The 248,801-nt window shown below is 39.8% G+C and overlaps 1 protein-coding gene across 1 annotated transcript; it reads left to right on the top strand.

Moving 5' to 3' along the window:
* The first annotated feature begins 7,363 nt into the window (after positions 1 to 7,363).
* DCLRE1C (DNA cross-link repair 1C) lies at positions 7,364 to 155,084 on the top strand. Its single transcript, XM_053716501.1, has 14 exons — positions 7,364 to 7,501; positions 14,272 to 14,323; positions 14,477 to 14,561; positions 16,041 to 16,100; positions 20,814 to 20,869; positions 21,814 to 21,915; positions 72,986 to 73,058; positions 87,152 to 87,292; positions 91,185 to 91,286; positions 92,228 to 92,364; positions 118,084 to 118,138; positions 129,658 to 129,746; positions 131,136 to 131,236; positions 153,687 to 155,084. Exons 1-14 carry the CDS (start codon positions 7,393 to 7,395, stop codon positions 154,610 to 154,612), a joined length of 2,088 nt encoding a protein of 695 aa, XP_053572476.1. The 5' UTR covers positions 7,364 to 7,392; the 3' UTR covers positions 154,613 to 155,084.
* The last annotated feature ends 93,717 nt before the right edge of the window (positions 155,085 to 248,801 follow it).

Below are 248,801 nucleotides of genomic sequence, written 5' to 3'. Positions count from 1 at the left end.
GGTCATATGAGAAAGAAACAAAAATGTACATAAAGATAAAACTAAATGTAAATACAAATACAACTAAGGCTTCCACTAGAAGCAACATAACATGGTCCAACACATTATGGTATCCCACATACCTCATCAAATAAGGTAGCATATTGTCTTGTTACTCCAATTTTAAGCATATATCTGATACAGACTAACACAATGAGTATATATCTCAGGATACTTATTAGCATAACATTCGTTTAACAGTATTACCTCCTTGTGTCTGGATACCATTGTGTCCATATAGCTGAACCTCAAATAATATCATTGGTTCACTATTCATAATTGGCAATCAAGGAAGGGCATGTAATCTAGTTTAGTTCTGGTCCATACATAAATCATTATAAGGTGTTAACTCCTTTTATAAGGTGGTGGTATTATAGTGGTCATAGACTTCCATTCATGACGGTGACAGGTGACTCCATGGAGAAATGAGAGTTATATTCATACTAGGTTCGTGGAGATGTCATGGTACCCTAACATTATCCAAGTGCCCTTCATTCCCATGTTTCAACCACCTCTGATAAGGCAACAGTAGAGACTCATGAGTGGCACGGATACCTAATCCAGTGTGTATCACATTGTGTAACATGAAACACACTGGTTAGTGTTCCAACCCTCATGTATAGTCAAGATCGAGGTGGTCCATCTTAGTGTGTATCCCAGAGCTACAAGTGACTATCCCTGGTTGGATATCAAGCTCTATCAAGTGTCCCACTATAGCGGGTGATTCACCACGGGTGAATCCTCACAAGTATGGGATCAGTGGTATATAACCACACCACACTGTTATCAGAGGAAGCAATGCCAATCGTTAGACATATTTAGGCTCTTAGGATGTAGGGTACCAAGTCTGTGTATCCACCTCGTTTCACACTGAAGTAAGGCTTTGTCCCTGTCACCTCCTCGTTTAAGTGGTGGAACGTGGTCAATCAAGACGAATCTTAGGTCCGTTACCTTATGTTTGGCCATAAGGAAATGGCGTGCCACGGGTTGGTCCGATACCCCTTTGTCCAGGGCACTCCTTATGGCTGATCTGTGGTTCGCCATCCTGAGTCTTGCGTTGTCCGTCGTTTTTCCTACATAAAATAGGCCACAACAACAGCTGAGCAGATATATAACATGAGAGGTTGTACAGGTAATGAAATGTCTTATTGTATATTTCTGGGTTGTGTGTGGATGTCTGAAGACTTTACACGGGATCATCCCACTGCATGTTGTGCATCCCAGACACCTGTAGCAACCCTTTTTCTTATTCTTTAGCCATTGTTGTTTATTATAGTACTGCTGGGGGTCTGTGGACATGAGCAGGTCTCTTAGGCTCCTTCCCCGTCTGTAACCCATGATGGGAGGATCCATATGCTTAAATGGTAGAGTATGGTCTGTAGTTAAGATCTCCCATCTCTTCCTGATATTATCAGCCATCTTGTCCTTTCCTTTGTTGAAGGTCGTGGTGAAAACCATCCTGTCTCTCTTTGGCTGCTCCCGTTGGTCTACCGGATTCATTCCATGAGTGACCACCTCAGCAATAACATTTTGTATGAGTTCCATACTGTAGCCCCTTTGTAAGAACTTTTCAGCCATCATGTTTAATTGTGTTTCACGATTGCTGGCTTCAGTATTGTTTCTTAACACTCTAATCATTTGCGACTTTATAATTGCTTTTCTGGTGTGGGGAGGGTGGTTACTGGATGCTTCGAGTATTGAATTCCGGTCAGTTGGTTTAGTGTAGAGAGTTGTACATAATGTGCCTTGTTTTTTGTAAATCCTAAGGTCTAGAAAGTCAATATAATTCCCATCGTATTTAAGTTCAAATTTGATTGGGGTCTCAAGCGCATTTATGTGCGTGACCCAATCCACCAGAGTGTCTTTTGTGCCATGCCATATGAAAAAGACATTGTCAATGTACCTTTTGTAGTGTTTCACTGTGTCGATATTATAGATGTCAATGGTTTCACGTTCAAACTGTTCCATATACAAGTTGGCATATGACGGGGCCATGTTCGATCCAATGGCTGTCCCCGTCAATTGCTGGTAAAATGTGTTTTCAAAACGGAAATAATTCAAGGTTAAGCATTTTTCCAATAGGTCCAGGATCAGAGAGATAGGTGGTCCCACGTATGGGAATCGTGTCAACGCCACTGCTACTGCCTTAAGTCCCTCCCTATGGGGAATGACCGTGTACAAGCTTCTTACATCCAGTGTGACTAATAAGTCATTGTCATCAACTTTATCCACCGTGTTGAGGATGGAAATGAGGTCACCTGAGTCCCTAATATATGAGTCCATAGATCTTACAAGGGGTTGTAAAAGGGCATCAACAAACTGTGCTATAGGTTGTAGTAAGGACCCTCTGGCTGACACAATTGGTCTTCCTGGGGGATTTTGTTGATCTTTATGTATCTTCGGTAAAGTGTACAATATTGGATGAATCGGATGAGTGGTCCTCAAGAAGTTGTATTCATCAATGTTGATCCAGTTCATCTGGTGTGCTTCTAATAGTGTACTGTCTATATCCCTTTTGAACTCATTCGTTGGGTCCCGGGTTAATTTCTTATAGGTCTGGTGATCATCCAGTTGTCTTAAGATTTCCTTGCGATACTGTACATAGTCCATGACTATGATTGCTCCTCCCTTGTCCGCTGGGCGTATGATAATGTCTGTGTCTTTGGCCAAGGTTTTTAGTGCCATTCTTTCTGCTTTATTGAGGTTAGGTCTGTGTTTCATTTGTTCTAGCTCCTTAGTGTCATTACCAATCAATCTGGTGTAGGTTTTAATGCTTGAGCCACAGGTTTTGGGTTCAAATTTGCTTTTAGGTTTAAATTGCTTTATTTCCTTTTCTATGGATATATCCTTAAAGTGTTCCTTTAATTTGAGGTTCCTTTGGAATCTTTGTATATCCAAGTAATTCTCAAAGTCATCATTAGTAAATGTGGCGATAAATGTTAGACCCTTATTTAGTAAACTAATCTCACCTTCTTCCAGTGTCCTTTGACTAAGGTTGATGACTATATCAGGGTTTTTCATCTTGGTGGCAGGGGGGGTCTTCTGCCTACAGTAGTTCCCCCTCCGCACACACACACACATATATATATATATATATATATATACACACACACACACACACACACACACATATATATATATATATATATATATATATATATATATACACATATATATATATATATATATATATATACACATATATATATATATATATATATATATATATATATATATATATATATATATATATATATATATATATATATATATATATATATATATATATAAGATGAAAAATGTGTGGACAGCCGGCACAAACTTCTGTTTAAAAGTCCAAATTTATTCAACAATATTCAAGGAAAAGCTGCCACATGCAGCTAACATCAGATGCAAAAAAGGGAAAGTTTAGTCTATATTATATACCATAGTCACGTTGATTGGAGTAGCCATGTTAGTCCAGAAATTTAGATATCAAAGAGTATTGCATTGAACCCCCATCATGATTTTTACGACACCCCTTCCTCCCCCTGCATTCAGACCTCTGTAACACTTTGTCTTTTTAGCCTGTGTTTTAAGATATAATCTGTAAATTCCATCAAATTGGCCAGTATTCATTTTATAAATGTATAGTTAATCCAATAAAAAAAGTATCATTGCTCAATGCATATATATATATATATATATATATATATATATATATATATATATATATATATATATATATATATATATATATATATATATATATATATATACACACACATAGATACATACACACACATATATATATAAACACATATACACCTGCAAATATCATATAATGCCCAGTGTGATAATGATTTAAAGGGACAGTCAAGTCCAAAAAAAACTTTCATGATTTAAATAGGGCATGCAATTTTAAACAACTTCCCAATTTACTTTTATCACCAATTTTGCTTTGTTCTCTTGGTATTCTTAGTTGAAAGCTAAACCTAGGAGGTTCATAAGCTAATTTCTTAGACCTTGAAGACTGCCTCTAATCTGATTACATTTTGACCACTAGAGGGCATTAGTTCACATGTTTCATATAGATAACATTGAGCTCATGCATGTAAAGTGACCTAGGAGTGAGCACTGATTGGTTAAACTGCATGTCTGTCAAAAGAACTGAAATAAGGGGGCAGTCAGCAGAGGCTTAGATACAAGATAATTACAGAGGTAAAACATGTATTATTATAACTGTGTTGGATATGCAAAACTGGGGAATGGGTAATAAAGGAATTATCTTTCTTTTTAAACAACAAAAATTCTGGGGTTGACTGTCCCTTTAAACATAAAACAATGTGTGATATACAGTGATCTATTGTGTATCAGTATACTGGCAACAGAATGAGTTTTGTTTCCTCATCTTCCCTCACCATAATAAAATAATCTGTTTTAAATGGATATGGGAAGCAAAAGATGGGGCAAAGAAGAAAACTATTTTCTGAGGTTTTCTACACAGAGGTGTGCTGAACCTCTTTGTCATCTTAAACAATCTAAGTTTAGTAGGACAAAAAGAACTCATGTGGAATGTGTCTTTTGTTGTCTGGTAACTATTATTTCAGCTTGCTGGACAATGATTTGTCCCCATCTAAGTCTTGGCTTGAGCATGTGGCTGATATGGGCTACAGGGATATGGGTCTTATCTGGGATCATATGTGGATATATAATTGACAGAGGCTTCAGGGCCATAGGTCTAATATGAGACATAAAACTGGCAAAGACTGCAGGCAACTGGGTCACCGTCAGATCTCAGGTCAGATGCAGGCGAATGGCTGACAGAAGCTGTAGGGCATGGGATAGAATTGAGGTCTGATCATGCGCCTGTTGGATGACCAGTAGTTTTGGGCAGAGCAGCCATTAAAGGGACAATGTATTTTGACAAGCAGATGATAAAAATTCCATTGTATTCAAAGATGCTGCAGGAACACCCTTTCAAATAGGCTGGTCTCTCTCCCGACTAACAAAAACTGGCAGGCTAATTTCTGCTGCAGCTTTAAATAACTTTCCTATAACCAATACTGCCCTATTTTTAGTATAGATGATGGTTTCAACACGCAAATGCTGCAGAGATGTGCAGTCACTAGAGGCAGGTGAGGCAGTGCTTCACCTCTCATATGGGCAAAAATATATATTTTTTTATTGGCTTTAAAAAAAAAAAAAAAAAAAAAAAAATGTTCCCAGCATTTTTTTTTCTTACAGCTATATGTTGTGCAATGAAGAGGCACAAGCAGGTCTGCCCACCATTACACAACATGCTGTACCATCTACTGGATGCAAGTGGTTTAGATCATTGCATGGCCCATTAACTACTTATTTGAGGCAGTCCTATTTGGGCTGAACCAATCCAGCGAGAGGCATTAGTAAGTGGAACATAGGGTTGGGGCTGGATGTTAAATCATATAAAACAAAACAAAAACGGAAAAAAACAACTTTCATATATTTTGTTGCTGTCCTGTGAAGCTGCCAGCTTTGCTAAAGTGAAAAAGAGAGTTCTGTTCTTCCCCTCTAAGTGCAGTGGAATGTGCCACTGTCACTTCCTGAATCCTTCCAGAGCAGGAGAGAGGCACAGAGAGCAGTGTTTCACCCACATCTTATTAAAGTAAGATTTTACTGATAGGGATTCTGTTAGTGAAAATGATAATTTAATGAATGTGGTTTAGTGTTTGTTTACTCTTTTACAGCAGGGTCGTTTTTGTATTTTGTTTACTCAAACTTTACACCCACTAACTTAGCAGCTTGCCTCTGTACTTCACACTAAATTATAGACTAATTTTCTGAACTCTCTGTAGCTCTGCTGTTTTATTACTTTAAAATGCAGTGCCCCCCCCCCCCTTGTGTGTGTGTGTGTGTGTCTCTCTATATATCTAGCCATCTCTCTCCTTATGTGTTGTTCTCCCCCATGGTCTCTTTCTCTCTCTGTCTCTCTTCCTCCCCCTCTGACTCTCATCCCTTATGTAATGAAAGAATCTATAAGCATAATTTGCAGCATTAAAGTAAAAAGTATGTTTTAAACATATTTTAATGGGAATGGATTTCTAGATCTCATAATCAGAGCAAGCATTGTGTTATCTGGCAAGAGTTTCTGTTACAATCCTTTAAACTAAAATCAGATGTTTACTAAGTTGACCAGTTTTCCAAGACACCATTTAAAGGGACATGAAACCCATATGAAACCCATATGCAAATTTAAATAACTTTCCCATTTACATCTAATATCTAATTTTCTTCATTATTTTGATGTCCTTTGTTGAAAATCATATCTAAATATGCTCAGTAGCTGCTGATTGGTGGCTGCACATAGATACCTCATGTGATTGGCTCACCCATGTGCATTGCTATTTCTTCAACAAAGGATATCTAAAGAATGAAGGCGTATCCTGCCACTGCCTCACCAGCCTCTGATGTCACTGCACGTCACTGAAATGCTGTTATTTTAGAAAACAAAATAAAGGTAAATGAGCAATCTGTGAACAATGTAATACACCCCATCATGTAAATGTATCACTGAAAACAGAGGAACATATAGCAATATATTCCCTTTACTACATCTGCTATTTCTTTGCCCAGGCTTATATATAATATATCCCATGTGGCATGTGCCGGTTGTAAGTAAACTATAAGTAATGCGCTGACCTATTACCTAGTCTGTCTCTGGGTGAGTCTCGGTGTTCAGTGTCGCCTGGTCGCGTCCTCACTGAAAATGTCCTAAGAACAACGATTTCTCAATCCGATTCCACTTCAGTTACTGTGTCAAGCGTCCAGTTTCATAGCAACCAGTGATGCAAATGCCAGAAAAAGGCCAAATATGAACTAACCCAAGAACAGATGGGTGGTTGCCACCATAACAGCCAATTAGAATGCAAGATTACGACGAGGGCATCTCTCACGAGGCCGTACATAACATAACCCAGATTTATGTAAAATGTATTGTTATCGCAAAAAATATATGTTGAAATAAAAAGTTTTTTTATATTGTGCGCTATTATTTTATAATGTGTGCTGTCCAGAGTTAACAAATTACAGGACATGGTTATGGATAAGTCAAGACACGGAACAAATAAAATACATATTTAGCTCTTTTATGTAGTTCACATACATGTTCCACACGTGAAGTTGAGAATAAAACCCATTTCCATATTGTAATGTTGTTGGCGTAACATTGATTATTGGCTACATTATACGCTTATTGGTTTTTCAAGCAATAGATGAATGTGAGTCCTGATTGCTGATTGGCTAACACGCACAGAATGTCGCCGCCTTGTGGCTAAACAGCTTCCGGGGTTTCTGCACATTCCCAGGTAAAGGCTGTGAGGGTCTGCGGGCGACATGAGCTCCTTCCCTGGACGCATGAAAGAGTATCCCAGCATATCTATAGACAGGTTTGACAGGGAGAATCTGTCTGCCAAGGCTTACTTCCTGTCTCATTGTCACAAGGGTGAGTAAGACCCCATATTCTGTGCACTGCTTGGGACCAGCCTCTATGCTGTTAAACACATTACCTGACAAGGTTTCACTGAATTTCAGCTTTTAGCATTGAGAAATATGACTTTATGCATCCAGTGGAGGGGTTCAGCCTGTTCTTACCAGCTCTTAAGAATCTGTCCTTAAAATTTAGAAAGTGTAAAGGTTTTGTATTATTGAGAAGTTAGAGAAACTGTTGCTAAAATGTTGGAATCTCAGCACTGCACCCATCCTTCAATCTCCTCTACTTGTAAAGATGTCCAACGTTTTGAAAATTGTCCAACTGTGAATATTAAATTCAGAGCGCATAGTTTCAAGTCCTAAGTTACTAGCCAGGCCAAAATATCACTTGCCACTCCTGATGCCACCTATCACCTGCCCACACCACACCCACTACCCCATTTCCTCTTCACATATTGTGCTGCACATTTTGTTTATATTTTTTTATTTTAAACCATAGCAAATTAAGTCATTTTAATACAATTATTATAAACATATACATTTAGGGGGTAGATTTATCAAGCAGCAGATGCTGCTTTCTACCCCTGTAGTTTTAGTCTCGCCGGAAAATTAAGTTAAGAAGCAGCGGTCATAAGACCGCTGCTCCTTAACTTGTACATTACCTCTTAGGTGGCGGACTGCAGTCATCCCGATCAGATACGATTGGTATTATTGACATCCCCTTCAAGTCCTGCTTGTGCAATGTTAAATGCCGAGAGCATATACTGTCGGCATTTAGCCATGTCAGCAGACATGAATCGCCACAGCGAATCATGTCCACTATATAATAAATTGGTCCCTTAGTGTCTATTTGGCCCAGTGTATAGACATCATTTATCAAGCGAGTGGACATTTTGAACCCTGGTAAATTTCACTCTTAAAGGGACATAATACTCTGAAATTTTGAAGCACTAGAAACTGATAAGTACCAGCAGGGGTACTTAATCAAACTAACATCTGTGGCGCTATAAACAGCTAAACTATAAATTATATGGCCAAGTGAATTGAAAAATAATATGTCTAAATAGAATATATGCTATTAATTCATAAGGAGATCGTCCTATTTTGAGGTAAATGTTAAAGAATGGGAGGGGTTAGGTAAAAAGATGTATTATTTGATAGGTAACAAACAAAAACCTCTTAAGTGTGAATCAAAAATTACAACCCTTAAAAATATCAATTCATACAATCAAATATCGCAATGGCAGTACATAATCAATCATGCAAAGCAATTCACGAATACATTAAAAACAGTAGAATATTTCATAAAAAACACAAAATTACATATACAACAGACAATATTGGCCCAATAACAGGTTAATAAACTAAAAGATGGAGTGGTCTATATTAGACACCCTACATAGATATAGTGTAGTAAACTAGAAACTCAGTCTGTTATTGCGTTAATCAATCTATGTTTTAGATGAGAGACACAGTTTCCTAAAGTTTCTTTGATGTTAAAGTTGCTCCGGCATTACAGGTGATTCCTATGCGGGAGAAAGGACAAACAAGACAAGAGAAACTTGTCACAAGCAAGAAAAAAGTTCCAATAAAGGTGATTAACGTCTTACTTACAGCGGGTGGTGTCAGATGATTCCCAAAGCGTAGTCCAAGTTTTATTCTTAGCTCCTTGCAACGGGACACTTGTTCTTTTGGCACAAACACCTGTGCAATTACGGACGAGAACGCCAACAGTTTCGGCAATACCGCCGTTGGCGTTCAGATATTAACAGAGTGTGAATAATAGCGAGTACCGATCCTCAAGCGGATCAAAAACAGAGCAACACGTTTCGGCTAATACGCCTTTGTCAAGCTCTCCTTACACACATAGCCTGGTGCCTTTTATAAGGGTTGTCATTAATTATTTAAGATGCTAGGTGTAATTCCTTCCAGCAGAAATTTTTATATATTCAACAAAATACTCTTGTTCATCGTAAAATGTTAAATTAATCTATATATAGACATTAGATCAATTCATTAATATTAATATAGTTACTTAAAAAACAGGATTATTAGAGTTAAAAAATATTCCTCATAAAAGGCACTAGTTATGATGTGCTTACAATCTAATACTTAATCTCTAATGTGGAGTCCATTATGTACCAAAAATACAAAACTACATATATACAAACATATAATCATACCCATCTAAAAAATTGAATTTTATAATCATTAAAAGTTTTGATATGGTGGCATTAATACTAATTTTTGGGACTACTTAATTTGTGAAATGTTATAGAATATAGTTATATTTCCCAATATCGCATATCATGTTATATATATTTGTCCACTAGTTCATAGAAAACATATTCAACAGTACATACATTACAGCGGACATTAAAAAATATAAATATAGCCTCAAAGTAAAAACAAATTTATATACGGTATATTTAAGCAATTTTAGATGTTTAGTCTGCAAGAAAACATCCCAACTCAAATTCCTGATTTAGTCCTTTAGGGGTCAGAGTCTTCATTTCGAAGATCCATTTGCTCTCTAATTTTAGTAGACTGTTGTGTATGTCAGTACCTCTCCAATTCTTTTTTACTTTTGCTATTCCAGTATATTTTAAACATTTGGTGTTTGGTTTATTACAACTATAAAAATGTTTTGGGATGGGGAGTTCTTTATTCCTTTCCTGATCATGATTCTCAATCGATAGAATGTGTTCTCTAATGCGGTCTCTAAGAGGTCTTTCTGATTCTTCTATATATTGTATATTATCCTTTGAGAATATTTTTCTTCCACATCTGATGGTGACAGCTTGTCTGATGTATAAAATTATTGGCATGACTTAAAATGTGTTCTAGTGTTAATAGTTTTATTAAAAATATATATTTCAAGATCCAAGAAACTTATCTTTTCATTACTATTTTCACTCGTAAATTTTAGTTTTTTATTATTGGTATTCATTTTTAGAATGAATTGTTCAAAATCCTGATGGCTTCCCTTCCAAATTAAGACTATATCATTGATATAGCGTCTATATAGGACCAGGTTTGCCGCAAGTATGCTTTCTCCCATAGCCCCATGAAGAGATTCGCATAACTTGCATTGATAATTCTATTATTGTTTTTACTTTGAGGCTATATTTATATTTTTTAATGTCCGCTGTAATGTATGTACTGTTGAATATGTTTTCTATGAACTAGTGGACAAATATATAACATGATATGCGATATTGGAAAATATAACTATATTCTATAAAATTTCACAAATTAAGTAGTCCCAAAAATTAGTATTAATGCCACCATATCAAAACTTTTAATGATTATAAAATTAAATTTTTTAGATGGGTATGATTATATGTTTGTATATATGTAGTTTTGTATTTTTGGTACATAATCCCCAAGGCAGTACATACAGTGATCTGAGATGTCATCGCAGAAAATGCAGCATGTCTGCAGAAAGAACAGGACACAAACAGGAACTGTTAGCGATTTAACTTTTCAGCGCTGCTTCACATTAGGCTGTTCTCTTCAAACAGAGCTGTTCTCTGACTGCACTGTGTAAGTTTTCCTTATCACAGTTCCTCCAGAGCAACGTGCTGTTTGAAGTGAACAGTCAAATATGAAGTAGCGCTGCAAAGTAGTAGTGCATTAATTGACTGGCTCTCGGGGATCGTTTCAAGCCTGTCCCCTAGCCTTTCACAGTCTGCAAAGCTGTTTTTTTCTGAATGTAAAATGTTTGTATAAACAATGCACCTGTATGTCTGCAGCTAATTTGCAATGCAATTTTCAACTACTGCACTATATTATAAAACTTTAAAAAATGTTTATTCTCCAGTTAATTAACACATTACAATTGAACTGGTGCCTTAGTGTAACTGCCTAATTTAAAATTGAATTTTATTTAAAAATGACCTGCAGAAAGTTTTTTCACTAAAAAAAAATGTCATCACAGAATTAAAAAAAAAAGTTCTGCCTCTGGGTACATAATGGACTCCACATTGGAGATTAAGTATTAGATTGTAAGCACATCGTAACTAGTGCTTTTATGAAGAATATTTTTTAACTCTAATAATCCTGTTTTTTTAAGTAACTATATTAATGAATTGATCTAATGTCTATATATAGATTAATCTAACATTTTACGAGGAACAATAGTATTTTGTTGAATATATAAGTAACAAATGAACAATTTCTGCTGGAAGGAATTACACCTAGCATCTTAAATAATTAATGACAACCCCATATAAAAGGCACCAGGCTATGTGTGTAAGGAGAGCTTGACAAAGGTGTATTAGCCGAAACGTGTTGCTCTGTTTTTGATCCGCTTGAGGATCTGTACTTGCTATTATTCACACGCTGTTAATATCTGAATGCCAACGGCGGTATTGCCGAAACTGTCGGCGTTCTCGTCCGTAATTGCACAGGTGTTTGTGCCAAAAGAACAAGTGTCCCGCTGCAAGGAGCTAAGAATAAAACTTGGACTACGCTTTGGGAATCATCTGACACCACCCTGTGTAAGTAAGACGTTAATTACCTTTATTGGAACTTTTTTCTTGCTTGTGACAAGTTTCTCTTGTCTTGTTTGTCCTTTCTCCCGCATAGGAATCACCTGTAATGCCGGAGCAACTTTAACATCAAAGAAACTTTAGGAAACTGTGTCTCTCATCTAAAACATAGATTGATTAATGCAATAACAGACTGAGTTTCTAGTTTACTACACTATATCTATGTAGGGTGTCTAATATAGACCACTCCATCTTTTAGTTTATTAACCTGTTATTGGGCCAGTATTGTTTGTTGTATATAGAATTTTGTGTTTTTTATGAAATATTCTGTTTTTAATTTATTCATGAATTGCTTTGCATGATTGATTATGTACTGCCATTGCGATATTTGATTGTATGAATTGATATTTTTAAGGGTTGTAATTGGTTCATTCTTACTTAAGAGTTTTCTATTTGTTACCTATTAAATAATGCATCTTTTTATGAATTTATATTTTTAAGGGTTATAATTTGTTTATTCTTACTTAAGAGTTTTTTTTTTTGTTACCTATCAAATAATACATCATTTTACCTAACCCCTCCTATTCTTTAACATTTACCTCAAAATAGGATGATCTGTTTATTAATTAATAGTATATATTATATTCAGATATATTATTTTTCAATTCACTTGGCCATATAATTTATAGTTTAGCTGTTTATAGCACCACAGATGTTAGTTTGATTAAGTACCCCTGCTGGTACTGATCGTTCTATATTGCACTCTGTCTGTTATTTAAGGTGTTTTGGAGAAAATCACCTGTATCTGTTGGTTTTTTTACTATAACTTTATAAGCGAGGATCCTACTTTGTATAGTATAACTTGAAACTGATATGCATAACTGTAAGAAGCTGACAAGAAAATATCACCCAAGCATCTCTACGTAAAAAAGGAAGATATTTTACCTCAAAATGTCTTCAGCTCACTAGAGTAAGTGCTGTGTAAACAGTTATTCTTCAGCTGCTGTCCAGCTGCAAGTTAGATTAAAAAAAAAAAAAAGCCAATCAACATCAGCAATGATGAGGTAATGCTTTGCCTTTGCTGTGATCCGATGAGATATCGCTGAAATCTCATGAGATTTCATAGAACTTAATTAAACTGAATAGGAAAATAACATGACTGATGCCCACTCCCTAGCAAGTCCTGGGACAAGCATCCTGACTGGCTGCTTAAAGTCTCTTTACATTGGGGTGTGAATACTTTGGAAATTTTGAGGTAAAATATCTTTCTTTTTAACATAGAGATGTTCAGGTTATATTTTCTAGTCCGCTTTTTACAGCTATGCTGCATCACTTTCAAATGCTTCAACATTTGGGTATCATGTCCCTTTAACTCGTCTTATTTTCCCTTAGTATGTATTTTTGTTCTTAGCTTTTGAGAAAAAAGGGGTACTAGAAGTGGATTTGCTCTTAAGGGTTCATTAAACTGCTGGACATTACTTAAATGTAATGGTTATAATGGTTATTACTTACGGAGCTTATGTTTTTTTTTCTCCTGTTTCTTCAGCTTTTTAACCCTTTATTATTATTATTATTATTGGTTGTTTGTAGAGCGCCAACAGATTCCGCAGCGCTAAAGGTGCCAGTTTGTGAAGTTCTGCAATTTCATCATTGTGGAGCACTTGTAAGAGAAATGGTGAATATTCACAGATGGGTGATGTTCCTGGGTTCTTCGTGGACAGCTTCAGGCTAGCGCGCACAGAGTGGGAGGGTTACATTTTTACAGTTTTTATACACAGTTTAAACATATATATAAAAAAAGGCCACATACTTAATACAGAGCAATGCAAGTATTGTAAAAATATTAAGCTGTTCTCTGTATAATGAACGGTAGCCTGACATGCACAATACAACTGGCAAAAACCCAGTAATGTAACTGATCTGCGAATGCTCACTGCTTCTGACACATAATGCTCCAAGATGGTGACGTCTGTATGAATATATGGTGGGTAACCAACTGCACCAGTAATGGGTTAATCTAACAGGCTTTGAAGAGAACTACTGGTACAGGAATAAATAACCATAACACAGGGAGTAGGTAGTAACCATAATATTGGAGTAGTGCCCAATAGTGTAATGTCTTTTTAAGAACACGTGATTATAAAGAATTCAGCATATTTTATTACTGAGAGTGAAAACATTTGCTTGCTGTGAAATTCATAGGATTCTTGCAAAATCTTATGCTATTTTTCATTTCAGTTAGAAACAAACATACAATATGCATGCATTTATTCTGTCTTTTTCGTTGTAGATCACATGAAAGGGCTCCGGGCTCCTCTGTTAAAACGAAGACTAGAGTGCAGGTGTGATGTGCAATATCTGACCTGTTTTTCTTTGTCAGTATATGTGTGTGTGTGTATATATATATATCTATATATATATATATATATATATATATATATATATATATATATATATATATTCAGTAAAATATTGATTGTTTTTTTTTCTTATAGCCTGAAAGTCAATCTGTATTGTTCCCCAGTCACAAAGGAACTGCTGCTAACAAATCCAAAATATGCATTCTGGGAAAATCGTATAGTAAGTACTTCTGAATAATTCCCCCACCCTACTTACATTTTTTAATATGTTTTGTTTAAACAAACACGTCTGCCATCATACTCAGTAGCTTATTACTTAGAGTGTAAATATTTAAACACGTGTCTCCCTATATGTAAAAATAACTCTTATGCCCTGTGAATTAGACTGTGGGGCATGGACTACATAACCGCTGTGTTCTGTTTGTGCCCTTCATGTTGAAATATACCTATTCCTTCTGTATTTGTTCTATAACAGCAGTGCAGTACAGTACTGTGTATATGGACAGAGGTAAACACATACAAATGGATACATACAAAGAAGCAGTTTAGCGTATACAATTAAGTGCATGCATGATGCGTATACAACTATATGCTTCTCTGTATGGGTGATTTCCACTGGGGACATGCAGAAGGCATTAAAGTAGTTCACTTTTGTTAACTATACATGGCCAAGGATTTTTAATACCTTTTAAAGTGAAGGTCAATTTTGATGAATTAGTAAACCTATTAAAAACAAGGGCACTTTAATTAATCAAAATTGACATTTTACTCCTTTTCTTCAAAAACGTACCTTTTAATCCTGTCAGCTGCTGCAGCACTTCCTCCGCCTGTCGCAAGTCCTCTTCACAGGTCTAAAATTATGAATCCGGCTTCTTCCAGTCACGAAAAGGCATCAGGCCATGATCCCTCCGGGGGGAAAGCCGTGATTGGAGGAAGCTGGATTCGTCATTTCTGACGTCAGAAGAGGCTTCCGACGGCCGGGGGAATCGCTGGAGCGGCATTCAGGATTAAAAGGTAAGTTTTTGAAGAAAAGGAGTGAAATGTCAATTTTGATTAATTAAAGTGCCCTTGTTTTTAATCGGTTTATTAAAAACCAGGCAATAATTCATCCAAATTGACCTTCACTTTAAACTGGAGTAAAAAAATAATATTTTTATTAAGATTAAAATCATTAGAACATTTTAATTCTTGTATTTTTTGCTAACTGCAGAGCACACTCTTTTTAGATCTCTCTCTCTCTCTCTCTCTCTCTCTTTCTCTTTCTCTTTCTCTTTCTCTTTCTCTTTTTTTTCTCTCTCTTTTTTTTCTCTCTCTTTCGAGCGTACAGATGGAGGGTAAGTTTTGGGAGACCAATTCTTCAGTGTAATAGTGTTTTAGTACTATTCATTTTAAATTGACTTTAGCTGATTTTCTGTTTATTTAAATATTTTTCTAATCATATGGAAACAGTTTGGCAATATGTTGGAAGAACAAACTGTTGGTATGATAATAAATACTGTTGTTAACTATAGAATACAAATGACAGCTGCATTTGACTTTTTATTATTTCTGATGGACGGTGAATGGGGTTTGGGCAATAAAGGATGAAAGACCACAGGAAGGAAATGAAAACAAATAGTGGAAATTAGGAAAGTAGGTGTCTTATTTATAGTAATATTCATTTGTGCATTGTCATTGCTGTTGTTTTTTCTATACCTAGGTAGCTATAGAGGTGGATAATCCAACTCAGATTTCTTTGGTTGATGAAGCTACAGGGGATGTAAGTAATAAACCGTATCCCTATATGCATATAGACTCCCTGTTGTTAAAGGGACAGTAAACACCTTGTAATTACAAGATATTCTTGTTCTGTTGCAATAAAATAAAATATCAGCCAAGTCTAAACATTTTTAAAATAACAACATTGTTTGCTGCAGTTGTTTTTTAATAGACAAACTCCAACCACCATGTGCCTCATTTTGGAGGAGCCAATCCGAGTTTGAGTCTACAGACAAGTCTAACCATGGTGATAATGTTAGAATAAAGTGCATTGTTTTGCAGTTGTTATAAGTTACATTTATTTAGGGAAAACTATGTAGTAAGGTTAGCCTTGGGAAGGCTGCAGTTTGCTTTATCAGATCTGAGAATTAGAAAAACCACAATGCCCAGAGATAAATTACATGAAAAGGGGGCTAAATAAATAATCAAAGTATATTGCAAATTTATTTTACTACACAATACGAAACCTTTTATATTAAAATCTTAAGGTGTTTACTGTCCATTTTTAATAGGTTTTGATTTCTGCATCCAGTGGTGCAATCAGCTCCTCTTCCTTTGTCTGATAACGGCCAGAAGATATGGGCCTCGATCTGATATACAGCGTCGCCCACAGAAGCCGGCGACGCCAAAATTTGTGCGGGTTTGGTATCCTATATACGGCGTAACCTAGAAGTTACGCTCGTATATTTCTGCCTTCGCCCGTAGTTTTTGGGCCATAGACAGGTATACCAAACTCGCGCAGTTTGGTATCCAATATACAGCGTAAGGAGAAATCTTACTCCATTTTCACCTCGCCACAAATTGCAGCCGTAGTAAGCCTTACGCTGTCTATTGGAGCCCCGTAACTCCCTAAACTACCTGCCAAATAAAACCTAACACCTAACGCATGCGTAATGTCTACCTGTCAACCGCGATCCCCCGCCGCAATCCCTAATAAAGTATTTAACCCCTAAACCGCCGCTCCCGGACCCCGCCGCCACCTACCTTAAAAGTATGACCCCCTAATGTGATCCCCCTACACCGTCGCCAGCTACATTACATACCCCCTAATGTGAGCTCCTACCCCGCCGCCAGCTATATTAAAATTATTAACCCCTAATCTAATCCCCCTACACCGCCTCCAGCTATATTAAATGTATTAACCCCTAATCTAATCCCTCTATTAGAATAGCCAATAGAATTACAGTTGCTCTTATTCTATTGGCTATTCAAATCAGCCAATAGAATTAAAGTAGCTTGCATCCGATTGGCTGATTTGAATTTGAAGGCTCAAATCAGCCAATAGGAATTCAAGGGACGCCATTTTTAATCGCGTACCTTGAATTCCTATTCAGTGTACGGCGGCGATCGTATGAAGAGGATCAGTTTCAGATGGACGGTCTTCAGGTCCGTGGTCATCGGTCTTCAACTCCTCCGCTCCGCGCCGGCTGGATCCTGGAAGAAGAAGAGGTCGCCGCCTGGAACAGGACCTTCTCCGCCGGTCTTCAGGACAGGTAAGGAGCACTTGGGGGTTAGACTTAGGTTTTTTTAAGGGGGGATTGGGTGGGTTAGAATAGGTATGTGGGTTGTAAATGGGGGGGGGGTGTTGTTTTTTTTACAGGCAAAAGAGCTGATTTCTTTGGGGCATGCCCAACAAAAGGCCCTTTTAAGGGCTGGTAATAGAGCTGTTAACTTTTGCAATTTAGATTAGGGTAGGGATTTTTTTTTATTTTGAGGGGCTTTGTTATTTTATTAGGGGGCTTAGAATAGGTGTAATTAGCTTAAAATTCTTGTAATCTTTTTTTATTTTTTGTAATTTAGTGTTTGTTTTTTTGTAATTTAGTTTAGTGTATTTAATTGTAGTTTAGTTTAGATATTTGTAGTTTATTTAATTTATTGATAGTGTAGGTGTATTTGTCACTTAGGTTAGGATTTATTTTACAGGTAAATTGGTAATTATTTTAACTAGGTAGCTATTAAATAGTTATTTACTATTTAATAGCTATTGTACCTAGTTAAAATAAATACCAAGTTACCTGTAAAATAAATATAAACCCTAAAATAGCTACAATGTAATTATTAATTATATTGTAGCTATCTTAGGGTTTATTTTATAGGTAAGTATTTAGTTTTAAATAGGAATATTTTAATTAATAATATTAATATTATATTTATTTTAATAAGAATTTAGTTAGGGGTGTTAGGGTTAGATAGGGTTAATATAGTTAATATTTATAATCTAATAACTATATTAACTATATTACCCTAATATAATTAGGGTTAATATATATAATATAATAACTATATTAACTATATTAACCCTAATATAATTAGGGTTAATATAGTTAATATAGGTGGCGGCGGTGTAGGGGGGTCAGATTAGAGGTTAATCTATTTAATATAGGTGGCAGCGTTGTAGGGGGATTAGATTAGGGGTTAATACATTTATTATAGGTGGCGGCGGTGTAGGGGGATTAGATTAGGGGGTAATACATTTATTATAGGTGGCGGCGGTGTAGGGGGATTAGATTAGGGGGTAATACATTTATTATAGGTGGAGGCGGTGTAGGGGGATTAGATTAGGGGGTAATACATTTATTATAGGTGGAGGCGGTGTAGGGGGATTAGATTAGGGGGTAATACATTTATTATAGGTGGCGGCGGTGTAGGGGGATTTAGATTAGATGCAAAAGAGCTGATTTCTTTGTGACAATGCCCCGCAAAAAGCCCTTTTAAGGGCTGGTAAAAGAGCTGATTTCTTTGGGGCATGCCCTGCAAAAAGCCCTTTTAAGGGCTGGCAATAGAGCTGTTACTTTGGGGCAATGTCACGCAAAAGGCCCTTTTTAAGGGCTGGTAATAGAGGTGATTACTTTAGGGGCATTCGATTCGATTAGGGGTTAATAATTTTAATATAGCTGGCGGCGGGGTAGGAGCTCACATTAGGGGGTGGTTAATATAGATGGCGGCGGTGTAAGGGGCTCACATTAGGGGGTAGGTAATATAGATGGCGGCGGTGTAAGGGGCTCACATTAGGGGGTAGGTAATATAGATGGCGACGGTGTAAGGGGCTCACATTAGGGGGTAGGTAATATAGATGGCGGCGGTGTAAGGGGCTCACATTAGGGGGTAGGTAATATAGATGGCGGCGGTGTAAGGGGCTCACATTAGGGGGTAATATAGATAAAATAGGTAGCGGCGGTGTAGGGGGCTCACATTAGGGGTAATATAGATAAAATAGGTAGCGGCGGTGTAGGGGGCTCACATTAGGGGGTAATATAGATAAAATAGGTAGCGGCGGTGTAGGGGGCTCACATTAGGGGGTAATATAGATAAAATAGGTAGCGGCGGTGTAAGGGGCTCACATTAGGGGGTAATATAGATAATGTAGGTGGCGGCGGGGTCCGGGAGCGGCGGTTTAGGGGTTAATAACTTTATTAGGTGCGGCTGGGTCCGGGAGCGGCGGTTTAGGGGTTAATACAATTATTATTATTAGGAGAGTGAGGGGGGGTTGCGGATAGAGGAGTATACGTGTCGGGCTATGTTTGGGAGGCGTGTTAGACAGTATGGGTGATTTAATAACTTAGTCAGGTTTTTTATGCAGCGGCAGTTTCTAAAGTGCCGTAAGTCACTGGCGACTCCAGAAATTTGTACTTACGCAGATTTCTGGACATCGCTGGTTTGTCAGACTTACGGCACTTTAGCCTCTGACGGCGCCGTATATGGGATAGCTCGAGTAGCGAGCTGAAACTACGGGCGGCGCAGGTTTCCACGCTTGCGCTGAAACCTGCGCCGTATATCGGATCTCGCCCATGGTGGGTCTGTCCCAGGAACACAAAATAGTTTTTATATTTAGATATTCATAGTCACAACCCATTTGGTCATGGACGTTTGCAAAAGTATTAGCAGACCCATAAAAAAGCATTCACTGCTGTTCGTCATGCAACAATCTACTCCTAAATGCACCATGCTTTACGTTTTTATTATATATATATATATATATATATATATATATATATATATATATATATATATATATATATATATATATATATATATATATATATATAAAAAATTTTTTTTTTAAATAATTTTTATGTAAAATATCATGTATACACACGTCATAAATGATTTGCATTCTCAGTTTAAATATCAGCAACCTGGGCGTGAATGTAAAATAATAGATAATATCTGCATTCACTGGATGTAATGCATTTTATTGTGCTAACATTATGGGGACAGTGTCCCCTTACTCCGACCATTTGAAGGAAGAGGAGACTGTAGCACTAACCTTTCCCTGTGTGCCACACATGTAGTGTAGAAAATGTAATATTCAGGTGACACTTAAAGGGACATGAAACCCCAACTGTTCCTTTCATGATTCAGACAGAGCATGCAATAAACAAATGTCCAATTTACTTTTATTATCAAATGGGCTTCATTCTCTTGATATCCTTTGTTAAAGGAGCAGCAATGCACTACCGGGAGTTATCTGCATACATCGGGTAAACCAATGATAAGAGGCATTTGTGTTCAGCATTGCTTCTCCTGAGCCTACCTAGGTATGCTTTTTAACAAAGGATACTAAGAGAACAAAGCTAATTCTATTATGTAAGTAAATTGGGGGAAACTGTTTAAACTTGCATGCTCTATCCGAATCATGAAAGTTTAGTTGTGACTTTACTGTTTTATTGAGCGGTGAATTATATCTTTATTTATAACATTCTATTTTTTGCAGAAAGAAGACATTGTTATCACTCTTCTTCCAGCGGGTCACTGCCCAGGATCTGTAATGTACGCTTTTATTCTCTTTTTTTTTCAATATGTTTGCATAAGACATGAGTACAGCAGGGAAACACAATAAAAAGGAAGATATACAGTTTTCAATTTGCTTCTATAACCAAATGTACTTTTATCTGTTTGTATCCTTTGTTTTTGGAGCAGTAATTCTCTAATGATTGGTAACTACACACATATGCTTCTTGTCATAGGCTCACCACGTGTTCAGTTAGCTCACACTAGTGCATTGCTGCTCTGGAGCTGACTTTAATTATGTGTTTAATCCCTTTCCAGGGCAGTTATATGCAGGCAATAGAGCAATAATAAAATGTTCTATCGCATTAGAGTGTTTTTTTCTTTTTGCACTTTTATGTCTCTTAAAAATGTAATGGGGAAAAAAATCACATAAGAAAACGTAATGTAGTGATGCAGAAGGTTATGAAGGCCCAACTACAGGAGCTTGTTGCTATATAATAACTTATCAGCCAAGTCTTAATGTTTTTAAAATAAATTAACTTCCTTTTTTGCTGCAGTTAGTTTTCAATAGCCAAACTGCACCCACCCTTTGCCTTATTTGGAGGAGACAGTCTGGGCTTTAGCTCACAGACAACAAGGCAGTCACGGTCATAATGTTAGTATAAAATGCATTGTTTTGCAGTTGTTCTCTGATAAATCCAATTAGGGTAGATGTGTAACAGGGTTAGCCTTGAGTAGACAGCAGGGTACATGTCAAGTTCTGAGAATTAGAAATTGCACAATTTTCAGAGATATATTTACAGGAAAAGGGGGCAAAACAAATAATGACTGTTAATTTCACAGTTGTCTCACTATGCATAACTAAACCAATTTCAGATGCATAAAATAAACAATGCAGTTTCCTGTAGTCAGAAAAAAAAAATCTTTTTACACTGGAAAGAAATTTCTTGAAAATAAAAAAATCTCTTTTTTTTTTCTTCTAGGTTTTTGTTTCAGGGACAGGGTGGGACGGTGCTTTACACAGGGGACTTCAGACTGGCGCAGGGGGAAGTGGCGCGTATGGAGCTGTTGCACTCAGGAAACAGGTGCGCGCAGCAGCTTTGGTTAGGGGCACATTTTGCACAATTTTCTTTGTTTCACCCCAACCACAGCAGCAAGGACAGTTATTAACTTATTAACCTGTTATTGCCAGAGCCTACATATTAAAGGGACAGTAAACTACTGAATACAACTACAATAGAATGGTTACTACTCCCTGTGCTAATAATATTCCTCCTGTGTCTGCAGCTGTCTTCAAAGTCAGTCCCTTCTTTTAACCCTTTACAAGTATCAGTTAGTGAAGCTCTGCATCTTCACACTGGGCGCCGCCATCTTGGATCTTATATTTTTTTTATGTAACTTTTAAAGAGTACAAAAAAACTGCCAAAATGTAACACTTCACTCTCTATTATATGAGCTAAACTGAAGTACAAGACACAGCCGTCAGGCAGGTAACATCACAGATCTGTACAAGTTCACTGCTTCTGTGACATGAGGCAACAATACGTGAGCTACAAGATGGCGGAGCCCAGTATAAAATACAGAGCTTTACCAGCTGGATTCTGTAACAAGTGAAGATAAGAGAACGGCTTTAACGAGAGCCTCAGGTACAGGACGACAAACAATAGAATGGTGAGTAGTAACTATCCTACTGAAAGTGTACTCAGCAGTTAAATAACCCTTTTTAAAGCCATATTTTCTTATATAATCAAAGCTGGAAGTTGTGTATTATTAGCCCACTAGTCCAAGACAAGAGATAGCAGCGGACTATTTGGAAATAATACTTCTTCCTATATGTAACATTTAGTAGACTTGTAACTATTCCCTGACTAGTAACCTTATATTTCCCACTCTTTTGTACAGGTTACTTTAGTATCTATGCACTGTTTAAATATGAAAAAATAAGTGTACGTTTTAGTGTCCATAAAGCGAAAGGTTCCGCCATGTTATAACCTAGTTTCTTTCTTTGCTGAGGCCAATGAGGGGCAGCTATAAATGAGTCGCTAGCCAATCACTTTGTGGAATATCTAGAGCACTTGAGGCATACACCCTATGAAAAGTATGGTGGAACTCATGTTCTGATCTCCGTTGCTGTGGTTTGTTGGCGAAAGATGTTAATGTGTGTACTTAAAGGGCCATTTTAGTGGAAAAATATGCTCTAAATTTGAATGTCAGTTTATCACTAGCAGCCCCTCAATTCTCTATCACCTAGATTACAAGTTTTGCGTTCGGGTTTTAACACTGAAAAATGGTAATTTCAGCGGTAAAAAAGCAACGCAGCCATTACAAGTCTTGTCGGTATAGCTGTACCGCAAGCCTTTTAGCCTATAACGCAACGTCAGTCCCGCACTCGTAAAAATTATTTTTTTTCATGGGACTTCCATAGCGCAGCCATTACGAGTTTTGCGGTGAGGCTAAAAAGCTTGCGTTACAGCCTATAACGACACGATCCATTTCGCAATCTAAGAAAAGTAGTTATGAGTTTTACGCTACAAAACTGTTACATAAAACTCATAACTAAAGTGTTACAAAGTACACTAACACCCATAAACTACCTATTAACCCCTAAACCGAGGCCCTCCCGCATCGCAAATACTATATTAAAGTTATTAACCCCTAATCTGCCGCTCCCGACATCGCCACCACTAATAACATTTATTAACCCATATTCCGCCGCTCCCCAACATCGCCCACACTATTATAAAGATATTAACCCTTCTGCCGCTCCCTGACACACCGCCACTATAATAAACCTATTAACCCCTAAACCACAAGCCTCCCACAACCAAATATACTAAATTAAACTATTAACCCCTAAACCGAAAGCCCCCACATCGCATCAAACTAAATTAAACTAGTAACCCCTAAACCTAACGCCCCCCTAACTTTATATTAACATTACAATTTCCCTATCTTAAATTAAATTTAAACTTACCTGTCAAATTAAAAAAATAAGTTTAAATTAACAATTAAACTAATATAGCTATTAAACTAACTACCAATTAAAGAAAACTACTATAAAAATTACAAAATATCTAATTACAAAAAATACTAAATTACAAAAAATAGCAAACACTAAATTGCGAAAAATAACAAACAAAATTATCAAAAATAAAAAAGAATTACACCTAATCTAATAGCCCTATAAAATAAAAAAAGCCCACCCAAAATAAAAAAAAATCTGTAGCCTACAATAAATTACCAATAGCGCTTAAAAGGGCCTTTTGTAGGCCATTGCACTAAGTTAAACAGCTCTTTTACCTGTAAAAAAACCAAAGACCCCCCAACAGTGAAACCCACCACCCAACCAACCCCCCAAAATAAAAAAAACCTAACTCTAACAAACGCCTAAGCTACCCATTGCCCTGAAAAGGGCATTTGTATGGGCATTGCCCTTTATAAGGGCAATTAGCTCTTTTTTGGGTTTTTTAATTTTTTAAAGGGTATTAGAATAGGAATATTTTCTATTATTTTGGATAATTTCATTTGTTATTTTTTTTGTAATTTGTGTTTTTTATTTTTGTAATGTTAGGTTTTAGTGTAAGGTAGCTTAGGTTTTATTTTTATTTCACAGGTAAATTTGTATTTATTTTAACTAGGTAGTTGGTAAATAGTTAATAACTAGTCTTAAAACCTAAGCTAGCTACACTATAACTATTAGTCATATTGTAGCTATCTTAGATTTTATTTTACAGGTAAGTATGTATTTAGTTAATAACTGTAACTTTAATTTAGCTCTATTTTAATTATGTTAAAGTTAGGGGGTGTTAGGTTTAGGGTTAGGGTTATGGTTAGGTTTAGGGGTTAATAGTTTAATTTAGATTGTTGCAAAGTGGGGGCTGGCGGTTTAGGGGATAATAGGTTTATTTAGTGGTGGTTATGTGGGAGGCCAGAGGTTTAGGGGTTAATAGCTTTTAGTGGCAGCGATGTCGAGGAGTGGCGGAAAAGGGATAAATAGATTTATTATAGTGTGGGCGATGTTGGGGTGCGAGGGAACTAGCGCTGCGGAATCTGTTGGCACTCTACAAATAACCGATAATAATAGTAGGTGTTAATAACTTAAGTATAGTGGCGGCCATATCGGGAGCAGCAGATTAGGGGTTAATAGATTTATTTAGCTGTCAGCGATGTCGAGGGCAGCAGATTAAGGGTGTTTAGACTTAGGGTTTATGTTGGGGTGTTAGGTTTAAACGTTACTTTTTTTCCCTCATAGACATCAATGGGGCTGCGTTACGGAGCTTTTCATTCCGCGATCGCAGGTGTTTTCTAACCCACTCTCCCCATTGATGTCTATGGGGAAAGCATGCACGAGCACGTCAACACAGCGCTTGTATTTCGTGCGATATGGAGCTCAACGCAACCATATTGCTTGCACAATGCGGCTGTTTTAAAACTTGTAATGGCTGCGCTATAGACGGTGAAATAACGCAACTTTTTACATTTGGAGGACATTAAACACAAAATGTAATTTATCATACAGTACGTAATTAGTAATATCTGATGTATTATTTCATTTATATTCAGAAATTACATTTCCTTAAAGGAGGTAAAATAATGGCGCTCATCAATTGCAGTTTAAAGCGTTTTTGAAAACCTAAGTTACAGATTTTGCCTTTGGCCTCTGTAGAGAGTGTGGGACAGAGCACAAATTTTACACAAATGGAAGAGGTAATTAATGCTCCTTTTATTAACATAGAACAACATTGCAACATAATTATTTATTTTTTCCTGCTTTTACTGTAAAATACACCTGAAAACCGTGCTTGATCTACTGCCACCCGGCATCAGTAGTTGCAGAACACAGCTGTCCAACTAAGGCTTCTGATTGGCTCAGCAGCTGTGTCTGTTTGGGACTAGCAGTGCTCTGTGGCTCTCAAGCAGTATTTTAACTTTGTCTTTAGCGGCCCCTTTGTAAGGGATAAAACACATAAAAGTAGATTACGAGTTATGCGCGCTATAGGGAATTTAACGAACGCAACAATAGTTTGAATTGTTTTAACAAACAAAGGCTGCTTGCCGTTTTGATCTTTTTAAAATAAATGACTGGTCCCACCAAGAGCAATAATAGTTCTTAAAGAGACACTGTACAGTAAATTGTGTTCCCCTGTTATGTGCTCCATAGAAAGTACAGTTACAAGGCACATGCAAACTGCTGTAAAAACAATTTTATTTGTAATCGTATACCTTATTTTTTTAACGTTTTTACTTCCCTCGTCTAATTCACAGCTGCAGGCCGGACCTCCTATTGGGGGAGGCTTAGTTTAGCTCCGTGATTTGCTTTTGAGAAGATCCAATAACAAAGCATATTCAAATTAGCCAAAAGCTCACATGCATGGGCACTTGCACCTATCCTTCAGAATAGTTTATTGTGTATAATTACAGCTGTGCACAAGTGGAATTTAAAGCTGCAATTACTGTTCCCTACTGACAGACTGAGGGGGAGCAGTGAACTGTTGTAGTGATAAAAAGTCACAGGTGAGGAGAACAAAAATAACCACAGAAGAATATGATAAATCATATATCCATAAATAAGTTAGCATGCTCATTCTCTCTGGGTTGTGCTTGACTGTGCATGCTTATATTGTTCACATCCTAGAGCTGTTAAACAATTCCTGCACTCCCTTGGGATGGTACCTGATTGAATACCAAGACTATAACAAAATGGTAGGAGGTGGAGGGCAGTATATTTAAAAAAAAAAAAAAAAAAGTTATTTTACCACTGACTCTGCAGCACTTCTGTGTGTATTCTATTATTATAATGTAAATCTCTTTCATGATTCAGATAGAGCATACAATTTCTTTCTAATGACATGGTGAGTCCACGGATCATCATTTAATTTCTGTTGGGAATATCACTCCTGGCCAGCAGGAGGAGGCAAAGAGCACCACAGCAAAGCTGTTAAGTATCACTTCCCTTCCCACAAACCCCAGTCATTCTCTTTGCCTCTAGTGCAAGGAGGAGGTGAGCTATAGCATTCCATAATATTATAAATCTTTTCTTGGAATTTTTCTTTTTTCTATATCTTCTGCTCAGAGAGTTTAGGTACTCTTGGCCTTGCATTGTGATTTTTTTTTTTTCTCCTAAGTGAGTATTTTGTTTGGGAATTGTTGTTCCCTCTCTGTGTCCTCATTTTTATCTTTTGAGGAAGGAAAAAATAGAGGGCGCCACATAGTGCAGATCATAAGGATAGATGAAGGCAACAATTGGATCACAGGAATCCTACTCACACAGTATAAGGCACCAATGTGCAGTATGCGCAGTCCGGAACCACACGTCGTCCGGTAGACCTCCTTTGGAATATGTCGTCAGATGAAGTTCTTCGTCTCACCAGGGAGAGTCCAGGGAAACCCAAAGGAAGGTGTAGTGGGAGCAAATCAGTGTCAGGAAGCTCACACCAAAGATAGTAACTAGTGCTTCAGTGATAGAGTCACTAAAGCACTTATAAGATGCGCCTAAGATGGATGTTAAAAAGGATAAATTGTTAAAGGTAGAATAATAGAAAGATAGAACTTGGAACGTTGTGCTGGCTTTATATTTTTTTCTTCTGTTTTTTTTGTTTTGTTTGTTTTCTCTATCTCAGAAAACTACTGCTATTTCTCTTTTCCCTGGTTGAGAAGTTTAATCGTTTGGTTTTCAGACTGCGGGGGTGCAGTCTCCTGAGAGAGTTATGGCTCATTACATGAGGGCTGTCTCTTCTTTTTGTGTTTTATAAATTAAGCTTCTGTGTAATAGATTTGCATGGCTGCAAATTGGTCTTCCTTGCATTCTTTTTCTAAGTTTTTAACTTTTATCTTTTAGCCTCGGCTGAGGCTTCTTTTGGGAGAAAGATTCTTCAAGCAGTGGTGCCTTCTGTTTAGGTTTCCTATCTTGTCCCTCCCTTATCATCTGTGTTATTGATTCCCAACAGTAATTAATGATGATCCGTGGACTCACCGTGTCATTAGAAAGAAAACAAAATTTATGCTTACTTGATGAATTTATTTATTTCTTGACACAGTGAGTCCATGGCCCTCCCTGTTTTTATAACTAATCCTCAGGTACCTCTGCACCTTGTGTTATTTCCTTTCTCTCCTTTTCCTTCGGTTGAATGACTGGGGGTTATGGAAAGGGAAGTGATACTTAACAGCTTTGCTGTGGTGCTCTTTGCCTCCTCCTGCTGGCCAGGAGTGATATTCCCAACAGTAATTAATGATGATCCGTAGACTCACCATGTCAGGTAAGCATAAATTTTGTTTTTAAAAAAAGTTTCCATGTTATTCATAGTTAGCCATTTTTACACTGTGCTGCATACCTTAATTCATAAGGACTAGGTAGGTTTTATCCCTAAAAGAGGGGCCGAAAACAATACAGTCAGAGCTTTACATCTAATACAATATATTCAGGATAGTGTTGTTCCTACAGTTCTGCTTTCTGCTAATCCGGAAAAACATAATTTTATGTAAGAACTTACCTGATAAATTAATTTCTTTCATATTGGCAAGAGTCCATGAGCTAGTGACGTATGGGATAAGCAATCCTACCAGGAGGGGCAAATTTTCCCAAAATTCAAAATGCCTATAAATACACCCCTCACCACACCCGCTATAGAGGGTGAAATAACGCAACTGTTGTCCCTATAGCGCGCATAACTCGTAATCTACCTTTATGTGTTTTATCTCTTGCAAAGGGGCTAAAGACAAAGTTAAAATACTGCTTGAGAGCCACAGGGAAATATAGCTAAGTAGTGGGGTGAAAAATAAGGAGTAAAAAAGCATACAAAAAGAGGAACTGGAAATAAAATTGTGCTTTTATACAAAAATCATAACCACCATAAAAAGGGTGGGCCTCATGGACTCTTGCCAATATGAAAGAAATTAATTTATCAGGTAAGTTCTTACATAAATTATGTTTTGTTTCATGTAATTGGCAAGAGTCCATGAGCTAGTGACGTATGGGATAGAAATACCCAAGATGTGGGAGACCACAGAAGAGTCACTAGAAAGGGAGGGATAAAATAAAAACAGCTATTTCCGCTGAAAAAATAAAATCCACAAAAAAACATAATTTATGTAAGAACTTACCTGATAAATTCATTTCTTTCATATTAACAAGAGTCCATGAGCTAGTGACGTATGGGATATACATTCCTACCAGGAGGGGCAAAGTTTCCCAAACCTTAAAATGCCTATAAATACACCCCTCACCACACCCACAAATCAGTTTAACGAATAGCCAAGAAGTGGGGTGATAAGAAAAAAAGTGCGAAGCATATAAAATAAGGAATTGGAATAATTGTGCTTTATACAAAAAAATCATAACCACCACAAAAAAGGGTGGGCCTCATGGACTCTTGTTAATATGAAAGAAATGAATTTATCAGGTAAGTTCTTACATAAATTATGTTTTCTTTCATGTAATTAACAAGAGTCCATGAGCTAGTGACGTATGGGATAATGACTACCCAAGATGTGGATCTTTCCACACAAGAGTCACTAGAGAGGGAGGGATAAAATAAAGACAGCCAATTCCTGCTGAAAATAATCCACACCCAAAATAAAGTTTAACGAAAAACATAAGCAGAAGATTCAAACTGAAACCGCTGCCTGAAGAACTTTTCTACCAAAAACTGCTTCAGAAGAAGAAAATACATCAAAATGGTAGAATTTAGTAAAAGTATGCAAAGAGGACCAAGTTGCTGCTTTGCAGATCTGGTCAACCGAAGCTTCATTCCTAAACGCCCAGGAAGTAGATACTGACCTAGTAGAATGAGCTGTAATTCTCTGAGGCGGAATTTTACCCGACTCAACATAGGCAAGATGAATTAAAGATTTCAACCAAGATGCCAAAGAAATGGCAGAAGCTTTCTGGCCTTTCCTAGAACCGGAAAAGATAACAAATAGACTAGAAGTCTTACGGAAAGATTTCGTAGCTTCAACATAATATTTCAAAGCTCTAACAACATCCAAAGAATGCAACGATTTCTCCTTAGAATTCTTAGGATTAGGACATAATGAAGGAACCACAATTTCTCTACTAATGTTGTTGGAATTCACAACTTTAGGTAAAAATTCAAAAGAAGTTCGCAACACCGCCTTATCCTGATGAAAAATCAGAAAAGGAGACTCACAAGAAAGAGCAGATAATTCAGAAACTCTTCTAGCAGAAGAGATGGCCAAAAGGAACAAAACTTTCCAAGAAAGTAATTTAATGTCCAATGAATGCATAGGTTCAAACGGAGGAGCTTGAAGAGCTCCCAGAACCAAATTCAAACTCCAAGGAGGAGAAATTGACTTAATGACAGGTTTTATACGAACCAAAGCTTGTACAAAACAATGAATATCAGGAAGAATAGCAATCTTTCTGTGAAAAAGAACAGAAAGAGCGGAGATTTGTCCTTTCAAAGAACTTGCGGACAAACCCTTATCTAAACCATCCTGAAGAAACTGTAAAATTCTCGGTATTCTAAAAGAATGCCAAGAAAAATGATGAGAAAGACACCAAGAAATATAAGTCTTCCAGACTCTATAATATATCTCTCGAGATACAGATTTACGAGCCTGTAACATAGTATTAATCACGGAGTCAGAGAAACCTCTTTGACCAAGAATCAAGCGTTCAATCTCCATACCTTTAAATTTAAGGATTTCAGATCCGGATGGAAAAAAGGACCTTGCGACAGAAGGTCTGGTCTTAACGGAAGAGTCCATGGTTGGCAAGATGCCATCCGGACAAGATCCGCATACCAAAACCTGTGAGGCCATGCCGGAGCTATTAGCAGAACAAACGAGCATTCCCTCAGAATCTTGGAGATTACTCTTGGAAGAAGAACTAGAGGCGGAAAGATATAGGCAGGATGATACTTCCAAGGAAGTGATAATGCATCCACTGCCTCCGCCTGAGGATCCCGGGATCTGGACAGATACCTGGGAAGTTTCTTGTTTAGATGAGAGGCCATCAGATCTATCTCTGGGAGCCCCCACATTTGAACAATCTGAAGAAATACCTCTGGGTGAAGAGACCATTCGCCCGGATGCAACGTTTGGCGACTGAGATAATCCGCTTCCCAATTGTCTACACCTGGGATATGAACCGCAGAGATTAGACAGGAGCTGGATTCCGCCCAAACCAAAATTCGAGATACTTCTTTCATAGCCAGAGGACTGTGAGTCCCTCCTTGATGATTGATGTATGCCACAGTTGTGACATTGTCTGTCTGAAAACAAATGAACGATTCTCTCTTCAGAAGAGGCCAAAACTGAAGAGCTCTGAAAATTGCACGGAGTTCCAAAATATTGATCGGTAATCTCACCTCCTGAGATTACCAAACTCCTTGTGCCGTCAGAGATCCCCACACAGCTCCCCAACCTGTGAGACTTGCATCTGTTGAAATTACAGTCCAGGTCGGAAGAACAAAAGAAGCCCCCTGAATTAAACGAAGGTGATCTGTCCACCACGTTAGAGAGTGTCGAACAATCGGTTTTAAAGATATTAATTGATATATCTTCGTGTAATCCCTGCACCATTGGTTCAGCATACAGAGCTGAAGAGGTCGCATGTGAAAACGAGCAAAGGGGATCGCGTCCGATGCAGCAGTCATAAGACCTAGAATTTCCATGCATAAGGCTACCGAAGGGAATGATTGAGACTGAAGGTTTCGACAAGCTGTAATCAATTTTAGACGTCTCTTGTCTGTTAAAGACAGAGTCATGGACACTGAATCTATCTGGAAACCCAGAAAGGTTACCCTTGTTTGAGGAATCAAAGAACTTTTTGGTAAATTGATCCTCCAACCATGATCTTGAAGAAACAACACAAGTCGATTCGTATGAGACTCTGCTAAATGTAAAGACTGAGCAAGTACCAAGATATCGTCCAAATAAGGAAATACCACAATACCCTGTTCTCTGATTACAGACAGAAGGGCACCGAGAATCTTTGTGAAAATTCTTGGAGCTGTAGCAAGGCCAAACGGTAGAGCCACAAATTGGTAATGCTTGTCTAGAAAAGAGAATCTCAGGAACTGATAATGATCTGGATGAATCGGAATATGCAGATATGCATCCTGTAAATCTATTGTGGACATATAATTCCCTTGCTGAACAAAAGGCAATATAGTCCTTACAGTTACCATCTTGAACGTTGGTATCCTTACATAACGATTCAATAATTTTAGATCCAGAACTGGTCTGAAGGAATTCTCCTTCTTTGGTACAATGAAGAGATTTGAATAAAACCCCATCCCCTGTTCCGGAACTGGAACTGGCATAATTACTCCAGCCAACTCTAGATCTGAAACACAATTCAGAAATGCTTGAGCTTTCGCTGGATTTACTGGGACACGGGAAAGAAAAAATCTCTTTGCAGGAGGTCTCATCTTGAAACCAATTCTGTACCCTTCTGAAACAATGTTCTGAATCCAAAGATTGTGAACAGAATTGATCCAAATTTCTTTGAAAAAACGTAACCTGCCCCCTACCAGCTGAACTGGAATGAGGGCCGTACCTTCATGTGAACTTAGAAGCAGGCTTTGCCTTTCTAGCAGGCTTGGATTTATTCCAGACTGGAGATGGTTTCCAAACTGAAACTGCTCCTGAGGACGAAGGATCAGGCTTTTGTTCTTTGTTGAAACGAAAGGAACGAAAACGATTGTTAGCCCTGTTTTTACCTTTAGATTTTTTATCCTGTGGTAAAAAAGTTCCTTTCCCACCAGTAACAGTTGAAATAATAGAATCCAACTGAGAACCAAATAATTTGTTTCCCTGGAAAGAAATGGAAAGTAGAGTTGATTTAGAAGCCATATCAGCATTCCAAGTCTTAAGCCATAAAGCTCTTCTGGCTAAGATAGCCAGAGACATAAACCTAACATCAACTCTAATAATATCAAAAATGGCATCACAGATAAAATTATTAGCATGCTGGAGAAGAATAATAATATCATGAGAATCACGATTTGTTACTTGTTGCGCTAGAGTTTCCAACCAAAAAGTTGAAGCTGCAGCAACATCAGCCAATGATATAGCAGGTCTAAGAAGATTACCTGAACACAGATAAGCTTTTCTTAGAAAAGATTCAATCTTTCTATCTAAAGGATCCTTAAACGAGGTACCATCTGACGTAGGAATGGTAGTACGTTTAGCAAGGGTAGAAATAGCCCCATCAACTTTAGGGATTTTGTCCCAAAATTCTAACCTGTCAGGCGGAACAGGATATAATTGCTTAAAACGTTTAGAGGGAGTAAATGAATTACCCAATTTATCCCATTCTTTGGAAATTACTGCAGAAATAGCATTAGGAACAGGAAAAACTTCTGGAATAACCGCAGGAGCTTTAAAAACCTTATCCAAACGTATAGAATTAGTATCAAGAGGACTAGAATCCTCTATTTCTAAAGCAATTAGTACTTCTTTAAGTAAAGAGCGAATAAATTCCATCTTAAATAAATATGAAGATTTATCAGCATCAATCTCTGAGATAGAATCCTCTGAACCAGAAGAGTCCAAAGAATCAGAATGATGGTGTTCATTTAAAAATTCATCTGTAGAGAGAGAAGATTTAAAAGACTTTTTACGTTTACTAGAAGGAGAAATAACAGACAAAGCCTTCTTTATGGATTCAGAAACAAAATCTCTTATGTTATCAGGAACATTCTGCACCTTAGATGTTGAGGGAACTGCAACAGGCAATGGTACATTACTAAAGGAAATATTATCTGCTTTAACAAGTTTGTCATGACAATTATTACAAACAACAGCTGGAGGAATAGCTACCAAAAGTTTACAGCAGATACACTTAGCTTTGGTAGATCCAGCAGGCAGTGGTTTTCCTGTAGTATCTTCTGGCTCAGATGCAACGTGAGACATCTTGCAATATGTAAGAGAAAAAACAACACATAAAGCAAAATAGATCAAATTCCTTATAAGACAGTTTCAGGAATGGGAAAGAATGCCAAATATCAGGCTTCTAGCAACCAGAAGCAAATGAAAAATGAGACTGAAATAATGTGGAGACAAAAGCGACGCCCATATTTTTTAGCGCCAAGTAAGACGCCCACATTATTTGGCGCCTAAAAGCTTTTGGCGCCAAAAATGACGCCACATCCGGAACGCCGACATTTTTGGCGCAAAATAACGTCAAAAAATGACGCAACTTCCGGCGACACGTATGACGCCGGAAACGGAAAAGAATTTTTGCGCCAAAAAAGTCCGCGCCAAGAATGACGCAATAAAATGAAGCATTTTCAGCCCCCGCGAGCCTAACAGCCCACAGGGAAAAAAGTCAAATTTTTGAGGTAAGAAAAATATGATAATTCAATGCATAATCCCAAATATGAAACTGACTGTCTGAAAATAAGGAAAGTTGAACATTCTGAGTCAAGGCAAATAAATGTTTGAATACATATATTTAGAACTTTATAAATAAAGTGCCCAACCATAGCTTAGAGTGTCACAGAAAATAAGACTTACTTACCCCAGGACACTCATCTACATGTTTGTAGAAAGCCAAACCAGTACTGAAACGAGAATCAGTAGAGGTAATGGTAAATATAAGAGTATATCGTCGATCTGAAAAGGGAGGTAAGAGATGAATCTCTACGACCGATAACAGAGAACCTTATGAAATAGACCCCGTAGAAGGAGATCACTGCATTCAATAGGCAATACTCTCTTCACATCCCTCTGACATTCACTGCACGCTGAGAGGAAAACCGGGCTCCAACTTGCTGCGGAGCGCATATCAACGTAGAATCTAGCACAAACTTACTTCACCACCTCCCTTGGAGGCAAAGTTTGTAAAAACTGATTTGTGGGTGTGGTGAGGGGTGTATTTATAGGCATTTTAAGGTTTGGGAAACTTTGCCCCTCCTGGTAGGAATGTATATCCCATACGTCACTAGCTCATGGACTCTTGTTAATTACATGAAAGAAAATAAGTCTTTCTCATAAATTGCACATACATTTCAAGAAAAAAACTTAAATCATAAGCAGAAAAATCAAACTGAGACAGCTGCCTGAAGAACTTTTCTACCAAAGACTGCTTCAGAGGAAGCAAATACATCAAAATGGTAAAATTTAGTAAATGTGTGCATAGAAGACCAAGTTGCTGCTTTGAAAATCTGATAAACCGAAGCTTCATTCTTAAAAGCCCAAGAAGTGGCGACTGATCTAGTCGAATGAGCTGTAATTCTCTGAAGCTGAGACTGTCCCGCCTCCAAATAAGCCTTGTGAATCAAAAGCTTTAGCCAAGAGGCTTTCTGACCTTTCCTAGGACCAGAAAAAAACAACAAATAGACTAGAAGTCTTCCTGAAATCTTTAGTAGCTTCGACATAATATTTCAAAGCTCTTACAACATCCAAAGAATGTAAAGATCTTTCAAGATAATTCTTAGGATTAGGACACAAGGAAGGAACTTCCTTAGGAAGAAATTTAAACGAAGTCCGCAAAACAGCCTTATCCTGATGGAAAATCAGAAAAGGAGACTCACAAGAGAGAGCAGAAAATTCAGAAACTCTTCTAGCTAAAGAGATATCCAAAAGAAACAACACTTTCCAAGAAAGTAGTTTAATATCCAAAGAATACATAGACTCAAAAGGAGGAGCCTGAAAAGCCCTCAAAACCAAATTAAGACTCCAAGGAGGGGAGATTGATTTAATAGCAGGCTTGATACGAACCAAAGCCTGAACAAAACAGTGAATATCGGGAAGTTTAGCGATATTTCTATGAAATAAAAAAGGGCAGAGATTTGTCCCTTCAATGTACTTGCAGACAAACCTTTATCCAAACCATCCTGAAGAAACTGTAAAATTCTAGGAATTATAAAAGAATGCCAAGAGAATTTATGAGAAAAACACTATGAAATATAGGTTTTCCAAACCCGATAATAAATATTCCTTGAAGCAGACTTACCAGCCTGTAGCATAGTATTAATCACTGAGTCAGAGAGACCTCTATGACTAAGTATCTAAGCGTTCAATTTCCATACCTTCAAATTTGAGATCCTGATGGAAAAACGTCCCTTGAGACAGAAGGTATGGCCTTAAAGGAAATGGCCAAGGTTGGCAACTGGACATAGAAACATAGATATTGACGGCAGATAAGAGCCATAGGCCCAGCAAGTCTGCCCGACCTTACCTAACAGTATAAACTTATCTAGTTCGTAGGATAGCCCTATGCTTGTCCCATGCATTTTTAAAGTCCCCCACAGTGTTTGTTGCTACTACCTCTTGAGGAAGTTTATTCCATAAATCAATCACTCTTTCTGTAAAGAAGTGCTTCCTCAAATTACTCCTGAATCTACTACCCTTTAGCTTGAGCTCATGACCCCTTGTTCTTGAATTTTCCATTTTATGTAAAATACCCACAGCCTCAGTTTTACTAAACCCTTTAATGTACTTGAAAGTTGCTATCATATCACCTCTTTCCCTTCTTTCCTCTAAGCTATACATATTTAGGTCATTGAGCCTATCCTGGTAAGTTTTATTTTTTAGACCATGTACCATTTTGGTAGCCCTCCTTTGCACAGATTCAAGTTTGTTAATATCCTTCTGAAGATATGGTCTCCAGAACTGCACACAATACTCAAGATGAGGCCTAACTAATGATCTATAAAGTGGCATAAGAACCTTACTATTTCTGCTGCAAATACCTCTACCAATACATCCAAGCATTCTGCTAGCCTTACTCGCTGCATTACTACATTGTTTACTAAGTTTTAAATCATCTGAAATAATAATTCCCAAGTCCTGTTCCTCGTCTGTAACAGTCAGTAAAGTGTCATTGAGTCTGTAATTAACATTTGGATTTTTCTTCCCTAAATGCATTATTTTACACTTTGCTGTGTTAAACTTTAGATCCCAGTCGTTTGTCCAATCCTCCAATTGTTGTATATCACTTCTCATTTTGTCTACCCCCCCTGGAACATCCACTCTGTTGCAAATTTTTGTATCCTCTGCAAAGAGACATACTTTCCCCTGTAGCCCTTTGCTGATATCGCAGATAAATATGTTAAACAAAACAGGCCCCAGAACTGACCCCTGAGGAACACCACTAGTAACAGCCCCCTCTGCTGAATGAACTCCTTTTACTAAGACACTTTGTTTTCTGTCCTTAAGCCAGCATTCCACCCAGTTCACAATTTTTGAATCTAGACCAAGGAGATATAGTTTGTGAATAAGTTTATTGTGTGGGACGGTGTCAAATGCTTTGCTGAAATCTAGATATGCTACATCAACTGCTCCTCCCTTGTCTAATACTTTTGTTACATAATCAAAGAAGTCAAGACATGATCTCCCTGAAGTAAAACCATGCTGATTTTGGTCCTCTAAATTGTTTGTCTTTATGTAAGTCATAATTCTTTCTTTTAAGAGGCTTTCCATTAATTTCCCTACTACTGAAGTTAAACTAACTGGCCTGTAGTTGCCAGATTCTTCTCTACTGCCCTTTTTATGAAGGGGTATTACATTTGCTATTCTCCAATCATCTGGGACAGCTCCTGTTAATAGTGACTGATTAAACAGATCAGTTAATGGGACAGTTAGCACTGATCGAAGTTCTTTTAAAACCCTTGGATGAATATTATCAGGACCCACTGCCTTTGTAACATTTATTTTTGATAATGCTAACAAAACCTCATCCTCTGTAAAAAGATTACTGTTAAGCTTGTTTCTATTTTGCGTAGCATCCCTTAATGTAGACATTGTATCTTCACATCCAGACAAGATCAGCATACCAAAACCTGTGAGGCCATGCGGGTGCTATCAGAACACACATGTGATTGTTTCAATATGATCTTGGAGATCACCCTTGGAAGAAGAACTAGAGGCGGAAAAATGTAAGCAGGTTGGTAAAACCAAGGAACTGCTAACGCATCCACCATCTCCGCCTGAGGATCCTTGGACCTGGAAAGGTACCTGGGAAGCCATCAGATCTATTTCGGGAGACCCCACATCTGTACAATATGACAAAATACATCTGGATGGAGAGACCACTCCCCTGGATGTAAAGACTGATGACTGAGATAATCCGCTTCCCAATTGTCTACACCTGGGACATGTATCGCAGAAATTAGACAGGAGTTGGATTCTGCCCAAGATATTATCCGAGATACTTCTTTCGTTGCTAAAGGATTGTGAGTCCCCCCTTGATGATTGACATATGCCACAGTTGTAATATTGTCTGTCTGAAAACGAATGAATGATTCTCTCTTCAATAGAGGCCAAGCCTGAAGAGCCCTGAAAATAGCACAGAGATCCAAAATATTGATTGGTAACCTCGCCTCTTGAGGATTCCAAACTCCTTGTGCTGTCAGAGACCCCCAGACAGCTCCCCAACTTGTGAGACTTACATCTGTTGAAATCACAGTCCAGGGAGGACGAACAAAAGAGGCCCCTTGAAGAATCCAATGACGGTCCAACCACTAGGACAGAGAGAGTTGAATGATGGGATTTAAGTATATCAACTGTGATATCCGAGTATAATCCCTGCAACATTGATTCAGCATGCAAAGCTGCAGAGGTCTCATGAAAACGAGCAAAGGGGATCAAGTCCGATGCTGCAGTCATGAGACCTAAAACTTCCATGCCCTGAAGGGAATGATCGAGACTGAAGGTTTGACAGGCAGAAACCAATTTAATTTGTCTCTTGTCTGTTAAAGACAGAGTCATGGACACTGAATCTATCTGGAAACCTAAAAAGGTGACCCTTGTCTGAGGAATCAAGAAACTCTTTGGTAAATTGATCCTCCAAAGATGTCTTTGAAAGAACAACACTAGTTGATTCGTGTGAGATTCTGCTAAATGTAAAGACTGAGCTAGTACCAAGATATCATCCAAATAAGGAAACACTGCAATACCCTGCTCTCTGATTACAGGTAGAAGGGCACCGATAACTTTTTCGAAAAGATTCTTGGAGCTGTTGCTAAGCCAAATGGAAGAGCAACAAATTGGTAATGCTTGTCTAGAAAAGAGAATCTCAGAAACCAATAGTGGTCTGAATGAATCGGAATGTGAAAATGCGCATCCTGTAAGTCTATTGAGGACATGTAATGACCTTGCTGAACAAAAGGCAGAATAGTCCTTATAGTCACCATCTTGAAAGTTGGGACTCTTACAAATTGATTCAAATCTTTCAGACCAGTTCTGGATCTGAAGTAATTTTCCAAAGCACGTTATTACAGCGGTAATGGAAAAAGGACTGGGAGAGATTGTAAAGTTAAAAACACATTTTTATTCCATACTTGTGTTAAAATAAATTGGACAGGCACAGCAAACAAACCTACATCACAACTGACGCGTTTCCCGCCTCACAGGCAGTTCATCAGAGCTGAAAAATGAGTGTTACTAATAGCTGTTAAATTCAGGGAGAACAGACTATCTAGCCTATCACTGCTTGACAGCTAGCAGAAGATTTTAACCTATTAACCTCTGTACCCTCAAAGTAACAATTCAACCAGTGCTGGTATTTTCAAAAATAGAAAAAACATAATTTATGCTTACCTGATAAATTTATTTCTCTTGTAGTGTATCCAGTCCACGGATCATCCATTACTTATGGGATATTCTCCTTCCCAACAGGAAGCTGCAAGAGGATCACCCACAGCAGAGCTGCTATATAGCTCCTCCCCTAACTGTCATATCCAGTCATTCGACCGAAAACAAACAGAGAAAGGAGAAACCATAGGGTGCAGTGGTGACTGTAGTTTAATTAAAATTTAGACCTGCCTTAAAAGGACAGGGCGGGCCGTGGACTGGATACACTCCAAGAGAAATAAATTTATCAGGTAAGCATAAATTATGTTTTCTCTTGTTAAGTGTATCCAGTCCACGGATCATCCATTACTTATGGGATACCAATACCAAAGCTAAAGTACACGGATGATGGGAGGGACAAGGCAGGAACTTAAACGGAAGGAACCACTGCCTGTAGAACCTTTCTCCCAAAAACAGCCTCCGAAGAAGCAAAAGTATCAAATTTGGAAAAAGTGTGAAGCGAAGACCAAGTCGCGGCCTTGCAAATCTGTTCAACCGAGGCCTCATTTTTAAAGGCCCAGGTGGAAGCCACAGCTCTAGTAGAATGAGCTGTAATCCTTTCAGGGGGCTGCTGTCCAGCAGTCTCATAGGCTAGGCGTATTATGCTCCGAAGCCAAAAGGAAAAAGAGGTTGCCGAAGCTTTTTGACCTCTCCTCTGTCCAGAGTAAACGGCAAACAGGGTAGATGTTTGACGAAAATCTTTAGTAGCTTGTAAGTAAAACTTCAAGGCACGGACTACGTCCAGATTATGTAAAAGACGTTCCTTCTTTGAAGAAGGATTAGGACACAATGATGGAACAACAATCTCTTGATTGATATTCTTGTTACAAACCACCTTAGGTAAAAAAACCAGGTTTGGTACGCAGGACTACCTTATCTGCATGAAAAATCAGATTAGGAGAATCACATTGTAAGGCAGATAGCTCAGAGACTCTCCGAGCCGAGGAAATAGCCATCAAAAACAGAACTTTCCAAGATAAAAGTTTAATATCAATGGAATGAAGGGGTTCCAACGGAACTCCTTGAAGAACTTTAAGAACCAAGTTTAAGCTCCACGGGGGAGCAACAGGTTTAAACACAGGCTTAATTCTAACCAAAGCCTGGCAAAATGCCTGGACGCCTGGAACCTCTGCCAGAAGCTTGTGCAAAAGAATAGACAGAGCAGAAATCTGTCCCTTTAAGGAACTAGCTGATAATCCTTTGTCCAAGCCCTCTTGGAGAAAAGACAATATTCAAGGAATCCTAACCTTACTCCATGAGTAATTCTTGGATTCACACCAATAAAGTATATATTTACTCCATATCTTGTGGTAGATTTTCCTGGTAACAGGCTTTCGTGCCTGTATTAAAGTATCAATGACTGACTCGGAGAAGCCACACTTTGATAGAATCAAGCGTTCAATCTCCATGCAGTCAGTCTCAGAGAAATTAGATTTGGATGATTGAAAGGACCTTGTATCAGAAGGTCCTGTCTTAGAGGCAGAGTCCATGGTGGAAAGGATGACATGTCCACTAGGTCTGCATACCAAGTCCTGCGTGGCCACGCAGGTGCTATCAGAATCACTGATGCTCTCTCCTGTTTGATTTTGGCAATCAGTCGAGGGAGCAGAGGAAACGGTGGAAACACATAGGCCAGGTTGAAGAACCAAGGTGCTGCTAGAGCATCTATCAGCGTCGTTTCTGGGTCCCTGGACCTGGACCCGTAACAAGGAAGCTTGGCGTTCTGGCGAGACGTCATGAGATCCAACTCTGGTTTGCCCCAACGATGAATCAACTGAGCAAACACCTCCGGATGGAGTTCCCACTCCCCCGGATGGAAAGTCTGACGACTTAGAAAATCCGCCTCCCAGTTCTCCACGCCTGGGATATGGATTGCTGACAGGTGGCAAGAGTGGTACTCTGCCCAGCGAATTATATTTGAGACTTCTAACATCGCTAGGGAACTCCTGGTTCCCCCTTGATGGTTTATCTAAGCCACAGTCGTGATGTTGTCCGACTGAAATCTGATGAACCTCAGTGTTGCTAACTGAGGCCAAGCCAGAAGAGCATTGAATATCGCTCTTAACTCCAGAATATTTATTGGAAGGAGTTTCTCCTCCTGAGTCCACGATCCCTGTGCCTTCAGGGAATTCCAGACTGCACCCCAACCTAGAAGGCTGGCATCTGTTGTTACAATTGTCCAATCTGGCCTGCGAAAGGTCATACCCTTGGACAGGTGTACCCTAGACAACCACCAGAGAAGAGAATCTCTGGTCTCTTGATCCAGATTTAGCAGAGGGGACAAATCTGTGTAATCCCCATTCCACTGACTCAGCATGCATAATTGCAGCAGTCTGAGATGAAGGCGCGCAAATGGCACTATGTCCATTGCCGCTACCATTAAGCCGATTACCTCCATACACTGAGCTACCGAAAGGGCGCGGAATGGAGTGAAGAACACGGCAAGCATTTAGAAGTTTTGATAACCTGGACTCCGTCAGGTAAATTTTCATTTCTACAGAATCTATAAGAGTCCCTAAGAAGGAGACTCTTGTGAGTGGGGATAGAGAACTCTTTTCCTAGTTCACTTTCCACCCGTGCGACCTCAGAAATGCCAGAACTATCTCTGTATGAGACTTGGCAACTTGAAAGCTTGACGCCTGTATCAGGATGTTGTCTAGACATGGAGCCACCGCTATGCCTCGCGGTCTTAGAACCGCAAGAAGTGAGCCCAGAACCTTTGTAAACATTCTCTGGGCTGTAGCCAACCCGAAGGGAAGAGCTACAAATTGGTAATGCCTGTCTAGAAAGGCAAACCTTAGAAACCGATGATGATCTTTGTGAATCGGTATGTGAAGGTAGGCATCCTTTAAGTCCACTGTGGTCATGTACTGACCTTCTTGGATCATGGGTAGGATGGTCCGAATAGTTTCCATTTTGAAAGATGGAGCTCTGAGGAATTTGTTTAAGATCTTTAGATCCAAAATTGGTCTGAAGGTTCCCTCTTTTTTGGGAACCACAAACAGATTAGAATAAAAACCCTGTCCTTGTTCCGTCCGCGGAACTGGATGGATCACTCCCATAACTAGGAGGTCTTGCACACAGCGTAGGAATGCCTCTTTCTTTATCTGTTTTGCAGATAGCCTTGAAAGATGAAATCTCCCTTGTGGAGGGGAAGCTTTGAAGTCCAGAAGATATCCCTGAGATATGATCTCCAACGCCCAGGGATCCTGAACATCTCTTGCCCACGCCTGGGTGAAGAGAGAAAGTCTGCCCCCTACTAGATCCGTCGCCGGATAGGGGGCCGTTCCTTCATGCTGTCTTAGAGGCAGCAGCAGGCTTTCTGGCCTGCTTGCCTTTGTTCCAGGACTGGTTAGGTTTCCAGGCCTGCTTAGATTGAGCAAAAGTTCCTTCTTGTTTTGAAGCGGAGGAAGTTGATGCTGCACCTGCCTTGAAATTTCGAAAGGCACGAAAATTAGACTGTTTGGCCTTTGCTTTGGCCCTGTCCTGAGGAAGGGTGTGACCCTTACCTCCAGTAATGTCAGCAATAATTTCCTTCAAACCAGGCCCGAATAAGGTCTGCCCCTTGAAAGGAATGTTGAGTAATTTAGACTTCGAAGTCACGTCAGCTGACAAGGATTTAAGCCATAGCGCCCTACGCTCTTGGATGGCGAATCCAGAATTCTTAGCCGTTAGTTTAGTCAAATGAACAATGGCATCAGAAACAAATGAGTTAGCTAGCTTAAGTGTTCCAAGCTTGTCAATAATTTCAGTCAATGGAGCTGTATGGATGGCCTCTTCAAGGGCCTCAAACCAGAATGCCGCCGCGGCCGTGACAGGCGCAATGCATGCAAGGGGCTGTAAAATAAAACCTTGTTGAATAAACATTTTCTTAAGGTAACCCTCAAATTTTTTTATCCATTGGATCTGAAAAAGCACAACTGTCCTCAACCGGGATAGTAGGACGCTTTGCTAAAGTAGAAACTGCTCCCTCCACCTTAGGGACCGTCTGCCATAAGTCCTGTGTAGTGGCGTCTATTGGAAACATTTTTCTAAATATAGGAGGTGGGGAAAAGGGCAAACCCGGTCTATCCCACTCCTTGCTAATAATTTCTGTAAGCCTTTTAGGTATAGGAAAAACATCAGTACACACCGGTACCACATAGTATTTATCCAGCCTACACAATTTCTCTGGTACTGCAACTGTGTTACAGTCATTCAGAGCAGCTAATACCTCCCCAAGCAACACACGGAGGTTCTCAAGCTTAACTTTAAAATTAGAAATCTCTGAATCAGGATTCCCCGAATCAGAGATGTCACCCACAGACTGAAGCTCTCCGTCCTCATGATCTGCATATTGTGACGCAGTATCAGACATGGCCCTTACAGCATCTGCACGCTCTGTATTTCTCCTAACCCCAGAGCAATTGCGCTTGCCTCTTAATTCAGGCAACCTGGATAATACCTCTGACAGGGTATTATTCATGATTGCAGCCATGTCCTGCAAGGTAATCGCTATGGGCGTCCCTGATGTAATTGGCGCCATATTAGCGTGCATCCCCTGAGCGGGAGGCGAAGGGTCTGACACGTGGGGAGAGTTAGTCGGCATAACTTCCCCCTCGTCAGAATCTTCTGGTGATATTTCTTTTATAGTTAAAGACTGATCTTTACTGTTTAAGGTGAAATCAATACATTTAGTACACATTCTCCTATGGGGCTCCACCATGGCTTTCAAACATAATGAACAAGTAGTTTCCTCTGTGTCAGACATGTTTAAACAGACTAGCATTGAGACTAGCAAGCTTGGAAAACACTTTAAACAAGTTTACAAGCAATATAAAAAATGTTACTGCTCCTTTTAAGAAACACAAATTTTGTCAAAATTTGAAATAACAGTGAAAAAAGGCATTTACACTAACGAAATTTTTACAGTGTATGTAATAAGTTAGCAGAGCATTGCACCCACTTGCAAATGGATGATTAACCCCTTAATACCCAAATAATAATAAGACAAAAACGTTTTTTTTTTGTTTTTTTTTTCCAAACAGTCGCAACAACTGCCACAGCTCTACTGTGGCTTTTTACCTCCCTCAAAACGACTTTGAAGCCTTTTGAGCCCTCCAGAGATGTCCTGGATCATGCAGGAAGAAGCTGGATGTCTGTGTCTGTAATTTTTGCTGTGCAAAAAAACGCTAAAATAGGCCCCTCCCACTCATATTACAACAGTGGAAAGCCTAAGGAAACTGTTTCTAGGCCAAATTCAAGCCAGCCATGTGGAAAAAAACTAGGCCCCAATAAGTTTTATCACCAAATACATCTAAAAACGATTAAACATGCCAGCAAACGTTTTATATTACATTTTTATAAGAGTATGCATCTCTATTAATAAGCCTGATACCAGTCGCTGTCACTGCATTTAAGGCTTTACTTACATTAGTTTGGTATCAGCAGCATTTTCTAGCAAATTCCATCCCTAGAAAAATATTAACTGCACATACCTTATTGCAGGAAAACCTGCTCGCCATTCCCTCTCTGAAGTTACCTCACTCCTCAGAATATGTGAGAACAGCCATGGATCTTAGTTACTTCTGCTAAGATCATAGAAAACGCAGGCAGATTCTTCTTCTAAATACTGCCTGAGATAAACAGTACACTCCGGCACCATTTAAAAATAACAAACTTTTGATTGAAGAATAAACTAAGTATAAAACACCACACTCCTCTTACGACCTCCATCTTGGTTGAGGCTTGCAAGAGAATGACTGGATATGACAGTTAGGGGAGGAGCTATATAGCAGCTCTGCTGTGGGTGATCCTCTTGCAGCTTCCTGTTGGGAAGGAGAATATCCCATAAGTAATGGATGATCCGTGGACTGGATACACTTAACAAGAGAAAACACTCATTACAATTACATGCTATAAAAACATTGATACAAAATTAGAAAGTAACAATAAAAAGCTAGGATCAACAGGAACCCGATATTATGATATTTTGTTTAGAACATTAAAAAGTCAAAAGTATATTTTTTCTCAAGCCGAAAGCGAATGCTGCAACATGTAGCTAATTCAATATAAAAGTTAAATGCAAACGATACATATTCACAGCAAATGCAAATAGAGCTAACGGCACCTCCTGTCTTTGATGTTAAACACAGAATACCAAATAATAAACATCTTTAGTTATTTAAAGGCATATTATTGAAAGCAAAACTATGGATCTTAAATAGAGAAGAACAGACAAAGTTTTTAAGAAATATATTGTATTATTTCAATTGACACAAAGAGCTATAATGTACATATAGACATTTCCAGATATAGTTATACAAAGTGATTAGCTGTCTATAAAAAGTTTTATGTCACTAATCTTATTCATTCCTATGGGGGAGATGGTTCTAAGTGTATAAATCCAATAGACTTCTCTTTTACTGAGAGCCTTGTACCTATCTCCTCCCCTTATATTTAGCTTAACCTGTTCAATACCTTGAAATTTGAAATACTTAAACTTATCATTATGTTCAAAGAAATGTTTAGTTACTGGTATTTTCGGCACCTCCGCCTCCAGAGATAATAAGTGTTCTCTTAATCTATCCTTGAGACCCCTAGAGGGGAGTCCCACATACTGAAAATTGCAGCAAGTGCAAGTGATAAGATAAACAATAAAAGTCGAATTACAATTAATACGTTCTCTTAAGTTATAAATCTTTCCTGTATTGGAAGACTGGAAGGTATCACCAACTAAAGCAAATTCACAGCTCTTACACGGTCTACCACCACATTTGTAAAAACCTACTTTACTTGATAGCCAATTTTGAGTCTTACTAGCCATAGTACTTACTGTAATATTGGATTTTGGACTAAAGTTTTTATTAATTCTATCACCAATTGTGTCAGATCTACATGAAATAAATTTACAGTTCTTTGATACTACTTTAAGGTCCTCATCTCTCTCCAATAAAGGTCTGGATGAATCGGAATGTGAAAATGCGCATCCTGTATGTCTATTGAGGACATGTAATGACCTTGCTGAACAAAAGGCAGAATAGTCCTTATAGTCACCATCTTGAAAGTTGGGACTCTTACAAATTGATTCAAAAACTTCAGATCCAGACCTGGCCTGAAAGAATTTTCCTTCTTCGGGAAAATTAATAGATTTGAATAAAAACCCAGACCCTGTTCCAGAATTGGATCTGGTACAATTACTCCTGAAAGCTCTAGATCTGAAACACACTTCAGAAAGGCCTGAGCTTTCACAGGATTTGTTGGAACGTGAGAGAGAGAAAATATTCTCACAGGAGGTCTTAATCTGAAACCTATTCAATACCCCTGAGAGACAATATTCTGAATCCAATGATTCAGAATGGAACCTGCCCAAATTTCTTGAAATAATTTCAGTCTGCCCCCCACCAGCAGAACTGGATTGAGGGGCGCACCTTCATGCAGTCTTGGCGGCTGGCTTTGGTTTCTTATAAGGCTTGGATTTATTCCAACTCGAGGATGGCTTCCAATTGGAGCCAGAGTCCTTAGGGGAAGGAGTGGTTTTCTGTTCTCTATTTTGACGAAAGGAACGAAACCGATTCGAAGCTCTAGATTTGCCCTTAGACTTTTTATCTTGAGGCAAAAAAACTCCCCCCCCCCCCCTCAGTAATAGTGGAAATAATAGAATCCAACTGGGAATCAAACAAATTATTACCATGGAATGATAGAGATGGTAACCTAGATTTAGATACCATGTCAGCATTCCATAGATTTAACATTTATCTTGATATCAAAAATAGCATCACAGATAAAATGATTAGCATGTTAAAGCAAACGAACAATGCTATGCAAATCAGAGTCTTTTTCCCATTGTGCTAAGCTATCCAACCAAAAAGTTGATGCAGCTGCAACATCAGCCTTAGAAATGGCAGGTCTTAGAATATAGCCAGAAGGCAAATAAGCTTTCCTTAGATAAGATTCAGTTTTCCTATCTAAAGGATCCTTAAAAGAAGTACGATCTTATAGGAATGAGACCATAGGAATAATAGTAAGTTTAGCAAGAGTAGAAATAGCCCCATCAACCTTAGGGACTTTTTTTCCCAAAACTCTAATTTAGCCACTGGCAAAGGTTACAACTTTTTAAACCTTGAAGAAGGAACAAAAGAAGTACCAGGCTTAGACCATTCCTTAGCAATCACATCAGAAATAGCATCAGGAACAGGAAAAACCTCAGGAGTAGTCACAGGAGGTTTATAGACAGAATTTAAACGTTTATTGCATTTATTATCAAGAGGATCAGACTCCTCAATATCCAAAGTTATCAACACTTTTTAACAAAGAACGAATATACTCAATCTTAAAAAGATAATATGATTTATCAGTGTCAATGAGGCCCATTTATCAAGCTCCGTATGGAGCTTGTGGGCCTGTGTTTCTGGCGAGTCTTCAGAAATTCTCGCGCCAAGAATGACGCAATAAATATCAGCATTTTGCACCCTTGTAAGCCTAATTTGCCCGCAAGTTTCAAAGAAAAAACAAGTCAAATTGAAAAAAAGACTATACCCCAGGTAAGACAAACTTCCTAAAACATGATTCCCATAACGAAACTTCCAGACTGCAAAGGGAAATTCACATAGACCTGACTCATGGCAAATATAAGTAAAATACATATATTTAAAACTTTAAACATAAATCGCCAAACCATAACTGAGAGTGTCTTAAATAATGATACATACTTACCGAAAGACACCCATCCACATACAGTATAGTAGATAGCCAAACCAGTAGTGAAAGCTATCAGCAGGTAATGGTATATAATCCCTATATCGTCGCTCTGAAAAGGGAGGAAGGAGATGAATCCCTACGACCGATAACAGAGAACCCTTGAAAAGATTTCCCGCGAGGGAAACCATAAAATCAAACAGGCAATACTCTCTTCACATCCCTCTGACAAACACTGTATTCTGAGAGGAATTGGGCTTCAGAATGCTTAGAAGAGCTTATCACAGAAGAAATCATAAAAATCAAGCACAAACTAACTTCACCACCTCCATAGGAGGCAAAGTTTGTAAAACTGAATTGTGGGTGTGGTGAGGGGTGTATTTATAGGCATTTTGAGATTTGGGAAACTTTGCCCCTCCTGGTAGGATTGTATATACCAAACGTCACTAGCTCATGGACTATTGCCAATTACATGGTGGGGGGAAGCAGAGTATAAGTAGACAGGAGGTTTAAGTGGTAATACAAATGTAACAAAATCAATCTTAATATGTAAATTGAAGCTTCCTGCCGCAGATTCAGAGCAGAGAACAAGTAACAACTAACAGTAATTGTAATAGGGTATACAATTAAGTATAAGTAGTTCTGATCTGCGTTGGAAATACTAGTTCTGCTGAATTGAAATGGTTAACTAAGTGATATAAAATAATATTTCAACATCATTCACACTATTATCTTTAGGAATATATATCAAAAAAGAGAAAAAAGAGTGGTCATTCATACAAGTGGCTTGACCTCAAATTAAAAACACTTAAACCAGGATAAATAATAGAGTTCCCATTTAAAGGGACACTATACCCAAACATTTTCTTTCATGATTAAGGTAGAGAATATAATTTTAAACAACATTCCAATTTACTTCTATTACCTAATTTACTTTATTCTTTAGATATACTTTAATGAAGAAATAGCAAGGTACACAGTGAACCAATCACAGGAGGCATCTATGTGCAGCTACCAATCAGCAGCTACTAAGCATATCTAGATATGCTTTTCAGCAAAGAGTATCAAGAGAATAAAGCAAAATAGATAATACAAGTAAATTAGAAAGTTGTTTATAATTGTATGCTCTTTCTAAATCATGAAAGAAAAAATTTGGGTTTCATGTCCCTTTAGGTTATTGATACTTATCTAGTGTAATATTATAACAGCTAGCAGAAAAAATATATCAATATTGACTAAGCCCTTACGATCCGAGGGCTTAGATTAAGTTATCTTTATAATTTCACAAAAAACTCTTCCTCAGAGGGGGTGCAGTCTGCCGCCATTGTAAAATATTTAAGGATCCATTAATCCCTCCTCACAATGTGATTGGAACAACGCTCCATCGGGTTGCTATAATATTTCTCTGTCACTCAGAGTTCAAGGCCAATAGTAAGTGTCTATTAAGCACGACTGCCTACGTCAGGGTCAGTGTAACACTGCGGTAGGACAATATTGCTTGACATTGAATTGTCATAGGTTACTTTTCAATGTCTCTCTTAGGTATACATCCAATCAAAAAGTCTCTCCAATTCACAATACTTGACGTCTCACCGACTTTCACCATTGGTTGATCATGTTTACATTTTATCACTGACTTTCTCACCAGTAACAGCTGTATATACTAGGTTACGATAGTGAATTGAGATTGTACAATGTCAATCAGGTATATAAAGTGTACAGGGAGTGCAGAATTATTAGGCAAGTTGTATTTTTGAGGATTAATTTTATTATTGAACAACAACCATGTTCTCAATGAACCCAAAAAACTCATTAATATCAAAGCTGAATAGTTTTGGAAGTAGTTTTTAGTTTGTTTTTAGTTATAGCTATTTTAGGGGGATATCTGTGTGTGCAGGTGACTATTACTGTGCATAATTATTAGGCAACTTAACAAAAAACAAATATATACCCATTTCAATTATTTATTTTTACCAGTGAAACCAATATAACATCTCAACATTCACAAATATACATTTCTGACATTCAAAAACAAAACAAAAACAAATCAGTGACCAATATAGCCACCTTTCTTTGCAAGGACACTCAAAAGCCTGCCATCCATGGATTCTGTCAGTGTTTTGATCTGTTCACCATCAACATTGCGTGCAGCAGCAACCACAGCCTCCCAGACACTGTTCAGAGAGGTGTACTGTTTTCCCTCCTTGTAAATCTCACATTTGATGATGGACCACAGGTTCTCAATGGGGTTCAGATCAGGTGAACAAGGAGGCCATGTCATTAGATTTTCTTCTTTTATACCCTTTCTTGCCAGCCACGCTGTGGAGTACTTGGACGCGTGTGATGGAGCATTGTCCTGCATGAAAATCATGTTTTTCTTGAAGGATGCAGACTTCTTCCTGTACCACTGCTTGAAGAAGGTGTCTTCCAGAAACTGGCAGTAGGACTGGGAGTTGAGCTTGACTCCATCCTCAACCCGAAAAGGCCCCACAAGCTCATCTTTGATGATACCAGCCCAAACCAGTACTCCACCTCCACCTTGCTGGCGTCTGAGTCGGACTGGAGCTCTCTGCCCTTTACCAATCCAGCCACGGGCCCATCCATCTGGCCCATCAAGACTCACTCTCATTTCATCGGTCCATAAAACCTTAGAAAAATCAGTCTTGAGATATTTCTTGGCCCAGTCTTGACGTTTCAGCTTGTGTGTCTTGTTCAGTGGTGGTCGTCTTTCAGCCTTTCTTACCTTGGCCATGTCTCTGAGTATTGCACACCTTGTGCTTTTGGGCACTCCAGTGATGTTGCAGCTCTGAAATATGGCCAAACTGGCGGCAAGTGGCATCTTGGCAGCTGCACGCTTGACTTTTCTCAGTTCATGGGCAGTTATTTTGCGCTTGGTTTTTCCACACGCTTCTTGCGACCCTGTTGACTATTTTGAATGAAACGCTTGATTGTTCGATGATCACGCTTCAGAAGCTTTGCAATTTTAAGAGTGCTGCATCCCTCTGCAAGATATCTCACTATTTTTTACTTTTCTGAGCCTGTCAAGTCCTTCTTTTGACCCATTTTGCCAAAGGAAAGGAAGTTGCCTAATAATTATGCACACCTGATATAGGGTGTTGATGTCATTAGACCACACCCCTTCTCATTACAGAGATGCACATCACCTAATATGCTTAATTGGTAGTAGTCTTTCAAGCCTATACAGCTTGGAGTAAGACAACATGCATAAAGAGGATGATGTGGTCAAAATACTCATTTGCCTAATAATTCTGCACTCCCTGTATATACTAGTGGATACATATAATCACTTAGTGTAATTGTGTCATTCAGAATAGAAAGTTGAAAATATCTGCAATTCATTATGTCGGCATCAATAATTTAAATAAACATTGGTGACATGTCACGAACTTGCACTATTTAGACAATCGTATATATATTATGTCACTAGCTGATTTCACCAGTGACAACTATATACTTTGTTACATAGGATTATATGTTATCGATCACTTATAGGATGAATAGTCAATAGAAGGTCTCTGTAAATCATGATGCCTGTATCGGCATTAATATCATAAGGAAGCGTATGAGAGGCAACTGACATGTCAAAGATTTACACTATTAAAGTGTCATATTTACATTGTATCGCTCAGTGTTATTACCAGTAACAGATACATACTTTGTTACAAAGGTAAATTAAATTGTACATTACCGGGCAAATAAAAAAGATGTACAAATAAATACAAGTAGCAGTTCCAAAATGATAATGTATTTAATTAAAGAATGCCAACCTGTCTTTATGAATATGAATGATAATCAGCACGCATGGTGACTTCATATTAATAATATATAGAAACAAAAAGTTTGCAGGGGTATACTCAGAAATAGTAGCATATATTATACGTCATAAAGACGAATATCAATACAGTTAAAATAAACCATCACTGTTAGTCAGCATTTCTGAGTACAAAGATGGTCAAAAATATTATGTCCAAAAATGATGATGATAGTATAATATTCTTTTAATGATATGTCATAAGTTTATGTATCGTATATATAAAAATACCATGAAGTGTGCTGTCATAAGTGATAAAATATAAGCATGGACATTTGTATTGACCCCTGGTAATCAATTATTTCAAGAAAAAGACAGAATACACAGACATGTTCCATAATTTAATATGTATGCGATTCCTGACAGATGAATAATAGAAAACACGCACATTGCTCATATTGATTACATCATGGATCTTACGACATTTATCAAAATTCAATTTTTACTTCGGTTTTGAATAATGAAAAAACATAATTTATGTAAGAACTTACCTGATAAATTCATTTCTTTCATATTAACAAGAGTCCATGAGCTAGTGACGTATGGGATATACATTCCTACCAGGAGGGGCAAAGTTTCCCAAACCTTAAAATGCCTATAAATACACCCCTCACCACACCCACAAATCAGTTTAACGAATAGCCAAGAAGTGGGGTGATAAGAAAAAAAGTGCGAAGCATATAAAATAAGGAATTGGAATAATTGTGCTTTATACAAAAAAATCATAACCACCACAAAAAAGGGTGGGCCTCATGGACTCTTGTTAATATGAAAGAAATGAATTTATCAGGTAAGTTCTTACATAAATTATGTTTTCTTTCATGTAATTAACAAGAGTCCATGAGCTAGTGACGTATGGGATAATGACTACCCAAGATGTGGATCTTTCCACACAAGAGTCACTAGAGAGGGAGGGATAAAATAAAGACAGCCAATTCCTGCTGAAAATAATCCACACCCAAAATAAAGTTTAACAAAAAACATAAGCAGAAGATTCAAACTGAAACCGCTGCCTGAAGAACTTTTCTACCAAAAACTGCTTCAGAAGAAGAAAATACATCAAAATGGTAGAATTTAGAAAAAGTATGCAAAGAGGACCAAGTTGCTGCTTTGCAGATCTGGTCAACCGAAGCTTCATTCCTAAACGCCCAGGAAGTAGAAACTGACCTAGTAGAATGAGCTGTAATTCTTTGAGGCGGAATTTTACCCGACTCAACATAGGCAAGATGAATTAAAGATTTCAACCAAGATGCCAAAGAAATGGCAGAAGCTTTCTGGCCTTTCCTAGAACCGGAAAAGATAACAAATAGACTAGAAGTCTTACGGAAAGATTTCGTAGCTTCAACATAATATTTCAAAGCTCTAACAACATCCAAAGAATGCAATGATTTCTCCTTAGAATTCTTAGGATTAGGACATAATGAAGGAACCACAATTTCTCTACTAATGTTGTTGGAATTCACAACTTTAGGTAAAAATTCAAAAGAAGTTCGCAACACCGCCTTATCCTGATGAAAAATCAGAAAAGGAGACTCACACGAAAGAGCAGATAATTCAGAAACTCTTCTAGCAGAAGAGATGGCCAAAAGGAACAAAACTTTCCAAGAAAGTAATTTAATGTCCAATGAATGCATAGGTTCAAACGGAGGAGCTTGAAGAGCTCCCAAAACCAAATTCAAACTCCATGGAGGAGAAATTGACTTAATGACAGGTTTTATACGAACCAAAGCTTGTACAAAACAATGAATATCAGGAAGAATAGCAATCTTTCTGTGAAAAAGAACAGAAAGAGCGGAGATTTGTCCTTTCAAAGAACTCGCGGACAAACCCTTATCTAAACCATCCTGAAGAAACTGTAAAATTCTCGGTATTCTAAAAGAATGCCAAGAAAAATGATGAGAAAGACACCAAGAAATATAAGTCTTCCAGACTCTATAATATATCTCTCGAGATACAGATTTACGAGCCTGTAACATAGTATTAATCACGGAGTCAGAGAAACCTCTATGACCAAGAATCAAGCGTTCAATCTCCATACCTTTAAATTTAAGGATTTCAGATCCGGATGGAAAAAGGACCTTGAGACAGAAGGTCTGGTCTTAACGGAAGAGTCCATGGTTGGCAAGATGCCATCCGGACAAGATCCGCATACCAAAACCTGTGAGGCCATGCCGGAGCTATTAGCAGAACAAACGAGCATTCCCTCAGAATCTTGGAGATTACTCTTGGAAGAAGAACTAGAGGCGGAAAGATATAGGCAGGATGATATTTCCAAGGAAGTGATAATGCATCCACTGCCTCCGCCTGAGGATCCCGGGATCTGGACAGATACCTGGGAAGTTTCTTGTTTAGATGAGAGGCCATCAGATCTATCTCTGGGAGCCCCCACATTTGAACAATCTGAAGAAAAACCTCTGGGTGAAGAGACCATTCGCCCGGATGCAACGTTTGGCGACTGAGATAATCCGCTTCCCAATTGTCTACACCTGGGATATGAACCGCAGAGATTAGACAGGAGCTGGATTCCGCCCAAACCAAAATTCGAGATACTTCTTTCATAGCCAGAGGACTGTGAGTCCCTCCTTGATGATTGATGTATGCCACAGTTGTGACATTGTCTGTCTGAAAACAAATGAACGATTCTCTCTTCAGAAGAGGCCAAAACTGAAGAGCTCTGAAAACTGCACGGAGTTCCAAGATATTGATCGGTAATCTCACCTCCTGAGATTCCCAAACTCCTTGTGCCGTCAGAGATCCCCACACAGCTCCCCAACCTGTGAGACTTGCATCTGTTGAAATTACAGTCCAGGTCGGAAGAACAAAAGAAGCCCCCTGAATTAAACGATGGTGATCTGTCCACCACGTTAGAGAGTGCCGAACAATCGGTTTTAAAGATATTAATTGATATATCTTCGTGTAATCCCTGCACCATTGGTTCAGCATACAGAGCTGAAGAGGTCGCATGTGAAAACGAGCAAAGGGGATCGCGTCCGATGCAGCAGTCATAAGACCTAGAATTTCCATGCATAAGGCTACCGAAGGGAATGATTGAGACTGAAGGTTTCGACAGGCTGTAATCAATTTTAGACGTCTCTTGTCTGTTAAAGACAAAGTCATGGACACTGAATCTATCTGGAAACCCAGAAAGGTTACCCTTGTTTGAGGAATCAAAGAACTTTTTGGTAAATTGATCCTCCAACCATGATCTTGAAGAAACAACACAAGACGATTCGTATGAGACTCTGCTAAATGTAAAGACGGAGCAAGTACCAAGATATCGTCCAAATAAGGAAATACCACAATACCCTGTTCTCTGATTACAGACAGAAGGGCACCGAGAATCTTTGTGAAAATTCTTGGAGCTGTAGCAAGGCCAAACGGTAGAGCCACAAATTGGTAATGCTTGTCTAGAAAAGAGAATCTCAGGAACTGATAATGATCTGGATGAATCGGAATATGCAGATATGCATCCTGTAAATCTATTGTGGACATATAATTCCCTTGCTGAACAAAAGGCAATATAGTCCTTACAGTTACCATCTTGAACGTTGGTATCCTTACATAACGATTCAATAATTTTAGATCCAGAACTGGTCTGAAGGAATTCTCCTTCTTTGGTACAATGAAGAGATTTGAATAAAACCCCATCCCCTGTTCCGGAACTGGAACTGGCATAATTACTCCAGCCAACTCTAGATCTGAAACACAATTCAGAAATGCTTGAGCTTTCACTGGATTTACTGGGACATGGGAAAGAAAAAATCTCTTTGCAGGAGGTCTCATCTTGAAACCAATTCTGTACCCTTCTGAAACAATGTTCTGAATCCAAAGATTGTGAACAGAACTGATCCAAATTTCTTTGAAAAAACGTAACCTGCCCCCTACCAGCTGAACTGGAATGAGGGCCGTACCTTCATGTGAACTTAGAAGCAGGCTTTGCCTTTCTAGCAGGCTTGGATTTATTCCAGACTGGAGATGGTTTCCAAACTGAAACTGCTCCTGAGGACGAAGGATCAGGCTTTTGTTCTTTGTTGAAACGAAAGGAACGAAAACGATTGTTAGCCCTGTTTTTACCTTTAGACTTTTTATCCTGTGGTAAAAAAGTTCCTTTCCCACCAGTAACAGTTGAAATAATAGAATCCAACTGAGAACCAAATAATTTGTTTCCCTGGAAAGAAATGGAAAGTAGAGTTGATTTAGAAGCCATATCAGCATTCCAAGTCTTAAGCCATAAAGCTCTTCTGGCTAAGATAGCCAGAGACATAAATCTAACATCAACTCTAATAATATCAAAAATGGCATCACAGATGAAATTATTAGCATGCTGGAGAAGAATAATAATATCATGAGAATCACGATTTGTTACTTGTTGCGCTAGAGTTTCCAACCAAAAAGTTGAAGCTGCAGCAACATCAGCCAATGATATAGCAGGTCTAAGAAGATTACCTGAACATAGATAAGCTTTTCTTAGAAAAGATTCAATTTTTCTATCTAAAGGATCCTTAAACGAGGTACCATCTGATGTAGGAATGGTAGTGCGTTTAGCAAGGGTAGAAATAGCCCCATCAACTTTAGGGATTTTGTCCCAAAATTCTAATCTGTCAGGCGGAACAGGATATAATTGCTTAAAACGTTTAGAAGGAGTAAATGCCCAATCTATCCCATTCCTTAGCAATTACTGCAGAAATAGCATTAGGAACAGGAAAGACTTCCGGAATAACCGCAGGAGCTTTAAAAACCTTATCCAAACGTATAGAATTAGTATCAAGAGGACTAGAATCCTCTATTTCTAAAGCAATTAGTACTTCTTTAAGTAAAGAGCGAATAAATTCCATCTTAAATAAATATGAAGATTTATCAGCATCAATCTCTGAGACAGAATCCTCTGAACCAGAAGAGTCCAAAGAATCAGAATGATGGTGTTCATTTAAAAATTCATCTGTAGAGAGAGAAGATTTAAAAGACTTTTTACGTTTACTAGAAGGAGAAATAACAGACAAAGCCTTCTTTATGGATTCAGAAACAAAATCTCTTATGTTATCAGGAACATTCTGCACCTTAGATGTTGAGGGAACTGCAACAGGCAATGGTACATCACTAAAGGAAATATTATCTGCATTAACAAGTTTGTCATGACATTTAATACAAACAACAGCTGGAGGAATAGCTACCAAAAGTTTACAGCAGATACACTTAGCTTTGGTAGATCCAGCAGGCAGAGGTTTTCCTGTAGTATCTTCTGGCTCAGATGCAACGTGAGACATCTTGCAATATGTAAGAGAAAAAACAACATATAAAGCAAAATAGATCAAATTCCTTATAAGACAGTTTCAGGAATGGGAAAAAAATGCCAAACATCAAGCTTCTAGCAACCAGAAGCAAATGAAAAATGAGACTGAAATAATGTGGAGACAAAAGCGACGCCCATATTTTTTGGCGCCAAATAAGACGCCCACATTATTTGGCGCCTAAATGCTTTTGGCGCCAAAAATGACGCCACATCCGGAACGCCGACATCTTTGGCGCAAAATAACGTCAAAAAAATGACGCAACTTCCGGCGACACGTATGACGCCGGAAACGGAAATGAATTTTTGCGCCAAAAAAGTCTGCGCCAAGAATGACGCAATAAAATGAAGCATTTTCAGCCCCCGCGAGCCTAACAGCCCACAGGGAAAAAAGTCAAATTTTTGAGGTAAGAAAAATATGATAATTAAAGCATAATCCCAAATATGAAACTGACTGTCTGGAAATAAGGAAAGTTGAACATTCTGAGTCAAGGCAAATAAATGTTTGAATACATATATTTAGAACTTTATAAATAAAGTGCCCAACCATAGCTTAGAGTGTCACAGAAAATAAGACTTACTTACCCCAGGACACTCATCTACATGTTTGTAGAAAGCCAAACCAGTACTGAAACGAGAATCAGTAGAGGAAATGGTAAATATAAGAGTATATCGTCGATCTGAAAAGGGAGGTAAGAGATGAATCTCTACGACCGATAACAGAGAACCTTATGAAATAGACCCCGTAGAAGGAGATCACTGCATTCAATAGGCAATACTCTCCTCACATCCCTCTGACATTCACTGCACGCTGAGAGGAAAACCGGGCTCCAACTTGCTGCGGAGCGCATATCAACGTAGAATCTAGCACAAACTTACTTCACCACCTCCCTTGGAGGCAAAGTTTGTAAAACTGATTTGTGGGTGTGGTGAGGGGTGTATTTATAGGCATTTTAAGGTTTGGGAAACTTTGCCCCTCCTGGTAGGAATGTATATCCCATACGTCACTAGCTCATGGACTCTTGTTAATTACATGAAAGAAATATGATAGTGCATCTATATCATGTTCATTTGTAAATTGGATAGTGTTATTATACTATATTAAAATGAGACAACACAAAATATGAATATTTTGTAATGTGATCAGTGAAACTGACAGGTATTGAATAGAACATGGTGTCATGTATAGGTAAAAAAGATTTACACATTCCAGTTGGGACCATAAAATCTACTTAGTGAATATGCAAAATTATGACAGCATTGCAACAGTGCTCACACATTCATATTTGCATATTGTAATAGAAGGGGTATAGGGGTACTGAGATGTTTAAATGAATTGTCTATGGATATGGATATCTATGGATATTATCCAGGATACCAAGATAATATAATGAATATAAGTACAGAATTGTTAAGTATGGGTGGGTGTGTGGGAAATAAGAATATACTGAACAAGTGCAGAAAAACAAAAAATTGAACAAGTGCGATACTCTCTTCACATCCCTCTGACAAACACTGTACTCTGAGAGGAATTGGGCTTCAGAATTCTTAGAAGTGCTTATCACAGAAGAAATCGTAAAAATCAATCACAAGGGGGGCGGAGCCTACACTCAATGCGGCAGGACGTGTTTTAATGAAGCTCTCCGAGCCAGAAGCTATTTCTATAAGTTTTAAATAGTAATTCCTAATATTTCTCTTGCTGAAGCAACTACTTATTGCAACCTGCAGCTATACTCTAAGAGTGGAAACTTTGACAGTTGTCCTGCCTATGCTCGTTGGGGCAGCTACGTGACAAACTTCTTCTCCAGTCTAACAGCCATCCTAACAAATATCTATACCTACGCAGTTGGTCCAGTCACAGAAGAAGTCCCCGTAAGGGAGCCTGTATGTAGGTCTGGGGCTGCCGCAATATTGCCCCCCCCCCCCCCCCCCGAATATCGGGGTTACGATATCCTGGAATAGGATAGCATCTGTACCCTTACTAGCCAGAGCCGCCATTATTCGCTCTTGCCATGGAGAGAGCACTAGAAGAGGCACTGCTAGCGCTGCTAAACGAGCACCATCGAAAACTACACAAGCTGTTTGATGACTGCTTCGGAGTGGCAGAAAGATCCGGGGAGATTCCTGAAGCGATAGCGCAACCCACCCCCTCTTCCGGTGAGCTTTTTTTTTTTTAATATGTTTATTTATTTTTCCATCAGTATCAATATAACTGTAACAGAGCTCATTTGCTCATATTTTGCACCACACAGGGTAAGAAAGAAAATTTTTTCCAATCATGTATACAGAAATAGAAAGATAAATATCTAGCATTTATGCCTAGATAATAACCAGGTTCCGTGCCCATTACCTTATGGACATCACACAGTAAATAAACATTGTAAGTAGGCTAAAAAAAAAAAGAAGGAAGAAAAAAAACCAAAATGCTGTGTTGCGTCTAGATACAATTATTACATTTTGTTCTCATTAACCAGATCAGAAAAAAGAAAAAAAAGAGAAAGAAAAACAGAGAAAAAAAAAAAAAAAAGCCACCTCCTCCTCCACCACGCCACGTAAAGGTGTCTTATAATCTAAGAGTCCCCCAATTTTTCAAAGCCAGGATACTGGAAATAGTTCTCTTAATATCAAACCTTCAAAGTAGTCTGTTTTGTGGAATGCCTTAGTAAGTATATATTGCATGGGAAGTGTATATGTCTGGATAATATTTTCCCATTTATTGAAAAAGCGTTGGGTTGGTTTATTGTGTAGGTTTGACACATTATATTGTTCGAATATGATCTGTTGTCTTACTGCTTCTAGGAAAATCTTAAAAGGTATTGTTCTGGTCTGCTTCCAATTTCTTAGAATTAAATTCCGACCTATAAGTATAATAGTATTGACCAAATCATAGTTCTGGGCTGTTATGTTTAGAAAAAAAATGTTTATAGGTTCCAGGACTAAATGTTCAGGGCAAAATTTATTTAGCCAAAAGTTAACCTTCTGCCAAAATTGCCTTATTTTGGGGCATAACCAGAAACAATGCATCAGATCGGCCCTAGGCATTGAGCATTTGTGACATATTCCCGAGCTTTCTGAAGACCATGCTGCCAATCTTTTTGGCGAAATATAGGCATTGTTAAGTAATTTTAGAAAAGATTTGTGCCAAGAGGAACGGAGGGGGGCTTTAATCAGCCATTGAATACCCTTCTTAATGTGATCCCCATTAAGTTCTGGGAAATGTTTTGCCCAATAACCTATATATTGTTCATTATTTAATTGACCTTGTTTTGCCAATAAAATTTTGTATAATAATGATATTGAGTGCTTTCCTTGCTTGTATATATTGATATAGTCTCCAATTTGTTTAAAACCTACTGGCCAATTCCCTAACTTAGCTTTCTTGTTAGCAAAGTGGCGTAGCTGAAGATATGCGAAAAAGCTCTCCTTCTTGGGGAGATCAAATTCTCTAGCAATACTCTCAAAGGTTCTTAAATTAAACCTTTGGTCAAAGACTTGTAGAAATTTGTCAAATCCTTTATCCGCCCATTCTTTAAATACCTGATAGTCGCATGCGGCTATAAACTCGGGGTTCCCTCTGATCGGAAGATAGGGGGAAATAGAAAAATTAATTTTAAGATATTTACATGTCATTTGCCATGCTTTAATCACATTGTATATACTGATAAACCTTTTGGTGCTGTCTGGGAGTTCTATAAGAGTGCAATGTAAAATTGCTTTACATGCAAACGGATATATTAAGCTCTCTTCCAGAGTTAAGTTAGTTAGTACCTCGGTTGACAGAAGCCAATCCACCGCATTCCGAGCCAAGATGGCCATGTTATATAATCTAATGTCCGGGAAAGCTAGCCCCCCATGTTCCCTCAGTTGTGACAATTTTTTAATGGCTATCATGTGTCGCGACTTGCTCCAAATAAATTTAGCACATAATTGATTGAATATTTTAATGTCTTTTAACTTAATGAATAATGGTAAATTATTCATAATATAAATTATCTGAGGGAATAGGATAGATTTAATCATAGCTATTCTAGCAGACAAGGAAATAGGGAGTAGTGCCCATCTTTGCAACTTGCTTTTAAGTCGTGAGAAGAAGGGCGTAAAGTTAAGTCTATACCAACAATTAGGATCTTTATGTAACATGATTCCTAGATATCTAATCTGCGTAACCTCTCTTAGCTCATATTGTGTCTTGCTATCCATGTTTTTATATATCCATAGAATCTCTGATTTAAGCGTATTGACTTTATAGCCCGAAATGCTACTAAATAAATCTAATGCCTTGAACGCAGTGGGGATATTTCTATGTGTTTGTTGAAAATAGAGAAGTAGATCATCAGCATATAAGGCAAGCACAAACTTCTGAGATCCAATCTTTATTCCCTCCAATTCTTGTCTGAGATAAATTGCTAGTGGCTCAATGGCCACATTAAATAGGAGGGGTGATAAGGGACACCCCTGGCGCGTTCCCTTCTCTAATCTGAAAAAATCTGATTGAGTATTGTTAACCAGTATCGAAGAAATGGGGTAGTTGTATATAGCTTTAATGAATTCAATCAATTTACCTGAGAAGCCAAACTTTTCAAGGGAAGTATACAAATGTTCCCATATTATAGAGTCAAATGCCTTCTCCGCGTCGACCACAACCATAGCAAGATCATCATGGTACGCTGGTTTTTCCTTATGCAATTTGTTCCAAAAATATTCTATTAGCATATATGTTTTGCGAATGTTTTTTGTTGGTGATCTATCATACATAAAACCGGCCTGATCTTGATGTATAATTTTACATAATATTTCCTTCAAACGATTTGCAATTATTACTGTTAATAGTTTATAGTCTGTATTCAACAGAGAGATAGGTCTGTATGACCCTGGATCTGATAAGATTTTGTCTTTTTTTGGGATAAGGGTTATGGTCGACGCAGAGAAAAATCGGGACATTATTTTCCCATCTATAAAATATGAGTTAAATAAACAAGTCAGTATGGGTGCTATATCTGTCTTCAACATTCTATAGAACTCCGCGGGTATTTGATCGGGCCTGGGAGCTTTTCCAAGTTTAGAATCTTCAATTGCTTTTATGACTTCGGCTAACGATATGGGATCATTTATTGACTTAGCTTGCTCTGATGTAATCTGTGGACACTCAATCTTATCCCAGAATATCTTACTTGCTTCTGTATCTATAATTTTGGCAGCATATATGTTCTTATAATAATCTAGGAAAACCTTACTAATATCGTTCGTTTGAGTGAAGTTCTGACCTCCCCAACTAATATTCCCGATCACATTCTTCTGGTTCCTAGCTTTGTCTAGCCTAGCCAAATATTTAACAGATTTCCCATAGCGTCCGCCATAAATAGCGCTCATTCTAGCTTCCTGCTGTATATTTTTTGCAGCCATAAATAAATCTCTTTCTTGGCGTGCACTATGATACTTATCCCAGTACTTTTTTAATGGATTATTTATATAATTTTGATATGCCCTCGAGACCGTTTTTGTCAATTGATTTTCCCGAGCCCTATTCTTTTTTTTTTTGCTGACCATGTATAGTTTGATCTCCCCTCTTAGAAAGGCCTTTGCTGCCTCCCAAAACACCTCATATTTATTCGCATAACCTTGATTATTTATACAATACTCACGCCACTTACTCTTTATCCACATTTGAAATGCTTTATCATTTATCATATACTTTGGAAAATAACAATTATTTCCTTTGATCCCCTGGCTTTCTCTATTCCCTACTGATAACGTTAATATGGCATGGTCCGATAATATGATTTCACCGATTTCTGCACTCACATCATCTCTCAAAAGAGCATTAGAAATTAAGAAAAAATCAATACGGGAGAAGGATCTGTGCGCATGTGACTCGCAGGTGAAGCTTTTGCCCGCAGGGTGGTGGATACGCCATATGTCGTGAAGTTTCAATTCCTTGCATATTTGGAAAAACAGTCTAGAATTCTGTATTGACCTACCCCTCTGCTTATAAGGGAATCTATCCAATGAAGGTATTGGGGTTAGATTGAAGTCACCCGCTAATATTACATTGGGTGATTCATGCAGAATTAATCTTGCAATTATATCATTCCAAAACAATTGGTCTGAGGTGTTAGGGCCATAAACATTACACAGTACATATTTTACATTAAAAATTTCTATGTTAAGGATAATCCATCTATTATTGACATCTAGTTGTATATCATGAATTCTATATTCCAGATCCTTGCTAATTAAGAAAGCAACCCCTCTTTTCCTCCCGGCACAATCTGATGCTATAACTTGTCCAACCCATTTGCACTTAAGTTTCTACGCTTCAATACTTTTGAGGTGTGTTTCCTGCACCCATGCTATATCAGGATTCAGTTTGGCAAGATGCTTAATCACTAACTTCCTCTTTTTAGGTGACGTGATCCCACCTATGTTCCATGAAACGAACTTAATCATCCTCATCTTATTTGTCTGAGTATATTAGTACCCCTCTAATACGCAATTTAAACTTTATATATGTTTGGAGGAGAAGGAGGGTGGTAGCGAGTGCAAGAGAGGGAGAGGCAGAGGAGAGGCAAGCGGGAGAGAAAAAGAAGAGAGAGAAAGAAAAAAAAAAAAAAGAGAAAAAACAATAAAACTCCCTAAGTATTAAAAACATTTTCGAACTCGGAAACATTTGCTTAAAAGTCCTAGATAAAGTACAGAAAAAAACCAAAGATAACCTTTATTATATTCAAGATATTTGTCGCGTTTTGCAAATTTCTCTAGCTTCGGCTATATTATTTATAGTGATATTTCCTCCTGCTTCCTCCAAGACTATTCTAGCAGGGTACATTAATCTAGCCTTAAGTCCTGCATTGATTAGTTTAGAGCAATATGGGGCCAGATCTTTTCTTTTCATTGAGGTTTCGCTTGAATAATCTTGGAACATTAGAATTTTTACTTGGCCCAGAAAAAAATTCCCTAGTTTCCTATACGCTCTTAAGATATTAATCTTATCTTGATAATTTAAATACTTTATTAGGACAGGTCTGTTATAATTTTCTCTCGTGTTACTTCTATTTATACCTAATCGATGCGCCCTTTCAACTACAATGGGGGCTTTATCAATAGAAATACCCAGAGCGAGAGGTAATGTGGAACTAGCAAAGGTTATAAGGTCTAGATAGTCCTCATTCTCTGGGAGGCCAATAATTTTTAAATTGTTTCGTCTTGAACGATCTTCTAATTCATGTATTTTGTCTTGCAATGTGGTCAGTATTTTGCTATTATCTGCTATGCTTTTTTCTTGTTTATATAATATGTCTTCATTACTAGACACTCTCTCCTCCACTTCAGTGAGGCGGGTAGAGAATTGTTTAAATTCTATCATTATATTTGCCATTTGATTTTTAAGCATTTCGAACTGTGGCAAAAAAATTTCAGACATTTGGGCTAGCAGGGGCTGAGTGTCATTTTTAGGTGTTGTAAGTTCTAAGGCACTGTCTAGATGTGTTTCAGATGTTCTTGTTCTTCTATCTTTTGGTTTGGCGGGCATAGCCGGGGAATGGTGTTTATTGTGAGTGATATATTTGTCCATGTACTGTGAACCGTGACACTTATATACCTGTGTTTTCCTTTTTTATTACCCTTCTCTTTCTTTTTTTCTTTTTTTTTTTTTTTTTTCTTTCTTCCCTTTATATTTCCCCTGTATAGTGTAGGTGAGGGTGAGATAATATTATGAACTATTTAATACAGGAGAGGAGTACATACCCATATATGTGAGAAAGTGAATAAAACAAAACCAACAAAAGTGATCTGTGTGTGTGTAAAAAAAAAATAAAAACAACTATGTGACTATATTTCTGGGTAGGGTCGAAAATTAGCCTTGCATTAATCAAAAAAACATATTCCGTGCATCAAAAAAAACAAAAAAAACTTAAAATTAAATTTCCCCGCTGTCCTTAAACAGGGCTATATAACCTTATATCTTTTTAGCCTTAGAAAAAATTATAGCTGGAAATAATTTAAACTAAAGCCTTTAGCCAAAGTTACCTTGCTGAACCACTAATTGTGAGAGAGTAAAGTGAAAAGATACTACTTTTTTTTTTTTTTTTTTTTTTTTTGCAGCAATTAAGTTCTTACTGGAAAATTATTTGCAAATCCCAGCTAACATGGCAATTTATTTGCTATCCTATAAAAATTTCATAGCAGACCCTTCTAGGATATATATTCTTTTTATGTAGTCTAAAATGCAAAGCCTTTAGACCCCTTTAGGCCTCTTCTAACATAGCAATCAATGTAAATAATTTTTTATAACATAACATTCAGCAGTAGAAATAAAGGTATAAGCAACATTCAAACAATTTATACTATAAGAGAAGATCTTTTTCTTTGCTTGATCTGTGCAGCCTACCACAGCCCTATCTTAAACCATGCGTGTTGTCACCACAATTGTTAAACACTTATTATGCCGTCTTGTAGTTTAAATCAGTGACACACACATTAAAGTGATTGTCTTAGAGCTTAAGCAAAGTTCCTTGAGGAAAGTTCTTAAATTTTTTCTGCTTATACTCTTTCTCCTTTCTTTCCCCTCTTCCTCTCTTCTCTTCCTTTTTCTTCTCCCTTTTTTTTTTGGGTATAGAAAGTTCCTTTTGTAGGAAATTTAGCAACCGTTATTTTATATAGTATGGAATATAATGCTTAGTATAGTTAGTAATATTTTTGGCTAGAGTAGTGAGAAGTGGAAAAAGGGAAACTCGTGCACAGCTAAAATATCTTAATCACTACTAAGATACTTGCTCAGTTCCTTTGGATATTCCTGGTGTGGTCTCTGTCAACTGGGGTGTGGCAATCAACCATCCGCTGGGCCGCTTGTAACCTGGACTAAGGTAGGTACCGTTCCAACCCTCGTGCGACTTATGGTTTGTTGCGTTGCGGCTCCTATATCCAACTGCAATTATCACCTAGAGCGTGGCATTCAACCACCTGTTTGCCAGCCTGTTCTGTTATAACTACCGCTGACCCTCCGTGTGGCTTGCGGCTGGCAGTTCCTGCAGCAGGGTAGTATCTCCGTCTCAGAGCGTCAGCTCCGTCTTGACCGGCCCCCTGATCTTTCGACGTTAGTCTGGCCTCCCACGACCTCCTCCGCGGTTCTCGGCCTCTGGGGTCGCCGCCCCACTCTGTACACTTCTGACCTCCTATGCCCTCTGTGTCTCTCGGGCTCTGCTACCGTCGCCCTCTCTGTGAAACAGGTCGATTTGGGCAGTCTTGAGAGATCGATTCTTGTGCCTCGCTTGTGCTTCCGAATTCGGCTCTTGCAACTGAGCCACTTTGCTTGTTCCACAGTTCCGCCACAAGCACCTCTGACTAGTGCGGTTGCCCTAGGAAGTAGTCCCACTCCAACAACGGGCATATGGCAGGGAGAAGTGCAGTACGAGCCCTCAGCATACACGCTCAGTTACCACGAGCGGTGCGTGGCTCCTCCCACCGGAACCGGAACCTCCATCTCTTCCGGTGAGCTTACTGTAATGGCGGATTCATACACAGAGGGAACACGCTTATCTAACACTTTAAGCCCGACATCGGACTCTGATATGGAGGAGACGCTGCTGTTAGCTGATGGCAAAGATGACATTGTGGTATGCCCAGCGGAACCTCCACGGCTCGCACTCACTAAGGAACCGGCAACTCCACCTCGAGAAACAGATGGGGCAGACATGTCCTCGTCCACGTGGGATGAAATATGGGCAGCAATCACAGATGGCTCTCAGAAGAGACGCTTGTGGGGCATGAGCCCTGCGGCTCCCGGACATTTCGCTACTACCCTGGTTGGGACCGGCTACTTTGCAGACATAGACCCTGACTCTACTATCGACACCCTGAGTCCTGGGGGCACAGGCCGCAAGCAAAGGGGAAAGGTGGGAACCTGGATGCCTTGATCTACATTTCACCTGCAGAGAGACAATGTATGGGCTGAGTTAGATCTGAGCCCGGGACTATTACTCGAGTTTGTTGATTAGCCACTCTGTCCCGGGAAGAAGCAGAACTGTATACCTATTGCGAACCTGGGTGACCTATTTAGCAAAGAAACTGTCTGTTTAGAAGATCAAATTAATCACGCAGCTATTGTTTAAAAGTTTGTTACCTGTATTTTCTCCTGTTTCTTTTTCCCACAGCTTCAATGTTTTGTCCCATTATTTCATTCTCCTGGACAATTAGCTATACTAGAATTTTAAACGCTTCTATGATACTGTATTGAGATGTATTTAGTGGGCAGATGCATCTTAGTAAGCAACTAGAATAATGTTCATTGTTTTTATCCCCTCCTTTGTGTTCAATTAGAGTAATAAGATATCTCACTCTGAAAAAGAACTTGTTATACTCTTAGACTGAATTGTCCCTGTGATATTGGTGCAAGCATGGCATATTACCATTTTATATTTTCTTAATGGACAACATCTCTCATTTAGTGGACGCAACTAAATAGAGAGGGATGGAGCCAGGGATTCCAAAGCTATACATCTGTGTAATATAACCCTTTTCTTGCCCCTAGCCAATTTAGAATTCACTGAACATCCCATAAGACACCTGCAAACTTTTCCAATCCTATAAAATGCCCCTCACATGTTATTTTTTGGCTTCAATAGTTGCCCGCAATCATCGTGGAAAAATGGGGCCCAGGCGCGGCCTAGGTTGAAAACTAGAGGAGATCTTAATGAGGATAGAAACTCTAAAGTAGATGCATCCCTGATTTACCGTTATTTGAAGAAAGTGGTCAGCTGCCCCAGGTGCCCCCGCCTTTAACACCTCCTGCCCTTCCCCCCCATAGATATGTATGCCCATATCTCCTGTTTATATTGCATGTAGTTTGGCAGCCTAGGAGGCCCAACAGTCACTAGTTTTACTCCCTGCTACCCTTAGATACTTTCAAAGAGGTTCTGGTACATTACTTTTCTTTCATATATATAAAAGGAAAAATTAGGCCAGTCATCTGGGACCCAAGAGTGGTCTCCTTTGATCAAGGGTAACCTCCTGTGATTTTGTTTTATACTTCTGGGGCCCAAGAGTGGCCTCTTGTGTTTTTTTAGGAGGTTTGTTCATCACTTGGCATATTGCTTGTATATTATTCACTGTTAGCTTGAAACTATCCTATTTCATGCAAATACTGTGTTGTCTTGATGTGTCACTGTTGGATACTCATGTATGCTTTATTTGGAACCTACAATAAAAATCATTATTAATAAAAAAATCAAGCACAAACTTACTTCACCACCTCCATAGAAGGCAAAGTTTGTAAAACTGAATTGTGGGTGTGGTGAGGGGTGTATTTATAGGCATTTAAGGTTTGAGAAACTTTGCCCCTCCTGGTAGGATTGTATATCCCATATGTCACTAGCTCATGCACTCTTGCCAATTACATGAAAGAAAAGCTTTTAACTGTATTGACTGGCAATTCCTCTATCTCACCTTAAGACAAAAACAATCAAATTGTGGAACTCATTACCTGAGGAGGTAGTAAATACCAATACCTTAGATACATTTAAAAATTGTTTAGATACATTTCTGGTTAGAAACCGAATTCAGGTTTATGATTGCTGTTGTTAAAGGGACACTCAAGTCAAAATTAAACTTCAAGATTCTGATACAGCATGCAATTTTAAACAACTTTCCAATTTACTTCAATTAACAAAATGTGCACAGTCTTTTTATATTTATACTTTTTGAGTCACCAACTCCTACTGAGCATGTGCAAGAATTCACAGAATATACGTATATGCATTTGTGATTGGCTGATGGCTGTCACATGATACAGGGGGAGTGGAAATAGACAACTTTTTATTTAACAAAAATCTACTACTCATTTGAAGTTCAGACTAAGTGCTATTGCATTGTCTTCTTATGCATTTGTTGATTATGCAAATCTACTGTATTGACTGGTCCTTTAAATGGTTCACATACTGTCGTGACACGACACTCTAGCTGTTACTAGGGACGCCGTGCCTGCTGTTCTGCTCGTTGCCTAGGGGGGGAGTCGGCTTCTGTTGCTTCCTCCATTCCTCCGCTCTCCTATGGCCCGAATCCTGCGCTTATGTAAGTTACTCACTTGCTACCTATCACTGCCCAAGTATAGGTGCTCTGTATTGCCTCTCTTTTGCCAAACCCTGTGTGTCTGACCATACTAGTGGTTCACCTCTGGACTGCTTTACTGTTGCCAAAACCCTGCCTGCCTGATCATCCCACTGGTCCACCTCTGGACTGCTTTACCATTACCTGCCTGACCATTCTAGTGGTTTACCTTTGATCTGCCTTTCTCTGAGTCCCTGCCTGTTGCCGCCGAAGACTATCCTGCCTGTGGTGAGTGCCACTTACCTAATCTTGCAAACTTTCTCTGCTCTGGGATATTCCCCATCATTCCGGCTCGACGCCGGGATAAGAAGACTACTGGCTCAGTTCGGTCTAATAGTGGAATATCCCATGAGCATTACAGATACCAAGAGAATGAAGACAATTTTATAATAGAAGTAAATTAGAAAGCTGCTTAAAATTGCATGCTCTATCTGAATCACGAAAATAAAAATTTGCGTTCAGTGTCCCTTTAATAGGAATAATTTAAGATAAACTGGAGCTTTTTTTAAGAATATTAAGATTTGTATAGGTTGAACTCGATGGACTTCTGTCTTTTTTTCAACCTCATCTCATGTTATTATGAAATATGGGCCTAGGAGATCTGATATTAGGAAGAATTTTTGCTCTGTACTCAGCCCAAGGCGCAACTCCTCGTGAATGTTATGCTTTCTCGACCATTTACCATCGTGAACGGCACTTTTATTCGCTTGTGTTATAGAAATACTCATATATAAGATCAGACAAAATCCAGATATTCAGGATGTGGTGATTAATAACAGCACATATAAGTTATCGCTCTTTGCCGACAACATTTTGTTCTCTCTTACATCCCCTGAATCCTTGATACTACACTTAACTGTCAGAACTTGGTGAATTTTATAATCTTTTTTCAATTTACTAACTAATATCTCCAAATTGGAAATATTGAATATAAACCTAACTCAGCAGGAGCTCTATTTGTTCTTTTTAAATGGTGCTCTCCCTGTATAAAATGCCTAGGAGCGCATTTAGCTCCCTCTTTGGAGTCTAACTAATTTAATTTATATCCGATTAAACAAGCGATCATTAGAGATCTTTCCTTCATGGAAGTCTAAGCGTTTATCCTGGATAGGTACGATCAATGTAATTAAAATGAATGCTTCTCTACATTATGCAAACTCTCCCTATACCAGCGCCTTCATCATATTTAGCTTTTCTTCAAAAGGCATTTTCAGACTTCATCTGGAATAAAAAAATAAAACAGCAATGATTCTCCCTAAATCTCGAGGCGGTTTTGGAGTACCCAATTTACAATTTTGCCAATACGCTATATTTCTGCAAAGAGTAATTTATTAATGGGACACTATGATTAAATTGTGGGTACAAAGAGAACACAATATGGAGTGCAAATGTATATTAGACACCATGTGTTGGAGAGTGAAATGCGTGTAATGTGTTAGATAAAATAGCCCAATTAATAAAGATACATTAGATATTTGGAATAAGGTGCTGTAAGTTTTCCATCAAATTTTTTCCATTACATCCCTTTTAGCATTGCTTATTGACAGTGGTGAATTTACAATCGGTTGTCATGCCCTAAACCTTCTCTCGAACACTTGTGCCATAGACCTTCCCATTATTGCAATTACAAAAGATTCCATAATAATAACATAAGAAGAATTACTTGACCAAGAATTGCTTTATTTTAAGAACTGGTTCTGCTACCATAAGACTCACAATTAGATGCAAACAAATGCTCACACACGTAACCTATTAAGAACTCTTACACATTCTGAAAATCCCCTGTTGCTCACTTATCTATATAATAGATAGAATTTATCAGATATTACTTAAGCTGTTCCCAGTAAACACCCCACTATGTATAGAGAGTTAGGAGAGAGACTTATGTATAATAATACTACTGCTAAATCACCCATATCCGTTTAGATGCTAGAAATTAACTTTACCTTGTTGCACAGATGGTACAATACCTCACAAAGACTGCATTCGCTATTTTCTTTATCAACCAATAGATGCTGGAGACGTGGTCATGTTGGCAGGGGAATGGCTCACATGTGGTGGTGCCCCTTATTCAATAACTTTAAAAAAAATAATATTAGATGCCCATTGGACCTTTTAATTTGGTTACTGAACAAACCTCTAAAACTGAAATTTAAACCTGACAGAAAACTCTCCCAAACTATGATCAATGGTGTAAGAGCTTTTATCGTGTATAAAACCGGTCCAAAGAAATTCCTACATTATTCATATGAGTAATTAAAGTTGCTGATCTTTTAGATTTAAAGGAATACTATAATCTTACATAGAGCAATTCTGACACTTTACCGTATATGATAGCTACTTGGGACACATTTAATTAGTCATCAAGGTCTCAAAACTACACAGAGTAAACAGCAAACTGAAATATGCTTGATATTTATTTGGTTGAGGAATAAGGTATGGTGAGAATGTAGACTTTTTACTTCTCTCTAGGTAATGTCAAGGAATGTGGGAATAGTTTACATCCCCCTTTTTTTTTAACTTTTTTATAATTTTTATATTTCTGGTTTTGTTTAAAATCTTCCAGTAATATTTATTTGTACAAAATGGAAGGGTTGTTGTACTTTTCTCTTTGTCTTAATTGAGTAATTATTTATGTTCTTGAACTGTTCCACTTTTGAAACCTTTCTGATAGTTTTGCAATACAGACTGGAATAATAAAAAAAAAATTAAAATTCTAATTTACTTCTCTTATCAATGTACTTTGTTCTCTTTGTATCTTTTTTTCAAAAGCAGATAGACAGGCTCAGGAGCGTTCATGTGTCTGGAGCACTATATATGGCAGCAGTTTTGCAAGTATACTTTAAACAATGTTATACATTTACAGGAGCGCTAGAAGGCAGCCGCCTTTGCTGCCATGCAGTGTTTCAGACGTGTAAGTTACCTACCTAGGTATGCTCTTCAACAAACAATAGCAAGAGAACAAAGCAAACTTGATAATAGAAGTAAATAGGCAAACTTTTTAAAATTGTATGCTCTATCTGAATCATGAAAAAAAAATGTTGGGGTTCCTGTCCCTTAAATTGATCCTTTTTGTTTATTAGTGCAATTTAAATAGCTGACTTTGCTCACAGAAAACCTTCACCCATTTTCTCAAGAACATGCCAATTCAGATGGGCTAAACTTGCAGGAAGATCAGGTCTCCATCTCATCTCTCTGTATATACACAAAGGCCAATATTTGGGTACTAAATTCTTCATTGTAGGTGGTGTTTTCAATTAGCATAACTTGCTATTTGAATTTAATTTACTATTTTCCTCAAATTAGTTTCATTCTCGTGGTATTCTTTGTTGAAGGAACAGCAATACACTACTGGGAGCTAGCTTAACACATCCAAGTGAAACAATGACAAAAGATATGTGTGCAGCCACCAATCAGAAGCTAACCCCCAGTAGTGCATTGTTGCCTCTTAGCCTACCTATGTATGTTGTTCAGTAAAAGATACCAAAAAAACAAAGCAAATGAGATTATATAAAATTAAATAAACTAGAATTTGCAAGATCTCTATCTGAATCATGAAAGTTTACTTTTACTGTCTGTTTAAGACACACACAAAAAACAGAGTCCCTTTAAAAAATGTACTTTTAACCAATACCAAAATAAATTTATATTTTATATTTCTTCCTAATTTAGTGATTGCTTATTTACATAGCTTTTTTATTTATTAAATGTATTTTAGGGTTAAAGACATTGACAGCGTTTATTTGGACACCACATTCTGTGATCCTAAGTTTTATCAGATTCCCAGCAGGGTAAGTGTAAAAAAAAAAAAAAGTATTATTATATATATATATATATATATATATATATATATATATATATATGATGTATGTATATATTTATATGTCCACACACTACCTTCAGCTAAATCTCTTTTCAAAACTCAGCCCCTGGTCCCCCCCCCACTTTCAAAATCTCTACCCCCCCATCTTTCTATAACTGTTGATAATATCATAATTACCCCAACCCTGCACGCCCGATATCTTAGGGTCACACTTGACTCAGATCTTTCTTTCACTTGAAGAGAGGCCCGGGACAATACAGTTAAAGACCTTTAAGGTACCTACGGTCCTCCTGTCCACTGACGCCAAAAAAAGCATTTGACAGGTTAGATTGGGCCTTACTTTAAATGAGCTAAAAAAAATTGGCCTCCCCGAGAGGTTAATAAATAGAATCTTCTCATTGTATAGTACCTCAGTAAAAATCTAAGTAGATAAAATCCTTCTGCATTAAGAATGGCACCAGACAGGGTTATCCCCTATTCCCACTTCTATTTGTGCTTTCAATGGAAAACATAATTTATGTAAGAACTTACCTGATAAATTCATTTCTTTCATATTAGCAAGAGTCCATGAGCTAGTGACGTATGGGATATACATTCCCACCAGGAGGGGCAAAGTTTCCCAAACCTCAAAATGCCTATAAATACACCCCTCACCACACCCACAATTCAGTTTAACGAATAGCCAAGAAGTGGGGTGATAAAGTGCGAAAGCATATAAAATAAGGAATTGGAATAATTGTGCTTTATACAAAATCATAACCACCACAAAAAAAGGGCGGGCCTCATGGACTCTTGCTAATATGAAAGAAATGAATTTATCAGGTAAGTTCTTACATAAATTATGTTTTCTTTCATGTAATTAGCAAGAGTCCATGAGCTAGTGACGTATGGGATAATGATTACCCAAGATGTGGATCTTTCCACACAAGAGTCACTAGAGAGGGAGGGATAAAATAAAGACAGCCAATTCCTGCTGAAAATAATCCACACCCAAAATAAAGTTTAACGAAAAACATAAGCAGAAGATTCAAACTGAAACCGCTGCCTGAAGTACTTTTCTACCAAAAACTGCTTCAGAAGAAGAAAATACATCAAAATGGTAGAATTTAGTAAAAGTATGCAAAGAGGACCAAGTTGCTGCTTTGCAAATCTGATCAACCGAAGCTTCATTCCTAAACGCCCAGGAAGTAGAAACTGACCTAGTAGAATGAGCTGTAATTCTCTGAGGCGGAGTTTTACCCGACTCAACATAGGCAAGATGAATTAAAGATTTCAACCAAGATGCCAAAGAAATGGCAGAAGCTTTCTGGCCTTTTCTAGAACCGGAAAAGATAACAAATAGACTAGAAGTCTTTCTGAAAGATTTAGTAGCTTCAACATAATATTTCAAAGCTTTAACAACATCCAAAGAATGCAACGATTTCTCCTTAGAATTCTTAGGATTAGGACATAATGAAGGAACCACAATTTCTCTACTAATGTTGTTGGAATTCACAACTTTAGGTAAAAATTCAAAAGAAGTTCGCAACACCGCCTTATCCTGATGAAAAATCAGAAAAGGAGACTCACAAGAAAGAGCAGATAATTCAGAAACTCTTCTGGCAGAAGAGATGGCCAAAAGGAACAAAACTTTCCAAGAAAGTAATTTAATGTCCAATGAATGCATAGGTTCAAACGGAGGAGCTTGAAGAGCCCCCAGAACCAAATTCAAACTCCAAGGAGGAGAAATTGACTTAATGACAGGTTTTATACGAACCAAAGCTTGTACAAAACAATGAATATCAGGAAGAATAGCAATCTTTCTGTGAAAAAGAACAGAAAGAGCAGAGATTTGTCCTTTCAAGGAACTTGCGGACAAACCTTTATCTAAACCATCCTGAAGAAACTGTAAAATTCTCGGAATTCTGAAAGAATGCCAAGAAAAATGATGAGAAATACACCAAGAAATATAAGTCTTCCAGACTCTATAATATATCTCTCTAGATACAGATTTACGAGCCTGTAACATAGTATTAATCACAGCGTCAGAGAAACCTCTTTGACGAAGAATCAAGCGTTCAATCTCCATACCTTTAAATTTAAGGATTTCAGATCCTGATGGAAAAAAGGACCTTGTGACAGAAGGTCTGGTCTTAACGGAAGAGTCCACGGTTGGCAAGAGGCCATCCGGACAAGATCCGCATACCAAAACCTGTGAGGCCATGCCGGAGCTACCAGCAGAACAAACGAGCATTCCTTCAGAATCTTGGAGATTACTCTTGGAAGAAGAACTAGGGGCGGAAAGATATAGGCAGGATGATACTTCCAAGGAAGTGATAATGCATCCACTGCCTCCGCCTGAGGATCCCGGGATCTGGACAGATACCTGGGAAGTTTCTTGTTTAGATGGGACGCCATCAAATCTATTTCTGGAAGTTCCCACATTTGAACGATCTGAAGAAATACCTCTGGGTGAAGAGACCATTCGCCCGGATGCAACGTTTGGCGACTGAGATAATCCGCTTCCCAATTGTCTACACCTGGGATATGAACCGCAGAGATTAGACAGGAGCTGGATTCCGCCCAAACCAAAATTCGAGATACTTCTTTCATAGCCAGAGGATTGTGAGTTCCTCCTTGATGATTGATGTATGCCACAGTTGTGACATTGTCTGTCTGAAAACAAATGAACGATTCTCTCTTCAGAAGAGGCCAAAACTGAAGAGCTCTGAAAATTGCACGGAGTTCCAAAATATTGATCGGTAATCTCACCTCCTGAGATTCCCAAACTCCTTGTGCCGTCAGAGATCCCCACACAGCTCCCCAACCTGTGAGACTTGCATCTGTTGAAATTACAGTCCAGGTCGGAAGCACAAAAGAAGCCCCCTGAATTAAACGATGGTGATCTGTCCACCACGTTAGAGAGTGTCGAACAATCGGTTTTAAAGATATTAATTGAGATATCTTTGTGTAATCCTTGCACCATTGATTCAGCATACAAAGCTGAAGAGGTCGCATGTGAAAACGAGCAAAGGGGATCGCGTCCGATGCAGCAGTCATAAGACCTAGAATTTCCATGCATAAGGCTACCGAAGGGAATGATTGTGACTGAAGGTTTCGACAAGCTGCCATCAGTTTTAGACGCCTCTTGTCTGTTAAAGACAGAGTCATGGACACTGAATCTATTTGGAAACCCAGAAAGGTTACCCTTGTCTGAGGAATCAATGAACTTTTTGGTAAATTGATCCTCCAACCATGATCTTGAAGAAACAACACAAGTCGATTCGTATGAAATTCTGCTAAATGTAAAGACTGAGCAAGTACCAAGATATCGTCCAAATAAGGAAATACCACAATACCCTGTTCTCTGATTACAGACAGAAGGGCACCGAGAACCTTTGTAAAAATTCTTGGAGCTGTAGCAAGGCCAAACGGCAGAGCCACAAACTGGTAATGCTTGTCCAGAAAAGAGAATCTCAGGAACCGATAATGATCCGGATGAATCGGAATATGCAGATATGCATCCTGTAAATCTATTGTGGACATATAATTCCCTTGCTGAACAAAAGGCAAAATAGTCCTTACAGTTACCATCTTGAACGTTGGTATCCTTACATAACGATTCAATATTTTTAGATCCAGAACTGGTCTGAAGGAATTCTCCTTCTTTGGTACAATGAAGAGATTTTAATAAAACCCCATCCCCTGTTCCTGAACTGGAACTGGCATAATTACTCCAGTCAACTCTAGATCTGAAACACAATTCAGAAATGCTTGAGCTTTTACTGGATTTACTGGGACACGGGAAAGAAAAAATCTCTTTGCAGGAGGTCTCATCTTGAAACCAATTCTGTACCCTTCTGAAACAATGTTCTGAATCCAAAGATTGTGAACAGAATTGATCCAAATTTCTTTGAAAAAAACGTAACCTGCCCCCTACCAGCTGAGCTGGAATGAGGGCCGCACCTTCATGTGGACTTAGAAGCAGGCTTTGCCTTTCTGGCTGGCTTGGATTTATTCCAGATTGGAGATGGTTTCCAAACTGAAACTGCTCCTGAGGATGAAGGATCAGGTTTTTGTTCTTTGTTGAAACGAAAGGAACGAAAATGATTATTAGCTCTGTTTTTACCCTTAGATTTTTTATCCTGTGGTAAAAAAGTTCCTTTCCCACCAGTAACAGTTGAAATAATAGAATCCAACTGAGAACCAAATAATTTGTTACCCTGGAAAGAAATGGAAAGTAGAGTTGATTTAGAAGCCATATCAGCATTCCAAGTCTTAAGCCATAAAGCTCTTCTAGCTAAAATAGCTAGAGACATAAACCTGACATCAACTCTGATAATATCAAAGATGGCATCACAGATAAAATTATTAGCATGCTGAAGAAGAATAATAATATCATGAGAATCATGATGTGTTACTTGTTGCGCTAAGGTTTCCAACCAAAAAGTTGAAGCTGCAGCAACATCAGCCAAAGATATAGCAGGTCTAAGAAGATTACCTGAACACAGATAAGCTTTTCTTAGAAAGGACTCAATTTTCCTATCTAAAGGATCCTTAAACGAAGTACCATCTGACGTAGGAATAGTAGTACGTTTAGCAAGGGTAGAAATAGCCCCATCAACTTTAGGGATTTTGTCCCAAAATTCTAATCTGTCAGACGGCACAGGATATAATTGCTTAAAACGTTTAGAGGGAGTAAATGAATTACCCAATTTATCCCATTCTTTGGAAATTACTGCAGAAATAGCATTAGGAACAGGAAAAACTTCTGGAATAACCACAGGAGATTTAAATACCTTATCCAAACGTTTAGAATTAGTATCAAGAGGACCAGAATCCTCTATTTCTAAAGCAATTAGAACTTCTTTAAGTAAAGAACGAATAAATTCCATTTTAAATAAATATGAAGATTTATCAGCATCAACCTCTGAGACAGAATCCTCTGAACCAGAAGAGTTATCAGAATCAGAATGATGATGTTCATTTAAAAATTCATCTGTAGGGAGAGAAGTTTTAAAATATTTTTTACGTTTACTAGAAGGAGAAATAACAGACATAGCCTTCTTTATGGATTCAGAAACAAAATCTCTTATGTTATCAGGAACATTCTGCACCTTAGATGTTGAAGGAACTGCAACAGGCAATGGTACTTTACTAAAGGAAATATTATCTGCTTTAACAAGTTTGTCATGACAATCAATACAAACAACAGCTGGAGGAATAGCTACCAAAAGTTTACAGCAGATACACTTAGCTTTGGTAGATCCAGCACTAGACAGCGATTTTCCTGTAGTATCTTCTGACTCAGATGCAACGTGAGACATCTTGCAATATGTAAGAGAAAAAACAACAACATATAAAGCAAAATTGATCAAATTCCTTAAATGACAGTTTCAGGAATGGGAAAAAATGCCAAAAAACAAGCTTCTAGCAACCAGAAGCAATGAAAAATGAGACTTAAATAATGTGGAGACAAAAGCGACGCCCATATTTTTTAGCGCCAATAAGACGCCCACATTATTTGGCGCCTAAATACTTTTTGGCGCCAAAATGACGCCACATCCGGAACGCCGACATTTTTGGCGCAAAATAACGTCAAAAAAATGACGCAACTTCCGGCGACACGTATGACGCCGGAAACGGAAAATAATTTTTGCGCCAAAAAAGTCTGCGCCAAGAATGACGCAATAAAATGAAGCATTTTCAGCCCCCGCGAACCTAACAGCCCACAGGGAAAAAAGTCAAATTTTTGAAGGTAAGAAAAAATGATTAAATCAAATGCATTATCCCAAATATGAAACTGACTGTCTGAAAAATAAGGAAAGTTGAACATTCTGAGTCAAGGCAAATAAATGTTTGAATACATATATTTAGAACTTTATAAACAAAGTGCCCAACCATAGCTTAGAGTGTCACAGAAAATAAGATTTACTTACCCCAGGACACTCATCTACATGTTTGTAGAAAGCCAAACCAGTACTGAAACGAGAATCAGCAGAGGTAATGGTATATATAAGAGTATATCGTCGATCTGAAAAGGGAGGTAAGAGATGAATCTCTACGACCGATAACAGAGAACCTATGAAATAGACCCCGTAGAAGGAGATCACTGCATTCAAATAGGCAATACTCTCCTCACATCCCTCTGACATTCACTGCACGCTGAGAGGAAAACCGGGCTCCAACTTGCTGCGGAGCGCATATCAACGTAGAATCTAGCACAAACTTACTTCACCACCTCCATCGGAGGCAAAGTTTGTAAAACTGAATTGTGGGTGTGGTGAGGGGTGTATTTATAGGCATTTTGAGGTTTGGGAAACTTTGCCCCTCCTGGTGGGAATGTATATCCCATACGTCACTAGCTCATGGACTCTTGCTAATTACATGAAAGAAATCCTTTCCATACAAATACGCTTCCAAAATGATATAAAAGGACTGACTGTTAATAATCTACAATATAAATTGGCCCTATTCGCTGATGACGTATTACTGACCCTTACCTCCCCTAGACAATCTCTTTTGGAAGCGCAAACCCTTTTAACCAATTATAGTAAAAAAACTCCAACTATGCTATTAATATCAAGAAAACTGAACTTCTGAATCTGAATTACTCTCCCCTTGAACTTTCTGATCTTGTAAAAGAGTTCCCCTTCCCCATTAATAAAGTGTCACTAAAGTTTTTGGGTATCAACCTTTCACCTGTCCCACACAAATTGTACATATTAAATTATACTTCCCTCTTGCGCTACGTCTCTGTAAAAACTTCAGAGTGGCTACCCAAAAAGATATCCTGGTTAGGCAGAATGATTGACTTTAAAATTAAAATTTTACCTTAATTTACTTTACCTTTCAAACGGTCCCAATCCCCCCTACCCCCACCGTATATCCCGAAATTACGGGCCGTAATTAATGCCTACATATGGCGAAAACACCCCTCCAGGATAGCCAAAATGACATTGATGGCCCTGAAACACTTAGGAGGGCTAGGTCTACAAGACCTGGAAAGCTATCGTTCGGCCATATTCCTTTACAGAATAATGGAATTGCTATTATCTTTCATATGGGCATTTGATCTAAAGTTTTTTGAATGTGCTTTAAAATACCACCGGTGGTTTTGATGTATGTATTTTTAAGGTGAGCTATGGTTATCAGTAAAGTATATTGAAATTATCTGTATTCTACTGTTGATGTTTTCTTTTGGTTTACTTTGTGCTTTGTCTCACACTCCTAAGAGAAAATCAAATAGCTGGTTTAGGCAGTCAGTATCATTTTTAAAACCTAGATTACATGTTTTGCTTTTTGGTCTCTGGGACAAAACACATTTTTACACAAAATGTGCATAGTTTGGTAATTACAGCGCCTACACCTATGAAACCACAAGCTTCCCAAAAAAGTCCCTAAAACCTTTCAAAATATACAATAATCCAGATGGAGGGAGCGCCAAAGAGGCTAAAGTGGTTAAATATATGCAAATGTAAATAGAAACTTAAGTCTAACAATTTATTATCTAAAACATTTAGACATCTAAAATAAATAACAGTAAATAAGTAGTAGGGTACCCTATCAGTTTAAACATAATACATATAACAATAGTGAAAATGGAAGTTCAATATATAATGTCCCAGAGTTGGCAATATAAGCCAATGTGCACAAAAACTTGTCAACTCGACGTGATGTGAACTTTCTAGAGGTGAAATTCCTAATGTGTGTCCCAACAGGAAAAAATTATAAAAATAAAAGTAAAAAAACAATGAAAAAGGGGGGGCGGAGCCTATAGCTGTTGCGGCAGGACGTGTTTGTTGGGAGCTCCTGCATTTAATCTACATTTAAGCTATATTTAAGAACTTGTTTCAACTTTTATTTCTACTTTTCTTGCTGAGGAACCCAAGATAAACAATCTTTTATTGTTGAAGAGAGTTTCAGGAACCTACGACATTTCTCGGACCTGCCTATGCTCCTCAGCTTACTCCACTACAATTAGCCACGAGGTCGAGAGGCCTCTCCTGTCTGACTGTTAGTGCTGTAGGGGCTTCCGCACTAATACCCCCCCAGGTCACTGGGTTACCAAACCAGTTTCTATATAACTGGATAATTATTTTTGTGCTACCAGAGCTGTTACAGACTGCCACTTCGTATACAGCCATTAAAGTCAAGCAATCCAGAAAGCTGCAATCTGCTAGTTGGTGGAGACGTGACATGGAAACTAAGTGCTGTGGACCGATGGGAATATGAGATGCAATCACACCTCAAGTCTCACTTTGAAGAGTTAGAACTGGAATTGGGCCGAGTTCTGGGACTACCGGTTTCCCCGGGGCCTCTACATGAGCCAGGCTTACTAAAAGAGACTGAACTAGACGGGGGACTGACAGCTGCGCCAGCGTTGAGCGCTCTGTCAAAGATGGCAGCTACAGCAGCCCTTCACCACGAGAATACTGCCCCCGCTCACTTGTGCACTATTACTTTGCGGCCAAAACAGTCTGTGGGTCACACAAAGTCCTCGGGCGGGAGGTACCGATCGCTGGCTACAAGCCAACACCCGGCGGCTGCCAGACATGAGAAGCTATCAACACTGTTGCCGCCGCGGAAACCAGAGTGGACAGAAGGTGAATTGAATCTACCTAAGACGGACTCAGTTTGCTCTGTGTTGAGTGCCACTGCAGAGAGCTGGAACACGGCCATGACGCTGAAACCGTTTGCTGCTCACCATTGCCTTGCACCGGAGAGGGGGAGATCGAGAATTCGAACAGCAGGTCTAGACTTTCTTAAGGGAACCTTTTGTCTTCCTTCTGCCTTTCTAACCACTCACTGCAGCGGCCAGACTTTTGATCCAGGGGGCCCCCAGGTATGTTGGATACCGTGGCTAGCTGCAAGAGACGCTGTGCGGTATAATCATTTTCACATCAGCTGAGCACATACAGCGCAGAGCAGGTCTCTATCTCTGCAGGGCCCGAGGTTGGTTAAGGGTCTTTGTCACACAGGCCAAGTCTGGACCTTTGATCTTTGCACAACGGAACCGTGCATTAGCTTGGTTCCAGAAAATTGGTACCTGAAGTTGAACACTATGTATTATTGCCTTCCTTTACTTTTCTTTTTGGTCCTTGGCAAGTTTTATTTTTTAAACTCTCCGTATAACATGGGACTGCTGTTAAATTTGAGCCCCTTTAGTTTATGTATGAGGTAGCACTCTGCACTCTATTAGCCTAATGTTGTCACTGTTAAAGCTGTGAGTGTATGCTGGGGATTCCTAAGCTATTGGCCTAAGCTCCTCGATGAATACTGTTTTGTTTTACAAGGGTCACATGATGTACACCATATACTCCTAGTCTACCCTATAAATCCATCGAAAGCTCATATCAAATTTTAAAATGCTTATGAATATCATTTAGTTATTAAGAATGAGGTTTCAGGTTCAGACTGCCGTCTATATTATCATATGCCCTGGGGAGGTTGAATGTGGATTTATGCAGTTCATCCCATCCCCCATCACAGCAGAGGGTTACAGAGATATATATATCAAAGCTGCTAAGAATGTGCATAGCACTTGTCCCTAAATTGGTGTAGCAGCTATATTAGTGTTCTGGAGATCTTTATATTCATTCCTAGCTACCCCAAACCCTAGATGAGTAAGTAGTAAAGTGTGAGCTTGCATATTAGGTAATATAACTAGTTGACTTAGCCCCTACACCCCCATAGCATTCCATATAACCGAACCTTGCCTCACTGTTTTATTTGGTTTCAACCTCCTATTGGGATCAGTTTTCACGTTGGCCTTATGCCAGTTTGAATGGCCCCTATAAACGTCTATGCCTAGTCAAACCTGTTGGGAGGTAGATGCAGCACTAATAAGGTCTCCCTGGGGTGCTATGCCTGGCCCGCCGAGTTTATAGTTTATAGTTTGCTACTGTTATTACAGAACCAGCACAGCTTGAGTTTTATATATTTTTAGCATATATCAAGTCTGCAGCGACTATGCTAGTTCATAGGTTTCATTTGGGGCCCAAAAGTGGCCCACCTTGTTATTTTATTTCTCCCCCCCTAAAATGCCCTTTCAGGTCCAAGAGTGACCGTGTTGAACATTAGAGTACCTCCCTGAGTTTTAAAGTACATGGGTCCATGAGTGGCCCGTTCTACAATGGAGGTGCAATCATCGTTTCTATAAATGAAAAATTAGGTTTTCATTCATTCAGTTGGGTAATAGCCTATTGTATTGAGATGTCTTGATCTTTTATTTTTTGCTGGCCTTGTAGTACTATATTTTCCTTATCTTTTCTCTTTTCAGGTTACAGGGACATAGCCAACTCAATTTAAGATATGTTCATTATATTACCCACTGTACTTTGTATTTTTGTTATTGTCCTATATAACCTCAATAAAAATATTTATAAGAAAACCAAAAAAAACAATGAAAAATGATAACAGGTAGTTGGCCAATCGGGTAACTCCATTTTCCCGTCAAAACATATTGCCCTTAAACCGGCGATTATATCTATTTGTGTGTTCAGCTTATTCCCTTAAACAAAATGGAAGTGTCTGAATTCAGACACTTCCATTTTGTTTAAGGGAATAAGCTGAACACCCAAATAGATATAATGGCCAGTTTAAGTTACCCGATTGGCCAATACAGGCTATTTATTTCTGAGAATTAGAGCAGTCACCATCTTGAAAAAGGCCCACGTTAGGGCCGAAACCCGTAGAAGGGAACTGCTCGAGCTTCCTAAATCGGTAAGCCTTACTCCAATATAGGGCTCGATTGTTACTTCCGATATTGCACTGTTGTTTTTTCTTTTTACAGGTTTTTTTTCACTAGGGAATCTTTACAGGTTTTTTTTCCCACTAAGGAATCTATTAAAGGGCCATAATACCCAAATGTTTTAACACTTGAAAGTAATGCAGTATAGCTGTATAAAGCTGACTAGAAAATATCACCTGAACATCTCTATGTAAAAAAGAAACCTATTTTACCTCAAAAGTTTCTCAGTAGCCACATACCATTGTAAAGGACTTCTAAGCAACAAATCAGTATGTCTGTCCCGGGACAGCGGAAGGAGCGAGCTTTCGTGCACACTCATCTTATTTTCCTATTCAGTGTAAGGAAGTTTACAATGAAATCTCATGAGAGTTAAGTCAAATCTCATGAGATCACAGTAAAAGAGTTCATGACCTCAGCACTGTTGATGCTGATTGGCTGCTGTTCATTTCTTCTTTTCTTGTTTTTTTACCTGCAGCTGGGCAGCAGCTGAGTATAACTTTTTACACAGAACTTACTCTGCTGAGCTGAGGAGATTGTGAGGTAAAATATCTTCCTTTTTTACATAGAGATGCTCAGGCTGTATTTTACTGTCAGCTTTTTACAGTTATACTGCATCAGTCTCAAGTGATTTAGCATATGAGTATTATGTCCCTTTAAGGATAACACGGACACTATTACCTATTATCATTTTTCATTATTTTTTACTTTTATTTTTATAATTTTTTCCTGAATTCAGACACTTACATTTTGTTTAAGGGAATAAGCTGAACACACAAATAGATATAATGGCTGGTTTATGGGCAATATGTTTTGGCGGGAAAATGGAGTTATCTGATTGGCCAATTACCTATTATTATTTTTCATTATTTTTTACTTTTATTTTTGTAAGTTTTTTCTTGTTGGGACACTCATTAGGAATTTCACCTAGAAAGTTCACATCATGTCAAGGGACAAGCTTTTGTGCACATTGGCTTATATTGCCAACTCTGGGACATTCTATATTGAACTTCCAATTTCACTATTGTTATATGTATTATGTTTTAACTGATAGGGTAACTTACTGTTATTTACTGTTATTTATTTTAGATGTCTAAATCTTTTAGATAATAAATTGTTATAGACTTAAGTTTCTATTTTACATTTGCATATTTGTAACCACTTTAGCCTCTTTGGCGCTCCCTCCATCTGGATTATTGTACATGTTTACACAAAAGCAAGGTGTTTAAAATGATATAAAATAGTCTCTTTCATTGTTATATTAAAAAGCACTAATCAATAGGTTATACTTAATAGAAATAATTATATGTATTATTAATAATTTTAAAGGATTTTACCTTTTTTATTTATTTTTTAACTTATTTTGTGCATAGTCCATTACTTCATGAAATCCCCTCAAGGGGGCTGTGGCTTCTACAGGAAAGCAAAGTAGCTTTTCCTTTAATGTGGTGGAGGAGACATGCTTTAGCTACAGTCAACGTAATGCCCATGCTCAGGATAGGACTTTTGCTGCAAACATAATTTGACAGTAGAACTTAAGTTATGTAATGTCAACTCTATCATCTCAATAAAAGCAGTATTTCTAAGTGCTCATTTTGCAAGAAAACAAGTAAGTTGTTAGAAGTTTTTTTTTTCCGTTAAAATATTTTTTGTTGTTTTCAAACAAGAATACAGAAATACATTAAAAAAACAAACATAATTGTGCGGATATTAAAGGGACAGTCTACACCAGAATTTTTATTGTTTTAAAAGATAGATAATCCCTTTATTACCCATTCCCCAGTTTTGCATAACCAACACAGTTATATTTATATACTTTTTACCTCTGTGATTACCTTGTATCTAAGCCTCTGCAAACTGCCCCTTTTTTCAGTTCTTTTGACAGACTTGCAGTCTAGCCAATCAGTGCCTGCTCCCAGATAACTTCACGTGCACGAGCACAGTGTTATCTATATGAAATTTGTGAACTAACACCCTCTAGTGGTGAAAAACTGTTAAAATGCAATCTGAAAAGAGGTGGACTTCAAGGTCTAAGAAATTAGCATATGAACCTCCTAGGTTAAGCTTTCAACTAAGAATACCAAGAGAACAAAGCAAAATTGGTGATAAAAGTAAATTGGAAAATTATTTAAAATGACATGCTCTATCTGAATCATGAAAGTTTATTTTGGCCTAGACTGTCCCTTTAACAACAACCACTTATAGAACAGGAGTGGCGGCACTTGGATATCACAATACATTTAAATGTCATATTTATCAAAGAACCATTCAAAGGTGGAAATGCTTCTAGATTCACAAGACAACTTAAGTTACGGTTACAATCTAATTAATATAGTAATACTGATTTGACACAGTGTAATTGTGATGAGTTTATGTACCTTGTTCCCAGATAAATATTACATCAGCAATAAAGTCTTGTTTACCTATGAACGTGTAATGTTCCTTCCCTAACCCACATAGCATATGTGGGGACTACAACTTTCTTCCGATACCTAGGTATCAAACGCCTGGCGCAGTTAAAGCTTATTAGAAGTTTTTAACACACTCTGCTTCTTTTTAGGTTCACTTAAAGGGCCATAATACCCAAATGTTTAAACACTTGAAAGTGATGCAGTATAGCTGTAAAAAGCTGACTAGAAAATATCTCCTGAACAACTCTATGTAAAAAAGAAAGATATTTTACCTCAAAAGTTCCTCAGTAGCCAACTCCCATTGTAAAGGATCTCTAAGCAGCATTTTAGTGTGTCTGTCCTCGGACAGCTGAAAGGATGAGCCTCGTGAACTCTCATATTATTTCACCAATCAGGTAAAGGAAGCTTACTATGAAATCTCATGAGAGTTAAGTCAAATCTCATGAGATCACAGTAAGAGTTCATGACCTCAGCACTGCTGATGCTGATTGGCTTCTGTTCATTTCTTCATTTTTTTATTTTTTTTTACCTGCAGCTGGGAGCAGGTGAAGTATAACTTTTTACACAGAACTTACTCTGCTGAGCTGAGGAGATTGTGAGGTAAAATATCTTCCTTTTTTACATAGAGATGCTCAGGTGATATTTTCCTGTCAGCTTTTTACAGTTATACTGCATCAGTTTCAAGTGATTTAGCATATGAGTATTATGTCCCTTTAAAGGAGAATTGATTTAACTTATTATTTTTACTAAATGAGCACTTTTTCATATCCCTTTAAGGCTGCAGAAACCTTTTGAAAGACTGCTGTAAAATGTTCCCCACACAAATGATATGTGAAATTATCCCGCTACTAATGCATTGTGTTGTACATGTGTAATCTGATTTAGCTATTGTAATTTTCTTATGATTTTACTTTGGTGCAGGAAGAATGTTTGGTTGGAATCCTGGAGCTAGTGCGCAGCTGGATCAGACTCGGTCCTCACCATGTGGTTTGGCTAAACTGCAAAGCAGCTTATGGATATGAGTATTTGTTTACAAACCTCAGTGAGGAATTGGGAGTAAAGGTATGAGCTTTCTGTGTTTGCATTAAGTGGCCCAGAAATATTAAACCAAAACTGTATTCCAGCTGACTGTTAATAACTGTACACATGTGCAATTGTGCATACACAAGAATTCTTAGTAAATATAGTTTTTTATGTGTGTACCGTGTGCTTATTGGTTGCTTTGTGTGCGTCACTTGTTAACAGAAAGGGTCTTAACTCTAAACTTAAACCAGGAATAGATCAGTCTCCCTTAATATACAATAAGTAAAGTTACTCCTTCTTAGGTTTTTCCTGAAATGGGGAGAGCATGGGCGTTTGTTTGGATAATTGAATTATGAATATGGCCGCGGGTAGCAGCATTTGGCTATTTCCGGAGCTGGAATTATTAGTTTAATAGTACAACACACAAAGCTCTGGATTTGCACAAATCTTTGTGTTTCGATATTATACAAATAAATTAGTCTCCAAAAGGAGCTGAATGCTGCTACCTGTGGCCATATACAGAATTTAGTTTAAACAAACAAATGCTGAATGCACATGTCTAGGAGGCAGCACATGTTCAAAAAGTTTCTAAAGGTACACTAAATACACACACACACACACACACACACACACACATACAAACACACAAACACACACACACATAAACACACACACAAACACACACAAATACACACACAAAAACACACACACATAAACACAAACACACAACTACACACACACACAACTACACACACACACAACCACACACAACCACACACACACAAATACACAAACACACACACACCATGAGCAATTTAAAGGGACAGTAAAGTAACAACTTTCCAATCTAATTGTATTATCACATTTGCTTTGTTCCCTTGATATTCTGCGTTGAAGAGATACCTAGGTAAGAATCAAGAGTAAGAGCACTACATGGCAGGAAATAGTGCTGCCCTCTAGTGCTCTTGCATATGGATAACATTCTTACAAAACTGTTGCCATATAGTGCTACAGAAATGGGCCAGTTTCTAAGCTTGTGTCCCTGCTTTTCAACAAAGTGTAGAAAGGGAACAAAGAAAATGTGTTAATAGAAGTAAATTACAAAGTTGTTTCAAATCACATGCTTTATTTGAATTGTGAAAAAACTATTTGGGTTTCATATACCTTTAAGTTTAATCTATTGGAAGACGTCCATGCAGGGCCGCCATCAGGGGGTGACGGGTGACTCCTGTCAGAGGCCCAATGGGCCAGGGGGGGCCCATGAGGCAAGAACTAAAAAAAAAAATTATTTTTTTTTAAATTTTGGCAGCCACCAGTGGGTACTACAGCAGAGTACTAATTGAGCATGGGAAATGTTATTACAAGGAGTAAAGTATTAGCATTTGAAAGGATTTCTGAGTGTGCACTAAACCACTATGCACAGTGTGAGACAGACTTGGCACTTTGTACAGTGTGTGTCTGAGTCAGACGGCAGATCACTTTCATTTGCAGAGGGGGTAGGACTTACTTAGCAAATGTTTTTATTTCTTTGTGCAATTTCGGATTGTAACTTCAGTGGGGTAGCAGTTGTATGGTGGGGCCAGGGGTCCATAAAAACACATTTTTTTTAGCAGCAGTGTATTTATGATTATTTGACAATGCCCTTTTGGCAGATGCCCTTTTGGCAGATATGCTGCCCTTTTGGCAGATATGCATTTTATTTATATATATATATATATATATATATATATATATATATATATATATATATTACATTCCAGTTTACTGCCCCTTTCTGCAAGAACTTTCCAGATGCAAGGAGGCATTTTATCTAAGATTTTTACATCTGCATAAAATGTTATACTCTCAGACTAAGATTGCTCAGTGTTTGAAATAAAACAGGTTAACTTAAAACTGTTCAGTTTACACTACAGCTGACTTAATTTTGAAATACATACAAACAAGCCTAAATCCTGCATTTAACCAGATCTAATGGTATGAGTACCACAGCTTATGGTTCCACCAAGACCATATAGAGTACAGCATTTTCAAAATCCATAAGTACAGCTGACAGATGGGAACATTTGTAGTGGTGCTCTTGGTTGGGGAAAATGGGGAAAAAACAAACAAACATATGTCAACCTTTTAAAAGTACTTTTCTTCATCTAGCCATCTACCCAGATCATTAATGTAGAATTTTGAATTCACAGAATTATTTTTGTTTGCACATTTACAAATATGATTCTTTAAAAAGGGATCTCTTAATTTCTGCAATTTTTTTTTATCATGCATGTCACACACTGTTGATTTAGGGGATGCAAGGTGCATAAATGTTTCCTCCTGTGAGTGTTTCTGTGGGTGTCTGTGTTTATGTCTTTGTGCTTTGATTTGTGTCTCTATTAGTGTGTATGTATTTTTTTCTGTGGGTCTCTCTGTGAGGGTGGGTGTGTATGTATTTGTGCATTTTCTTTGGATGTCTGTGAGGGTGTGTGCATATGTCTTTGAACTTTTTCTATGGGTGTCTCTGTAAGGGTGTGTGTATGTTTGTCTTTGTGTATTTTCTCTGGATGCCTCTGTGAAGGTGGGTGTGTATGTCTGTGTTTTCTGTGGATGTCTCTGTGAGTGTGTGTGTGTATACAGTGTATGTATGTATGTTTGTGTTTTCTGTGGATGTCTCTGTGATGGTGTGTGTTTTCTGTGGGTGTCTCTGTGAGGGTGTGTGTATGTCTGTGTGTTTTCTGTGGATATCTCAGTGAGGGTGTGTGTATGTATGTCTTTCTTTGTTTTAAGTGGTTGTCTCTCTGTGTGTGTATGTCTTTTTGTGTTTTCTGTGAGTGTGTGTGTGTGTGTCTTTTTGTGTTTTCTGAGGCTGTCTCTGTGTGTGTGTGTGTGTATGTCTTTGTGTGTTTTCTGAGGCTGTCTCTGTCGGTGTTTCCTTGGGTGTATGTGCAAGTTTGTGTGTGTGTGTCCATTGTCTGTTCCTTTTTAGGACATTTTGACCTTACTACTGATTATTCACATCTATCTACAGACTTTGAGACTAATGAGACCTTTCCGGAAGTCACCAATCCATCATTTAACCTTTAAATTATTGTTTAGGCAGTCCAGGGCCCTTCCTTTCAGCCACTGCATGCTGTTGTCATCATTTAGTTGGCATCTTTCTTTACAAAAAGATAATCAGAACTCCATATTTTGTTTTCTAAATCTCCTTTTTTTTTTTTTTTTACAAAACTTTAGTCTACCTCATTACTTGTCAGGTCAATGTAAACAAGTGCTGAGTGTCTGTTTGGGTGTCTGTGTCTGAGTGTGTTTCTTCGCGTGTCTGCTAGAGTGTCTATATGTGAATCCTTATGTGTGAGTGTGTGTTTCAGTGTATGAGTCCAGAGCCCAGACCTGAATCCAAATCAAAATCTGTGGGGTGATCTGAAGAGGGCTGTGTACAGGAGATGCCCTCGCATTCTGACAGATTTGGAGTGTTTTTGCAAAGAAGAGTGGGCAAATCTTGCCAAGTCAAGATGTGCCATGCTGAAAAACTTATACCCAAAAAGACTGAGTGCTGTAATAAAATCAAAAGGTGCTTCAATAAAGTATTAGTTTAAGGGTGTTCACACTTATGCAACCATATTATTTTAGTTTTTTATTTTTATTTCCCTTTACCTAAAAGATTTCAGTTTGTTTTTCAATTGAGTTGTACAGTTTATAGGTCACAGTAAAGGTGGAAAAAGTTCTGAAATGATTTATCTTTGTCTCATTTTTTTACATCACAGAAACCTGACATTTTAACAGGGGTGTGTAGACTTTTTATATCCACTGTATATATATATATATTGTATGTGTTTACCAGTTTCCCATTCATATTATAACGTTAAATAATGTTCTGTTATATTTTCTTATGTGTTATTTGAATTTCTTATATTTAGATTGATTTATTATTATTTTAATTATTTTACAGGTCCATGTGAATAAGCTAGATATGTTTAAGAAAATGCCTGATATCCTTTATCATGTAACAACTGATCGACGGACACAGATTCACGCTTGTCGGCACCCTTTGGTATATCCTCACAAATATTCTTAAATATTTATATTTATTTTGGATGCTCATAACAATGATACCATCATTCATAGAGTGTGGTATATAGTAGAAAACATTCCCAGTAACTTATCTTTCTAAAACATTAACTTGCAGATTGCTTTTTTTTACAAACAATAACTAAGATACTAGTAATAAAATGTTGAGCAGTAAAAGCTAAATTTGATGCTTACCTGACAAATTAATTTCTTTCATGTTGTTGAGAGAGCCCTCGAGCCATCAGATGTGGAAATTACCCTACAGACCACTAGGAGGAGGCAAAAACACGCCAACATAACAGAGCTTTAAATGCTCCGTTATACATATAGCCAAGTAGATAGAGGAAACTACAAATCAGAAAAGACAAAGCAGAGCAGCGGGGCTGTTGGACTCTTACCATCATGAAAAAAAATCAATTTAGCATGTAAGCATAAATTTTGTTTTATTTCATTGTATGGTAAGAGTCCATGAGACATCATGTGTGGGAATCTAAAAACAAGCAGTAAAGTCCACGAGACCACCATGAAATAGGGGGGACAAACAGTTAAAGCAGGTACGTTACTGATCATGCACTTTGGCCTGCAGAACTTTCTCTGCAAAAGCAGCCTCAGAAGAGGCATACACATCAAAGTGATAAAACTTCAAAAAGGAATTTTGGAGGCAAAAAATGGCTGAGGATTCAGGGTAAGTGTCCCGGGCTCCCACATTTAAAATCTCACATACAAATGCTTGTGCAACTCTACCCCTTGATCTTGAGCAACCACTCACACAAGAGCAGGGCTTGTCAATCATCCTAGATGAATCAGTCCAGGGTGTTTTAACCTATTATGCACACTGAATATTCTGACTGCACAAATTTTTGTGAAACCTTACGTAACTATATTTCATCCCTGCATGCTGACACATTGTTCATTTTTTTTAAGAATGAAGCTTTCCTGCGGGGGAACCGGTTGCCTTGCGGTATGCATTCAGGCGATGGCACTTCTCTGCGTGTAATCAGCATTAAACCATCAACCATGTGGTTTGGGGAGAGGACTCGGAAAACCAACGTAATAGTGAGGTATGACGATGCGCCAGGGAACAGATTTTGATCTGATGTGTAGAGCTCACCATCTAACCTTCCAGCAATATATGATTTTCTTGTTCAATACTACTTATATAGAAGCATTGAGTTTTGGTGAAAATGTATCTTTCTTTACCAGTAGATGGCGGTAAAGAGTTCAAGTACAATTTAAATGCCAGGGCTCTAGTTGGCTAGTAAACTGAACCAAGAAATGATTTTACCTTTCTGGGGACAAATATTGGCTGTGTCTTTATTTGTTGTTAATAGGGTTCAAACTCTTTTTTTTTCCATGCTTAGCTTTTTCTGGTATAATGGACATATATACTACCTGTTTCTCCAACATAGGTGTGTCCGGTCCACGGCGTCATCCTTACTTGTGGGATATTCTCTTCCCCAACAGGAAATGGCAAAGAGCCCAGCAAAGCTGGTCACATGATCCCTCCTAGGCTCCGCCTTCCCCAGTCATTCTCTTTGCCGTTGTACAGGCAACATCTCCACGGAGATGGCTTAGAGTTTTTTGGTGTTTAAATGTAGTTTTTATTCTTCAATCAAGAGTTTGTTATTTTAAAATAGTGCTGGTATGTACTATTTACTCTGAAACAGAAAAGAGATGAAGATTTCTGTTTGTAAGAGGAAAATGATTTTAGCAACCGTTACTAAAATCGATGGCTGTTTCCACACAGGACTGTTGAGAGGAATTAACTTCAGTTGGGGGAAACAGTGAGCAGACTTTTGCTGCTTGAGGTATGACACATTTCTAACAAGACTTGGTAATGCTGGAAGCTGTCATTTTCCCTATGGGATCCGGTAAGCCATTTTTATTAAATAAGAATAAAGGGCTTCACAAGGGCTTTAAAGACTGGTAGACATTTTTCTGGGCTAAAACGATTGATATATAAGCATTTTTAATACTTCATAGTTTTGAGGAGTTATTTTATTCTTGGGAATCATGTAAAATAACCGGCAGGCACTGTATTGGACACCTTTTTCACTGGGGGCCTTCTCTAATCATAGGCAGAGCCTCATTTTCGCGCCTCTATTGCGCAGTTGTTTTTGGGAAGCAAGACATGCAGATGCATGTGTGAGGAGCTCAGATACATAGAAAAAGCTTACTGAAGGCGTCATTTGGTATCGTATTCCCCTTTGGGCTTGGTTGGGTCTCAGCAAAGCAGATACCAGGGACTGTATAGGGGTTAAATGTAAAAACGGCTCCGGTTCCGTTATTTTAAGAGTTAAAGCTTTCAAATTTGGTGTGCAATACTTTTAAGGCTTTAAGACACTGTGGTGAAATTTTGGTGAATTTTGAACAATTCCTTCATACTTTTTCACATTTTTAGTAATAAAGTGTGTTCAGTTTAAAATTTAAAGTGACAGTAACGGTTTTATTTTAAAAGTTTTTTGTACTTTGTTATCAAGTTTATGCCTGTTTAACATGTCTGAACTATCAGATAGACTATGTTCTGTATGTGGGGAAGCCAAGGTTCCTTCTCATTTAAATAGATGTGATTTATGTGACACAAAATTTAGAGAAAATGATGCCCAAGATGATTCCTCAAGTGAGGGGAGTAAGCATGGTACTGCATCATCCCCTCCTTCGTCTACGCCAGTCTTGCCCACACAGGAGGCCCCTAGTACATCTAGTGCGCCAATACTCCTTACTATGCAACAATTAACGGCTGTAATGGATAATTCTATCAAAAACATTTTAGCCAAAATGCCCACTTATCAGCGAAAGCGCGACTGCTCTGTTTTAGAAAATACTGAAGAGCATGAGGACGCTGATGATATTGGTTCTGAAGTGCCCCTACACCAGTCTGAGGGGGCCAGGGAGGTTTTGTCTGAGGGAGAAATTTCAGATTCAGGGAAAATTTCTCAACAAGCTGAACCTGATGTGATTACATTCAAATTTAAATTGGAACATCTCCGCGCTCTGCTTAAGGAGGTGTTATCTACTCTGGATGATTGTGAGAATTTGGTCATTCCAGAGAAATTATGTAAGATGGACAAGTTCCTAGAGGTCCCGGGGCCCCCCGAAGCTTTTCCTATACCCAAGCGGGTGGCGGACATTGTAAACAAAGAATGGGAAAGGCCCGGCATACCTTTTGTCCCTCCCCCTATATTTAAGAAATTGTTTCCTATGGTCGACCCCAGAAAGGACTTATGGCAGACAGTCCCCAAGGTCGAGGGGGCGGTTTCTACTCTAAACAAACGCACTACTATCCCTATAGAAGATAGTTGTGCTTTCAAAGATCCTATGGATAAAAAAACATAATTTATGCTTACCTGATAAATTCCTTTCTTCTGTAGTGTGATCAGTCCACGGGTCATCATTACTTCTGGGATATTACTCCTCCCCAACAGGAAGTGCAAGAGGATTCACCCAGCAGAGTTGCATATAGCCCCTCCCCTCTACGTCACCCCCAGTCATTCGACCAAGGACCAACGAGAAAGGAGGAACCAAGGGTGTAGTGGTGACTGGAGTATAATTTAAAAATAATTACCTGCCTTAAAAAACAGGGCGGGCCGTGGACTGATCACACTACAGAAGAAAGGAATTTATCAGGTAAGCATAAATTATGTTTTCTTCTGTTAAGTGTGATCAGTCCACGGGTCATCATTACTTCTGGGATACCAATACCAAAGCAAAAGTACACGGATGACGGGAGGGATAGGCAGGCTCTTTTATACAGAAGGAACCACTGCCTGAAGAACCTTTCTCCCAAAAATAGCCTCCGAGGAAGCAAATGTGTCAAATTTGTAAAATTTGGAAAAAGTATGAAGCGAAGACCAAGTTGCAGCCTTGCAAATCTGTTCAACAGAGGCCTCATTCTTGAAGGCCCAAGTGGAAGCCACAGCTCTAGTAGAATGGGCTGTAATTCTTTCAGGAGGCTGCTGTCCAGCAGTCTCATAAGCTAAACGTATTATACTACGAAGCCAAAAGGAAAGAGAGGTTGCCGAAGCCTTTTGACCTCTCCTCTGACCAGAGTACACGACAAACAGAGAAGACATTTGTCGAAATTCCTTAGTTGCCTGTAAGTAAAATTTTAGGGCACGAACTACGTCCAGATTATGTAGTAAGCGTTCCTTCTTTGAAGAAGGATTTGGACACAAAGAAGGAACAACAATCTCTTGATTGATATTCCTGTTAGTGACTACCTTGGGTAAGAACCCAGGTTTAGTACGCAGAACTACCTTATCCGAATGAAAAATCAAATAAGGAGAATCACAATGTAAGGCTGATAACTCAGAGACTCTTCGAGCCGAGGAAATAGCCATTAAAAATAGAACTTTCCAAGATAACAACTTTATATCAATGGAATGGAGGGGTTCAAACGGAACGCCCTGTAAAACGTTTAGAACAAGATTTAAACTCCATGGTGGAGCAACAGTCTTAAACACAGGCTTAATCCTCGCTAGAGCCTGACAAAAAGCCTGAACGTCTGGCACTTCTGACAGACGTTTGTGAAACAGAATAGACAGAGCTGAGATCTGTCCCTTTAATGAACTAGCAGATAAACCCTTTTCTAAACCTTCTTGTAGAAAAGACAATATCCTAGGAATCCTAACCTTACTCCAAGAGTAACCTTTGGATTCACACCAATAAAGGTATTTACGCCATATTTTGTGGTAAATCTTTCTGGTAACAGGCTTCCTAGCCTGTATTAAGGTGTCAATAACTGACTCAGAAAACCCACGTTTTGATAAAATCAAACGTTCAATTTCCAAGCAGTCAGCTTCAGAGAAATTAGATTTTGATGTTTGAAAGGACCCTGTATCAGAAGGTCCTGTTTCAGAGGTAGAGACCAAGGTGGACAGGATGACATGTCCACCAGGTCTGCATACCAAGTCCTGCGTGGCCATGCAGGTGCTATCAGAATCACTGATGCTCTCTCCTGTTTGATTCTGACAATCAATCGAGGAAGCATCGGGAAGGGTGGAAACACATAAGCCATCCTGAAGTCCCAAGGTGCTGTCAGGGCATCTATTAGGACTGCTCCTGGATCCCTGGATCTGGACCCGTAACGAGGAAGCTTGGCGTTCTGTCGAGACGCCATGAGATCTATCTCTGGTTTGCCCCAACGTCGAAGTATTTGGACAAAGACCTCCGGATGAAGTTCCCACTCCCCCGGATGAAAAGTCTGACGACTTAAGAAATCCGCCTCCCAGTTCTCCACTCCCGGGATGTGGATTGCTGACAGGTGGCAAGAGTGAGACTCTGCCCAGCGAATTATCTTTGATACTTCCATCATTGCTAGGGAGCTTCTTGTCCCTCCCTGATGGTTGATGTAAGCTACAGTCGTGATGTTGTCCGACTGAAACCTGATGAACTCCCGAGTTGTCAACTGGGGCCAAGCCAGGAGGGCATTGAGAACTGCTCTCAATTCCAGAATGTTTATTGGCAGGAGACTCTCCTCCTGACTCCATTGTCCCTGAGCCTTCAGAGAATTCCAGACGGCACCCCAACCTAGAAGGCTGGCGTCTGTTGTTACAATTGTCCAGTCTGGTCTGCTGAATGGCATCCCCCTGGACAGATGTGGCCGAGAAAGCCACCATAGAAGAGAATTTCTGGTCTCTTGATCCAGATTCAGAGAAGGGGACAAGTCTGAGTAATCCCCATTCCACTGACTTAGCATGCACAATTGCAGTGGTCTGAGGTGTAAGCGAGCAAATGGCACTATGTCCATTGCCGCTACCATTAAGCCGATTACCTCCATGCATTGAGCCACCGATGGGTGTTGAATGGAATGAAGGGTGCGGCAAGCACTTTGAAGTCTTGTTAACCTGTCCTCTGTCAGGTAAATCTTCATTTCTACAGAATCTATAAGAGTCCCCAGGAAGGGAACTCTTGTGAGTGGAACGAGTGAACTTTTCTTTTCGTTCACCTTCCATCCATGTGACCTTAGAAATGCCAGTACTAACTCTGTATGAGACTTGGCAGTTTGAAAGCTTGAAGCTTGTATCAGAATGTCGTCTAGGTAGGGAGCTACCGAAATTCCCCGCGGTCTTAGTACCGCCAGAAGAGCGCCTAGAACCTTCGTGAAGATTCTTGGAGCTGTAGCCAATCCGAATGGAAGAGCTACAAACTGGTAATGCCTGTCTAGAAAGGCAAATCTTAGATACCGGTAATGATCTTTGTGAATCGGTATGTGAAGGTAAGCGTCCTTTAAGTCCACTGTGGTCATGTACTGACCCTCTTGGATCATGGGTAAAATTGTCCGGATAGTCTCCATTTTGAATGATGGAACTCTTAGGAATTTGTTTAGGATCTTTAAATCCAGGATTGGTCTGAAAGTTCCCTCTTTTTTGGGAACCACAAACAGATTTGAGTAAAACCCTTTTCCCTGTTCCGACCGTGGAACTGGATGGATTACTCCCATTAACAATAGTTCTTGTATGCAGCGTAGAAACGCTTCTTTCTTTGTTTGGTTTGTCGACAACCTTGACAGATGAAATCTCTCTCTTGGAGGAGAGTATTTGAAGTCCAGGAGGTATCCCTGAGATATTATCTCTAGCGCCCAGGGATCCTGGACATCTCTTGCCCAAGCCTGGGCGTAGAGAGAAAGTCTGCCTCCCACTAGATCCGATCCCGGATCGGGGGCCCTCAATTCATGCTGTCTTAGTGGCAGCTGCAGGCTTCCTGGCCTGCTTGCCCTTGTTCCAGGACTGGTTAGGTCTCCAGCCTTGTCTGTAGCGAGCACCAGATCCTTCTTGTTTTGGAGTAGTGGAAGTTGATGCTGCTCCTGCTTTGAAATTCCGAAAGGAACGAAAATTAGACTGTCTAGCCTTAGGTTTGGCTTTGTCTTGAGGTAGGGCGTGGCCCTTACCTCCTGTAATGTCAGCGATAATTTCTTTCAAACCAGGCCCAAATAAGGTCTGTCCCTTGAAAGGTATATTAAGTAATTTGGACTTAGAAGTTACATCAGCTGACCAGGATTTTAGCCACAGTGCTCTGCGCGCCTGAATGGCGAATCCGGAATTCTTAGCCGTAAGTTTAATTAAATGTACTACGGCTTCCGAAATGAATGAATTAGATAGCTTAAGTACTCTAAGCCTGTCTGAAATATCGTCCAGCGTAGCTGAACCAAGATTCTCTTCTAGAGACTCAATCCAGAATGCCGCTGCAGCCGTGATCGGCGCAATGCATGCAAGGGGTTGCAATATAAAACCTTGTTGAACAAACATTTTCTTAAAGTAACCCTCTAATTTTTTATCCATTGGATCTGAAAAGGCACAGCTATCCTCTACCGGGATAGTGGTACGTTTAGCTAAAGTAGAAACTGCTCCCTCCACCTTAGGGACCGTTTGCCATAAGTCCCGTGTGGTGGTGTCTATTGGAAACATCTTTCTAAATATCGGAGGGGGTGAGAACGGCACACCGGGTCTATCCCACTCCTTAGTAATAATTTCAGTTAGTCTCTTAGGTATAGGAAAAACGTCAGTACTTGTTGGTACAGCAAAATATTTATCCAACCTACACATTTTCTCTGGTATTGCAACTGTGTTACAATCATTCAGGGCCGCTAACACCTCCCCTAGTAAAACACGGAGGTTTTCCAGCCTAAATTTAAAATTTAAAATATCTGAATCCAATCTGTTTGGATCAGAACCGTCAGCCGCAGAATGAAGCTCTCCGTCCTCATGTTCTGCAAGTTGCGACGCAGTATCTGACATGGCCCTAACATTATCAGCGCACTCTGTTCTCACCCCAGAGTGATCACGCTTGCCCCTTAGTTCTGGTAATTTAGCCAAAACCTCAGTCATAACAGTAGCCATATCTTGTAATGTTATTTGTAATGGCCGCCCAGATGTACTGGGCGCCGACATTTCGCGCACGTCCCGAGCGGGAGATGCAGGTACTGTCACGTGAGGCGAGTTAGTCGGCATAACTCTCCCCTCGTTGTTTGGTGAAATTTGTTCAATTTGTACAGATTGACTTTTATTTAATGTAGCATCAATACAGTTAGTACATAAATTTCTATTGGGCTCCACCTTGGCGTTAGTACAAATAGTACAGGTCTCATCTTCTGAATCAGACATGTTTAACAAACTAGCAAATAAACTTGCAATTTGGAAATACTATGAAAAAACGGACTGTGCTTAAGAAGCACTGAATATATATAACAGATGAAAACAATAAGCTTTGTAAAACAAAACGCAATTTAGCAAAGGCTTGTACCCAGTAGCAAGGAATAACTAACCCTGAGGCATAAAAAAGTTAAAGAATAAACGTTTTATATCACAGTCAACTACAATCTTACAGCTCTGTTAGATTACTTCCCTCAAATTAGCTTTGAAGATCCCTGGGTTCTGTAGAGATAAACCGGAACATGCAGGAAAAAACGATGAGCTTGTGACTGAAATTTTTAATGCGTAGCAAAAGCGCCAAAAAAAGGTCCCACCCCCTCACACACAACAGTGAGAGAGATCAGTAAACTGTCATAATTAGATCCAGTAACTGCCAAGTGGAAAAATAGTGCCCAAACATTTTATTCACCCAGTACCTCAGAAAATGAAAACGATTTTACATTCCAGCAAAAACGTTTTACATAAATTAAGAGTTATTAAAAAGCCTGTTGCATTGCCAGTAGGCTAAAGTTTTATATACATAGTGTAATTCCAGTGAAGTACCATTCCCCAGAATACTAAAAATGTAAATTATACATACATGATATTATGTCGGTATGGCAGGATTTTCTCATCAATTCCATTGTTAGAAAATAAAAACTGCTACATACCTCTTTGCAGAATAAACTGCCCGCTGTCCCCTGATCTGAAGTTTACCTCTCCTCAGATGGCCGAGAAACAGCAATATGATCTTAACAACTCCGGCTAAAATCATAGTAAAAACTCTGGTAGATTCTTCTTCAAACTCCACCAGAGAAGGAATAACACACTCCGGTGCTATTAAAAAATAACAAACTTTTGATTGAAGAAATAAACTAAATAAAATCACCATAGTCCTCTCACACATCCTATCTAGTCGTTGGGTGCAAGAGAATGACTGGGGGTGACGTAGAGGGGAGGGGCTATATGCAACTCTGCTGGGTGAATCCTCTTGCACTTCCTGTTGGGGAGGAGTAATATCCCAGAAGTAATGATGACCCGTGGACTGATCACACTTAACAGAAGAAATTAGAGGGTTTGCTTAAAAAGATGTTTGTTCAGCAAGGTTACCTTCTACAACCAATTTCATGCATGGTTCCTGTCACTACAGCAGCGTGTTTCTGGTTCGATGAACTAGAAAAGTCGCTCAATAAAGATTCTTCTTATGAGGAGATTATGGACAGAATTCATGCTCTCAAATTGGCTAACTCTTTTACTTTAGACGCCACTTTGCAATTGGCTAGATTAGCGGCGAAAAATTCAGGGTTTGCTATTGTGGCGCGCAGAGCGCTTTGGCTAAAATCTTGGTCAGCGGATGCGTCTTCCAAGAACAAATTGCTTAACATACCTTTCAAGGGGAAAACGCTGTTTGGCCCTGACTTGAAAGAGATTATTTCTGATATCACTGGGGGTAAGGGCCACGCCCTTCCTCAGGATAGGTCTTTCAAGGCTAAAAATAAACAAAATTTTCGTCCCTTTCGCAGAAACGGACCAGCCCCAAGTGCTACATCCTCTAAGCAAGAGGGTAATACTTCTCAAGCCAAGCCAGCCTGGAGGCCAATGCAAGGCTGGAACAAAGGTAAGCAGGCCAAGAAACCTGCCACTGCTACCAAGACAGCATGAGATGTTGGCCCCCGATCCGGGACCGGATCTGGTGGGGGGCAGACTTTCTCTCTTCGCTCAGGCTTGGGCAAGAGATGTTCTGGATCCTTGGGCGCTAGAAATAGTCTCCCAAGGTTATCTTCTGGAATTCAAGGGGCTTCCCCCAAGGGGGAGGTTCCACAGGTCTCAATTGTCTTCAGACCACATAAAGAGACAGGCATTCTTACATTGTGTAGAAGACCTGTTAAAAATGGGAGTGATTCATCCTGTTCCATTAGGAGAACAAGGGATGGGATTTTACTCCAATCTGTTCATAGTTCCCAAAAAAGAGGGAACATTCAGACCAATCTTAGATCTCAAGATCCTAAACAAGTTTCTCAAGGTTCCATCGTTCAAAATGGAAACCATTCGGACAATTCTTCCTTCCATCCAGGAAGGTCAATTCATGACCACGGTGGATTTAAAGGATGCGTATCTACATATTCCTATCCACAAGGAACATCATCGGTTCCTAAGGTTCGCCTTTCTGGACAAGCATTACCAGTTTGTGGCACTTCCATTCGGATTAGCCACTGCTCCAAGAATTTTCACAAAGGTACTAGGGTCCCTTCTAGCGGTGCTACGACCAAGGGGCATTGCAGTAGTACCTTACTTGGACGACATACTGATTCAAGCGTCGTCCCTACCACAAGCAAAGGCTCATACGGACATTGTCCTGGCCTTTCTCAGATCTCACTGGTGGAAAGTGAACGTAGAAAAAAGTTCTCTATCTCCGTCAACAAGAGTTCCCTTCTTGGGAACAATAATAGACTCCTTAGAAATGAGGATTTTTCTGACAGAGGCCAGAAAATCAAAACTTCTAAGCTCTTGTCGGATACTTCATTCTGTTCCTCTTCCTTCCATAGCGCAGTGCATGGAAGTAATAGGTTTGATGGTCGCGGCAATGGACATAGTTCCTTTTGCGCGAATTCATCTGAGACCATTACAACTGTGCATGCTCAGTCAGTGGAATGGGGATTATACAGACTTGTCTCAGACGATACAAGTAGATCGGAGGACCAGAGATTCACTCCGTTGGTGGCTGACCCTGGACAACCTGTCACAGGGGATGAGCTTCCGCAGACCAGAGTGGGTCATTGTCACGACCGACGCCAGTCTGGTGGGCTGGGGCGCGGTCTGGGAACTCCTGAAAGCTCAGGGTCTTTGGTCTCGGGAAGAATCTCTTCTCCCGATAAATATTCTGGAACTGAGAGCGATATTCAATGCTCTCAAGGCTTGGCCTCAGCTAGCAAAGGCCAAATTCATACGGTTTCAATCAGACAACATGACGACTGTTGCGTATATCAACCATCAAGGGGGAACAAGGAGTTCCCTGGCGATGGAAGAAGTGACCAAAATCATTCAATGGGCGGAGACTCACTCCTGCCACTTGTCTGCAATCCACATCCCAGGAGTGGAAAATTGGGAAGCGGATTTTCTGAGTCGTCAGACATTTCATCCGGGGGAGTGGGAACTCCATCCGGAAATCTTTGCCCAAATTACTCAATTGTGGGGCATTCCAGACATGGTTCTGATGGCCTCTCGTCAGAACTTCAAGGTTCCTTGCTACGGGTCCAGATCCAGGGATCCCAAGGCGACTCTAGTAGATGCACTAGTAGCACCTTGGACCTTCAACCTAGCTTATGTATTCCCACCGTTTCCTCTCATCCCCAGGCTGGTAGCCAGGATCAATCAGGAGAGGGCATCGGTGATCTTGATAGCTCCTGCGTGGCCACGCAGGACTTGGTATGCAGACCTGGTGAATATGTCATCGGCTCCACCATGGAAGCTACCTTTGAGACAGGACCTTCTTGTTCAAGGTCCGTTCGAACATCCGAATCTGGCCTCACTCCAACTGACTGCTTGGAGATTGAACGCTTGATTTTATCAAAGCGAGGGTTCTCAGATTCTGTCATTGATACTCTTGTTCAGGCCAGAAAGCCTGTAACTAGAAAAATCTACCATAAAATATGGAAAAAATATATCTGTTGGTGTGAATCTAAAGGATTCCCATGGAACAAGATAAAAATTCCTAAGATTCTATCCTTTCTTCAAGAAGGTTTGGAGAAAGGATTATCTGCAAGTTCTTTGAAGGGACAGATTTCTGCTTTATCTGTTTTACTTCACAAAAAGCTGGCGGCTGTGCCAGATGTTCAAGCTTTTGTTCAGGCTCTGGTTAGAATCAAGCCTGTTTACAAACCTTTGACTCCTCCTTGGAGTCTCAATTTAGTTCTTTCAGTTCTTCAGGGGGTTCCGTTTGAACCCTTACATTCCGTAGATATTAAGTTATTATCTTGGAAAGTTTTGTTTTTGGTTGCAATTTCTTCTGCTAGAAGAGTTTCAGAGTTATCTGCTCTGCAGTGTTCTCCTCCTTATCTGGTGTTCCATGCAGATAAGGTGGTTTTGCATACTAAACCTGGTTTTCTTCCGAAAGTTGTTTCTAACAAAAACATTAACCAGGAGATAGTCGTGCCTTCTTTGTGTCCGAATCCAGTTTCAAAGAAGGAACGTTTGTTGCACAATTTGGATGTAGTTCGTGCTCTAAAATTCTATTTAGATGCTACAAAGGATTTCAGACAAACATCTTCCTTGTTTGTTGTTTATTCTGGTAAAAGGAGAGGTCAAAAAGCAACTTCTACCTCTCTCTCTTTTTGGCTTAAAAGCATCATCAGATTGGCTTACGAGACTGCCGGACGGCAGCCTCCTGAAAGAATCACAGCTCATTCCACTAGGGCCGTGGCTTCCACATGGGCCTTCAAGAACGAGGCTTCTGTTGATCAGATATGTAAGGCAGCGACTTGGTCTTCACTGCACACTTTTACTAAATTTTACAAATTTGATACTTTTGCTTCTTCTGAGGCTATTTTTGGGAGAAAGGTTTTGCAAGCCGTGGTGCCTTCCATCTAGGTGACCTGATTTGCTCCCTCCCATCATCCGTGTCCTAAAGCTTTGGTATTGGTTCCCACAAGTAAGGATGACGCCGTGGACCGGACACACCTATGTTGGAGAAAACAGAATTTATGTTTACCTGATAAATTACTTTCTCCAACGGTGTGTCCGGTCCACGGCCCGCCCTGGTTTTTTAATCAGGTCTGATAATTTATTTTCTTTAACTACAGTCACCACGGTATCATATGATTTCTCCTATGCAAATATTCCTCCTTTACGTCGGTCGAATGACTGGGGAAGGCGGAGCCTAGGAGGGATCATGTGACCAGCTTTGCTGGGCTCTTTGCCATTTCCTGTTGGGGAAGAGAATATCCCACAAGTAAGGATGACGCCGTGGACCGGACACACCGTTGGAGAAAGTAATTTATCAGGTAAACATAAATTCTGTTTTTTGTGTAAAAATTTTGTTTGTCTGATGCTTCCTAGAAAAGCCGAATCAGATTCTGTAACCTAGGTAGTACTGTGTTAGCCAGTGTAGTAGAACAAATAATAAATGACAAAAGTGATGTACAGGCGATACCTTTAATGGTTAGCCAATAGGAAATACAACTGTAAATTTTCAGGGCACTGAGGTCCCTTTGACTGCCTTACTGTGTTCTTAAAGGGACACTCTAGTCAAAAATAAAACCTTCATGATTCAGCTAGAGCATGCAAATTTAAACAACTTTTGAATTTACTTTTATCATCAAATTTGCTTTGTTTTCTTGGTATTCTTTGTTGAAAGCTTAACCTAGGTAGGCTCATATGCTAATTTCTAAGCCCTTGAAAGCCGCCTCTTATCTCAGTGCGTTTTGACAGTTTTTCACAGCTAGACAGCGCTAGTTCATGTGTGCAATATAGATAACATTGTGCTCACTCCCGTTATTTATGAGTCAGCACTGATTGGCTAAAATAAGTCTGTCAAAGGAGCTTAGATAAGGAGGCAGTCTGCAGAGGCTTAGATACAAGGTAAACACAGAGGTAAAAATTATATTAATATAACCGTGTTAAACAATAAAAAGCTTGCCGTTTTCCCCCATTTGATAGCCTTATTTATATCACTTTTATTTTTGCAAATAGATTGATTTGTAGTATTTTGAAAAAACATAGTCGCTGGCTTTGGCAATTTGCAGTATTTCCAGGTTACAGAATTAGCTTTTTGGCCTTCCTAGGGTTTGTAGGACTGAAATTTTTTAGACACAAAAGCAAGAATGTTCAATGTCCCTTTAATTTTTATGACTTTTATGCTGTACTTTTTAAACTTTCAACCATGAATCACAACATTCACAGGGTGACCAGAAGTATTGTATGTAGAAACATAGGCCTAGATTTAGAGTTGGGCGGTAGCCGTGAAAACCAGCGTTAGAGGCTCCTAACGCTGGTTTTTACCGCCCTCTGGTATTTGGAGCCAGTCATTAAAGGGTCTAACGCTCACTTTCCAGACGCGACTTTTCCATACCGCAGATCCCCTTAAGTCATTTGCGTATCCTATCTTTTCAATGGGATCTTTCTAACGCTGGTATTTCGAGTCGTGGCTGAAGTGAGCGTAAGAAATCTAACGACAAAACTCCAGCCGCAGAAAAAAGTCAGTAGTTAAGAGCTTTCTGGGCTAACGCCGGTTTATAAAGCTCTTAACTACTGTGCTCTAAAGTACACTAACACCCATAAACTACCTATGTACCCCTAAACCGAGGTCCCCCCACATCGCCGCCACTCGATTACATTTTTTTAAGCCCTAATCTGCTGACCGCCACCTACGTTATACTTATGTACCCCTAATCTGCTGCCCCTAACACCGCCGACCCCTATATTATATTTATTAACCCCTAACCTGCCCCCCACAACGTCGCCGCCAGCTACCTACAATAATTAACCCCTAATCTGCCGAACGCAAAGCGCCGCCACCTACGTTATCCTTATGTACCCCTAATCTGCTGCCCCTAACACCGCCGACCCCTATATTATATTTATTAACCCCTAATCTGCCCCCACAACGTCGCCGCCACCTACCTACAATTATTAACCCCTAATCTGCCGACCGGAGCTCACCGCTAGTATAATAAATGTATTAACCCCTAATCCGCCTCACTCCCGCCTCAATAACCCTATAATAAATAGTATTAACCCCTAATCTGCCCTCCCTAACATCGCCGACAGCTAACTTCAAGTATTAACCCCTAATCTGCCGATCGGAGCTCACCGCTACTCTAATAAATTGTTTAACCCCTTAAGCTAATTCTAACCCTAACACTAACACCCCCCTAAGTTAAATATAATTTTTATCTAACGAAATAAATTAAGTCTTATTAAATAAATTATTCCTATTTAAATCTAAATACTTACCTGTAAAATAAATCCTAATATAGCTACAATATAAATTATAATTATATCTTAGCTATTTTAGGATTAATATTTATTTTACAGGCAACTTTGTAATTATTTTAACCAGGTACAATAGCTATTAAATAGTTAAGAACTATTTAATAGCTACCTAGTTAAAATAATTACAAAATTACCTGTAAAATAAATCCTAACCTAAGTTACAATTAAACCTAACACTACACTAGCAATAAATTAATTAAATAAAATACCTACAATTATCTACAATTAAACCTAACACTACACTATCAATAAATTAATTAAATACAATATCTACAAATAAATACAATTAAATAAACTAACTAAAGTACAAAAAATAAAAAAGAACTAAGTTACAAAAAATAAAATAATATTTACAAACATTAGAAAAATATTACAACAATTTTAAACTAATTACACCTACTCTAAGCCCCCTAATAAAATAACAAAGACCCCCAAAATAAAAAAATGCCCTACCCTATTCTAAATTACAAAAGCTCAAAGCTCTTTTACCTTACCAGCCCTTAAAAGGACCTTTTGTGGGGCATGCCCCAAAGAATTCAGCTCTTTTGCCTGTAAAAAAAAACATACAATACCCCCCCCCCAACATTACAACCCACCACCCACATACCCCTAATCTAACCCAAACCCCCCTTAAATAAACCTAACACTAAGCCCCTGAAGATCTTCCTACCTTATCTTCACCTCGCCGGGTATCACCACCGATCGGTCCTGGCTCCTAAATCATCATCCAACCCAAGCGGGGGCTGGCGATCCATAATCCTGCGGCTGAAGAGGTCCAGAAGAGGCTCCAAAGTCTTCATCCTATCCGGGAAGAAGAGGCGATCCAGACCGGCAACCATCTTGATCCAAGCGGCCTCTACTATCTTCATCCGATGAGGAACGGCTCCATCGTGAAGACCTCCAGCGCGGATCAATCTTCTTCCTCCGACGTCCAACTGAAGAATGACGGTTCCTTTAAGGGACGTCATCCAAGATGGCGTCCCTCGAATTCCGATTGGCTGATAGGATTCTATCAGCCAATCGGAATTAAGGTAGGAAAATTCTGATTGGCTGATGGAATCAGCCAATCAGAATCAAGTTCATTCCGATTGGCTGATCCAATCAGCCAATCAGATTGAGCTCGCATTCTATTGGCTGTTCCGACCAGCCAATAGAATGCGAGCTCAATCTGATTGGCTGATCGGATCAGCCAATCAGATTGAACTTGATTCTGATTGTCTGATTCCATCAGCCAATCAGAATTTTCCTACCTTAATTCCGATTGGCTGATAGAATCCTATCAGCCAATCGGAATTCGAGGGACGCCATCTTGGATGACGTCCCTTAAAGGAACCGTCATTTTTCAGTTGGACGTCAGAGGAAGAAGATTGATCCGCACTGGAGGTCTTCACGATGGAGCCGTTCCTCATCGGATGAAGATAGAAGATGCCGCTTGGATCAAGATGGTTGCCGGTCTGGATCGCCTCTTCTTCCCGGATAGGATGAAGACTTTGGAGCCTCTTCTGGACCTCTTCAGCTGCAGGATTATGGATCGCCAGCCCCCGCTTGGGTTGGATGAAGATTTAGGAGCCAGGACCGATCGGTGGTGATACCCGGCGAGGTGAAGATAAGGTAGGAAGATCTTCAGGGGCTTAGTGTTAGGTTTATTTAAGGGGGGTTTGGGTTAGATTAGTGGTATGTGGGTGGTGGGTTGTAATGTTGGGGGGGGGTATTGTATGTTTTTTTTTACAGGCAAAAGAGCTGAATTCTTTGGGCCATGCCCCACAAAAGGTCCTTTTAAGGGCTGGTAAGGTAAAAGAGCTTTGAACTTTTGTAATTTAGAATAGGGTAGGGCATTTTTTTATTTTGGGGGGCTTTGTTATTTTATTAGGGGGCTTAAAGTAGGTGTAATTAGTTTAAAATTATTGTAATATTTTTCTAATGTTTGTAAATATTTTTTTATTTTTTGTAACTTAGTTCTTTTTTATTTTTTGTACTTTAGTTAGTTTATTTAATTGTATTTATTTGTAGATATTGTATTTAATTTATTTATTGATAGTGTAGTGTTAGGTTTAATTGTAACTTAGGTTAGGATTTATTTTACAGGTAATTTTGTAATTATTTTAACTATTTTAGCTATTAAATAGTTCTCAACTATTTAATAGCTATTGTACCTGGTTAAAATAAATACAAAGTTACCTGTAAAATAAATATAAATCCTAAAATAGCTATAATATAATTATAATTTATATTGTAGCTATATTAGGGTTTATTTTACAGGTAAGTATTTAGCTTTAAATAGGAATAATTTATTTAATAAGAGTTAATTTATTTCGTTAGATTTAAATTATATTTAATTTAGGGGGGTGTTAGGGTTAGGGTTAGACTTAGCTTTAGGGTTTAATCCATTTATTACAGTAGCGGCGAGATTCGGTCGGCAGATTAGGGGTTAATAATTGAAGTTAGGTGTCGGCGATGTTAGGGAGGGCAGATTAGGGGTTAATACTATTTATTATAGGGTTATTGAGGCGGGAGTGAGGCGGATTAGGGGTTAATAACTTTATTATAGTAGCGGTGCGGTCCGCTCGGCAGATTAGGGGTTAATAAGTGTAGGCAGGTGGAGGCGACGTTGAGGGGGGCAGATTAGGGGTTAATAAATATAATATAGGGGTCGGCGGTGTTAGGGGCAGCAGATTAGGGGTAGATAGGGATAATGTAGGTAGCGGCGGTTTACGGAGCGGCAGATTAGGGGTTAAAAAAAATATGCAGGTGTCAGCAATAGCGGGGGCGGCAGATTAGGGGTTAATAAGTGTAAGGTTAGGGGTGTTTAGACTCGGGGTACATGTTAGGGTGTTAGGTGCAGACGTAGGAAGTGTTTCCCCATAGAAAACAATGGGGCTGCTTTAGGAGCTGAACGCGGCTTTTTTGCAGCTCAAATGGCCCCATTGTTTTCTATGGGGGAATCGTGCACGAGCATGAGCATGTTTTTGAAGCTGGCCGCGTCCGTAAGCACCGCTGGTATCTAGAGTTGCAGTGGCGTTAAATTATGCTCTACGCTCCCTTTTTGGAGCCAAACGCACTGAAAACCCGGCCATTCTGTGAACTCTAAATACCAGCGGTATTTAAAAGGTGCGGGGGGAAAAAAGCATGCGTAGCTAACGCACCCCTTTGGCTGCAGAACTCTAAATCTAGGCGATAGATTTTTGTGGCAGATAAGACCCATAGACCAAACAAGTGGCCATATTTTGGTCAGATAAGAAATAATAAAAATCGCCAAACTTGATTTTCTGTTTTGTTTCATAAAGAAGTAAAAAAAAAAAAAAGTTAAATTTTAAATGTAAGGATTAACTGGATATTTCTAACCATAGTAAAATAGTTATCTTTGTGCATTGTATTAAAGGCAAAGTTTTTATATACTGTATGTGTTGTAGTAATACTTCATTGAACCCTCTTTGAAAATGTTATTTTTTTAAAAGCATTTAAAATCAGTATTTTGTAAGCAAGATTAGCATTGTTTTGTAGCTCAGGGACACACCCATTGAAAAGTCTTTAAAATATTCTCTCCTTTGCAGTGAATAAGTTAAAGGGACAGTCTACTCCAAAATTTTAAAAACAGTATTTTGTAAACAAGATTTGCTTTGCTTTTTTAGCTCAGGGACACACCTATTGATAAGTCTTTAGAAGTGGATAAGTTAAAGGGACAGTCTACTCCAAAATTTGTATTGTTTAAAAAGATAGGTAACACCTTTACTACCTATTCTCCAGCTTTGCACAACCAACATTGTTATGTTAATATACTATATAACTTCTAAATCGCTAAATCTCTGCCTGTTTTTAAGCCCCTGCAGGCTGCCCTTATCTCAGTACATTTGTTCTATAAGGTACGACGAGTCCACGGATTCATCCTTTACTTGTGGGATATTATCCTCCTGCTAACAGGAAGTGGCAAAGAGCACCACAGCAGAGCTGTCTATATAGCTCCTCCCTTAGCTCCACCCCCAGTCATTATCTTTGCCTACTCTAAGTACTAGGAAGGGTAAAGTGAAAGAGGTGATAAAATATTAGTTTTTAATTTCTCCAAGCAAGAGTTTTTTATTTTAAATGGTACCGGTGTGTACTATTTACTCTCAGGCAGCAGATGGATGAAGACTTCTGCCTGGAGGATGAGGATCTTAGCATTTGTATTTAAGATCCAGTGCTGTTCCCACAGAGGCTGAGGGGTACAAGAGACTTCAGTGAGAGGAACGTTTTCATGCTATATAGCAGTGAGGTATGTTCAGCCATTTTTTCTGGAGAGACTGTGGTATTTCAGAAAGGCTGACAGTATCCCCATGAGGGTAAGGGTAAGCAGTAATCCTAAAAGCTAATGAGAAGGGCATTACTAAGCTTGCATAAGGGGCTAATTACAAAAATGGTTGACACTGAGTTGTGAATGTTTGTGGGCAAACGTTTTATGAACTGGGAGTGCTGTTAACGTTTTGTGGGCAATAACGTTTTGGGCAACTTTATTGAGGGTACACTTGGCTTAATTTTTGGGTCTCAGAACCCACATGGCTAGTTTAAAACAGCTCTGGTGCGGTTCTTTGAGGCTGTAGAGACATTGAGTGAGATGGGCGGGGCCTATTTTCGCGCCTCAGATGCGCAGTTATTTTCACTCAGCAAGCTCTAACTCCTGAGGGCCATGGTGAATGTTTTGGGCCAAATCGAAGCTTTAACCCCACCTTGACTACCCCTGAGGGCAGGTAGGGCCACAGCAGGGCTGTGGCAAGGTGCTGGGGGTGTTTTTTCCGGATTTAGGCCTAATTTCAATCCGGTTTGCACATTAAAGGGTTAAATGTTAAATTTCCTTGTGGGGCAATCTTAACTACATATATTGTGTCTGCTTGCAAAAATTTTAAAAATTTGGTGCATTTTAAAGCAGTTTTGCAGAACGTGTATGCTTTTTTTCTCTTAAAGGCGCAGTACCGTTTTTTAAGATTGTTATTTTTTTCACTAAATAAAGTGTTTTCATGCTTGTTTGTAGTCATTACTAGCCTGTTCAACATGTCTGACATTGAGGAAAGTCAATGTTCAATATGTTTAGAAGCCATTGTGGAACCTCCACTTAGAATGTGTCCCTCATGCACTGAAAGGTCAATAAATTGCAAAGAACATATTTTAGCTACTAAAAGTATGTCGCAGGATGATTCTCAGTCAGAAGGGAATCAGGTTATGCCATCTAATTCTCCCCAAGTGTCACAACCATTAACGCCCGCACAAGCGACGCCAAGTACTTCTAGTGCGTCTAATTCTTTCACCCTGCAAGATATGGCCGCAGTTATGAATACTACCCTCACAGAGGTTTTATCTAAGCTGTCTGGGTTGCAGGGGAAGCCCAGTAGGTCTGGTGTGAGAACAAATGCTGAGCCTTCTGATGCTTTATTAGCCATATCCGATGTACCCTCACAATGTTCTGAGTTGGGGGTGAGGGATTTGCTGGCTGAGGGAGAGATTTCTGATTCAGGAAAGATGTTCCCTCAGACAGACTCAGATATGACGGCTTTTAAATTTAAACTAGAACACCTCCGCTTATTGCTCAGGGAGGTTTTAGAGACTCTGGATGATTGTGACCCTATTGTAGTTCCAGAGAAATTGTGTAAAATGGACAGATTTCTAGAGGTTCCTGCCTACACTGATGTTTTTCCGGTCCCTAAGAGGATTTCGGACATTGTTAGTAAGGAGTGGGATAGACCAGGTATTCCGTTTGCTCCCCCTCCTACTTTTAAGAAAATGTTTCCCATATCAGACACCATGCGGGACTCGTGGCAGACGGTCCCTAAGGTGGAGGGAACCATTTCTACCCTGGCTAAGCATACAACTATACCTATTGAGGACAGTTGTGCTTTCAAAGATCCTATGGATAAAAAATTAGAGGGTCTCCTAAAGAAAATATTTGTTCATCAGGGTTTGCTTCTCCAACCTATAGCGTGCATTGTTCCTGTAACTACTGCAGAGTCCTTTTGGTTCGAGGCTCTTCATGTTGAGACCCCATTAGATGATATTCTGGATAGAATTAGGGCTCTCAAGCTAGCTAATTCTTTCATTACAGATGCCGCTTTTCAACTGGCTAAATTAGTGGCAAAGAATTCAGGTTTTGCCATTTTAGCTCGTAGAGCGTTATGGCTTAAATCCTGGTCTGCTGATGTGTCATCAAAAGCTAAGCTTTTAGCCATCCCTTTCAAGGGTAAGACCCTATTCGGGCCTGAACTGAAAGAGATCATTTCAGACATCACTGGAGGGAAAGGCCATGCCCTTCCTCAGGATAAGACAAATAAGATGAGGACCAAACAAAATAATTTTCGTTCCTTTCGAAGCTTCAAAGGTGGTTCCTCTACCTCTTCCCCTGCTGCAAAGCAAGAAGGAAATTTTGCTCAATCCAAGTCAGTCTGGCGACCTAACCAGACTTGGAACAAGGGTAAACAGGCCAAGAAGCCCGCTGCTGCCACCAAGACAGCATGAAGGGGTAGCCCCCGATCCGGGACCGGATCTAGTAGGGGGCAGACTTTCTCTCTTTGCTCAGGCTTGGGCAAGAGACGTTCAGGACACCTGGGCTTTAGAAATCGTAACCCAGGGGTATCTTCTAGATTTCAAAGATTCTTCTCCAAGGGGGAGATTCCATCTTTCTCAATTATCTGTAAACCAGACAAAAAGAGAGGCGTTCTTACGCTGTGTAGAAGACCTATATACCATGGGAGTGATCTTCCCAGTTCCGAAAACAGAACAGGGGCAGGGTTTCTACTCCAATCTGTTTGTAGTTCCCAAAAAAGAGGGAACCTTCAGACCAATTTTGGATCTCAAGATTCTAAACAAATTCCTCAGAGTCCCATCCTTCAAGATGGAGACCATTCGGACTATTTTGCCTATGATCCAGGCGGGTCAATATATGACCACAGTGGACTTAAAAGATGCGTATCTACACATCCCTATCCACAAAGATCATCACCAGTTCCTCAGGTTCGCCTTTCTGGACAAGCATTACCAGTTTGTGGCTCTTCCCTTCGGGTTGGCCACAGCTCCCAGAATTTTCACAAAGGTGCTAGGGTCCCTAAGGCTGAAGGGCATAGCTGTGGCGCCTTATCTGGACGATATCTTAATTCAGGCGTCGACTTTCCAACTAGCCAAGTCTCACACGGACATCGTGTTGACTTTTCTAAGATCTCACGGGTGGAAGGTGAACGTAAAAAAGAGTTCACTTATCCCTCTCACGAGAGTTCCATTCCTGGGAACTCTGATAGATTCGGTGGACATGAAAATTTTTCTGACGGATGATGCTTCTGTTGAACCGATTTGTAAGACTGTGACTTGGTCTTCGCTTCATACCTTTTCCAAATTTTACAAGTTTGATACTTTTGCTTCTTCGGAGGCTATTTTTGGGAGAAAAGTTCTTCAAGCAGTGGTGCCTTCTGTTTAACCATCTGTCTTGTCCCTCCCGTTCATCCGTGTCCTGTAGCTTTGGTATTGTATCCCACAAGTAAAGGATGAATCCGTGGACTCGTCGTACCTTATAGAAGAAAAACATAATTTATGTAAGAACTTACCTGATAAATTCATTTCTTTCATATTAGCAAGAGTCCATGAGCTAGTGACGTATGGAATATACATTCCTACCAGGAGGGGCAAAGTTTCCCAAACCTCAAAATGCCTATAAATACACCCCTCACCACACCCACAATTCAGTTTAACGAATAGCCAAGAAGTGGGGTGATAAAAAAGTGCGAAAGCATATAAAATAAGGAATTGGAATAATTGTGCTTTATACAAAAATCATAACCACCACAAAAAAAGGGCGGGCCTCATGGACTCTTGCTAATATGAAAGAAATGAATTTATCAGGTAAGTTCTTACATAAATTATGTTTTCTTTCATGTAATTAGCAAGAGTCCATGAGCTAGTGACGTATGTGATAATGACTACCCAAGATGTGGATCTTTCCACACAAGAGTCACTAGAGAGGGAGGGATAAAATAAAGACAGCCAATTCCTGCTGAAAATAATCCACACCCAAAAATAAAGTTTAACGAAAAACATAAGCAGAAGATTCAAACTGAAACCGCTGCCTGAAGTACTTTTCTACCAAAAACTGCTTCAGAAGAAGAAAATACATCAAAATGGTAGAATTTAGTAAAAGTATGCAAAGAGGACCAAGTTGCTGCTTTGCAAATCTGGTCAACCGAAGCTTTATTCCTAAACGCCCAGGAAGTAGAAACTGACCTAGTAGAATGAGCTGTAATTCTTTGAGGCGGAGTTTTACCCGACTCAACATAGGCAAGATGAATTAAAGATTTCAACCAAGATGCCAAAGAAATGGCAGAAGCTTTCTGGCCTTTTCTAGAACCGGAAAAGATAACAAATAAACTAGAAGTCTTACGGAAAGATTTCGTAGCTTCAACATAATATTTCAAAGCTCTAACAACATCCAAAGAATGCAACGATTTCTCCTTAGAATTCTTAGGATTAGGACATAATGAAGGAACCACAATTTCTCTACTAATGTTGTTGGAATTCACAACTTTAGGTAAAAATTCAAAAGAAGTTCGCAACACCGCCTTATCCTGATGAAAAATCAGAAAAGGAGACTCACAAGAAAGAGCAGATAATTCAGAAACTCTTCTGGCAGAAGAGATGGCCAAAAGGAACAAAACTTTCCAAGAAAGTAATTTAATGTCCAATGAATGCATAGGCTCAAACGGAGGAGCTTGAAGAGCTCCCAGAACCAAATTCAAACTCCAAGGAGGAGAAATTGACTTAATAACAGGTTTTATACGAACCAAAGCTTGTACAAAACAATGAATATCAGGAAGAATAGCAATCTTTCTGTGAAAAAGAACAGAAAGAGCAGAGATTTGTCCTTTCAAAGAACTTGTGGACAAACCCTTATCTAAACCATCCTGAAGAAACTGTAAAATTCTCGGTATTCTAAAAGAATGCCAAGAAAAATGATGAGAAAGACACCAAGAAATATAAGTCTTCCAGACTCTATAATATATCTCTCGAGATACAGATTTACGAGCCTGTAACATAGTATTAATCACAGAGTCAGAGAAACCTCTTTGACCAAGAATCAAGCGTTCAATCTCCATACCTTTAAATTTAAGGATTTCAGATCCTGATGGAAAAAAGGACCTTGTGACAGAAGGTCTGGTCTTAACGGAAGAGTCCACGGTTGGCAAGAGGCCATCCGGACAAGATCCGCATACCAAAACCTGTGAGGCCATGCCGGAGCTACCAGCAGAACAAACGAGCATTCCTTCAGAATCTTGGAGATTACTCTTGGAAGAAGAACTAGAGGCGGAAAGATATAGGCAGGATGATACTTCCAAGGAAGTGATAATGCATCCACTGCCTCCGCCTGAGGATCCCGGGATCTGGACAGATACCTGGGAAGTTTCTTGTTTAGATGGGACGCCATCAGATCTATTTCTGGAAGTTCCCACATTTGAACAATCTGAAGAAATACCTCTGGGTGAAGAGACCATTCGCCCGGATGCAACGTTTGGCGACTGAGATAATCCGCTTCCCAATTGTCTATACCTGGGATATGAACCGCAGAGATTAGACAGGAGCTGGATTCCGCCCAAACCAAAATTCGAGATACTTCTTTCATAGCCAGAGGACTGTGAGTCCCTCCTTGATGATTGATGTATGCCACAGTTGTGACATTGTCTGTCTGAAAACAAATGAACGATTCTCTCTTCAGAAGAGGCCAAAACTGAAGAGCTCTGAAAATTGCACGGAGTTCCAAAATATTGATCGGTAATCTCACCTCCTGAGATTCCCAAACTCCTTGTGCCGTCAGAGATCCCCACACAGCTCCCCAACCTGTGAGACTTGCATCTGTTGAAATTACAGTCCAGGTCGGAAGCACAAAAGAAGCCCCCTGAATTAAACGATGGTGATCTGTCCACCATGTTAGAGAGTGTCGAACAATCGGTTTTAAAGATATTAATTGAGATATCTTCGTGTAATCCTTGCACCATTGCTTCAGCATACAGAGCTGAAGAGGTCGCATGTGAAAACGAGCAAAGGGGATCGCGTCCGATGCAGCAGTCATAAGACCTAGAATTTCCATGCATAAGGCTACCGAAGGGAATGATTGTGACTGAAGGTTTCGACAAGCTGCAATCAATTTTAGACGTCTCTTGTCTGTTAAAGACAGAGTCATGGACACTGAATCCATCTGGAAACCCAGAAAGGTTACCCTTGTCTGAGGAATCAAAGAACTTTTTGGTAAATTGATCCTCCAACCATGATCTTGAAGAAACAACACAAGTCGATTCGTATGAGATTCTGCTAAATGTAAAGACTGAGCAAGTACCAAGATATCGTCCAAATAAGGAAATACCACAATACCCTGTTCTCTGATTACAGACAGAAGGGCACCGAGAACCTTTGTAAAAATTCTTGGGGCTGTAGCTAGGCCAAACGGCAGAGCCACAAACTGGTAATGCTTGTCCAGAAAAGAGAATCTCAGGAACTGATAATGATCTGGATGAATCGGAATATGCAGATATGCATCCTGTAAATCTATTGTGGACATATAATGCCCTTGCTGAACAAAAGGCAAGATAGTCCTTACAGACATATAATTCCCTCTAGCACAAACTTACTTCACCACCTCCATCGGAGGCAAAGTTTGTAAAACTGAATTGTGGGTGTGGTGAGGGGTGTATTTATAGGCATTTTGAGGTTTGGGAAACTTTGCCCCTCCTGGTAGGAATGTATATCCCATACGTCACTAGCTCATGGACTCTTGCTAATTACATGAAAGAAAGTAAATTTATGCTTACCTGATAAATTAATTTCTTCTATGGTACGACGAGTCCACGGCCCGCCCTGTCATTTTAAGACAGATTATATTTTTTTATTTTAAACTTCAGTCACCTCTGCACCTTGTAGTTTCTCCTTTTTCTTCCTGTACCTTCGGTCGAATGACTGGGGGGTGGAGCTATATAGACAGCTCTGCTGTGGTGCTCTTTGCCACTTCCTGTTAGCAGGAGGATAATATCCCACAAGTAAAGGATGAATCCGTGGACTCGTCATACCATAGAAGAAATTAATTTATCAGGTAAGCATAAATTTACTTTTTATAAGCTTTCTCAAAGAAGACAGAGCTAGTTAATGTCTGTCATATAGATAATACTGTGCTGATTGCACTGATTGGCTAAAATGCAAGTCGTAAACAGCCCTGAGATAAGGGGGCAGTCTGCAGAGGCTTAGATACAAGGTAATCAGAGTTAAAAAGTGTATTAATATAATTTTGTTTATGTAAAACTGGGGACTGGGTAATAAAGGGATTATCTATCTTTGTAAACAATCACAATTTTGGAGTAGGGGTGAGCAATTATCAGCCATCCAGATGTTATGGACTACATCTCCCATAATGCTCTTTCAGCCATAATGCTGGCAAAGCATCATGGGAGATGTAGTCCATAACATCTGGAAGGCCGATAGTTGCCCACCCCTGGTAGACTGTCCCTTTACGGACAGCTATAACTGAGTTTCTACACAAATGAAGCAATAATTATGTACGTTGTTGCAGTGTTATGGCTTTGGATCCTTACAAGAAAAGCAGACAAAATAAATAATGAATGTACATTACAATGATAATCTTGTGGTAATCTTCCGTTTTGTTTTCACCTATAGAACCGGTGAGAGTTCGTATCGGGCGTGCTTCTCATTCCACTCCTCCTATAATGAGGTATGTACCGTAACCCTCAGTACTTCTCTTATGCTCCGGAATTTAGTACTGTTAAAACATTTGATTAAGAGATCTTGCCAGCCAGATATGCTGCAACTTACTTGGATATAATGAATGTGATTGATTTTGTATGATTAAGGGCCCAACTCTCTAAAGCTCTCTAGTCTAGCGAGATTCTTTAAAGGGACATTAAACACTTGACTGTTAAATATCCTTATAACTAACTTCTACTGAATAATTATAACAAACTGAGCACAGTTCTTTATGCTGGAAGTTCAGTTTACCCCAAATATTTCAAGAAAAGTGTTTTCTTATAGGATACTGATCCAGTGCTTGATGTGGCTATGTATGGCGCCATCTTGTAACAGCACACCAGTCATGTGATGCACAGCGCATATTTACCTATAATGTATGCTAAGGAAGCACAGCTGCAGCACTTGCTCACGCTTATGCAGAGCTTGTGCTGCAGTTTATGTTGAGAATCTTTTAATTAAATACAATATTTTACAAACATCGTTTTCTATGTAAAAAAGTTTATTGCTCAGTCTTTACAACACTTTTTCAGGTTCCTAATCTGTGTCAGTGCACGGCTCCAGGCAGGGTTATAAATCTATTCAACAAACTCTGATCCAGAGAGGGAGGGGGAGAAAGAATCTGTGGAAGAAAACGGGCTGAATAACTCATGCTACGTACTGTATATGCAGCATGAGTTCTTCAGCCAGCCTGCTCTTCCACGGAGCCTTTCTCCCCCCCCTCCCTCTCTGGACCGGAGTTTGTTGAATAGATTTCTAACCCTGCCTGGAGCCGTGCACTGACACAGATTAGGAACCTTAAAAAGTAAAGACTGAGCAATAAACTTTTTTACATAGAAAACGATGTTTGTAAAATATTGTATTTAATTAAAAGATTCTCAACATAAACTGCAGCACAAGCTCTGCATAAGCGTGAGCAAGTACTGCAGCTGTGATAAGCATACACTAAAGGGAAATATGCCGTGCGTGTCACGTGACTGCTGTGCCCCAGTGTAACGTACGTTACAATATGGAACTATGCATAGCAGAATCAAGCACCTTATTAACACTCTGCTTCCAACCATTTTTTTCAACACTTTGGGGTAAGCTGAACAGATAAAATAAACAGCAGCGATTACCTGATTTTTATTTATAAGAAAAAGTTAGTTTCTCTTGTTAAGTGTATTCAGTCCACGGGTCATCCATTACTTATGGGATTATATCTCCTTCCCAACAGGAAGTTGCAAGAGGATCACCCAAGCAGAGCTGCTATATAGCTCCTCCCCTCACATGTCATATCCAGTCATTCTCTTGCAACTCAACTAGATAGGTCGTTGTGAGAGGTCTTTGGTGTTTTTTATACTTAGTTTATTTCTTCAATCAAAAGTTTGTTATTTTAAATGGCACCGGAGTGTGCTGTTTGTTCTCAGGCAGCATTAGAAGAAGAATCTGCCTGCGTTTTCTATGATCTTAGCAGAAGTAACTAAGATCCACTGGCTGTTCTCGCACATTCTGAGGAGTGGGGTAACTTTCAGAAAGGGAATAGCATGTGGGGAATCCTGCAAACAAGGTATGTGCAGTAAATTATTTTTCTAAGGAATGGAATTGACTAAGAAAATACTGCTGATACCGATGTAATGTAAGTACAGCCTTAAATGCAGCAGCGACTGGTATCAGGCTGATGAATGTATGTACAATAAGTAATTTTCTAAGGAATGGAACTTGACTAAGAAAATACTGTTAATACTGAAGTATTGTATAAGCCTTAACTGCAGTAGAAGCGACTGGTAGCAGGCTTATTAATAACACTACCTAACTTTTAAAGTGTATGTTTAAATCGTTTACTGGCATGTTATTCGTTTTTTGTGAGGTACTTTGGTGATAAATCTTTTGGGGCATGATTTTCCACATGGCTGTTGTTTATTTCTAAATAGAAATGGTTAACTGAGGTTTCCCACTGTTGTAATAGGAGTGGGAGGAGCCTATTTTAGCGCTTTTTTGCGCAGTAAAAATTCAGTTTCAGTCTTCCTGCTTCTTCCTCCTTGATCCAGGACGTCTCTAGAGAGCTCAGGGGTCTTCAAAAGTCATTTTGAGGGAGGTAATCAGTCACAGCAGACCTGTGACAGTGTGTTTGACTGTGATAAAAACGTTAATTGTTCATTTGATTATCCGTTTTTGGGTATTAAGGGGTTAATCATCCATTTGCTAGTGGGTGCAATACTTTGCTAACTTAATACATTTACTGTGAAAATTTGGTTGCTATAACTGATTTGGTTCATTGTTATTTCAACTGTGACTTTTTTTGTGCTTCTTAAAGGCGCAGTAGCGTTTTTTATATTGCTTGTAAATTTATTTGAAAGGATTTTCCAAGCTTGCTAGTCTCATTGCGAGTCTGTTTAAACATGTCTGACACAGATGAATCTGTTTGTTCACTATGTTTAAAGGCCAATGTGGAGCCCCACAGAAATATGTGTACTAAATGTATTGATGTCACTTTGAATAAAAGTCAATCTATATCTGTAAAGAAATTATCACCAGACAACAAGGGGGAAGTTATGCCGACTAACTCTCCTCACGTGTCAGTACCTTCGCCTCCCGCTCAGGAGGCGCGTGATATTGTGGCGCCATGTGCATCAGAGAGGCCCATACAAATCACTTTGCAAGACATGGCTGCTGTTATGACAGAGGTATTATCTAAATTGCCTGAATTAAGAGGCAAGCGCGATAGCTCTGGGTTAAGGACAGAGCGCGCTGATGATGTGAGAGCCATGTCTGATACTGCGTCACAATTTGCAGAACATGAGGACGGAGAGCTTCATTCTGTGGGTGACGGATCTGATCCAGGGAGACCGGATTCAGAGATTTCTAATTTTAAATTTAAGCTTGAAAACCTCTGCGTATTGCTAGGGGAGGTATTAGCAGCTCTGAATGATTGTAACACGGTTGCAATTCCAGAGAAAGTATGTAGGTTGGATAGATACTTTGCGGTACCGGTGTGTACTGACGTTTTTCCTATACCTAAAAGGCTTACAGAAATTATTAGCAAGGAGTGGGATAGACCCGGTGTGCCCTTTTCCCCACCTCCGATATTTAGAAAAATGTTCCCAATAGACGCCACCACACGAGACTTATGGCAGACGGTCCCTAAGGTGGAGGGAGCAGTTTCTACTTTAGATAAACGTACCACTATCCCGGTGGAGGATAGTTGTGCTTTTTCGGATCCAATGGATAAAAAATTTGAAGGTTACCTTAAGAAAATGTTTGTTCAACAAGGTTTTATCTTACAGCCCCTTGCATGCATTGCGCCTGTCACTGCTGCTGCGGCATTCTGGTTTGAGTCTCTGGAAGAGGCCATTCGCACAGCTCCATTGGATGAGTTTATGGCCAAGCTTAAAGCACTTAAGCTAGCTAATGCATTTGTTTCTGATGCCGTTGTACATTTAACCAAACTAACGGCTAAGAACTCCGGATTCGCCATCCAGGCGCGCAGAGCGCTATGGCTTAAATCCTGGTCAGCTGACGTGACTTCTAAATCTAAATTGCTTAATATTCCTTTCAAAGGGCAGACCTCATTTGGGCCCGGCTTGAAAGAAATTATTGCTGACATTACTTGGGGTAAGGGTCATACTCTTCCTCAGGACAGGGCCAAATCAAAGGCCAAACAGTCTAATTTTCGTGCCTTTCGTAACTTCAAGGCAGGAGCAGCATCAACTTCCTCCGCTCCAAAACAGGAAGGACCTGTTGCTCGTTACAGACAGGGCTGGAAAACTAACCAGCCCTGGAACAAGGGCAAGCAGGCCAGAAAGCCTACTTCTGCCCCTAAGACAGCATGAAGAGAGGGCCCCCTATCCGGAAACGGATCTAGTGGGGGGCAGACTATCTCTCTTCGCCCAGGCTTGGGCAAGAGATGTCCAGGATCCCTGGGCGTTGGAGATCATATCTCAGGGATATCTTCTGGACTTCAAAGCATCTACTCCACAAGGGAGATTTCATCTTTCAAGGTTATCAGCAAACCAAATAAAGAAAGAGGCATTTCTACGCTGTGTGCAAGACCTCTTAGTAATGGGGGTGATCCACCCAGTTCCGCGGACGGAACAAGGGCAAGGGTTTTACTCAAATCTGTTTGTGGTTCCCAAGAAAGAGGGAACCTTCAGACCAATCTTGGACCTAAAAATCTTAAACAAATTCCTAAGAGTTCCATCATTCAAAATGGAAACTATTCGAACCATCCTACCCATGATCCAAGAGGGTCAATACATGACTACGGTAGACTTAAAGGATGCCTACCTTCATATACCGATTCACAAAGATCATTATCGGTACCTAAGATTTGCCTTTCTAGACAGGCATTACCAGTTTGTAGCTCTTCCCTTCGGGTTGGCTACGGCCCAGAGAATCTTTACAAAGGTTCTGGGCTCACTTCTGGCGGTTCTAAGACCGCGAGGCATAGCGGTGGCTCCGTATCTAGACGACATCCTGATATAGGCGTCAAGCTTTCAAATGGCCAAGTCTCATACAGAGATAGTTCTGGCATTTGTGAGGTCGCATGGGTGGAAGGTGAACGTGGAAAAGAGTTCTCTATCACCACTCACAAGAGTCTCCTTTCTAGGGACTCTTATAGATTCTGTAGATACACAGTGGCTCAGTGCATGGAAGTAATCGGCTTAATGGTAGCGGCAATGGACATAGTGCCATTTGCGCGCCTGCATCTCAGACCGCTGCAATTATGCATGCTAAGTCAGTGGAATGGGGATTATTCAGATTTGTCCCCTCTGCTAAGTCTGGACCAAGAGACCAGAGATTCTCTTCTCTGGTGGCTTTCTCGGGTCCATCTGTCCAAGGGTATGACCTTTCGCAGGCCAGATTGGACGATTGTAACAACAGATGCCAGCCTTCTAGGTTGGGGCGCAGTCTGGAACTCCCTGAAGGCTCAGGGATTATGGACTCAGGAGGAGAAACTCCTCCCAATAAATATTCTGGAGTTGAGAGCAATACTCAATGCTCTTCTAGCTTGGCCTCAGTTAGCAACACTGAGGTTCATCAGATTTCAGTCGGACAACATCACGACTGTGGCTTACATCAACCATCAAGGGGGAACCAGGAGTACCCTAGCAATGTTGGATGTCTCAAAGATAATTCGCTGGGCAGAGTCTCACTCTTGCCACCTGTCAGCGATCTACATCCCAGGCGTGGAGAACTGGGAGGCGGATTTTCTAAGTCGCCAGACTTTTCTTCCGGGGGAGTGGGAACTTCATCCGGAGGTCTTCGCTCAACTGATTCATCGTTGGGGCAAACCAGATCTGGATCTCATGGCTTCTCGCCAGAACGCCAAGCTTCCTTGTTACGGATCCAGGTCCAGGGACCCGGGAGCGGTGCTGATAGATGCTCTGACAGCCCCTTGGGTCTTCAACATGGCTTATGTGTTTCCACCATTTCCGATGCTTCCTCGACTGATTGCCAAGATCAAACAGGAGAGAGCATCGGTGATTCTGATAGCGCCTGCGTGGCCACGCAGGACCTGGTATGCAGACCTAGTGGACATGTCATCCTGTCCACCATGGTCTCTGCCTCTGAGGCAGGACCTTCTAATTCAGGGTCCTTTCAACCATCCAAATCTAATTTCTCTGAGGCTGACTGCATGGAGATTGAACGCTTGATTCTATCAAAGCGTGGCTTCTCAGAGTCGGTTATTGATACCTTAATACAGGCTCGGAAACCTGTTACCAGAAAAATTTACCATAAGATATGGCGTAAATATTTATATTGGTGCGAATCCAAGAGTTACTCATGGAGTAAGGTTAGGATTCCTAGGATACTGTCTTTTCTACAAGAGGGTTTAGAAAAGGGCTTATCTACTAGTTCGTTAAAGGGACAGATTTCTGCTCTGTCTATTCTTCTACACAAACGTCTGGCAGAAGTTCCAGACGTTCAGGCTTTTTGTCAGGCTTTGGCTAGGATTAAGCCTGTGTTTAAGACTGTTGCTCCGCCGTGGAGCTTAAACTTAGTTCTTAAAGTTCTTCAAGGTGTTCCGTTTGAACCCCTTCGTTCCATTGATATTAAGCTGTTATCTTGGAAAGTTCTGTTTTTGATGGCTATTTCCTCGGCTCGAAGAGTCTCTGAGTTATCTGCCTTACATTGTGATTCTCCTTATCTGATTTTCCATTCAGACAAGGTAGTTCTGCGTACTAAACCTGGGTTCTTACCTAAGGTAGTTTCTAACAGGAATATCAATCAAGAGATTGTTGTTCCATCATTGTGTCCTAACCCTTCTTCAAAGAAGGAACGACTTTTGCACAATCTGGACGTAGTCCGTGCTCTGAAGTTCTATTTGCAGGCAACTAAAGATTTTCGTCAAACTTCTTCCCTGTTTGTCGTTTACTCTGGACAGAGGAGAGGTCAAAAAGCTTCGGCTAACTCTCTCTCCTTTTGGCTTCGTAGCATAATACGTTGAGCCTATGAGACTGCTGGACAGCAGCCTCCTGAAAGAATTACAGCTCATTCCACTAGAGCTGTGGCTTCCACCTGGGCCTTTAAGAATGAGGCCTCTGTTGAACAGATTTGCAAGGCTGCAACTTGGTCTTCACTTCACACTTTTTCAAAATTTTACAAATTTGACACTTTTGCTTCTTCGGAGGCTGTTTTTGGGAGAAAGGTTCTACAGGCAGTGGTTCCTTCCATTTAAAGTTCCTGCCTTGTCCCTCCCATCATCCGTGTACTTTAGCTTTGGTATTGGTATCCCATAAGTAATGGATGACCCGTGGACTGAATACACTTAACAAGAGAAAACATTATTTATGCTTACCTGATAAATTTATTTCTCTTGTAGTGTATTCAGTCCACGGCCCGCCCTGTCTTTTAAGGCAGATCTAAATTTTAATTCAAATTCCAGTCACCACTGCACCCTATGGTTTCTCCTTTCTTGTCTTGTTTCGGTCGAATGACTGGATATGACATGTGAGGGGAGGAGCTATACAGGGAGTGCAGAATTATTAGGCAAATGAGTATTTTGACCACATCATCCTCTTTATGCATGTTGTCTTACTCCAAGCTGTATAGGCTCGAAAGCCTACTACCAATTAAGCATATTAGGTGATGTGCATCTCTGTAATGAGAAGGGGTGTGGTCTAATGACATCAACACCCTATATCAGGTGTGCATAATTATTAGGCAACTTCCTTTCCTTTGGCAAAATGGGTCAAAAGAAGGACTTGACAGGCTCAGAAAAGTCAAAAATAGTGAGATATCTTGCAGAGGGATGCAGCACTCTTAAAATTGCAAAGCTTCTGAAGCGTGATCATCGAACAATCAAGCGTTTCATTCAAAATAGTCAACAGGGTCGCAAGAAGCGTGTGGAAAAAAAGGCGCAAAATAACTGCCCATGAACTGAGAAAAGTCAAGCGTGCAGCTGCCAAGAAATATCTCAAGACTGATTTTTCTAAGGTTTTATGGACTGATGAAATGAGAGTGAGTCTTGATGGGCCAGATGGATGGGCCCGTGGCTGGATTGGTAAAGGGCAGAGAGCTCCAGTCCGACTCAGACGCCAGCAAGGTGGAGGTGGAGTACTGGTTTGGGCTGGTATCATCAAAGATGAGCTTGTGGGGCCTTTTTGGGTTGAGGATGGAGTCAAGCTCAACTCCCAGTCCTACTGCCAGTTTCTGGAAGACACCTTCTTCAAGCAGTGGTACAGGAAGAAGTCTGCATCCTTCAAGAAAAACATGATTTTCATGCAGGACAATGCTCCATCACACGTGTCCAAGTACTCCACAGCGTGGCTGGCAAGAAAGGGTATAAAAGAAGAAAATCTAAGGACATGGCCTCCTTGTTCACCTGATCTGAACCCCATTGAGAACCTGTGTTCCATCATCAAATGTGAGATTTACAAGGAGGGAAAATAGTACACCTCTCTGAACAGTGTCTGGGAGGCTGTGGTTGCTGCTGCACGCAATGTTGATGGTGAACAGATCAAAACACTGACAGAATCCATGGATGGCAGGCTTTTGAGTGTCCTTGCAAAGAAAGGTGGCTATATTGGTCACTGATTTGTTTTTGTTTTGTTTTTGAATGTCAGAAATGTATATTTGTGAATGTTGAGATGTTATATTGGTTTCACTGGTAAAAATAAATAATTGAAATGGGTATATATTTGTTTTTTGTTAAGTTGCCTAATAATTATGCACAGTAATAGTCACCTGCACACACAGATATCCCCCTAAATTAGCTATAACTAAAATCAAACTAAAAACTACTTCCAAAACTACTCAGCTTTGATATTAATGAGTTTTTTGGGTTCATTGAGAACATGGTGGTTGTTCAATAATAAAATTAATCCTCAAAAATACAACTTGCCTAATAATTCTGCACTCCCTGTATAGCAGCTCTGCTTGGGTGATCCTCTTGCAACTTCCTGTTGGGAAGGAGATATAATCCCATAAGTAATGGATGACCCGTGGACTGAATACACTACAAGAGAAATAAATTTATCAGGTAAGCATAAATTATGTTTTTAAGATTTTTTTTCAGGTGTTTAGTGTCCCTTTAAGAAGGTCAGTACTGCAAGGTCACTCAAAGAATTTTTGAAAGGCAAATTATAACTTGTGAGCTGTTTATTGCACTATGCAGAGCTCTGGATGTGAGAGACACCTACAGCTAAAGCTAAAAAAAAGCTCTTCTTGATTTGTCTCCATGCCAGCAAATCGGGTTCTTGGACACAGGGTAGTTGTTTATATAACTGCATTAAATGAGCATAAATAGTCAGTCGCTGTCAGACACAGACCACTCCTGTCCTCTGTCTCTGTGGGGGAAGTCACAGACTCCCAGCAGCAAAACCTCATCATGCACGGTCAGGGGCGAAATTCAAGGTGGTACATCTCTTCCCTAACTTCCTTCTGACCTATTATGAAATTGTGCATAAGCATTGGTTGCATGCAGGTAGGCAGGCTTAGTAGGGTCGTTGGCCAGGTTAGTACGTTGATATTCTATTCAGTAATGTTATTGTATTCACGGACCCAGGCAGCACAATATCTTAAAGGGACAGTACAGTGTAAAATTGTTTTTATAGTAATGTATTTTCAAAGACTTGTTATGCCAGCTGCAGAGTATAAAATATATGAGAAATTGCATTTTCAGGTTTATTTGTGTATATGAATTAGCTGGTTTTGTGCTTTTAAACCACAGCCTATTACAATGGGTTGAGCTTCGGGTAATATCAGATCTCATTATGTTATCATTCTGTGTACACACAATTGCTTATTTGTCTTATATTTGTCTGGGAAACTTAAGCTCAATACATAGAGAGGACAATGGAAAATTATAATTGTATTACTTAACTGTCCTGCACCCCACTGAGAGTGTACTTTCTTCTGCTGGCTGTGTTTACTTAGGCTATTCAATAGCTGAGACTCCAGTATCAAAACTTTCAGTATAGGTGGGGATACCACAGGCTAAATCAGATATTTCAAAGGCCAAAATAAGGGTAAATCAGCTACTTGTAAACAATTTTATACACTCCCGCAGGTAAAAATGGATCATTGGGAACAATTTAAATGGGAGATCATTTTTGGGTGAACTGTCCCTTTTAAGGACAGTAAAATCAGATGGAACATGACATTTTAAAAGACTTTTCAATTTACTTCTATTATCAAATTTGCTTTATTTTGTTAGCATTGTTTGTTTAAAAGAATACCTAGAGAGGCTCAGAAGCAGCAATTCCCTGCCGGGAGCTTGTTGGTGATTGGTGGCGATACTCCTATGCCTCTTGTCATTGGCTCACCAGATCTGTTCAGCTAGCTCCCATTGCAGGGGATAAACATAGTTATATAAAAGCAATAGTGCATTAATAAAGTGATCTAACACCAATTCATTTTGCACTTTTATGTCCCTTTTAAATACTTCATCTTGAACTCCATATTGAATATTAATATATTTGAATGTTTTTATAAGATCACCATATTTTCATCTGTCCTTCAAACTATTGAAGTTATTGTACAATTATACCCCTACAGAACTATTTTATCCTTATTTGATCTTTCTTTAAAGGGACAGTCTAGTCAAAATTAACCTTTCATGATTCAGATAGGGCATGTCATTTTTAACAACTTTCCAATTTACTTTTATCATCAAATTTTGCTTTTTTCTCTTGGTATTCTTAGTTGAAAGCTAAACCTAGGTAGGCTCATATGCTAATTTCTAAGCCCTTGATGGCCACCTCCTATCTGAATGCATTTGACAGTTTTTCACAACTAGAGGGCGTTAGTTCATGTGTGCTATATAGATAACATTGTGCTCACTCCCGTGAAGTTATTTATGAGTCAGCACTGATTGGCCAAAATGCAAGTTTGTCAAAAGAACTGAAATAAGGGGGCAGTCTACAGAGGCTTAGATATAAGGTAATCGTAGAGGTAATGTATAAGGTATAAGGTAATTACTACTTATTACCCTACATTACCTATATTATTACTTATTACCCTACATTACCTATATTACTAAGTAGTAATATAGATAATGTAGGGTAATATTAAGTAGTAATATAGGTAATGTAGGGTAATATTACGTAGTAATATAGGTAATGTAGGGTAATATTATGTAATAATATAGCTAATGTAGGGTAATATTAAGTAGTAATATAGGTCATGAAGGGTAATAAGTAGTAATATAGGTAATGTAAGGTAATAAGTAATAATATAGCTAATGTAGGGTAATATTAAGTAGTAATATAGGTAATGCAGGGTAAAATATAGGTAATATTAAGTAGTAATATAGGTAATGTAGGGTAATATTAAGTAATAATATAGGTAATGTAGGGTAATATTAAGTAATAAGATAGGTAATGTAGGGTAATATTAAGTAATAATATAGGTAATGTATGGAAATATTAAGTAGTAATATACGTAATGTAGGATAATGTTAAGTAATAATATAGGTAATGTAGGGTAATATTAAGTAATAATATAGGTAATGTAGGGAAATATTAAGTAATAATATAGGTAATGTAGGGCAATATTAAGTAGTAATATATACGTAATGTAGGATAATATTAAGTAATAATATAGGTAATGTAGGGTAATAAGTAGTAATATACGTAATGTAGGGTAATATTAAGTAATAATATAGGTAATGTAGGGAAATATTAAGTAGTAATATACGTAATGTAGGATAATATTAAGTAGTAATATAGGTAATGTAGGGTAATATTAAGTAATAATATAGGTAATGTAAGGTAATATTAAGTAGTAATATAGGTAATGTAGGGTAATATTAAGTAGTAATATAGGTAATGTAGGCTAATTAAGTAGTAATATAGGTAATGTAGGGTAATATTAAGTAGTATAATGTAGGGTAATATTAAGTAGTAATATAGGTAATGTAGGGTAATATTAAGTAGTATAATGTAGGGTAATATTAAGTAGTAATATAGGTAATGTAGGGTAATATTAAGTAGTAATGTAGGGTAATTAAGTAGTATATTGGAAACAGTATAGATTGTAGATAATGTATTACTTTTCCTTTAGATTAAGGACTTTCTGAGTTACATCAAACCCCTGTCTGTTTATCCCAATGTGATTCCTGTTGGACGAACGGTGGAATATGTGGAAGAAATGTGAGTACTCTTTAGTTGTCTGTTGTAAACAAAATCATAACTAAAGGGGCTCTATACTAAAAACTTACAATCTGGCATTAAATATTTTTTTTTCTATATAAACTGATACAGTCACATCAAGCACTGGATCACTTCAAATCATATGAAGCCATTTTTTTATAACAGTATAACAATTTTCAATCCAACACACGAATATTCAAATATACAACCTAATACTCAAGTTTAAATAGAAATGTGCACAAGTGCATTTCAATATTGATTGGAAGCATTTTTGTAATATACAAGTAATAGCAGAAATATTAATAGCAACATTTTCATTACTGTTATATGTTTGCATATCCAGTGCACCATCCTATAAACACCCTGCCGTTAAAGTGACCGGTATTGTGACAGACAAATCACCTCTAGCTCACACAGCATATGTTCAGGTGCCCGGGAATCTGTAGTTGCATTTACTAGAAGCTTTTTTTCCATTTTGAATATTATGACAGTACGTTTTAAAAAAAATTTAAGCATCATATAAACTAGCCATGTTTAAGATTTATGACCTACAAGTCCGTATTGTACGCTGCATTTCTAAGAGGAATTGTATATAAACACATTAATATATATGTATTTAAGTACAGTATATATATATATATATATATATATATATATATATATATATATATATATATATATATATATATATTTATAGATATATATATTTATAGATAACACACAGCTCCCCATAGACCTACAGTATATGTAAAGGCACTTTTTTCAGTGCCAATTTATTTTTTTTCTAACACCCCACACCTGCAACTTTTAACCCCTAAAAACTGTTTACTGATTTTTTTAAATTATTTTTTATAGGTACCTCACATGTTATTTTGGGTTAACTGAGACTTTTTCATGCCAGAAAACCACATATTTAATAGATGTTTAATAGCTTGAGTTCGACTATAAAGGTCACTATTTTGGGCAGTTAAACCAACATAACATTATAAGGTAAAATAATACCTCCCCTGAAAATGGCGTCCTTTTTTCTTCTGAAATCCAATAATGACACTGCCAGCTAAATGTGTGTTGTGTGCAATACTCTTGTATAAGCTCTTGATTGGCTGCAACTTTCTGTGTAGTTTAAGCTGGTACGTGTGTAATTTACAGCAGTGCACATTTGGACAGGACATTCATTTATAGTGTATAAAGGAAAATTGCTATTCTCAAGGGCAGTAAATGTTGTTTTTACCTTAAAATATAATTCTAGTTAAACTTCCCATTCTTTTAAATACAGATTTTAATTTCCCTTTAATTAATCAAAGGCCACTTTGAGGGGGGCCTCAGCCTTAGAGAATATACAGCTGAATATTGACAATTCATTATATGCTCTATATGTGTCTCAAACAGCCTGAAACCTCTCTGTAGGTCAGACTCTGGAGCTTCAGTGGTAAAGTATAAGCCCCTGGGAACCCTAAAGAGAGCGAGAAACACGACCATGCTAGAGTCAGGTAATAAATGTATTATGTATGTTATGTGTATTGTAATACTATACAGCCTACCTAATTTCATTGCCCTTTGCTTTATTGCGCTTCTCAGATATTGTATTTTTTTTTTTACAAATTGAAGGTTTGTGGCAACCCTGCATTAAGCAAGTCTATTGGCGCCATTTTCCCAACATATATACAGAGATAAACACATAAATACACATGAATACACACACATAAATATATATATATATAAATATATATATATATATATATATATATATATATATATATATATATATATATATATATATATTACATAATTTATGTAAGAACTTACCTGATAACTTCATTTCTTTCATATTGGCAAGAGTCCATGAGATAGTGACGTATGGGATATACAATCCTACCAGGAGGGGCAAAGTTTCCCAAACCTCAAAATGCCTATAAATACACCCCTCACCACACCCACAATTCAGTTTAACGAATAGTCAAGAAGTGGGTTGATAAAGAAAGGAGTAAAAAGCATCAACAAAGGTATTTGGAAATAATTGTGCTTTTATACAAAAAATCATAACCACCATAAAAAGGGGTGGGCCTCATGGACTCTTGCCAATATGAAAGAAATTAATTTATCAGGTAAGTTCTTACATAAATTATGTTTCTCTTGTTAAGTGTATCCAGTCCACAGATCATCCATTACTTGTGGGATATTCTCCTTCCCAACAGGAAGTTGCAAGAGGATCACCCACAGCAGAGCTGCTATATAGCTCCTCCCCTCACTGCCATATCCAGTCATTCTCTTGCAACTCTCAACAAAGATGGAGGTCGTAAGAGGACTGTGGTGTTTTATACTTAGTTTATTTCTTCAATCAAAAGTTTGTTATTTTTAAATGGTACCGGAGTGTACTATTTATCTCAGACAGTATTTAGAAGAAGAATCTGCCTGCGTTTTCTATGATCTTAGCAGAAGTAACTAAGATCCTTTGCTGTTCTCACACATTTTGAGGAGTCAGGTAACTTCAGAGGGGGAAAGGCATGCAGGTTTTCCTGCAATAAGGTATGTGCAGTTAATATTTTTCTAGGGATGGAATTTGCTAGAAAATGCTGCTGATACCGAAGTAATGTAAGTAAAGCCTTAAATGCAGTGATAGCGACTGGTATCAGGCTTATTAATACTCTTATAAAAGTGTATTTTAAAACGTTTGCTGGCATGTTTAATCGTTTTTTATATATGTTTGGTGATAAAACTTATTGGGGCCTAGTTTTTTCCACATGGCTGGCTTGAATTTTGCCTAGAAACAGTTCCCTGAGGCTTTCCACTGTTGTAATATGAGTGGGAGGGGCCTATTTTAGCGATTTTTTTGCGCAGCAAAAATTACAGACACAGACATCCAGCTTCTTCCTGCATGATCCAGTCGTATTGAGGGAGGTAAAAAGCCACAGTAGACCTGTGGCAGTTGTTGTGACTGTTTGAAAAACTTTTTTGTCATTTGTTATTCCGTTTTTGGTATTAAGGGGTTAATCATCCATTTGCAAGTGGGTGCAATGCTCTGCTAACTTATTACATACACTAAAAATTTCGTTAGTGTAACTGCCTTTTTTTCACTGTTATTTCAAATTTGGACAAAATTTGTGTTTCTTAAAGGCGCAGTAACATTTTTTATATTGCTTGTAAACTTGTTTTAAAGTGTTTTCCAAGCTTGCTAGTCTCATTGCTAGTCTGTTTAAACAGAGGAACCTACTTGTTCATTATGTTTGAAAGCCATGGTGGAGCCCCATAGGAGAATGTGTACTAAATGTATTGATTTCACCTTAAACAGTAAAGATCAGTCTTTATCTATAAAAGAATTATCACCAGAGGGTTCTGTCGAGGGGGAAGTTATGCCGACTAACTCTCCCCACGTGTCAGACCCTTCGCCTCCCGCTCAGGGGACGCACGCTAGTATGGCGCCAATTACATCAGGGACGCCCATAGCGATTACCTTGCAGGACATGGCTGCAATCATGAATAATACCCTGTCAGAGGTATTATCTAGATTGCCTGAATTAAGAGGCAAGCGCGATAGCTCTGGGGTTAGGAGAGATACAGAGCGCGCAGATGCTGTAAGAGCCATGTCTGATACTGCGTCACAGTATGCAGAACATGAGGACGGAGAGCTTCAGTCTGTGGGTGACATCTCTGACTCGGGGAAACCTGATTCAGAGATTTCCAATTTTAAATTTAAGCTTGAGAACCTCCGTGTATTGCTTGGGGAGGTATACGGGGTATATGGTATACGGTTGCAATTCCATAGAAATTGTGTAGGCTGGATAGATACTATGCGGTGCCGGTGTGTACTGATGTTTTTCCTATACCTAAAAGGCTTACAGAAATTATTAGCAAGGAGTGGGATAGACCCGGTGTGCCCTTTTCCCCACCTCCTATATTTAGAAAAATGTTTCCAATAGACGCCACTACACGGGACTTATGGCAGACGGTCCCTAAGGTGGAGGGAGCAGTTTCTACTTTAGCAAAGCGTACCACTATCCGGTGGAGGACAGTTGTGCTTTTTCAGATCCAATGGATAAAAAATTGGAGGGTTACCTTAAGAAAATGTTTATTCAACAAGGTTTTATTTTACAGCCCCTTGCATGCATTGCGCCTGTCACTGCTGCGGCGGCATTCTGGTTTGAGGCCCTGGAAGAGGCCATCCATACAGCTCCATTGAATGAAATTATTGACAAGCTTAGAACGCTTAAGCTAGCTAACTCATTTGTTTCTGATGCCATTGTTCATTTGACTAAACTAACGGCTAAGAATTCCGGATTCGCCATCCAGGCGCGTATGGCGCTATGGCTTAAATCCTGGTCAGCTGACGTGACTTCAAAGTCTAAATTACTCAACATTCCTTTCAAGGGGCAGACCTTATTCGGGCCTGGCTTGAAGGAAATTATTGCTGACATTACTGGAGGCAAGGGTCATACCCTTCCTCAGGACAGGGCCAAATCAAAGGCCAAACAGTCTAATTTTCGTGCCTTTCGAAATTTCAGGATCAGCATCAACTTCCTCCGCTTCAAAACAAGAGGGAACTGTTTTTCATTCCAGACAGGCCTGGAAACCTAACCAGTCCTGGAACCAGGGCAAGCAGGCCAGAAAGCCTGCTGCTGCCCCCAAGACAGCATGAAGGAACGGCCCCCTATCCGGAAACGGATCTAGCGGGGGGCAGACTTTCTCTCTTTGCCCAGGCATGGGCAAGAGATGTTCAGGATCCCTGGGCGTTGGAGATTATATCTCAGGGATATCTTCTGGACTTCAAAGCTTCTCCTCCACAAGGGAGATTTCATCTTTCAAGGTTATCAGCAAACCAGATAAAGAAGGAGGCATTCCTAAGCTGTGTGCAAGACCTCCTAGTAATGGGAGTGATCCATCCAGTTCCGCAGACGGAACAAGGACAAGGGTTTTATTCAAATCTGTTTGTGGTTCCCAAGAAAGAGGGAACCTTCAGACCAATCTTGGATCTAAAGATCTTAAACAAATTCCTCAGAGTTCCATCATTCAAAATGGAAACGATTCGGACCATCCTACCCATGATCCAAGAGGGTCAGTACATGACCACAGTGGACTTAAAGGATGCCTACCTTCACATACCGATTCACAAAGATCATCATCGGTTCCTAAGGTTTGCCTTTCTAGACAGGCATTACCAATTTGTAGCTCTTCCCTTCGGGTTGGCCACAGCCCCGAGAATTTTTACAAAGGTTCTGGGCTCACTTCTGGCGGTTCTAAGACCGCGAGGCATAGCGGTGTCTCCTTATCTAGACGACATCCTGATACAGGCGTCAAGCTTTCAAATTGCCAAGTCTCATACAGAGATAGTTCTGGCATTTCTGAGGTCGCATGGGTGGAAAGTGAACGTGGAAAAGAGTTCTCTATCCCCACTCACAAGAGTCTCCTTCCTAGGCACTCTTATAGATTCTGTAGAGATGAAAATTTACCTGACGGAGTCCAGGTTATCAAAACTTCTAAATGCTTGCCGTGTCCTTCATTCCATTCTACGCCCGTCAGTGGCTCAGTGCATGGAAGTAATCGGCTTAATGGTAGCAGCAATGGACATACTCCAATTATGCATGCTAAGTCAGTGGAATGGGGATTACTCAGATTTGTCCCCTCTACTAAATCTGGATCAAGTGACCAGAGATTCTCTTCTCTGGTGGTTATCTCGGGTCCATCTGTCCAAGGGTATGTCCTTTCGCAGGCCAGATTGGACGATTGTAAAAACAGATTCTAGCCTTCTAGGTTGGGGTGCAGTCTGGAACTCCCTGAAGGCTCAGGGATTGTGGACTCAGGAGGAGAAACTCCTTCCAATAAATATTCTGGAGTTAAGAGCAATATTCAATGCTCTTCTAGCTTGGCCTCAGTTAGCAACCCTGAGGTTCATCAGATTTCAGTCGGACAACATCACGACTGTGGCTTACATCAACCATCAAGGGGGAACCAGGAGTTCCCTAGCGATGTTAGAAGTCTCAAAGATAATTTGCTGGGCAGAGTTTCACTCTTGCCACCTGTCAGCGATCCACATCCCAGGCGTAGAGAACTGGGAGGCGGATTTTCTAAGTCGTCAGACTTTTCATCCGGGGGAGTGGGAACTCCATCCGGAGGTGTTTGCTCAACTGGTCCATCGTTGGGGCAAACCAGAACTGGATCTCATGGCGTCTCGCCAGAACGCCAAGCTTCCTTGTTACGGATCCAGGTCCAGGGACCCGGGAGCGACGCTGATAGATGCTCTAGCAGCTCCTTGGTTCTTCAACCTGGCTTATGTGTTTCCACCGTTTCCTCTGCTCCCTCGACTGATTGCCAAAATCAAACAGGAGAGAGCATCGGTGATTCTGATAGCGCCTGCGTGGCCACGCAGGACCTGGTATGCAGACCTAGTGGACATGTCATCTCTTCCACCCTGGACTCTGCCTCTGAGGCAGGACCTTCTAATACAAGGTCCTTTCAATCATCCAAATCTAATTTCTCTGAAACTGACTGCATGGAGATTGAACGCTTGATTCTATCAAGGCGTGGCTTCTCCGAGTCAGTCATTGATACCTTAATACAGGCACGAAAGCCTGTCACCAGGAAAATCTACCATAAGATATGGCGTAAATATCTTTATTGGTGTGAATCCAAGAGTTACTCATGGAGTAAGTTTAGGATTCCTAGGATATTGTCCTTTCTCCGAGAGGGTTTGGACAAAGGCTTATCAGCTAGTTCTTTAAAAGGACAGATCTCTGCTCTGTCTATTCTTTTGCACAAGCGTCTGGCAGAGGTTCCAGACGTCCAGGCCTTTTGTCTGGCTTTGGTTAGGATTAAGCCTGTGTTTAAAACTGTTGCTCCCCCGTGGAGCTTAAACTTGGTTCTTAAAGTTCTTCAGGGAGTTCCGTTTGAACCCCTTCATTCCATTGATATTAAACTTTTATCTTGGAAAGTTCTGTTTTTGATGGCTATTTTCTCGGCTCGAAGAGTCTCTGAGTTATCTGCCTTACAATGTGATTCTCCTTATCTGATTTTTCATTCAGACAAGGTAGTTCTGCGTACCAAACCTGGGTTTTTACCTAAGGTGGTTTCTAACAGGAATATCAATCAAGAGATTGTTGTTCCATCATTGTGTCCTAATCCTTCTTCAAAGAAGGAACGTCTTTTGCATAATCTGGACGTAGTCCGTGCCTTGAAGTTTTACTTACAGGCTACTAAAGATTTTCGTCAAACATCTGCCCTGTTTGTCGTTTACTCTGGACAGAGGAGAGGTCAAAAAGCTTCGGCAACCTCTCTCTCCTTTTGGCTTCGGAGCTTAATACGCTTAGCCTATGAGACTGCTGGACAGCAGCCCCCTGAAAGCATTACAGCTCATTCTACTAGAGCTGTGTCTTCCACCTGGGCCTTTAAAAATGAGGCCTCTGTTGAACAGATTTGCAAGGCTGCGAATTGGTCTTCGCTTCACACCTTTTCAAAATTTTACAAATTTGATACTTTTGCTTCTTCGGAGGCTGTTTTTGGGAGAAAGGTTCTTCAGGCAGTGGTTCCTTCCATTTAAAGTTCCTGCCTTGTCCCTCCCATCATCCGTGTACTTTAGCTTTGGTATTGGTATCCCACAAGTAATAGATGATCCGTGGACTGGATACACTTAACAAGAGAAAACATAATTTATGCTTACCTGATAAATAAATTTATTTCTCTTGTAGTGTATCCAGTCCTCGGACCGCCCTGTCCTTTTAAGGCAGGTCTAAATTTTAATTAAACTACAGTCACCACTGCACCCTATGGTTTCTCCTTTCTCTGCTTGTTTCGTGGGTGATCCTCTTGCAACTTCCTGTTGGGAAGGAGAATATCCCACAAGTAATGGATGATCCGTGGACTGGATACACTACAAGAGAAATAAATTTATCAGGTAAGCATAAATTATGTTTTTTTTTCATGTAATTGGCAAGAGTCCATGATCTAGTGACGTATAGGATAGCAATACCCAAGATGTGGAACTCCACGCAAGAGTCACTAGAGAGGGAGGGATAAAAATAAAAACAGCCATTTTCCGCTGAAAAAATTAATCCACAACCCAAAATATAAGTTAATTCTCATAAATGTGAGGAAAAAAACTTAAATCAAAAGCAGAAAAATCAAACTGAAACAGCTGCCTGAAGAACTTTTTTCTACCAAAAACTGCTTCCGAAGAAGCAAATACATCAAAATGGTAGAATTTAGTAAATGTATGCAAAGAAGACCAAGTTGCAGCTTTGCAAATCTGAACAACTGAAGCTTCATTCTTAAAAGCCCAGGAAGTGGAAACTGATCTAGTAGAATGAGCTGTAATTCTCTGAGACGGGGCTTGACCCGACTCCAAATAGGCTTGATGAATCAAAAGTTTTAACCACGAGGCCAATGAAATGGCAGAAAAGATAACAAATAGACTAGAAGTCTTCCTGCAATCTTTAGTAGCTTCAACATAATATTTCAGAGCTCTCACCACATCCAAAGAATGTAAAGATCTCTCCAAAGAATTTTTAGGATTAGGACACAAGGAAGGAACAACAATTTCTCTATTAATGTTGTAAAAATTCACAACCTTAGGTAAGAATTTAAATGAAGTCCGCAAAACTGCCTTATCCTGATGAAAAATCAGAAAAGGAGATTCACAACAGAGAGCGGATAATTCAGAAACTCTTCTAGCAGAAGAGATGGCCAAAAGAAACAACACTTTCCAGGAAAGTAGTTTAATGTCCAAAGAATGCATAGGCTCAAACGGAGGAGCCTGTAAAGCCTTCAAAACTAAATTAAGACTCCAAAGAGGAGAGATGGATTTAATGACAGGCTTGATACGAACCAAAGCCTGCACAAAACAATGAATATCAGGAAGTTTAACAATCTTTCTGTGAAATAAAACAGAAAGAGCAGAGATTTGTCCTTTCAAGGAACTTGCAGACAAACCTTTATCCAAACCATCCTGAAGAAACTGTAAAATTCTAGGAATTCTAAAAGAATGTCAAGAGAATTTATTAGAAGAACACCATGAAATGTAAGTCTTCCAAACTTGATAATAAATCTTTCTAGAAACAGATTTACGAGCCTGCAACATAGTATTAATCACTGAGTCAGAGAAACCTCTATGACTAAACCCTAAGCGTTCAATTTCCATACCTTCAAATTTAATGATTTGAGATCCTGATGGAAAAACGGACCTTGAGATAGAAGGTCTGGCCTTAATGGAAGTGGCCAAGGTTGGCAACTGGACATCCAAACAAGATCCACATACCAAAATCTGTGAGACCATGTTGGAGCCACCAGCAGCACAAACGATTGCTCCATGATTAGTGGCGTATTTAGGTTTCGTGCTGCCCTAGGCACACACAATTCTGCTGCCCCCCCCCTACCCCCACCTCCCCAGGTTTTAGGCTTTTTTGGCCATAATATTTTTTGGTGAGGATGTAACATCACTTTTTTCCCCCATGGCATTTAAAATCTAAATGTTCATGTTCACATGTTCATATATGTGTGTGTAGTGCAGTGTGTAGTAAGTTTGTGTAGGTTTGCTTGCAGAATTGTGTTTGTATATATATATATATATATTGTGTTATGTTTTTAATTAAAATCTTACAGCCTGCACACAGAGTTATAAAAAGGACATCACACGTACACACAGGCCTATCATGTTAAGGCACAGGTAAATCATAAATGTCAGTGGCAACTAACCTGCTGGATAGACTTTTGGCTAGGCACACATGCAATCCTGGCAGTGCCTGCTGGGCACGGTGACTACACTCGATCTTTAGGGGCCAGCATTGTGCAGGTATAGATGCCGGCGGCAGTGATCTATATTTAGCCTTGCCATGCCCCCCCCCCCACCCAAACCTGTAAAATGAAATACTTTAGGTTGAGAGTGCCCCATACCCATAGGTCCCATGAATCATGTCATTTGTTTGGGTGCACACAGCCTTTTGCTTAACCCAGTAGTTTTCTTTTTTCTCTTCAATATTATTTTATTTATATAAGCGCACTAAACAGCTTGTTCCTCCCATGGCTAAGTTTGGACTTGAAGGCAGGCTACACAGAGTACAATAAAGTTGGAACTTAGATTATCTGTAGAAAATCACCCTTGTGTCCCCAGCAATCTGGGCAATCAATATCTATACTCTGTGCCACTGGAATGGAGGCAACTGACAGCTCTTCAAAAACAAGATTTTTAGTACGCTTTTATAACAAATATTGGCAAGAAAAAAACTACTGGGTTAAGCAAAAGTCTGTTGTGCACCCAAACAAATGACATGATTCACGATCACGGGCCCTGGGGATATGGGTGCACTCTCAACCTATAGTATTTCATTTTACAGGTTGGGTAGGGGCATGGCAGTCCTGAATATAGATCACTGCCGCCGGCCTCTGTAAAGCAGAGCGGTTACCTGCACAATAATTGCAGAAGTGGCAGCCATTATTGAATCTGCTGGCTGACGGCATTGCAGGAGGCCAGGCAGCAGTGGGCCCCTCCAGAGTGGCGGACCTCCAGGGTACGGTCGCAACTGCACCTGTTGCTATCCTGGTTGTTCCGCTCCTGCTTCAGGGCCTAAAGGACTCCTTGCACTCCCTGCTGAACTCCGTCCTGAGTACTAGCACAGTGCAGCTTGCAAACTACTTTCCGGTGGGAGGTCTATAGGTGGCGCCTTTGCACTTGTGCAGGCTCAATTCCCTTATGGGAAATGTAGTTTACGACAACTGTAGGGGTAGCAGTCACTGTCACTTATGTTTAATCCAACCTCTTAAAGAGCGGCAGCTGAATTAACTTTTTAGTAGAACTTAGTACTCATATAACAATCAATACAAAGTTAATTCAGCTGCCTCTCCTTCAGTGACTGCAAAAAGTGTCGCCCTTCTCAATCTGCCGCCCTAGGCCCGGGCCTTGTTGGCCTAGGCAGTAATACGCCCCTGTCCATGATGATTTTGGAGATCACTCTTGGAAGAAGAACTAGAGGCGGGAAAATATAAGCAGGTTGATAGCACCAAGGAAGTGTCAGCACATCCACTGCTTCCGCCTGAGGATCCCTGCACCTGGACAGGTACCTGGGACGTTTTTTGTTTAGATGAGATACCATCAAATCTATTTTTGGAAGCCCCCACATCTGAACAACTTGAGAAAACACATCTGGGTGGAGAGACTATTCTCCTGGATGTAAAGTCTGATGACTGAGGTAATCCGCTTCCCAATTGTCTATACTTGGGATATGAACCGCAGAAATTAGACAGGAGCTTGATTCCGCCCAAACAAGTATCTGAGATACTTCTTTCATAGCTTGAGGACTGTGAGTCCCACCCTGATGATTGACATATGCCACAGTTGTGATATTGTCCGTCTGAAAACAAATGAACGGTTCTCTCTTCAACAGAGACCAAAACTGAAGAGCCCTGAGAATCACACAGAGTTTCAAAATATTGATTGGTAATCTTGCCTCTTGAGATTTCCAAACCCCTTGTGCTGTCAGAGATCCCCAAACAGCTCCCCAACCTGAAAAACTTGCATCTGTTGTTATCACAGTCCAGGTTGGACGAACAAAAGAGGCCCCTAGAATTATATGATGGTTATCTAACCACCAAGTCAGAAAAAGTCGAACATTGGGATTTAAGGATATTAATTGTGATATCCTTGTATAATCCCTGCACCATTGGTTCAGCATACAAAGCTGGAGAGGTCTCATATGAAAATGAGCAATGGGGATTGCGTCTGATGCTGCAGTCATGAGACCTAAAACTTCCATGCACATAGCTACTGAAGGGAATGACTGAGACTGAAGGTTCCGACAGGCTGCAACCAATTTCAAACGTCTCTTGTCTGTTAGAGACAAAGTCATGGACACTGAATCTATCTGGAAACCTAAAAAGGTTACCTTTGTCTGAGGAATCAAAAAAAACTTTTTGGTAAATTGATCCTCCAACCATGTCTTCGTAGAAACAACACTAGTTGATTCGTGTGAGATTCTGCAGAACGTAAAGACTGAGCGAGTACCAAGATATCGTCCAAATAAGGAAACACCGCAATACCCCGCTCTCTGATTACAGAGAGTAGGGCACTGAGAACCTTTGAAAAGATTCTTGGAGCTGTCGCTAGGCCAAAAGGAAGAGCAACAAATTGGTAATGCTTGTCTAGAAAAGAGAATCTCAGGAACCGATAGTGATCCGGATGAATCGGAATATGAAGATAGGAATCCTGTAAGTCTATTGTGGACATATAATGCCCTTGCTGAACAAAAGTCAGAATAGTCCTTATAGTCACCATTTTGAAAGTTGGTACTCTTACATATCAATTCAAAATTTTTAGATCCAGAACTGGTATGAATGAATTTTCTTTCTTTGGGATAATGAATAGATTTGAAACGAAACTGGCATGATTACCCCTAATAACTCCAGGTCTGAAACAGACTTCAGGAAAGCCTGAGTCTTTACTGGTTTTGCTGGAATGCGTGAGAGAAAAAATCTTTTCTCTTGTTAAGTGTATCCAGTCCACGGATCATCCATTACTTGTGGGATATTCTCCTTCCCAACAGGAAGTTGCAAGAGGATCACCCACAGCAGAGCTGCTATATAGCTCCTCCCCTCACTGCCATATCCAGTCATTCTCTTGCAACTCTCAACTAAGATGGAGGTCGTAAGAGGACTGTGTTGTTTTATACTTAGTTTATTTCTTCAATCAAAAGTTTGTTATTTTTAAATGGTACCGGAGTGTACTGTTTATCTCAGGCAGTATTTAGAAGAAGAATCTGCCTGCGTTTTCTATGATCTTAGCAGAAGTAACTAAGATCCTTTGCTGTTCTCCCATATTCTGAGGAGTGAGGTAACTTCAGAGGGGGAATAGCGTGCAGGTTTTCCTGTAATAAGGTATGTGCAGTTAAAATATTTTTCTAGGGATGGAATTTGCTAGAAAATGCTGCTGATGCCGAAGTAATGTAAGTAAAGCCTTAAATGCAGTGATAGCGACTGGTATCAGGCTTATTAACAGAGATACATACTCTTATAAAAGTGTAATATAAAACGTTTGCTGGCATGTTTAATCGTTTTTTACATATGTTTGGTGATAAAACTTGTTGGGGCCTAGTTTTTTCCACATGGCTGGCTTGAATTTTGCCTAGAAACAGTTCCCTGAGGCTTCCCACTGTTGTAATATGAGTGGGAGGCGCCTATTTTGGCGTTTTTTTGCACAGCAAAAATTACAGACACAGACATCCAGCTTCTTCCTGCATGATCCAGGACTTCTCTGAAGGGCTCAAAAGGCTTCAAAAGTCGTAATGAGGGAGGTAAAAAGCCACAGTAGAGCTGTGGCAGTTGTTGTGACTGTTTAAAAAACGTTTTTGTCATTTGTTATTCCGTTTTTGGCATTAAGGGGTTAATCATCCATTTGCAAGTGGGTGCAATGCTCTGCTAACTTATTACATACACTGTAAAAATTTCGTTAGTGTAACGGCATTTTTTCACTGTTATTTCAAAATTTGGGAAAATTTGTGTTTCTTAAAGGCGCAGTAACGTTTTTTATATTGCTTGTAAGCTTGTTTTAAAATGTTTTCCAAGCTTGCTAGTCTCATTGCTAGTCTCTTTAAACATGTCTGACACAGAGGAACCCACTTGTTCATTATGTTTGAAAGCCATGGTGGAGCCCCATAGGAGAATGTGTACTAAATGTATTGATTTCACCTTAAACAGTAAAGATCAGTCTTTATCTATAAAAGAATTATCACCAGAGGGTTCTGTTGAGGGGAAAGTTATGCCGACTAACTCTCCCCACGTGTCAGACCCTTCGCCTCACGCTCAGGGGACGCACGATAATATGGCGCCAATTACATCAGGGACGCCCATAGCGATTACCTTGCAGGAAATGGCTGCAATCATGAATAATACCCTGTCAGAGGTATTATCTAGATTGCCTGAATTAAGAGGCAAGCACGATAGCTCTGGGGTTAGGAGAGATACAGAGCGTGCAAATGCTGTTAGAGCCATGTCTGATACTGCGTCACAGTATGCAGAACATGAGGACGGAGAGCTTCAGTCTGTGGGTGACATCTCTGACTCGGGGAAACCTGATTCAGAGATTTCTAATTTTAAATTTAAGCTTGAGAACCTCCGTGTATTACTTGGGGAGGTATTAGCTGCTCTGAATGACTGTAACACAGTTGCAATTCCAGAGAAATTGTGTAGGCTGGATAGATACTATGCGGTGCCGGTGAGTACTGACGTTTTTCCTATACCTAAAAGGCTTACAGAAATTATTAGCAAGGAGTGGGATAGACCCGGTGTGCCCTTTTCCCCACCTCCTATATTTAGAAAAATGTTTCCAATAGACGCCACTACACGGGACTTATGGCAGACGATCCCTAAGGTGGAGGGAGCAGTTTCTACTTTAGCAAAGCGTACCACTATCCCGGTTGAGGACAGTTGTGCTTTTTCAGATCCAATGGATAAAAAATTGGAGGGTTACCTTAAGAAAAAGTTTATTCAACAAGGTTTTATTTTACAGCCCTTTGCATGCATTGCGCCTGTCACTGCTGCGGCGGCATTGTGGTTTGAGGCCCTGGAAGAGGCCATCCAGACAGCTCAATTGAATGAAAATATTGACAAGCTTAGAATGCTTAAGCTAGCTAACTCATTTTTTTCTGATGCCATTGTTCATTTGACTAAACTAACGGCTAAGAATTCCGGATTCGCCATCCAGGCGCGTAGGGCGCTATGGCTTAAATCCTGGTCAGCTGACGTGACTTCAAAGTCTAAATTACTCAACATTCCTTTCAAGGGGCAGACCTTATTCGGGCCTGGCTTGAAGGAAATTATTGCTGACATTACTGGAGGCAAGGGTCATACCCTTCCTCAGGACAGGGCCAAATCAAAGGCCAAACAGTCTAATTTTCGTGCCTTTCGAAATTTCAAGGCAGGAGCAGCATCAACTTCCTCCGCTTCAAAACAAGAGGGAACTGTTGCTCATTCCAGACAGGCCTGGAAACCTAACCAGTCCTGGAACAAGGGCAAGCAGGCCAGAAAGCCTGCTGCTGCCCCCAAGACAGCATGAAGGAACGGCCCCCTATCCGGAAACGGATCTAGTGGGGGGCAGACTTTCTTCGCCCAGGCGTGGGCAAGAGATGTTCAGGATCCCTGGGCGTTGGAGATCATATCTCAGGGATATCTTCTGGACTTCAAAGCTTCTCCTCCACAAGGGAGATTTCATCTTTCAAGGTTATCAGCAAACCAGATAAAGAAAGAGGCATTCCTAAGCTGTGTGCAAGACCTCCTAGTAATGGGAGTGATCCATCCAGTTCCGCGGACGGAACTAAAGACAGGGGTTTTATTCAAATCTGTTTGTGGTTCCCAAGAAAGAGGGAACCTTCAGACCAATCTTGGATCTAAAGATCTTAAACAAATTCCTCAGAGTTCCATCATTCAAAATGGAAACTATTCGGACCATCCTACCCATGATCCAAGAGGGTCAGTACATGACCACAGTGGACTTAAAGGATGCCTACCTTCACATACCGATTCACAAAGATCATCATCGGTTCCTAAGGTTTGCCTTTCTAGACAGGCATTACCAATTTGTAGCTCTTCCCTTCGGGTTGGCCACAGCCCCGAGAATTTTTACAAAGGTTCTGGGCTCACTTCTGGCGGTTCTAAGACCGCGAGGCATAGCGGTGTCTCCTTATCTAGACGACATCCTGATACAGGCGTCAAGCTTTCAAATTGCCAAGTCTCATACAGAGATAGTTCTGGCATTTCTGAGGTCGCATGGGTGGAAAGTGAACGTGGAAAAGAGTTCTCTATCACCATTCACAAGAGTCTCCTTCCTAGGGACTCTTATAGATTCTGTAAGAGATGAAAATTTACCTGACGGAGTCCAGGTTATCAAAACTTCTAAATGTTTGCCGTGTCCTTCATTCCATTCCACGCCCGTCAGTGGCTCAGTGCATTGAAGTAATCGGCTTAACGGTAGCGGCAATGGACATAGTGCCATTTGCTCGCCTGCATCTCAGACCGCTGCAATTATGCATGCTAAGTCAGTGGAATGGGGATTACTCAGATTTGTCCCCTCTACTAAATCTGGATCAAGAGACCAGAGATTCTCTTCTCTGGTGGCTTTCTCGGGTCCATCTGTCCAAGGGTATGACCTTTCGCAGGCCAGATTGGACGATTGTAACAACAGATGCCAGCCTTCTAGGTTGGGGCGCAGTCTGGAACTCCCTGAAGGCTCAGGGATCATGGACTCAGGAGGAGAATCTCCTCCCAATAAATATTCTGGAGTTAAGAGCAATATTCAATGCTCTTCTAGCTTGGCCTCAGTTAGCAACACTGAGGTTCATCAGATTTCAGTCAGACAACATCACGACTGTGGCTTACATCAACCATCAAGGGGGAACCAGGAGTTCCCTAGCGATGTTAGAAGTCTCAAAGATAATTCGCTGGGCAGAGTCTCACTCTTGCCACCTGTCAGCAATCCACATCCCAGGCGTAGAGAACTGGGAGGCGGATTTTCTAAGTCGTCAGACTTTTCATCCGGGGGAGTGGGAACTCCATCCAGAGGTGTTTGCTCAAGTGGTCCATCATTGGGGCAAACCAGAACTGGATCTCATGGCGTCTCGCCAGAACGCCAAGCTTCCTTGTTATGGATCCAGGTCCAGGGACCCGGGAGCAACGCTGATAGATGCTCTAGCAGCTCCTTGGTTCTTCAACCTGGCCTATGTGTTTCCACCATTTCCTCTGCTCCCTCGACTGATTGCCAAAATCAAACAGGAGAGAGCATCGGTGATTCTGATAGCGTTTGCGTGGCCACGCAGGACCTGGTATGCAGACCTAGTGGACATGTCATCTCTTCCACCATGGACTCTGCCTCTGAGGCAGGACCTTTTAATACAAGGTCCTTTCAATCATCCAAATCTAATTTCTCTGAGACTGACTGCATGGAGATTGAACGCTTGATTCTATCAAGGCGTGGCTTCTCCGAGTCAGTCATTGATACCTTAATACAGGCTCGGAAGCCTGTCACCAGGAAAATCTACCATAAGATATGGCGTAAATATATTTATTGGTGTGAATCCAAGAGTTACTCATGGAGTAAGGTTAGGATTCCTAGGATATTGTCCTTTCTCCAAGAGGGTTTGGACAAAGGCTTATCAGCTAGTTCTTTAAAAGGACAGATCTCTGCTCTGTCTATTCTTTTGCACAAGTGTCTGGCAGAAGTTCCAGACGTCCAGGCATTTTGTCAGGCTTTGGTTAGGATTAAGCCTGTGTTTAAAACTGTTGCTCCCCCGTGGAGCTTAAACTTGGTTCTTAAAGTTCTTCAGGGAGTTCCGTTTGAACCCCTTCATTCCATTGATATTAAACTTTTATCTTGGAAAGTTCTGTTTTTGATGGCTATTTCCTCGGCTCGAAGAGTCTCTGAGTTATCTGCCTTACATTGTGATTCTCCTTATCTGATTTTTCATTCAGACAAGGCAGTTCTGCGTACCAAACCTGGGTTTTTACCTAAGGTGGTTTCTAACAGGAATATCAATCAAGAGATTGTTGTTCCATCATTGTGTCCTAATCCTTCTTCAAAGAAGGAACGTCTTTTGCATAATCTGGACGTAGTCCATGCCTTGAAGCTTTACTTGCAGGCTACTAAAGATTTTCGTCAAACATCTGCCCTGTTTGTCGTTTACTCTGGACAGAGGAGAGGTCAAAAAGCTTCGACAACCTCTCTCTCCTTTTGGCTTCGGAGCATAATACGCTTAGCCTATGAGACTGCTGGACAGCAGCCCCCTGAAAGGATTACAGCTCATTCTACTAGAGCTGTGGCTTCCACCTGGGCCTTTAAAAATGAGGCCTCTGTTGAACAGATTTGCAAATTTTACAAATTTGACACTTTTGCTTCTTCGGAGGCTGTTTTTAGGAGAAAGGTTCTACAGGCAGTGGTTCCTTCCGTTTAAGTTCCTGCCTTGTCCCTCCCATCATCCGTGTACTTTAGCTTTAGTATTGGTATCCCACATGTAATGGATGATCCGTGGACTGGATACACTTACCTGATAAATGTATTTCTCTTGTAGTGTATCCAGTCCAAGGCCCGCCCTGTCCTTTTAAGGCAGGTCTAAATTTTAATTAAACTACAGTCACCACTGCACCCTATGGTTTCTCCTTTCTCGTCTTGTTTCGGTCGAATGACTGGATATGGCAGTGAGGGGAGGAGCTATATAGCAGCTTTGCTGTGGGTGATCCTCTTGCAACTTCCTGTTGGGAAGGAGAATATCCCACAAGTAATGGATGCTCCGTGGACTGGATACACTACAAGAGAAATAAATTTATCAGGTAAGCATAAATTATGTTTTTACAGGTGGTCTTACTCTGAATCCTATTCTGTACCCCTGAGAGACAATACTTTGAATCCAATGATTTTGGACCGAATTGATCTAAACATCTTTGAAAAATTTTCATCTGCCCCCTACCAGTTTAGCTGGAATGAGGGCTGCACCTTCATGCGGACTTGGGGGCTGGCTTTGATCTCTTAAATGGCTTGGATTTATTCCAGTTTTAAGAAGACTTCCAATTGGAAACAGATTCCTTGGGGGAAGGATTAAGTTTCTGTTCCTTATTTTGTCGAAAGGAATGAAAACGGTTAGAAGCTTTAGATTTACCCTTAGGTCTTTTATCCTGAGGCAAAAAAAAACTCCCTTCCCCCCAGTGACAGTTGAAATTATTTAATCCAACTGAGAACCAAATAATTTATTACCTTGGAAAGAAAGAGATAGCAATCTGGACTTAGAAGTCCTATCAGCATTCCAAGATTTGAGTCACAAAGCTCTTCTAGCTAAAATAGCTAAAGACATAGATTTAACATCAATTTTGATGATATCAAAAACCTTGTTGCGCTAAAGTTTCCAACCAAAAAGTTGAAGCAGCTGCAACATCAGCCAAAAACATTGCAGGCCTAAGAAGATGACCTGAATATAAATAAGCTTTCCTTAGATAAGATTCAATTTTTCTATCTAAAGGATCTTTAAACAAAGTACTATCTTCCGTATGAATAGTAGTACGTTTAGCAAGAGTAGAGATAGCCCCATCAACTTTGGGGATCTTTTCCCAAAACTCCAATATAACTGCTGGTAAAGCATACACTTTTTTAAACCTTGAAGAAGGAATAAAAGAAGTACCAGGCCTATTCCATTCTTTAGAAATCATATCAGAAATAGCATCAGGAACTGGAGAAAACCTCTGGACTCAGGACTAGTTTCCTGCATATCTAATGTAATCAACACTTCTTTTAACAAAGAACGAATATACTCCATTTTAAATAAATAAGAGGATTTGTCAGTGTCAATATCTGAGGCAGGATCTTCTTATCCTCATCAGAGAAGGATAAATCAGTATGTTGCCGGTCATTTGAAATTTCATCAACTTTGAGAAGTTTTAAAAGACCTTTTACGTTTATTAGAAGGCGGAATGGCAGCCAAAGCCTTCTGAATAGAATCAGAAATAAATTATTTTAAATTTACAGGTATATCTTATGTATTAGATGTTGAGTGAACAGCAATATATAATGAACTACTACTGATGGATACATTCTCTGCATGTAAAAGTTTATCATGACAACTATTACAAACCACAGCTGGAGGTATAACCTCCACAAGTTTACAACAAATGCACTTAGCTTTGGTAGAACTGTTATCAGGCAGCAGGATTCCAACAGTGATTTCTGAGACAGGATCAGATTGAGACATCTTGCACATGTAAGAGAAAAAAACAACATATAAAGCAAAATTATCAATTTCCTTATATGGCAGTTTCAGGAATGGGAAAAATGCAAACAGCATAGCCGACATAGAAAAAAGGCAAGAGGCAAATAGGAATGGGGTCTTAAATAATGAAAATATTTGGCGCCAAGTATGAAGCACAACAAAAAAAAATGTTGGCGCCAAAAACGTCCGGAAACGACACACTTGCGTCATAGACACCAGAAATGACGAATTTGCATCAACGAACGTAACTTCGCGCCAAAAAAATCTTGCGCCAAGAATGACGCAATAAACTGGCATTTTGCGCCCTCGCAAGCCTAATTCTGCCCGCGAATTTAAAAGACAGTCAATTTGACAAAGAGACTATACCCCAGGTAAGAAATACATTTTCATAAAAAAGCACTTCCCAGATATGAAACTGACAGTCTGCAAAAGGAAATATACTGAAAACCTGAATCATGGCAAATATAAGTACAATACATATATTTAGAACTTTATATAAATACATAAAGTGCCAAACATAACTGAGAGTGTCTTACGTAATGAAAACATACTTAACAAAAGACACCCATCCACATATGGCAGATAGCCAAACCAGTACTGAAACGGTTATCAGTAGAGGTAATGGAATATGAGAGTATATTGTCGATCTGAAAAGGGAGGTAGGAGATGACTCTCTACAACCGATAACAGAGAACCTATGAAATAGATCCCCCGTGAGGAAAACCATTGTATTCAATAGGTGATACTCCCTTCACATCCCTCTGACATTCACTGTACTTTGAAAGGAATCGGGCTTCAAAATGCTGAGAAGCGCATATCAACGTAGAAATCTTAGCACAAACTTACTTCACCACCTCCATAGGAGGCAAAGTTTGTAAAACTGAATTGTGGGTGTGGTGAGGGGTGTATTCATAGGCATTTTGAGGTTTGGGAAACTTTGCCCCTCCTGGTAGGATTGTATATCCCATACTTCACTAGCTCATGGACTCTTACCAATTACATGAAAGAAATATATATATATAATGTGTAGCCAGATCAGCACTCCAGACGACTCCTGATGCCCGGGGTGCAACAAATAGAACAGTATACAGTCAGAAATTAAGTGCACTTACCAGGTCTTGCTTTCGATTTTTAATGCAAAAGTGTGAACATTTTCGGGGGGTTAGCCCCTTCCTCAGACATACATCAAAAAAGAAATAGACCAACTTTCCCAAACACCAGCCACCATTTAAAAACATTAGCCCCCATGTCCCTCGATCTCCCGAGTAGGGGCACCACCCACATGTGACATCGTCATCCCGGGTAACGCGAGATTACGGCTGTGAAGACATAAATAAATAATCAAATAATACCACTTATTACAATGGATCAGAAACAGTTGTATATGTCCTGCAATAATGTCACGCATACACATCCTATGTTAAATGCTAAATATATCTTATGCTTGTAGTCTCGTAACTTAGGGGTGTATCAAATATTGCTCACTCGTTGGTTACTATAGCAACCACATTAAAAACTCTTAAATTGCCAGCCAATAAGAGGCTAACATATTCTCACTTGTTTTGACAGCTGTCAAGCTATGGCCAAAGGCTTCAGCAGTGTATAATATTGCGAAGATAAAATCACCCATGTTGCTATGGTAAACAGACAGTAAGGTAGCCAACCTATCATCAGACAGTCTAAGGCTAAGTAAAGGGTAAAACTATACAATAAAATATCTTCAAGCAGCTAGAAGGTCAGGAGAAGTTAATATATACTATATTATGTATGATATACACCCTACAAGTTTAGCTAGGATCATACTATACCTTAAGTACCTGACATACCTCTCCAATACTATCTACATAGGACTATATATAAGCAATTCAGTATGTAAGGGCAAGAGGGGAATCAAACCTCACTATATACAATCAAGCTAATCTGCCACAATGGATATGTGGTAGAGTCATCTGTAGGGAAACAAGGAGAATGAATATTGTCAAAGACAAACTTGCCAATCGAAATGGATGTTAAGCCCCTTTGGAATCAAAGTGTCCAATATGAATGTCCAATGAGCTTCTCTTTTTAACAGCAGTCTGTTTCTGTCACCACCCCAAGGAGGTGAGGGGACATGATCGATTATAGTATACTTTAGATCCTTAACCATGTGGTTCACCTCCAAGAAATAACGAGCCACAGGTTGGTCAGAGGGAACCGTTCTTTAGTGCAGTCTGAATTGCCTACCTGTGGTTGGCCATACAAGTTTGTAAGTCATCAGACGTTTTTCCTACTTAAAAAGTCTGCAAATGCAGTGTATAAGGTACACAATGTGGTTGTGGTACAAGTCATCCGATGTTTGTGGTAGAATTTCTGTTGCTTATGCGGATGAGTAAAATACTGTCCTCTGATAAACCGCTGCATGCTGTGCAGCAAAAGCAACCCCACTTTTCCATATTCAACCAGGAACTCTTTGTGTAGCTTTGTTGTGGGTCTGTATTGACCAAGATATCTCAGAGAGACCTGGAACATTTAAAGCCCACCATGGGTGGTTGCATTTTAATATAGTATATATTAGCTTCTCCTGACCCGCTAGCTGCTTGTAGAGAATATTGTAGTGTATAGTTTTACCCTTTACTTAGCCTTAGACTTTCTGATAATAGGTTGGCTACCTTACTGTCCGCTTACCATAGCAACATAGGTGGTTTTATCTTCGCAATACTATACACTGCTGAAGCCTTTGGTCATAGCTTGACAGCTGTCAAAACAAGTGAGAATAGGTTAGCCTCTTATTGTATGGCAATTTAAGAGTTGTTACCATAGTAACATCTGAAAAAAAGATCTAAAAACACTGAAGCAGCAGACATTGTGAAAATTAATATTTGTGTCATTCTCAAAACTTTTGGCCAAGACTGTACTTCCTTATGCTCACTAGCTGGTAGTCACTCCTTCCTACTGCCCACTGACTGATGGGTAAAATGAGTATTTGGACCTGTTAGCTATTGAACGTTAGCAAGAAGTAACTATCTGTTATTATTCATTAGCAGGAAGTAACAATCTTTCATCTGGGCATTAGCAGGAAGTAAACAACTGATACTGCTGTATTGATTAAATTTAATGGGCCATAATACCCAAATGTTTTAACACTTGAAAGTGATACAGTATAGCTGTAAAAAGTTGACTAGAAAATATCACCTGAACATCTCTATGTAAAAAAGAAAGATATTTTACCTCAACAGTTTCTCAGTAGCCAGATCCCATTGTAAAGGACTTCTAAGCAACAAATCAGTATGTCTGTCCCGGGACAGCTGAAGGAGCGAGCTTACGTGCACACTCATCTTATTTCCCTATTCAGTTTAAGGAAGTTTACAATGAAATCTCATGAGAGTTAAGTGAAATCTCATGAGATCACAGTAAGAGTTCATGACTTCAGCACTGTTGATGCTGATTGGCTGCTGCTAATTTCTTCATTTTTTTTATTTTTTTTTTACCTGTAGCTGGGCTGCAGCTGAGTATAACTTTTTACACATAACTTGCTCTGCTGAGCTGAGGAAGTTGTTAGGTAAAATATCTTCCTTTTTTACATAGATATGCTCAGGTGATATTTTCCTGTCAGCTTTTTACAGTTATGCTGCATCAGTTTCAAGTGATTTAGCATATGAGTATTATGTCCCTTTAAAATCGTTATTACTTCACATTTTTCTGGCAAAAACAATTTTTAAAGTGTTTAAACAATGCTGCATCAAATGAAAAAAATGGATTACAAAGTCCCTTAAGGGATGGAAAGACAGCAGTAAGTAGGTATTGCTCTTTTGACCAGTAGGTGCTTATAAGTTATAGTGTACAAAATTTTTGAATTACACAATGGTGCATGTTAAATTTAACTTGTATTATTTTTTGCAATATGTCTAAAAAAAAGTTTATTTAAAAGTTATCACTGTTTAATGCTGATTATTGCACACTCAACCTACTACTGATATTGTAGAAGGCTTTAGCCACACACTTTTTTTTTTTTCTTGTTCGTGCACCAAGTCACAGTGGCATCATGTGGCTTCACTTGTCAGCAAAAGTACCCAGCTCCATATCTGCAGTGAGTCACTTGTATGATAAAAGCTGGCACAGAGGTAGCAGTAACAGAATCAGTTTTGCAAACATAAGTACATGTGTTTTAAACCTGACCTTTATGTTCCTGTAAGTAAATAATGTTTTTTTTCTAATAATTATTCTCATTATTATTTGTTTTTAAAAGATGAGGACGTTGCTGATGAACTTTTTGATGATTACCTATTAAACCACCTGAAGCACAAGATTTCCAGGGATTACAAATGGAAGTCAGAGCTAAATGGTGATGAAATTCTACCTGCAGATCAGGAAATAGTTGGTGGACCCATGGTGGACCACAAAGAAATACCAGTGCGTGGCAACATTAGAGTAGATTATGTGGACTGTGAAGAATCAAATGGGGAGGATGAGGAAGAGGATGAAGATGTTACTGAAGAAGTGATGACCCCAAACCTTAAACATTATGTGCCTAGCCTAAATCCTCTCCTGGCAACACCAGATGTAATTTTGAAAAACAAAGACAACGTTCCTCATACAGTGTCTGAACCTAATGATACTGCTGTGCCAGAGTGGGGAGCTTTCTTCTGCAATCACGCAGATGACATCTCGGATACTGAGGAGTGTATCCCAGCTCCTGGGGTTTGCAAAAGTTCTCAGTCACCAAAACTGTACAGTGATTCTGATGACTCAACCCATATTTCCTCATTGAATTCATCCCAGTCAACGCACATCTCGGAACAAGGCAGTCAAGGGTGGGATAACCAAGCCGACACAGTCATGTTGACCACTCAGGAACGAAAAGAAACTGATGCTGGGCTTTTAAATAGGCACCATTTAACAGTTGTTGCCAGACCTGCAGCCAAGCCTAATGAATCTCAGAGCAGGAAAACCAGTGACCAAGCAGAAGAAACAACACACATTCTAGATAAGGGAGAATGTGCATTTATTGCTCACATTGGTGATGGTGCATCACTTAAGACCGACTCACAGAGCTCCTCGGACTTTGAAATTCCTTCTACTCCTGGGTGTGAACAACCAAATCCAGACAAGCTGCAGTTTTTGTATGAGAGGCTTGCAACAGGAAAATCTATCATGACGGATAATCAAGATTAGCTGCTTTTTACATTCACTAACTTAAAGGGACATGAAACCCATATCTTCTTTTATTATTCAGATAGAGTGTACAGCTTTATGAAAGTCTCCAATTTAATTCTATTTTCAAATGTACTTGGTTCAAATTAAGAGAATACCTAGGTAGGTAGCGTGCACGTGTCTGGAGAACAATATGACAGCAGTGTTTAATTAATGTGTAAAGTTGTTTAAAAGCAATTTTGCAAAACTGCTGCCTTTTAGTTCTCTAGACACATGCTCTCTCCTGAGCCTACCTATCCGATTTTCAACAAAGGATACCAATAGAACCAAATAAATTTGATTATAGAAGTGAATTGCAAACTTTCTTAAAATGATATACTGCATCTGAATAATGAAATAAACATTAGGTTTTTCATTTCTCTTTAATTTGTAATACATTTTCTATAGGAAATTAACAGGATTTTCACTGTACCACAAACATTTAATAGTGATAACTCTTCATTCATAATGAACACAATATTATTTTTTTTGTAATATTTAATATTAATTATTTCTATTCAGAAATATTTATTGACTGTTCAGGTCAAACCTTCTGTTATTATTATGATTTATTTTTATCAGTTATTTGTAGAGTGCCAACAGATTCCGCAGCGCTAAGTTGATTTTTCTCCTGAATGTTGCTAAGTCTTTAAAGGATCCTATATTATTTAGTGCATTTTCCTGTAGTCTTATAATTAATAAAATAATTATTTGCAAACATAAAACCAAAAGAGGTCCACAATTACACCTTAAAGGGACATTAAACATCCTTTTGCTTTTTTTAGGTTCTCAAAATGCTGCAAATTATCTAAAACAGCAGCATTTGCAGGTTACAGAATTTGCTTTTTGACCTCTTTAGGGAGCCTGTGACAAGCAGAGTTTTACACAAAAGCAAGAGGTGTTTTATTGTCTTTTTAAAGGGGCATGAAATTCCCTAACTAATTAATAATGGCTGATAAAGGACAAGAAACCACATTTTCTTCTTAAACAGGAAGAGTCCACGGCTTCATTCTTTACTTTTGGGAATTCAGAACCTGGCCACCAGGAGGAGGCAAAGACACCCCAGCCAAAGGCTTAAATACCTCCCCCACTTCCCTCATCCCCCAGTCATTCTTTGCCTTTTGTCTCAGGAGGTTGGCAGAGAAGTGTCAGAAGATTGAAGATAGTCTCTCATGGAGGGTAGTACTCTTCGAAATGGGACTGGAGTTTTCAGTAAACCTGTCCGCCTCTCAGTGAGAGCATGGGTGAAAGTTAGAGTCCGGAGATGCAGGGAGAGTCTTTCTGCTAAACCATCCCGACTCATATTAACAGCTCCTGGGCAATCAGCGTTGACGAGTTTCGCTGCCTGCCTTTATTCACTCAAGTCCATGTCAGAAGCAAAGCTACTATCTGTCACACTTGAAGGGCCATGTTCCTGTTCTACGGTGTAGATTCTGGTAAGATTGTTTCATTTTATTTTGATATGTGAATGTAATGTTAACGTAAGAAGTCAGGGTCCCAGTGGGGGGTTATTAAACAGGGGGGGCCTTTAATCTGCTATTGTGTAGTGATACTTGGGCTCATTTCTATTCGGACATAACGGCCTTATTTCATCAGTTTGCACGGTCCTATGGACTGGCACTTTTTTTGGTTGACACGATGCACCTCGTGACTGGAATACTGTCTTTGTTCTGTTAACCGAGGTTCGTCGTGTGTGGGATCGCCTGAGTCAGTTAGACCTTCTGGGGAAGCGATGGCCTCTGAGGCTTCAGGGGCCCCACCCTCAGGGCCGGGGTCGCCCAATGACCCGGTTGGGGAACATTTTCCGTTATAGACTGGCACGTCTTCGTGTTTTACTAAGGCATGTTTTGGCGGTGCTGGAGGATTACAGCCCTACTGGGCCAAGGAATCCTCGGTCTTCTGTGCCGGACGGCAAACTGGATTAGACGTGTGGGGATGAAGCAGTCTCTTTAATGTCTCCGTTTTTCCTTTTCTTTTAAGTATCTGTTCCAGTTCTGAGCTTGGGCCTCTAATCGGCTGGTCCGGTTGGCGTGCTGTTTTCCTTGGACATTCACCCTCGGATGCTGCCTTCCTTTTATTTAATCCGGTTAGAATATATTTGATTTGTTTTAGGAAGCTCATGTATGCTATAATTTTCAATTTTGGTAACATTTCTTCTCTGGAACTGATTTTGTAGTTGCTCGCGCACTTCCTTGGAAGCTGCACGTTTTCTATATCGGAACTTTGTTCTGATTATAGTTTATGGTTTTTGATCCCTATGGGGCTTCGATTTTTCTTAGACCTTGGACAGTTCAGGTGTTCCTTGTATCAGGCAAGTACTGGTCGGGCGCTAGTTGCTGTTCCTTAGGGTTCATGTCACCCACGTGTTGCCGGTGTGCTGGTTATCCTGTTGGGTGTTGAGTCGTTCACTTTGTTCGGAGTGTTCGTTTTATGTTTATTTATCCATTACTTGAGGGGTGTTTTCATTTCTTATACGTCAACCTGCTCCTCGTCCTCGGTGAACGGAGTGTCGGAGGGATTGTATATGTCCTCTGCCGTTCCTTATGTGAGGATCCGTCTATGACTCCGCTGGACAGTTGGGGTACCGGTTTGGATGATGATTTTCGTTTCAATCTTGGTATTTTCCAGGTGTCTGTTTCTTGTGGCCTAGTCGCAGGTACCCCTCTAGGTTGCTGTCACTGGCTTTTTTCCCTTCTTGGGTGGTCTGGTCATCGGAGTCTGGGACTTCGGGTATGTCTTTCTCCCCTTTATTGTTTTTTTTAGTATATTGCACACTCTCATAAGATGGAGCGCAGGCAACCGTCTCTGGTCCGCTTCTCAGCAGGAGTTGTGGGGTTGTGGGGTTATTCCTGGTGTGGTACAGGGATCTCCGGGAGGCTGATCCTGTGAGGATCTTTGGCTCTCCAACTAATGGGCTCTTTACGCTTGCTGGTGGGTCGTCCAGTTGCCCACGTGGCTATGATTGCGTGTTTGAATCCAGCTATTGTGGTATGTTCTCCATTATATGGAGCCCTGTCCCTGGTAATCTTCGGGGTCCCTGGACTTGGAGTGTTGCACTCGAACCTCTAGGAGCTCTTGGTTTCTGGGGTTGCAAGCGGAGGGTCCAGGGTTCAGCTCCACCTCCGGGTGCGGGTTGCTATCTCTGAGTTCTGTCTAGATGTCCTTCTATGCTCTTGGCCTGAGTCTCTTACGAGCATCTAATGTTTAAGGTCATTGGGGTGTGGAATGCACTACCTAGAGTGCCCTTCACCGTATGCGGCAACTTGATGTTTCCTCAGGACATACGGCCTGTCCCGGGTTTCAGGGGGTCGGGTCTGGCTTAGGGCCATGTCTCTTGTCTGAGATTTTGTGATCCGGGTCGCTGGACTCGGTCCTGAGCGGTTAGGTTTCAAACCTTAGGGTTTAGAACGTCCGCTTGTCCCTTCGGGGGTTTTTTATCTCTCATTGGAGATTTGGTATCTGCAGGAAGGTTAGTTTGCTGCCTTTCAGGTGGATCTACAGTTGTTGCCAGTGGCAACTTTTGCATTTGAGGTTGTTTGTCTCAACTGAGCTAGTAGTAATGACCATTGGGTTATTACTCAATGGTATTGTTTTACCATTCTCTTGGGTCTCTTCGCCTTGCCTACGGCTTGGCTTTTGCCCTCTTGGAGAGGATTTTGGAAGTAAACAGTTTCCATGGAGACCCTGTGAGTTCTTATCTTCTTGTTCGAGAATTTTTTCTTCCCTCCTTGCATGTTGGATGTCAGGGGGGCTGGCTCTGGTACTAGGGTATCGTTGTAGCTCAGTTACCTATCTTCCTTTTTGGGAGTGTTCCTTCTTTAGAGATGGCAACTGTGTAAGGGTTCCGGAACCAGAGCACGTAGTATTCTGTCATGGATTAGTGGTAGCATGACCAACTGCTAGTAATTGATCAGAGTGGTTCTCCAATGGGTTCATTTCCTCTTGGCCCTCTGCTCTCTCTTGAGGTGGACGTTGCCAGCCCTCTTTTGGGTTGGGTCCGTTCCTCTGAGGGGGGGTTGGGGATCTGTCTGCTCTCTTAGGTCTGACCATGTACTTTTTGTTGACCCTGTTCTCCTCCCTGGTGGGGGGGTTCATGGGTGTTCCTTCCTCCGCTGGTTGCATTGCTGCTGGTGTTGGAGGTCTTCTGGGGTCTGGGATTCCTGGTCGGGAGTTAGTCGTTAATTCGGCACTCTCTGTGGGATGGGGTCCCATGATGACTTAGGGTCAGCTTTGCTGCCCCTGAGCTGGAACTCGCGAGTTCTGTCAGTTGTGGTTCTGTGTTTCACAGAGAGCCTTCCTTTTTCTGCTAGGTCAGTTAGTTTTTCCATCCTGTCGTTGGGCTCCGTGTTTTTTCTTCGGTCCTGATATAGGTTTCCTACCTGTATGTGGCTAGTTTTAGCGGTTGTGTCTGCTAGACTAGGGTTCTGTGGGGAGCTTGTGGCTTCCTTAGAGTACCATAAGTTACATGGTGTTGTGTCAGAGGATCTGAGGGTGTATTTTTGTTCTTCCTCGCGGTTGCTCTCTCATAAGGTTGGGAGTGTCTCTTGGGAGATGGACTTTATAGAGAGTTCTTTCCCTGGGTGGTTGTCTTGTAACAACCTTCGTTTTGCTTTGTCCTTGGGGTTTCTTACCCTTTTCTGACGGTCCTTTGGATCTCCTTCGGGTACTCCGTTCTCCCCTTCGGGGGTAGGTGGAGGGGCTTTTCCTTCTGGCAAGTTTGTGCGATTTGGGAGCCTGCAGAATCTAAGGATTATGAGTGGTCTCCAGCACGGCATGCTGGTTGTTTAGCTGATGGGCAGTTACCTTTGTTATCAGTTTTTTTATGGGTAATTTCAGGCTGTGGTGCCCTTCGAAGGGGCCCCCTTGTGTACCCGCCCTTTGTTTGCATTCAGTGTCCTCTATAGCTTGGGTATTGTTTTGCCAAAAGTAATGAATGCAGCTGTGGACTCTTCCGGTTTAAGAAGAAAAACTTAAATTATGCTTACCTGATAAGTTTCTTTTCTTCTGACAGAAGAGTCCACAGCTCCCCGCCCGCATTTTATCGATGAGGCGGCTGTAGTTAAGTTTCTTCTTCTGGCACCTTTTTCACCCTGATATTTCTCCTACTGTTCCTTGTTCCCTTGGCAGAATGACGGGGGATGAGGGAAGTGGGGGAGGTATTTAAGCCTTTGGCTGGGGTGTCTTTCCCTCCTCCTGGTGGCCAGGTTCTGAATTCCCAAAAGTGATGAATGCAGCTGTGGACTCTTCCTGTCAGAAGAAAAGAAAATTATCAGGTAAGCATAATTTAAGTTTTTGTTCTTTCATGATTCAAACAGATCCTGCATTTTTAAACAACTTTCTTGTTTACTTCCATTACTTAATCTGTTTTGTTCTCTTGGTACCATTTAAAAGCATACCTGGGTAGGCTCAGGGGCTGCTGATTGGTGACTGTACATATATACCTTATGTCATTGGTTCACCAATATGCACTGCTATATCTTCAACAAAGGATACCAAGAGAATTAAGCAAATTATGTCATGATAGAAAACATCTGGGTTAATTATTTCTATTCAGAAATATTTATTGACTGTTCAGGTCAAACCTTCTGTTATTATTATGATTTATTTTTATCAGTTATTTGTAGAGTGCCAACAGATTCCGCAGCGCTAAGTTGATTTTTCTCCTGAATGTTGCTAAGTCTTTAAAGGATCCTATATTATTTAGTGCATTTTCCTGTAGTCTTATAATTAATAAAATAATTATTTGCAAACATAAAACCAAAAGAGGTCCACAATTACACCTTAAAGGGACATTAAACATCCTTTTGCTTTTTTTAGGTTCTCAAAATGCTGCAAATTATCTAAAACAGCAGCATTTGCAGGTTACAGAATTTGCTTTTTGACCTCTTTAGGGAGCCTGTGACAAGCAGAGTTTTACACAAAAGCAAGAGGTGTTTTATTGTCTTTTTAAAGGGGCATGAAATTCCCTAACTAATTAATAATGGCTGTTAAAGGACAAGAAACCACATTTTCTTCTTAAACAGGAAGAGTCAACGGCTTCATTCATTACTTTTGGGAATTCAGAACCTGGCCACCAGGAGGAGGCAAAGACACCCCAGCCAAAGGCTTAAATACCTCCCCCACTTCCCTCATCCCCCAGTCATTCTTTGCCTTTTGTCTCAGGAGGTTGGCAGAGAAGTGTCAGAAGATTGAAGATAGTCTCTCATGGAGGGTAGTACTCTTCGAAATGGGACTGGAGTTTTCAGTAAACCTGTCCGCCTCTCAGTGAGAGCATGGGTGAAAGTTAGAGTCCGGAGATGCAGGGAGAGTCTTTCTGCTAAACCATCCCGACTCATATTAACAGCTCCTGGGCAATCAGCGTTGACGAGTTTCGCTGCCTGCCTTTATTCACTCAAGTCCATGTCAGAAGCAAAGCTACTATCTGTCACACTTGAAGGGCCATGTTCCTGTTCTACGGTGTAGATTCTGGTAAGATTGTTTCATTTTATTTTGATATGTGAATGTAATGTTAACGTAAGAAGTCAGGGTCCCAGTGGGGGGTTATTAAACAGGGGGGGCCTTTAATCTGCTATTGTGTAGTGATACTTGGGCTCATTTCTATTCGGACATAACGGCCTTATTTCATCAGTTTGCACGGTCCTATGGACTGGCACTTTTTTTGGTTGACACAATGCACCTCGTGACCGGAATACTGTCCTTGTTCTGTTAACCAAGGTTCGTCGTGTGTGGGATCGCCTGAGTCAGTTAGACCTTCTGGGGAAGCGATGGCCTCTGAGGCTTCAGGGGCCCCACCCTCAGGGCCGGGGTCGCCCAATGACCCGGTTGGGGAACATTTTGCTTTCCGTTATAGACTGGCACGTCTTCGTGTTTTACTAAGGCATGTTTTGGCGGTGCTGGAGGATTACAGCCCTACTGGGCCAAGGAATCCTCGGTCTTCTGTGCCGGACGGCAAACTGGATTAGACGTGTGGGGATGAAGCAATCTCTTTAATGTCTCCGTTTTTCCTTTTCTTTTAAGTATCTGTTCCAGTTCTGAGCTTGGGCCTCTAATCGGCTGGTCCGGTTGGCGTGCTGTTTTCCTTGGGCATTCACCCTTGGATGCTGCCTTCCTTTTATTTAATCCGGTTAGAATATATTTGATTTGTTTTAGGAAGCTCATGTATGCTATAATTTTCAATTTTGGTAACATTTCTTCTCTGGAACTGATACTTGCGATTTTGTAGTTGCTCGCGCACTTCCTTGGAAGCTGCGCGTTTTCTATATCAGAACTTTGTTCTGATTATAGTTTATGGTTTTTGATCCCTATGGGGCTTCGATTTTTCTTAGACCTTGGACAGTTCAGGTGTTCCTTGTATCAGGCAAGTACTGGTCGGGCGCTAGTTGCTGTTCCTTAGGGTTCATGTCACCCACGTGTTGCCGGTGTGCTGGTTATCCTGTTGGGTGTTGAGTCGTTCACTTTGTTCGGAGTGTTCGTTTTATGTTTATTTATCCATTACTTGAGGGGGTGTTTTCATTTCTTATACGTCAACCTGCTCCTCGTCCTCGGTGAACGGAGTGTCGGAGGGATTGTATATGTCCTCTGCCGTTCCTTATGTGAGGATCCGTCTATGACTCCGCTGGACAGTTGGGGTACCGGTTTGGATGATGATTTTCGTTTCAATCTTGGTATTTTCCAGGTGTCTGTTTCTTGTGGCCTAGTCGCAGGTACCCCTCTAGGTTGCTGTCACTGGCTTTTTTCCCTTCTTGGGTGGTCTGGTCATCTGAGTCTGGGACTTCGGGTATGTCTTTCTCCCCTTTTTTGTTTTTTTTAGTATATTGCACACTCTCATAAGATGGAGCGCAGGCAACCGTCTCTGGTCCGCTTCTCAGCAGGAGTTGTGGGGTTGTGGGGTTATTCCTGGTGTGGTACAGGGATCTCCGGGAGGCTGATCCTGTGAGGATCTTTGGCTCTCCAACTAATGGGCTCTTTACGCTTGCTGGTGGGTCGTCCAGTTGCCCACGTGGCTATGATTGCGTGTTTGAATCCAGCTATTGTGGTATGTTCTCCATTATATGGAGCCCTGTCCCTGGTAATCTTCGGGGTCCCTGGACTTGGAGTGTTGCACTCGAACCTCTAGGAGCTCTTGGTTTCTGGGGTTGCAAGCGGAGGGTCCAGGGTTCAGCTCCACCTCCGGGTGCGGGTTGCTATCTCTGAGTTCTGTCTAGATGTCCTTCTATGCTCTTGGCCTGAGTCTCTTACGAGCATCTAATGTTTAAGGTCATTGGGGTGTGGAATGCACTACCTAGAGTGCCCTTCACCGTATGCGGCAACTTGATGTTTCCTCAGGACATACGGCCTGTCCCGGGTTTCAGGGGGTCGGGTCTGGCTTAGGGCCATGTCTCTTGTCTGAGATTTTGTGATCCGGGTCGCTGGACTCGGTCCTGAGCGGTTAGGTTTCAAACCTTAGGGTTTAGAACGTCCGCTTGTCCCTTCGGGGGGTTTTTATCTCTCATTGGAGATTTGGTATCTGCAGGAAGGTTAGTTTGCTGCCTTTCAGGTGGATCTACAGTTGTTGCCAGTGGCAACTTTTGCATTTGAGGTTGTTTGTCTCAACTGAGCTAGTAGTAATGACCATTGGGTTATTACTCAATGGTATTGTTTTACCATTCTCTTGGGTCTCTTCGCCTTGCCTACGGCTTGGCTTTTGCCCTCTTGGAGAGGATTTTGGAAGTAAACAGTTTCCATGGAGACCCTGTGAGTTCTTATCTTCTTGTTCGAGAATTTTTTCTTCCCTCCTTGCATGTTGGATGTCAGGGGGGCTGGCTCTGGTACTAGGGTATCGTTGTAGCTCAGTTACCTATCTTCCTTTTTGGGAGTGTTCCTTCTTTAGAGATGGCAACTGTGTAAGGGTTCCGGAACCAGAGCACGTAGTATTCTGTCATGGATTAGTGGTAGCATGACCAGCTGCTAGTAATTGATCAGAGTGGTTCTCCAATGGGTTAATTTCCTCTTGGCCCTCTGCTCTCTCTTGAGGTGGACGTTGCCAGCCCTCTTTTGGGTTGGGTCCGTTCCTCTGAGGAGGGGTTGGGGATCTGTCTGCTCTCTTAGGTCTGACCATGTACTTTTTAATGACCCTGTTCTCCTCCCTGGTGGGGGGTTCATGGGTGTTCCTTCCTCCGCTGGTTGCATTGCTGCTGGTGTTGGAGGTCTTCTGGGGTCTGGGATTCCTGGTCGGGAGTTAGTCGTTAATTCGGCACTCTCTGTGGGATGGGGTCCCATGATGACTTAGGGTCAGCTTTGCTGCCCCTGAGCTGGAACTCGCGAGTTCTGTCAGTTGTGGTTCTGTGTTTCACAGAGAGCCTTCCTTTTTCTGCTAGGTCAGTTAGTTTTTCCATCCTGTCGTTGGGCTCCGTGTTTTTTCTTCGGTCCTGATATAGGTTTCCTACCTGTATGTGGCTAGTTTTAGCGGTTGTGTCTGCTAGACTAGGGTTCTGTGGGGAGCTTGTGGCTTCCTTAGAGTACCATAAGTTACATGGTGTTGTGTCAGAGGATCTGAGGGTGTATTTTTGTTCTTCCTCGCGGTTGCTCTCTCATAAGGTTGGGAGTGTCTCTTGGGAGATGGACTTTATAGAGAGTTCTTTCCCTGGGTGGTTGTCTTGTAACAACCTTCGTTTTGCTTTGTCCTTGGGGTTTCTTACCCTTTTCTGACGGTCCTTTGGATCTCCTTCGGGTACTCCGTTCTCCCCTTCGGGGGTAGGTGGAGGGGCTTTTCCTTCTGGCAAGTTTGTGCGATTTGGGAGCCTGCGGAATCTAAGGATTATGAGTGGTCTCCAGCACGGCATGCTGGTTGTTTAGCTGATGGGCAGTTACCTTTGTTATCAGTTTTTTTATGGGTAATTTCAGGCTGTGGTGCCCTTCGAAGGGGCCCCCTTGTGTACCCGCCCTTTGTTTGCATTCAGTGTCCTCTATAGCTTGGGTATTGTTTTGCCAAAAGTAATGAATTCAGCTGTGGACTCTTCCGGTTTAAGAAGAAAAACTTAAATTATGCTTACCTGATAAGTTTCTTTTCTTCTGACAGAAGAGTCCACAGCTCCCCGCCCGCATTTTATCGATGAGGCGGCTGTAGTTAAGTTTCTTCTTCTGGCACCTTTTTCACCCTGATATTTCTCCTACTGTTCCTTGTTCCATTGGCAGAATGACGGGGGATGAGGGAAGTGGGGGAGGTATTTAAGCCTTTGGCTGGGGTGTCTTTCCCTCCTCCTGGTGGCCAGGTTCTGAATTCCCAAAAGTGATGAATGCAGCTGTGGACTCTTCCTGTCAGAAGAAAAGAAAATTATCAGGTAAGCATAATTTAAGTTTTTGTACTTTCATGATTCAAACAGATCCTGCATTTTTAAACAACTTTCTTGTTTACTTCCATTACTTAATCTGTTTTGTTCTCTTGGTACCATTTAAAAGCATACCTGGGTAGGCTCAGGGGCTGCTGATTGGTGACTGTACATATATACCTTATGTCATTGGTTCACCAATATGCACTGCTATATCTTCAACAAAGGATACCAAGAGAATTAAGCAAATTATGTCATGATAGAAAACATCTGGGTGTCTTGTCATTTGTTGGTTTGACTTCAGTGTCCCTTTAAAATTAATGTTCTGTTTGTTTTATTTACAATGGTAATTTAAAATGTAATAGTTAAAAATATATATATATATTTATTTTTTGTATGTGTGTATTCTTGCCCACCAGTTAAGTTGTGAGAGTTTTTCTTAGCAGCCAATCCAGAGGCATTTCCTGCCATTTTTTTATATCAGTTTAATACTTTTTTTACAGATTTAATTGCTGTTCCTTCATATTCATGACAGAACATTGAGTTTAAAAATCCCTTTTTAAAAAACCTTGAGTGCTAACGACGGCTCTGAGCCATCGTTAGCACTCACCCACCTTGATGGAGGTCTGAGGACCTCCATCCACTCCCACCCCGGCGATCTGACCTGTATAGTGACAGGCATCACCAGGGCTTCATGTTTTGCGCAATGACGTCATTGAGCAACTTTATTCAAGTTATAGGGAGATGGGGGCATGCTGCTTATATGCCTGTATTTCAGGCATCTAAGCAGCTACACCCCCCAAGACTCACCCCCCTCCCATTGGAAAAGTAATCGTCTACCCTTTCCAAGGTTAAAAAAAAAAAAAAGAATTTGGGGGTCTCTAAAGGCACCAAAATTAAGATTAAAATTGCCTAGAGACACCCAAAATACATTTTATAAAAATAAACTTATTTTTGAAAAATAAATATTGGTTCAAGTATTTTGGCTAATTGACCGCAGTGATCACCTAGCTGAGAAATGTTGCATTCCCTTTTACAATACGGATCGATATTATATGTGTAATCCCATGATCTCCTGGATAATGTGGTTACAACTTAATAAATGGTAGAGGAATGCTATTTAAAAAAATAGATATATACTGTATTTCTTCTTAAAGACACAATGAGTCCACGGATCATCTTCATTACTTATGGGATAGCAGGAAGAGGCAAAGAGCACCACAGCAGAGCTGTTAAATAGCTCCTCCCTTCCCTCCCACTCCAATCATTCTCTTTCCCTACGTTAGTGATAGGAAGCAGGTAAAGTGAGGTGTTAGTTTAGATTCTTCAATCAAGAGTTTTTTGTTTTATGAGTAGTGCCAGAGAGTGCTACTTTGTTCTGGGGTGTAGCCTAGTCCATATCAGTCTCTACAGTAGAGCTCTGGTGGATTTAGAGCTATGGGAACTGGTGGGACATAATTCTCACTGCGTCTCCCATTTTCAGCTGCCCCATATCCTTCAGCCTGAGATCCATACTAACTCAGCATTGCTTATCTCTCAGACCAATGTGAGGGAGAGGACCTCTCAAGCTTGGGAACTGTCCTAATGCCAGGCAGTGTTTGAGGTAAGTGCTGCCTTTTTCTGGGATCTAAGGAGTCTCAGTTTTTGTTTCATTAGCACTACGGTACATAAGGGGTTAATGGTAAACCTTACTTATGTGGGGACAGTTTCAGACTTTCAGAAGGGAAGTCTTACTTGGGCAGTGATTAGGTGCAGGCACTGGGGCTGGAGTTATGCTGCTAAGTTTATTTTCACTAAAATGGAGGGCTCCGGTGGTTTCACTTAAGTTTTTCTTCTATAAAGGTAAGACGAGTCCACGGAATCATCCATTACTTGTGGGATATTATCCTTCCCTACAGGAAGTGGCAATGAGCACCACAGCAGAGCTGTCTATATAGCTCCTCCCTTAGCTCCACCCCCCAGTCATTCTTTTTGCCTACTCTAAGTACTAGGAAGGGTAAAGTGAAAGAGGTGATAAAATATTAGTTTTTAATTTCTTCAAGCAAGAGTTTGTTATTTTAAATGGTACCGGTTTGTAATATTTACTCTCAGGCAGCAGATGGATGAAGACTGCTGCCTGGAGGATGATGATCTTAGCATTTGTAACTAAGATCCATTGCTGTTCCCACAGAGGCTGAGGAGTACAGGAAACTTCAGTGTGAGGAACGGTTTCATGCTATGCAGCAATGAGGTATGTTCAGTCATATTTTTCCTGGAGAGACTGTGTATTTCAGAAAGGCTGACATTATACCCAGGAGGGTAAGGGTAAGCAGTAATCCTAGAGCTAATAGAAAGGCATTACTTAGCTTGCATATGGGGCCAATTTCATGTATGGTTGACACTGAATGACAAATGTTTGTGAGCAAACGTTTTTTTGAAGGGAGTGCTTTAACGTTTTTTGTGGGCAAGGAACGTTTTGGGCAACTTTATTAGGGCACACATGGCTTAACTTTAGGGTTTTAGAACCCACATGGCTAGTTATAAAAGGCTGAGGAAACATCGAGTGAGATGGGCGGGGCCTACAGTTAGTTTGTCAGCAAGCAGCAAGCTCTAACTTCTGAGGGCCCTGGTGTATGTTTTGGGCCAAATCGAAGCTTTTACCCCACACTGTCGATCCCTGAGGGCAGGTAGGGCCACAGCAGGGCTGTGGGAAGGTGCTGAGGTTTTTTTTTTTCCGGATCTGGGCCTATTTTCTATCCGGTTTGGTAATTAAGGGGTTAATTATTAAAAAAAAATTGGTGTGCAATCTTAACTACTTATAGTGTGTCTACATACAAAAGTTTGAGAAATTTGGTGCATGTTTAGGCTGTTTTGCAGAACGTGTATGCTTTTCTTCTATTAAAGGCGCGGTACCGTTTTTTAAGATTGTTATTTTTTTCAATAAATAAAGTGTTTTCATGCTTGTTTGTGGTCATTACTAGCCTGTTCAACATGTCTGACATTGAGGAAAGTCACTAAGTCACTGTTCAATATGTTTGGAAGCCATTGTGGAACCTCCACTTAGAATGTGTCTCTCATACACTGAAAGGTCTATAAATTGTAAAGAACATATTTTAGCTACTAAAAGTATGTCGCAGGATGATTCTCAGTCAGAAGAGAATCAGGTTATGCCATCTAATTCTCCCCAAGTGTCACAACCGTTAACGCCCGCACAAGCGACGCCAAGTACTTCTAGTGCGTCTAATTCTTTCACCCTGCAAGATATGGCCGCAGTTATGAATACTACCCTCACAGAGGTTTTATCTAAGCTGCCTGGGTTGCAAGGGAAGCGCAGTAGGTCTGGTGTGAGAACAAACGCTGAGCCCTCTGACGCCTTATTAGCTATATAAGATGTACCCTCACAATGTTCTGAAGTGAGGGATTTGCTGGCTGAGGGTGAGATTTCTGACTTAGGAAATATGTTCCCTCAGACAGATTCAGATATGAGGGCTTTTAAATTTAAACTAGAACACCTTCGCTTATTGCTCAGGGAGGTTTTAGCGACTCTGGATGATTGTAACCCTATTGTAGTTCCAGAGAAATTGTGTAAAATGGACAGATTCCTAGAGGTTCCTGCCTACACTGATGTTTTTCCGGTCCCTAAGAGGATTTCGGAAATTGTTTCTAAGGAGTGGGATAGACCAGGTATTCCGTTCGCTCCGCCTCCTACTTTTAAGAAAATGTTTCCTATATCAGACGCCGTGCGGGACTCATGGCAGACAGTCCCTAAGATGGAGGGAGCTATTTCTACCCTGGCTAAGCGTACAACTATACCTATTGAGGACAGTTGTGCTTTTAAAGATCCTATGGATAAAAAATTAGAGGGTCTCCTGAAGAAAATATTTGTTCATCAAGGTTTTCTTCTCCAACCTATAGCGTGCATTGTTCCTTTAACTACTGCAGCGTCCTTTTGGTTTGAGGCTCTGGAAGAGGCTCTTCAGGTTATTAGAGGATATTCTGGATAGAATTAGGGCTCTCAAGCTAGCTAATTCTTTCATTACAGATGCTGCTTTTTAATTGGCTAAATTAGCGGCGAAGAATTCAGGTTTTGCCATTTTAGCGCGTAGAGCGTTATGGCTTAAGTCCTGGTCTGCTGATGTGTCATCAAAGGCTAAGCTTTTAGCCATCCCTTTCAAGGGTAAGACCCTATTCGGGCCTGAACTGAAAGAGATAATTTCAGACATCACTGGAGGGAAAGGCCATGCCCTTCCTCAGGATAAGACGAATAAGATGAGGACCAAACAAAATAATTTTCGTTCCTTTCAAAACTTCAAAGGTGGTCCCTCTTCCTCTTCCCCTGCCGCAAAGCAAGAGGGGAATCTTGCTCAATCCAAGTCAGTCTGGAGACCTAACCAGACTTGGAACAAGGGTAAACAGGCCAAGAAGCCCGCTGCTGCCACCAAGACAGCATGAAGGGGCAGCCCCAAACCGGGACCGGATCTAGTAGGGGGCAGACTTTCTCTCTTCACTCAGGCTTGGGCAAGAGACGTTCAGGATTCCTGGGCTTTAGAAATAGTAACCCAGGGGTACCGTCTAGATTTCAAAGATTCTCCCCCAAGGGGGAGATTCCATCTTTCTCAATTGTCTGTAAACCAGACAAAAAGAGAGGCGTTCTTACGCTGTGTAGAAGACCTATATTCCATGGGAGTGATCTGCCCAGTTCCGGAAACAGAACAGGGGCAAGGGTTCTACTCCAATCTGTTTGTGGTTCCCAAAAAAAGAGGGAACTTTCAGACCAATTCTGGATCTCAAGATCCTAAACAAATTCCTCAGAGTCCCATCCTTCAAGATGGAGACCATTCTGACTATTTTTCCAATGATCCAGGAGGGTCAATATATGACCACCGTGGACTTAAAGGATGCGTATCTACACATTCCTATCCACAAAGATCATTACCAGTTCCTCAAGTTCGCCTTTATGGACAAGCATTACCAGTTTGTGGCTCTTCCCTTCGGGTTGGCCACGGCTCCCAGAATTTTCACAAAGGTGCTAGGATCCCTTCTGGCGGTTCTAAGGCCGTGGGGCATAGCTGTGGCGCCTTATCTGGACGATATCTTAATCCAGGCGTCAACTTAACAACTAGCCAAATCTCACACGGACATCATGTTGGCTTTTCTAAGATCTCACGGGTGGAAGGTGAACGTAAAAAAGAGTTCACTTATCCCTCTCACAATAGTTCCATTCCTGCGAACTCTGATAGATTCGGTGGAAATTTTTCTGACGGAGGTCAGGAAATCAAAGATTTTAACCACCTGCCGAGCTCTTCATTCCATTCCTCGGCCGTCAGTGGCTCAGTGTATGGAGGTAATTGGACTAATGGTAGCCGCAATGGACATAGTTCAGTTTGCTCGCTTGCATCTCAGGCCACTGCAACTATGCATGCTCAAACGGTGGAATGGGGATTATGCGGATTTATCTCCTCAGATAAATCTGGATCAAGAGACCAAAGACTCTCTTCTTTGGTGGTTGTCACAGGATCATCTGTCCCAGGGAATGGGTTTCTGCAGGCCAGCATGGGTCATAGTGACGACGGACGCCAGCCTTTTGGGCTGGGGTGCAGTTTGGAACTCCCTGAAAGCACAGGGTGTGTGGACTCAGGAGGAGGTTCTCCTCCCGATCAATATTCTAGAACTGAGAGCGATATTCAACGCACTTCAAGCGTGGCCTCAGCTGGCTTCGGCCAGATTCATAAGATTCCAGTCGGACAATATCACGACTGTAGCATATATCAATCATCAGGGGGGAACAAAGAGTTCTCTAGCGATGATAGAGGTTACCAAAATAATTTGATGGGCAGAGACTCACTCTTGCCATCTGTCAGCAATCTATATCCCAGGAGTGGAGAAATGGGAAGCAGATTTTCTAAGTCGTCAGACTTTTCATCCGGGGGAGTGGGAACTCCATCCGGAGGTGTTTGCACAATTGATTCATCAATGGGGCACACCGGAATTGGATTTCATGGCGTCTCATCAGAACGCCAAACTTCCTTGTTACGGGTCCAGATCAAGGGATCCTCAAGTAGTACTGATAGATGCTCTAGCAGTACCCTGGTCGTTCAACCTGGCTTATGTGTTTCCACCATTTCCTCTCCTTCCTCGTTTAATTGCCAGAATCAAACAGGAGAGAGCTTCAGTGATTTTGTTAGCACCTGCGTGGCCACGCAGGACTTGGTATGCAGACCTGGTGGAGATGTCATCTCTTCCACCATGGACTCTGCCACTGAGACAGGATCTTTTGATTCAAGGTCCCTTCCACAATCCAAATCTAGTTTCTTTGCGGCTGACTGCCTGAAGATTGAACACTTGATTTTATCCAAGCGGGGATTCTCTGAGTCGGTCATAGATACCTTTATTTAGGCTCGGAAGCCTGTCACTAGGAAAATTTATCATAAGATATGGCGTAAATATCTTTATTGGTGCGAATCCAAAGGCTACTCATGGAGTAAGCTCAGGATTCCTAGGATTTTGTCCTTTCTTCAAGAAGGATTGGAGAAGGGGCTATCAGCTAGTTCCTTAAAGGGACAGATATCTGCTTTATCAATTCTACTGCACAAACGTCTGGCAGATGTTCCAGACGTTCAGTTGTTCTGTCAGGCTTTAGTTAGAATCAAGTCTGTGTTTTTTTTTTTTTTTTTTTAAATAATCTTTATTGAGGTTCTCAGAAAGGCAAACAAACAACTATCATCAGCAGGTTATAAAACATAACGCATCAACAATTTGCAGAGTGTATCCAAAATAAACAAAAATGTTAACAATCTGGTCTAGTGCTGTACACACATGTCTAAGCATTTAAAAGATGAACCTCATATTTTCTCATTTTACTTAGAGATATTTCCCTTAAAGAGCTTTGAAGACCTCTTGGGCCTAGTTATTATTATAGGAGTTACATAGGGAAATATGGTAACAAGGTAGACAACAAATATAATCTGTAACAAAAGGAGTATATAAAGTGATGTCTTACTGAAGCCCAGAAAAACACAATAGACCAACAGTAATATGTGACTTACAATTTAGATGGTAAAAGAAAAAAAAAAAAAAACAGTTAGCAGAAGCTTACGTCACCTGGTTCTGGGCAATAGAAATGAATATACTATTGTTAAAGTTGCGGTATAAAAGAGATAGACCGCTTAATTAGTCTTCCACAACAGGAAGCACATTATATGGGGGGGAGGTGATTATTCACAAATGATAAGTAGGTAAGACGGTTTATTATGTCTTAACTCACAAAGAGAGAAAGCTAGCTCCAACACTGCACTTACATACAAATTGGGTACTAGAGGAAGAATACAAAAGAATTGGTTAGAAACTAGATTAGTGTCCAGCCTGGCATGCTGGAGCCTTAAAATTTAGACTATTTGCTGAGACATGGCTTGTGTAGCTCAGCTGAAATATTATGTGTAAGGACCTGCTAGCGAAAATAACAATTATTGAATCTATGGCCCTCAAGATAAGCTAAAATAACACAAGACCTAATTTATACCAAGTTATAGGGCTTTAACTGTAAACATTTCCCTGTAAACTTGGCTACCACAAAGTGTAGCTACATATGTAAATCTTGGAACTTCATATGCATACAAGTATGAGATATTAAATAGAATATTATATGATTTCCATAACAGCACTAAGATGAATACTATGATGTCACTTCAAGTCTACTGATCTTCATGATTCATAGTATTAACATTTTATCTAGCACTACCAATTGCAAACCCTGTGCTTATAACAAAAGTAACTGAATTGATAGAGACAGTCATATTATATGGCAAATAAATGTTCAACGACTGTCATTCAGGAGAACAGGCCCTCACTAAATCCTTGTAGTTCTATGCCAGGAGGGACGACCATAACAAGAAACTATAGTAGCCCACTCTGATGTTCCACCTTAAATATTATTATGCATTATGTGAGGTGAATATAAACCTTAATAGTCAGGGGGAAAAATTAAAATAAAACCAAATCTTTACACCAGATGAGATCGCCGGAGTTCAATGCCAGGAAAGAGGATCATGCTGGAAAGTTATATCAGCCTATTCCGATTCTCCTGGAGCAAAGGTATAGATGCTTCCCATTTACCACAATTATTGAAAGCCAAGGAGAATGAAGTAAGAAGCGCTGCCTCCCCACAGGATAGAATAATGGCTGCAGATCCTTTGTCTTCAAGACCACTGGAGAGACGCCGTGAATGGCAAGATGGCGGCTGGTGCTATAATCGCCAGAGCGGGTCAGGAGCCCTCGAGACCTTTGCCTTACCTTGACTACCGGAGCATTTAGGTGGGTAAGATCATCATTTATTTGGTTCGGCAGGGTGACTCGTGGTATTGTGAGTTCAGTATAGCTCTCTGTGTGTTTGCGGTATCTCACGGACCCAGGTAACACACAGGTCCCATAATATGCAGGGGATGCCGCGGCCCCAAAACATCCCCGCAAATGATTGTCACATCCTCGGGATCCGGAGATACCTCTGCCAAAGTCCCGCCACTCTCTACCCTCTCTACTTCTCCGCCCAGGGAAGCAGCAAGCTTGTTATGGTGGTGATCTAGAAGTCTTCTGATCACTGTGAGTAACTGACTGAGATCCGCCATAGGAGTTATATGTCCACGAGGGTAGTAATATGGCCATCACTCGTGCTTCTGAGCGGGCTACCCAAACTTGGGACCCAGCAAAATATACTGTCCTCCATTTAGCAGATAGAGGTGGGGTGTATAGACCAACTATATGAAAAGTTATTTGTAGGTCAAGATCTGGTGTTAGGAGGTTTTTAGATGAGATTAGGCAGAAGCTCCAGAAATTTGCGACCTCTCCCTTGCATTGCTGGCTCCGCCCCAGAATCAAGCCTGTGTTTAAACCTGTTGCTCCACCATGGTGTTTGAATTTAGTTCTTAAAGTTCTTCAAGGGGTTCCGTTTGAACCTATGCATTCCATAGATATTAAGCTTCTATCTTTAAAAGTTCTGTTTTTAGTTGCTATCTTTTCGGCTCAAAGAGTTTCTGAACTATCTGCATTATAATGCGACTCGCCTTATCTTGTTTTCCATGCTGATAAGGTGGTTCTGCGTACCAAACCTGGATTCCTTCCTAAGGTTGTTTCTAATAAGAATATTAATCAGGAAATTGTTGTTCCTTCTCTGTGTCCTAATCCTTCCTCTAAGAAGGAGCGTCTATTGCACATTGATTTGTAAGGCTGCGACTTGGTCTTTGCTTCATACCTTTTCCAAATTTTACAAATTTGATACCTTTGCTTCTTCGGAGGCTGTTTTTGGGACAAAAGTTCTTCAAGCAGTGGTGCCTTCTGTTTAACCATCTGTCTTGTCCCTCCCGTTCATCTGTGTCCTGTAGCTTTGGTATTGTATCCCACAAGTAATGGATGATTCCATGGACTTGTCTTACCTTTATAGAAGAAAACTAAATTTATGCTTACCTGATAAATTGATTTCTTCTATGGTAAGACGAGTCCACGGCCCGCCCTGTCATTTTAAGACAGATTATATTTTTTTATTTAAACTCAGTCACCTCTGCACCTTGTAGTTTCTCCTTTTCCTTCCTGTACCTTCGGTCGAATGACTGGGGGTGGAGCTAAGGGAGGAGCTATATAGACAGCTCTGCTGTGGTGCTCTTTGCCACTTCCTGTAGGGAAGGATAATATCCCACAAGTAATGGATGATTCCGTGGACTCGTCTTACCATAAAAGAAATCAATTTATCAGGTAAGCATAAATTTAGTTTTTCCCTGAGAGGGAAGCAGAGACTTGCAGCACGCCCACGAAGGGCGGGACTTCCTGTTTTTTGGAGCCTCTGCTTGTAGCACTATTTCCAAGCAGTTGCAGGTCTTCAGATGTGCTGTACTGGGGTTTATCTGGGCTAGAGCAGCATGTAGAACACTTTTCATGCGCTTTTAGCATAGATGCGGTCGTAGTCCGTTTTTTATGGCAGGTTGCAGTAACGGATTGTTTCTACAGGGGATCCGGTAGCATTGATTAAGGTAGGAGCACCTCAGCAGGTTGCTGTGGTGCAGAGGTTTAATTATTGCTTACATTTTCTAACCGTTTTGTAACTACAGCAAAATTATCAGTCAAGAGAAAGAAAAACCGTTTAAATTTAAAGAGACAGAAACGGTTTTTGATAATTTTATTTTTTTTGTTATTCCCAGTATTTTTTCTGCTCAATACCAATATTTTATGTGAAAAAATGGACCAAGATGAGGTGCAAGCTGTTACATGTGCTTTATGTCTTGATGCAAATGTGGAACCACCAATCCCTTTCTGTCCTACATGTATTGAAAGGACTGTGAATTTTAGGGATAAAATTTTTGCTGAGCCAATCTCCTCTCAGACAGATGTTGTCCAAGAGTCCTTTGATGAGGGTCAATTACTGCAGCAACTTTCTCCCCAAGTGTCCCAAAAATCTAGAAAAGAGCTCTTTAGTTCCTCATACAAGAGTGACCTTTCTAGGGACCATCATAGACTCTCTGTCTATGAAGATTTTTCTGACAGAAGTCAGGAAATTAAAGATTATTGATACTTGTCAAGCTCTGCAATCTTCTCCTCGTCCTTCTGTGGCCCAGTGCATGTAGTTAATAGGTCTGATGGTAGCGGCAATGGACATCTTCCTGTTTGCTCGCTTTCATCTCAGAGCTCTACAGTTGGACATGCTCAAACAATGGAACGGAGCTTATTTGGACTTGTCCCCTCGACTTCTATTGGCACAGGAGACAAGGGAGTCTCTTCTTTGGTGGTTGTCTCTAGATCATCTCTCCCAGGGAACATGTTTTCGCAGATCATCCTGGGAGATTGTGACAACAGATGCCAGCCTTCGGGGGTGGGGAGCAGTTTGGGGCTCCCTAAGGGCTCAGGGGATATGGTCTCAGACAGAGTCTCTTTTGCCCATAAACATTCTGGAACTGAGAGCGATCTACAATGTTCTCCTGTCCTGGCCTCAGCTAGCTTCGGTTCAGTTTATCAGGTTCCAGACGGACAACATAACATCAGTGGCCTACATCAATCATCAGGGAGGAACAAGGAGTTCCTTGGCAAAGAGGTTTTCAAAATAATTCAGTGGGCAGAGGCCCATTCTTGTTGTCTGTCAGCAATCCACATCCCAGGGGTGGACAACTGGGAGGCGGATTTTCTGAGCAGATAGACCTTTCATCCGGGGGAGTGGGAACGTCATCCGGACGTATTCTCCAGTCTGAGCCTCAAATGGGGTCAGCCGGAGTTGGATCTCATGGCATCCAGGCAGAATGCCAAACTTCCCAGGTACGGGTCAAGATCCAGAGATCCTCGGGTGGCGCTGATAGATGCTCTGGTGGCCCCTTGGTCCTTCAATCTAACATATCTGTTTCCTCCATTTGCTCTCCTTCCGCGAGTGATTGCCTGGATCAAACAGGAAAGGGCTTCAGTGATTCTCATAGCACTGGCCTGGCCTCGCAAAGACAAAAACACCTCAAGAACAGGAAATGACATTATAGTCTGTCACCACCGGAAGTGATACTATACTATATTACGCTCTTGAAGCTACAGTATTAGTAAACTGGAAAACATGTTTTTAAACACTATTTTTAAACACTATATTTTATATAACATATACATTTTCCCTGAGGTTTTTTATCATAATCTAGGACTTTTCTAATGGTGCACTATTCTGGTAAGAAAACTGCCCATACCCATCAGACATCTGAATAGGAACACACTAAGAAATATTGCCCACACCCATCAGACACATGAAGTGGGCGGAGCCTATTTTTGGCGCAAAATTTTACACACAACTATTGGTTAAGATACCCTTTATAAGGGCACATATTCCCCAAACAAATCAGTCTTGATAAAGGCCTAGATTAAGGCCGAAACGCGTCGACTGATATTGGTAACTTCTATTCCATTTATGTAAAACTAATCTGGAGTTATCTGCACTATATTTGTTTTTCACATTTTAGGTGGATATCGTTTCTTTGTTAGTTTATATCGACATCTGATCATCTGGTTCATTTTTGGTGGGACCAGCATTTCTCCAATCTTCACACTTATACTACACAGCAACACTCTTGGATATCTGCGACCACTATTCGATCCTATAGGATCTGGGTGACTATTTTTTGACTATTTTTTGTCCATTTTTGATATATTTTTTGGAATTCACTAATTTCTGTATTCAGTTTTTTTCACCATTATATTTTTACACCATGTGTTGGATTGACATATATTTTTTGGATTTTTTGGATTGACATTCTATTATTATTATTTTTTTGATTGATTGACATTCACTGATTTTTCACTACCATTTTTTCACTGCTTCACTGACACTCACACTGTTCCACCGGACTTTCATACATAGGAGGACATTATAGGACAATAGGACAATCTCTACCTTTTCACTGTTTTTTACTGATAACTTCTGTTTTTATCATTATCTACTGCATCTTAATTTACATTGTATATGGTTTTTATTGTACAACATTTATTCCATGGATCCATGAATTGTATTTATTATATGTATCAAGTTTTGTATTTCTATTAAATTAGTTTTTATCCTTTACATATTGCTGTACCCATCACTATCCCTTTGCCTCCGATTGGTAGGCGCTTGGGGGATCCCCATTTTTAGTCCTTCAATCTAACATATCTGTTTCCTCCATTTGCTCTCCTTCCGCAAGTGATTGCCTGGATCAAACAGGAAAGGGCTTCAGTGATTCTCAAAGCACCGGCCTGGCCTCGCAGGATCTGGTATGCAGACCTGGTGGAGATGTCGTCTCTACCTCCTTGGAGGCTTCCGCTTTGAAAGGACCTTCTGATTCAGGGACCCTTCCATCATCCAAATCTAGATTCTCTGAAGCTGACTGCTTGGAGATTGAACAGTTGATTCTAGCCAAGCAAGGTTTTTCTGACTCAGTCATAGGCACTTTGATGCAGGCTCGTAAGCCTGTCACTAGAAAGATTTATACAGAGAGAAGTGCACTCACAGGAACGAACAACTGGCTCAATACCATTGTTAGCCTGTTCTATGGCGATTTACCACCTGGGTGCAGCTAGAAAGATTTATCACAAGATTTGGCGTAAATACCTTTATTGGTGTGAATCCAAGGGCTACTCCTGGAGTAGAGTTAGGATTCCTAGGATTTTATCTTTTCTCCAGGAAGGATTGGAGAAATGATTATCTACAAGTTCTTTAAAGGGTCAAATTTAGCATTAACTAGCCTGTTACACAAGCGTCTAGCTGATGTCCCTGATGTTCAGTCTTTTTGTCAGGCCTTAACCAGAATTAGGCCTGTGTTTAGACCAGTTACACTTCCATGGAGTCTTAATTTAGTTTTCAAGGTTCTCTAAGGGGTTCCGTTTGAACCTATGCATTCCTTAGATATCAAGTTGTTATCTTGGAAGGTTTTATTTTTGGTAGCGATTTCTTCTGCTCGTAGAGTGTCTGAGCTTTCAGCATTACAATGTGAGCCCCCTTACCTTATTTTTCATGCGGATGAGGTTGTCTTATGTACGAAATTTGGATTTCTTGCCAAGGTTGTTTCTGATCAGAACATTAATCAGGAAATTGTTATACCTTCCTTGTGTCCTAATCCTCCTTCTTACACAATTTGGATGTAGTTCGTGCTACGGCTGTTTCTCTTTCTTTTTGACTGAAGAGTATTATACGTTTGGCTTACAAAACTGCTAGACAGCAGCCTCCTGAGAGGATTACGGCTCATTCCACTAGGGTTGTTGCTTCCTCATGGACATTCAAAAATGAAGCTTCTGTGGAACAGATTTGCAAGGCTGCAACTTGGTCTTCTCTTCATACTTTTACAAAATTTTACAAATTTGATACTTTTGCCTCGGCTGAGGTGGCTTTTGGGAGAAAGGTTCTTCATGCAGTGGTGCCTTCCGTTTAGGTATCCTGTCTTGTCCCTCCCGTATCATCCGTGTACTCTAGCTTGGGTATTGGATCCCATAAGTAATGAAGATGATCCGTGGACTCATCGTGTCTTTAAGAAAAAAAGAAAATTTATGCTTACCTGATAAATTTATTTCTTCTTAGACACGATGAGTCCACGGCCCGCCCTGTCATTTTTAGACAGGAAGTTTTTAGTTGTAAACTTCAGTTACCTCTGCACCTTGGCTTTTCCTTTCTCTTCCTAACTTCGGTCGAATGACTGGAGTGGGAGAGAAGGGAGGAGCTATTTAACCGCTCTGCTGTGGTGCTCTTTGCCTCTTCCTGCTGACTAGGAAGTGAATATCCCATAAGTAATGAAGATGATCCGTGGACTCATCGTGTCTAAGAAGAAATAAATTTATCAGGTAAGCATAAATTTTCTTTTTTATAATCAGTCTTTTAGCGTGCGTGGAAGATAAGAAAATCACCCTCTTTACGCAGCTCTCTCCATCTTTCAAAACTACTGTATTTTAACTGCAAAGAAGCTTATTTTTTGCAATAAAAATGTATATATTTTCTAGCGACATAATTTCTTTAAAAATATCTATCTATTTTGTAAAGAGAATTATGGCTAAACGTATCGGTGCTGAGGAAGCAGCTAAGTTCTCTATGAAGCCAGACTCTGATTCCTTCACTGATGATGCATATGGTATATAAACTAAATATTTCTAGAAAGTACACACCAAGCCGCATCAAATGAGGGGCCACATGTATAGCTAGCACAAAAATAGACAATGTAATAATAATAATTGGAAAATGGCTCTTTTAAAAAAAAAAAATTAAATATTTTTTGTGCAAAGCACCATATTCAATTAATTGTTGCGCACCTCAATTATGTGCTAGTGATACATTTAGTCACTCATTTGATGTGCCAAAGGGTGTACTTTCTACAAATGTGTGCTTTGTGTACCATAGTTTAATTTTCCAAGTGGCTAGAACTGTTTAATTGCAGAGATAGCAATCTTGAAATCGTCTAAAAAACTAAGGCCTAGATTTGGAGTTTGGCGGTAAAAGGGCTGTTAACGCTCCGTGGGCTTTTTTCTGGCCGCACCATAAAATTAACTCTGGTATCGAGAGTTCAAACAAATGCTGCGTTAGGCTCCAAAAAAGGAGCGTAGAGCATTTTTACCGCAAATGCAACTCTCGATACCAGAGTTGCTTACGGATGCGGCCGGCCTCAAAAACGTGCTCGTGCACGATTCTCCCATAGGAAACAATGGGGCTGTTTGAGCTGGAAAAAAACCTAACACCTGCAAAAAAGCAGCGTTCAGCTCCTAACGCAGCCCCATTGTTTCCTATGGGGAAACACTTCCTACGTCTGCACCTAACACCCTAACATGTACCCCGAGTCTAAACACCCCTAACCTTACACTTATTAACCCCTAATCTGCCGCCCCCGCTATCGCTGACCCCTGCATATTATTATTAACCCCTAATCTGCCGCTCCGTAAACTGCCGCTACTTACATTATCCCTATGTACTCCTAATCTGCTGCCCCTTACACCGCCGACCCCTATATTATATTTATTAACCCCTAATCTGCCCCCCTCAACGTCGCCGACACCTGCCTACACTTATTAACCCCTAATCTGCCGAGCGGACCTGAGCGCTACTATAATAAAGTTATTAACCCCTAATCCGCCTCACTAACCCTATCATAAATAGTATTAACCCCTAATCTGCCCTCCCTAACATCGCCGACACCTACCTTCAATTATTAACCCCTAATCTTCCGAGCGGAGCTCACCGCTATTCTAATAAATGGATTAACCCCTAACGCTAAGTCTAACCCTAACACTAACACCCCCCTAACTTAAATATAATTTACATCTAACGAAATAAATTAACTCTTATTAAATAAATTATTCCTATTTAAAGCTAAATACTTACCTGTAAAATAAATCCTAATATAGCTACAATATAAATTATAATTATATTGTAGCTATTTTAGGATTAATATTTATTTTACAGGCAACTTTGTAATTATTTTAACCAGGTACAATAGCTATTAAATAGTTAAGAACTATTTAATAGTTTCCTAGTTAAAATAATAACAAATTTACCTGTAAAATAAATCCTAACCTAAGTTATAATTAAACCTAACACTACCCTATCAATAAAATAATTAAATAAACTACCTACAATTACCTACAATTAACCTAACACTACACTATCAATAAATAAATTAAATACAATTCCTACAAATAAATACAATTAAATAAACTAGCTAAAGTACAAAAAATAAAAAAGAACTAAGTTACAGAAAATAAAAAAATATTTACAAACATAAGAAAAATATTACAACAATTTTAAACTAATTACACCTACTCTAAGCCCCCTAATAAAATAACAAAGCCCCCCAAAATAAAAAATTCCCTACCCTATTCTAAATTAAAAAAGTTACAAGCTCTTTTACCTTACCAGCCCTGAACAGGGCCCTTTGCGGGGCATGCCCCAAGAATTTCAGCTCTTTTGCCTGTAAAAGAATAAATACAATACCCCCCCCCCCCCAACATTACAACCCACCACCCACATACCCCTAATCTAACCCAAACCCCCCTTAAATAAACCTAACACTAAGCCCCTGAAGATCTTCCTACCTTGTCTTCACCATCCAGGTTCACCGATCCGTCCTGAAGAGCTCCTCCGATGTCCTGATCCAAGCCCAAGCGGGGGCTGAAGAGGTCCATGATCCGGTCAAAGTCTTCATCCAAGCGGGGCAGAAGAGGATCTTCCATCTGATTGAAGTCATCATCCAGGCGGCATCTTCTATGGTCTTCCATCCGGAGCGAAGCGGCAGGATCCTGAAGACCTCCAGCGCGGAACATCCATCCGGACCGACGACTGAACGACGAATGACTGTTCCTTTAAGGGACGTCATCCAAGATGGCGTCCCTCGAATTCCGATTGGCTGATAGGATTCTATCAGCCAATCGGAATTAAGGTAGGAATTTTCTGATTGGCTGATGGAATCAGCCAATCAGAATCTAGTTCAATCCGATTGGCCGATCCAATCAGCCAATCAGATTGAGCTCGCATTCTATTGGCTGATCGGAACAGCCAATAGAATGCGAGCTCAATCTGATTGGCTGATTGGATCAGCCAATCGGATTGAACTTGATTCTGATTGGCTGATTCCATCAGCCAATCAGAAAATTCCTACCTTAATTCCGATTGGCTGATAGAATCCTATCAGCCAATCGGAATTCGAGGGACGCCATCTTGGATGACGTCCCTTAAAGGAACAGTCATTCGTCGTTCAGTTGTCGGTCCGGATGGATGTTCCGCGCTGGAGGTCTTCAGGATCCTGCCGCTTCGCTCCGGATGGAAGACCATAGAAGATGCCGCCTGGATGATGACTTCAATCGGATGGAAGATCCTCTTCTGCCCCGCTTGGATGAAGACTTTGACCGGATCATGGACCTCTTCAGCCCCCGCTTGGGCTTGGATCAGGACATCGGAGGAGCTCTTCAGGACGGATCGGTGAACCTGGATGGTGAAGACAAGGTAGGAAGATCTTCAGGGGCTTAGTGTTAGGTTTATTTAAGGGGGGTTTGGGTTAGATTAGGGGTATGTGGGTGGTGGGTTGTAATGTTGGGGGGGGGGTATTGTATTTATTCTTTTACAGGCAAAAGAGCTGAAATTCTTGGGGCATGCCCCGCAAAGGGCCCTGTTCAGGGCTGGTAAGGTAAAAGAGCTTGTAACTTTTTTAATTTAGAATAGGGTAGGGAATTTTTTATTTTGGGGGGCTTTGTTATTTTAGTAGGAATTGTGTTTAATTAATTTATTGATAGTGTAGTGTTAGGTTAATTGTAGGTAATTGTAGGTAGTTTATTTAATTATTTTATTGATAGGGTAGTGTTAGGTTTAATTATATCTTAGGTTAGGATTTATTTTACAGGTAAATTTGTTATTATTTTAACTAGGTAACTATTAAATAGTTCTTAACTATTTAATAGCTATTGTACCTGGTTAAAATAAATACAAAGTTACCTGTAAAATAAAAATAAACCCTATGCTAGATACAATGTTACTATTAGTTATATTGTAGCTATATTAGGATTTATTTTACAGGTAAGTATTTAGCTTTAAATAGGAATCATTTATTTAATAAGAGTTAATTTATTTCGTTAGATAAAAATTATATTTAACTTAGGGGGGTGTTAGTGTTAGGGTTAGACTTAGCTTTAGGGGTTAATCAATTTATTAGAATAGCGGTGAGCTCCGCTCGGCAGATTAGGGGTTAATAATTGAAGTTAGGTGTCGGCGATGTTAGGGAGGGCAGATTAGGGGTTAATACTATTTATTATAGGGTTAGTGAGGCGGGTTAGGGGTTCATAACTTTATTATAGTAGCGCTCAGGTCCGCTCGGCAGATTAGGGGTTAATAAATGTAGGCAGGTGTCGGCGACGTTGAGGGGGGCAGATTAGGGGTTAATAAATATAATATAGGGGTCGGCGATGTTAGGGCAGCAGATTAGGGGTACATAGGGATAACGTAGGTGGCGGCGATTTGCGGTCGGAAGATTAGGGGTTAATTATTTTAAGTAGCTGGCGGCGACGTTGTGGGGGGCAGGTTAGGGGTTAATAAATGTAATACAGGGGTCGGCGGGGTTAGGGGCAGCAGATTAGGGGTACATAAGTATAACGTAAGTGGCGACGCTTTGCGGTCGGCAGATTAGGGGTTAAAAATTTTAATCGAGTGGCGGCGATGTGGGGGGACCTCGGTTTAGGGGTACATAGGTAGTTTATGGGTGTTAGTATACTTTAGGGTACAGTAGTTAAGAGCTTTATGAACCGGCGTTAGCCAGAAAGCTCTTAACTCCTGCTATTTTCAGGCGGCTGGAGTCTTGTCGTTAGAGCTCTAATGCTCACTTCAGAAACGACTCTAAATACCAGCGTTAGAAAGATCCCATTGAAAACATAGGATACGCAAATGGCGTAGGGGGATCTGCGGTATGGAAAAGTCGCGGCTGAAAAGTGAGCGTTAGACCCTTTAATCAATGACTCCAAATACCGGCGGTAGCCTAAAACCAGCGTTAGGAGCCTCTAACGCTGGTTTTGACGGCTACCGCCGAACTCCAAATCTAGGCCTACATGTATGCATACCTGATAAATTTATTTATTTCTTGATACGGTGAGTCCACGGAAGCATCAATTACTCCAGCAGGAGGAGGCAAACAGCACCACAGCAAAGCTGTTAAGTATCACTTCCCTTCCCATAACCCCCAGAGTCATTCGACCGAAGGAAAAGGAGAAAAAGGAAATAACTCAAGGTGTAGAGGTGCCTGAGGTTTATATAAAAAACTGTCTGAAAGGACCTTCGACTCATCGTGTCAAGAAATAAATAAATTTATCAGGTAAGCATAAATTTTGTTTTCTTTCTTAAGACACGGTGAATCAACGGAAGCATCAATTTCTGTTGGGAATCAATACCCAAGCTAGAGTACACAGATGAATATGGACGGACAAGACAGGTAACCTAAACAGAAGGCACAACCACTTGAAGAACCTTTCTCCCAAAAGAAGTCCCAGCCGAGGCAAAAGTATCAAATTTATAGAATTTAGAAAAAGTGTGCAAAGAAGACCAAGTCGCAGCCCTACAAATCTGTTCTACAGAGGCCTCTTCCTTGAAGGCCCAAGAAGAAGAAACCGCCATAGTGGAATGAGCTGTAATTCTCTCAGGAGGCTGCTGCCAGAGAATAATACTTCTCAACCAGAGAGAAAGAGAAGAGGCAGTAGCTTTCTGACCCTTACATTTTTCAGAAAGGCAAACAAACAATGCAGAAGACTGACGAAAGTCCTTAGTAGCCTGCAAATAAAATTTAAGAGCCCGCACAACATCTAAGTTGTGCAACAAACGTTCTTTATGAAAGGAAGGATTAGGACAGAGAGAAGGAACAACAATTTCCTGATTAATATTTATGTCTGAAACAACCTTGGTACGAAGAACAGCCTTATCCGCATTAAATATGAGATAAGGAGAGTCACACTGCAAAGCTGAGAGTTCGGAAACCCTCCGAGCAGAGGAAATAGCAGTAGACAACAAAACCTTTCAAGATAATAACTTAATATCTATGGAATGCATAGGCTCAAACGGATCCTGTTGTAAAACTCTAAGAACAAGGTTAAGGCTCCAAGGTGGAGCAAAAGATTTAAACACAGGCCTGATTCTGACCTGAGCCTGACAAGGATTGTACATCTGGTCAGACACTTGTGCAGCAAAATAGATGGAACAAAAATCTGACCCTTGAGGGAACTGACAGATAACCCCTTCTCTAGGCTTTCCTGGAGAAAATATAAGATACTTGTAATCCTGGCCTTACTCCAAGAATATCCTTAGACTCACACCAATAAAGATATTTATGCCATATCTTATAGTAAATCTTTCTCTATTGAATGCTGTATTTCTAGTGACAGGCTTACAAGCCTGAACCATGGTGTCTATGACCGATTAGGAAAAACCACGCTTAGCTAAAATAAAGCATTCAATCTCCAAACCGTCAGCTTCAGAGAAACAAGATTCGGATGAAGGAAGGGCCCCTGAAGCAGAAGATCCTTCCTCGGCGGAAGTCTCCACGGAGGTAGAGACGAATACCTCTACTAGATCTGCATACCAGATCCTGCGAGGCCACGCAGGAGCTATTAGAATCACTGACGCTCTCTCCTGCTTGATCCAAGCAAAGACTTGCGGGAGGAGAGCAAACAGGGTAAGAGGCAAGCCAAACTGACGTTCCAAGGAACTGCCAGAGCCTCTATCAGAAAGACTTGAGGATCTCTCGACCTCGACCCGTACTTTGGAAGCTTGGTGTTCTAAAGAGACGCCATCAGATCCAATTCTGCTAAACCCCATTTGGTTGTTATCCTGGAGAACACTTCCGGGTGGAGTTCCCACTCCCCGGGTTGGAAAGTATGTCTGCTCAGAAAATCTGCATCCCAATTGTCCACTCCTGGGATGTGGATGGCAGATAGACAGCAATTGTGAACCTCCGCCCACTGAACAATCTAAGTCACCTCCTACATGAATAAGGCACTCCGAGTTCCTCCCTGGTGGTCGATGTAAACCATTGAGTTGATATTGTCCGACTGGAACCAAGCTAAGGACAACTAAGGCCAGGCCATCAGAGCATTGTAAATCGCTCTCAACTCCAAGATGTTAAAGAGGAGAGCAGACACTTCCGAGTCCACAATCCCTGCGCCTTAAAACAAGACCCAGACTCAGCAGGGTGGCATCCATGGTTATATCACCCAGGAATGTCTCTAAAAGCATGTGCCCTGAGACAGATACTCCTGAGAAACTACTACGGGAGATCTCTGATAGAAATCTTCTCCTAGATAGAGAATCTATTAAGGTCTCCAAATAAATTACCCTTGTAGATGAAATAAGGGAACTCTTCTCCAGATTCATTTCGCATCCATGGGAAAGAAAATTGGGCAAGATCTCTAGAAAGAGAGTCTGCTCGAAGAAGGATGACACCTGAATCATAAATTGTCCAGAAGAGCACCCTGCAATACTCCCAAGACCTAAAAGTCTTTCTAGGATGACAAGACTCAGAAACTTGAGAAGATCCCAAACAATGGGAGCAATAAATACACATCCTTCAGGTCTATGTTATGAACAGGCCCTCTTAAACCAAAGGAGAATGGATACTATTTGAAAGTCAGAACCTGAGAAACTTGAGATAAATACCTAGATTCCGTGGACTGGAACTATTACTCTTAGAGAGGAAGGTCCTGAACCCAGTTCAAGGAATGCCTCTCGACATGCCTGGATTACAGATACTCTAGACAGAAAAATCTGTCCCTGGGAGGAAATCTTAAATTGTACTTGAAAAGACCAGACTGACCCTGCAGAAAGAAGAAAGGAAAAACTTCCATTTAGTCTCACTCTCTTGACATGTGGTAGAAAAATCTTTTTCCACCCTTAAAGTCAGAGGAAAATTCTGCCAGGCCAAGTCCAAACAAGGTCCCATCCTTGAAAGGAAAAACCAGAAGTGTTGATTAGAAGGAACATAAAATATTGAACCTGCAACTGCAGGACTATAAAGCCTAGACTGTACCATTAAGTCCCAGGTAGGCTTTTCAGCTGACCAGGTCTCAGCCACAATGCCCGGTGGGCTAGTACAGGAAGTCTAAAAAGACAAGGCATTGTCCTAAATGAACAATAAAAACCTCCAGCTTCTTATCCCTGGATCCATAAAAGAGTAGCTACTCTCTATAGGGATCATAGTTCTCTGAGCCATAGTAGAAAAAACACCCATCTACTTTGGCCAGTGTGCATCTTAATGGAGTCAGCGACAGGAAAAAAAAACCTTTAAAAGGAGGGGAGACGGAGAAAGGTATCCATAACTTCTCCTACACCTGTGAAAATTTCCATAGCACGTCTCGAAACAATTCCGCAAAGGAAGGAACATCATAGAAATTATCAAGTTTACTTCCAAAGGTTGACAACAACAGGGATATCGATGTTGTCCAAGAATCTAAAACCTCCTTTAACAGTACACGAGGGATGCAAGCATACATCTGAAGGAGATAACTTCAGCAACAGATGGAGAAAGTAAACACTGCATTAGATTGACCATAAGCTGCCATTATTTACTTCACCTCCTCCTTGCACTAGAGGCAAATAGAATGACTGGGGGTTGTGGGAAGGGAAGTGATACTTAACAGCTTTGCTGTGGTGCTCTTTGCCTCCTCCTGCTGGCCAGGAGTGATATTCCCTACTGTAATTGATGCTTCTGTGGACTCACAGTGTCTTAAGAAAGAAATGGGTTATGTCTGCAATCAGACAGCTGTAGAAACCTGGGAAACTAAGATACATTAAATAAAGTACACATTTTTGGAAAGTACACCCCTTGGCGCATCAAATCAGGGGTTACATGTATTGCTAGCACAAAAATAGACAATGTATTAATAAGTGGAATATTGCTCTTTTCTTATAATTATATATTTTTTTAAGCAATGCAACATATTCCATTAATTCCTGGCACCCCAAATTCATGCTAGAAATACTTGTAGCCCCTCATTTGATTCACCAAGGGGTGTACTTTCTTCAAATGTGTGCCCCATTTTAATTTCTCAGGTGGCTAGAACTGTTTGATTGCTGAAAACAGTACAGTAAATTCTAAGATGCTGTTTTTGATAATTTAACAAATTGACATGCCTATAATAAAACAGTGGAAAAAAAACAGTGAAATGTTCTTAATTTCTGCTTATTTCAGACAGGTTACCTACTACAAATATTTATGCACACAGGTTTTGATGATAAAGCTTAGAAAAATAAAATTACAAACTTTACTTCTAAAAGTGTTTAAACGTGAACTGCAACAAAAAGCTCAAAACCAGCCTAGCACACAGGTGGGGAAAGGCTTAGCAGCCAAAGGGTTAAGCATTGCAGTGAAAAACCTCTGCTAGCACCTTAGTGCTTTCCAATGCCCTTCAAATTCTGGTGAATTATTAAAGCAGCAAACTCTGGTTTAGTTGCAGACCAGAGCTGGTCTATAGCCCATATTACAATTATTCATGTGAGCTCCCATTGGAAGGTAATGGAAAGCACCAAAGGCAGTTGTGCCTCTGGCTCTTTCAGAAGAAACTTGAAGGAGAAGAGTTCATAGGAGGCATTTATGTTTTAAAGGGAAATTAAACCAATTTGTTTTCTTTCCTGATTCAGACAGAGCATACAATTCTAAACAACTCACCAGTTTATTTCTATTATAAAATGTGCTTCATTCTTCTGGTATCCTTTGTTGAAGGAGCAGCAATGCACTCCTGGTAGCTAACTGAACATATCGAGCAAGCCAATGACAAGTGGAATATACGCGTAGCCACCAATCCGCAACTAGCTCCCAGCAGAATATTGCTGTTTCTGAGCCTAGCTAGGTATGCTTTTCAACAATGGATACCAAGAGAATAAAGCAAATTAGATAATAAACGTAAATTGGAAAGTTGTTTGAAATTGTATGCTCTGTCTGAATCATGAAATTAATATTTTGGGTTTCAGGTCCCTTTTAAGCTTTAAAATATTTACGTTTTAAAATGCACATTAAAGGGACAGTCTACACCTTAGTCATCTTAAAGTCTTACTTTAGATTGAACTGCAAATATCCTCCTGCACCCTTTCTATATAATGCAGCATTAATAGTAAATAAGTTATTTTAAAATAAATATTGTTTCTGTCCACTTTGAAATGGCTGCTAAGCTCTGCCCACTTATGACATGATCATGATCTGTGCTGCATTAAAGGCTTCTCTAGTTACAAAAGGCTCACTAGTTGCATTCAACAGACTGTCAGTGCTATTCAGCAGAGTGCATAGATGCAGCCCAGATCGTGATGTCATCAGTGGGCGGAGCTTAACAACAATTTTAAAGTGACCAGAAACAAAAATCATTTTAAAATAACTTTTTTACTGTTACTGCTGCATGATATAGAAAGGGGTGCAGGATGACGACCAAGGTGTAGACTGTCCCTTTAAGTTGAATTGGAGGTTTCATGTCCCTTAATACCTTGATAGACATTCTTGGCAAATAAAGGACTAGATTACGTTACAAAAGTGTATTAATGATTTTTATACACAAATCCACATAGACAGTAATAATAAATTTTGTAGAGAAATCGTTAGATAATTTTTTTGGATTGTGATCAACCTGATAATGAGAAAATGGTTGCTATTTTTAAATAAAATGCTCTAATGAAATATAATTTTTTTTCGTTACACTGGAACTTACCTTTAATAACCATCAGCAGTCACATTTAACCACCACTGCTTTATACTAGATAAGGAAACACTGACATTTAGTATTAACTGAAAAAACAGTGGATATACTGTGATCATCACGTGCTTATCCCCATCATATGCATTATCCAAGTATTGCTGACATCATGCTGTCACTATTGCCTCTATGTGCATACTCTAGCCTGGAATGCACATGCATGTGACCTACTGCTGTATGCTAGTCACGTCTCATGCACAGTAACCCGGTGATGACTCTCACTAGACGTCATTTTGAAAATTGATGTATATTTCCCAGGTGCTTTTATTCAAATATGAAATTCACTGTGCACTCCAGATTTGAGTTTGTTATTCTTTTAAAGTAATTGTAAAGTTAAGCTACACGTTCAACAGTTTTTGTAATAAAAAAGTAAATGAAGGCCACTTTCATTGGTTAAAATCATTGTAGACGCCAAAGGGGACGCGTTACTATTGGCTTCAGCGTAATTCACCATTTTACCCAGAAACAGACTATGCGTTGCGGCGGAGGAATGGCGGAATGTATAAGAAAATGAAAGGGTGATTATATATTTTAGCATCTACAATGATTTTAATCAATGAAAGTGGCCTTCATTTACTTTTTTTTTTTTTTTCAAATAAGCTTTATTGAGCCATATAAAAAAAAAAACAACAACATGAATAACAACTTTCAGATGCACGTTTTTTTGTTTTCCTTTACAATACATGAAAGCTGTAGAAAACAATGATCAACAGTAAGCAAAAGACATTGTGTCGTAATTCTGAACCTACAGTAGTGGTCATTGATAAGTATGGCATATGTTGAAACCATGGAAGTAGTGATTAACACTAGTGTATGTTCCAATAATTATATAGCTATGGAAAGGGCTTATGAATGCAATAAATTATCAGAATTAAATTGGACGTGCCGGGTCAGAAAAGAAGAGAAAGTAAAAATGGGGGGGAAAAAACAAACTAAGATAGTAGAGTGGAGAAAACAGGAAAGCAGGAGGGGAGAGGAGAGGTCAGGAGATCATTAGATCAAGCTGGCTTTGCCTCTTCAATAGGTTCTGGTCTATCTGATTGATTTCCACAACTCCCATGTTTGACAGTGTAAATGAATCTTGTTGTTTACAGTAAAAGTGGGACTCTCCATCTTTTCTAGGTAGTCCATGGTTTTAATGATATCATTCCAGTTAGGGAGTGCAGTCTGTTTCCAAAGACGGGCGATAGCTAGTTTGACAGCCATCAATATATAAGCGCTAAGGAGACCCACTGGAGAGAGAGGAAACCCAATATGCAAGTGAAATAGTAGTCTGTGGTTTAGTCCATAGGGCAGGGTCCAAGTCAGTGCATTTATGGGAGAGCATATTCCAGAGGGGTTGCAAGGCGGGGTTCATTTACTTTTTTATTACAAATATTGTTGAGCGTAGAGCTTAACATTTACAATCACTTTAAGGACCACACAGTATGTTTGTTGGATTCTGTGATATTATAATCAGCAAGAAGAGAATATACATTTTTGTAAAGATGACAGACTGCTTTACAATAGATTCAATTCAGATCCTAACAGAGTGTTAACCTTTTAACGCCGTTATGCCGTTCTATTCCGTCATAATTACACTGGGCTTTAGAGCCGTTATGATGGAATAGAACGTCATAGCTTTCTGCGCTTCCTGGATTTGATCGCGGTCTGGAGGGCATTCCTAGGGTTATAGGGAACCCCCAGACCCGATCCAATAATTTAAATCTCGCAATCGTGTGCACGATTGCGTGATTTCAATTTGTCTACATCGGAACAGTTGTTCTGATGTAGACACTTTAACCCTGGCAGGAAAGGGTTAATGGTCATTCTATTCCACATTCTTCAAGGGATATGAAACCTAAAAAATGTTTTTTAAAACTTTCCAATTTACTTCTATTGTCAGATTTGCTTAATTTTCATGGTATTCTTTGTTAAATAGCAAAGCTACGGCTTTCAAGTTATTTCCACCGCTCACTTCCATATAGCGCTACTATTACAGGTTTGCAAAAACCCGGCGTTAGCAGGCAATATGGCAGTGTTGAGCTCTATTGAGCTCCAAACCGCACCCAAATACCAGCGCTGCTTTTACGTGCTCGTGCACTATTTCCCCATAGACAACAATGGGGAGAGCCGGCTAAAAAAAACCTAACACCTGCAATAATGGAGCGTAAAGCTCCGCAACGCAGCCCCATTGATTCCTATGGGGAAAGAAAAGTTACATTACACTTATTAACCCATAATCTGCCACCCCCGACACCTACATTACACTTATTAACCCCTATACTAAAGTTATTAACCCCTAAACCTAAGTCTAACCCTAACACCACTAACTTTAACATAATTAAAATAAATCTAAATAAAAATTACTATCATTACCTAAATAATTCCTATTTAAAACTAAATACTTACCTCTAATAGTTATATTGTAGCTTTCTTAGGTTTTATTTTTATTTCACAGCTAAGTTTGTATTTATTTTAACTAGGTAGAATAGTTAGTAAATAGTTATTAACTATTTACTAGCTACCTAGTTAAAATAAATACAAATTGACCTGTAAAATAAAACCTAACCTGTCTTACACTAACACCTAACATTACACTACAATTAAATCAATACATTAATTAAATACAATTAACTAAATTACAAAAAATAAAAAAAATGATCAAATATTTAAACTAATTACACCTAATCTAAAGCCCTATCAAAATAAAAAAGCCCCCCCCCCAAAATAAAAAGCCTAAACTAAACTGCCAATAGCCCTTAAAAGGGCCTTTTGCTGGGCATTGCCCCAAAGAAATCAGCTCTTTTACCTGTAAAAAAAAAAAAATACAAACAACCCTCCAACAGTAAAACCCACCACCAACACAACCAAACCCCCCAAATAAAATACTATCTAAAAAACCTAATCTCCCCATTGCCCTGAAAAGGGCATTTGGATGGGCATTGTCCTTAAAAGGGCATTTGGCTTTTTTTCCATTGCCCAAAGTCCCTAATCTAAAAATAAAACCCACCCAATAAACCCTTAAAAAAAACTAACACTAACCCACGAAGATCCACTTACAGTTTTCTTTTTAAAGACACGATGAGTCCACATATTTCATCCTTACTTGTGGGATTACGCCTCCTGGTCAGCAGGAGGAGGGAAAAAGCACCACAGCAGAGCTGTTATATAGCTCTTCCCTCCCACCCCAGTCATTTTCTTTGCCTACGTTAGTGATAGGAGATGGCAAAGTGAGGCTTTAGTTTTTGATTCTTCAATCAAGAGTTTTTTATTTTTAAAGCAGTGCCAGAGTGTGCTGTCGAACAGCATTAATGTAAGTGCAGTTCCTATTTGATTCTGGGGCACATTTTGTATTACTCAGAATGGATTCTGCACGAGTAAACTGGTGCTTTATTTCTCTGGGATGAGACTCTTCAGTTGGTAGGGGTTCCTAGGAGACAGCATGGGTACTTTGGCACTAAAGGGTTCCATGAACATGGGTAGAAAAGGCACTGGGCTAAGGCTAGGAACGGTATCGGTCATATTTGTATTTCTATACATTCCCGGTATGAACAGCTTAAGATGACGCCCACGATGGGCAGCGCTTATTTTGCACGCTTTCTAGGAATTGCGTATCTGATATTGTCACTTGTTCCGGTGAAGACGGGGAACAAGGCTGCCGCATGTTACTTCAGCTCTTCGGGCAGTTCTGAACCACATGGTTATCTAAGCAGGCGGTTGTAAGCACTCTGTGGCCTGACCGGACATAATCCATAACGAGAGACGTCTGGAGGCAGGTAGGCGCCTCAGCTTAGCTGAAGGCTGTGAGGTGTCTGAACGGGCAAATGGTATCTCTGTTTTCAGTATCAGTTTTCAGTATCAGATGCTCAGTTTTTTTTAAACGTATATTTTTTCTGTTTCACACACAAGAAATTCGGGTACGTTTAATTTTTAAAGACACAGTGTACAAAGTCAATAAGATCATTTGTTATTCACTGTATTTTGTTATCTCACTCTTCTCTCATATAGTAAGAGTCTTAATGGTGCATTTAATGGGCCAGTAGTATTTAAAGGGCCAGCAAAAACAAAAAAAATGTTAGTCATTTTTGTTTCATTTTCTGTACTGTTCTAACAGAATGGAATCAGAAAATGTTGTCTGCGCAATGTGTTTGAATGCCAATGTGGAACCTCCTGTTCTTTTTTGCCCTTTATGTATTGGAAGGGCTTTAAGCTATAAAGATAAGATTTTTCATGAGGAAAAATTGTCAGTGGCGGATGTCTCTCAAGAGTCTAACAATGAGAGTCAGGGTATGCCACAGCTTTCTCCCCAAGCGTCCCAGCCTTTAACGCCCGCCCAAGCAGTGCCATGTACTTCGCCTCAACTTTCTGCTGCAGTTACATTAAGAGATATAGCTGCAGTTATGTCTTCTAAGTGTCTGATGCTCTGGTGGCAACCTCTGACGTACTTTCCCAGGGATCAGAGTTGGAGGGTGTGGAGGTTCTATCGGAGGGTGAAATTTCAGACTCAGGGAGTTCCTTACCTTTGACTGATTCAGAAGTTGTTTCTTTCTGGTTTAAACTAGAACACCTCCGTCTGTTACTCAGGGAGGTTTTAGTAACTTTGGACGACTGTGATTCCGCTGGAGTGGTCGTTCCTGAGAAATTGAGTAAGTTGGACAGATATTTAGAAGTTCCTTCTTACTCAGAGGTTTTCCCAGTTCCCAAGCAAACTTCGGAAATTATTAATAAGGAATGGGAGAGACCTGGTATTCCCTTCTCTCCCTCTCCTATTTTCAAGAAAATGTTCCCAATTGCGGACGCTGTCAAGGAACCTTGGCAAACGGTCCATAAGGTGGAAGGAACTATTTCCACCGTGGCCAAACGAACTTCTATTCCTATTGAGGATAGTTGTGCATTCAAAGACCCCATGGATAAGAAGTTGGAGGGTTGTAATGATTAGGCTCACAACCAGTACACAATCTTGTCTAATACTGTCCCTTTAACAAATCATTGCCTGCAAACCTGTCTCCACCCTATTTAAGGCACACCCCAGGCATTCATACCTTGCTTAGTATTGAAGTCTACCTGTAAAATACCAGAGCCTTGTCTTTGTGAACGCTGTTCACAATCTGTTGCTGCATTCCTATTTCTTTTGGATACTGAAGTTGGGCTCACTTTGCCTAGCACTTCCTGAAGCATTACCTCTGCTAAATCAAGTCTAAAGTCTTTCCCCACAGAAAGGATTTTCCGGACTCTGACAGATCTCACATCTCTCCCATTGCCGCTGCTGCTATCACACTACAGCGCAACTACGGACCTCCGCTCTGATCACGGTGACGTCACACGCCAGCTGCTTCCCCGCTCGGCAACCTCCTGTGCCCAGCTCCTCTCTTCAAACTGTAAGTTTGCAAACTTGTAACATGCTGCAAATATCGACGCTTTGTCCTTATGCTTGTCAGCACTATTACTCATTGACAGTTTGTTTCAAAAGCCTGTGTTCCGCTCCTGCTATCAGTTGTCTCAGAATCTGCTGTTGCCGTTATCTAGATCCATATTCCATTCTCTACCTGAGGTATAAGTTCTTGTAGTTACCCAACTTATGTTATGGTGCCATATATATAAAAATATACTCTTTATTCCTGTAACTTTAAATCTTACATGTAAGTTTCTACATAAGTGTCCTGCTTACTAGTTCTAAGGGAATGATAAGTTTACATTCTCCCTGCTGTCACTTCAGTGTATTCATTGCAACAGGCAGCAATAGGGTTAATACGCGTATTTTTCCCTAACATAAATCACAGCCTGCTGATACACGAAAATCATCTTCACTTATATAGTGACTATTGTGTTTTTCAGTATCTTCTTGCTACACTCCAAATTTAATTTATATATTCTTATTTTCTCTCCTACTCAGCAGTTGTGATCCCATATGATATTAAAAATATATTATCTCCATTTTTCGATTCTCCCTTAAGGAACGTGACAAGGGTCTACTGAAAAAGATTTATGTTCACCAGGGTTTACTTCTGCAACCTGCCGCATGTATTGTTACAGTAACCAGTGCGGCGGCTTACTGGTTTGATGCTCTGGCAGAGTCTCTTAAGACTGAGACTTCTTTGGAAGAAATCCAGGATCGGATTAAGGCTTTAAAGTTGGCAGACTCCTTGATAACAGACGATTCTCTGCAAATTACTAAATTGGCAGCTAAAAGTTCAGGTTTCTCTATTCTAGCTCGCAGAGCCTTATGGTTGAAACCATGGTCTGCGGATGTTTCATCCAAGTCTAAGCTTTTGGTTATTCCCTATAAGGGAAATACCTTGTTTGGACCTGGATTGAAGGAAATTATCGCTGACATCACGGGAGGCAAGGGTCATTTCCTCCCTCAAGACAAAAGAAATAAGCAGAAGGGTCGACAGAGTAATTTTCGTTCCTTTCGAAATTTCAAGGGAAATTCTTTCACTTCCTCTAAACAGGAAGGAAACTTTTCGCAAACCAAGTCAACTTGGAAACCAAATCAAGCTTGGACCAAAGGTAAACAATCCAAGAAGCCCACCGCTGATTCCAAGTCAGCATGAAGGGTTTGCCCCCAGGGGCAGACTTTCCTTCTTCATTCAGGCTTGGGTACGAGATGTTCAGGATCCCTGGGCTATATAAATAGTGTCTCAGGGATACAAACTGGAGTTCAGAAATTCTTCCCCTCGAGGACGATTTCTTCTTTCAAGATTATCTGCAGACCGGATAAAAAGAGAGGCGTTCTTACATTGTGTAAGAGACCTCTCTTCCATGGGAGTAATTCATCCAGTTCCAATTCAGGAACAGGGACGGGGTTTTTATTCAAATCTGTTTGTAGTTCCCAAAAAGGAGGGAACCTTCAGATCTATCCTAGACCTAAAGAGTCTAAACAAGTTTCTCAGAGTTCCATTGTTCAAGATGGAAACTATTCGTACCATTCTTCTATTGATCTAGGAGGGTCAATTTATGACGACAGTGGATCTAAAGGATGCATATCTTCATGTTCCTATCCACAGAGATCATCACAAGTTCCTGAGGTTTGCCTTCCTGGACAAACACTTTCAGTTTGTGGCTCCTTTCGGTCTGGCCATGGCACCCAGAATTTTCACAAAGGTTCTGGGGTCTCTGCTGGTGGTTCTAAGACCGTGGGGCATTGCAGTGGTGCCTTATCTGGACGATATTCTAATCCAGGTGTCATCTTATCAGCAAGCAAGGTCCCATACCGACATTGTGCTATTCTTCCTGAGAACTCATGGGTGGAAGGTAAATCTGGAAAAGAGTTTGTTAATTCCACAGACAAGGGTGCCCTTCTTAGGAACTCTAATCGACTCTATATCCATGAAGATTTTTCTGACAGAGGTCAGAAAGTCAAAGATTCTGCATACAAGTCGAACCCTTCAGTCCTCTCCTCGGCCGTCAGTGGCTCAGTGCATGGAGTTAATCGGATGGTAGCGGCAATGGACATTATCCTGTTTGCTCGGTTTCATCTCAGGCCTCTGCAGTTAAGCATGCTCAGGCAGTGGAATGGAGATTATATGGATTTGTCTCCTCGAATAACCTTAGAACAAGAGACGAGGGACACTCTTCAATGGTGGTTGTCTCTGGATCATCTGTCCCAGGGGACGTGCTTTCGCAGACAGTCATGGGTGATCGTGACAATGGACGCCAGCCTGTTAGGTTGGGGAGCAGTCTGGGGCTCGTTAAAAGCCCAGGGAGTATCAACATTCTGGAGCTAAGGGCGATCTTAATGCTCTTCGGGCTTGGCCTCAGTTGGCTTCGGCTCAATTCATCAGATTCCAGTTGGACAACATAACGACAGTGGCTTACATCAATCATCAGAGAGGAACAATGAGTTCCTTAGCGATGACCGAAGTAGTCAAGATAATCCAGTGGGCGGAGGCCCATTCTTGTCATCTGTCAGCAATCCACATCCCAGGGGTGGAAAACTGGGAAGCAGATTTTTCTGAGCAGGCATACTTTTCATCCGGGAGAGTGGGAACTCCATCCGGAAATATTTTCCAATTTAAGTCTCAGATGGGGCCGGCTGGAATTGGATCTAATGGCGTCTCGTCAGAATGCCAAGCTCCCGAGATACGGGTCCAGGGATCCCCAGGCCGAGTTGATAGATGCCTTAGCGGTTCCTTGGTCCTTCAACCTGGCATATTTATTTCCCCCGTTTGCTCTTCTTCCCCGGGTTATTGCTCGGATCAAACAGGAGAAGGCATCAGTGATCCTCATCGCTCCGGCGTGGCCTCACAGGATTTGGTATGCCGACTTGGTGGACATGTCATCTCTGCCACCCTGGACACTTCCATTGAGGAAGGACCTTCTCATTCAGGGTCCCTTCCTTCATCTGAATCTAGTTTCTCTGAAGCTAACTACTTAGAGATTGAACGCTTAATTCTATCCAAGCGAGGCTTCTCTGATTCGGTCATAGATACCTTAATTCAGGCACGTAAACCTGTAACTAGGAAGATTTACCATAAGATATGGCGTAAATATCTTTATTGGTGTGAATCTAAGAACTACTCATGGAGTAGAGTTCGGATTCCTAGGATTTCATCTTTTCTCCAAGAAGGATTAGAGAAGGGGTTATCAGAGAGTTCCCTAAAGGGCCAGATCTCTGCTTTATCTATTTTGTTACACAAGCGTCTGGCAGATGTCCCAGATGATCAATCTTTTTGTCAGGCTTTGACTAAGATCAGGCCTGTGTTTAAACCAATTGCTCCTCCGTGGAGTTTGAATTTAGTTCTTAAAGTTCTTCAGGGGGTTCCGTTTGAACCTATGCATTCTATAGATATTAAGTTGTTATCGTGGAAAGTTTTATTTCTTGCTGCCATTTCTTCTACTCGAAGAGTGTCTGAGCTTTCGGGATTACAATATAATTCTCCTTACCTTATTTTTCATTCGGATAAGGTGGTGTTACGTACTAAACTTGGTTCTCTTCCTAAGGTTGTTTCAGACTAGAACATTAATCAGGAGATTGTTGTTTCTTCCTTGTGTCCTAATCTTTCTTCTCAAAAGGAACGTCTTCTGCACAATTTGGATGTTGTCCGTGCTCTAAAATTTTACTTACAAGCAACGAAGGATTTTCATCAATCTTCTTCTCTGTTTATCAATTTTTGGGAAATGTAAGGGTCAGAAAGCTACGGCTACCTCTTTCATTTTGGCTGAGGAGTATCATCCGCTTGGCATATGAGACTGCTGGACAGCAGCCTCCTGAAAGAATTACAGCTCATTCCACTAGGGCTGTAGCTTCCTCATGGGCATTCAAAAATGATGCTTCCGTCAAACATATATGCAAGGCGGCAGCTTGGTCTTCTCTTCACACTTTTTCTAAATTCTACAAATTTGATACTTTTGCTTCGGCTGAGGCTGTTTTTGGGAGAAAGGTTCTTCAAGCAGTGGTGCCTTCCGTTTAGGTTCCCTGTCTTGTCCCTCTCTCATCATCCGTGTACTATAGCTTTGGTATTGTATCCCACAAGTAAGGATGAAATCCGTGGACTCATCGTGTCTTTAAAAAGAAAAGAAAATTTATGCTTACCTGATGATAAATTTGGTTCTTTTTAGACACGATGAGTCCACGGCCCGCCCTGTTCTTGGAGACAAGTTATTAATTTTTGCAAACTTCAGAGACCTCTGCACCTTGGCTTTTCCTTACTTCGGTCGAATTACTGGAGTGGGAGGGAAGGGAGGAGCTATATAACAGCTCTGCTGTGGTGCTCTTTGCTTCCTCCTGCTGAACAGGAGGCGTAATCCCACAAGTAAGGATGAAATCTGTGGACTCATTGTGTCTAAAAAGAAACAAATTTATCAGGTAAGCATAAATTTTCTTTTTGAAGACCGGACATCCATCCTCATCAAGCCGGGAGAAGTCTTCATCCAAGCGGACAGAAGTGGTCCTCTAGGCGGGCAGAAGTCTTCATCCAGACGGCATCTTCTATCATCATCCTTCCGAAGCGGAGCGGCTCCATCTTCAAGACATCCGGCATGGAGCATCCTCTTCTTTCGACGGCTACTGAAGGATGAAAGTTCCTTTAAGGGACATCATCCAAGATGGCGTCCCTTGAATTTCGATTGGCTGATAGAATTCTATCAGACAATCGGAATTAAAGTTGAAAAAATCCTATTGGCTGATGTAATCAGCCAATAGGATTGATCTTCAATCCTATTGGCTGATCCAATCAGCCAATAGGATTGAGCTCACATTCTATTGGCTGTTCCAATCAGCCAATAGAATGCAAGCTCAATCAGCTAGAATGCAAGCTCAATCAGCCAATAGGATTTTTTCAACTATCGGAATTCAAGGGACGCTATCTTGGATGACGTCCCTTAAAGGAACCATCATTCTTCAGTAGCCGTTGAAAAAAAGAGGATGCTCCACGCCAGATGTCTTGAAGATGGAGCCGCATTGCGTTGGAAGAATGAAGATAGAAGATGCAGTCTGGATGAAGACTTCTGCCTGCCTGGAGGACCACTTCTTGCTGCTTGGATGAAGACTTCTCCCAGCTACATTGAGGATTGATGTCCGGTCTTCCAAAACTGTAAGTCGATCTTCGGGGATTAGTGTTAGGTTTTTTTAAGGGTTTATTGGGCGGGTTTTATTTTTAGCTTAAGGTTTGGGCTGAAAAAGAGCTAAATGCCATTTTAAGGGCAATGCCCATCCAAATGCCCTTTTCAGGGCAATGGGGAGCTTAGGTTTTTTTAGATAGGATTTTATTTGGGGGGTTTGGTTGTGTGGGTGGTGGGTTTTACTGTTGGGGGTTGTTTGTATTTTTTTTACAGGTAAAAGAGCTGATTTCTTTGGGACAATGCCCTGTAAAAGGCCCTTTTTTTATTTTGGGGGGCTTTTTTTATTTGGATAGAGCTATTAGATTAGGTGTAATTAGTTTAAATATTTGATCATTTATTTTTTATTGTGTGTAATTTAGTGTTTGTTTTTTTTGTAACTTGTATTTAATTAATGTAATTGATTTATTTGTAGTGTAAGGTTAGGTGTTAGTGTAAGACAGGTTAGGTTTTATTTTACAGGTTAGTTTCTATTTATTTTAACTAGGTAGTTAGTAAATAGTTAATAACTATTTACTAACTAGTCTACCTAGTTAAAATAAATACAAACTTACCTGTGAAATAAAAATAAAACCGAAGATAGATACAATGTAACTATTAGTTATATTGTAGCTAGCTTAGGTTTTATTTTATAGGTAAGTATTTAGTTTTAAATTGGAATTATTTAGTTATTAATTGTAATTTTAATTTAGATTTATTGTAATTATGTTAAAGTTAGTGAGTGTTAGGGTTAGGTTTAGGGGTTAATAACTTTAGTATAGTGGCAGAGATTTTGGGGGCAGCAGATTGGGGTTAATAATATTTAACTAGTGTTTGCGATGCAGGAGTGCGGCGGTTTAGGGGTTAATATGTTTATTATAGTGGCGGCGATGTCGGGAGCGGCAGATTATGGGTTAATAAATTTATTTTAGTGTTTGCGATGCGGGAGGGCCTCGGTTTAGGGGTTAATAGGTAGTTTATGGGTGTTAGTGTACTTTTTAGCACTTTAGTTATGAGTTTTATGTTACGGCTTTGTAACATAAAACCCATAACTACTGACTTTCAGTTTACGGTACGGATCTTGTAGTTATAGGCTGTACCGCTCACTTTTTGGCCGGACAGGCAAACTCGTAATACCGGCGCTGTGGTTGTCCCATTGAAAAAGGACTTTTTGAAAGATGCGGTAGTTATGTTGCGTGACGGCCAAAAAACATAATTTATGTAAGAACTTACCTGATAAATTCATTTCTTTCATATTGGCAAGAGTCCATGAGCTAGTAACATATGGGATATACAATCCTACCAGGAGGGGCAAAGTTTCCCAAACCTCAAAATGCCTATAAATACACCCCTCACCACACCCACAATTCAGTTTAACGAATAGCCAAGCAGTGGGGTGATAAAGAAAGGAGTAGAAAGCATCAACAAAGGAAATTTGGAAATAATTGTGCTTTATACAAAAAATCATAACCACCATAAAAAGGGTGGGCCTCATGGACTCTTGCCAATATGAAAGAAATGAATTTATCAGGTAAGTTCTTACATAAATTATGTTTACTTTCATGTAATTGGCAAGAGTCCATGAGCTAGTGACATATGGGATATCAATACCCAAGATGTGGAGTCTTCCACTCAAGAGTCACTAGAGAGGGAGGGAATAAAATAAAAACAGCCATATTCCGCTGAAAAAATAATCCACAACCCAAAAAATAAGTTATTTTCACTTTTGAAAGAAAAAAACTTAAATCAAAATCAGACAAATCAAACTGAAACAGCTGCCTGAAGAACTTTTCTACCAAAAACTGCTTTCGAAGAAGCAAATACATCAAAATGGTAGAATTTAGTAAATGTATGCAAAGAGGACCAAGTTGCTGCTTTGCAAATCTGATCAACTGAAGCTTCATTCTTAAAAGCCCACGAAGTGGAGACTGATCTAGTAGAATGAGCTGTAATTCTCTGAGGTGGGGTTTGACCCAACTCCAAATAAGCTTGATGAATCAAAAGTTTCAACCAAGAAGCCAAGGAAATAGCAGAAGCTTTCTGACCTTTCCTAGGACCAGAAAATAAAACAAATAAACTGGAAGTTTTCCTGAAATTTTTAGTAGCTTCCACTTAATATTTCAAAGCTATTACCACATCCAAAGAATGTAAGGATCTCTCCAAAGAATTCTTAGGATTAGGACATAAGGAAGGAACAACAATTTCTCTATTAATGTTGTTAGAATTCACAATCTTAGGTAAAAATTCAAAAGAAGTCCGCAAAACTGCCTTATCCTGATGAAAAATCAGAAAAAGGAGACTCACAAGAAAGAGCAGATAGCTCAGAAACTCTTCTAGCAGAAGAAATAGCCAAAAGGAACAACACTTTCCAGGAAAGTAGTTTAATGTCCAAAGAATGCATAGGCTCAAATGGAGGAGCCTGTAAAGCCTTCAGAACCAAATTAAGACTCCAAGGAGGAGAAATTGATTTAATTACAGGCTTAATACGAACTAAAGCCTGTACAAAACAGTGAATATCAGGAAGAATAGCAATCTTTCTGTGAAATAAAACAGAAAGAGCGGAGATTTGTCCTTTCAAGGAACTTGCAGACAAACCTTTATCCAAACCATCCTGAAGAAACTGTAAAATTCTAGGAATTCTAAAAGAATGCCAGGAGAATTTATGAGAAGAACACCATGAAATGTAAGTCTTCCAAACTCTATAATAAATCTTTCTAGAAACAGATTTACGAGCTTGTAACATAGTATTAATCACTGAGTCAGAGAAACCTCTATGACTTAGAACTAAGCGTTCAATTTCCATACCATCAAATTTAATGATTTGAGATCCTGATGGAAAAACGGACCTTGAGATAGTAGGTTCGGCCGTAACGGAAGTGGCCAAGGCGGGCAACTGGACATCCGAACCAGATCCGCATACCAAAACCTGTGTGGCCATGCTGGAGCCACCAGCAACACAAAAGACTGTTCCATGATGATTTTGGAGATCACTCTTGGAAGGAGAACTAGAGGCGGAAAGATGTAAGCAGGTTGATAACACCAAGGAAGTGTCAGCGCATCCACTGCTTCCACCTGAACATCCCTGGACCTGGACAGGTATCTGGGAAGTTTCTTGTTTAGATGAGAGGCCATGAGATCTATCTCTGGAAGCCCCCACATCTGAACAATCTGAGAAAACACATCTGGATGGAGAGACCACTCCCCTGGATGTAAAGTCTGGCGGCTGAGATAATCCGCCTCCCAATTGTCTACGCCTGGGATATGCACCGCAGATATTAGACAGGAGCTGGATTCCACTCAGGCAAGTATCCGAGATACTTCTTTCATAGCTTGGGGACTGTGAGTCCCACCCTGATGATTGACATAAGCCACAGTTGTGATATTGTCTATCTGAAAACAAATGAACGGTTCTCTCTTTAGTAGAGGCCAGAACTGAAGAGCCCTGAGAATTGCACGGAGTTCTAAAATATTTATTGGTAATCTCGCCTCTTGAGATTTCCAAACCCCTTGTGCTGTCAGAGATCCCCAAACAGCTCCCCAACCTGAAAGACTCGCATCTGCTGTGATCACAGTCTAGGTTAGGCGAACAAAAGAAGCCCCTTGTACCAAACGATGGTGATCTATCCACCATGTCAGAGAGTGTCGTACATTGGGATTCAAGGATATTAATTGTGATATCTTTGTATAATCCCTGCACCATTGATTCAGCATACAAAGCTGTAGAGGTCTCATGTGAAAACGAGCAAAGGGGATTGCGTCCGATGCTGCAGTCATGAGACCTAAAACTTCCATGCACATAGCCACTGAAGGGAATGACTGAGACTGGAGGTGCCGGCAGGCTGCAACCAATTTTAAACGTCTTTTGTCTGTAAGAGACAGAGTCATGGACACTGAATCTATCTGGAAGCCTAAAAAGGTGACCCTTGTCTGAGGAATCAAGAAACTTTTTGGTAAATTGATCCTCCAACCATGTTTCCGAAGAAACAACACTAGTTGATTTGTGTGAGATTCTGCAGTATGTAAAGACTGAGCTAGTACCAAGATATCGTCCAAATAAGGAAACACCGCAATACCCTGTTCTCTGATTACAGATAGTAGGGCACCCAGAACCTTTGAAAAGATTCTTGGAGCTGTTGCTAGGCCAAATGGAAGAGCAACAAATTGGTAGTGCTTGTCTAGAAAAGAGAATCTCAGAAACTGAAAGTGTTCTGGATGAATCGGAATATGAAGGTATGCATCCTGCAAGTCTATTGTGGACATATAATGTCCTTGCTGAACAAAAGGCAGAATAGACCTTATAGTCACCATCTTGAAAGTTGGTACTCTTACATAACGATTCAAAATTTTCAGATCCAGAACTAGTCTGAAAAAATTTTCTTTCTTTGGTACAATGAATAGGTTTGAATAAAACCCCAAACCTTGTTCCTGAAGAGCAACTGGCATGATTACCCCTGAAGACTCCAGGTCTGAAACACACTTCAGAAAAGCCTGAGCTTTTACTGGATTTACATGCATGCGTGAGAGAAAAAATCTTCTCACAGGAGGTCTTACTTTGAATCCTATTCGATACCCTTGAGAGACAATGCTCTGAATCCAATGATTTTGGACAGATTTTACCCAACAATCCTTGAAAAACCTCAATCTGCCCCCTACCAGCTGAGCTGGAATGAGGGCCGCACCTTCATGCGGACTTAGGAGCAGACTTTGGTTTCCTAAATGGCTTGGATTTATTCCACTTTGAGGAAGGCTTCCAACTGGAAGCAGATTCCTTGGAAGGAGGATTGAGTTTTTGTTCCTTATTCTGACGAAAGGAACGAAAACGGTGAGAAGCCTTAGATTTACCCTTAGGTTTTTTATCCTGAGGCAAAAAAACTCCTTTTCCTCCAGTGATAGTTGAAATAATAGAATCCAACTGAGAACCAAATAAATTATTACCTTGGAAAGAAAGAGATAGTAATCTAGATTTAAATGTCATATCAGCATTCCAAGATTTAAGCTCTTCTAGCTAATACAGCTAAAGACATGGATCTAACATCAATTTTGATTGTATCAAAAATTGCATCACAAATAAAATGATTAGCATGTTGCAGTAAGCGAACAATGCTAGATATGTCAAAATCCAATTCATGTTGCGCTAAATTTTCCAACCAGAAAGTTGATGCAGCCACAACATCACCCAAAGAAATAGCAGGTCTGAGAAGATGACCTGAATATAAATAGGCCTTCCTTAGATAAGATTCAAGTTTCCTATCTAAAGGATCCCTAAAGGAAGTGCTATCTTCCATAGGAATAGTGGTATGTTTAGCAAGAGTAGAAATAGCCCCATCAACTTTGGGGACCTTTTCCCAAAACTCTATAGATTTTGCTGGTAAAGGATACAAGCTCTTAAACCTTGAAGAAGGAATAAAGGAAGTACCTGGCTTATTCCATTCCCTAGAAATCATATCAGAAATATCCTCAGGAATGGGAAAAACACCTGGGGAAACCACAGGAGGTTTAAAAACAGTATTTAAACGTTTATTAGACTGAACGTCAATAGGACTGGTTACCTCAATATCCAAAGTAATTAACACTTCTTTTAATAAAGAGCGCATATACTCTATTTTAAATAAATAAGTAGATTTGTCAGTGTCAATATCTGAGGAAGGATCTTCTGTTTCAGATAGATCCTCATCAGAAGAGGATGAATTATTATGTTGTTGGTCATTTGAAATTTCATCAGCTAAATGAGAAGTTTTAAAAGACCTTTTATGTTTTTTAGAAGGTGGAAATGCAGATAAAGCCTTCATAATAGAATCAGAAACAAATTCTTTAAAATTCACAGGTATATCATGCACATTAGAAGTTGAAGGAACTGCAACTGGCAATGTACTATTACTGATAGAAACACTATCTGCATGTAAAAGCTTATCATGACAACTATTACAAATGACATTCGGTGGAATAATTTCTACATTTTACAACAAATACACTTAGCTTTTGTAGAACCCATGTCAGGCAGCAATGTTCCAGCAAAAAACTTCAGAGGCAGGATCAGATTGGGACATCTTGCTCAATGTAAGAGAAAAAACAACATATAAAGCAAAATTATCTATTTCCTTAAATGACAGTTTCAGGAATGGGAAAAAATGCAAAAGCATAGGCCTCTTGATAGAAAAGAAAGCAGGAGGCAAACAACAATGGGGTATTGAAATAATGAAGAAAAATTGGCGCCAAGTATGACGCACAACGTAACGTAAACTTTTTTGGCGCCAAAAATGACCGGAAATGACACACTTGCGTCACTAATGAAGCCGCCGTGTGAAAGGTCTCGACGTCATGTATGACGCCGGAAATGACGAAGTTGCGTCAAAAACGTAATTTCCCGCGCCAAAAATGACACAATAAAGTCTAACATTTGACGCACCCGAGGGCCTAATACCCGCAAATGCAAAAAGTAGTCAAATTGAAAAAGACTAAACCCCAGGTAAGAAATACATTTCTTAAAGTCTTTATATTCCCAAATATGAAACTGACAGTCTGCAGAAGGAAATACATGAACCTGACTCATGGCAAATATAAGTACAATACATATATTTAGAACTTTATATAATTTGCATAAAGTGCCAAACCATAGCTGAGAGTGCTGAGAGTGTCTTAAGTAAATAAAAACATACTTACCAAAAGACCCATCCACATATAGCAGATAGCCAAACCAGTACTAAAACAGTTCTTAGTAGAGGTAATGGTAAATTTGAGAGTATATCGTCGATCTGAAAAGGGAGGTAGGAGATGAATCTCTACGACCGATAACAGAGAACCCATGAAAAAGACCCCCGTTAGAGAAATCATCGTATTCAATAGGTGATACTCCCTTCACGTCCCTCTGACATTCTCTGTACTCTGAGAGGAATCGGGCTTCAACAATGCTGAGAAGCGCATATCAACGTAGAAATCTTAGCACAAACTTACTTCACCACCTCCATAGGAGGCAAAGTTTGTAAAACTGAATTGTGGGTGTGGTGAGGGATGTATTTATAGGCATTTTGAGGTTTGGGAAACGTTGCCCCTCCTGGTAGGATTGTATATCCCATACGTCACTAGCTCATGGACTCTTGCCAATTACATGAAAGAAAAGTGTGCGGTACAGATATACCTACAAGGCTCGTAATACCAGCGGTAGTGAAAAAGCAGCGTTATGAGGCTTTTTCACTCATAATGCAAAACTCGTAATCTAGCAGCTAGGTAGGTAGTGTGCACGCACGTCTGAAGCACATGCCAATAAAAACACTGCTGCCATCTAGTGCTCGAGGAAATGTATAACAATGTTAAATGTATTTTTGCAAAAATGCTGCAGACGTGTACACTCCTGAGCTTACCTACCTGCTTTTCAACAAATAACACATAAAAAACAAAGTTGATAATAGAAGTAAATCGTAAAGTTTTTTTTTCATTAAATTGTTCGCTGTCTCTGAATCATGAAACATTTTGGGTTTCATGTCCTTTTTAAAGTGCAAAAAGAAAATGCACTAATGCTGACAAAACTCTGCAAAGGGGTTAACCCCTTAATGACCAGCGACTTACCATGTACGTTGCTCGTCTTTGAATAGGGATTGCTATTTGAGAGCGCAGTCTCGCTGCCAGTGGCGAGACCCGCGCTACTATGACCTGAAAACCCCTTAACGACCAGCGACGTACATGGTACGTTAAAGGGTTAAACACCTTCTTAAACTTGAGGTCAGCAATAAACTACTGGGAGCTAGCTGGTGATTGGGGCTACACACATAACCCTTGTCACTGGCCCACAGTTATAGGCAAGCAATAGTTTGATAATCAAATAGTTTTTCCATTTCTCTTTGTAGACTGAATCTAAGGAAACAAGATATTTAAATGAGAAGCTGCTGTACAGAGGACTGTGTTTAAATATTATTCTATAATGAAAGGATTTCCTACACTACGCAGTGGGATTTTATTCCCTGCAGCTATTGTTTACATGTCTGTGCAACCCCTGCTACTACCTCAACATAAATGATATTGTAGCACTTGAAGGGACATCAAACCCACAATTCTTGTATCCTGATTCAGATAGAACAGGCAATTTTTAAACAACGTTCTCAGTTACTTCAATTATTACATTTTCTTTGTTCAATTGGCATCTTTTGTTAAAAAGCAGGCAAATAAGCTCAGGAGCGTGCACGTGTCTAGAGCACTAGATGGCAGCAGTTTGGCAAGAATGCTATCTATTTGCAAGCGCACTAGATGGCAGCACTATTTCCTGCCATGTACTTCTCAAGACAACTACCTAGGTATCTCTTCAACAAAGATGACCATAGTTAGGAAGCACATTTGATCATTTAATTAAATTGTATGCTCTGTCTGAATCAGAAACAAAAAAAAAATTGGGTTTCATATCCCATAAATGCAGGAAAATTGAAATATATAAATACGTGCATAAGGTATCTAACAAAACGTAATATTCCATTGTTAAAACTTTTGAACAAAGTGGCTGTTGTTTTTATTAGAGTTTTGCCCCTTTAACAGTCAGATAGGGCATACACTTCTGTTATTAAAATTACTTTGTTCCCTTGGTATCCTTTGTTGAAAGATACAAACTAACAAAGATTTTATTATTTTAATTTTATTAAAACTGTCTTAAATTTGATTAAAATTATATTTTCAATTGTATATAATCCACGTATATAAAACAGAGAAGATCTGTTTAAGAAAAAAAAAAAAAGAGGGATCATAAAAAAATAAAAATCGTTAATTCCAATATTAAAGCACCTGTAAACTTTTAATTGTTAAAGGGACACTCAGGTTAAATTAAAGTTTCATGATTCAGATACAGCATGTCATTTTAAACAACTTTCCAATCTACTTCCATTAAAAAAAAATGTGCACAGTTTTTTATATTTACAATTTTTGAGTCACCAGATTCTACTGAGCATGTGCAAGAACTCAGACTATACGTATATACATTTGTGATTGGCTGATTGCTATCACATGGTACAAGGGGAGTGAAAATATAAATAACTTTGAAATTTGTTATAAAAAAATCTACTACTCATTTGAAGTTCAGACTAAGTGCTATTGCATTGTCTTGTTATCTTGCATTTGTTGATTATGCAAATCTAACTGGTCCTTTAAGCACTTTTTAATTGTGATCTATAAATACTGTCAAAGAACATATTCGATTTGATTTAAAAAACAAACAAAAAAAAACAACATCATTTATGTAAGAACTTGCCTGATAAATTATTTTTTCATGGTGGCGAGAGTCCATGAGCTGTTATGTATGGAATATACATTTCTACCAGGAGGAGGCAGAGTTTCCCAAACCTCAAAAACCTATAAATCCCACCTCACACATGCCTCAGTTTTACGAATAGCCAAGTGGTGAGGTGTTGAAGAAGTAAAAAACAAAAAAGAGGGTCAGGAAAAAAGATGTGCATTAAACAAAGATTATTGGCACATTTATCAAACAACAACAACTGCTTGAAGCACCTTTCTACCAAAAGCTGCTTCTGGCGAGGCAAAAACATAAAAAATGGTACAATATAGTAAAAATATGCAGAGAAGACCTAGTGGTCCGTTTTGCTAATTTGATCAACTGAAGCCTCATTCTTCAACGCCCAAGATGGGGCAACCAATCTAGTAGAGTGATGTGTAATACTCTGAGGCGGAGACTGACACGCCTCCAAATAAGCTTTGTGAATCACAAGTTTTAATCAAGAGGCTAAAGAAATAGCCAAGGCCTTTTGGCCTTTCTTAAGACCAGAAAAAACATAATTTATGCTTACCTGATAAATTTATTTCTCTTGTGATGTATCGAGTCCATGGATTCATCCATACTTGTGGGATATTCTCCTTCCTAACAGGAAGTGGCAAAGAGAGCACCCACAGCAGAGCTGTCTATATAGCTCCTCCCTTAGCTCCCCCCCCCCCCCAGTCATTCAGTCATTCGCCCGAAGGCTAGGAAGAAAAAGTAGAAACTATAGGGTGCAGAGGTGACTGAAGTTTTATAAATAAAAATATACTGCCTGTCTTAAATAAACAGGGTGGGCCGTGGACTCGATACATCACAAGAGAAATAAATTTATCAGGTAAGCATAAATTATGTTTTCTCTTGTAAGATGAATCGAATCCACGGATTCATCCATACTTGTGGGATACCAATACCAAAGCTTTAGGACACGGATGAAGGGAGGGACAAGACAGGTACCTTAAACGGAAGGCACCACTGCTTGTAGAACCTTTCTCCAAAAAATAGCCTCCGAAGAAGCAAAAGTATCGAATTTGTAAAATTTGGAAAAAGTATGAAGCAAAGATTAAGTCGCCGCCTTACAAATCTGTTCAACAGAAGCCTCATTTTTAAAAGCCCATGTGGAAGCCACTGCTCTAGTAGAATGAGCAGTAATTCTTTCAGGAGGCTGCTGGCGAGCAGTCTCATAAGCCAAACGGATGATGCTTTTCAGCCAAAAGGAAAGAGAGGTAGCCGTAGCCTTTTGACCTCTCCGTTTACCAGAATAAACAACAAACAATGAAGATGTTTGACGGAAATCTTTAGTTGCTTGTAAGTAGAACTTTAAAGCACGAACCACATCAAGATTGTGCAACAGACGTTCCTTTGATGAAGGATTAGGACACAGTGAAGGAACAACAATCTCCTGATTGATATTCCTATTAGAAACAACCTTAGGAAGAAACCCAGGTTTGGTACGCAAAACCACCTCATCTGCATGGAAAACAAGGTAAGGTGAATCACACTGCAAAGCAGATAACTCAGAAACTCTTCGAGCCGAAGAGATAGCTAATAAAATCAAAACTTTCCAAGATAGAAGCTTAATATCTATGGAATGCATAGGTTCAAACGGAACCCCTTGAAGATCTTTAAGAACTAAGTTTAGGCTCCATGGCGGAGCAACAGGTTTAAATACATGCTTAATCCTGACCAAGGCCTGACTAAACGCTTGAACATCTGGGACATCTGCCAGACGTTTGTGTAAAAGAATAGACAAAGCAGATATTTGTCCTTTTAAGGAACTAGCTGATAATCCCTTTTCCAATCCTTCTTGGAGAAAGGACAATATTCTAGGAATCCTAATCTTACTCCATGAGTAGCCCTTGGATTCACACCAATAAAAATATTTCCGCCAAATCTTATAATAGATCTTCCTAGTGACAGGCTTTCTAGCTTGAATCAGGGTATCAATAACCGACTCAGAGAAACCACGCTTTGATAGAATCAGGCGTTCAATCTCCAAGCAGTCAGACACAGAGAAATTAGATTTGGATGCGTGAATGGACCTTGGATTAGAAGGTCCTGCCTCATTGGCAGAGTCCACGGTGGAACCAATGACATGTCCACTAGGTCTGCATACCAAGTCCTGCGTGGCCACGCAGGCGCTATTAGAATCACCAAAGCTCTCTCCTGCTTGATTCTGGCAACCAGACGTGGGAGGAGAGGAAACGGTGGAAATACATAGGCCAGATTGAAGGACCAGGGCACTGCTAGAGCATCTATCAGTACCGCCTGGGGATCCCGGGACCTGGACCCGTAACAAGGAAGTTTGGCAATCTGACGGGACGCCATCAGATCCAATTTTGGTGCGCCCCATAGCTGAGTCAGCTGGGCAAATACCTCCGGATGGAGCTCCCACTCCCCCGGATGAAAAGTCTGACGACTTAGGAAATCCGCCTCCCAGTTCTCTACCTCTGGGATATGGATTGCTGAGAGATGGCAAGAGTGATCCTCTGCCCATCGGATTATTTTGGTTACCTCCATCATCGCTAGAGAACTCTGTGTTCCTCCTTGATGATTGATATAAGCTACAGTCGTGATGTTGTCTGACTGAAATCTGATGAATTTGGCCGCAGCTAGCTGAGGCCATGCCTGAAGCGTATTGAATATCGCTCTCAGTTCTAGAATGTTTATCGGGAGTAGAGTTTCCTCCCAAGACCATAAGCCCTGTGCTTTCAGGGAGTTCCAGACAGCCCCCCAGCCTAGCAGGCTGGCATCTGTCGTTACTATGAGCCACTCTGGCCTGTGGAAACACATTCCCTGAGACAGGTGGTCCAGAGACAACCACCAGAGAAGAGAATCTCTGGTCTCCTGATCTAGATGCAGTTGAGGAGACAAATCTGCATAATCCCCATTCCACTGTTTGAGCATGCATAATTGCAGTGGTCTGAGGTGTAGGCGGGCAAAAGGAACTATGTCCATTGCCGCTACCATGAGTTCGATTACCTCCATACATTGAGCCACTGATGGCTGAGGAATGAAATGAAGAGCTCGGCAAGTGGTTAAGAGTTTTGATTTTCTGATCTCCGTCAGAAATATTTTCATTTCTACTGAGTCTATCAGAGTCCCTAGGAAGGAAACTCTTGTGAGAGGGAAGAGAGAACTCTTTTATATGTTCACCTTTGAACCGTTAGATCTCAGAAAAGCCAACACGATGTCCGTGTGAGACTTGGAAAGTCGACGCCTGAATCAAGATGTCGTCCAGATAAGGCGCCACTGCTATGCCCCGCGGTCTTAGAACCGCCAAAAGGGACCCTAGCACCTTTGTGAAAATTCTGGGAGCCGTGGCCAACCCGAAGGGAAGGGCCACAAACTGGTAATGCCTTTCCAGAAAGGCGAATCTGAGGAATTGATGATGATCTCTGTGAATAGGGATGTGTAGATACGCATCCTTTAAGTCCACGGTAGTCATATATTGACCCTCCTGAATCAACGGTAGAATAGTCCGAATAGTCTCCATCTTGAATGATGATACTCTGAGGAATTTGTTTAGAATTTTGAGATCCAAGATTGGTCTGAAAGTTCCCTGTTTTTTGGGAACCACAAACAGGTTTGAGTAAAACCCTAGTCCTTGTTCCGCCTTTGGAACTGGGTGGATTACTCCCATGGTATGTAGGTCTTCTACACAGCATAAGAACGTCTCTCTCTTTGTCTGATTTGCAGACAATTGGGAAATGTGAAATCTCCCCCTTGGGGGGCAGTCTTTGAAGTCCAGAAGATATCCCTGGGACACAATTTCTAAAGCCCAGGAATCATGAATATCTCTTGCCCAAGCCTGAGCAAAGAGAGAGAGTCTGCCCCCTACTTTATCCGGTCCCGGATCGGGGGCTACCCCTTCATGCTATCTTGGAGGCAGCTGCAGGCTTCTTGGCCTGTTTACCCTTGTTCCAAGCCTGGTTAGGTCTCCAGACTGACTTGGATTGGACAAAATTCCCCTCTTGCTTTGCAGCAGGGGAAGCTGTAGCGGGACCACTCTTGAAGTTCCGAACGAAAATTATTTTGTTTGGTCCTCATTTTATTTGTTTTATCCTGAGGAAGGGCATGGCCTTTCCCTCCAGTGATGTCTGAAATAATCTCTTTCAGTTCAGGCCCGAATAGGGTCTTTCCTTTGAAAGGGATGTTCAAAAGTTTAGATTTTGATGACACATCAGCAGACCAGGACTTAAGCCATAACGCCCTGCGTGCTACAATGGCAAAACCTGAATTCTTTGCCGCTTATTTAGCCAGTTGGAAAGCGGCAGCTGTAATGAAAGAATTAGCCAACTTAAGGGCCTTAATTCTATCCATAATATCCTCTAATGGAGTCTCCATCTGAAGAGCCTCTTCTAGAGCCTCGAACCAGAAAGCAGCTGCAGTAGTTACAAGAACAATGCACGCAATAGGTTGGAGAAGAAAACCTTGATGAACAAAAATTTTCTTTAGGATACCCTCTAATTTTTTATCCATAGGATCTTTGAAAGCACAACTGTCTTTGATAGGTATAGTTGTACGCTTAGCGAGAGTAGAAACAGCTCCCTCCGCCTTAGGAACCGTCTACCATGAGTCCCGTACGGTGTCAGATATGGTAAACATTTTCTTAAAAACAGGAGGGGGAGCGAACGGTATACCTGGTCTATCCCACTCCTTAGTAATAATATTCGCAATCCTCTTAGGGACTGGAAAAACATCAGTGTAAACAGGAACCTCTAAGTATTTGTCCATTTTACACAATTTCTCTGGGACCACTATAGGGTCACAATCATCTAGAGTCGCTAATACCTCCCTGAGCAATAAGCGGAGGTGTTCAAGCTTAAATTTAAAGGCTGTCATATCAGAATCTGTCTGAGGGAGCGACTTTCCTGAATCAGAAATTTCTCCCTCAGATAACAAATCCTTTACCCCCACTTCAGAACATTGTGAGGGTATATATCAGATACGGCTACCAAAGCGTCAGGCGGCTCAGCATTTGTTCTTAACCCAGAGCTGTCACGCTTTCCTTGTAAACCAGGCAGTTTAGAGAAAACCTCTGTGAGGGTTTTATTCATAGCTGTGGCCATGTCTTGTAAAGTAAATGAATTCAACGCACTAGAGGTACTTGGCGTCACTTGTGCGGGCGTTACTGGTTGTGACACTTGGGGAGAGCTAGATGTTAAACCCTCATTTCCTTCTGTCTGAGAATCATCTATTGCAATATTTTTAAGTGCTAAAATATGCTCTTTATAATTTAGACACATCAGTGCAAGTGGGACACATTCTAAGAGGGGGTTCCACAATGGCTTCTAAACACATTTAACAAGGATTTTCCTTGCTGTCAGACATGTTAAACAGGCTAGTAATGTAACAAGCAAGCTTGGGAAACACTTTAATCAAAGTAAATAATACTTAGAAAAAAACGGTACTGTGCCTTTAAGAGAAAAAAAGCTGCACAAACTCTGCAAAACAGTGTAAAAAAACAGTGTAAAAAAACAGTAAACTCAACAAAATTTTTACAGTAGCATTATAAAGCCTTAGTAACTTTGCACAACTATGCAAATAAACAATTAACCCCTTAATGTAAAAACCGGATTGACAAAACGTCAAAAAACGGTAAAAAAATGTTCAGCACCCTGCCACAGCTCTGCTGTGGCGCTTACCTGCCCTTTAGGAATGATTTGTGGGGAAAAAAACCTTCTTTACAGCCCTCAAACACAGTAGGAACCTCTGGAGAAGCAGCTGGATGTCTCTGAGGAAAAGAAACTGGGCAAATGAGGCGTGAAAATAGGCCCCTCCCACCTCACTCGATGTTATGGGGCCTAAAAGAAACACAACAGAGTGCTTCTGAAACTAGGCATGTGGGTTAATAACCCTTAAACAAGCCACAATGACCCCTTTAAGTCCCTCAAAAAATATTATATTTGCAATAAAAAAAAAACGTTTTTTCCTATTAGTGTCACCAGTAACTAATGAGCCCTTTATGCAAGCTGGGGTTCCTATTAAATTTCTGAATACAGCTTACCCTTCCCTCATGGGGATATTGCCAGCCTTTTCTAGAAATAACACAGTCTTTCTAGAAAAAAATAGACTGAACATACCTCAATGCAGTTTAGCCTGCACACCGTTCCCCCAACTGAAGTTTTCCTGTACTCTTCAGCCCTTGTGAGAACAGCAGTGGATCTTAGTAACAAAGTGCTAAGATCATTATACTCCTTCATCCCTTTTCTGCCAGAGAGTAAATAGTACACACCGGTACCATTTAAAATAACAAACTTTTGCTTGAGAAAATAAACACTAACATTTTTGTCACCACACTCACTTTACCCTTCCTAACAGTTAAGCAGGCAAAGAGAATGACTGGGGGGCGGAGCTAAGGGAGGAGCTATATAGACAGCTTTGCTGTGGGTGCTCTCTTTGCCACTTCCTGTTAGGAAGGAGAATATCCCACAAGTATGGATGAATCTGTGGACTCGATACATCTTACAAGAGAAATCAATATAATATTTCAATGCTCTATCAACATCGAAAGAGTGCAAAGCTTTCTTAGTTGCATTTTTGGGATTAGGACACAAGGATGGATTGATAATGTCCCTATTAATGTTGTGTGAGTTAACAACTTTAGGGAAAAATTGAAAATAAGTTTGCAAAACAACTTTTTAAAAAAAATAAAATTGTAGCTGTTAGCACACTCCCATATACTATATATATATAAAAAATAAAGAGTATTGGGGGTGAGATTGCAGCACTTTACTTTATTGATATTGTTGTTTAATATTTTTTAAAACAACTAAAGAAAAACAAAAAGGAAAGGGGTTTTATTTCTGAAAATGTCCTATATGCTAATATACTAAGGGAGAAAGAATGAAGGAAGAAAGAAAAAAAAAAAAGAGGAAGGATAGGAGAAACCTACCCCACTCCACCCTTAGTCCACAGTCTATTAAATTATAGATTATGTTGTTTTAGCTCAATCTTTGTTTATGAATTCCTCCCAATAGAAACGTATCATTGAAAAGAAGTCTTCCCTTTTAGATTTTAAGTAAGAATACTCTTCTAATTCCAATAGCTGATTTACTCTGGATATTAACATTTCTTCATCTGGTGTACCCGCTTTCTTCCAGTTTCTCGCTGTGATAGACTTAGTACCATTTAGTACATATGTTATAAGTTTAGCTTTAATTTTACAAATACCTTTAAAAGGTTTATTTATAAGAGCAGTGTATATGTCTAGTTGGAATTCGGATTCATTTAAAATGAATTGAATACATGAGGAAGTATCCAGCCATAGTCCTTTTAATTGATGGACAGTCCCACCATATGTGTTTCATTGTTCCAATCATTCCCCACCGTCTCCAACAATGGTTTGATGCCTTTGGGTAAATACTATGTAATCTGACTGGTGTAAGATACCACCTGGTTAATATTTTGTAATTAAGATCTTGAATGTTTGAAGAGACTGAAGATCCAGCTGTTTTTGAAAAAAAAATTGTTCAAATCTGAGCTTTCCAGATGGATACCAGTCTCCAGGGCCGGCCTCTGGGCAAGGCAGATCAGGCGACCGCCTCGTACTCCACGGTTAGGGGGGCCCCGCCACACTGGTGCAAACTGTTTGTTTTTTTTAAAATGAAATTTAAATAAATAAAAAAAATTGTTGCACTAGCATTTTTTTTTTAAATAATTTTTTGGCGCGATTTTGGAAGTTTCTTTTTGGCAAATGGTAATTGAATGGGCGGCAGAGCAGACACACTGACAGGAGGAGGCAGTTACTAAGCGCGGGAGGAAGTATAGTTTCCTTTTCCCGCGCCTGTACGCGACTCGGCTCTCAGTGTGAGGGCGCGCCACACGTTGCTTGCTGGCAGCTGCAGACGGTGGAGTTGCTGTCAACTCAGACTCAGTCAGAGCAAGGAGAGAGGCGAGAGCTTTTGGTCCCCAACCCCAGCGGTCCAGACGACAGGGGACAACAGGCACTGGCAGCATTAGCATACAGCATCCTGCACTGCACACACAGAGAATAGTAAGTTCCTCCGGCTCCCAACCGGTCCTCTTTCGTACCCCATGATAGTAAGTGTACCCCCAGCAACCTACCATGCCATGATGAGTGTTCCGCATGATTACAAGTGTATCACAAGCCACGTAGACCACCATGCCTGTAAGTGTACCCCCAGTAACGTGCCAGGTATGCCATGCCTGTAAGTGTACCCCCAGTAACGTGCCAGGCATGCCATGACTGTAAGTGTACCCCCAGTAACCTACAAGGCATTTTATGACTACAATGCATGCTATAATGGCTGCAACTTCATCTATAGTCACAGTGAGACTACAAATACTGACAATAAAGTGTATAAATGTGTCACCTTGTGCCCTCCCATCTGCCAGAGAGGCTGCAGCTAACTTACTATAAAACCCCTGGACTAAGGTCCTCTACTACTACTGTAACAAAGTGTGCATCTGTGGCACAATGAGCAGCAATTAGAGACCAATAACTGCACAATAGTTATAACAATGTGCCTGCCTTTCTGAAATTCTGTCCTGTCTAACTGTGCTGCCCCCAGCCAGAGCTGCCGTCTGTCACTGTGTCACTGACAGTATTCAGTGTGAATTCAATCGTAGAGAAATAAATGTATAGATTGGGGAAAAATTATAAGCAGTACAAGTAATAAATCCCTTTAGCTCTACTGCCAATTAAAAAGCAATGAAATTACCACTGATGCTCATGCTTCCCCTTCCCATCTTTTTGCATGGTTGATATATTGATTTGTTAGTTCTGAACACATATGTAGCAGGGTTTCTTGTTAAATTAAAGTTATAATCAACTCAAACTTGTAGAATAATGAAAGGAATTAACACTCTATAGAACAGAAAGCTTTTACAATTGGATACGTTGTTCCCTGTGTTAATATCATACACAGCTTTCTTGTGCCTTTTTTCATTGCATAAATCTCCAGTTGTTCATAAAGTAGAGGGTTTGTTAGCCAAGAATGTATTCCCACATTAAAGTTCTTATTTCACATTTTTTTTCCAGTTTATTATTTATTATATTGAGTTGGTTTGTATGTTCCATGGCAACTATGCAAGTATCTTCATAGCAAACAAACCCACATGTAGAATACATGGCAGATTCATTAATCATAAAAACTCCTTTTCCAAAATTAAGCTATTAAGTTTAAATAGTAATCTAACCCAGTGATTTTAAACCTTTTTTTTCTGTGGCACACTTTTTTATATTAAAAAATCCTGCGGCACACCACTATCCCAAAATTTTACAAAAGCACACATTGTAGCCTAATACAGTATATATATATATATACACACACACTGTACTGTGTTGTCATGCCATGCCTCCTACAAACTATACATGACATATTGACATTCATTCACAAACAATCATAATGCGCTGCTCTGTTACCCTCAGTCATCATCTCACTCAAAATAAAAAAACGGCCCAGAATAAAAAACAAGGAAAATTTAAAAAATATGTCACACTGTTGTCAGTCTGCCGTGGCACACCCGAGGATCTCTCATGGCACACTGGTTGAAAAACACTGATCTAACCTATACATAGACATTTGTTTTAGTGTCATGTCCTCTTAGACAACTCTGATAAAGAAACTCTAGTTACAGTTATTTACAACCTTTTTTTTGCCGTGGCACACTTTTTTACATTAAAAAAATCCCGCGGCACACCACCATCCCAAAATTTTACAAAATGACACATTGTAGCCTAATATAGTATATATATATATATATATATATATACACACACACATACTGTATATATACACACACACTGTACTGTGCTGTCATGCCATGCCTCCTACAAACTATACATGGCATATTGACATTCTTTTACAAACAATCATAATGATTGTCTGTGAATGAATGTCAATGTCATGGTTGTAAATGATGCCTGACGAGCCTGTCACATACCTCCCAATATTTAAAAATTTGAAAGAGGGACACCCCTGCACTGTTGTCAATCTGCCGCGACACACCTGAGGATCTGCCACGGCACACTGGTTGAAAAAACAGAATTTATGCTTACCTGATAAATTTCTTTATTTTGCGATGTACCAAGTCCACGGATTCATCCTAACTTGTGGGATATTGTCCTTCCTCACAGGATGTAGCAAAGAGAGCACCACAGCAGAGCTGTCTATATAGCTCCCCCCCTTAACTCCACCCCCCCAGTCATTCGACCGAAGGCCAAGGAAGAAAAGGAGAAACAATAAGGTGCAGAGGTGACTGAAGTTTACATAAAAAATACTATCTGTCTTGAATAGACAGGGCGGGCCGTGGACTCGGTACATCGCAAAAGAAAGAAATTTATCAGGTAAGCATAAATTCTGTTTTCTTTTGCAAGATGTACCGAGTCCACGGATTCATCCTAACTTGTGGGATACCAATAGCAAAGCTTTAGGACACGGATGAAGGGAGGGACAAGACAGGAACATAAACGGAAGGCACCACTGCTTGCAAAACCTTTCTCCCAAAAATAGCCTCTGAAGAAGCAAAAGTATCAAATTTGGAAAATTTGGAAAAGTATGAAGTGAAGACCAAGTCGCAGCCTTACAAATCTGTTCAACAGAAGCATCATTTTTAAAAGCCCATGTGGAAGCTACCGCTCTAGTGGAGTGAGCTGTATTCTTTCAGGAGGCTGCTGTCCAGCAGTCTCATAAGCCAAACGGATGATGCTTTTCAGCCAAAAGGAAAGAGAGGTAGCCGTAGCCTTTTGACCTCTATGCTTTCCAGCATAGACAACAAACAAAGAAGATGATTGGTGAAAATCTTTGGTTGCCTGCAAATAAAATTTCAAGGCACGAACCACGTCCAAGTTGTGCAACAGACGGTCCTTCTTAGAAGAAGGATTAGGACTCAGAGAAGGAACAATAATTTCCTGATTGATATTCCTGTTAGAAACAACCTTAGGGAGGAACCCAGGTTTGGTACGCAAAACAACCTTATTAGCATGGAAAACAAGATAAGGCGAGTCACATTGTAATGCAGATAGTTCAAAAACTCTTCGAGCTGAAGAGATAGCAACTAGAAACAGAAGATAGAAGCTTAATATCTATGGAATGCATGGGTTCAAACAGAACCCCCTGAAGAACTTTAAGAACTAAATTGAGACTCCATGGCGGAGCAACAGGTTTAAACACAGGCTTAATTCTAACCAAAGCCTGACAAAAAGCCAGAACGTCTGGGACATCTGCCAGATACTTGTGCAACAGAATAGACAAAGCAGATATCTGTCCCTTTAAGGAACTAGCGGACAATCCTTTCTCCAATCCTTCTTGGAAAAAAGACAAAATCCTAGGAATCCTGATCTTACTCCATGAGTAGCCTTTGGATTCACACCAAAAAAGATATTTACGCCATATCTTATGATAGGTATCTATGACCGACTCAGAGAAACCCTGCTTTGATAATATCAAGCGTTCAATCTCCAAGCAGTCAGTTGCAGAGAAATTAGATTTGGATGCTTGAATGGTGGCAGAGATGACATGTCCACCAGGTCTGCATACCAAGTCCTGCATGGCCACGCAGGCGCTATCAAAATCACTGAAGCTCTCACCTGTTTGATTCTGGCAATCAGACACGGAAGGAGAGGGAATGGTGGAAACACATAAGCCAGGTTGAACGACCAGGGTACTGCTAGAGCATCTATCAGTACTGCCTGAGGATCTCTTGACCTGGATCCGTAACGAGGAAGTTTGGCGTTCTGTCGAGACGCCATCAAATCCAATTCTGGTGTGCCCCATAGCTGAACCAGTTGAGCAAACACCTCCGGATGAAGCTCCCACTCTCCCGGATGAAAAGTCTGACGACTTAGAAAATCTGCCTCCCAGTTCTCCACCCCTGGGGTATAAATCGCTGATAGATGGCAAGAGTGAGTTTCTGCCCATCGGATTATCCTGGAAACTTCTATAATCGCCAAGGAACTCCTTGTTCCCCCCTGATGATTGATATAAGCTACAGTCGTGATGTTGTCCGACTGAAACCTGATTAATCCGGCCAAAGCCAGCTGAGGCCACGCCTGAAGAGCATTGAATATCGCTCTTAATTCCAGAATATTTATCGGTAGGAGGGCCTCCTCCTGAGTCCACATACCCTGTGCTTTCAGGGAATTCCAGATTGCACCCCAGCCCTGTAGGCTGGCGTCCGTCGTCACAATAACCCACGCTGGCCTGCGGAAACACATTTCCCTGGACAGGTGATCCTGTGACAACCACCAAAGAAGAGAGTCTCTGGTCTCTTGATCCAGATTTATCTGAGGAGATAAATCTGCATAATCCCCATTCCACTGTTTGAGCATGCATAGTTGCAGTGGTCTGAGATGCAAGCGAGCAAACGGAACTATGTCCATTGCCGCTACCATAAGTCTGATTACCTCCATACACTGAGCCACTGACGGCCGAGGAATGGAATGAAGAGCTCGGCAGGTGGTTAAAATCTTTGATTTCCTGACCTCCGCCAGAAATATTTTCATGTCCACCGAATCTATCAGAGTTCCCAGGAATGGAACTCTTGTGAGAGGAATAAGAGAACTCTTTTTCACGATCACCTTCCACCCATGAGATCTTAGAAAGGCCAACACTAAGTCCGTGTGAGACTCAGCAATTTGGAAAGTCGTAGCTTGAATTAAGATGTCGTCTAGATAAGGCGCCACTGCTATGCCCCTCGGCCTTAGGACCGCCAGAAGGGACCCTAGCACCTTTGTGAAGATTCTTGGCACCATGGCCAACCTGAAGGTAAGAGACACAAACTGGTAATGCCTGTCCAGAAAGGCAAACCTGAGGAACTGGTGATCTTTGTGGATAGGAATGTGTAGATACGCATCCTTTAGATCCACGGTAGTCATATATTGACCCTCCTGGATCCTTGGTAAAATAGTCCGAATGGTCTCCATCTTAAAGGATGGAACTCTTAGGAATTGGTTTAGGATCTTGAGATCTAGATTTGGTCTGAAGGTTCCCTCTTTTTTGGGAACCACAAACAGATTGGAGTAGAAACCTTGCCCCTGTTCTGTTTTCGGAACTGGGCAGATCCCTCCCATGGTAAAAAGTTATTCTACACAGCGTAAGAACGCCTATCTTTTTGTCTGGTTTACAGACAATTGAGAAAGATGGAACCTCCCCCTTGGAGGAGAATCTTTGAAATCTAGGAGATACCCCTGGGTTACAATTTCTACGGCCCAGGAGTCCTGAACGTCTCTTGCCCAGGCCTGAGCAAAGAGAGAAAGTCTGCCCCCTACTTGATCCGGACCCGGATTGGGGGCTACCCCTTCATAATGTCTTAGTGGTAGCAGCAGGCTTTTTGGCCTGTTTACCCTTGTTCCAAGCCTGGTTAGGTCTCCAGGTTGGCTTGGTTTGAGCAAAGTTCCCCTCTTGCTTTGCAGCAGGGGAAGAGGAAGCGGGACCACCCTTGAAGTTTTGAAAGGAACGAAAATTATTTTGTTTGGTCCTTGTCTTATTTGACTTATCTTGAGGGAGGGCATGACCCTTCCCTCCAGTGATGTCTGAAATTATCTCTTTCAGTGCAGGCCCGAATAGGGTCTTACCTTTGAAAGGGATGGTCAAAAGCTTAGATTTAGATGACACATCAGCTGACCAGGACTTAAGCCATAACGCTCTTCACGCTAAAATGGCAAAACCTGAATTTTTTGCTGCTAACTTAGCAAGATGAAAAGCGGCATCTGTAATAAAAGAATTAGCCAACTTAAGGGCCTTAATTCTGTCCAAAATATCATCTAGTGGGATCTCCATCTGAAGAGCCTCTTCTAGAGCCTCAAACCAAAAATCAGCTGCAGTGGTTACCGGAACAATGCACGCTATAGGTTGAAGAAGAAAACCCTGATGAACAAAAATTTTCTCTGCCATGAGTCCTTTATGGTGTCAGAAATGGGGAACATTTTCTTAAAAACAGGAGGGGGAGCGAACGGAATACCTGGTCTATCCCACTCCTTAGTAACAATGTCCGAAATCCTCTTAGGGACTGGAAAAACATCAGTGTAAACAGGAACCTCTAAATATTTGTCCATTTTACACAATTTCTCTGGAACGACAATAGGGTCACAATCATCCAGAGTAGCTAAAACCTCCCTGAGCAATAAACGGAGGTGCTCTAGCTTAAATTTAAATGCCGTCATATCTGAATCTGTCTGAGGGAACATCTTTCCTGAATCAGAAATCTCTCCCTCAGACAGCAAATCCCTCATCCCTAACTCAGAACATTGTGAGGAAATATCGGATACGGCTACTAAAGCGTCAGAAGGCTCAGCATTTGTTCTTAACCCAGAGCTACTGCGCTTCCCTTGCAACCCTGGCAGTTTAGATAAAACCTCTGTGAGGGTAGTATTCATAATTGAAGCCATATCTTGCAAGGTGAAAGAATTAGACTCACTAGAAGTACTTGGCGTCGCTTCTGCGGGCGTAACTGGTTGTGACACTTGGGGAGAACTAGATGGCGAAACCTGATTTACTTCTGTCTGAGAATCATTTAATGCCAAATTCTTATAAGTCAAAATATGCTGTTTGCAATTTATAGACATATAAGTACAATTGGGACACATTCTTAGTGGGGGTTCCACAATGGCTTCTAAACAAATTGAATAATGAGTTTCCTCAGTGTCAGACATGTTTAACAGGCTAGTAATGAAGCAAGCAAGCTTGAAAAACACTTTATTTAATGGAAAAAAAAAAAAATTGCAAAAACAGTACTGTACCTTTAAGAGAAAAAAAGGCATACATGAACTGCAAAACAGGTTAAAATTGCTTCAGAAAATCCGAAATTTTAACAGTGTACCCACTAAGCTTTAGAAGGATTGCACCACAAGTAAAAAAGCAATAGACCCCCAAATGAAAAAAAACGATTGATAAGTGTCTAAAACCGGTTAAAACCCCCTAAAGCAGCGGTCGCCAACCAGTGGTCCATGAGAAGATGTTGGTGGCCCTGGACACCATCAAGCAGGAATTAATCTCCTCTGATGGTGTCACCCCCTGGCTGGACATCATCGACGGAGCAGTTAAATTACAATCTCCCTACGCATGTTGCGTAGTACTGCACAACTTGCGTGGCTAGATTGTATTTTTAACTCCTCCCACCCGGCAGGCTGCTCAGAGGAAGATGCTTCCATTCTAAAGACAGCAGAGATTGGTATAGTCTTGGCTTGAAATAGTGGAATTAAAGTAAATAAAAAAAAGAAAATCTTAAAAATGTTTTTTCTCATATTTCATTTATTTTTTTTCCCTTTACCTGTCTCTTTGTAGTAGTTTTCCTAATTCCTTCAGATGGACTTACATCACTGTGTGTCTTCCTCCCCTCCATCTACTTTTTCTTTAATTAAGTATTAATTATTTTTCCTTCTAATAATTTTCGCACTCACAAAGCCATTCCACCTGAATTCCAGTAATTGCCATCCAGCAGATTAGAAATATTCCACCAGTATTATATCAATTGCCAGTAACATCAGTCGTTGTTAGCTCACATTGATGTTGAGAGCTTTCTGATATAAACTTAATTTATGACTCCAATGTCTGTCCATGATCATAAGTAGTTTTGAATAATTCCTAACTAGAGAGGTAACTTGAAAGTCTTGTGGTCCTTTTAAACATAATCCCCCCACTTTCTGCCTTTCTGTTTTCAGCTCAAAAGTTGGCACTCACTCTTCATCTGTCATTTGGAAGTATTCTCTCAGTTCTGTCATTCAGTTATTTAATTCCAAAAAATAATTCTTAAAAATGTGTAAATATATACATAATGTAAACTTAGCTATGGTTAAACTAGTTATGTGCAGTATGTGTGTATATATATATATATATATATATATATATATATATATATATATATATATATATATATATATATATATATATATATATATATATATATAAATATATATAAAAACACATTATAGAGGTTTGTACCTTTGTGAAAAAAATTAATGTTAGTGATCCACAGGATTCTAAATTGTGAGTTTAGTGGTCCCTGAGGTCCGAAAGGTTCGTGACCCCTGCCCTAAAGCACCTTGCCACAGCTCTGCTGTGGCCCTACCTGCACTTAGGAAGCGATTATATGGGGTTTAAAGCTTCAATTAGTCCCTCAAAAGACTCTCAGGACCTCAGGAGAAGTTGCTTGCTGCTTGTAAATGTAGGACCCACCCACCTCACTCGATGTTGCTGGGGCCTACACAAAACTAAGAAACCCTGCCTGAAAGCCATGTGGGTTATAAACAACCCCAAAGAACCCTCAAGCAAATGTCCCATAAAACAGAAAACGTTACTCCCAGACACAAAAACTTGAAGATGGAAGATTGAAGATAAAATAAAACTAACAGTTTAACACCTCTTCTCTTTACCCTTCCTGCTTAGAGCCAGCAAAGAGAATGCCTGGGGGGTGGAGTTAAGGGGGGAGCTATATAGACAGCTCTGCTGTGGTGCTCTCTTTCCTGTCAGGAAGGACAATATCCCACAAGTTAGGATGAATCTGTGGACTCGGTACATCTTGCAAAAGAAACACTGCTCTAGATTACTGTCAGAAGGATTAATGGGTAAAATTCCCTATTTGATATGTCTATGTCAGTGGACTCGGAGAACCCCTAAAGGATACAACCTTTCTTGCTCAACTGTAGGTCAAAGGCTATGCTATTATATACAGGAGAAGATAATAAAGAACTTTGGCATTAGAAAGCGGCAGCCCATGCAAATAATTACTCAGGTGTGTGGTGTACTGGAAACTTGTACTGCTGCCATTTTAAAGACAATTGGGTATTCCTATTAGGTAGAGATTACTAAACCATGGATGAAAACATGTGGTGTCAGTGTTTTTGTGTGTGTGTGTGTGTGTGTGTTTTTTTTTAATAAATGTAAAGGTGCCCAAAGGTTATGATTACATTAAAATACATAACTTAAGTTAGAATGTAATTTATATTAGATGCAGGTTACTGAACATGTAAACATATTTCATCTGTACGTATAAATGTAAAATTGCTAAACTACCAAGCCCACTCTGACTCCATTAGAATCACAATATACATGATATCTAGATTCTAAATCAATCAGTTTGAATTGATATGTGTGTGTGTGGGGGCTATCTGTGTGTGTGGGCTGTGTGAGGGGGCTGCGAGGTGTGTACACATGTGTATGTATATATCTGTGTACCTGTGTATGTATCTGATTGTGTGGATGTATGTGTATATAAGTATCTCTGTGTGTGTATTATATCTGTGTGTTTGTGTGGTACAGTGCATTGCCCCATTTAGGGACCTGCACTTGCTATGACCGGTGTCTTGTCGAAATCCGCGACCCCTCAGAATGTGCGACCGTGACGTCACCACATTCCTGACCGCACACATGACTGGTTGACCACCAATCACCTGCTACAGACACCTACTTCCAGATTTCGACTCTACACCGTGAGGGATCGCAGAATCAGACGGAACAGCTGAGCCTGTCTGATTTTGCAGCCTTCAATGAAGCGCCGCTGCTCCACAGCTTACCATGCCTTCATACATTTATTAGCAGTCCGAAACGGATACTACTAATATGGAAATGCCTATGAAAGTTAAAAATACGTTGAAACTTTGACGAGCGGCTGCTCTATTTCATTCTTTCAACATTAAGTTTCAACGTATTTTTAACTTTCATAGGCATTTCCATATTAGTAGTATCCATTTCGGACTGCTAATAAATGTATGAAGGCATGGTAACGCACCCAATCATATAAGTGTTTGTATGTTTCTCCTTTATTTACTGCCAGCGAGACGTTTAATATGAGTGCTACTGCTGTATTATCATAGCAATGATGTGCCGCCATGTCACTATATTCTATTAAATACCTCAGAATGATGCCAATATTGTGACCATCACTAGCAGTTTGCTAAAGACGTTATAATTTAAATTCTTCCCGCCATGGTAAGCTGTGGATCAGCGGCGCTTCAGTGAAGGCTGCAAAATCAGACTGTTCCATTTGATTCTGCGACCCCTCACGGTGTAGTGTCGAAATTTGGAAGGTGGTCTGTAGCAGGTGATTGGTGGTCAACCAGTCACGTGTGCGGTCAGGAATGTGGTGACGTAACGGTCGCACATTCTGAGGGGTCGCAGATTTCGACAAGACACCGGTTCTGGTGTTTCTATAATATTATTGATATGATAAGAAAACACATAAAAATAAAGCCCAGTTCAACTCAACTGTTTCTAATTGTCAGCATAATTCTTCATTATATACATAAACAGCTGTTCCAATAGTACAAATGGTATATTGCAATATATACAATGTTAAAGTGCTCCACATGAGTGGATATATATATATATATATATATATATATATATATATATATATAAATAACATAATTTATGTAAGAATTTACCTGATAAATTCATTTCTTTCATATTGGCAAGTGTCCATGAGCTAGTGACTTATGGGATATATTTAAAAAAGAGAACAGTGCGCCAGCAGAACAATTATGAATGACAGTGTTGGAAATTATTCGCAAAGGTGTTAGTCACACATAATAAACATAGACAAATAATAATGGTAAATGTCAGAGGTAACATAAAGTCCCAAAAATTGAACCAAAATACTCAGTAACTTAGCTGGTACTGGTGTATGGGTATTCCCCAATAGAACAGAATGTCAATCAGAGAGGTGTACTCTAAATTCACGGAAAGAGGTGGCTAGCAACTTCTTCAAAACTTTTGTTGGTGTACCAAAAGGAAGGAATCTGCAGAAATGTAGAATAAAAAAGAAGGCGCCACCATAGTGCACGATCAGTGGAACAAACAAGCCCAAAATGCGCAAGTATAGCTGGTACTTACAAGCTCCCCGACACTTGAGAAGTGTCACAAACGCCTTCTGGAACCTTTAGAGTCGTCCAGCTGACTCACACTCTTGCAGAGGTCAATCCCCTCTTTTGTATATCAATTTGGATACCGGCTGTGTTTCTCTCCCAACAGGACCACAGGTCGCAGGTCTGGTCTTAACTTTTGCAGCCTCTTATCCTGTGTTAGAGGTGGCCTAACCCGGTAGGCTGGATTACACAGTTATACGGGTGCTTATAGCACACTGTGTATCAAAAGTTTCCAAAGCGTACTAAGAATATGTAAACAATATTGGTATTGTTAAAATTAAGTTTGTGGAAACAAAGTCTTATAAAAGTTAAAATTACTTTATTTAACAACACAACGTTTCTCGGTCTTAGATTACCATTTCATCAGGTGCATAATGACATTTGAAAAACCACAAACTTTTATCGCCGACTTTCGGCATCTACTGGTGCCCACAGCGCATGTGCGGAGGTGTGTCCAGACTCTGGAGTTACCATTGGCCAATCTAAGGGTGGGTGTGTGAGTGAAGATGTCAGGTCTCTATAATTGCGGTCAATGCCGCGCCTCCAATGGGTGGAAGCTATTATATCCCGTGGCTAAATCATAATTCGTCAGTATTTTTAACCCTGTGAGAAATTTAGTAAAGGGCCAAAATCCACACATGAATTAAATACATAACGGTATGTGGTACCAATCTCACAAGAAAAATCCATCATATAAGTGAATGATATACTACGGTGTATAGCTGCCACAAAAAACGATGTACATATATATATAAAATGTTGCTTTGTGGTAGTATTCATGAAAAATATTCACAATATATATATATATATATATCAGTTAAAACATTTTAAAAATTACTGATAAAGTACAAAGTAACCCAATGATCTGATTACAAATATAATATAATAAAATGACATCAAACAAAATAAAATAACAATCCTAGTGCAAACACTTACAATCCCCCCTGTTGCCGTATATACGGTCAAATGTGGATGTGAAATTATCTGATTGTAAATGGATCGTAATATGCTGGATATATGGATTCACAGAGTATATAATGCCTACAGCTGAACTGCAGATCAGTATATAAGGTGCAATGCGGATCTCTTCCTAATTGATATTAAAAGTCGCTCACTGCCAGCTGGTATACACATCATGTGATATCATGATGTGTCAACAAACCCACGGGATAGATCCCTGGTTTGTCCTATTATACACTAATAAAAAAAACTTTTTTTTTTTTTTTAAAAAAATATGTCCTATTGTACACAAATAGAAATTGATGGTTATTGCGATCAATTATTATTATTCATTATTATCTTACCACCGAAAATACACAATATGTGTGATCCCTAGAGTTATGGTCTATATTATTTGATGTGTTGGGTCTAGAATAATATATATTAATTCATAAATGTCACAGTGCTGGACAAATTATGATTCAGAAGTTAATATCATATCCTATATCAATATTAATAATATATATCCGAGTGCTCTTTTTATCTATATTTATATTAAAAATGATTCACACTATGTCGCCAATTGTAGGGACAGTGTGATGTAATAAATGTTCCATAAATGTTAATATTTAGTTCATGTTATCGACAGACAACCACGAGCTAAGATGTCTAAAACACTAGGTTATTAAGTGACCTAATGTTATATATATTTATTCATAGATGGATCCAGGATATAAGTAATAGACTTCATAACCTGCTGGTTTTGTTAATTAGTTATATCTAATTAAACCTATACAAAACTGATAAATTGGGTAAACCCTATATCTTAAAAATGTGTGTCTCAGGTTCTATAAGGACATAGGGAACCCAAATGCAAATTTAAAGTCAGAATGGAACTGGGGGGCTTAATTAAATGCTGCCATATCTATATTTGAGCCATAGGGAGACAAGGTCTTAAGTTTCCATATCCAAAAAGTCTCCCTTTGTCTCAAATGCAAAAATCTATTTCTACCCCATTTGGGGACAATCAACTCTAAAGGAAGAATACTAAATGTATCTGTATTGCCTGCTCTATAACATGTCTCGGGACACTGTGATTTTTAATATTTTTGGCTATATTTCTCTTGTGTTCACCCCATCTTTTTTGAGGGGTCTGGAGGTCCTTCCCACATACTGTACCCCACAAATGCATTCAAGCATATAGACAACAAATGAGGAATCACAAGTGAAATGGGTAGTGGTGCAGAACTTTTCTTTACTTACAAAAGATATAAACTCTGTTTATTTGTCGTCTGTATATGCACAGAGTCCACAATTTGGACAGTTACATTTAAAGAAACCAGGTCTCCCTAACACTTTATTTGTGGTTATACTGGTTTCAAGATTTCTTGTCTTCGTATTCGTGCAATATTTCTTCATTACAATTTTACTGGGTGCAAGTCTACTTTTTAGAGTTGGTGCTCTCCTAAAGGTACAATTTGGAGAAGACCCTATATTTCTTTTCAATAGGGGGTCCCCTGCCAGTATGTGCCAGTATTTTCTCAGAATGTTTCTAATTTTCTGATGGTTGTTGTTATATTGAGTAATAAATCGTACCTCTTTAGAAAAGAAAAAAAAATAGCCCTCCTACCCCCACCTCACAAAATTATAAAGTATGTCATTCACTATATAGCCAAACAAAAACTATGTCCAAATTCCTATTCCTTATGCTACTTGCCCTTGCAAATGATGTAGAGTCTAACCCTGGTCCCCCAGCAAATTCCATTCCTAGCCTTCCAGCTAAAAAAGGCCTCTCCTTTGTGCACTGTAATATACGCAGCTTACTTCCAAAAATCAATGCACTGCAAGCTTGGTGTTTACAATACAAGCCAAAAATTATTGTGATCTCTGAATCATGGCTAACTGCAAAAATACCTGACTCTGCCATTGCAATACATGGGTATTCATGCCATAGAATTGACAGAGCAAAGAGAGGAGGCGGCATTGTAATTTATGTTGACAACCCCACAAAGTTCACTCCCATACAAAAATCTAGCTCTCCTGCCACCTTTGATTTCCTTTCTGGTAAAATTGAGATCCCGTGCAGTAAATCAATCATTGTTGCAGGAATCTACCGCCCACCTAGCTCCCCTGTGCATTCCATTTCGGACATAGCACAGCTCCTTAGTGAATTCATAACTCAAAACCCAAAAAGTTAAATTTTGGTTTTTGGAGATTTTAACATCGAATGGCTGAATCCAAAAAATAACAGTTGTCATACACTGTTTAAATCTTTGCAGCTAACGCAATTAATCTCCTCCCCAACTCGCATAAACATCAAAAGACATAATCATACCCTGCTCAATTGGATTCTCTCTACTTCTCCCAACCGAATCCAGGAGGCAGGTGTTCTCCCTAACAATTTCAGTGACCACTGCTTAGTGTACTGTGTGTGCAAAATAAAGGCTACTAAATCCTCTCCCAAGGTTAAAATCACCAGGTCCTTCAAAAAATTTAATCTTCAATCATTTCTAAATGACATCAAGAACCTCCCCTGGCACAGATTAAACCTAATCCCAGATCTAGACTCTGCAGTTGAATTCTTTCAATCTGAACTCCTACAAGTTTGGAATTTACATGCACCGCTGCGTAAGGTGAGAGTAAAAGGAGCACACTTGAATTGGATCACAGCTGACCTCATTCAAATGTACAAATTTCGGGATTCATTGTGGTCAAAGTTCAAGCATACTGGCTCTATGAATGATCACTGTGTATAAAGACAATTGCAAAATTTATGTACTAAACAAACAAAATTGGCTAAGGCACAATATTTCTGTGAAAATCTGCACAATAATATATCTAACCCTAGAAAGTTTTGGAAACTCATAAATAACTTACAAAATCCACCAATCCACTCCCAACCCTCCACTGTCAATGTGGATAACCAAAACCTGCAACTCCCCTTAGAAGTAGCAAATGCCTTTAACAATTATTTTGCCGGATGCTCCACCACCCTGATTGACAAACTAATAAATGGCACGCATCCTGAAGCTACAAATGCGGATCAGGCCCCACTAAAACAGTAAAGACCCAATATAGAGAAGTTCAATTTTAGACCTGTACCCCTCAATGTCATTAAGAAACACCTCAATAATCTAAAAATGAAAAACCAATCAGGACCTGATCAAATCCCAGCAATGCTGTTGAAGCTCAGTGCGCTGGCAATTGCTAAGCCTGTCACAACCTTAATTAATGAATCCTTGGTGTCTGGATACATACCCAAACTCTGGAAAACTGCAAGAGTAGTGCCTATTCATAAAAGTGGGGAGTTAACCTTGGTTTCTAACTATCGCCCTATATCATTGCTCCCAGTATTGTAAAAAATCTTAGAAAAATGCGTCCATACGCAATTATGCGAGTATTATCAACTTTCTAACTATCTGACCCCTGATCAATCAGGTTTTAGACCGAATCACTCCACTACAACTGCCCTCCTAAAAGTTTGCAACGACATCCAAACTGGCATGGAAGAAGGAGACCTAACTGGAGCTATTTTCCTTGATTTTGCTAAGGCTTTTGACAAAGTGGACCATGACATACTACTTCTCAAACTAAAAAACTCTGGTATTGCTGATCGTCCGTTAACCTGGTTTAAATCATATGTATTGGATCGATCACAATATTTCTCTGTTTCTAACAGTGACTCCCTCCCTCTCCCAGTCACGTGTGCTGTTCCCCAAGGTTCCATTCTCGGCCCCCTACTATTCACATTATTTATAAATGATTTGCCTAATGTCTGCAAATCCTCAACTGTACACATGTACGCAGACGACACGGTAATCTATGCAAACAAATCTGATCTGCTGCAGCTTGAAACAGTGCTCCAACACCAGTTCACAGAGGTAGAAAAGTGGATCTCGAAAAACAAACTCTTCCTAAACGCTGACAAAACTGTCACAATGATCTTTGGAACGGGGCCTAAATTACAAAAATTACAAAATTCCCATCTTCGCATAAAAACAAAATCCAATTGCACGCTGACCGCAGTCCACTCTTTTAAATACTTAGGTATGTTGTTAGACCCCAATCTATCTTTTGGACCCCACATAGAAAAACTTGCCTCTAAATTTTATCCAAAACTAGGTGCCCTGTACAGAAACAAATCCTGCCTCAGCCCTACAGTAAAGGAAAAGATTGTACAGCAAATGCTGATACCTATCTTGGATTATGGGGACATAGTATATGCACCAGCTTCGCAAACTCACCTTAATAAACTAAATACATTGTATAACTCGTTCTGCCGCTTTGTGCTACAATGTAACTACAGGACCCACCATTGTGACATGCTAAAAGAACTAAACTGGCTGTCGCTGGAATCCAGATGCACCCTCCATCTTTCCTGCCTTGTCTTTAAGAGCCTTTCTGGGAAGCTCCCACCCTACCTGAGCAGAATGCTCTCCCCTGCTATTCCCACCTCCTATAACCTCCGATCCAATAACAGCACATTATTTAGCTTGCCTCAATACAAAAAGAAAGCAGCTCGATCCTCCTTTTCCTACAGAGCGCCACAATTATGGAATGACCTCCCTCACACTTTAAAAACTTCCCCAAGCCTAAAATCCTTTAAGATATCCCTCTATACATATCTCAAAACAGAATGCTCCTGTCATGGTTGATTAAATATTTCGTAACTGCTCTATGTTAAATGTTTGCATATATTGTGTATTATTATTGTTTTTGTATTTTATTGTACCCTATTGTATCAATGCAATGTTTTGTGGTCCCAGGACATACTTGAAAACAAGAGAAATCTCAATGTATCCTTCCTGGTAAAATATTTTATAAATAAATAAATAGATGGTATTGCATTGTCTTTCACTGGTTTTGCTCCTGCTCTAGATTCCCGTGAGGCCACTTCTTTATTTGTGTAATTAACAAAGAAATCTCTACATTTCTGTCTAGCTTTCAAATAGCTTTCTTCTTTCAGCGTGTTGGGATAATTCTTCTCCAAAAATCTATTTTTAAATATTAATGCTTGACTGTCAAATGTGTCTAGGCTAGTACAATTTCTGCGTATCTTGCAAAACTGGTTGTAGGGAATGTTATTCTTCCAAGGTAAATGATGATTGCTCCTATAGTTCAGATAGCTATTGGCGTCAACTGACTTGAAAAAGGTTTTGGTGGTTACTTTGCCATCTCTGTCCCATTCTAATATTAAATCCAAAAATTCTATACTCTTGGTGTCCATCTTAGCTGTAAAACTAATGCCCATATCATTGTCATTAAGACTATTTACAAAACATTGGGCCTCCAGTGCACTGCCCTCCCAGATGAAGAGCAGATCATCTATAAAACGACCATAGAAGACCAGACTCACCCCAAATTTTGATAGGTAGATATACTCTATACTAATTCTGCTGGCGCACTGTTCTCTTTTTAAAATATTGTTGTTCACTTTTTTGGGGATTGGAACAGTTTTTGCGACACTATATTATACATTATATATATATATATATATATATATATATATATATATATATATATATATATATATATATATATATATATATATATATATATATAATTATATTTATTATTTTACTTTGGTCACAATAAATTTGTTTTTTTGAATCTGATATCCACCAATACTATCACATAAACATTAATTAATTATTTTTTTGCATATTATTTTTTTGCATTAATAGAATTATATTGCTCACACATGAGCTTTTTTTGAGTTAGATTTTTTAGAGTTAGATTTTGAAGATTTATTCTATATATTATTTTGATCACTTAATAATTTTATACAGTACACAATAATCACTCATATCACCAAATATTGGTATTTATTTATTCTGTAGATCTACATTGGTATACACAATGCAGAACAAAGATCAAAGGATCAACAATAGGAAAGCCATGATGAACACAGACAATACAATAGATATGTCTAGCGACACTAATACTGATTTATCTATGGTACAACTATTTCAGAAATTGGAGGAAGCCTTGAAAAACAAACACAGGCACTGGTGGGATATAGATACCGTCCAGAAATATAAAGAAAGAGGACATATTCCTAGGGGCTTAAGAATTTCAAAACATTGCTCTTTTAAACATGATAACTACAAAATGGCAGGAAATTCTATCAGAATGCTCTATGAAACTCATTGATTTACTAATCGAATTTAGGGGAACAATTTTGCGTAAAACTGAGTTAGAAATTGAAGATATACAGAACACTCTAGCTAAATTTGAGAAGTACATTAGAGAAGTACAAGAGAAAGCAGATATATTCCAGAAAAACAAATATACACACAAAAATAAAAAAACTAGCTAGGGATGAAAAAGATTATTTGGAAGGTACAATTTATGATTATAATCCTAAAGGTAAAGAAGTAAGTCCTACTAATGATCCACCTACTGGAACAACAGAAGAAAATGCATGGGTTAAGGTAAATCATTACAGTAAACCAAAATATAAAAAGAAACATTTAATCCATAATAGCAATAAGAAAAACAATAATAATAACAATAGGAATAAAAACAATGAAAAACATAATTTATGTAAGAACTTACCTGATAAATTCATTTCTTTCATATTAGCAAGAGTCCATGAGCTAGTGACGTATGGGATATACATTCCTACCAGGAGGGGCAAAGTTTCCCAAACCTCAAAATGCCCACAAATACACCCCTCACCACACCCACAATTCAGTTTAACGAATAGCCAAGAAGTGGGGTGATAAAAAAGTGCGAAAGCATATAAAATAAGGAATTGGAATAATTGTGCTTTATACAAAATCATAACCACCACAAAAAAAGGGCGGGCCTCATGGACTCTTGCTAATATGAAAGAAATGAATTTATCAGGTAAGTTCTTACATAAATTATGTTTTCTTTCATGTAATTAGCAAGAGTCCATGAGCTAGTGACGTATGGGATAATGATTACCCAAGATGTGGATCTTTCCACACAAGAGTCACTAGAGAGGGAGGGATAAAATAAAGACAGCCAATTCCTGCTGAAAATAATCCACACCCAAAATAAAGTTTAACGAAAAACATAAGCAGAAGATTCAAACTGAAACCGCTGCCTGAAGTACTTTTCTACCAAAAACTGCTTCAGAAGAAGAAAATACATCAAAATGGTAGAATTTAGTAAAAGTATGCAAAGAGGACCAAGTTGCTGCTTTGCAAATCTGATCAACCGAAGCTTCATTCCTAAACGCCCAGGAAGTAGAAACTGACCTAGTAGAATGAGCTGTAATTCTCTGAGGCGGAGTTTTACCCGACTCAACATAGGCAAGATGAATTAAAGATTTCAACCAAGATGCCAAAGAAATGGCAGAAGCTTTCTGGCCGTTTCTAGAACCGGAAAAGATAACAAATAGACTAGAAGTCTTTCTGAAAGATTTAGTAGCTTCAACATAATATTTCAAAGCTCTAACAACATCCAAAGAATGCAACGATTTCTCCTTAGAATTCTTAGGATTAGGACATAATGAAGGAACCACAATTTCTCTACTAATGTTGTTGGAATTCACAACTTTAGGTAAAAATTCAAAAGAAGTTCGCAACACCGCCTTATCCTGATGAAAAATCAGAAAAGGAGACTCACAAGAAAGAGCAGATAATTCAGAAACTCTTCTGGCAGAAGAGATGGCCAAAAGGAACAAAACTTTCCAAGAAAGTAATTTAATGTCCAATGAATGCATAGGTTCAAACGGAGGAGCTTGAAGAGCCCCCAGAACCAAATTCAAACTCCAAGGAGGAGAAATTGACTTAATGACAGGTTTTATACGAACCAAAGCTTGTACAAAACAATGAATATCAGGAAGAATAGCAATCTTTCTGTGAAAAAGAACAGAAAGAGCAGAGATTTGTCCTTTCAAGGAACTTGCGGACAAACCTTTATCTAAACCATCCTGAAGAAACTGTAAAATTCTCGGTATTCTGAAAGAATGCCAAGAAAAATGATGAGAAATACACCAAGAAATATAAGTCTTCCAGACTCTATAATATATCTCTCTAGATACAGATTTACGAGCCTGTAACATAGTATTAATCACAGCGTCAGAGAAACCTCTTTGACGAAGAATCAAGCGTTCAATCTCCATACCTTTAAATTTAAGGATTTCAGATCCTGATGGAAAAAAGGACCTTGTGACAGAAGGTCTGGTCTTAACGGAAGAGTCCACGGTTGGCAAGAGGGCATCCGGACAAGATCCGCATACCAAAACCTGTGAGGCCATGCCGGAGCTACCAGCAGAACAAACGAGCATTCCTTCAGAATCTTGGAGATTACTCTTGGAAGAAGAACTAGGGGCGGAAAGATATAGGCAGGATGATACTTCCAAGGAAGTGATAATGCATCCACTGCCTCCGCCTGAGGATCCCGGGATCTGGACAGATACCTGGGAAGTTTCTTGTTTAGATGGGACGCCATCAAATCTATTTCTGGAAGTTCCCACATTTGAACGATCTGAAGAAATACCTCTGGGTGAAGAGACCATTCGCCCGGATGCAACGTTTGGCGACTGAGATAATCCGCTTCCCAATTGTCTACACCTGGGATATGAACCGCAGAGATTAGACAGGAGCTGGATTCCGCCCAAACCAAAATTCGAGATACTTCTTTCATAGCCAGAGGACTGTGAGTTCCTCCTTGATGATTGATGTATGCCACAGTTGTGACATTGTCTGTCTGAAAACAAATGAACGATTCTCTCTTCAGAAGAGGCCAAGACTGAAGAGCTCTGAAAATTGCACGGAGTTCCAAAATATTGATCGGTAATCTCACCTCCTGAGATTCCCAAACTCCTTGTGCCGTCAGAGATCCCCACACAGCTCCCCAACCTGTGAGACTTGCATCTGTTGAAATTACAGTCCAGGTCGGAAGCACAAAAGAAGCCCCCTGAATTAAACAATGGTGATCTGTCCACCACGTTAGAGAGTGTCGAACAATCGGTTTTAAAGATATTAATTGAGATATCTTTGTGTAATGCTTGCACCATTGATTCAGCATACAAAGCTGAAGAGGTCGCATGTGAAAACGAGCAAAGGGGATCGCGTCCGATGCAGCAGTCATAAGACCTAGAATTTCCATGCATAAGGCTACTGAAGGGAATGATTGTGACTGAAGGTTTCGACAAGCTGCCATCAGTTTTAGACGCCTCTTGTCTGTTAAAGACAGAGTCATGGACACTGAATCTATTTGGAAACCCAGAAAGGTTACCCTTGTCTGAGGAATCAATGAACTTTTTGGTAAATTGATCCTCCAACCATGATCTTGAAGAAACAACACAAGTCGATTCGTATGAAATTCTGCTAAATGTAAAGACTGAGCAAGTACCAAGATATCGTCCAAATAAGGAAATACCACAATACCCTGTTCTCTGATTACAGACAGAAGGGCACCGAGAACCTTTGTAAAAATTCTTGGAGCTGTAGCAAGGCCAAACGGCAGAGCCACAAACTGGTAATGCTTGTCCAGAAAAGAGAATCTCAGGAACCGATAATGATCCGGATGAATCGGAATATGCAGATATGCATCCTGTAAATCTATTGTGGACATATAATTCCCTTGCTGAACAAAAGGCAAAATAGTCCTTACAGTTACCATCTTGAACGTTGGTATCCTTACATAACGATTCAATATTTTTAGATCCAGAACTGGTCTGAAGGAATTCTCCTTCTTTGGTACAATGAAGAGATTTGAATAAAACCCCATCCCCTGTTCCTGAACTGGAACTGGCATAATTACTCCAGTTAACTCTAGATCTGAAACACAATTCAGAAATGCTTGAGCTTTTACTGGATTTACTGGGACACGGGAAAGAAAAAATCTCTTTGCAGGAGGTCTCATCTTGAAACCAATTCTGTACCCTTCTGAAACAATGTTCTGAATCCAAAGATTGTGAACAGAATTGATCCAAATTTCTTTGAAAAAACGTAACCTGCCCCCTACCAGCTGAGCTGGAATGAGGGCCGCACCTTCATGTGGACTTAGAAGCAGGCTTTGCCTTTCTGGCTGGCTTGGATTTATTCCAGATTGGAGATGGTTTCCAAACTGAAACTGCTCCTGAGGATGAAGGATCAGGTTTTTGAGCACAAACTTACTTCACCACCTCCATCGGAGGCAAAGTTTGTAAAACTGAATTGTGGGTGTGGTGAGGGGTGTATTTGTGGGCATTTTGAGGTTTGGGAAACTTTGCCCCTCCTGGTAGGAATGTATATCCCATACGTCCCTAGCTCATGGACTCTTGCTAATTACATGAAAGAAATACATATCATTATGATTCTCCAAAACCATATGGGCATTATTCCTCCCCAAATTGGGAATATGATAATCATAAGTCTAATAAGAACTCATACCACCAAAGCACAACTGATTACAGGCCACAATTATACAATAGAGAATATGACAATTCTCCAACTACTTCTGGACATAGAAGTTTTAATGAAAATAGAAACAGCCATCCATCTTATAATAATAGGGGCCAAGTCTATAATAAACCTCAGGGTTTTCAGTACGATCAGAAACAGACCTACAATCCACCACACCTGAGACAGGCCCCGATATGCTTAAAACAACTAGAAAGGACAGACGAAAGGGTACACCACTCAACACCACCATCAATAACAAAAAAAAAAAGATCTTACGCAAACGTGGCAGCAGAGGGAGAGCTAAGTCATCCAAAAAGGAGAAACTTAAACGAATGAAAGGGAACATTTATAATCTGTCACTAATGAGGAGATTTGTGTTCTAAATAGAGGTCTCTCGTTTTGCCCCTCAAACAATCATGACTTATTTGAGCTCTTTGTAGATCTCAACAAATTTGTACGCAAACTGTCCATTCAATGCTATTTCTGTGAGAAAAAGCTTAAAGGCTTGGACCAACAGCCTATTCTCACAAATGAGATGGCTGAACGTCCTCAGACTGACATCATATATTATGACCCAGATAATCTTTGTGAAGAATTGTTTGAAAATTATATTCATTCTGATTTAATTTCTAAATCTAACTTTAATCCATCCATTAAGGGTTCAAACATAGAACTTTTCCAAAACCTTGTCCTAGATGAATTTGAAAAAATACCTAGAGGGGATATAAAATACTTCAATTTAAATATATATGAAGCTAAAGCCTTGTCTAGATTGGCATCCAATAGAAATCTAGCCATCAGACAAGCAGACAAAGGGGGAGGAATAGTTCTGCAAAATATGGTTGACTACATAAAAGAAGCGGATAGGATACTCCTTGATACAGAATATTACAAAATACTCACATTTAATCCCACAAAAAAATACCTTGCCAACTTAATAAAATTAGCTAATACAGGTTGGTTAGAGGGTATCCTTACGAAGAAAGAGAGAGATTATTTGATCCCATATGCACCTAATCTAGCTTACTACTGCCATCTCCCCAAGATCCACAAGAGTATTGTGGATCCCCCGGGGAGACCGATTATTTCGGGCATTGGGAATTAGACATGCAATCTGTCTGAATATGTCGACCAGTTCCTGAAAAAATCAGTACTCATGTTACCTTCTTATCTTAAAGACACTCCTGATCTTATACATAAAATTTCAAATATTCGTAAAGCTGAGAGAGAATTGTTATGGCTGACGTGCGATGTCTCAGCGTTATATTCGAATATAGCCCACCATTTAGGAGTCAAGGCTAGTGAATATTATCTCAATAAAGACATTTACCTACCAGTGAAACAGAGAGAATTCTTGTTAGACTGTATTGATTTTGTCCTCAAGAATAATTATTTTGTATATCAAGAGAAGTTTTTTCTGCAAACGAAAGGTACGGCCATGGGGACCAGATTCGCCCCAAGTTTGCAAATCTATTCATGGGTTTATTTGAAGAACAGTATATCTACCCATCAAAATTTGGGGCGAGTCTGGTCTTCTATGGTCGTTTTACAGATGATCTGCTGTTCATCTGGGAGGGCAGTGCACTGGAGGCCCAATGTTTTGTAAATAGTCTTAATGACAATGATATGGGCATTAGTTTTACAGCTAAGATGGACACCAAGAGTATAGAATTTTTGGATTTAATATTAGAATGGGACAGAGATGGCAAAGTAACCACCAAAACCTTTTTCAAGTCAGTTGACGCCAATAGCTATCTGAACTATAGGAGCAATCATCATTTACCTTGGAAGAATAACATTCCCTACAACCAGTTTTGCAGGATACGCAGAAATTGTACTAGCCTAGACACATTTGACATTAATAACCTAGTGTTTTAGACATCTTAGCTTGTGGTTGTCTGTCGATAACCTGAACTAAATATTAACATTTATGGAACATTTATTACATCACACTGTCCCTACAATTGGCGACATAGTGTGAATCATTTTTAATATAAATATAGATAAAAAGAGCAGTCGGATATATATTATTAATTTTGATATAGGATATGATATTAACTTCTGAATCATAATTTGTGACATTTATGAATTAATATATATTATTCTAGACCCAACACATCAAATAATATAGACCATAACTGTAGGGATTACACATATTGTGTATTTTTGGTGGTAAGATAATAATGAATAATAATAATTGATCGCAATAACCATCAATTTCTATTTGTGTACAATAGGACATATTTTAAAAAAAAAAAAATTAAGTTTTTTTTTATTAGTGTATAATAGGACAAACCAGGGATGTCTATCCCGTGGGTTTGTTGACACATCATGATATCACATGATATGTATGGCAGCAATCAGTAGTTTAACAAATGGTATTTATTTGGAGCACAGCAAACAAAGCAGCGACGTTTCAGGAGTTACCTCCCTTTGTCAAGCATAAAAAATTGTGGTAACAAGCTTCTTAATATACCCACATCCACCAGGTGGCAGCAAAGAGTAATTTCCTCCTATACAGGATATACTTTAACTCATTCATTTCCTTGGAATATTACCAAAAGTTTTTACCACATCAATATATTACAAAGATACAAGTTAAAAGTTAAAAAAATATACATATGTTAAATTGTTTCAAATATACAATCAAGATTGATACAATATTTAACTATATATATACACACACATGTTGCAAGAATCAATCCTTATAAACCAAGGTTGATAATTATTGGAGATACAAATATTACTTTGCAAAAAAGAAAAGAAAAAGAACATCAGCACAGAAAACAAACCCAAGTTTATTCTATAGGAACACTGACAAGTCCCAATCTTTATTAAGCCCTATAGGTTGGAGGGTGTTCAATTCAAAAATCCAGAATCTCTCTCTTTGATGGAGCATCAACTCCCTATTACCCCCTCTCCTGGGAATAGGGACAAAATCAATCACTTGAAAACGTAATTGGTTAATGGCATGTCCTGCTGAATTAAAGTGGCAAGCAACAGGGGACTTTTCGTTCTCTATTCTAATAGAGCTCTTATGTTCCACTATTCTATCCCTAATGGGCCTGGTGGTCTTGCCCACATAGCTCCGCCCACAAGGACACTTAATTAAATAAATTACAAATTTTGAGTGACAGGTATAGAAGTTCTTAATTTGATATTTTTTGCCTGAACTGGGATGATAAAAGACAGATCCTTTAATCATATTGCCACAACATGAACATCCCAGGCATGGAAAACAACCCCTATTCCTGTCAGACAAAAATCTCTCACCATCCCCAATCTTGGAGCTACCAATATCAGCCCTAATCAATTTTTGTTGCAAATTATGACCTCTTTTAAAGGCAGACATTGGGTTCTCCATAAACTCAGAAATATTAGGATAGCATTTGGACAACAAAGGCCAATGCTTCCTAATACAGGTGGCCCTCGTTTTACAACGGTTCAATTTACACCGTTTCAGAATAACAACCTTTTTTTCCAGTCATGTGACTGCTATTGAAAAGCATTGAGAAGCAGTGCATTTATTAAAATAGCCAGTAGGTGGAGCTGTCCGCTTGTGTTGCAGCAAAGCAAAGCAAGCTGAAATTAATCAGTTTAACCAGACCTGAGCTATCGAGCAGATTTCAAAGGAACAAAATCTTCCTGTCTATAAATCAGTCCAGATTGGAATGCATAGAATGAACTGTTTGCATAAAAATGCAAGTGAAGTCTGTGTTGTGTGATTATTTTATTAGGTTTATAATGCTATTTAGCAAATGTTTTTGTTCATTTCACTTAGTTTAATTATATATTCTGTGTTGTGTGGTTATTTTATTAGGTTTATAATGCTGTTTAGCATTTAAAGTCTTCATTTCAAAGCTTTAAAAATAATGTATTAGGTGTTACTTATGACAATTTTGAGAGGGGCCTGGAACCTAACTCCCTCACTTCCCATTGACTTACATTATAAACTGGGTTTCAATTTACAACGGTTTTGATTTACAACCATTACTTCTGGAACCTAACCCCGGCGTAAACTGAGGACTACCTGTAATATTATTAATCCTATAGCTCTGACAGTTGTATTCTGACACAAAAACCATTCTTTTAAACTCACCCCTTCTTTCTTCCTTACTTTTAGGGGGTACATGTTTTTTTTGTTCAGTAGACAACAATGAAGCCCAACAATGTTTTGAGGTAACCCCACTCCAAGAAGCGATTCATCATTTCCCCCAACCTCAAATCAAACAGCTTTTGGTCAGTAACAATCCTACGGACCCTTAGTAGTTGGCTCCTAGGTAGAGCTTTTAACAAGGATAGAGGGTGAGCACTATCAAAGTGCAAAATACTGTTCCGGTCAGTAGGTTTTCAAAATAAATCAATAGTTAAAGATCCTCCTGTATTAACAACTCTAGTATCCAAAAATACAATTTCTTCTTCACTCAAAGACAACTTAAATTTTAAATGTACTGTTGAACTATTCAAATCATTAATAAAGGCCCTAAGGGTTCCAGCGTCGCCCAACCAAATACCAAAGATGTCATCGATATAGCGCCACCAACAGGCGCCATACCGAATGAAATCCCTGTTGGAATATACAAATCTTTCTTCAAAAGCATCCATCAGCAAATTAGCATAATTGGGGGCGACGCTGGAACCCATGGCTGTCCCCTGAATCTGTAAATAATAATCATCCCCAAACAGAAAATAATTATATAAAACAAATTCCAATAATTTAAGAAAAAATTCAATCTGATTATCAGTAAAGTCACCATAGGCACACAACATAGATTCAACAGCCCCCATACCACTCACATGCGTGATAGAGGTATAAAGGCTTTCTACATCCAAACTATAGATGATAAACTTACTGGTCTCTAAATTCAGAGCTTCTAATTTGAGTAAGAAATCACTTGTGTCTAATAAAAAGGAGCTAGTCTTCTCTACATAAGGTCTCAAGATTTTATCTAAATATATAGAAATATTGGATGTAATGGCTCCAATAGAGGACACAATTGGACGTCCAGGAGGTGTTTCAAGATTTTTATGTACCTTAGGTAACGTATAAAGTACAGGTGTACGTGGATATGGTACATCAAAAAATTTAACTAAATCCTTATCAATAATTCCATTTCTTTGGGCAATTGTCAAAGTGTTCCTAAGCTCATTTTGTATTTGAAAAACAGGGCTATTTACAAGTTTTCTGTACACATGTTCATCACTTAATTGACCTTTAATTTCTCCAATATAAAAATCTTTATCAATGATTACAGTTGCACCGCCTTTATCTGCTCTTTTCATTATTATTATTCATAATTATTTTCTGTTTGGGGATGATTATTATTTACAGATTCAGGGGACAGCCATGGGTTCCAGCGTCGCCCCCAATTATGCTAATTTGCTGATGGATGCTTTTGAAGAAAGATTTGTATATTCCAACAGGGATTTCATTCGGTATGGCGCCTGTTGGTGGCGCTATATCGATGACATCTTTGGTATTTGGTTGGGCGACGCTGGAATCCTTAGGGCCTTTATTAATGATTTGAATAGTTCAACAGTACATTTAAAATTTAAGTTGTCTTTGAGTGAAGAAGAAATTGTATTTTTGGATACTAGAGTTGTTAATACAGGAGGATCTTTAACTATTGATTTATTTCAAAAACCTACTGACCGGAACAGTATTTTGCACTTTGATAGTGCTCACCCTCTATCCTTGTTAAAAGCTCTACCTAGGAGCCAACTACTAAGGGTCCGTAGGATTGTTACTGACCAAAAGCTGTTTGATTTGAGGTTGGGGGAAATGATGAATCGCTTCTTGGAGCGGGGTTACCCCAAAACATTGTTGGAGAAAGAGGCTCAATCTGTCTCTCTTATTCCTAGGGCTTCATTGTTGTCTACTGAACAAAAAAACATGTACCCCCTAAAAGTAAGGAAGAAAGAAGGGGTGAGTTTAAAAGAAAGGTTTTTGTGTCAGAATACAACTGTCAGAGCTATAGGATTAATAATATTATTAGGAAGCATTGGCCTTTGTTGTCCAAATGCTATCCTAATATTTCTGAGTTTATGGAGAACCCAATGCCTGCCTTTAAAAGAGGTCATAATTTGCAACAAAAATTGATTAGGGCTGATATTGGTAGCTCCAAGATTGGGGATGGTCAGAGATTTTTGACTGACAGGAATAGGGGTTGTTTTCCATGCCTGGGATGTTCATGTTGTTGCAATATGATTAAAGGATCTGTCTTTTATCATCCCAGTTCAGGCAAAAAATATCAAATTAAGAACTTCTATACCTGTCACTCAAAATTTGTAATTTATTTAATTAAGTGTCCTTGTGGGCGGAGCTATGTGGGCAAGACCACCAGGCCCATTAGGGATAGAATAGTGGAACATAAGAGCTCTATTAGAATAAAGAACGAAAAGTCCCCTGTTGCTTGCCACTTTAATTCAGCAGGACATGCCATTAACCAATTACGTTTTCAAGTGATTGATTTTGTCCCTATTCCCAGGAGAGGGGGTAATAGGGAGTTGATGCTCCATCAAAGAGAGAGATTCTGGATTTTTTAATTGAACACCCTCCAACCTATAGGGCTTAATAAAGATTGGGACTTGTCAGTGTTCCTATAGAATAAACTTGGGTTTGTTTTCTGTGCTGATGTTCTTTTTCTTTTCTTTTTTGCAAAGTAATATTTGTATCTCCAATAATTATCAACCTTGGTTTATAAGGATTGATTCTTGCAACATGTGTGTGTATATATATAGTTAAATATTGTATCAATCTTGATTGTATATTTGAAACAATTTAACATATGTATATTTTTTTAACTTTTAACTTGTATCTTTGTAATATATTGATGTGGTAAAAACTTTTGGTAATATCCCAAGGAAATGAATGAGTTAAAGTATATCCTGTATAGGAGGAAATTACTCTTTGCTGCCACCTGGTGGATGTGGGTATATTAAGAAGCTTGTTACCACAATTTTTTATGCTTGACAAAGGGAGGTAACTCCCGAAACGTCGCTGCTTTGTTTGCTGTGCTCCAAATAAAGACCATTTGTTAAACTACTGATTGCTGCCATATTTCTTGGATTTTTACTACATTTGAGTAGGGTCTGGTGGTACCCCTACATGGCGTGCAAGTGGTTCAGGTGCTGACTGATACTATCTGGACATCACATGATATGTATACCAGCTGGCAGTGAGCGACTTTTAATATCAATTAGGGTGAGATCCGCATTGCACCTTATATACTGATATGCAGTTCAGCTGTAGGCATTATATACTCTGTGAATCCATATATCCATCATTTTACGATCCATTTACAATCAGATAATTTCACATCCACATTTGACCATATATACGGCAACGGGGGGATTGTAAGTGTTGTTATATTTTGATGTCATTTTATTATATTATATTAGTAAACAGATCATTGGGTTACTTTGTACTTTATCAGTAATTTTTAAAATGTTTTAACTGATATATATATATTGTGAATATTTTTCATGAATACTACCACAAAGCAACATTTTATTTATATATATATATATATATATATATATATATATATATGTACATCGTTTTTTTGTGGCAGCTATACACCGTAGTATATCATTCACTTATATGATGGATTTTTCTTGTGAGATTGGTACCACATACCGCTATGTATTTAATTCATGTGTGGATTTGCAACCGGATTTTGGCCCTTTACTAAATTTCCCACAGGGTTAACAATACTGATGAATTATGGTTTAGCCACGGGATATAATAGCTTCCACCCATTGGAGGCACGGCATTGACCGCAATTATAGAGACCCGACAGCTTCACTCACACACCCACCCTTAGATTGGCCAATGGTAACTCCAGAGTCCGGACACACCTCCACACATGCGCTGTGGGCACCAGTAGACGCCGAAAGTCGGCGATAAAAGTTTGTGGTTTTTCAAATGTCATTATGCACCTGATGAAATGGTCATCTAAGACCAAGAAACGTTGTGTTGTTAAATAAAGTCATTTTAACTTTTATAAGACAATGGGGGGTAGTTATCAAGCCGTCAACCTCAAATACGCTGGAATTCCGCAGCGTATTTGTGGCGAGGCTGTTTCGCCTTAGTTATCAAAGGCTAGAGACCGGCAAAAGTAGAATTTAGTGACGTAAGCTTCGATCTGCCGGACTCAGTCCGACACAGATCGATTCTTACGTCATTCCAGATGTTCCGCACAGAAGTGCGTCACAATCTGACTACTTTTGCTAGTTATCAAAAAACTAGCAGGTACGCTCGGCACTTTTCCGGCCCAGCGTACCTGGTTTTCAATCCGCCGCCCTGGAGGCGGCCGATCCCACAGGAATCAATGGGAGTCTGACCATAGCGAAAGTTCATGTTTGCTGCTGCCAGACATCCCATTGATTCCTATGGGAGCTGTCTACACCTAACACCCTAACATGTACCCCGAGTCTAAACACCCCTAATCTGTCCCCCTACACCGCCGCAACTAAATAAATGTATTACCCCCTAAACCGCCACTCCCGGAGCCCACCGCCACTATAATAAACACGTTAACCCCTAAACCGCCGCTCCCTGACCCCGCCGCAACTATAATATATGTATTAACCCCTAAACCGCCGCTCCCAGACCCCGCCGCCACCTACATGATACCTATTAACCCCTATCCTGCCCCCCCTATACCGCTGCCCTCTATAATAAAGTTATTAACCCCTATCCTGTCGATCCTGGACCTCGCCGCAACTAAATAAATAGTTTAACCCCTAAACCGCCGCTTCCAGACCCCGCCGCAACCTATATTAAACTTATTAACCCCTAATCTGCCCCCCCTACACCTATAATACATTTATTAACCCCTATCCTGCCCCCCTACACTGCCGCCACTGTAATAAAATTATTAACCCCTAAACCTAAGTCTAACACTAACCCTAACACACCCCAACTTAAATATTAATTAAATAAATCTAAATAATATTTCTATTATTAACTAAATTAATCCTATTTAAAACTAAATATGTACCTTTAAAATAAACGCTAATATAGCTACAATATAAATAATAATTATATTGTAGCTATCTTAGGATTTATATTTATTTTACAGGCAAATTTCAATTTATTTTAACTAGGTACAACAGCTATTAAATAGTTATTAACTATTTAATAGCTTACCTAGCTAAAATAAACAGAAATTTACCTGTAAAATAAATCCTAACCTAAGTTACAATTACACCTATCACTACACTATCATTAAATAAATGAATCCTCTTTAAAACTAAATACTTA

This window comes from Bombina bombina, chromosome 6, assembly GCF_027579735.1.
Source record: "Bombina bombina isolate aBomBom1 chromosome 6, aBomBom1.pri, whole genome shotgun sequence".
NCBI classification, from domain to species: Eukaryota; Metazoa; Chordata; class Amphibia; order Anura; family Bombinatoridae; genus Bombina; species Bombina bombina.
This window is presented reverse-complemented; position numbering and strand designations above follow the sequence as displayed.

Excerpts from the sequence above, each read along its gene's own strand:
- DCLRE1C (XM_053716501.1), top strand. The coding sequence starts at position 7,393 with ATGAGCTCCTTCCCTGGACGCATGAAAGAGTATCCCAGCATATCTATA. Across the intron at positions 16,101-20,813 it reads TTGATGAAGCTACAGGGGAT|AAAGAAGACATTGTTATCAC; the intron begins GTAAGTAATAAA and ends TATTTTTTGCAG. Across the intron at positions 129,747-131,135 it reads GTGGAATATGTGGAAGAAAT|CCTGAAACCTCTCTGTAGGT; the intron begins GTGAGTACTCTT and ends TGTCTCAAACAG.